At 40.3% G+C, this 250785-nt stretch overlaps 10 protein-coding genes across 12 annotated transcripts; 7 read left to right on the top strand and 3 right to left on the bottom strand.

The window, feature by feature from the left end:
* The first annotated feature begins 2792 nt into the window (after nucleotides 1-2792).
* Nucleotides 2793-21899, top strand: LOC139478552 (uncharacterized). Its single transcript, XM_071261056.1, has 28 exons — nucleotides 2793-2942; nucleotides 4225-4281; nucleotides 4417-4577; nucleotides 4696-4944; nucleotides 5053-5404; nucleotides 5544-5799; nucleotides 5936-6101; nucleotides 6197-6526; nucleotides 6639-7160; nucleotides 7294-7637; nucleotides 7744-7926; nucleotides 8463-8724; nucleotides 8921-9068; nucleotides 9177-9434; nucleotides 9548-9820; nucleotides 10141-10381; nucleotides 10511-10724; nucleotides 10853-17875; nucleotides 18026-18364; nucleotides 18562-18721; nucleotides 18838-19022; nucleotides 19144-19415; nucleotides 19580-19727; nucleotides 19920-20040; nucleotides 20326-20552; nucleotides 20693-20992; nucleotides 21194-21256; nucleotides 21513-21899. Exons 1-28 carry the CDS (start codon nucleotides 2888-2890, stop codon nucleotides 21570-21572), a joined length of 12969 nt encoding a protein of 4322 aa, XP_071117157.1. The 5' UTR covers nucleotides 2793-2887; the 3' UTR covers nucleotides 21573-21899.
* A 4411-nt stretch (nucleotides 21900-26310) lies between these two features.
* LOC139478951 (uncharacterized) lies at nucleotides 26311-45437 on the top strand. The gene is made up of 28 exons (XM_071261669.1): nucleotides 26311-26460; nucleotides 27738-27794; nucleotides 27930-28090; nucleotides 28218-28466; nucleotides 28575-28926; nucleotides 29066-29321; nucleotides 29458-29623; nucleotides 29719-30048; nucleotides 30159-30680; nucleotides 30814-31157; nucleotides 31264-31446; nucleotides 31982-32243; nucleotides 32434-32581; nucleotides 32690-32947; nucleotides 33061-33333; nucleotides 33654-33894; nucleotides 34023-34236; nucleotides 34385-41407; nucleotides 41558-41896; nucleotides 42094-42253; nucleotides 42370-42554; nucleotides 42674-42945; nucleotides 43108-43255; nucleotides 43459-43579; nucleotides 43864-44090; nucleotides 44231-44530; nucleotides 44732-44794; nucleotides 45051-45437. Exons 1-28 carry the CDS (start codon nucleotides 26406-26408, stop codon nucleotides 45108-45110), a joined length of 12969 nt encoding a protein of 4322 aa, XP_071117770.1. The 5' UTR covers nucleotides 26311-26405; the 3' UTR covers nucleotides 45111-45437.
* Nucleotides 45438-50005: 4568 nt separating this feature from the next.
* Nucleotides 50006-68972, top strand: LOC139479141 (uncharacterized). Its single transcript, XM_071261922.1, has 28 exons — nucleotides 50006-50060; nucleotides 51334-51390; nucleotides 51526-51686; nucleotides 51814-52062; nucleotides 52171-52522; nucleotides 52662-52917; nucleotides 53054-53219; nucleotides 53315-53644; nucleotides 53755-54276; nucleotides 54410-54753; nucleotides 54860-55042; nucleotides 55570-55831; nucleotides 56022-56169; nucleotides 56278-56535; nucleotides 56644-56916; nucleotides 57237-57477; nucleotides 57606-57819; nucleotides 57968-64990; nucleotides 65141-65479; nucleotides 65677-65836; nucleotides 65953-66137; nucleotides 66256-66527; nucleotides 66687-66834; nucleotides 67027-67147; nucleotides 67434-67660; nucleotides 67800-68099; nucleotides 68301-68363; nucleotides 68620-68972. Exons 1-28 carry the CDS (start codon nucleotides 50006-50008, stop codon nucleotides 68677-68679), a joined length of 12969 nt encoding a protein of 4322 aa, XP_071118023.1. The 3' UTR covers nucleotides 68680-68972.
* Nucleotides 68973-73597: 4625 nt separating this feature from the next.
* On the bottom strand, nucleotides 73598-79646 carry LOC139478571 (uncharacterized). The gene is made up of 4 exons (XM_071261108.1): nucleotides 79379-79646; nucleotides 75998-76177; nucleotides 73962-74069; nucleotides 73598-73836 (listed from the first exon to the last, which is right to left on the bottom strand). The coding sequence occupies exons 1-4, from the start codon at nucleotides 79644-79646 to the stop codon at nucleotides 73598-73600; spliced, it is 795 nt and encodes a 264-aa protein (XP_071117209.1).
* A 6393-nt stretch (nucleotides 79647-86039) lies between these two features.
* Nucleotides 86040-86601, top strand: LOC139479301 (high mobility group nucleosome-binding domain-containing protein 5-like). Its single transcript, XM_071262162.1, has 2 exons — nucleotides 86040-86191; nucleotides 86328-86601. The coding sequence occupies exons 1-2, from the start codon at nucleotides 86040-86042 to the stop codon at nucleotides 86599-86601; spliced, it is 426 nt and encodes a 141-aa protein (XP_071118263.1).
* A 6105-nt stretch (nucleotides 86602-92706) lies between these two features.
* LOC139478886 (guanine nucleotide exchange factor C9orf72-like) lies at nucleotides 92707-106053 on the bottom strand. Of its 2 annotated transcripts, none has more exons than XM_071261561.1 (9): nucleotides 105992-106053; nucleotides 103458-104655; nucleotides 102068-102169; nucleotides 99795-99923; nucleotides 99001-99117; nucleotides 98641-98840; nucleotides 98203-98257; nucleotides 97766-97875; nucleotides 92707-96129 (listed from the first exon to the last, which is right to left on the bottom strand). In XM_071261561.1, exons 2-9 carry the CDS (start codon nucleotides 104007-104009, stop codon nucleotides 95943-95945), a joined length of 1452 nt encoding a protein of 483 aa, XP_071117662.1. In that variant the 5' UTR covers nucleotides 104010-104655; nucleotides 105992-106053; the 3' UTR covers nucleotides 92707-95942. The 2 variants fall into 2 exon arrangements, with proteins under 2 accessions (XP_071117662.1, XP_071117663.1); XM_071261562.1 differs by having other exon boundaries at nucleotides 105906-106015.
* Nucleotides 106054-106728: 675 nt separating this feature from the next.
* LOC139479880 (E3 SUMO-protein ligase ZNF451-like) lies at nucleotides 106729-126118 on the top strand. Its single transcript, XM_071262800.1, has 10 exons — nucleotides 106729-106768; nucleotides 107063-107136; nucleotides 107512-107637; nucleotides 110967-111093; nucleotides 111467-111780; nucleotides 116903-117077; nucleotides 119027-119244; nucleotides 119505-120817; nucleotides 122992-123091; nucleotides 125014-126118. The coding sequence occupies exons 2-10, from the start codon at nucleotides 107083-107085 to the stop codon at nucleotides 125203-125205; spliced, it is 2619 nt and encodes an 872-aa protein (XP_071118901.1). The 5' UTR covers nucleotides 106729-106768; nucleotides 107063-107082; the 3' UTR covers nucleotides 125206-126118.
* A 5107-nt stretch (nucleotides 126119-131225) lies between these two features.
* LOC139478175 (glycine dehydrogenase (decarboxylating), mitochondrial-like) lies at nucleotides 131226-202772 on the top strand. 2 transcript variants are annotated; one of them, XM_071260527.1, is made up of 25 exons: nucleotides 131226-131537; nucleotides 168792-168870; nucleotides 171498-171633; nucleotides 175228-175392; nucleotides 176148-176225; nucleotides 177236-177383; nucleotides 177843-178039; nucleotides 179908-180004; nucleotides 180396-180501; nucleotides 184314-184453; nucleotides 185768-185848; nucleotides 186674-186774; nucleotides 187553-187679; nucleotides 188148-188290; nucleotides 189230-189305; nucleotides 190253-190378; nucleotides 191599-191678; nucleotides 192083-192152; nucleotides 193115-193227; nucleotides 193856-194115; nucleotides 194727-194822; nucleotides 195318-195425; nucleotides 196365-196429; nucleotides 197719-197799; nucleotides 198772-202771. In XM_071260527.1, exons 1-25 carry the CDS (start codon nucleotides 131319-131321, stop codon nucleotides 198922-198924), a joined length of 3045 nt encoding a protein of 1014 aa, XP_071116628.1. In that variant the 5' UTR covers nucleotides 131226-131318; the 3' UTR covers nucleotides 198925-202771. The 2 variants fall into 2 exon arrangements, with proteins under 2 accessions (XP_071116628.1, XP_071116629.1); XM_071260528.1 differs by lacking the exons at nucleotides 131226-131537; nucleotides 168792-168870; nucleotides 171498-171633; nucleotides 175228-175392 and adding an exon at nucleotides 175762-175799 and having other exon boundaries at nucleotides 198772-202772.
* Nucleotides 202773-209069: 6297 nt separating this feature from the next.
* Nucleotides 209070-230730, top strand: LOC139478623 (sialin-like). The gene is made up of 9 exons (XM_071261180.1): nucleotides 209070-209174; nucleotides 212478-212723; nucleotides 214137-214296; nucleotides 214715-214827; nucleotides 218382-218516; nucleotides 219308-219512; nucleotides 222038-222182; nucleotides 222572-222686; nucleotides 224632-230730. Exons 2-9 carry the CDS (start codon nucleotides 212547-212549, stop codon nucleotides 224785-224787), a joined length of 1206 nt encoding a protein of 401 aa, XP_071117281.1. The 5' UTR covers nucleotides 209070-209174; nucleotides 212478-212546; the 3' UTR covers nucleotides 224788-230730.
* A 2224-nt stretch (nucleotides 230731-232954) lies between these two features.
* LOC139478534 (5'-AMP-activated protein kinase catalytic subunit alpha-2-like) lies at nucleotides 232955-248377 on the bottom strand. Its single transcript, XM_071261032.1, has 16 exons — nucleotides 248286-248377; nucleotides 246043-246184; nucleotides 245596-245689; nucleotides 244879-245023; nucleotides 244472-244559; nucleotides 243249-243318; nucleotides 242875-242923; nucleotides 241396-241501; nucleotides 240359-240464; nucleotides 239862-239976; nucleotides 239512-239573; nucleotides 238906-238945; nucleotides 238680-238778; nucleotides 238141-238211; nucleotides 237052-237117; nucleotides 232955-236700 (listed from the first exon to the last, which is right to left on the bottom strand). Exons 1-16 carry the CDS (start codon nucleotides 248368-248370, stop codon nucleotides 236485-236487), a joined length of 1554 nt encoding a protein of 517 aa, XP_071117133.1. The 5' UTR covers nucleotides 248371-248377; the 3' UTR covers nucleotides 232955-236484.
* Nucleotides 248378-250785: the final 2408 nt, after the last annotated feature.

The following is a 250785-nucleotide window of genomic DNA, read 5'->3' as shown; positions in this document are numbered from 1 at the left end:
GAGCATGTTCGATTGTACCTCAAAAGTTGTGAAAAATAGACACCAATTGCAATGCTAGAGCTGTTGTAATATTGCTCGACAAAAATAGAAACTTGACCAGAAAGTTGAAGTTATCCCTTTTGTCATACAGCCTTGTGGGTAGCTTTTTGTCACTCTGAATCTTTATGCATAAGTTTAAATAAGAAACAGGTGAGACGGTCTCACTGGTCTCCTTTATTTCTACTTCAGGTGTGTATATCAGAGAAGAGAATGGGATTTTTCACTGCTTTGGAACGATATCAGATCATCGATACACCTGAGCTAAAAGGGCAATTGGATTTTGCAGATTTAAATACTTTAGGGCATACTCAATCACAAATGCTGGACCAAAAGGAAATTAGAAAAAGCGAAATAGCGTAATACAGACGTAATACGTCAAAAAGACCACCCCTTACTGTGGCGGCCGGTGGTTTACTTGGGGTCTTCCTCACTTGTTACGGGCACAACTTCACATGATCGTGGTAAGACAATTGGGGATTAAGGGGAGCAACTCACATATGACACAACTAATTGGTGAACTATATTTACATAAACAATACTCAGTGAAAAAGTTTATATGGCCGCGTCCAGTCAAGACGACCTTGTCGATATTCGAGATCTATAGTGTGATAAAACAGGTCTTACATGGCGAAGTGCATCAAATAATTTGAGCACCTTGATTAAAAACACGAAAAGATTTTGGAAAATAGCACAAGTATGAAGTCTCCGTAGTCTCTCTAGTTTTTGATAATCCACATGGTATTAATTCCACTTGTCTCAACACTTCGTATTTCTTTATTTGTATTAAGGATTAATTATTCTTTTAGACAGGGATTTGGTGGTACATTTCTTGGACCTAGCAAATATATCTCTCTTTGTACGGATTTTTATGGAGTTTTGAAATCCAGTACACAAGATGAAAGGACATTTTTACAGCTTTCAGAACCAAGTCAAAAGTTGATAGTACTCGCCCAGGGTGTTGACATATTTCTTCCTCATTTTACATACACTGGCCTTATATGTGGCATTATTGGAAATGAGAACACGTTTTATTATATACTTAAGTGTGAAAGACTGAGTTTTCCGAAGTTGAGAAAAGTGATATTTTCATTGCAGTGAACATAACAATTGATATTTCACTGCACTGAACATGACAGTTGATATTTCACTGCAGTGAACATAACACTTGATATTTCACTGTTGTCTGTGAGCATAACACTAGTCATACAAGAGTGACCTCCCCTCAAAGTGTCTGGCCCGTTCACAAACTGCTGACTTCCTTTTCACGTTAGTTCAACATTGACAGATGGTCATTTATGTAGTTAATATCGCTTTGTGGTGTTTGTTATGCTCTTGAAAATGGTCCGTTATAAACTGTAAATGTCTCACTTAACTCGTCAATCGAGAAAAATCGCAATCGCAAATTCTAACAGCGGTTTCGAAGTTTCCAAGAATATTTTCTTGTAAAAGTGGATTTTTTTTTAAATCATATCTATCTGTTTGATACTGAATTTTCGCGACCCTAAATAATTTTTGTTACTTTTGTTTATATTTTATATGATTTTGTAAACACGGGGAAAAGGCGACACATGCAATATCTTCTATATGTTAACGACGGTAGGCAAAAACAAAGAACATATCAAGACATTCTGACAAGTGTGGTGTTACACCCATCTCACAAATATTATACGTCATTTTAATCTTACGTTAATATGTGTGTGTGTGTGTGTGTGTGTCTGTGAGTGTGTGTCTGTGAGTGTGTGTGTGTGTGTGTGTGTGTGTGTGTGTGTTCTTTCATATAGACCTTAATTCATTCGTAGTGCATCTGTATCACTGATTACAGTATCTAACTGTAACAAGGATCATCTACAGATTAATGGAAGGTTAACCACAACAAATTCCGAAACGATAAGAAACGTAGGGTAGTTTGATCTAACATCAGAATACACCAACTTCTTTGATTTTACCAATTCATACAGTGAACATGAATTAGAAAGAATTGTATTATTTTCAACATTAATAGCGATTTAAAAGAGCTATGTAAAAGGAATGTTATGATACGTGTGCCTGGTGTATGAATATCCTGTTATCAGCTTTGACTCGTACATACCTTGACGGATAACATTGAACTGCTTGTTGTTGCGATTAAATGCACCAAATGGGGTCAGGATTAGTGATTTGGTTCATGGCATGTCAGTGTATCCGAACGGCACTGCAGATTGGCTTCCCAAGCACAGAACAGATTCTTTATTGACCACTGTCTCATAGCTGTAATACTTTTGAGTGCTGCAGTGTATCTGAACTCAAATGCCTTCAGCATGCAGACTTACTTTCCAAAAAGTATACAGATGCTTCCATGTTTACACCATTCTACTAAATTTAATCTTTGACAAAAATACAAACTTGCACCTCAACACTTTACCTGTTATGAAACGTAGTTCACAGTTTATAACATTGAAATACGGTCACAGAACAAAGTCTAAATCTAACTAACCTTTGCTACTCGTGACGTTGATACACATACATAATACTTCAGCATATGCTGATTGACATGCCCTAACTAAAGACGTGTAATCAGGAGTTAATCGCAATGCCCATTGATCTACAATATTTATATATAGATTACTGTATCTCCATCTGACTACGCCGTGGTCAAAAGTCACTGATACAGCAAGTCAGCATGTGCAATAGGTGTCACCTTTGACCACCCCACTTCTGATACCTGTATATAAAACTCAACAGTGGGCATTGGCTTCAGAAACCACGACGAACGCTGTGACACACGTTCCATTACACTTCACGGTGTCAAGCAAGCAGCCATCATATAGACACACGACTGCGGGAAGGGTCTCCCCAAGAACCCAACACAATGTATTCAACAACAGCCTTTACGCTGTTAGCTCTGCTAGCAAGTGCACTGGCAGGTAAGTCTTCAGACTTTGAATGTGTACCTGCACTAGTGGAATGATATATTTCAGGTTATTATGTTTTTGACGGACCAGGTTGAATAAGGTCCCTTTTGGGGCCACATGATCTGCTTGATTTAAGAATTGAGAAAACTATTAGAGTTGTTATGAAAGTTATCAGGTGTGTTAATATATACATTAGACTTTCTTCATTACATTTATGGGAATTGTGACAACACTAGATGAACCAGGCCGATTTTAGAGACGTTCAGGAAGCGTGTTTCTAATATTTGACCAAAGAGCAAATCTTTGATCCAAGCTTATTTTCATTGGATATATAGTTGGTTGGTTGGTTGGTTTGTTGTTTTATGCCGCACTCAGCAATATTCCAGCTATATGACGGCGGTCTGTAAATAATCGAGTCTGGACCAGACAATCCAGTGATTAATATCATGAGCATCGATCCACGCAATTGGGATCGATGACATGCTTCCACCAAGTCAGCGAGCCTGACCACCCAATCCCGTTAGTCGCCTCTTACGATAAGTATAGTCGCCTTTTACGGAAAGCATGGGTTGCTGAAGACCTATCCTAACCCCGGATCTTCACGGGTCTGGATATATAGATAACAACAGTACACATACGTGCTACATAATTCATCTACATTTTCAAAACAGGCCTTTTTCGCTTTTTTAGCCACACTTCTGTATTTGATCATGTGCGAAGTTCATAATATGCACCGGTAAGGATGAACAATAACTATCTGTAAGCCATTTGAACATTCTGATATTTTCACATCAGTGATTCAAAGGTATCTGCAACATCATTTGACATTTCCAGAGGAGAAAAAACTCAGCATTCTTGCCCATCATTTTGAATGGTTACATGTTCGCTTTCTTCATCACCTATCTGTCGATTGGTATAAGACTTAACGTGAGCTATAAATGTTGAAATTTATCACCTCAGGTATTCAGTTATAGGCTCCCTTTTCATATACCTTTAGTTCATTGTTAAATTCAAACAACGTTACGAGGTAACACTTAAAATATCGAGCTCTTAGCTTATTGGTAATCTAAGTGTTGTAGTTTCAAATGTTCCATGATTGTGAGGTCATAGTACAACATGACACCACTTTGCAAATGTGACACACTGGAGGAAGGTGTTACAGTCTAACTCTTCATCAAAAGAATTTCTTTCCACCATACCAATCCTAACAAGGATTTCATAGTTTCACATAGCTAATTTTCGATACCATTCATTTCTCTATATATTGTTGATTAAACATGATATTTTATACTAGGGCCAATCACCTACCAGTCACGCGATGAAACGACATCCTGCGCCAGACGATGCCGAGGTAAGTAAAATAGCTTAGTTTGTAATGACTGCTGGTCTTGTCTTAATCTACATATCTATAATAAAAACTGTTTGAAAAATACATATCGATGTTTGTGGATAGAACTAATATCAGTTGTTTTCATTTTTGTGTCAGACACGAACAAGTTCAACTACCTCCCAGGAACAACCTATGAATTCGACTACAATGTTCAGACACATACATCTATGGAAGGAGCTTCTGGTGATCAAGCGACTCTTGGTATCCGGGCAACTGCTGACATTGAGGTGCTGTCTAAGTGCGACATGGCTCTTAGGGTAGGTGAAAGTACACACATTCATTAGAGCAATGTCAAATACACCATAACATTGTGAGAAATATGCGGGATGTGTAAAAAAGGGCATCTTTCTTCTATTGTACAAACATGTGTTTCAGCTGCGAGATGTGAAGGTATATCAGTCTGATCCATCAACCTCTACACCAACGAAATACGCTGATGAGTCAGGCGTGTTCAGAAGGAATCTAGAGCGATTCCCCCTCCGCTTTTCCTTCCAAGATGGCATAGTAGAAGAACTGTGTCCAGCTGAGGGTGAAACCACATGGGCTCTCAACATCAAGAGAGGTCTTCTCACTGCTGTCCAGAACAGTATGGATAACCTGGAAAAGAACCAGAGAGTACAAGAGGTAAAACAAACATGTTTTTCTTGTGTTTTAAAACTGTATTATGTATAATTTGTATAACATGCATGTATTGGGATACATATGCATAAGTTCTATCCTTGATGTCCCCAGAGTGACGTCACAGGCGAGTGCAACACCAACTACACGGTGGCATCACATGGCTGGTACTCTACAACAATTAAGAAGACCAAGGATCTCCTAGGTTGCACTGATCGTAATGGTTATCACAGTTCCGTCCATGGCATGCAGTACAGAGTTCCTTCAGAGATCCAGTCTCTGCCCCTCATGAAGAGTACACACGAATGTGAACAAGAACTGGACAAGAATGGACTCCTCAAGAGTGCGCTCATCTGGGAGACCCACACATTCAGACCTTTCTCCAGGGCCACCAGCGGTGCCACCACCAAAATCCTTCAGAGACTCAACTACAAGACTCAGAGATCTGGTGTAACCACAAGACAAGGTGATCAGTCTATACATCTCATGGTGCTAGTTTTCGCCGATGACACAATACTTAAAGATCATTAAATACATATAATCATCATCTTTAATAAATGTTCCTCATGGTCGTACATACCTTATTTATTATTTACACGTTCTAGATTACATTCGGAATCGGGCAGGAGTTGTGTTTGAACATGCCTATGGACCAGGAAACAAAGACCAACCAATGAGAGATGCTGAGAGTAAACTGCGAGAGATCTGTCAGAATACACGCGAGGATATCCGCCCCGACACTCCACGCTTGTTCTCTGAGCTTGTCTACATCATCAAAAATCTGGATGTTGATAACCTTAGAAGTGTCTACCAGCAAGTAAAGTCTGGAGCTACCTGCACTGACAACAGCGAGAGAGTCAAGTTAGTATAAACACTTGAAGTGACACAAACATATTGCATATCATATATACCATTCCTGAAAATCCTTTCAACAACAATCCTTGATAAACATCTGTACATCCTTTTTTATTAATCCTTCAATTGTGGTTGCTTCTAGGAAGTTTTTCCTGGACACTATCCCGATGGCCAGTACACGTGCATCTGTTACGTTCTTGAAAGAAATTCTGCTAAAAAGAGAAGTCACTGGTGCACAGGCAACCATGTGGATCACTTCCCTGTCTCTCATCCACTACCCAACACTGGAGATGTTGCAGGAAGTAAAGGTGAGCTGTTATTCACATCTCAGAAAAATCCCTAAAGGCAGTCAAAGAGACCTTCTTCCAAATCTAATATTCTCTCTGAATCTATTTATTTGTAGGCGCTTCTTGACACCCCACAGTACAGCAAGGCGGTTATGCTTCCGATCTCCACTATGGTCAACAACTATTGCAACCATCATGAAGCTTGCTCTGAGGAATCCACTATCACACGTATCATCTCTACCATGGAGAAGACCATTGGTTATGGCTGCTACATCAGAGATTCTAATCTGGAGACTAGTCTTGTTGCACTTCGTGCTCTCGGAAATGCAGGCCATGTGGACAGACTGACCACTACGCTTAGCAGCTGCTTCAACAAACAAGCCAACCCCATGGAGGTCCGAGTAGCTGCCATCCAGGCCTACAGAAGACTACCATGCACTGCCGATGTAAGTTATGGAACTGTATACGAAACTCACCAAGACATATGATATTTGTTACATTTAAATGTCAATAATTATTTAATAAAACCATAATGTCACAACATGTGTTTCATTCCAGAGAAGTGAAGTAATGACCATCTACCAAGATTCTGATGAGGACTCTGAGTTGAGAATTGCTGCCTACTTGGCTGTGATGCAGTGCCCATCTGAAGACGTCTTGAGTACAATCCAAGGAACTCTCGAATCTGAGAAAGCTAATCAAGTTGGAGCCTTTGTCTGGTCTCATCTTACCAACCTTATGGAAACATCCAGTCCACAGAAACAGACCATCAGACGAATCCTGGAAGACAAAACCCTCGGAAGGAATTTCGACCTCTCAACACTAAAGTATTCACGCAACTATGAAGGCTCTCTATTTCTGGAGAAGTTCAACACTGGTGCCATGCTGGAGAGTAATGTCATCTTTTCAGATAAATCCTTCGTTCCTCGTTCTGCTATGCTCAACATGGCAGTTGATCTCTTTGGGAACTCTCTCAATCTGTTTGAACTGGGTGGACGCATGGAAGGAGTGGAGTATCTCATTGAGAACTACCTTGGCCCATACAGCTACTTTGGAGGAAAGGCAGCCAAGAAACCAAAGGTGCTTTTCCTATATATCCATCATTTAATTCTCTCTTAATTCTAAGGGCACACACAATACTTTTGCGTTAAGAGCCATTCAAACATTTAGCACAGAACAATATACATGTATTTCAAATTGCTGTTGGTTTCAGAGCAATGTCAACCTTGATCACCTCAGAGGAGACTTGTACATGAGGATCTTTGGCAATGAAATGTACTATGATCATTTCAAAGGCGTAGATCCATTGGCATCTATCAAGAACTTCAACTTTCTTGACTTCCTCATCAAGATGTCCAAGAAACAAGACTACTCTTTCACTCAGAGTATGATGATCCTGGACAGCAGCATGATCATCCCCACCAGCTCCGGTCTCCCCCTCAATCTCACCGTCAACGGAACAGCAACCATCGACCTTCAGGCCTCTGGTCAAGTCGACCTCCGAAAAATGACAACTTCACCAAGCAGTCTCCTCATTGATGGACACATCAAGCCAAGGTAAATTTTAAGTTTTCAGTCCTTTTTAATAAAATATTAATGTTATCACATTTGCCATGCAACTGTCCATAAAATATAAGTCTGAAACCATTGCCTTCTTTTTCAGTGGAGCTATCAAGATTGTTGGCACGATGAGCATGGATGCCTTTGTCACCAAAACAGGTCTTAGAGTTGTCAACACCTGGCATTCCAGCACTGCCTTGAAAGGGCGTGTAGAGCTCAGCCGAGGAAAGATTCTTAGTGCAGACATTGACTTTCCTCAACAGAAGATGGAAATCCTAGATGTCAAGTAAGCATTTCTAATATTCAGGCTCTTCTATATACAAAGAATTCCCTTTTTATACACAAGCAAATATTTTAAGATAACTGTTATGCCTTTGCTAAGGAAACAACACTTCATAATCAATCTACTACTACATTAAGTGATAGAAACTAAGAAATATTAATAATGATAATACGTCCACTTGTAACACGCTCAAACTCCGCAACAACGTGCTCATGGGCATCTACACAAAACTGAAAGAGATTATGGGATGTTAGAATAAAGTTTGAAAATATATATCTTAGCTTTGAAATGTACCAAAGAGTCAGCATATCTCAAGAAGTCAGGCAGATTATGCAAGTTATAAGCAGTTGCTACTCCAAAAGAGTGATATCCAAATGTTTTTAAGTTTATAAGCGGGGATAGGAATGAGTGAGTGGACAAGAGTAGTTGTTGCTTCCTCCGTGATCAGTGAGTGAATAGTGCCAAAATTATTAATACAATCAATCAAAACATGATATTCAACATTTTTATGGACTAATGTTTCCTTCCATTTTCTACAGCACAGAGTTCTTCAGCATTCATGGTGATCAGGAGAAGAAACAAGACTTGGTCTCAGGCAACAGAAAGAAGCTGGAACTGTGCACAGGAGCCAGGCTTGCCACAATTACCGGCCTTGAGCTTTGTAATGAGTTCCAGTGGCCTAATGCTTCTATGGTGGATAATGCTCCATACTTCCCCTTCACAGGACCCTTCTCCCAAAGCCTCGTTCTTTACAAGAGGGACACACACACTGGCTACAAGCTCATGGCTAAACAATCAGTGGTGAGTTTGTAAATGAGTTCTTCTTTCAAAACAGTCACACGTTTCGGTGGTATGTGAATTTGTGACAGAAGAGACATTATGACATACATTTGTATGAAATAAGAAGTTCTCTGCTGAGAAAGCATCTTTACTTAATTGAGCAACTAAGTTTTATTTTAATGGTAAAAAATGTATACATGTATTTTTCTTTTTTCAGAATCAGTATTTCTCTAAAGCTCAGATATCTGTGAACACACCTGGATCCAGAACTGACCGATCTTTGGCTTTCGACTTTCTTCTAAATAAAAAAGATAAAGACCTTGAAATCAACCTAGCATCCCCATGGAAGAAGGCAGCATTCAAAGGTGTGTTGTTTGGATTGAGCCTTATTTGCTGTCACATTTGAAGAAACATAGAACTTTGTGATTTATTATGCTTAGATTGAAAGTAATACTATTCATTTCATTCTACAGGGTCCATGGCATATGAAAGTAACAAGATAGGCACAAGGGGCAATCTGATTGTCGATGAATCTTCAGAATATGGTATCATCAGTGAAGTGGGTATCAAGAAAGTAAAGACATTTGTGACCTACATCCCCCGACTGGAGATCAGACGTCCTGGAGCCAAAGTCATCCTACTCAGTGGCACAGTTGAGGCTGAAGCACTCAAGAGAGCCAGTGTTGAGTTAACCCTTGCTGGGGTAACACCAAATGCAATCAGCTTTAGATGTAAGTTCACTTTTCAAAACTAACAATTATTCAATAAAATCATAGCACGTCAATATAAAAACACAACAAAACACCATTTTTCATGTTTCTTTTATCTTACTTTACTTTTGCAGCTGCCTTACTAAACTCTAAAATTGAGAAGAGTGTGATGGGTACCTTCAATCTTGCACCAAAGCAGGACTACGTTCTCGAGGCTGGTTTGGTGTACCAGAACAGTGGCAGGAAGAAGTCCATCATCAAGGTCATCCCAACATTGACGGTGAAGACCCCAAAAGTTGAGGTCGTCTCACTCTCTGGTTCAGGAGACTACAAAGAGGGCAAATCACTCAAGGGCAGTCTGTCTCTAGATGTCCACAAGGTCTTGACCAAACCAATCACTCTCAAATGTAAGTGTTATGGAACGGAACATGCCTCAAAGAAACTAACTTAAGGAATATTTAGGAATGCAGACATATAGTTCACAATCACAATTTAGTATCAGATATTCACAAACCTTTTGATATTGATATTTAGTAATCTAATATTAATGAGTGGAGAAACATATATATGTTAATACTTAAGTCCGTTAACCGGGTAAACTGACATTTTCAATGGTTGATTACTTTGCTGTCGCAAATGATGATGAATAATTCCAAATAACAAACATTTAACCACAGTAACCACTGAAGATTATGATTATTAATTTATGCATATATGTCCAAATCAGGTAACATCAAGAAGACTGGTGGTACCAAAAGCAAGTACACTGGAAGTGTAACGGTGTCCTCCCATTTTCTGGTCACCAAGGTTAGCGGCAACGTGCAGACCAAGATGAACACAGTCAGCTCCTTTATAACTCTGGACTACAACCTGCCTAAGATCCGAGGTATCAAGAAGGACAAGATCACATTCAGCTCTAAATACACTGATCGTAGCACCAAGTCCCTCTGGAACTACCAGCTCAACACGTAAGTTACATTTGTAAACATTGACATATCAACCTCTTATACATGAGGACAGCGTCACAACCTTAGTGATAGCAAAGTTGATTTGCAAATGTATGCATCGTGTGTGTAGACATTATGATTGTTTTCCAGAAACTTCGAAGACAAGAGATTCCCTCAGGTGAACTTCTTCACAGATATGGACTTCTCTCACAACAAGAAACACACAGAAGCTGGTGCAACATTCAGATATGGACCAAAATCCAAGGACTCCTCCCGCCAGATCACAGGTTATGCTCTAGTCAACCATGACATGGGCTCCAAAGCCAAAGTTGACTACACAATGAAAACTACTCTGGGACCACTGGTAAGTCATTTGATTGTACATAGCATAACTATAAGGCCAAATATACTATAATAATATTATAGTTATATACCAAAGATATCATCTGTATAGCAGTTGTTACTAAATGGTTGCATTGATTTTCATTTCAGGATATAAAATTGAGCCTGAAAGGAAAGCACGCCCAAGATAGTCGCAATCTGAATTCCTCCATGACATTTGCCTATGGCAAAGGAAATACAATTGATGCTGCTCTCAATCTTAGAAACAGTGGAAAGAGGACACTTAATCTCTTGGGTGAAGCTAGCCTTTCCTATCCAGGCAAAGAACTACGTCTGAATACCGATCTAATCCAGTCAAAGAAAGACTACACACACTCCATGACCTTCTACATGGATAAAGAAAAGTCTACCATGGTAACAACCTACAAAAGACAGAAGGATGCAGCCCACCAGGTGAAATCTAACATCAACCTACATAACATCCAGCCAATCCAACTCACTGCTTCCACTAACCTGGATAACAAAGACCTCAAGGTTTCTGCTCAGGCTGATTATGCTGGTGAGGTTTACGGAATCAACACAGGCTATAAATACTCCAAGACATCATCTGCCAAGTGGAGCATGGACATGACATACCCCACAAGACATGTCATTCTTCAGGTCGAAGGGGGAAAGCGAGGTGTCACATATGAGGGCTCTGCTGATGCTAAGTGGGATGCTGATAAGGACATTTCCAGGAGATTCCTCCTCACAGGAAAACTCAATCTCAAGTCACTTGGCAATTTCGCTTCCACTGTTGCAATGAAATACCCAACCAGAGATGTGGAGTTCAATATCAAACATGCTAGTGGTGAGCAGTATACAACCCGTGCTGATTTCTCTTGGGACACTGACAAGAAGGTCAAAGTAGACACATCTTTCAAAAGGGTCCCAAGACGAAATGGGCAGTCACTTGATGGCTCTGTGAGAGTGAAGACACCATTTGAAGGATTTGAGGAACTAATGGCCCAGGCCAGCAGTGACAACGATGACAAAAAATATGGCTCTTCCATGCAATTCTCCTGGGGTGGAAAGAAGAATCAGATCTCTTCTGCTGTCAGCATGAAGAAACCCTTCTCTGTAAGAAACATAGACCTCACTATCACAGGAACATCTCCTTTCAAGGGATACAGAAGGTTCAGCACCGAAGTAGCTCACCGAATGACAACTTCACTCAACACTATCATGAAGGGAAGCTTAGAGGGAAAGAATGCCAAGCTCATTATGACTGGAGAGAACCGATGCACTGACCAGAAAAGGGACATTGAGGGTACTGTGACTTTTAAGTCCAACTTCAAGGGAATGCGAGCTGTTAATCTCCGTCTTTCTCACAATGATGATTTAAGAAAGTTTGTGACTGACATTGCACTGGATGTCAATGGTGATCAGTACATCTATGACTTGGATATGAACCACGCAAAATCTGGATGGCAGTTCCAAAACACTGGCAAGCTCACACTCTCTTCTCCAAGCTACCGATTCACCAACAACTGGCAACACAGAAATACTCACAATGATGTGAAGAGCACAATGACAACAGAATGGGGCAGAGACAAACGTATATTTGTCAACATATTTGGAAACCATGCTTCAGCCACCAGAACAAAGGCCTTAGGAGGAGTGACAATTGAAACACCATGGGAACCAATCCGCAATATTGACATCAACCTTGACCATGAACATGGAAGAGGTTTTATTCGACACTCGTCTAACATGAAGCAGGGAGAGAATATGATTGGATCAGCAGGTATCAACTACATTAGATCCAATGGGCAAACAGAGTCTGATTTTACACTGGCATCACCCATGACCAACCTTAAAGGGAAGATAAATGCTCGCTATGTAACTTATCCACTCTCGGGACATGCTGAATTAGAATGGTCTCCATATAACAAATTATCGCTCGATGGTTCCTTTGCTGCTCCATCTACCCAGGATATTGAAACAAGTCTGAGGATGACAAGTCCTTTTGAAAACTTCAGAGATATTGTCGTGAAGGCATCCCACAAGAGGGAAGGCTCTGATTTGATATCCAGAGGAAGCTTCAGCTATGACATCAGAAAGTCCTTTGAGTTTGAAGCACACATCACACCTGATAGTCTCAACAATTACCGGGCAACACTGAAGACTCCATTTGATGACTACAAATCTTTGGAAGCAGGACTTTCATTCAATGGTGACCATAGAAACTTCATGAGCAAAGCTAACTTTGCTATCACCCCAGTCCTGGGAAACTTTGCTGGAGTCTTAAACTGGAACCTAGATGATATGAATGGAAAAATGAGGATAGATACTCCCTTCCACGAGTATCAGTACTTGCAGGTGTTTGCCAGCAGTGAAAATACAGGCAAGGGAAGACGCTCACACATTGAAACTGAATACTACCCAAGGAAAACTATTAGCCTCGATGCTGTCTATGCCATTGGAACCCCCATTATTATTGACGTCACCATCAAGACTCCATTTGAAAGAATGGAACACATGAGTGCATCCCTAAAGCATGCACTCAGAAGACGTTCACTACAAACACATGCTGATCTTTCGTTTGCTTCAGACAACAACCTGGCTGGTGATCTGAAACTGAACTGGGCAAAGGGATATGATGGCAGTCTGGTTATCACCACACCTTTCTCTGGTTATGAAATGAACAAGCTATCGTTCAGACATGAGGGCAACTGGGATGACGTGAAGAGCCATGGAGAAATAGAAATGGCAAGGAAAACTGGGGAAGTGGACCTAGATTTTCATAATGGTTTTAGATCAACCGGGGTGTTCACACTGAAGACACCATTCAGTGGCATGACAGAAACTAAAGTTTCATTCAACAAGCGTGGCTCTTTGGATAACATCCGAGGAGGTATAATTATCACTTTTGGACAAGATCAAACCATTGACATCTCTGGCCAGAACAGATTTTCCAACGGACGCCTGGACACAACCCTTCTTCTCAAATCCCCCTTTTCTGATAACATCAAGTTTGTCATAGATCATGATGGTCAATTAAGAAGTTTCTCCACTAAGGTATCTGGAGCAGTTGGTTCACGGCACTCCTTCAACTCAGAGTCAGCATTCACTTTCAGATATCCATTGATAGATCTATCTACCAACTTTGGTTACACAAAAGATTGGAGGGGCAGAAACATTGGACTCAAGCTTCACAAAGAAGGTTACATTAGTGACATGAACGCCAAAGCCAGTGGAATTCTGGACAATGAACAAGTTGATATTTCCCTTATGCTAAAAACAGATGGCAAAATTGAAGGATCTCTTACCATGCAAACACCATTTGAAGACTACAAAGATGTTGGACTTTCTCTTCAGCATTCTGGAAACATGCAGAGGTTTTCAAGTCAAGGCACTATCAGGTACATGGATGGCAAGTCTCTTGAGGGCACCCTTACTTTGTGGCAATCTGGACTGGCTCATGTTGATACCAAAGCAGAAATCAAGACTCCCTTCCTTGGATATGAATCTTCACTTCTCAAATACCGCCATTCTATCGATGACACCCAAATGACATCAAATGCTCTCATTCTCTATGGACGTGGACAACGAATTACATCTGATCTCAGTATCGAAACATCACCTAAGATCAGTTTTGATCTTACCATTCAAACACCCTTCAACAGATTCCAAAACAATAAACTTGTGTTTAGTCATTCCGGACCACTTATCAGCTGCACAAGTCATGCACAAATGGAAATCCTGGAGAAATCAATCACTGCTGATTCATCATTTGAACACGGAACTACTACCATGGCTAGTCTCTCCATCATCTCTAATATCGAGGGTATGGAAATGGTCAAAGCATCTTTCAACAAGGAGGGAAGCAGCGACAACTTTAGAGGTTCTGCCTCAGCCTCCCTTAAGGATTCCACCATTGAAGCCGATATCACAAGTAGAATTGCTCAAGACATCAGAGGAACCTTTTCTCTAAGAACACCTTTCAGAGACTTTAGAGACACAGCCATTGTCATTGAACACACAGGCAACTGGAATGACTTTAATAGCGAAGGACTGCTCCGTTACATGGATGGCAAAACAATTGAGGGCAAAGTTAAGTTCTCCCATAATGGATACAGACAGATGAAAACAAGTGCCGAGCTGAAGACACCCTTCACTGCATTTGAAATGATAACAGTTGAATATGGACATGATTCCAGGAGCAATTACTTTAAATCTAACTCAGCAGTCACCTATGGCAACGGACAGAGAATTACATCAGACATCTCTGCAGATACATCCAGAGATATCAATGTAAATGTTATGCTCAAAACTCCTTTCAGGAACTTTGAACTTAGCAGAGCAATGTTTACTTCTACTGGTCCTCTCAGAAATCTGAAAAGCAATGCAGAACTTGAGTTTGCCAAGACCAGACTTACTGCACAGACCAACTTTGCAAACATGGAATCAACAAAAGGCAACCTCATTATCACAACTAACATTCCTGGTTATGAAAGCATGAAGGGTTCCATTGGTGTGGAGGGTGATCTCACTGATCTGAAAAGCACAGCCCTTCTTAACATTAAGGATTCTACACTAGAGGTAGATCTTAGTGCCAGTTTAAAGAACAGCATCATGGCATCTTTGACGATCAGGAGTCCTTTCCAGAACTTCAGAAATGTTGGAGGGTTTATCCAGCACTCAGGATCCCTATCCCGCTTCAATACTGAAGGAAATCTTCGCTACATGGATGGAAAGGTTGTTGAAGGCAAGGTCGTCTTCTTAACATCTGGACTGACACACATTCAAGCCAGCACTGAGCTAAAAACACCTTTCCAAGGATATGAAAGCCAATCTGGGGAATACAAACATTCAGTAAAGAATGGCCGTCTTAGCTCCAACATGGATGTTACCTATGGTCAAGATCAAAAAGTACTTATGACTGTAAATGGCATGATGTCACCAACAATTGACATAAGCGCTACACTCAAAACTCCTTTCAGAAACTTTGACAACAGCAGAATCATCTTCACTCATGAGGGATCCATTGGCAACTGCAAGAGTCATTTGGAAGTACAAGCCATTGGAAAGTCATTCACTGCAGACTTGGATGTCCAGACTGGAAGTTCTATGAGAGGTAACCTGAATATTGTCAGCAACATTCAAGGCCTGGAAAGCATGAGGGTATCTTACAGTAAAGAAGGGGATATCAATAATCTCAAAGCTAAAGGATCCATTGGAATCAGAGATGCAACATTAGAAGCATCTGTCAACAACGTCTTTAGTTCAAGACGTCTCTTGACTGACTTATCCATCAGAAACCCATACACAAAAGATATTGATGTGCATTTAGATTTCAACGGGAGACCAACCAACTTCAAAAATCAGATGTCTGCCAGCATAGGCACTGGTGGTTCCATCACAACTGACTCATTTTTCCGGGTTAGAAATGGTGATATTGACATCAGCTCAGGATTTACCTTCAATCTGGCAGGACTTGGACAGACAGGAAACATCAAATTCCACAAAGAAGGTGAGCTGAGGAATATGAAGATGAGTATCAATGGTGACTACAACCAGAAGAAAACAAGTATGAAGGCTGAATTCAGAGCAATGGATGGTGTTCATGGTGAGGTCAAAATCTTAACACCATTCAGACCATACAGAAACATTGGCTTCTCTTTTGATCATTCTGGTACATGGAATCGTTTTACTTCTCAAAGTATGGTCAAATTCATGGACAGGAGGCAGATCACCGCCAAAATCAACCATTTCAACCATGACCTTGATCGTCTAGAAAGTAGCTTAGAGATCAATACACCTTTCCAAGGCTATGAATTCACCAAGGCTGAGATCGATCACACTGCAACAACTAACGGAATCAACTGTAATGCTGCTGTACAGTATGCACAAGGGCAGAAAATTACAGGAGAACTCCATGCAACAACCTCACCAAAGTATGATGTGGAAGTCAAACTGACTACACCTTTCAGAAACTATGAGGTTCTCTCTGCATCCACATCATTTGAGCATGGTATTGAAAGATACAATCTAGAGAGCAAACTGAATGCTGGAAACGGCAATCGCTTTGGTCTTGAGTCAACTATTGACATGTCTACCACGCCCTACACTGCTGTTGCACGATTATCAACACCATTTGAAAACTTTGATTCTGCTGAGATCTCTTTAACACATGCTGGTGAACTGATGAAGTTTAGGTCCACAGGCACCATACAAACTCCAATGACTGGTATTCTCACAGGTGAAGCATCTCTCGGCTACTCATCTCCCTTAGAAATGGAAGGTTTAATATCTCTTTCCAATGATATCAAACTGGCTATCCATAACACCATCAGAAACAAGAAATACCAATCTCACATTGAGGCTTCATGGAGCCCCAGGGACCAAATAGCTTTTGATGGATCCTACCAATTCCTTGAAATATACAATGAGAAACAACTGACAACAGATTTCACCCTTGTTACACCATTTGAAACTGCAAAGCTGACTGCTCTTAGGTTTGAACATCATCAAGGATCAGACAAATATACAGAGAAGCTGGAAGCCGATTACAATGGTGACACTGTTCTGGATATGGACATGGAGATCTCCCGAGGCTCAAGGGACCAGGGAACATTCACAATGAGGACACCAAGACCAATGCAGCTGACTCTTTCCGGGGAAATAGCTGATAAGAACATCGATGGTGAGATGTTTGTCAACTGGGACAGAGATGAACCCGAGAGCAACATCCGAATCCAGACCACACTGACAGATAGGAGCAGACAGTCTCTTTTGAACAAAGACCTGACACTAAAGTTTATCCATCCATCCCGCACTGTTGGTATCATTGGAAATGTCCTCACTTCACAGCTCCAGACAAAGAGTCATGGAGAATTCATCTGGAATGAAGATGCAGGTCACAAACTGTTCTATGATGTGGATGTAAAGGATCGTAGCCGTCGCTACAGCAAGATGTTTGATGGCTCCTTCAAAGTGGGATCCCCTCTGAGAAGTCTCCAAATGGATGGGTCTTACAGTCAGACGGGTGCAAGCCAAACTGTGGATGGAGCCTTCTCCTGGGATGCAGACAGAGATGATACAAAGAAGATTGGCATGAAAGCAGTCCTCACACCTGGTGACAAAAACAACCAGGCAGATCTCTCTCTCAGACTTCCTTCTATTGGCAAGGTAAGAACACAACACATTACTTACACTGGACTTTTAATGTCAAATTGATGCTTTGATCTTATCATAGGAAAATGTCATGATGAATAGTAAACCTTAATGATATGTTACCATATTTAGAACACATTCGTATCTGTTGACAATATTCTTCAGAACATCCAGATCGACACAGAAATGCTGCTGAATGATGGCAGGACTGTCTTCAATGGAAAAACACAAGTGTCCTACTCCAGTGACCCCCGAAAGACCCTCACCCTCACATCTCGAATGGATGACATTTCCTATGGCTATGGTAACACCAACTACAGCTTTGTGGTTGGCATTAGCCATCCATATACAGATGTGGACGTCAAACTAACATCCCATATTGGTAGCTCCAGTGAGAAAGTATCTGCTGGAACTGGAATGACCTACCTGACAGCCAGGAGGGAAAGAAAGAACTTCGCCCTCAGAGGAGAGATCAACAAACTAAGAAAGCAGATACAGCTGCAGGTGAGAATGACTATACTATTGAATCAAAAGTTAAAGTTATAATTAGAATCTAGAGATCTAAACAGAATTGTGAATAATACTTATGTTTATCTTCATAACTTTAAAAGTTATTGTAAAGTTATAATTCCAGTCTCATGACAAAAATAGTGTCTAAGTATTGACGTTAACATAAGTAACATAGCTCCCGCTTTTTACAGATGGAGACCCCAATCAAGAACATGGAACTTTCTGGTGAGATGGAGGAGACCCCTTTCAAGCTGAAGATCAGGAATATGTATGGGGACAAGATTGTCCAAGCCCACCTTACTGTTGATGCTGAAAGGAGAATGGTGGACTTCCAAACTAACTACGATCTGGGTAGGTTCTAAAATATTCATGTTCCCTTCATGTTTGATCCCGTTTCATCAAACGTATGGAATTTTTGAGACCAAACATTCAAACTATGACTGAATAACAAACATTTTCTAATACAGACAACCCTGGAAAAACACTGAACATGAATGCCAGATATGTCAACTCAAGTGCCATGCAGGCTGAGGTTTATCATCAGGAGAATTCCCGTCGAGTGTCTGATAGTCTAGTTGCACTCAGACTCAACACATCCCGTCTGCTCCATACCAGGATATCCTGGAGACCACAAATGATCGCCGATGTTCAGGTAGTAAATGCAATTATATGTAATTGCTACACATGAAATTATGAAAATCTAAAAATGCCATAAGCATTCCAATATGTGAGGGTTGTTTTTTTTATAAATGAGTACCCTTGCATTTTTAAAGGGATACTTGACCAAGAAGGTGGAGACATATGGACAAAATACAAAGACCGCTTTCCACTCTGTGTACGAGTCTGTGGGACAGGAGTTGTCAGGCAAGTACCACCGGATTGCACAAGCCACCAAGGAAGAACTGTCTCCTTACCTAACCATGTTGGAATCAGAAATGGCTACCACAGAGAAACAGCTGGACTCTATCAGGAGGGCTGTCAAGCGCATGTACGACCGTAATGACTTCTACATGGCAGCCATGGGAGATCACTTCAACCAGGCATTGTAAGTATATCAGTGATTTCATTGATGTAAAGTTGGGTATAAATTTATGGTAATAATTATAATAAGTATAACCTTGTCAGACACTGATAGTTCTACACAGGATAACACATACTCACTGAAATAATGCACAAGTTGATAACCGAGTGGAAACTTCTTTGTTTCAGCCAAGCCTACAAGGACCTTGTGACTTCGACAAAGGAAGTGTTTGCTTCCACTAATCAGAAACTAGCTGAATATATGGAGGAGATGACAAACTTCCCCATTGGACAGAAATATCAGGCTATCGTTGCTGAAACACTCGTCAACTTTAAGGTTTGTTACCCTTCCATGCTTACCCTTTTCGCGAACACTTGGTGTCACCATTGTTTTCAGCGATCCATTTTATGATTGTCACCCTTATTTTGCCTTTTACGCCCAGTTGAATCTGTTTTGGTGGACAGCTAGTTACTCTCTGGTGTTGATATTATATATGTGATGTAGTTCTCCATTCATTTCTCAATGCAGCGTGTTGTGGAAGAGCTTGTCATAAACACTGTTGAAATGATCTCGGGGCTTGGTGAACAGCTGCAGAGTTTGAGGAACACTTATCATCATCATTACAATAACCTGCGGACTTCTATTACAGGTAATTCTTTGGTACTTATTATTAGTGTGTGCTTTTGCTTCGAGGGGTGGTTGGGTAGCCAATTAGTTAAAGCGTCTGCTGGTCACGCTGAATGCCCGGATTCGGTTCCCCACTTGAGTACAAATGTGTGAAGCCCATTTCTGGTGTCCCCCGCCTTGATATTGTTCGAATATTGCAAAAAGGGGGTTACTAACATACTCAATTACTCACTTTCCTTCGGCGATCAATGAAAAATTACCATTATCGTGAAAGTTCATTTTTACATTAGACTGCACCTTTTCTTAGACCTGAAGAACCATCCTCGATTGGCGACCATCAGGCTTCAGTTTGCTGACAACTACCAGCAATACCTCAACACCATCACCAACAAAGTACAGGATCTTAACATTCCTAGCAGATACAACACGATTGTAGAGCACACACAGAAGATGCTGACCTCCCGCCTGGGAGACATCATGAAGAGGGACGACCTCCAGCATCTGCTTTCTCTTACTAATGATGCATACCAAGAGGTCAGTCCTAACGTTGTCTGCTTGATGTAAAACTGTAATTGTGTTCGTATCTTATAAGCCAATTTATCTTTTCAAGTTCTAAGTATGTTGGGGCAGACTGAAAGAAACTGTAACTTTAATGGCTTGTCAATGATGTACAGGGTGTGTGGGCATTTAACTACTGGCAAGTAGAGGAAAACCTCAAGCAGCACCTGCAGAGCATCTATGACATCCTCAAGGAGATGGTTGAGGAGGAGGTTCAGAAGTACAGGGAACAATTGGTGTTTCTGGAAAAGTCCAAGGTCACAGTTTGGGATCCTAAACATGGTGAAATTCAGATAGAATTATACTTGCCCATCCCAGTTCAATCTCTGGACACACTTCCAGAAATCCAGACGTATGTTCAAAAGGCAAAGACTGCAATCAGCACCTACATCCCAGACAGGGCAACATACCAGAGAGTAAGTTACTTAACGTAGATTACCACAGCATGAAATAAGTCGAGCAGCTACCAGATTTGCAGAATCAAGAGTTTTACTAATGTATTATTTATCATATACATCCCCGAGGATATACCTATCCCATTGACGTTTAAATTGATCTTGAACCTATTTATTCTTTGAATATCCTGTTTTAACAAGATTATTTTGTTCAATTTTCAGTACATTCCAAAGTCAATGTGGCAGACACCTAATGCTACAACCAGAATGAATGGTGAAATAAAAGTAAGTAGGACATGAGGTTTTTAGGGCACCGTGTACTTTACATCTCTTTTTAATATCTTAATTTACATTTGCAGTTAACCAAGTCATTTTGCTCATAATTGATATGCTCGTACCTGATATGAGACAATGAACAATAAAAAACAATCATTCTGAAGCACGCATACGTTGGTAGAAATCAATTCATTCAAAGAATACAAATAGATCAACTTCAAATGAAACAGCTTACATATTTACATAATTTTTCGCTCTTTTGCAGACCTTGCCAAACGCTTCTCAGAGACGTCCCTTGAGAAGGTACAACGCCATCCGTCTCTAGGACTACGACGTTCCAACGCCAACTTACCCCCTCACGGAAAAATGATCTAGGCATATTTATTGACTATTTATAATACCTAACGTTTTGTGTAAAGTGAATGTTACTTGTAAACTATACTGAACAGTTGATATACCAACAGCATATCTGGTTGTCATACCAATCTTCAGAATGACAATAACTAAAACATATTATATTTGCTGGTTTATAAACAATTCCTTAACGTGAAATGTGTTATTAGTCTATTGTTCAGTAAAGGTTACAGTTAGTGTGACATAGTAACATGTATTAATACCCTTCCCAGTCCAAAAATAAATATTTGCATTCAAAGTGTGTCTCCGTATATTCTATGGTGTTACATCTTTACTTTCTATCACGGAATAACTGGATTATTCAAGTATTTGCCATACTCATCACATACTATGTAATGGCATTTGTATAGTATCTTCTTGTCATCTGTCATTGACATGACAGTTCAAACTGTATGGTGTTATTACAAATAACACTTTCTACTTTCAAGAGATGTCATAGTAGTTCAGTGTTGCAAGAGACACAAGAACACACTGTCTCACAAGAACACACTGTCTCACGAGACACAAGAACGCACTGTCTCACAAGACACAAGAACACACTGTCTCACGAGACACAAGAACACACTGTATCACAAGACACAAGAACACAATGTCTCACGAGACACAAGAACACACTGTCTCACAAGACACAAGAACACACAGTCTCACAAAACACAAAAACACTGGTCCAAATGTGGTTTCCATCATGTTGTACTACTGTTCTCACCCTGAACTATGTCTGTCTGTCATGAGGTAAAATAAAACCTGAACCAGTGATGTTGAAATATGTTACACAATATTTAATTATTATGGTAGTCTCGAATAGAATTTCTCCTCTGTCCCATCTATGGATTTCAATACCTCTACAGATGTAGTGTCTAAATAATGGTTTTAGTCTGAAGACAATTGCTTCTGGTATTTAGCTAAAGAAAAGAGGTGAATTGGATGGTCTTTCGAAATTTTTAAGGTGATCGAATCAATTAATATATCGACATTATGGGCAGAAGTCTTTGTGAGTTAATATGAACGACAAAACCCTTTTCATATTTGTGAGAAATCTTTGTAAAAACAGACTCCATTGTACGATTCCGACTAAATCAGAAGCGTGTGTTTATGAATCACTATCAAACAGTGACGATGCTATGTATTCGCGAAACGTTCGCCAACAGTAGCACCCGTCACAAACACATGCAAAGGCAAAGTAATAGTTCGCCTGAAAAAACACGGGAACATAAAAATTATGTTACAAGTCAAAATAGGGAATTGCATCGGATATAATTTTTTGTCACTGATGCGTCAAATTTGGAAATGTCCTCCTCATATCTACAATAAAACTTTTTGAAAGCTTTACTCAGGCATTGACTGTTATGACCTTGATGAAACAGCTTTTGAGCAAGAATCGTATGAGGCTCTTGGAAATATTGGTATGAAGAGCATGTTCGATTGTACCTCAAAAGTTGTGAAAAATAGACACCAATTGCAATGCTAGAGCTGTTGTAATATTGCTCGACAAAAATAGAAACTTGACCAGAAAGTTGAAGTTATCCCTTTTGTCATACAGCCTTGTGGGTAGCTTTTTGTCACTCTGAATCTTTATGCATAAGTTTAGATAAGAAACAGGTGAGACGGTCTCACTGGTCTCCTTTATTTCTACTTCAGGTGTGTATATCAGAGAAGAGAATGGGATTTTTCACTGCTTTGGAACGATATCAGATCATCGATACACCTGAGCTAAAAGGGCAATTGGATTTTGCAGATTTAAATACTTTAGGGCATACTCAATCACAAATGCTGGACCAAAAGGAAATTAGAAAAAGCGAAATAGCGTAATACAGACGTAATACGTCAAAAAGACCACCCCTTACTGTGGCGGCCGGTGGTTTACTTGGGGTCTTCCTCACTTGTTACGGGCACAACTTCACATGATCGTGGTAAGACAATTGGGGATTAAGGGGAGCAACTCACATATGACACAACTAATTGGTGAACTATATTTACATAAACAATACTCAGTGAAAAAGTTTATATGGCCGCGTCCAGTCAAGACGACCTTGTCGATATTCGAGATCTATAGTGTGATAAAACAGGTCTTACATGGCGAAGTGCATCAAATAATTTGAGCACCTTGATTAAAAACACGAAAAGATTTTGGAAAATAGCACAAGTATGAAGTCTCCGTAGTCTCTCTAGTTTTTGATAATCCACATGGTATTAATTCCACTTGTCTCAACACTTCGTATTTCTTTATTTGTATTAAGGATTAATTATTCTTTTAGACAGGGATTTGGTGGTACATTTCTTGGACCTAGCAAATATATCTCTCTTTGTACGGATTTTTATGGAGTTTTGAAATCCAGTACACAAGATGAAAGGACATTTTTACAGCTTTCAGAACCAAGTCAAAAGTTGATAGTACTCGCCCAGGGTGTTGACATATTTTTTCCTCATTTTACATACACTGGCCTTATATGTGGCATTATTGGAAATGAGAACACGTTTTATTATATACTTAAGTGTGAAAGACTGAGTTTTCCGAAGTTGAGAAAAGTGATATTTTCATTGCAGTGAACATAACAATTGATATTTCACTGCACTGAACATGACAGTTGATATTTCACTGCAGTGAACATAACACTTGATATTTCACTGTTGTCTGTGAGCATAACACTAGTCATACAAGAGTGACCTCCCCTCAAAGTGTCTGGCCCGTTCACAAACTGCTGACTTCCTTTTCACGTTAGTTCAACATTGACAGATGGTCATTTATGTAGTTAATATCGCTTTGTGGTGTTTGTTATGCTCTTGAAAATGGTCCGTTATAAACTGTAAATGTCTCACTTAACTCGTCAATCGAGAAAAATCGCAATCGCAAATTCTAACAGCGGTTTCGAAGTTTCCAAGAATATTTTCTTGTAAAAGTGGATTTTTTTTTAAATCATATCTATCTGTTTGATACTGAATTTTCGCGACCCTAAATAATTTTTGTTACTTTTGTTTATATTTTATATGATTTTGTAAACACGGGGAAAAGGCGACACATGCAATATCTTCTATATGTTAACGACGGTAGGCAAAAACAAAGAACATATCAAGACATTCTGACAAGTGTGGTGTTACACCCATCTCACAAATATTATACGTCATTTTAATCTTACGTTAATATGTGTGTGTGTGTGTGTGTGTGTGTGTGTGCATGCGTGCGTGTGTGTGTGTGTGTGTGTGTGTGTGTGTGTGTGTGTGTGTGTGTGTGTGTGTGTGTGTGTGTGTGTGTGTGTGTGTGTGTGTGTGTTCAACATCAACAAGTACAGCGCGTAAGATCAAACATATGATGTGTATGTAGTATTATTAATTTGTAGAAACTATTCATATATATTGTTAGACCATCCCCATGGTGTAAAGGATAGAGCGCTTGTCCGTTAGAGGTTCGATCCCATGGCCACGTCAAACCAAAAGACGTTAAAAGATTATGCTAGCTGTTACCCACTCTGGCGTTCATCAACACTCATCAACATTTGTTCAAGTCTCTCATTTCCTGCAAATGTTTGGCTACCAAACCACATTTTCGAACCATTATTTAAGAAAATGTGTTTGTTTTAATTTATCTTACAAAACAAACTCTGAATAGAATACAAGTTTATTTAGATCACAATTTAGTTATTTTTTCCTTATAAGTATAACAACTGTGCTCTTTCATTTAGACCTTAATTCATTCGTAGTGCATCTGTATCACTGATTACAGTATCTAACTGTAACAAGGATCATCTACAGATTAATGGAAGGTTAACCACAACAAATTCCGAAACGATAAGAAACGTAGGGTAGTTTAATCTAACATCAGAATGCACCAACTTCTTTGATTTTACCAATTCATACATTGAACATGAATTAGAAAGAATTGTATTATTTTCAACATTAATAGCGATTTAAAAGAGCTATGTAAAAGGAATGTTATGATACGTGTGCCTGGTGTATGAATATCCTGTTATCAGCTTTGACTCGTACATACCTTGACGGATTACATTGAACTGCTTGTTGTTGCGATTAAATGCACCAAGTGGGGTCAGGATCGGTGATTTGGTTCATGGCATGTCAGTGTATCCGAACGGCACTGCAGATTGGCTTCCCAAGCACAGAACAGATTCTTTATTGACCACTGTCTCATAGCTGTAATACTTTTGAGTGCTGCAGTGTATCTGAACTCAAATGCCTTCAGCATGCAGACTTACTTTCCAAAATGTATACAGATGCTTCCATGTTTACACCATTCTACTAAATTTAATCTTTGACAAAAATACAAACTTGCACCTCAACACTTTACCTGTTATGAAACGTAGTTCACAGTTTATAACATTGAAATACGGTCACAGAACAAAGTCTAAATCTAACTAACCTTTGCTACTCGTGACGTTGATACACATACATAATACTTCAGCATATGCTGATTGACATGCCCTAACTACAGACGTGTAATCAGGAGTTAATCGCAATGCCCATTGATCTACAATATTTATATATAGATTACAGTATCTCCATCTGACTACGCCGTGGTCAAAAGTCACTGATACAGCAAGTCAGCATGTGCAATAGGTGTCACCTTTGACCACCCCACTTATGATACCTGTATATAAAACTCAACAGTGGGCATTGGCTTCAGAAACCACGACGAACGCTGTGACACACGTTCCATTACACTTCACGGTGTCAAGCAAGCAGCCATCATATAGACACACGACTGCGGGAAGGGTCTCCCCAAGAACCCAACACAATGTATTCAACAACAGCCTTTACGCTGTTAGCTCTGCTAGCAAGTGCACTGGCAGGTAAGTCTTCAGACTTTGAATGTGTACCTGCACTAGTGGAATGATATATTTCAGGTTATTATGTTTTTGACGGACCAGGTTGAATAAGGTTCCCTTTGGGGCCACATGATCTGCTTGATTTAAGAATTGAGAAAACTATTAGAGTTGTTATGAAAGTTATCAGGTGTGTTAATATATACATTAGACTTTCTTCATTACATTTTTGGGAATTGTGACAACACTAGATGAACCAGGCCGATTTTAGAGACGTTCAGGAAGCGTGTTTCTAATATTTGACCAAAGAGCAAATCTTTGATCCAAGCTTATTTTCATTGGATATATAGTTGGTTGGTTGGTTGGTTTGTTGTTTTATGCCGCACTCAGCAATATTCCAGCTATATGACGGCGGTCTGTAAATAATCGAGTCTGGACCAGACAATCCAGTGATTAATATCATGAGCATCGATCCACGCAATTGGGATCGATGACATGCTTCCACCAAGTCAGCGAGCCTGACCACCCGATGCCGTTAGTCGCCTCTTACGATAAGTATAGTCGCCTTTTACGGAAAGCATGGGTTGCTGAAGACCTATCCTAACCCCGGATCTTCACGGGTCTGGATATATAGATAACAACAGTACACATACGTGCTACATAATTCATCTACATTTTCAAAACAGGCCTTTTTCGCTTTTTTAGCCACACTTCTGTATTTGATCATGTGCGAAGTTCATAATATGCACCGGTAAGGATGAACAATAACTATCTGTAAGCCATTTGAACTTTCTGATATTTTCACATCAGTGATTCAAAGGTATCTGCAACATCATTTGACATTTCCAGAGGAGAAAAAACTCAGCATTCTTGCCCATCATTTTGAATGGTTACATGTTCGCTTTCTTCATCACCTATCTGTCGATTGGTATAAGCCTTAACGTGAGCTATAAATGTTGAAATTTATCACCTCAGGTATTCAGTTATAGGCTCCCTTTTCATATACTTTTAGTTCATTGTTTAGTTCAAACAACGTTACGAGCTGACCCTTGACATATCGAGCTCTTAGGTTATAGGGAAATTAAGTGTTGTAGGTTCAAAGGTTCCATGTGTGTGAGGTCATAGTACAACATGACACCACTTTGCAAATGTGACACACTGGAGGAAGGTGTTACAACTCTTCATCAAAAGAATTTCTTTCCACCATACCAATCCTAACAAGGATTTCATAGTTTCGCATAACTACTTTTCTATACCATTCATTTCTCTATATATTGTTGATTAAACATGATATTTTATACTAGGGCCAATCACCTACCAGTCACGCGATGAAACGACATCCTGCGCCAGACGATGCCGAGGTAAGTAAAATAGCTTAGTTTGTAATGACTGCTAATCTTGTCTTAATCTACATATCTATAATCAAAACTGTTTGAAAAATACATATCGATGTTTGTGGATAGAACTAATATCAGTTGTTTTCATTTTTGTGTCAGACATGAACAAGTTCAACTACCTCCCAGGAACAACCTATGAATTCGACTACAATGTTCAGACACATACATCTATGGAAGGAGCTTCTGGTGATCAAGCGACTCTTGGTATCCGGGCAACTGCTGACATTGAGGTGCTGTCTAAGTGCGACATGGCTCTTAGGGTAGGTGAAAGTACACACATTCATTAGAGCAATGTCAAATACACCATAACATTGTGAGAAAAATGCGGGATGTGTAAAAAAAGGGCATCTTTTTTCTATTGTAACATTTTACAAACATGTGTTTCAGCTGCGAGATGTGAAGGTATATCAGTCTGATCCATCAACCTCTACACCAACGAAATACGCTGATGAGTCAGGCGTGTTCAGAAGGAATCTAGAGCGATTCCCCCTCCGCTTTTCCTTCCAAGATGGCATAGTAGAAGAACTGTGTCCAGCTGAGGGTGAAACCACATGGGCTCTCAACATCAAGAGAGGTCTTCTCACTGCTGTCCAGAACAGTATGGATAACCTGGAAAAGAACCAGAGAGTACAAGAGGTAAAACAAACATGTTTTTCTTGTGTTTTAAAACTGTATTATGTATAATTTGTATAACATGCATGTATTGGGATACATATGCATAAGTTCTATCCTTGATGTCCCCAGAGTGACGTCACAGGCGAGTGCAACACCAACTACACGGTGGCATCACATGGCTGGTACTCTACAACAATTAAGAAGACCAAGGATCTCCTAGGTTGCACTGATCGTAATGGTTATCACAGTTCCGTCCATGGAATGCAGTACAGGGTTCCTTCAGAGATCCAGTCTCTGCCCCTCATGAAGAGTACACACGAATGTGAACAAGAACTGGACAAGAATGGACTCCTCAAGAGTGCGCTCATCCGGGAGACCCACACATTCAGACCTTTCTCCAGGGCCACCAGCGGTGCCACCACCAAAATCCTTCAGAGACTCAACTACAAGACTCAGAGATCTGGTGTTACCACAAGACAAGGTGATCAGTCCATGCATCTCATGGTGCTAGTTTTCGCCGATGACACAATACTTAAAGATCATTAAATACATATAATCATCATCTTTAATAAATGTTCCTCATGGTCGTACATACTTAATTTATTATTTACACGTTCTAGATTACATTCGAAATCGGGCAGGAGTTGTGTTTGAACATGCCTATGGACCAGGAAACAAAGACCAACCAATGAGAGATGCTGAGAGTAAACTGCGAGAGATCTGTCAGAATACACGCGAGGATATCCGCCCCGACACTCCACGCTTGTTCTCTGAGCTTGTCTACATCATCAAAAATCTGGATGTTGATACCCTTAGAAGTGTCTACCAGCAAGTAAAGTCTGGAGCTACCTGCACTGACAACAGCGAGAGAGTCAAGTTAGTATAAACACTTGAAGTGACACAAACATATTGCATATCATATATACCATTCCTGAAAATCCTTTCAACAATAATCCTTGATAAACATCTGTACATCCTTTTTTATTAATCCGTCCATTTTGGTTGCTTCTAGGAAGTTTTTCCTGGACACTATCCCGATGGCCAGTACACGTGCATCTGTTACGTTCTTGAAAGAAATTCTGCTAAAAAGAGAAGTCACTGGTGCACAGGCAACCATGTGGATCACTTCCCTGTCTCTCATCCACTACCCAACACTGGAGATGTTGCAGGAAGTAAAGGTGAGCTGTTTTTCACATCGCAGAAAAATCCCTAAAAGCAGTCAAAGAGACCTTCTTCCAAATCTAATATTCTCTCTGAATCTGTTTATTTGTAGGCGCTTCTTGACACCCCACAGTACAGCAAGGCAGCCATGCTTCCGATCTCCACTATGGTCAACAACTATTGCAACCATCATGAAGCTTGTTCTGAGGAATCCACTATCACACGTATCATCTCTACCATGGAGAAGACCATTGGTTATGGCTGCTACATCAGAGATTCTAATCTGGAGACTAGTCTTGTGGCACTTCGTGCTCTCGGAAATGCAGGCCATGTGAACAGACTGACCACTACGCTTAGCAGCTGCTTCAACAAACAAGCCAACCCCATGGAGGTCCGAGTAGCTGCCATCCAGGCCTACAGAAGACTACAATGTACTGCCGATGTAAGTTATGGAACTGTATACGAAACTCATATATATATGATATTTGTTACATTTTAATGTCAATAATTATTTAATAAAACCATAATGTCACAAAATGTGTTTCATTCCAGAGAAGTGAAGTAATGACCATCTACCAAGATTCTGATGAGGACTCTGAGTTGAGAATTGCTGCCTACTTGGCTGTGATGCAGTGCCCATCTGAAGACGTCTTGAGTACAATCCAAGGAACTCTCGAATCTGAGAAAGCTAATCAAGTTGGAGCCTTTGTCTGGTCTCATCTTACCAACCTGATGGAAACATCCAGTCCACAGAAACAGACCATCAGACGAATCCTGGAAGACAAAACCCTCGGAAGGAATTTCGACCTCTCAACACTCAAGTATTCACGCAACTATGAAGGCTCTCTATTTCTGGAGAAGTTCAACACTGGTGCCATGCTGGAGAGTAATGTCATCTTTTCAGATAAATCCTTCGTTCCTCGTTCTGCTATGCTCAACATGACAGTTGATCTCTTTGGGAACTCTCTCAATCTGTTTGAACTGGGTGGACGCATGGAAGGAGTGGAGTATCTCATTGAGAACTACCTTGGCCCATACAGCTACTTTGGAGGAAAGGCAGCCAAGAAACCAAAGGTGCTTTTCTTATATATCCATCATTTAATTCTCTCTTAAGTCTAAGGGCACACACAATACTTTTGTGTTAAAAGCCATTCAAACATTTAGTACAGAACAATATACATGTATTTCAAATTGCTGTTGGTTTCAGAGCAATGTCAACCTTGATCACCTCAGAGGAGACTTGTACATGAGGATCTTTGGCAATGAAATGTACTATGATCATTTCAAAGGCGTAGATCCATTGGCATCTATCAAGAACTTCAACTTTCTTGACTTCCTCATCAAGATGTCCAAGAAACAAGACTACTCTTTCACTCAGAGTATGATGATCCTGGACAGCAGCATGATCATCCCCACCAGCTCCGGTCTCCCCCTCAATCTCACCGTCAACGGAACAGCAACCATCGACCTTCAGGCCTCTGGTCAAGTCGACCTCCGAAAAATGACAACTTCACCAAGCAGTCTCCTCATTGATGGACACATCAAGCCAAGGTAAATTTTAAGTATTCAGTCCTTTTAAATAAAATATTAATGTGATCACATTTGCCATGCAACTGTCCATAAAATATAAGTCTGAAACCATTGCCTTCTTTTTCAGTGGAGCTATCAAGATTGTTGGCACGATGAGCATGGATGCCTTCGTTACCAAAACAGGTCTTAGAGTTGTCAACACCTGGCATTCCAGCACTGCCTTGAAAGGGCGCGTAGCGCTCAGCCGAGGAAAGATTCTTAGTGCAGACATTGACTTTCCTCAACAGAAGATGGAAATCCTAGATGTCGAGTAAGCATTTCCAATATTCAGGCTCTTCTATATACATAGAATTCCCTTTTTTATACACAAGCAAATATTTTAAAATAACTGTTATGCCTTTGCTTAGGAAACAACACTTCATAATCAATCTACTACATTAAGTGATAGAAACTAAGAAATATTAATAATGATAATACGTCCACTTGTAACACGATCAAAAACTCCGCAACAACGCGCTCATGGGCATCTACACAAAACGGAAAGAGATTATGGGATGTTAGAATAAAGTTTGAAAATATATATCTTAGCTTTGAAATGTACCAAAGAGTCAGCATATCTCAGGAAGTCAGGCAGATTATGCAAGTTATAAGCAGTTGCTACTCCAAAAGAGTGATATCCAAATGTTTTAAGTTTATAAGCGGGGATAGGAATGAGTGAGTGGACAAGAGTAGTTGTTGCTTCCTCCGTGATCAGTGAGTGAATAGTGCCAATATTATTAATGCAACCAATCAAAACATGATATTCAACGTTTTTATGGACTAATATTTCCTTCCATTTTCTACAGCACAGAGTTCTTCAGCATTCATGGTGATCAGGAGAAGAAACAAGACTTGGTCTCAGGGAACAGGAAGAAGCTGGAACTGTGCACAGGAGCCAGGCTTGCCACAATTACCGGCCTTGAGCTCTGTAATGAGTTCCAGTGGCCTAATGCTTCCATGGTGGATGATGCTCCATACTTCCCCTTTACAGGACCCTTCTCCCAAAGCCTCGTTCTTTACAAGAGGGACACACACACTGGCTACAAGCTCATGGCTAAACAATCAGTGGTGAGTTTGTAAATGAGTTCTTCTTTCAAAACAGTCACACGTTTCGGTGGTATGTGAATTTGTTACAGAGGAGACATCATGACATACATTTGTATGAAATAAGAAGTTCTCTGCTGAGAAAGCATCTTTACTTAATTGAGCAACTAAGTTATATTTTAATGGTAAAAAGTGTATATTTTTCTTTTTTCAGAATCAGTATTCCACTGTAGCTCAGATAGCTGTGAACACACCTGGATCCAGAACTGACCGATCTTTGGCTTTCGACTTTCTTCTAAATAAAAAAGATAAAGACCTTGAAATCAACCTAGCATCCCCATGGAAGAAGGCAGCATTCAAAGGTGTGTTGTTTGGATTGAGCCTTATTTGCTGTCACATTTGAAGAAACATAGAACTTTGTGATTTATTATGCTTAGATTGAAAGTAATACTATTCATTTCATTCTACAGGGTCCATGGCATATGAAAGTAACAAGATAGGCACAAGGGGCAATCTGATTGTCGATGAATCTTCAGAATATGGTATCATCAGTGAAGTGGGTATCAAGAAAGTAAAGACATTTGTGACCTACATCCCCCGACTGGAGATCAGACGTCCTGGAGCCAAAGTCATCCTACTCAGTGGCACAGTTGAGGCTGAAGCACTCAAGAGAGCCAGTGTTGAGTTAACCCTTGCTGGGGTAACACCAAATGCAATCAGCTTTAGATGTAAGTTCACTTTTCAAAACTAACAATTATTCAATAAAATCATAGCACGTCAATATAAAAACACAACAAAACACCATTTTTCATGTTTCTTTTATCTTACTTTACTTTTGCAGCTGCCTTACTAAACTCTAAAATTGAGAAGAGTGTGATGGGTACCTTCAATCTTGCTCCAAAGCAGGACTACGTTCTCGAGGCTGGTTTGGTGTACCAGAACAGTGGCAGAAAGAAGTCCATCATCAAGGTCATCCCAACATTGACGGTGAAGACCCCAAAAGTTGAGGTCGTCTCACTCTCTGGTTCAGGAGACTACAAAGAGGACAAATCACTCAAGGGAAGTCTGTCTCTAGATGTCCACAAGGTCTTGACCAAACCAATCACTCTCAAATGTAAGTGTTATAGAACGGAACATGCCTCAAAGAAACTAACTTAAGGAATATTTAGGAATGCAGACATATAGTTCACAATCACAATTTAGTATCAGATATTCAAAAACTTCTGGATATTGATATTAAGTAATCTAATATTAATGAGTGGAGAAACATGTATATGTTAGTACTTAACTCCGTTAACCGGGTAAACTGACATTTTCAATGGTTGATTACTTTGCTGTTGCAAATGATGATGACTAATTCCAAATAACAAACATTTAACCACAGTAACCACTGAAGATTATGATTATTAATTTATGCATATATGTCCAAATCAGGTAACATCAAGAAGATAGGTGGTACCAAAAGCAAGTACACTGGAAGTGTAACGGTGTCCTCCCATTTTCTGGTCACCAAGGTTAGCGGCAACGTGCAGACCAAGATGAACACAGTCAGCTCCTTTATAACTCTGGACTACAACCTGCCTAAGATCCGAAGTATCAAGAAGGACAAGATCACATTCAGCTCTAAATACACTGATCGTAGCACCAAGTCCCTCTGGAACTACCAGCTCAACACGTAAGTTACATTTGTAAACATTGACATATCAACCTCTTATACATGAGGAGAGTGTCACAACCTTAGTGATAGCAAAGTTGATTTGCAAATGTATGCATCATGTGTGTAGACATTATGATTTTTTCCAGAAACTTCGAAGACAAGAGATTCCCTCAGCTGAACTTCTTCACAGATATGGACTTCTCTCACAACAAGAAACACACAGAAGCTGGTGCAACATTCAGATATGGACCCAAATCCAAGGACTCCTCCCGCCAGATCACAGGTTATGCTCTAGTCAACCATGACATGGGCTCCAAAGCCAAAGTTGACTATACAATGAAAACTACTCTGGGACCACTGGTAAGTCATTTGATTGTACATAGCATAAGGATAAGGCCAAATATACAGCTAAGAATCAACTAAATAATAATATTATAGCTATATACCAAAGATACTTATCATCTGTATAGCAGTTGTTACTAAATGGTTGCTTTGATTTTCATTTCAGGATGTAAAATTGAGCCTGAAAGGAAAGCACGCCCAAGACAGTCGCAATCTGAATTCCTCCATGACATTTGCCTATGGCAAAGGAAATACAATTGATGCTGCTCTCAATCTTAGAAACAGTGGAAAGAGGACACTTAATCTCTTGGGTGAAGCTAGCCTTTCCTATCCAGGCAAAGAACTACGTCTGAATACCGATCTAATCCAGTCAAAGAAAGACTACACACACTCCATGACCTTCTACATGGATAAAGAAAAGTCTACCATGGTAACAACCTACAAAAGACAGAAAGATGCAGTCCACCAGGTGAAATCTAACATTAACCTACATAACATCCAGCCAATCCAACTCACTGCTTCCACTAACCTGGATAACAAAGACCTCAAGGTTTCTGCTCAGGCTGATTATGCTGGTGAGGTTTACGGAATCAACACAGGCTATAAATACTCCAAGACATCATCTGCCAAGTGGAGCATGGACATGACATACCCCACAAGACATGTGATTCTTCAGGTCGAAGGGGGAAAGCGAGGTGTCACATATGAGGGCTCTGCTGATGCTAAGTGGGATGCTGATAAGGACATTTCCAGGAGATTCCTCCTCACAGGAAAACTCAATCTCAAGTCACTTGGCAATTTCGCTTCCACTGTTGCAATGAAATACCCAACCAGAGATGTGGAGTTCAATATCAAACATGCTAGTGGTGAGCAGTATACAACCCGTGCTGATTTTTCTTGGGACACTGACAAGAAGGTCAAAGTAGACACATCTTTCAAAAGGGTCCCAAGACGAAATGGGCAGTCACTTGATGGCTCTGTGAGAGTGAAGACACCATTTGAAGGATTTGAGGAACTAATGACCCAGGCCAGCAGTGATAACGATGACAAAAAATATGGCTCTTCCATGCAATTCTCCTGGGGTGGAAAGAAGAATCAGATCTCTTCTGCTGTCAGCATGAAGAAACCCTTCTCTGTAAGAAACATAGACCTCACTATCACAGGAACATCTCCTTTCAAGGGATACAGAAGGTTCAGCACCGAAGTAGCTCACAGAATGACAACTTCACTCAACACTATCATGAAGGGAAGCTTAGAGGGAAAGAATGCCAAGCTCATTATGACTGGAGAGAACCGATGCACTGACCAGAAAAGGGACATTGAGGGTACTGTGACTTTTAAGTCCAACTTCAAGGGAATGCGAGCTGTTAATCTCCGTCTTTCTCACAATGATGATTTAAGAAAGTTTGTGACTGACATTGCACTGGATGTCAATGGTGATCAGTACATCTATGACTTGGATATGAACCACGCAAAATCTGAATGGCAGTTCCAAAACACTGGTAAGCTCACACTCTCTTCTCCAAGCTACCGATTCACCAACAACTGGCAACACAGAAATACTCACAATGATGTGAAGAGCACAATGACAACAGAATGGGGCAGAGACAAACGTATATTTGTCAACATATTTGGAAACCATGCTTCAGCCACCAGAACAAAGGCCTTAGGAGGAGTGACAATTGAAACACCATGGGAACCAATCCGCAATATTGACATCAACCTTGACCATGAACATGGAAGAGGTTTTATTCGACACTCGTCTAACATGAAGCAGGGAGAGAATATGATTGGATCAGCAGGTATCAACTACATTAGATCCAATGGGCAAACAGAGTCTGATTTTACACTGGCATCACCCATGACCAACCTTAAAGGGAAGATAAATGCTCGCTATGTAACTTATCCACTCTCGGGACATGCTGAATTAGAATGGTCTCCATATAACAAATTATCGCTCGATGGTTCCTTTGCTGCTCCATCTACCCAGGATATTGAAACAAGTCTGAGGATGACAAGTCCTTTTGAAAACTTCAGAGATATTGTCGTGAAGGCATCCCACAAGAGGGAAGGCTCTGATTTGATATCCAGAGGAAGCTTCAGCTATGACATCAGAAAGTCCTTTGAGTTTGAAGCACACATCACACCTGATAGTCTCAACAATTACCGGGCAACACTGAAGACTCCATTTGATGACTACAAATCTTTGGAAGCAGGACTTTCATTCAATGGTGACCATAGAAACTTCATGAGCAAAGCTAACTTTGCTATCACCCCAGTCCTGGGAAACTTTGCTGGAGTCTTAAACTGGAACCTAGATGATATGAATGGAAAAATGAGGATAGATACTCCCTTCCACGAGTATCAGTACTTGCAGGTGTTTGCCAGCAGTGAAAATACAGGCAAGGGAAGACGCTCACACATTGAAACTGAATACTACCCAAGGAAAACTATTAGCCTCGATGCTGTCTATGCCATTGGAACCCCCATTATTATTGACGTCACCATCAAGACTCCATTTGAAAGAATGGAACACATGAGTGCATCCCTAAAGCATGCACTCAGAAGACGTTCACTACAAACACATGCTGATCTTTCGTTTGCTTCAGACAACAACCTGGCTGGTGATCTGAAACTGAACTGGGCAAAGGGATATGATGGCAGTCTGGTTATCACCACACCTTTCTCTGGTTATGAAATGAACAAGCTATCGTTCAGACATGAGGGCAACTGGGATGACGTGAAGAGCCATGGAGAAATAGAAATGGCAAGGAAAACTGGGGAAGTGGACCTAGATTTTCATAATGGTTTTAGATCAACCGGGGTGTTCACACTGAAGACACCATTCAGTGGTATGACAGAAACTAAAGTTTCATTCAACAAGCGTGGCTCTTTGGATAACATCCGAGGAGGTATAATTATCACTTTTGGACAAGATCAAACCATTGACATCTCTGGCCAGAACAGATTTTCCAACGGACGCCTGGACACAACCCTTCTTCTCAAATCCCCCTTTTCTGATAACATCAAGTTTGTCATAGATCATGATGGTCAATTAAGAAGTTTCTCCACTAAGGTATCTGGAGCAGTTGGTTCACGGCACTCCTTCAACTCAGAGTCAGCATTCACTTTCAGATATCCATTGGTAGATCTATCTACCAACTTTGGCTACACAAAAGATTGGAGGGGCAGAAACATTGGACTCAAGCTTCACAAAGAAGGTTACATTAGTGACATGAACGCCAAAGCCAGTGGAATTCTGGACAATGAACAAGTTGATATTTCCCTTATGCTAAAAACAGATGGCAAAATTGAAGGATCTCTTACCATGCAAACACCATTTGAAGACTACAAAGATGTTGGACTTTCTCTTCAGCATTCTGGAAACATGCAGAGGTTTTCAAGTCAAGGCACTATCAGGTACATGGATGGCAAGTCTCTTGAGGGCACCCTTACTTTGTGGCAATCTGGACTGGCTCATGTTGATACCAAAGCAGAAATCAAGACTCCCTTCCTTGGATATGAATCTTCACTTCTCAAATACCGCCATTCTATCGATGACACCCAAATGACATCAAATGCTCTCATTCTCTATGGACGTGGACAACGAATTACATCTGATCTCAGTATCGAAACATCACCTAAGATCAGTTTTGATCTTACCATTCAAACACCCTTCAACAGATTCCAAAACAATAAACTTGTGTTTAGTCATTCCGGACCACTTATCAGCTGCACAAGTCATGCACAAATGGAAATCCTGGAGAAATCAATCACTGCTGATTCATCATTTGAACACGGAACTACTACCATGGCTAGTCTCTCCATCATCTCTAATATCGAGGGTATGGAAATGGTCAAAGCATCTTTCAACAAGGAGGGAAGCAGCGACAACTTTAGAGGTTCTGTCTCAGCCTCCCTTAAAGATTCCACCATTGAAACCGATATCACAAGTAGAATTGCTCAAGACATCAGAGGAACCTTTTCTCTAAGAACACCTTTCAGAGACTTTAGAGACACAGCCATTGTCATTGAACACACAGGCAACTGGAATGACTTTAATAGCGAAGGACTGCTCCGTTACATGGATGGCAAAACAATTGAGGGCAAAGTTAAGTTCTCCCATAATGGATACAGACAGATGAAAACAAGTGCCGAGCTGAAGACACCCTTCACTGCATTTGAAATGATGACAGTTGAATATGGACATGATTCCAGGTGCAATTACTTTAAATCTAACTCAGAGGTCACCTATGGCAACGGACAGAGAATTACATCAGACATCTCTGCAGATACATCCAGAGATATCAATGTAAATGCTGTGCTCAAAACTCCTTTCAGGAACTTTGAACTTAGCAGAGCAATGTTTACTTCTACTGGTCCTCTCAGAAATCTGAAAAGCAATGCAGAACTTGAGTTTGCCAAGACCAGACTTACTGCACAGACCAACTTTGCAAACATGGAATCAACAAAAGGCAACCTCATTATCACAACAAACATTCCTGGTTATGAAAGCATGAAGGGTTCCATTGGTGTGGAGGGTGATCTCACTGATCTGAAAAGCACAGCCCTTCTTAACATTAAGGATTCTACACTAGAGGTAGATCTTAGTGCCAGTTTAAAGAACAGCATCATGGCATCTTTGACGATCAGGAGTCCTTTCCAGAACTTCAGAAATGTTGGAGGGTTTATCCAGCACTCAGGATCCCTATCCCGCTTCAATAGTGAAGGAAATCTTCGCTACATGGATGGAAAGGTTGTTGAAGGCAAGGTCGTCTTCTTAACATCTGGACTGACACACATTCAAGCCAGCACTGAGCTAAAAACACCTTTCCAAGGATATGAAAGCCAATCTGGGGAATACAAACATTCAGTAAAGAATGGCCGTCTTAGCTCCAACATGGATGTTACCTATGGTCAAGATCAAAAAGTACTTATGACTGTAAATGGCATGATGTCACCAACAATTGACATAAGCGCTACACTCAAAACTCCTTTCAGAAACTTTGACAACAGCAGAATCATCTTCACTCATGAGGGATCCATTGGCAACTGCAAGAGTCATTTGGAAGTACAAGCCATTGGAAAGTCATTCACTGCAGACTTGGATGTCCAGACTGGAAGTTCTATGAGAGGTAACCTGAATATTGTCAGCAATATTCAAGGCCTGGAAAGCATGAGGGTGTCTTACAGTAAAGAAGGGGATATCAATAATCTCAAAGCTAAAGGATCCATTGGAATCAGAGATGCAACATTAGAAGCATCTGTCAACAACGTCTTTAGTTCAAGACGACTCTTGACTGACTTATCCATCAGAAACCCATACACAAAAGATATTGATGTGCATCTAGATTTCAACGGGAGACCAACCAACTTCAAAAATCAAATGTCTGCCAGCATAGGCACTGGTGGTTCCATCTCAACTGACTCATCCTTCCGGGTTAGAAATGGTGATATTGACATCAGCTCAGGATTTACCTTCAATCTGGCAGGACTTGGACATACAGGAAACATCAAATTCCACAAAGAAGGTGAGCTGAGGAATATGAAGATGAGTATCAATGGTGACTACAACCAGAGGAAAGCAAGTATGAAGGCCGAATTCAGAGCAATGGATGATGTTCATGGTGAGGTCAAAATCTTAACACCATTCAGACCATACAGAAACATTGGCTTCTCTTTTGATCATTCTGGTACATGGAATCGTTTTACTTCTCAAAGTATGGTCAAATTCATGGACAGGAGACAGATCACCGCGAAAATCAACCATTTCAACCATGACCTTGATCGTCTAGAAAGTAGCTTAGAAATCAATACACCTTTCCAAGGCTATGAATTCACCAAGGCTGAGATCGATCACTCTGCAACAACTAACGGAATCAACTGTAATGCTGCTGTACAGTATGCACAAGGGCAGAAAATTACAGGAGAACTCCATGCAACAACCTCACCAAAGTATGATGTGGAAGTCAAACTGACTACTCCGTTTAGAAACTATGAGGTTCTCTCTGCATCCACATCATTTGAGCATGGTATTGAAAGATACAATCTGGAGAGCAAACTGAATGCTGGAAACGGCAATCGCTTTGGTCTTGAGTCAACTATTGACATGTCTACCACGCCCTACACTGCTGTTGCACGAATCTCGACACCATTTGAAAACTTTGATTCTGCTGAGATCTCTTTAACACATGCTGGTGAACTGATGAAGTTTAGGTCCACAGGCACCATACAAACTCCAATGACTGGTATTCTCACAGGTGAAGCATCTCTCGGCTACTCATCTCCCTTAGAAATGGAAGGTTTAATATCTCTTTCCAATGATATCAAACTGGCTATCCATAACACCATCAGAAACAAGAAATACCAATCTCACATTGAGGCCTCATGGAGCCCCAGGGACCAAATAGCTTTTGATGGATCCTACCAATTCCTTGAAATATACAATGAGAAACAACTGACAACAGATTTCACCCTTGTTACACCATTTGAAACTGCAAAGCTGACTGCTCTTAGGTTTGAACATCATCAAGGATCAGACAAATATACAGAGAAGCTGGAAGCCGATTACAATGGTGACACTGTTCTGGATATGGACATGGAGATCTCCCGAGGCTCAAGGGACCAGGGAACATTCACAATGAGGACACCAAGACCAATGCAGCTGACTCTTTCCGGGGAAATAGCTGATAAGAACATCGATGGTGAGATGTTTGTCAACTGGGACAGAGATGAACCCGAGAGCAACATCCGAATCCAGACCACACTGACAGATCGGAGCAGACAGTCTCTTTTGAACAAAGACCTGACACTAAAGTTTATCCATCCATCCCGCACTGTTGGTATCATTGGAAATGTCCTCACTTCACAGCTCCAGACAAAGAGTCGTGGAGAATTCATCTGGAATGAAGATGCAGGTCACAAACTGTTCTATGATGTGGATGTAAAGGATCGTAGCCGTCGCTACAGCAAGGTGTTTGATGGCTCCTTCAAAGTGGGATCCCCTCTGAGAAGTCTCCAAATGGATGGGTCTTACAGTCAGACGGGTGCAAGCCAAACTGTGGATGGAGCCTTCTCCTGGGATGCAGACAGAGATGATACAAAGAAGATTGGCATGAAAGCAGTCCTCACACCTGGTGACAAAAACAACCAGGCAGATCTCTCTCTCAGACTTCCTTCTATTGGCAAGGTAAGAACACAACACATTACTTACACTGGACTTTTAATGTCAAATTGATGCTTTGATCTTATCATAGGAAAATGTCATGATGAATAGTAAACCTTAATGATATGTTACCATATTTAGAACACATTCGTATCTGTTGACAATATTCTTCAGAACATCCAGATCGACACAGAAATGCTGCTGAATGATGGCAGGACTGTCTTCAATGGAAAAACACAAGTGTCCTACTCCAGTGACTCCCGAAAGACCCTCACCCTCACATCTCGAATGGATGACATTTCCTATGGCTATGGTAACACCAACTACAGCTTTGTGGTTGGCATTAGCCATCCATATACAGATGTGGACGTCAAACTAACATCCCATATTGGTAGCTCCAGTGAGAAAGTATCTGCTGGAACTGGAATGACCTACCTGACAGCCAGGAGGGAAAGAAAGAACTTCGCCCTCAGAGGAGAGATCAACAAACTAAGAAAGCAGATACAGCTGCAGGTGAGAATGACTATACTATTGAATCAAAAGTTAAAGTTATAATTAGAATCTAGAGATCTAAACATAATTGTGAATAATACTTATGTTTATCTTCATAACTTTAAAAGTTATTGTAAGGTTATAATTCCAGTCTCATGACAAAAATAGTGTCTAAGTAGTGACGTGAACATAAGTAACATAGCTCCCGCTTTTTACAGATCGAGACCCCAATCAAGAACATGGAACTTTCTGGTGAGATGGAGGAGACCCCTTTCAAGCTGAAGATCAGGAATATGTATGGGGACAAGATTGTCCAAGCCCACCTTACTGTTGATGCTGAAAGGAGAATGGTGGACTTCCAAACTAACTACGATCTGGGTAGGTTCTAAAATATTCATGTTCCCTTCATGTTTGATCCCGTTTCATCAAACGTATGGAATTTTTGAGACCAAGCATTCAAACTATGACTGAATAACAAACATTTTCTATTACAGACAACCCTGGAAAAACACTGAACATGAATGCCAGATATGTCAACTCAAGTGCCATGCAGGCTGAGGTTTATCATCAGGAGAATTCCCGTCGAGTGTCTGATAGTCTAGTTGCACTCAGACTCAACACATCCCGTCTGCTCCATACCAGGATATCCTGGAGACCACAAATGATCGCCGATGTTCAGGTAGTAAATGCAATTATATGTAATTGCTACACATGAAATTATGAAAATCTAAAAATGCCATAAGCATTCCAATATATGAGGGGTTTTTTTTATAAATGAGTACCCTTGCATTTTTAAAGGGATACTTGACCAAGAAGGTGGAGACATATGGACAAAATACAAAGACCGCTTTCCACTCTGTGTACGAGTCTGTGGGACAGGAGTTGTCAGGCAAGTACCACCGGATTGCACAAGCCACCAAGGAAGAACTGTCTCCTTACCTAACCATGTTGGAATCAGAAATGGCTACCATAGAGAAAGAGCTGGACTCTATCAGGAGGGATATCAAGCGCATGTACGACCGTAATGACTTCTACATGGCAGCCATGGGAGATCACTTCAACCAGGCATTGTAAGTATATCAGTGATTTCATTGATGTAAAGTTGGGTATCAATTTATGGTAATAATAATAATAAGTATAACCTTGTCAGACACTGATAGTTCTACACAGGATAACACACTCACTGAAATAATGCACAAGTTGATAACCGAGTGGAAACTTCTTTGTTTCAGCCAAGCCTACAGGGACCTTGTGACTTCGACAAAGGAAGTGTTTGCTTCCACTAATCAGAAACTAGCTCAATATATGGAGGAGATGACAAACTTCCCTATTGGACAGAAATATCAGGCTATCGTTGCTGAAACACTCGTCAACTTTAAGGTTTGTTACCCTTCCATGCTTACCCTTTTCGCGTACACCTGGTGTCACCATTGTTTTCAGCGATCCATGCTATGATTTTCACCCTTATTTTGCCTTTTACCTTTTGCCTTTGCCCAGTTGAATCTGTTTTGGTGGACAGCTACTTATTCTCTGGTGTTGATATTATACATGTGATGTAGTTCTCCATTCATTTCTCAATGCAGCGTGGTGTGGACGAGCTTGTCATAAACACTGTTGAAATGATCTCGGGGCTTGATGAACAGCTGCAAAGTTTGAGGAACACTTATCATCATCATTACAATAACCTGCGGACTTCTATTACAGGTAATTCTTTGGTACTTATTATTAGTGTGTTCTTTTGCTTCGAGGGTGGTTGGGTAGCCAAGTAGTTAAAGCGTCTGCTGGTCACGCTGAATGCCCGGATTCGATTCCCCACTTGGGTACGATGTGTGAAGCCCATTTCTGGTGTCCCCCGCCTTGATATTGTTGGACTATTGCAAAAATGGGGGTTACTAACATACTCAATTACTCACTTTCCTTCGGCGATCAATGAAAAATTACCATTATCGTGAAAGTTCATTTTTACATGTGACTGCACCTTTTCTTAGACCTGAAGAGCCATCCTCGATTGGCGACCATCAGGCTTCAGTTTGCTGACAACTACCAGCAATACCTCAACACCATCACCAACAAAGTACAGGATCTTAACATTCCTAGCAGATACAACACGATTGTAGAGCACACACAGAAGATGCTGACCTCCCGCCTGGGAGACATCATGAAGAGGGACGACCTCCAGCATCTGCTTTCTCTTACTAATGATGCATACCAAGAGGTCAGTCCTAACGTTGTCTGCTTGATGTAAAACTGTAATTGTGTTCGTATCTTATAAGCCAATTTATCTTTTCAAGTTCTAAGTATGTTGGGGCAGACTGAAAGAAACTGTAACTTTAATGGCTTGTCAATGATTTACAGGGTGTGTGGGCATTTAACTACTGGCAAGTAGAGGAAAACCTCAAGCAGCACCTGCAGAGCATCTATGACATCCTCAAGGAGATGGTTGAGGAGGAGGTTCAGAAGTACAGGGAACAATTGGTGTTTCTGGAAAAGTCCAAGGTCACAGTTTGGGATCCTAAACATGGTGAAATTCAGATAGAATTATACTTGCCCATCCCAGTTCAATCTCTGGACACACTTCCAGAAATCCAGACGTATGTTCAAAAGGCAAAGACTGCAATCATCACCTACATCCCAGACAGGGCAACATACCAGAGAGTAAGTTACTTAACGTAGATTACCACAGCATGAAATAAGTCGAGCGGCTACCAGATTTGCAGAATCAAGAGTTTTATTAATGTATTATTTATCATATACATCCCCGAGGATATACCTATGCCATTGACGTTTAAATTGATCTTGAACCTATTTATTATTTGAATATCCTGTTTTAACAAGATTATTTTGTTTAATTTTCAGTACATTCCAAAGTCATTGTGGCAGACACCTAATGCTACAACCAGAATGAATGGTGAAATAAAAGTAAGTAGGACATGAGGTTTTTAGGGCACCGTGTACTTTACATTTCTTTTTAATATCTTAATTTACATTTGCAGTTAACCAAGTCATTTTGCTCATAATTGATATGCTCGTACCTGATATGAGACAATCAACAATAAAAAACAATCATTCTGAAGCACGCATACGTTGGTAGAAATCAATTCATTCAAAGAATACAAATAGATCAACTTCAAATGAAACAGCTTACATATTTACATAATTTTTCGCTCTTTTGCAGACCTTGCCAAACGCTTTTCAGAGACGTCCCTTGAGAAGGTACAACGCCATCCGTCTCTAGGACTACGACGTTCCAACGCCAACTTACCCCCTCACGGAAAAATGATCTAGGCATATTTATTGACTATTTATAATACCTAACGTTTTGTGTAAAGTGAATGTTACTTGTAAACTATACTGAACAGTTGATATACCAACAGCATATCTGGTTGTCATACCAATCTTCAGAATGACAATAACTAAAACATATTATATTTGCTGGTTTATAAACAATTCCTTAACGTGAAATGTGTTATTAGTCTATTGTTCAGTAAAGGTTACAGTTAGTGTGACATAGTAACATGTATTAATACCCTTCCCAGTCCAAAAATAAATATTTGCATTCAAAGTGTGTCTCCGTATATTCTATGGTGTTACATCTTTACTTTCTATCATGGAATAACTGGATTATTCAAGTATTTGCCATACTCATAACATACTATGTAATGGCATTTGTATAGTATCTTCTTGTCATCTGTCATTGACATGACAGTTCAAACTGAATGGTGTTATTACAAATAACACTTTCTACTTTCAAGAGATGTCATAGTAGTTCAGTGTTGCAAGAGACACAAGAACACACTGTCTCACAAGAACACACTGTCTCACGAGACACAAGAACACACTGTCTCACAAGACACAAGAACACACTGTCTCACAAGACACGAGAACACAATGTCCCACGAGACACAAGAACACACTGTCTCACAAGACACAAGAACACACAGTCTCACAAAACACAAGAACACTGGTCCAAATGTGGTTTTGCATCATGTTGTACTGCTGTTCTCACCCTGAACTATGTCTGTCTGTCATGAGGTAAAATAAAACCTGAACCAGTGATGTTGAAATATGTTACACAATATTTAATTATTATGGTAGTCTCGAATAGTATTTCTCCTCTGTCCCATCTATGGATTTCAATACCTCTACAGATGTAGTGTCTAAATAATGGTTTTAGTCTGAAGACAATTGCTTCTGGTATTTAGCTAAAGAAAAGAGGTGAATTGGATGCTCTTTCGAAATTTTTAAGGTGATCGAATCAATTAATATATCGACATTATGGGCAGAAGTCGTTGTGAGTTAATATGAACGACAAAACCCTTTCCATATTTGTGAGAAATCTTTGTAAAAACAGAGTCTATTGTACGATTCCGACTAAATCAGAAGCGTGTGTTTATGAATCACTATCAAACAGTGACGATGCTATGTATTCGCGAAACGTTCGCCAACAGTAGCACCCGTCACAAACACATGCAAAGGCAAAGTAATAGTTCGCCTGAAAAAACACGGGAACATAAAAATTATGTTACAAGTCAAAATAGGGAATTGCATCGGATATAATTTTTTGTCACTGATGCGTCAAATTTGGAAATGTCCTCCTCATGTCTACAACAACAAAAATTGAAAGCTTTACTCAGGCATTGACTGTTATGACCTTGGTGAAACAGCTTTTGAGCAAGAATCGTATACGGCTCTTGGAAATCTTGGTATAAAGAGCATGTTCGATTGTACCTCAAAAGTTGTGAAAAATAGACACCAATTGCAATGCTGGAGCTGTTGCAATATTGCTCGACAAAAATAGAAACTTGACCAGAAAGTTGAAGTTATCCCTTTTGTCATACAGCCTTGAGGGTAGCTTTTTGTCACTCTGAATCTTTATGTATAAGTTTAGATAAGAAACAGGTGAGACGGTCTCACTGGTCTCCTTTATTTCTACTTTAGGTGTGTAAATCAGAGAAGAGAATGGGATATTTCACTGCTTCGGAACGATATCAGATCATCGATACACCTGAGCTAAAAGGGCAATAGAATTTTGCAGATTTAAATACTCAGGGCATACTCAATCACAAATGCTGTACCAAAAGGAAATTAGAAAAAGCGAAATAGCGTAATACAGACGTAATACGTCAAAAAGACCACTCCTTACTGTGGCGGCCGGTGGTTTACTTGGGGTCTTCCTCACTTGTTACGGGCACAACTTCACATGATCGTGGTAAGACAATTGGGGATTAAGGGGAGCAACTCACATATGACACAACTAATTGGTGAACTATATTTACATAAACAATACTCAGTGAAAAAGTTTATATGGCCGCGCCCAGTCAAGACGACCTGATCGATATTTGAGATCTATATTGTGATAAAACAGGTCTTACATGGCGAAGTGCATCAAATCACGTGCGCACCTTGATTAAAAACACGAAAAGATTAGGAAAATAGCACAAGTAAGAAGTCTCCGTAGTCTCTCTAGTTTTTGATAATCCACATGGTATTAATTCCACTTGTCTCAACACTTCGTATGTCTTTATTTGTATTAAGGATTAATTATTCTTTTAGTCAGGGATTTGGTGGTACATTTCTTGGACCCAGCAAATATATCTCTCTTTGTACGGATTTTTATGGAGTTTTGAAATCCAGGACACAAGATGAAAGGACATTTTTACAGCTTTCAGAACCAAGTCAAAAGTTGATAGTACTCGCCCAGGGTGTTGACATATTTTTTCCTCATTTTACATACACTGGCCTTATATGTGGCATTATTGGAAATGAGAACACGTTTTATTATATACTTAAGTGTGAAAGACTGAGTTTTCCGAAGTTGAGAAAAGTGATATTTTCATTGCAGTGAACATAACAATTGAAATTTCACTGCACTGAACATGACAGTTGATATTTCACTGCAGTGAACATAACACTTGATATTTCACTGTTGTCTGTGAGCATAACACTAGTCATACAAGAGTGACCTCCCCTCAAAGTGTCTGGCCCGTTCACAAACTGCTGACTTCCTTTTCACGTTAGTTCAACATTGACAGATGGTCATTTATGTAGTTAATATCGCTTTGTGGTGTTTGTTATGCTCTTGAAAATGGTCCGTTATAAACTGTAAATGTCTCACTTAACTCGTCAATCGAGAAAAATCGCAATCGCAAATTCTAACAGCGGTTTCGAAGTTTCCAAGAATATTTCCTTGTAAAAGTGGAATTTTTTTTAAATCATATCTATCTGTTTGATACTGAATTTTCGCGACCCTAAATATTTTTTGTTACTTTTGTTTATATTTTATATGATTTTGTAAACACGGGGAAAAGGCGACACATGCAATATCTTCTATATGTTAACGACGGTAGGCAAAAACAAAGAACATATCAAGACATTCTGACAAGTGTGGTGTTACACCCATCTCACAAATATTATACGTCATTTTAATCTTACGTTAATATGTGTGTGTGTGTGTGTGTGTGTGTGTGTGTGTGTGTGTGTGTGTGTGTGTGTGTGTGTGTGTGTGTGTGTGTGTGTGTGTGTGTGTGTGTGTGTGTGTGTGTGTGTGTGTGTGTGTGTGTGTGTGTGTGTGTGTATGTGTTTCAAAATCAACAAGTACAGCGCGTAAGATCAAACATATGATGTGTATGTAGTATTATTAATTTGAAGAAACTATTCATATATATTGTTAGACCATCCCCATGGTGTAAAGGATAAAGCGCTTGTCCGTTAGAGGTTCGATCCCATGGCCACGTCAAACCAAAAGACGTTAAAAGATTATGCTAGCTGTTACCCACTCTGGCGTTCGGTCTCAAGGGAATAAAACAGGGACTGGTCGTCGACTCGTGGTCCGTGTACTGTGTCTGAGTGGGGTATTCATACGGCATGATGCGATGTGTATGAGAAGAAACATGCCTATCCTGACGAGTGATAAGGTAGATCATTGTCACCCCTCAACGTTATGTACAGTGGGAAATGCAAGACTGACAGCAGACTGCTCAACACTCATCAACATTTGTTCAAGTCTCTCATTTCCTGCAAATGTTTGGCTACCAAACCACATTTTCGAACCATTATTGAAGAAAATATGTTTGTTTTAATTTATCTTACAAAACAAACTCTGAATAGAATACAAGTTTATTTAGATGACAAGGATCATCTACAGATTAATGGAAGGTTAACCACAACAAATTCCGAAACGATAAGAAACGTAGGGTAGTTTAATCTACACCAACTTCTTTGATTTTACCAATTCATACATTGAACATGAATAAGAAAGAATTGTATTATTTTCAACATTAATAGCGATTTAAAAGAGCTATGTAAAAGGAATGTTATGATACGTGTGCCTGGTGTATGAATATCCTGTTATCAGCTTTGACTCGTACATACCTTGACGGATTACATTGAACTGCTTGTTGTTGCGATTAAATGCACCAAGTGGGGTCAGGATCGGTGATTTGGTTCATGGCATGTCAGTGTATCCGAACGGCACTGCAGATTGGCTTCCCAAGCACAGAACAGATTCTTTATTGACCACTGTCTCATAGCTGTAATACTTTTGAGTGCTGCAGTGTATCTGAACTCAAATGCCTTCAGCATGCAGACTTACTTTCCAAAAAGTATACAGATGCTTCCATGTTTACACCATTCTACTAAATTTAATCTTTGACAAAAATACAAACTTGCACCTCAACACTTTACCTGTTATGAAACGTAGTTCACAGTTTATAACATTGAAATACGGTCACAGAACAAAGTCTAAATCTAACTAACCTTTGCTACTCGTGACGTTGATACACATACATAATACTTCAGCATATGCTGATTGACATGCCCCAACTAAAGACATGTAATCAGGAGTTAATCGCAATGCCCATTGATCTACAATATTTATATATAGATTACTGTATCTCCATCTGACTACGCCGTGGTCAAAAGTCACTGATACAGCAAGTCAGCATGTGCAATAGGTGTCACCTTTGACCACCCCACTTCTGATACCTGTATATAAAACTCAACAGTGGGCATTGGCTTCAGAAACCACGACGAACGCTGTGACACACGTTCCATTAAACTTCACGGTGTCAAGCAAGCAGCCACCATATAGACACACGACTGCGGGAAGGGTCTCCCCAAGAACCCAACACAATGTATTCAACAACAGCCTTTACGCTGTTAGCTCTGCTAGCAAGTGCACTGGCAGGTAAGTCTTCAGACTTTGAATGTGTACCTGCACCAGTGGAATGATATATTTCAGGTTATTATGTTTTTGACGGACCAGGTCGGATAAGGTCTCTTTTGGGGCCACATGATCTGCTTGATTTAAGAATTGAGAAAACTATTAGAGTTGTTATGAAAGTTATCAGGTGTGTTAATATATACATTAGACTTTCTTCATTACATTTTTGGGAATTGTGACAACACTAGATGAACCAGGCCGATTTTAGAGACGTTCAGGAAGCGTGTTTCTAATATTTGACCAAAGAGCAAATCTTTGATCCAAGCTTATTTTAATTGGATATATAGTTGGTTGGTTGGTTTGTTGTTTTATGCCGCACTCAGCAATATTCCAGCTATATGACGGCGGTCTGTAAATAATCGAGTCTGGACCAGACAATCCAGTGATTAATATCATGAGCATCGATCCACGCAATTGGGATCGATGACATGCTTCCACCAAGTCAGCGAGCCTGACCACCCAATCCCGTTAGTCGCCTCTTACGATAAGTATAGTCGCCTTTTACGGAAAGCATGGGTTGCTGAAGACCTATTCTACCCCGGAATCTTCACGGGTCTGGATATATAGATAACAACAGTACACATACGTGCTACATAATTCATCTACATTTTCAAAACAGGCCTTTTTCGCTTTTTTAGCCACACTTCTGTATTTGATCATGTGCGAAGTTCAAAATATGCACCGGTAAGGATGAACAATAACTATCTGTAAGCCATTTGAACTTTCTGATATTTTCACATCAGTGATTCAAAGGTATCTGCAACATCATTTGACATTTCCAGAGGAGAAAAAACTCAGCATTCTTGCTCATCCTTTTGAATGGTTACATGTTCGCTTTCTTCATCACCTATTTATCGATTGGTATAAGCCTTAACGTGAGCTATAAATGTTGAAATTTATCACCTCAGGTATTCAGTTATAGGCTCCCTTTTCGTATACTTTAAGTTCATTGTTTAGTTCAAACAACGTTACGAGTTGACCCTTGACATATCGAGCTCTTAGGTTATAGGGAAATTAAGTGTTGTAGGTTCACATGTTCCATGTGTGTGAGGTCATAGTACAACATGACACCACTTTGCAAATGTGACACACTGGAGGAAGGTGTTACAACTCTTCATCAAAAGAATTTCTTTCCACCATACCAATCCTAACAAGGATTTCATAGTTTCGCATAACTACTTTTCTATACCATTCATTTCTCTATATGTTGTTGATTAAACATGATATTTTATACTAGGGCCAATCACCTACCAGTCACGCGACGAAACGACATCCTGCGCAAGACGATGCCGAGGTAAGTAAAATAGCTTAGTTTGTAATGACTGCTAATCTTGTCTTAATCTACATATATATAATCAAAACTGTTTGAAAAATACATATCGATGTTTGTGGATAGAACTGATATCAGTTGTTTTCATTTTTGTGTCAGACACGAACAAGTTCAACTACCTCCCAGGAACAACCTATGAATTCGACTACAATGTTCAGACACATACATCTATGGAAGGAGCTTCTGGTGATCAAGCGACTCTTGGTATCCGGGCAACTGCTGACATTGAGGTGCTGTCTAAGTGCGACATGGCTCTTAGGGTAGGTGCAAGTACACACATTCATTAGAGCAATGTCAAATACACCATAACATTGTGAGAAAAATGCGGGATGTGTAAAAAAAGGGCATCTTTTTTCTATTGTAACATTTTACAAACATGTGTTTCAGCTGCGAGATGTGAAGGTATATCAGTCTGATCCATCAACCTCTACACCAATGAAATACGCTGATGAGTCAGGCGTGTTCAGAAGGAATCTAGAGCGATTCCCCCTCCGCTTTTCCTTCCAAGATGGCATAGTAGAAGAACTGTGTCCAGCTGAGGGTGAAACCACATGGGCTCTCAACATCAAGAGAGGTCTTCTCACTGCTGTCCAGAACAGTATGGATAACCTGGAAAAGAACCAGAGAGTACAAGAGGTAAAACAAACAGCTTTTTCTTGTGTTTTAAAACTGTATTATGTATAATTTGTATAACATGCATGTATTGGAATACATATGCATAAGTTCTATCCTTGATGTCCCCAGAGTGACGTCACAGGCGAGTGCAACACCAACTACACGGTGGCATCACATGGTTGGTACTCTACAACAATTAAGAAGACCAAGGATCTCCTAGGTTGCACTGATCGTAATGGTTATCACAGTTCCGTCCATGGCATGCAGTACAGAGTTCCTTCAGAGATCCAGTCTCTTCCCCTCATGAAGAGTACACACGAATGTGAACAAGAACTGGACAAGAATGGACTCCTCAAGAGTGCGCTCATCCGGGAGACCCACACATTCAGACCTTTCTCCAGGGCCACCAGCGGTGCCACCACCAAAATCCTTCAGAGACTCAACTACAAGACTCAGAGATCTGGTGTTACCACAAGACAAGGTGATCAGTCCATGCATCTCATGGTGCTAGTTTTCGCCGATGACACAATACTTAAAGATCATTAAATACATATAATCATCATCTTTAATAAATGTTCCTCATGGTCGTACATACTTAATTTATCATTTACACGTTCTAGATTACATTCGAAATCGGGCAGGAGTTGTGTTTGAACATGCCTATGGACCAGGAAACAAAGACCAACCAATGAGAGATGCTGAGAGTAAACTGCGAGAGATCTGTCAGAATACACGCGAGGATATCCGCCCCGACACTCCACGCTTGTTCTCTGAGCTTGTCTACATCATCAAAAATCTGGATGTTGATAACCTTAGAAGTGTCTACCAGCAAGTAAAGTCTGGAGCTACCTGCACTGACAACAGCGAGAGAGTCAAGTTAGTATAAACACTTGAAGTGACACAAACATATTGCATATCATATATACTATTCCTGAAAACCCTTTCAACAACAATCCTTGATAAACATCTGTACATCCTTTTTTATTAATCCGTCCATTTTGGTTGCTTCTAGGAAGTTTTTCCTGGACACTATCCCGATGGCCAGTACACGTGCATCTGTTACGTTCTTGAAAGAAATTCTGCTAAAAAGAGAAGTCACTGGTGCACAGGCAACCATGTGGATCACTTCCCTGTCTCTCATCCACTACCCAACACTGGAGATGTTGCAGGAAGTAAAGGTAAGCTGTTATTCACATCGCAGAAAAATCCCTAAAAGCAGTCAAAGAGACCTTCTTCCAAATCTAATATTCTCTCTGAATCTATTTATTTGTAGGCGCTTCTTGACACCCCACAGTACAGCAAGGCGGTCATGCTTCCGATCTCCACTATGGTCAACAACTATTGCAACCATCATGAAGCTTGTTCTGAGGAATCCACTATCACACGTATCATCTCTACCATGGAGAAGACCATTGGTTATGGCTGCTACATCAGAGATTCTAATCTGGAGACTAGTCTTGTTGCACTTCGTGCTCTCGGAAATGCAGGCCATGTGAACAGACTGACCACTACGCTTAGCAGCTGCTTCAACAAACAAGCCAACCCCATGGAGGTCCGAGTAGCTGCCATCCAGGCCTACAGAAGACTACAATGTACTGCCGATGTAAGTTATGGAACTGTATACGAAACTCATATATATATGATATTTGTTACATTTTAATGTCAATCATTATTTAATAAAACCATAATGTCACAACATGTGTTTCATTCCAGAGAAGTGAAGTAATGACCATCTACCAAGATTCTGATGAGGACTCTGAGTTGAGAATTGCTGCCTACTTGGCTGTGATGCAGTGCCCATCTGAAGACGTCTTGAGTACAATCCAAGGAACTCTCGAATCTGAGAAAGCTAATCAAGTTGGAGCCTTTGTCTGGTCTCATCTTACCAACCTGATGGAAACATCCAGTCCACAGAAACAGACCATCAGACGAATCCTGGAAGACAAAACCCTCGGAAGGAATTTCGACCTCTCAACACTCAAGTATTCACGCAACTATGAAGGCTCTCTATTTCTGGAGAAGTTCAACACTGGTGCCATGCTGGAGAGTAATGTCATCTTTTCAGATAAATCCTTCGTTCCTCGTTCTGCTATGCTCAACATGACAGTTGATCTCTTTGGGAACTCTCTCAATCTGTTTGAACTGGGTGGACGCATGGAAGGAGTGGAGTATCTCATTGAGAACTACCTTGGCCCATACAGCTACTTTGGAGGAAAGGCAGCCAAGAAACCAAAGGTGCTTTTCTTATATATCCATCATTTAATTCTCTCTTAAGTCTAAGGGCACACACAATACTTTTGTGTCAAAAGCCATTCAAACATTTAGCACAGAACAATATACATGTATTTCAAATTGCTGTTGGTTTCAGAGCAATGTCAACCTTGATCACCTCAGAGGAGACTTGTACATGAGGATCTTTGGCAATGAAATGTACTATGATCATTTCAAAGGCGTAGATCCATTGGCATCTATCAAGAACTTCAACTTTCTTGACTTCCTCATCAAGATGTCCAAGAAACAAGACTACTCTTTCACTCAGAGTATGATGATCCTGGACAGCAGCATGATCATCCCCACCAGCTCCGGTCTCCCCCTCAATCTCACCGTCAACGGAACAGCAACCATCGACCTTCAGGCTTCTGGTCAAGTCGACCTCCGAAAAATGACAACTTCACCAAGCAGTCTCCTCATTGATGGACACATCAAGCCAAGGTAAATTTTAAGTATTCAGTCCTTCTTAAGAAAATATTAATGTGATCACATTTGCCATGCAACTGTCCATAAAGCATAAGTCTGAAACCATTGCCTTCTTTTTCAGTGGAGCTATCAAGATTGTTGGCACGATGAGCATGGATGCCTTCGTTACCAAAACAGGTCTTAGAGTTGTCAACACCTGGCATTCCAGCACTGCCTTGAAAGGGCGTGTAGAGCTCAGCCGAGGAAAGATTCTTAGTGCAGACATTGACTTTCCTCAACAGAAGATGGAAATCCTAGATGTCGAGTAAGCATTTCCAATATTCAGGCTCTTCTATATACAAAGAATTCCCTTTTTATACACAAGCAAATATTTTAAAATAACTGTTATGCCTTTGCTTAGGAAACAACACTTCATAATCAATCTACTACATTAAGTGATAGAAACTAAGAAATATTAATAATGATAATACGTCCACTTGTAACACGATCAAAAACTCCGCAACAACGTGCTCATGGGCATCTACACAAAACGGAAAGAGATTATGGGATGTTAGAATAAAGTTTGAAAATATATATCTTAGCTTTGAAATGTACCAAAGAGTCAGCATATCTCAGGAAGTCAGGCAGATTTTGCAAGTTATAAACAGTTGCTACTCCAAAAGAGTGATATCCAAATGTTTTAAGTTTATAAATAGGAATGAGTGAGCGGACAAGAGTAGTTGTTGCTTCCTCCGTGATCAGTGAGTGAATAGTGCCAAAATTATTAATACAACCAATCAAAACATGATATTCAACGTTTTATGGACTAATATTTCCTTCCATTTTCTACAGCACAGAGTTCTTCAGCATTCATGGTGATCAGGAGAAGAAACAAGACTTGGTCTCAGGCAACAGGAAGAAGCTGCAACTGTGCACAGGAGCCAGGCTTGCCACAATTACCGGCCTTGAGCTCTGTAATGAGTTCCAGTGGCCTAATGCTTCTATGGTGGATGATGCTCCATACTTCCCCTTTACAGGACCCTTCTCCCAAAGCCTCGTTCTTTACAAGAGGGACACACACACTGGCTACAAGCTCATGGCTAAACAATCAGTGGTGAGTTTGTAAATGAGTTCTTCTTTCAAAACAGTCACACGTTTCGGTGGTATGTGAATTTGTTACAGAGGAGACATCATGACATACATTTATAGGAAATAAGAAGTTCTCTGCTGAGAAAGCATCTTTACTTAATTGAGCAACTAAGTTATATTTTAATGGTAAAAAATGTATATTTTTCTTTTTTCAGAATCAGTATTCCACTGTAGCTCAAATAGCTGTGAACACACCTGGATCCAGAACTGACCGATCTTTGGCTTTCGACTTTCTTCTAAATAAAAAAGATAAAGACCTTGAAATCAACCTAGCATCCCCATGGAAGAAGGCAGCACTCAAAGGTGTGTTGTTTGGATTGAGCCTTATTTGCTGTCACATTTGAAGAAACATATAACTTTGTGATTTATTATGCTTAGATTGAAAGTAATACTATTCATTTCATTCTTCAGGGTCCATGGCATATGAAAGTAACAAGATAGGCACAAGGGGCAATCTGATTGTCGATGAATCTTCAGAATATGGTATCATCAGTGAAGTGGGTATCAAGAAAGTAAAGACATTTGTGACCTACATCCCCCGACTGGAGATCAGACGTCCTGGAGCCAAAGTCATCCTACTCAGTGGCACAGTTGAGGCTGAAGCACTCAAGAGAGCCAGTGTTGAGTTAACCCTTGCTGGGGTAACACCAAATGCAATCAGCTTTAGATGTAAGTTCACTTTTCAAAACTAACAATTATTCAATAAAATCATAGCACGTCAACATAAAAACACAACAAAACACCATTTTTCATGTTTCTTTTATCTTACTTTTGCAGCTGCCTTACTAAACTCTAAAATTGAGAAGAGTGTGATGGGTACCTTCAATCTTGCTCCAAAGCAGGACTACGTTCTCGAGGCTGGTTTGGTGTACCAGAACAGTGGCAGAAAGAAGTCCATCATCAAGATCATCCCAAAATTGACGGTGAAGACCCCAAAAGTTGAGGTCGTCTCACTCTCTGGTTCAGGAGACTACAAAGAGGACAAATCACTCAAGGGAAGTCTGTCTCTAGATGTCCACAAGGTCTTGACCAAACCAATCACTCTCAAATGTAAGTGTTATAGAACGGAACATGCCTCAAAGAAACTAACTTAAGGAATATTTAGGAATGCAGACATATAGTTCACAATCACAATTTAGTATCAGATATTCAAAAACTTCTGGATATTGATATTAAGTAATCTAATATTAATGAGTGGAGAAACATGTATATGTTAGTACTTAACTCCGTTAACCGGGTAAACTGAAATTTTCAATGGTTGATTACTTTGCTGTTGCAAATGATGATGAATAATTCCAAATAACAAACATTTAACCACAGTAACTACTGAAGATTATGATTATTAATTTATGCATATATGTCCAAATCAGGTAACATCAAGAAGACAGGTGGTACCAAAAGCAAGTACTCTGGAAGTGTAACGGTGTCCTCCCATTTTCTGGTCACCAAGGTTAGCGGCAACGTGCAGACCAAGATGAACACAGTCAGCTCCTTTATAACTCTGGACTACAACCTGCCTAAGATCCGAAGTATCAAGAAGGACAAGATCACATTCAGCTCTAAATACACTGATCGTAGCACCAAGTCCCTCTGGAACTACCAGCTCAACACGTAAGTTACATTTGTAAACATTGACATATCAACCTCTTATACATGAGGACAGTGTCACAACATTAGTGATAGCAAAGTTGATTTGCAAATGTATGCATCATGTGTGTAGACATTATGATTTTTTCCAGAAACTTCGAAGACAAGAGATTCCCTCAGCTGAACTTCTTCACAGATATGGACTTCTCTCACAACAAGAAACACACAGAAGCTGGTGCAACATTCAGATATGGACCCAAATCCAAGGACTCCTCCCGCCAGATCACAGGTTATGCTCTAGTCAACCATGACATGGGCTCCAAAGCCAAAGTTGACTACACAATGAAAACTTCTCTGGGACCACTGGTAAGTCATTTGATTGTACATAGCATAAGGATAAGGCCAAATATACAGCTAAGAATCAACTAAATAATAATATTATAGTTATATACCAAAGATATTTATCATCTGTATTGCAGTTGTTACTAAATGGTTGCTTTGATTTTCATTTCAGGATGTAAAATTGAGCCTGAAAGGAAAGCACGCCCAAGACAGTCGCAATCTGAATTCCTCCATGACATTTGCCTATGGCAAAGGAAATACAATTGATGCTGCTCTCAATCTTAGAAACAGTGGAAAGAGGACACTTAATCTCTTGGGTGAAGCTAGCCTTTCCTATCCAGGCAAAGAACTACGTCTGAATACCGATCTAATCCAGTCAAAGAAAGACTACACACACTCCATGACCTTCTACATGGATAAAGAAAAGTCTACCATGGTAACAACCTACAAAAGACAGAAAGATGCAGTCCACCAGGTGAAATCTAACATCAACCTACATAACATCCAGCCAATCCAACTCACTGCTTCCACTAACCTGGATAACAAAGACCTCAAGGTTTCTGCTCAGGCTGATTATGCTGGTGAGGTTTACGGAATCAACACAGGCTATAAATACTCCAAGACATCATCTGCCAAGTGGAGCATGGACATGACATACCCCACAAGACATGTGATTCTTCAGGTCGAAGGGGGAAAGCGAGGTGTCACATATGAGGGCTCTGCTGATGCTAAGTGGGATGCTGATAAGGACATTTCCAGGAGATTCCTCCTCACAGGAAAACTCAACCTCAAGTCACTTGGCAATTTCGCTTCCACTGTTGCAATGAAATACCCAACCAGAGATGTGGAGTTCAATATCAAACATGCTAGTGGTGAGCAGTATACAACCCGTGCTGATTTCTCTTGGGACACTGACAAGAAGGTCAAAGTAGACACATCTTTCAAAAGGGTCCCAAGACGAAATGGGCAGTCACTTGATGGCTCTGTGAGAGTGAAGACACCATTTGAAGGATTTGAGGAACTAATGGCCCAGGCCAGCAGTGACAACGATGACAAAAAATATGGCTCTTCCATGCAATTCTCCTGGGGTGGAAAGAAGAATCAGATCTCTTCTGCTGTCAGCATGAAGAAACCCTTCTCTGTAAGAAACATAGACCTCACTATCACAGGAACATCCCCTTTCAAGGGATACAGAAGGTTCAGCACCGAAGTAGCTCACAGAATGACAACTTCACTCAACACTATCATGAAGGGAAGCTTAGAGGGAAAGAATGCCAAGCTCATTATGACTGGAGAGAACCGATGCACTGACCAGAAAAGGGAAATTGAGGGTACTGTGACTTTTAAGTCCAACTTCAAGGGAATGCGAGCTGTTAATCTCCGTCTTTCTCACAATGATGATTTAAGAAAGTTTATGACTGACATTGCACTGGATGTCAATGGTGATCAATACATCTATGACTTGGATATGAACCACGCAAAATCTGGATGGCAGTTCCAAAACACTGGCAAGCTCACACTCTCTTCTCCAAGCTACCGATTCACCAACAACTGGCAACACAGAAATACTCACAATGATGTGAAGAGCACAATGACAACAGAATGGGGCAGAGACAAACGTATATTTGTCAACGTATTTGGAAACCATGCTTCAGCCACCAGAACAAAGGCCTTAGGAGGAGTGACAATTGAAACACCATGGGAACCAATCCGCAATATTGACATCAACCTTGACCATGAACATGGAAGAGGTTTTATTCGACACTCGTCTAACATGAAGCAGGGAGAGAATATGATTGGATCAGCAGGTATCAACTACATTAGATCCAATGGGCAAACAGAGTCTGATTTTACACTGGCATCACCCATGACCAACCTTAAAGGGAAGATAAATGCTCGCTATGTAACTTATCCACTCTCGGGACATGCTGAATTAGAATGGTCTCCATATAACAAATTATCGCTCGATGGTTCCTTTGCTGCTCCATCTACCCAGGATATTGAAACAAGTCTGAGGATGACAAGTCCTTTTGAAAACTTCAGAGATATTGTCGTGAAGGCATCCCACAAGAGGGAAGGCTCTGATTTGATATCCAGAGGAAGCTTCAGCTATGACATCAGAAAGTCCTTTGAGTTTGAAGCACACATCACACCTGATAGTCTCAACAATTACCGGGCAACACTGAAGACTCCATTTGATGACTACAAATCTTTGGAAGCAGGACTTTCATTCAATGGTGACCATAGAAACTTCATGAGCAAAGCTAACTTTGCTATCACCCCAGTCCTGGGAAACTTTGCTGGAGTCTTAAACTGGAACCTAGATGATATGAATGGAAAAATGAGGATAGATACTCCCTTCCACGAGTATCAGTACTTGCAGGTGTTTGCCAGCAGTGAAAATACAGGCAAGGGAAGACGCTCACACATTGAAACTGAATACTACCCAAGGAAAACTATTAGCCTCGATGCTGTCTATGCCATTGGAACCCCCATTATTATTGACGTCACCATCAAGACTCCATTTGAAAGAATGGAACACATGAGTGCATCCCTAAAGCATGCACTCAGAAGACGTTCACTACAAACACATGCTGATCTTTCGTTTGCTTCAGACAACAACCTGGCTGGTGATCTGAAACTGAACTGGGCAAAGGGATATGATGGCAGTCTGGTTATCACCACACCTTTCTCTGGTTATGAAATGAACAAGCTATCGTTTAGACATGAGGGCAACTGGGATGACGTGAAGAGCCATGGAGAAATAGAAATGGCAAGGAAAACTGGGGAAGTGGACCTAGATTTTCATAATGGTTTTAGATCAACCGGGGTGTTCACACTGAAGACACCATTCAGTGGTATGACAGAAACTAAAGTTTCATTCAACAAGCGTGGCTCTTTTGATAACATCCGAGGAGGTATAATTATCACTTATGGACAAGATCAAACCATTGACATCTCTGGCCAGAACAGATTTTCCAACGGACGCCTGGACACAACCCTTCTTCTCAAATCCCCCTTTTCTGATAACATCAAGTTTGTCATAGATCATGATGGTCAATTAAGAAGTTTCTCCACTAAGGTATCTGGAGCAGTTGGTTCACGGCACTCCTTCAACTCAGAGTCAGCATTCACTTTCAGATATCCATTGATAGATCTATCTACCAACTTTGGCTACACAAAAGATTGGAGGGGCAGAAACATTGGACTCAAGCTTCACAAAGAAGGTTACATTAGTGACATGAACGCCAAAGCCAGTGGAATTCTGGACAATGAACAAGTTGATATTTCCCTTATGCTAAAAACAGATGGCAAAATTGAAGGATCTCTTACCATGCAAACACCATTTGAAGACTACAAAGATGTTGGACTTTCTCTTCAGCATTCTGGAAACATGCAGAGGTTTTCAAGTCAAGGCACTATCAGGTACATGGATGGCAAGTCTCTTGAGGGCACCCTTACTTTGTGGCAATCTGGACTGGCTCATGTTGATACCAAAGCAGAAATCAAGACTCCCTTCCATAGATATGAATCTTCACTTCTCAAATACCGCCATTCTATCGATGACACCCAAATGACATCAAATGCTCTCATTCTCTATGGACGTGGACAACGAATTACATCTGATCTCAGTATCGAAACATCACCTAAGATCAGTTTTGATCTTACCATTCAAACACCCTTCAACAGATTCCAAAACAATAAACTTGTGTTTAGTCATTCCGGACCACTTATCAGCTGCACAAGTCATGCACAAATGGAAATCCTGGAGAAATCAATCACTGCTGATTCATCATTTGAACACGGAACTACTACCATGGCTAGTCTCTCCATCAACTCTAATATCGAGGGTATGGAAATGGTCAAAGCATCTTTCAACAAGGAGGGAAGCAGCGACAACTTTAGAGGTTCTGCCTCAGCCTCCCTTAAGGATTCCACCATTGAAGCCGATATCACAGGTAGAATTGCTCAAGACATCAGAGGAACCTTTTCTCTAAGAACACCTTTCAGAAACTTTAGAGACACAGCCATTGTCATTGAACACACAGGCAACTGGAATGACTTTAATAGCGAAGGACTGCTCCGTTACATGGATGGCAAAACAATTGAGGGCAAAGTTAAGTTCTCCCATAATGGATACAGACAGATGAAAACAAGTGCCGAGCTGAAGACACCCTTCACTGCATTTGAAATGATGACAGTTGAATATGGACATGATTCCAGGAGCAATTTCTTTAAATCTAACTCAGCAGTCATCTATGGCAACGGACAGAGAATTACATCAGACATCTCTGCAGATACATCCAGAGATATCAATGTAAATGCTGTGCTCAAAACTCCTTTCAGGAACTTTGAACTTAGCAGAGCAATGTTTACTTCTACTGGTCCTCTCAGAAATCTGAAAAGCAATGCAGAACTTGAGTTTGCCAAGACCAGACTTACTGCACAGACCAACTTTGCAAACATGGAATCAACAAAAGGCAACCTCATTATCACAACAAATATTCCTGGTTATGAAAGCATGAAGGGTTCCATTGGTGTGGAGGGTGATCTCACTGATCTGAAAAGCACAGCCCTTCTTAACATTAAGGATTCTACACTAGAGGTAGATCTTAGTGCCAGTTTAAAGAACAGCATCATGGCATCTTTGACGATCAGGAGTCCTTTCCAGAACTTCAGAAATGTTGGAGGGTTTATCCAGCACTCAGGATCCCTATCCCGCTTCAATAGTGAAGGAAATCTTCGCTACATGGATGGAAAGGTTGTTGAAGGCAAGGTCGTCTTCTTAACATCTGGACTGACACACATTCAAGCCAGCACTGAGCTAAAAACACCTTTCCAAGGATATGAAAGCCAATCTGGGGAATACAAACATTCAGTAAAGAATGGCCGTCTTAGCTCCAACATGGATGTTACCTATGGTCAAGATCAAAAAGTACTTATGACTGTAAATGGCATGATGTCACCAACAATTGACATAAGCGCTACACTCAAAACTCCTTTCAGAAACTTTGACAACAGCAGAATCATCTTCACTCATGAAAGATCCATTGGCAACTGCAAGAGTCATTTGGAAGTACAAGCCATTGGAAAGTCATTCACTGCAGACTTGGATGTCCAGACTGGAAGTTCTATGAGAGGTAACCTGAATATTGTCAGCAACATTCAAGGCCTGGAAAGCATGAGGGTATCTTACAGTAAAGAAGGGGATATCAATAATCTCAAAGCTAAAGGATCCATTGGAATCAGAGATGCAACATTAGAAGCATCTGTCAACAACGTCTTTAGTTCAAGACGACTCTTGACTGACTTATCCATCAGAAACCCATACACAAAAGATATTGATGTGCATTTAGATTTCAACGGGAGACCAACCAACTTCAAAAATCAAATGTCTGCCAGCATAGGCACTGGTGGTTCCATCTCAACTGACTCATCCTTCCGGGTTAGAAATGGTGATATTGACATCAGCTCAGGGTTTACCTTCAATCTGGCAGGACTTGGACATACAGGAAACATCAAATTCCACAAAGAAGGTGAGCTGAGGAATATGAAGATGAGTCTCAATGGTGACTACAACCAGAGGAAAGCAAGTATGAAGGCCGAATTCAGAGCAATGGATGATGTTCATGGTGAGGTTAAAATCTTAACACCATTCAGACCATACAGAAACATTGGCTTCTCTTTTGATCATTCTGGTACATGGAATCGTTTTACTTCTCAAAGTATGGTCAAATTCATGGACAGGAGGCAGATCACCGCCAACATCAACCATTTATACCATGACCTTGATCGTCTAGAAAGTAGCTTAGAAATCAATACACCTTTCCAAGGCTATGAATTCACCAAGGCTGAGATCGATCACACTGCAACAACTAACGGAATCAACTGTAATGCTGCTGTACAGTATGCACAAGGGCAGAAAATTACAGGAGAACTCCATGCAACAACCTCACCAAAGTATGATGTGGAAGTCAAACTGACTACACCTTTCAGAAACTATGAGGTTCTCTCTGCATCCACATCATTTGAGCATGGTATTGAAAGATACAATCTAGAGAGCAAACTGAATGCTGGAAACGGCAATCGCTTTGGTCTTGAGTCAACTATTGACATGTCTACCACGCCCTACACTGCTGTTGCACGAATCTCAACACCATTTGAAAACTTTGATTCTGCTGAGATCTCTTTAACACATGCTGGTGAACTGATGAAGTTTAGGTCCACAGGCACCATACAAACTCCAATGACTGGTATTCTCACAGGTGAAGCATCTCTCGGCTACTCATCTCCCTTAGAAATGGAAGGTTTAATATCTCTTTCCAATGATATCAAACTGGCTATCCATAACACCATCAGAAACAAGAAATACCAATCTCACATTGAGGCCTCATGGAGCCCCAGGGACCAAATAGCTTTTGATGGATCCTACCAATTCCTTGAAATATACAATGAGAAACAACTGACAACAGATTTCACCCTTGTTACACCATTTGAAACTGCAAAGCTGACTGCTCTTAGGTTTGAACATCATCAAGGATCAGACAAATATACAGAGAAGCTGGAAGCCGATTACAATGGTGACACTGTTCTGGATATGGACATGGAGATCTCCCGAGGCTCAAGGCAGCAGGGAACATTCACAATGAGGACACCAAGACCAATGCAGCTGACTCTTTCCGGGGAAATAGCTGATAAGAACATCGATGGAGAGATGTTTGTCAACTGGGACAGAGATGAACCCGAGAGCAACATCCGAATCCAGACCACACTGACAGATAGGAGCAGACAGTCTCTTTTGAACAAAGTCCTGACACTAAAGTTTATCCATCCATCCCGCACTGTTGGTATCATTGGAAATGTCCTCACTTCACAGCTCCAGACAAAGAGTCGTGGAGAATTCATCTGGAATGAAGATGCAGGTCACAAACTGTTCTATGATGTGGATGTAAAGGATCGTAGCCGTCGCTACAGCAAGGTGTTTGATGGCTCCTTCAAAGTGGGATCCCCTCTGAGAAGTCTCCAAATGGATGGGTCTTACAGTCAGACGGGTGCAAGCCAAACTGTGGATGGAGCCTTCTCCTGGGATGCAGACAGAGATGATACAAAGAAGATTGGCATGAAAGCAGTCCTCACACCTGGTGACAAAAACAACCAGGCAGATCTCTCTCTCAGACTTCCTTCTATTGGCAAGGTAAGAACACAACACATTACTTACACTGGACTTTTAATGTCAAATTGATGCTTTGATCTTATCATAGGAAAATGTCATGATGAAAAGTAAACCTTAATGATATGTTACCATATTTAGAACACATTCTTAACTGTTGACAATATTCTTCAGAACATCCAGATCGACACAAAAATGCTGCTGAATGGTGACAGGACTGTTTTCAATGGAAAAACACAAGTGTCCTACTCCAGTGACCCCCGAAAGACCCTCACCCTCACATCTCGAATGGATGACATTTCCTATGGTTATGGTAACACCAACTACAGCTTTGTGGTTGGAATTAGCCATCCATATACAGATGTGGACGTCAAACTAACATCCCATGTCGGTAGCTCCAGTGAGAAAGTATCTGCTGGAACTGGAATGACCTACCTGACAGCCAGGAGGGAAAGAAAGAACTTCGCCCTCAGAGGAGAGATCAACAAACTAAGAAAGCAGATACAGCTGCAGGTGAGAATGACTATACTATTGAATCAAAGGTTAAAGTTATAATTAGAATCTAGAGATCTAAACATAATTGTGAATAATACTTATGTTTATCTTCATAACTTTAAAAGTTATTGTAAAGTTATAATTCCAGTCTCATGACAAAAATAGTGTCTAAGTATTGACGTGAACATAAGTAACATAGCTCCCGCTTTTTACAGATCGAGACCCCAATCAAGAACATGGAACTTTCTGGTGAGATGGAGGAGACCCCTTTCAAGCTGAAGATCAGGAATATGTATGGGGACAAGATTGTCCAAGCCCACCTTACTGTTGATGCTGAAAGGAGAATGGTGGACTTCCAAACTAACTACGATCTGGGTAGGTTCTAAAATATTCATGTTCCCTCCATGTTTGATCCTGTTTCATCAAACGTATGGAATTTTTGAGACCAAGCATTCAAACTATGACTGAATAACAAACATTTTCTATTACAGACAACCCTGGAAAAACACTGAACATGAATGCCAGATATGTCAACTCAAGTGCCATGCAGGCTGAGGTTTATCATCAGGAGAATTCCCGTCGAGTGTCTGATAGTCTAGTTGCACTCAGACTCAACACATCCCGTCTGCTCCATACCAGGATATCCTGGAGGCCACAAATGATCGCCGATGTTCAGGTAGTAAATGCAATTATATGTAATTGTTACACATGAAATTATGAAAATTTAAACATGCCATAAGCATTCCAATATGTGAGGGTTGTTTTTATAAATGAGTACCCTTGCATTTTTAAAGGGATACTTGACCAAGAAGGTGGAGACATATGGACAAAATACAAACACCGCTTTCCACTCTGTGTACGAGTCTGTGGGACAGGAGTTGTCAGGCAAGTATCACCGGATTGCACAAGCCACCAAGGAAGAACTGTCTCCTTACCTAACCATGTTGGAATCAGAAATGGCTACCATAGAGAAACAGCTGGACTCTATCAGGAGGGCTGTCAAGCGCATGTACGACCGTAATGACTTCTACATGGCAGCCATGGGAGATCACTTCAACCAGGCATTGTAAGTATATCAGTGATTTCATTGATGTAAAGTTGGGTATCAATTTATGGTAATAATAATAAGTATAACCTTGTCAGACACTGATAGTTCTACACAGGATAACACACTCACTGAAATAATGCACACGTTGATAACCGAGTGGAAACTTCTTTGTTTCAGCCAAGCCTACAGGGACCTTGTGACTTCGACAAAGGAAGTGTTTGCTTCCACTAATCAGAAACTAGCTGAATATATGGAGGAGATGACAAACTTCCCCATTGGACAGAAATATCAGGCTATCGTTGCTGAAACACTCGTCAACTTTAAGGTTTGTTACCCTTCCATGCTTACCCTTTTCGCGTACACCTGGTGTCACCATTGTTTTCAGCGATCCATTCTATGATTGTCACCCTTATTTTGCCTTTTACGCCCAGTTGAATCTGTTTTGGTGGACAGCTAGTTACTCTCTGGTGTTGATATTATATATGTGATGTAGTTCTCCATTCATTTCTCAATGCAGCGTGGTGTGGACGAGCTTGTCATAAACACTGTTGAAATGATCTCGGGGCTTGATGAACAGCTGCAGAGTTTGAGGAACACTTATCATCATCATTACAATAACCTGCGGACTTCTATTACAGGTAATTCTTTTGTCCTTATTATTAGTGTTTGCTTTTGCTTCAAAGGGGTGGTTTGGTAGCCAAGTAGTTAAATCGTCTGCTGGTCACGCTGAATGCCCGGATTCGATTCCCCACTTGAGTACAATGTGTGAAGCCCATTTTTGGTGTCCTTCGCCTTGATATTGTTGGAATATTGCAAAAAAAGGGTTTACTAACATACTCAATTACTCACTTTCCTTCGGCGATCAATGTAAAATTACCATTATCGTGAAAGTTCACTTTTACATTAGACTGCACCTTTTCTTAGACCTGAAGAACCATCCTCGATTGGCGACCATCAGGCTTCAGTTTGCTGACAACTACCAGCAATACCTCAACACCATCACCAACCAAATACAGGATCTTAACATTCCTAGCAGATACAACACAATTGTAGAGCACACACAGAAGATGCTGACCTCCCGCCTGGGAGACATTATGAAGAGGGACGACCTCCAGCATCTGCTTTCTCTTACTAATGATGCATACCAAGAGGTCAGTCCTAACGTTTTCTGCTTGATGTAAAACTGTAATTGTGTTCGTATCTTATAAGCCAATTTATCTTTTCAAGTTCTAAGTATGTTGGGGCAGACTGAAAGAAACTGTAACTTTAATGGCTTGTCAATGATTACAGGGTGTGTGGGCATTTAACTACTGGCAAGTAGAGGAAAACCTCAAGCAGCACCTGCAGAGCATCTATGACATCCTCAAGGAGATGGTTGAGGAGGAGGTTCAGAAGTACAGGGAACAATTGGTGTTTCTGGAAAAGTCCAAGGTCACAGTTTGGGATCCTAAACATGGTGAAATTCAGATAGAATTATACTTGCCCATCCCAGTTCAATCTCTGGACACACTTCCAGAAATCCAGACGTATGTTCAAAAGGCAAAGACTGCAATCAGCACCTACATCCCAGACAGGGCAACATACCAGAGAGTAAGTAACCTAACTTAAATAACCACAGCATAAAATAAGTCGAGCGGCTACCAGATTTGCAGAATCAAGAGTTTTACTAATGTATTATTTATCATGTACATCCCCGAGGATATACCCATGCCATTGACGTTTAAATTGATCTTGAACCTATTTATTATTTGAATATCCTGTTTTAACAAGAGTATTTTGTTCAATTTTCAGTACATTCCAAAGTCATTGTGGCAGACACCTAATGCTACAACCAGAATGAATGGTGAAATAAAAGTAAGTAGGACATGAGGTTTTTAGGGCACCGTGTACTTTACATTTCTTTTTAATATCTTAATTTACATTTGCAGTTAACCAAGTCATTTTGCTCATAATTGATATGCTCGTATCTGATATGAGACAATCAACAATAAAAAACAATCATTCTGAAGCACGCATACGTTGGTAGAAATCAATTCATTCAAAGAATACAAATAGATCAACTTCAAATGAAACAGCTTACATATTTACATAATTTTTCGCTCTTTTGCAGACCTTGCCAAACGCTTCTCAGAGACGTCCCTTGAGAAGGTACAACGCCATCCGTCTCTAGGACTACGACGTTCCAACGCCAACTTACCCCCTCACGGAAAAATGATCTAGGCATATTTATTGACTATTTATAATACCTAACGTTTTGTGTAAAGTGAATGTTACTTGTAAACTATACTGAACAGTTGATATACCAACAGCATATCTGGTTGTCATACCAATCTTCAGAATGACAATAACTAAAACATATTATATTTGCTGGTTTATAAACAATTCCTTAACGTGGAATGTGTTATTAGTCTATTGTTCAGTATAGGTTACAGTTAGTGTGACATAGTAGCATGTATTAATTCCCTTCCCAGTCCAAAAATAAATATTTGCATTCAAAGTGTGTCTCCGTATATTCTATGGTGTTACATCTTTACTTTCTATCATGGAATAACCGGATTATTCAAGTATTTGCCATACTGATCACATACTATGTAATGGCATTTGTATAGTATCTTCTTGTCATCTGTCATTGACATGACATTCAAACTGAATGGTGTCATTACAAATGACACTTTCTACTTTCAAGAGACTAGTAGTTTAGTGTTGCACGAGACAGAAGAACACAATGTCTCACGAGACACAAGAACACACCGTCTCACAAGAACACAATGTCTTACAAGACACGAGACAAAATGTCTCACATGACACAACACAAAATGTCTCACAAGATACAACAACACACTGTCTTACAAGACACAATGTGTCACGAGACACAAGAACACAGGTCCAAATGTGGTTCCCGCCATGTTGTACTGCTGTTCTCACCCTGAACTATGTCTGTCTGCCATGAGGTAAAATAAAACCTGAACCAGTGTTTTAAACTTTTAATGATGTTGAAATATGTTACACAATATTCAATTATGGAAGTCCGGAATAGTATTTCTCCTCTGTGCCAGCTATGGCAAATAATGGTTTCATTCTACAGAATATAATTTGGCATTTTGTCAAAGAAATTAGGTAAATTGGATGCTTTTTCGGGGATATTTTTAGGTATTCGAGCCAATTAATAAATCACAATTATTGTCAGTTTTACAAGACGTTTTTTGTGAGTTTAGAATTGTGTTACTAAAAACGATAAAATCCTTTCCATATTCGTAAGAATTCTCTTCCAAAAGCAGAGAAGATTGTACGATTCCGACTACATGTAAAGCATGTGCTTTTGAATAACTATCAAATAGGGATAATGCTAGGTATTCGCGTAAACTTCGCCACCAGAGCCACCTGTCACAAACACATGCAAAGGCAACCTATGGTTGTGGGTTCGAATCTTGGTTCGCCCCGATTATGTTTCTTGGTTTGGCAGCACAATATCCGTGCTCGTGGGTTCCCCCCACAGTAAGCTGACACGCCGTGATATAACTGGAATACTGTTAAAAGCCGCGTTAAACCTAACTAAGAGCACAGCATTCGTAGTTCCGAAGAAGATACAATATGATAGTCGCAGATAAAGAAACTAAAACATTCAAGTTTTCTGTTTTCCCTAAAATGTGTAGTGCACTTTTAGTCGATTTCTATATTGCTTTCTGACCAAAATGTATTCCTACAAATAATTTGATAATTATTTGAACCTACACTATGCATTCTGTAACCGACAATGGTACAAAATCATAAGTTTAAAATGTTTACCGACAATGATTGAGAAAGAAGTATTTGCCTCTTAAAATTAGCTTTGACGGTGATGAAGGTTGTCAAGTATGTTTCAAACAGAGGTTGTTAATGTGATTTGAAACCTCAGATTGAACGTTCAGAATCGAATATATTCATAAGCCAAGGAAAAATTTCAGTGTTCTACCATGTTACAGTTGAAGTAGGGTGTATAGATATTTTGTTTAAATTGAAAGGTTGAACTCATCCCGAACATAAATGCCTATTTTTATTAAAACTTCCTAAGCCGAAATATCCATCAAAGTAAGTATTAACATCGGTGATGGAGGCACTGGTTAACTAAATAAATATGAGAGGGGAAGTGTGTGTGTGTGTGTGTGTGTGTGTGTGTGTGTGTGTGTGTGTGTGTGTGTGTGTGTGTGTGTGTGTGTGTGTGTGTGTGTGTGTGTGTGTGTGTGTCTGTGTGTGTGCGTGCGTGCGTGCGTGCGTGCGTGCGTGGTGTGTGTGAGAGAGGGGGTGTGCGGGGAGGTGGTAGTTTTTAAGTGGGAGAGATTTCTTTTATCGTTTCACGTTTGAAGAACCAAATACATATTTTATATATTCAAAACACATGTTTTTAACATTTACGATGTATATATTTTTACAAAATCTGTATCTTTAGGTAATTCTCATTAATTTGTTATCAATAATGTTAAACAGATCTTTTGATCGTGTGTTTTAATTGATTGGACGGCTATTTCTGGCATCTTTTTTTTTTTAAATCGGACTCTTGAAACGGAGCTTTGATGGAGAATGGGTCCAGGTACTGTATCATAATAGAAAGGAGGTGTAATACACTGGATTGTCAAGGATGATGTCTCCGAGAATAACTCCGAGACAGGCATTATTATAAAGCTCCACGGGTTTCTTGTGTATTGGTGAACGTGTAAAGCAGTTTAAAACAGTATTCAGCTATGTCACACCATGTGAGCTTTTACACAGAAGAAAGCTCAAAGTGAAGGGGTTCCAAATAGTTTTACCTCTTTGGGGAACCCACAAGCACGCAGGTACGGTGCCGACAATAATCAGATGAAATCTGGGATGCAAATCCACGACAGTTGAATACAGGTACAGCTAGATGCGGTGTCTCAGACTGGGACAACTCGGATCCGATCTTCAGCAATCCATGCTTGTCGTTAGGGGCCACTAACGGGATCAGGTGTTCAGGCATGGTTGACGCATGTCATTGTATACCAATTGCGGAGATCGATGTTCAAGATGTCAATCATTGGGCTCTTTGGTCAAGACTCGATTATTTACAGACCGCCGTCATTTTGGTGGAGTATTTCTGAGTGTGGAGTTAAACAACAAACAAAACAGGATGTTGCATATTGTGAGTCATGTACTAATCCAGAATAAGGCCGGTTTTTAGTGCTAGCCCATGGGAGTCGGTAATCAGCTTTAGTCTTCTCCGGACACTGAAGGTCTGTTTGCCTTTAGTCTTCTCCTGACCGGAATGGTCCTTTTTGTTTCTCTCCAATCTGGAACGGTCCTGTTTGGTTTTCTCCAGACTGGAATAGACCTGTTTTCTTTTTCTCAGCCTCGGGTTATCCCGGGACCCCCTTGGGTATTACCAAATCTGAGTGCATTATTTTCTCATGTTATGCTATGAAATAATCAAACGATTTTGATTGGTGCCTCAGCTATGTGTGAACAGTGTTGCATCGATATAACCATACTGGGCCGAATACTTTGAAGTGTTGTATTTTCTGTTCAAATGTTTTGCAGATGTTCATATGTTGCATAAATGATGACACTGAATACGATTACGATGGTATACGATTAATAGTTTATTAACAGAGGAAAACGTCCTGCTATAGGCAAATCACGTGTATCTTCCTGTCTCCGTATAGATCTTTAACGTTATGTAAGATCATACAAAGTTACCATTTAACCTTCTGAAACAGGACACCTCACTTCCACTTTCAAACACCGGGGTTGACAATAAGTGTCAACCAAGAGACAGTGAGTTGGTTTTGACGCCGCTTTTAACATTATTCCAGTTGTGTCACGGCGTGTCAGCTTAATGTGGGAGAAAAGCCCGAAGTGATGCAGGTCTCGGACGTTAACCACTTCGGTGCTTACAAACCTAGAAACATAATCGGGGCGAACCGTGACTGAACACACAATCGTAAGTTTCTAGCGTGCCCAAGGGACGCAACTCTGCACAGCATTAGACGAGGATCATCTAAGACATAAACGCCAATTGAGTTGTATTTCCTTAAATAATTATTCCCCATAATGCAAACTTAATGATAATCCCGTCTTAGCCCCAAATACAGCTTTACAAAATCCCATGTGAAGTACAACCAAATCGGAAGAATATGGGAGTAATAGGAATAAGGCCTTTCGACCAGTATCACGACATGTCAGCTAAATGTGGGACTACAGTCGAAACTGTAGCAGACCACCTCCGTGGTCTAGTGGTAGAGCGTCCGCCCGGAGAGCGCGGTTCGATCCCCGGCCGCGTCATACCAAAAGACGTTAAAAGATGGTACTTGTTGTTACCGTGTCTGGCGCTCGGCATTAAGGGGCTAAAGCAAGGACTGGTCGGCTCGGAGTCAGTATACTGTGTCTGAGTGGGGTATTCATGTTAAACTGTGGCATAGTATTTCAGTGGACTAGCACTATAAATCGGCATCAGTCCGGACTAGTACAAGTAGCCGCACAGCTGGCACAGACACGTACATGCACGTCGCTATATAAGTGCAATAATCTTGGACGCGACGTAAAACCCAGTTTCACCTCACCTCACCTCACCGAAAATGTAGCAGGTCGCATGAATTTACAACAGGATCATAATCGGTGCAAATTTGCGACTTAAACCAACGACCAGCGAAGAAAGGACAAGGGAGGCAACTCTCCACTCTCTCTTGCATCCCCTTGGACGCTTTACCTCCCTTGACTTCCCAATGAAGACAACGACGTGTCTCCAATAAACTGCCGATATGAGTTGGTTGGTTTGTTTGTTGTTTTACGCCGCACTCAGCATTATTCCAGATATATGACAGCGGTCTGTAAAGAATCGAGTCTGAACCAGAAAATCCAGGGATTGATATCATGAGCATCGATCCACGCGATTGGGATCGATGACGTGCCGATATGAGTGGCGTATGAGAACAAACGCGAAAGTTCCTTGAGCGCGATTTCATTTTTCCAAACGTTTTAATTTTTGTTTTCTGAGTAACGTATTCAATGATACGTTACAACGGAACATCTATATGCATGAATTACAGTGCTCCCTTCGCTTCGTCCACGGCTATCTATGTAACACCATACACTATTTACACACGATAACAGATAAACACAATCACAAACGACAGAATCACAGTTTGTATGTTAAATGCCCCGTTGTTTCTAGAACCACTTCTTTCCGTCGTTGAAATGGTGACTGTCTCCATAGTAACCCTTTTCGTTATTTTTGGACCACCTTGCGTCGCCAGTTTGGTGCTTCTTTGAATTGATGAAGTCGTCGTTGTTGTTGTTGTTGTTGTTGTTGTTGTTGTTGTTGTTGTTGTTGTTCCTGGAAACAAAATCAACCAGGTCACACGTTGTTACGAAAGGCTCCTTATTTAAGTTACCACAGACTCTGGTGCAAGAATAAAACCATCCTGTAAAACCCACGTTGCTATGAAATGCTTTACTTACGTGGTGGGGGATGTTTCGTCCGATGTGTTGGAACATACGGCGTCGTGGTGGCACATGGTGTGTTCTTGACATCCGGGCACTTGTGCTTTGCTGTTACGTCTGTGAGTCCTAGAACATGGTGGCAATGATTATGCTACGATCCCAGGATGTTTTGTTTGTTTATTTGTTGTTGTTTAACGCCGTATTCAGCAATATTCCGGCTAAAAGACGGCTGCCTTTAAATAATCTAGTCTCAACCACCCAATCCCGTTAGTCGCCTCTTACGACAAGCATAGTCGTCTTTTACGGCAAGCTTGGGTCGCTAGCCCGGATCTTCACGGGTTTCAAACGATTAGAAATCGTGTACATGCAGCTCATCTCGACGGCCACGTCTTGTGCCGCCCTTTCAAATCGTCATACTGCCAACAGACGTCAATGGTGTACACAACATCGAAACTGGGGTCTTCACGGTTCTCCCAGCATGTGTATAGTCACATTAGTGACAGGAGTCTTCGCGGGTCTCCAAGCATGTGGTACAGTCACATTAGTGACAGGAGTCTTCACGGGTCTCCAAGCATGTGGTACAGTCACATTAGTGACAAGAATCTTCACGGGTCTCCCAGCATGTGTACAGTCACATTAGCGACAGGAGTCTTCACCGAGTTGTTGATTGTTTTGTTATATCAGGGCATGGATTTATCATGGATCCAAATTATCTGCCCAGGCCATGCAAATTGGGGGGAATCTCTATCTTGTTCGAAATCGGGATTTTATTAATTTCCAGAATTTAGAGATATTTAACATTGTATTTTTACGTCGTGTTTTAACATGACATTCGCTGTAATAATGTTAATCTAAGGGCTTAAACTTCTACCTCCATGTTGATCTTGTTATCAGTGACATACAAATCACCTTCAATGCCATCACATTAGTTACAACAGCATCAACAGGGAAATGTTTAATTCCAATTTCTGATTTTTTTACAGACATTTGCTGCAGACTTAAGCCCAATATCGCCCGTTAATCGGGTCTAGATAAATCCCCGCAGAACGTTGCGTTATGATTGCTTAAGCAATTTAAATACCTCAACCGGCCGGGGACAGAGATGAGGCGATCAGATGAAACATAAATTCAAACAATTGAGTGAATGAGTTGGGTTTAACGCCGCTTTTAACAGTATTCCAGTTATATCGCGGCGTATCAGCTTAATGTGAGAGGAAAGCCCGAAGTGATGCAGGTCTCAGACGTTTACCACTTCGGTGAAACCCACGAGCACGGGTATGGTACTGACAAACCTAGATACATAATCGGGGCGAATCGGGATTCGAACCCACAATCATAGGTTTCTGGCGTGCCCAAGGGACGGAACTCTGCACAGCGAATCGCGGCGCCTTAGACGACTGGGCCAACCGTGCCCCCAAAATTCAAACAAAATACAGTGAAAAGTTGAAATCCGAACGGTGTTGTACGAGTCGTGTCTAGTGAACTTGTCCGGAATATCAAATAAAGAACCATTGGTACGAGCTATCTTTCTGCACATGTACAGAGAGTTGCGTCCCTTGGGCACGCCAGCAACAGAATGTGATTTCGAATCCCCGTTCCCCAATTATGTTTCTACGTTTGTCTCTTCGGGCTTTCCTCCCAGCTTAAGCTGAAACGCCGTGATATAACTGGAATACTGTTTAAAGCAGCGTTAAACCAAACTTTAACAGTGTTAGTCTTGATAAATCATGGATTCCTCAATCATTACTTTACGATAAAAATATCTGACCGCCTCCGTGGTCTAATGGGCGCCCGGAGAGCGCTCGGCATTAAGGGGCTAAAACAAGGACTGGTCGGCTCGGACTCAGTATGCTGTGTCTGAGTGGGGTATTCGTGTTAAACTGTGGCATGGTATATCAGTCCGGACTAATACAAGCAGCAGCACATACACACACACGCGCTTCATACTGCAATTGAGTCAGCAATGTTCGAAAATACTTTGAAGGTCTGGTTGAACATGCATTGGGCTACAAGCACATCGAGCTCCTTAAAAGAAAATAAAACGGATTAAAAACCTTCAGGATATATTTCTGTAAACTTCATTCCGCACGCAGTCTTAACCTCACTGAACGCAGCGTCCGTGACCTTGACCTCCAATGTATGAGCTTCATAATGTGTCCCGGGGATGCGGAGGAATACAACATAATCCTCTCCAACGGTCAGGACAGAATCAAAACATTTCCCAGGATTAGGCCCTGAAAATAAATATGTTATGATGCTTTATTCAGTTAAACCCATTCAACAAACTAGCGCATGGCATCCTCTGTTATTTGTATAATTTAAATGAACTTCTTTTCTCATGTCAATTTTATAAATTCACGACAATCAGGAGAGGGTTTTGGATGGAAACTGTTTGGAGATAATATTTTACAGAAAATGCTTTAAAAAATAACTTGTCTCCAGGTTTTACACACACAAAATAAATTTTCACTGAACATGGTCGTTGTGTGGTGTTTACTGCGCAGCTGGGAGTGGTGGTGGGGAGGGGGAAGGAGGGGTTAGGGGGGGTAGCCTAGTGGTTAAAGCAACCGTCACAAATGCATGCAAAGGCAAGTCAATTGTTCACCTGATAAAAACACGGGAACATGCGGTACAAGTCAAAATAGGGAATTGTGTCGAACATCATTCTTGTCTCTGATGTGTCAAATATGGAAATGTCCTCCACATGCCTACTATAAAACGTTTTAAAAGTTTTTTCTGAGGCCTTGAGTGTTGTAACCTTGAGCAAACAACTTCTGAGCAGGAGTATGGCGCTCTTTGAAATCTTGCTAGAAAGAGCATGCTGGATTGTTCTTTATTAATGTTGTAAAATTAGCCGCGTATGTATCAAGTTTGTGTATGATTTCCATTTTAGTTTTACCATCGCGCCGTTTTTTGCCGATAAAAAGAATTCAAGTTCTGACTCATGAAATAATAATTCTATCTTAATCATCTAGTGTTTTGTAATTGCATGTTGTAAGACTTGTCCACTTTGGCATGCTGCCACTGCCCACTGGACCATTAACTTTGTTGTTTAGACCGTTGTGATTTTGGCATATAGTTATTTGGGGAGGACAGCGTGAGCTCGTCACGCGGAAAACACGGGGTGGATTCCCCCTATAGTGAGTGAGTGAGTATGGTTTTACGCCGTTTTTAGCAATATTCCAGCAATATCATGGCGGGGGACACCAGAAATGGGCTTCACACATTGTACCCATGTCGGGAATCAAACCACTAGGCTACCCGACCGCCCGGATTCCCCTATAGGTACACTGATTGTAGCCGTTCTTTGTTACTATGAATTACATTAAAGTGGATATCACTAGTTCTTTAATTGATAGATTGTTAACTAATTGTGTTTTACGCCACTATCAACAATATTACTGCCATATGACGACGGTCTGCAAATATTAGTTCACTGACCAGCCAAACCAGTGATTGATATAATGGGACCACACTGTCGGGGCACGATGACACGCAATCAACCATGTCAGCGAACCTGACCGCGCTATCCATTTACTCTCCCCTTTCGACGAGCAAAGGGGCACGACTTTAAATATAAACTGGCTACCGAGGACATATTGCAAACCGGAACCACTAGGGAACCAAGACATGGAAGTCCGTTACTTAAGCACCATGGTATATAAGCACATAGATACACATATAAATGAAAGTATGGTCAGCAGTGATAATTATTTATCAGTTGCGTTTAATATAGGATTGATAGTATATTACCACATACATGTTTATAGTGGATAGTTGGCTTTTCTTGTCAACTATGTTTATTTCATCGATACAACCGACACATGACGATACATTTCCATTTTTCCGTTTTCTTATTTGATCGCCAGAGCAGAAACAACTATCTGAAAATAACAATATGTTCAATTTCTTTTATTTGCCCTACCACTCTTCTTATCGGGTGGTCAGGCTCGATGACTTGGTTGATACATTTCTCCGTATCCTATAAATGCGTAGGTGGATGCTCATGATGTCAATCGCTGAATTGCCTGATTGTTTTGCTCGTTTACAGACCGCCGTCATATAGCTGGAATATTGCTGAGTGCGGCGTTAAACAACAAAGAAACAAAGAAACCAAAGTACAATATGGCTTAAAATCAAATACAAATCAAACGTTTAAATAAGCCTAAATAAATTAAATGTCTTGTTACTTAGAAATATTAGTTTACTACTATTAGTATTATAGATATCGGGGGCACGGGTGGTCCAGAGGTCTAAGGCGCCGCGATTCGCTGTGCAGAGTTGCGTCCCTTGGACACGCCAGAAACCTATGATTGTGGGTTCGAATCCCGATTCGCCCCGATTATGTTTCTAGGTTTGTCAGCACCATACCCTCGTGTGTTTCACCGAAGTGGTAAACGTTCGAGACCTGCATCACTTCGGGCTTTCCTCCCACATTAAGTTGACACGCCGCGATATAACTGGAATACTGTTAAAAGCGGCGTTAAACCCAACTCACTCACCCACTTTTATAGATATCATTTGCCTATTAATATTGGATGTCGAAAGTCACTATAAAACTGATTTACAGTATATTGTCCATATGCGATTTAATGTTTTGGTTTACAAACAGTGTGCACACAAGTTTTACGTTTGTCCTTCCATCGACCATCTTACCGAGGCAAGAGAGTTAACTGACTTGCCTCGGGAAGATGTCCATAGTCAAATGTTTCATTAAAACACTACAAATAAGGTCATGTCAAAACCAATGAAGTCCACACATACGAATTTACAAGAAAAGTTGGCTTTTTAGTGTAAAGATACATGCCCTTCCTCAATTACAATGGTGACCCTTAAATCTAAACATACGCATAAAGTAGATTCTTAATTCGGTTTTACAGCAAATACTCTGTATGAATGTAGATGTTGGCCGTGTGAAACTTCGGTGCGCCTGTGAATTTGTGATTTGGCTAATTGCTTGTCATCCTACAAAAACGACCTCCTCCGTGGTCTAATGGTAGAGCCGTCGCCTGCGTCATACCAAAAGACGTTAAAAGATGGTACTTGTTGTTACCGTGTCTGGCGCTCGGCATTAAGGGGATAAAACAAGGACTGGTCGGCTCGGAGTCAGTATACTGTGTCTGAGTGGAGTATTCACGTTAAACTGCGGCATGGTATCTCTGTGAGCTAGCACTATAAATTGGCATCAGTCCGGACTAGTACAAGCAGCCACACGCATACATACACGTGCATGCACGTCGTTATATAAGTGCAATAATCTTGGACGCGACGTTAAACCCCATTTCACCTCACCTCACCTACAAAAACGTCATGGGTCAATCACTGTCAGTCACTGGTCAGACATGTGGTCAGTCTCATGTTTGCCTAGATTATTAACAGGTCTTCGTGATATAGATGATGTATTTCTGTCTGCGACATAAAACAACAACACATACCGCCATTGGTGATATTCAGCAATCCAGGTAGCCTCGTCCCCGTATCTTTGAACACACACTGAACCTCCAGCTCTGCCACGAACTGCCCGGGGTTGACCGTCGTGACTGGATAGTGTTTAACAATAGTTCCCTGTGCTACAACCTTAGAATACATCACTTTGTCCTGCACTGACATCTGAAAGCCTGGGTCGCACCCCAGAGCCCCGGGGTGGGGGAGAAGAAACACTAGGGTGAGGATATGAGGTAACGATACCCTTGGATAACACATCTTTACACGACGGTGGGGAAGTATTAAACTGTCTGGGCGACGATCTTTGACAAAGGTTTGGTGTGCACAGAAAGGGGCCGGTTTGGTTGTAGCCAATGCGGGTTTAGTTAATTCTCATGTAAATTTACTGATGACAAATATCTGACGTTGCTTCAGAGTTGAAAGAAAGCTATGATTTGTTCGGCTGTTTATCGCAGGAGTGACAAGCCCGGCGGAGAGATTAGCTTCCACCGAGAACATACTTCGATCGTTAGACAAGTTACACATATGTCACTTTCCCACTGTATAGTTATCGGAGTTTTTCGTGTTTTTTTACCGCTGTTGTTTATACAGGAAGCGTTAAAAGACAATATTCTTGTGAAACACGTGATCGGGGATATATCAACACTTAACTGCTACGTCGAATGGCTGTCCCAAAATTCATTCGTAACTCCAAAGTTTTACCCATCGACATCTGCAGAATGGCAGAAAGAGGGACCCTGGTTACATTACCTCATATAAGGAATAGAGCATAAGCATGAACGACTACTCTGTCGCATGTTGACATTTTTTTTTCAATTTCCCTTAAGGCAAGACTTTGTGTCTATTTTTTATGGTTTACGAACTTCAATAGCGAAACATTCGGTCGGTCGGTCGATTTTTAAAATTATAAATACATTGAGAATGATTTTTTTAATCATCTTAGAGTTTTATTTCGATTGTAGGTGATGAAAAAACAATATTGGCCTGGTTTTGGTCCTTATACTAAAATCTAAAATCTGATAATTGCGATTTATCTTTGGACAAAATATGTTTAATGTCATTGATTTATCCCTTAGTTTAGTTTATTGTTAAAGCGAGCTTTACCGTTGGCGTTATACGTTTTGTCTTTTTCTGATTTTTCGATTCTTCAGGTCGGCGAGTCCGTAAACCAAGCAAATTTACTGCCTGTAGACTTCATTTGTGAATTGCGAAAGGACAAGGCATGGGACATGTACATGTACTCTTAAAATGTGTCTAAAGGACTAAGTTTCAGGTTTTTCCAAAAAGTATTTTCTAATATTTGAACATGGGCACGTCTTTGAGGAAGTATATTTCTAGGAAATGTCGGAAAAGGCAGTAAAGAAATATGTTGCATAATTCATTTTGGGGCAAAGAAAAGATATATTTTATATTTTTGCTCAAGGCAAACTTAAAGCAGTCATTAATTTTGCATGTTCTGTTTGTTTGTTGTTGAACGCCGCACTCAGCAATATTCCAGCTATATGACGGGGTGTGTGTGTGTGTGTGTGTGTAAATAATCGAATCTGGACGCAGTTTGCATACGATGACATGCCAAACCAAGTCAGCGATCCCAGGATGTTTTGTTTGTTTATTTGTTGTTGTTTAACGACGTACTCAGCAATATTCCAGCTATATGACGGCGATCTTTAAATAATCTAGTCTGGACCAGACAATTCCGTTAGTGGCCCCTTGCAACATGCAAAGTCGCCTCTTACGACAGGCATGGGCTGCTGAAGACCAATTCTAACCCGGAACTTTACGGAAAATATTTGTCATCATCTAGGTAAAAACATGTAGGTATTGGAAACGGAAAAGAGCAGGGTTAGTTGTCAGTCAAAGGACTTTTATCGACAATGCAAATAACAAGGTTCTCTGCAGTAATTGTTGATAATACTCTCTTTCTGTGTGGATATTCAGGCAGCAAGTTGGTAGAATGAAGAGAAAAAGTAACAAATGTTTTCTTCAAACTTAAGTCAAATCATGGTACATATGTACATGTATATCACTGTATTACGATGGAAGTATATTATATCTCCATTGTGTTATGATAAATACCCTGTATTACGATGGAAGTGTATTATATCTCCATTGTGTTATGATAAATACCCTGTATTACGACGGAAGTGTATTATATCTCCATTGTGTTATGAAAAATAACCTGGACCCATTCGCCATCACGGCTTCGTTTTGAGTCGCGATTTGTAATGCAATACAATACAGCCGTCCAATCAAATTACAGTCATGAGAGGGGGAGAATTTGTGCGATGTTTAGGGGGGCACATTTAATGTCTTGATTTTCAAAATGTCATGGACAATATGCGAATATGCATGAAACAAAACTATACTATATATACGACGATTGACTTAAGGTGAGGTGAAATGGGGTTTAACATCGCGCCCAAGATTATTACACTTATATAGCCACGCGCATGCACGTGTGTGTGCGTGTGTGCGTGTGTGTGTGTGTGTGTGTGTGTGTGTGTGTGTGGCTGCTTGTACTAGTCCGGGCTGATGCCGATTTATAGTGCTATCCCACTTAGCTACCATGCCGCAGTTTAACATGAAATACACCACTCAGACACAGTAGCTGATCAGTCCTTGTTTTAGCCCCTTAATGCCGAGCGCCAGGCAGGGCATCAACAAGTACCATCTTTTAACATATTTTGGTATGACGCTCTCCGGTCGGAAGCACTACCACTAGAACACGGAGGCGGTCGATTGACTTAATAACATAATAACATTGCAATTATGACCTTACATTTGTAAGACTGCAAGAGGGGAGAGGTGAAAATAAGAACGATAAGGTTGTTTTTGGTGGTTTTATACCGCCGACAATAAACGTTCCTGTCAGATCGTGCATTTTTATGAACCCGAACCAGGACAAGATTAATATGTTATATTTTTATCGCCCTCTGATCCAAATCAATGTACAGTGCATTCTATGTTTAAGACCTACTAACCACACGTTTCACTATCACTATCCGCAAGCCAAAGCCTGGCCTAGGGATAAATGTGAAAGCCAGAGTAGTTCAGATTTAAAGTCCTTTTGCTTTTCAACGTTGGTTAAGTGTTCATTTTGGATCAGTTGAAACCCCGTAAGACAAATAATTCCTTGTTGAAGTTTCACTTCCTTGTCAACACGGAGACTTCGGTGTTGGCACAACGATGCAATCCTTCAGTATTGACTGCGATGTAACTGCGGGTAAACAGTAGTTCGATGTCAATCGCAAGCATGTTTTGTTCTCACCAGTCAGCCTTTGTTTTTTTCCTCTCTTCTGATGCAATCAATTTCGGGGTGGGAGTCAGGTAGTATTGATGTGTTAATACATAAACAAGATATGGTGCTGACAAACCAAGAAACATAACCAGGACGAACCGTGATTCGAAACCTCAAGTTGCCAAAGGGACGCATCTCTGCACAGCGACTTAGACCACCGGGCTGTGAGTGTACCGTGGTAGTGTGCGAGTGTACCGTGCTAGGCTGTGAGTGTACCGTGGTAGTGTGCGAGTGTACCGTGCTAGGCTGTGAGCGTACTGTGGTAGTGTGCGAGTGTACCGTGCTAGGCTGTGAGTGTACCATGGTAGTGTGGGAGTGTACGGTGCTAGGCTGTGAGTGTACTGCGGTAGTGTGCGAGTGTACCGTGCTAGGCTGCGAGTGTACCGTGGTAGTGTGCGAGTCTACCGTGCTAGGCTGTGAGTGTACTGTGGTAGTGTGCGAGTGTACCGTGCTAGGCTGTGAGTGTACCGTGGTAGTGTGCTAGTCTACCGTTCTAGGCTGTGAGTGTATCGTGGTAGTGTGCGAGTGTACCGTGCTAGGCTGTGAGTGTACTGTGGTAGTGTGCTAGTCTACCGTTCTAGGCTGTGAGTGTACCGTGGTAGTGTGCGAGTGTACCGTGCTAGGCTGTGAGTGTACCGTGGTAGTGTGCGAGTGTACCGTGCTAGGCTGTGAGTGTACCGTGGTAGTGTGCGAGTGTGCCGTTGCAGAGGAGCGGGGTAGTTCGATGTCAATCGCAAGCATGTTTTACTCTTACCGAAAGGCATACTTCAAGTCGTCTAAATAACATCATTACAATTTGACCACAATCACAAAACTGAATTATTATTATGATCCTGAAATAGGTTTGATTGTAATCACAAAAGTAGAATACTCGTATCGTATAATTTGACAAAACTTTGCCGACAAATGAAATCTATGTGTCAGATAACGGCAATGATGTTTACTGTCTGAAAGTTGCCTTTCAGCGAAAAGATACCACTGCCGCTGATTAATAGACCAATACATGTATCGTATATTTGCCAGACATAATACTAGAATAGACTTAAAGGGGCACTGATCTAACGCAATTCCCCGGACTGGTTGCTGCCTTTGTTATTGTTTTTTTCCCCCGTGAGTACCCGGATGATACGCAACGCAACTGAGCGTGACCAGAGACTGGGCTACCGTCTGCAAGGACAGCTAAATGAACTTGGAGGCTGGAGGCAATATTTGTTTTACGCATTTTTGCATAAACAGTGATTGGTTAACTGTGATCTATAAAGATTTCGACAAAGGGCGCATGTTAATTAATTTCTTCGGCCCAAACAAAGAGACAAAAAGAACGGCGGAGCTCATCGGATGTCGTCATTTCGAAATACCCCAGATGGTTATAGTTTAATACTAAAAAAAGTATCCATGCAGTGAAAGAATTTTCGGGTTTTGGATTGCGTCGATAATACGATTACTACTCCCTTGTTGTCATCCACGTTTTCTCGTATAACCCTACACTTGTGTATATGTCGTCACTCACTTGATGCTCAGTTAATGAATTTATTACAGGTACAATTAGTGGTAGCACCACTTAGATTACCTGACAAAGGTTCCCATTTGGCATTTATTGTGTCTGGGGTAATTATTCAATCTAAATCCAGGTTGGAAGTGAGGTGAAATGTGTGTTATGTAATATGCACGTGGCAGCCCAGCAAGAGATGAATGATCAGTTCATTTACTTTTTTTGTATATCAACGGATCGTTCCTGGTCATCAAAGGATTAACAGAAAATACGTTGATTGATTAATCACTGTTATCTTGCACAGTGGATATGTCAAAAGTGAGTGTTTACATGACTAGGTTTACTAAAACAAAGGGAATACACTCATATCATGGCGTGAAGTGCCGATGTTAAAACAACATACTTTGTTCAAAGGGATAACTGATAATACGTTGATTGATTGATCATTGTTATCTGTCACTCAATGGAACCGTGGACGTTATGAAAATAGTTGTTACGTGGGCTTTCTCAGCCGACCCTTGAAGACTTGACACCTATGAGAAACACCTGAAACAATCCAAGTGATCAGTTGAGAAACGAACACGGTTATAATATCCCGAAACGATATATATTTTTTTAAATATTTGATTGTTACAGAGACACGTGACATCGAATAAGTTTCTTTGTACAGCTGCAGACGAGTGGGATATTGTTCCTTTGTGTGGATATTCACGGATACATTCCTCGAACAAGGAAGCTGCCTAAAATTTATACACATAAATTTGGTGGGTTGTAATTATGGTATTTGCATTTTGTTTTCCTTCATTTGAACCGATTCGTTCTTGTTTCTCTATGTCTTGGTTGGGAAATTCTTCAATGCGTGATAGACGTTGTTTTCTCCGGTCTTTTCCTTTGTAAGCGTGTATATATTGCCGTCAATTTGTAAAATTTGATTCTCTCAGGCAATTTATAAAATGTGTAAATATTTCAGCCATTTTGACTAAGAAATCTATCCAGATTGATTAAGACGAACAAAAGGGCCTACAAACATCACAACAGATTATTATGTAGGATTAGAAGCCAAACAACATAGACATGTACTTTTCAACGAAATGTTTTTCAGTCACTTTGTAAAATATTTAGACGTTTAATAAATATGTTACACATTTTGACAGTAAAATAATATACACACTATAAAAAAGCAATGCTTAGGTGAAATATTTACTTCGTGTTGCAAGTAAAAATAGTGTAAACGAAAATCGCAAAATTACCAAGCAAGTGACTTATCAAAACTTCGTCACCGTTACCGATGCTACCCCCAAAGATACCTACATTTCCTTATTATCTCGAAAACTGTATTTCATTTTGTTGATCAATGTGACCATACGCCCTTATTACTACCGGTATCCATAAACGTGACTAATGCGCTTACGAAAGGCGCAGCAGAGGTTGCGAACTAGTCTAGATTTCTGCTATACATCCGGGTACTCACTGGGAAAAAACAATAACAAAGGCAACAACCAGTCCCGGGAAATTGCGTTAGATCAGTGCCCCTTTAAGTAATCAGTACATTTATACAGCACACCTGTATCACGTGACAGATATTTTACAAATCACCTGTGACGCAAGGCGGACACATATATAGCAATATCCCCTTGTCAGGTAGGGAATTTAAATGCTTCACGATAAGACAACCTAACTGCTGAGATTTATTTATGAGGAAGCAAACACCGCCTTCTGCTAATTTGTCACACTGTCGATGATAAGAATGAATAACGCTGTTACTTCAGAGAGTTATAAATGACCTTGGTCTATAACGTAACCTGATTTTACACAAAGAATATTACAAAGAAAGAAGATCAGGAGATGATGATGACCAGAGATGTGTGTTAAAAGAGAAGACGAGGAGAGAGGAAATGGCGAGGGAGGAGATGGAGAGAGAGGAAATGGCGAGGGAGAAGAAGGGGAGAGAGGCAAGGACGAGGGAGAAGATGGGGAGAGAGGCAAGCACAAGCGAGACGATGAGCAGCAGAGGTGTGTGTTAAAAGAGAAGACAAGGAGAGAGGAAATGGCGAGGGAGAAGATGGAGAGAGAGGCAAGGACGAGGGAGAAGATGGGGAGAGAGGCAAGCACAAGCGAGACGATGAGCAGCAGAGGTGTGTGTTAAAAGAGAAGACAAGGAGAGAGGAAATGGAGAGGGAGAAGACGGGGAGAGAGGCAAGCACAAGCGAGACGATGAGCAGCAGAAGAGTGTGTTAAAAGAGAAGACAAGGAGAGAGGAAATGGCGAGGGAGAAGAAGGGGAGAGAGACAAGCACAAGCGAGACGATGAGCAGCAGAGGTGGTGGGAAAGTTCGACAGAGAGAAAGACGTGACAGCGAACCCGAGAGGGGTGGGAGTAGACAAAGACAAAGTGGAGAGTCGGGTCAAGAAAGCCAAAATTAAGAGAGTCTGAAGTAAATCTTTATACGTAGCCTAGGTGCTGCGTTTCTGGCTACATCCAGACACTGAACAACGTGTGTGTTCGTCAGAAAATGTGTTCTTATTATGGTGCGCTGTTGTACATACAGGCACTCGACAGCAGTGCATAACAATTTGTCAGTAGAATGTCTCAATTCCGGATGGCATTTGATGAATATATCTAAGGCAGTTTAACCTAAACAGACAATGCACCAGAGAGTTTAGATTGTCTCATTTGTTCACTAACAAATCCACCTGTCCATGGTGTATCGCAGCAGGAAAGTCCCCCCATTGTACACTGTCCATGACTCACTGTATGTACCCGTCAGGTTGAACCAGTAGGTTGATAAATCATTGTATTTATATCACGTTGAAATAAATTCCGCTGAAAGTTTCTTAAAAGAAAAAAATGAAATACTAAAACGTTCTATATTGGTGTAGCACGAATACGTACTTTGTACAGCTCCCTTTCAAATAGTTGTTTTAAGTGAGTTGGTTTTAACGCCGCTGTGAACAGTATTTCAGTTATATATGACGATGTGTCAGCTTCATGTGGCAGGAAAGCCCGAAGTGATGCAGGACTCAGAGGTTTACCACTTCGGTGAAACCAACGAGCACGGTATGGTGCTGACAAATCTAGTAACATAATCGGGGCGAACCGGGATTCAAACCCTAAATGATAGATTTCTGGCGCCTCGGACGACTGGGCCACTTGTGCCCACAAAATCTTTTGAAACACAAATCCCAGATTTAGCTTATTTGTTATTACTGTTGAAGTACGGATTTTCTACAAAACAAATACATCTAGACACATTATATTCTAGATGTAACTTGTCACAGACCGTAGCAGGGCATATGAACATCTGTTATCTGCCCTCTTTAAATGGTGGGACGCCCCGTGTACATTGTGTGAATCTTCCCACAAATACTCAAGCATTTGTTTACCTGTGGTGATTCTCAGTAAGAATATAGGTCCCCAGCAACGTATGCTGGCCGTAATATGCGACTAAATGGATCCGGTGGTCATTGTATCCCAATGACGTAGATTGATGTTCGTGTCAATCACTGCATTGTCTGGTCGAAACTTAATTACAGACCACTGTCATATAGATGAAATAATGCACAGGGTTAAACAACAAACAAACAACATGTCTTTCGCAAACGATCTAGAATCCATGCCTCAATGGTTAGGTCTACTATCGTTTACAGTGCAGTTCGCGAAGTAACTTTGCCATCAGAAATGGAAATGTATTTTGCCTACACTCACATAATAACATCTCTTTGTTGGAAAAGGATCAGTCCAACATGGTGTATAGGTCGCTGTCCATACAATGCTAGTAACCTGTAATGTGAACAAAACTAAAGATGTTTGTTGCACTCAGCAATATTCCAGCTATATTACGGCGGTCTGTAAATAATCGAGTCTGGACAAGACAATCCAGTGATTGACAACATGAGCATCGATCCACGCGATTGGGATCGATGACATGCATTAACCAAGTCAGCGAGTCTGACCACCCGATCCCGTTAGTCGCCTCTTACGACAAGCATAGTCACCTTTTATGGCAAGCATGGGTTGCTGAAGACCTATTCTATCCAGGATCTTCACGGGCCCCAAAAGAATGAAAAGAAATGAAATGAACTATATATCTTAACACCGAGGAGAGGGTAAGACACCATTCTTATTGATATAAATGCATGCAAATGATCTAGAATTAGAATAGTACTGATCTTAAATAAGCTTCCCCGACCATCAATAACATACATCGCTAGTGCACAAAGTTGATTTGATAACACTGTAGGCGAACTGCACTATAGGTGAAAGTAGACACCCACACAATCAACCAAGCCAAACACAGTCACCACCATATCCACATTAGTCTACAAGAAGTGGGGCCGGCAACATCTTTCTGAATTACAAGCAAACCACAGGATTTGAGCCAGGTTTATGAACACACTGGTTCTTCAGAACAGCATTGATTGGAGATCTAAATTTTTCAACCTTTCTCCATAAATTCACAGCAAACAGTTCCCTGTCAAACAAATCAATAAATATGCTGGGACCCTTAGTGAGCAGCGAGGTGGCATGGGGTCTTACCTCCGATGTCACTCACGCAGCCACTGTGCATGCAGGTGTGTGGCTGCCTTGTACTCTCACGACTTACGACACACTCACAGTTCTAACATTATTCTATCAATATCATGGCTGGACACATGGACTCTACACATTGCATTAATTATTGAGAACTGAACATAGGTTTTCAGTTTGACCAGACAATCATTTCAAATTCATTACATGTTCATCAATTATGACAGTCTGTTCTTACACCAATAAAACCACCTTCCTGAGGTGGCACTACATGAGTGAGTGAGTGAGTGAGTGAGTGAGTGAGTTGGGTTTCAACGCCACTTTTAACAGTATTCCAATTATATCGCAGAGTGTCTGCTTAATGTGGGAGGAAAGCCCGAAGTGATGCAGGTCTCAGACGTTTAACACTTCGGTGAAACCCACCAACACGGGTATGGTGCTGACACGAACCGGGATTCGAACCCACAATCATAGATTTCTTGCGTGCCCAAGGGATGCCACTCTGCACAGCGAATCGCGCCGCCTTAGACGACTGGGCCACCCGTGCCCGGTGGCACTACCATCGAGACTTGAAATTCCAGTCTAGTTCAGCAAGGGTGGAAACAGGACTTTTATAGTCAGTTAACCCCCATGCTCGGGAAGATGCAATAATACACACAAAGGTAAAAAATGTAAATGATGGAATATTTTATTTCAGTTAAAATATGTGCAATATATGTTCTCTTTCACCATATAACAGTCATACACAGCATTGGCAGTCACTACAAGCAACTTATCACAGTCAGTATTGATACTGAAACACAGTCAGTACTGATACTGATACCACCAACACAGCGCCACAGGCTGATACAAATCACATATGTCCAAATATCAACTTGATACAAACTTACAATTTTCAGTTGACTGGCAAAACTGTTTCCTCATAATAAAGAAGTTGACATCCATAAATTTTCTTCCTTATGAGTATCATTTCTAAATGCCATTCAAAGACTTAAAACTTTCTTTCGACAAGTATGTAATTACAGATGGTACTTTCAATAATTATTTTCATTCTTACCAAATGCATTTTCTCTGGCTTAATTTAATAAGACATTTTTCTTTTGTAGCTCGTGAGACCTTAATTGTACGACACATGCTTCTCAAAAACCTTTTGATTACCAACAGACTGTGTTAGACCACACTTTTTATATTTCATGGTTTACAGATGTTTTACAAACCAATTAGCTCCTTTTAGCTTGGGTAGTTCAAAATAAATATTAATGTAAATATGTGTAACTCACGATTTCAAAAAAACATTATTTTACACAAAGTTGCTTGGGTCTGTTGGTTTAAAGTGAAGAATGCCTTCTATTTTGACAGTCATCTTGGTAACGTATATATATATATATGTACTTCATTCAGGGAGAGCTTTGTTCTCTTTAGTAGGTGTCTGCCCTGACTATATTTTAAAAATATATATATAAAGTTACTTTTTTTTATGAATTTATTAGTTGTGACTAATTAAAATAAAATAAAACTATGCTTATCTTATTCATAATGTTTTTTCTGATTTGTCTGGCTATTGTCAGTCAAATCTGTAAATAGAAATGTGTTACCTCATGCTATATAAACCTGAAGTGAGCTACAAACATGTTGGATTTAACTCATGGTGTCTACATTTTAAAAACAGAGCAAACCTTTATTTTAACATGGCAGATACGAACAAATTAGTGTTTGCATCCCAAGATGACGGAACTGTGCCCATGTTGCTGGGAGTCCTAGTGTGATGACATGAAACTTTAACTATGTCACATCTACCTGGCACAGATTACATGAGGACTTCACCAGACATCTGGAATATGGGAGAATATTGTCACACTGTGGCTGACATTCCTGGAATGTGGTAGCGTGAATGTAGGCATCACCTTATTGATCTCAGTGTCATTTCACATCATCACTATCTCAACCATAAAATGTGAGAATGTTCCACGGCATTACATACTGATGTCAAGACTCTTGTCGACACACAAAAACTTGGGGCAAACAAACTGAAGCCCCTGATAGCTGTAGCCTGTACCAAGAATCAGCTCCAAGTGACAGTACTTGGGTCACAGGTTTATTGAGGTGGCCACTATTTGGTATGCATTATTTCTGGACATTTTATATTTCAAACCATTTGAAAAGTATTCCATCTGACTCATGCTTCCCATCCTTGTCTTCCATGATAATCTTTACAAGTTTGCAGGACATGCATTTGAGCCACACAGTTAGACATCTCCATGCTTTTTAATGAATGCCTCGAAGCACCAGGACCTCCTGAATCAGGGCATAAACCACTTTCTTGCTTTTAGGCCATTTCATAAACCCCTAATAGTTTACACTGCTTCACCAAATGGCCCTAAAACTACAAGTCTCAGGGCACTCTTACATTAACAAATAAATTGATATGAAACCAACAGAGAGAGAGAATGAGGGGAGTAGAGGAGAGGAAAAAGAAGACAGGAGTGAGAGGAAGAAGAGAGAAGAATGAGGGGAGAGTAGAGGAAAGGAAAAACAAGACAGGAGTGAGAGGAAGAGGGAAACAAGAATAAGGGGAGAGTAGAGGAATGGAAAACAAGACAACAGAGTGAGAGAAGAGAGGAACAAGAGACAGTGAGAGCAGCAAGGAGCAAGAGAAGATCTTGAGTTTCATGAAAGTATCCCTATTTTGGGGGGTGCTTCATGATGAAAATGGACAGTGTTTTATAAGATATAAATATATTAATATGTTCTTTCATGCAAAATCCTTGCATTTTGCATCCTTGAGAGGGATCATGTGACAAGTAGACTAGCACTAGCACTGAAACCATCTGAACAAAATCTCCTTACAACCAATGACTGCCCCTAACTACATGCTACCTACCGGTTCCTGTCGCATCCCTGGTCTAGTGTACAGAACATGCGTCTGCCTGGAGAGCAGAACACTAGGGGTTAAATACCCAGCTGGGTTATACCAAAAAGACATTAAATGTTGGTACTTGTTGCTACCCTGCCTGGTGCTCGTCAATATGGAGACAAAACAAGGACTGGTCGGCTCGGGGTTAGTATACTGTGTCAGACTAGTACAAGCTGACACATATGCACGCATGTACACAGTAAGCCTGTCACCATATAAGTGGAATATTCTTGACCATCACCTCCTGTCAGTTCAATTACTGACCAATAAACAACAAGCGTGGTAAAGATTCGCTGGCGAAAGCTGTGAAAATATGTTAACCATGATCCTAATCAAAGTATAACTGTTTCCCACTTTTCAAGTTCCACACATACCACACCATTAGTTGAAGACACAGACAAACAAATAATTGTGTGCACTATGAACAAAGTGAGTCTTACTCTTTGAATAAGAAATCAAATTTAAAAAAATGCAAAACAAACTTCTATTCATCACATCCTGTTTTGATGAACAAATATGGAAAACATGTACACAACAAACAAGTGACCGGGTTTTTACTTACCTCTGGACCAACAATGTTTACAGGTCTTTAGTGTTGTCTCTACCCCTAGTGTACAGCACATTCACCCAATGCACTCAAAGGAACCCACTCATCCGAGTGCATAGTCTGGAAGGTATTTTAAGGTACCGACGTTTACTACAATATCTGAAAAACTATTGGACCTACTCCAGTCAAAGTTGGTATGAGATTCACGCACACACGAATACGGTGTTAGCGTTGGGCGTCTCAACGAGCGTGATTCCCGTGCACCCTTTTGAGTTGAGTTGATTGGTTCAACTGTGTCATATGGCCCTGTGTCGCAGGGGTAGCATTAGGCAGATGGCTGTTTCAATGAATGCTCGTTCCACCCGTGACGAACAGGTCTGGTTGTTGATGAAATATAGTGATAGCTAAATTGACAGATTTTTTTATTCATGCATAGATTGTCTTTAGATTGAATATGCAGTTATGTATGACTGTTTAATAATTTCATACTAACTTTGACTGGAGTAGGTCCGATAGTTTTTCAGATATTGTAGTAAACGTTGGTACCTTAAATTACCTTCCAGACTATAGATGACTAGATGGTGGATACCTGATTACGTTCGTACACCTGAAGACATGTGTCAAAACAGGTGGCGTCACCCTGGGCAAGTGACTTCGTTCAAATATGCCACTGTAAACCCAGCAGGGCATGGGTACACGATATGTGGTGGATGAAAAATTGCCCAAAGGCAGCTTGGGTTGTATACTCCCCAGGGAGTGGGGAGGGAGAGAAAGTAGGGTTAATGGTGTATGACCACATCTGAGCATCCACAAAAAATTCCTCCTTCTTGTCATTGTTGCAATATTTGTTTTGTGCGTATCATAAAGACACATTAAAGGTAGGACTTAAAAAATGTGAGACACCCTCTAACAACTCCTAGATCCACCCTTGTAAATATGAAAATTGGAAATATGCTGCAACCATCCACATGTGCAGGTATGTGATGGAACCAACCCCCAGCACACCATATTAATTTTACTCGAATATAATGCCTCAGAGTGAAAGATCTGATTTGAATGAGATTGAATCACAGCTCTCTTCTCACAACACTGTTAACCAGGGAACATCTTAACCCAAATAACAATTCTGATTGACACAACCGGCTGAGCATCATTTGATTATTTAGTATTTGAAACGAAGGGTTTCATTTCGAGGGATGTCACAGAGCCATATTGTATACTACTCAATAGAAGTTCAAGAACACCAAAGATTATCATATGATTTGGTTGGTTGGTTGGTTGTTTAACGCCACACTCAGCAATATTTCAACTATATGACGGCGGTCTGTAAATAATCGAGTCTGGACCAGATAATCCAGTGATTGATATCATGAGCATCAATCCACGGAATTGGGATCGATGACATGCTTCAACCAAGTCAGCGAGCCTGACCACCCGATTCCGTTAGTCACCTCTTATGACAAGCATAGTCACCTTTTATGATAAGCATGGGTTGCTGAAGACCTTTCATATGACTAAAGCTAATCAGATTAAGCATAGTCATATGAAAAAAAATCAGATCTTTAACTTCATTTGAGTAACATAGAATTAAATTCAGTGGTTGAATACATGACTTTTTTTTGTGGATAGCAACTTATATATTCTTTGTAAGTTTCAGAGCTACTTCTTGCTCCTTCAACGGGCGAATGAATGAATGTTCCTTCATCATTCACCTGATGACGGAGCAGGCAGTAGATCTAAAAGAAGAGAGAATAAAAGAAGTTGTTATCCATAAAAAAGTGTCATGTATTCATGTCCTCCCAACTTCTAAATGCCCATCAAAGACTTAGATCAGTGGTTGTAAAGTAAATTCAGATTGTGCGAGTCTATGTAGTCCCGGTTTGGAGGAGAAACTTCAGAAGGAACAACAAAATTAACAAAGCTTATTACAGCCAGCTAACTATCTAGACAACCAAAGACTAGAATACTAGGTAAGTTAGATGAGGTAGGATACCATTAAATGACTACTCTGTCACTGAGACTGGTAAGCAGTACTGCTTACACTGACACCGGCTATTACTGTTTACAAACTGAACATTTGTAAGTGTGTGAGTGAGTTGGGTTTAACGTCGCTTTTAACAGTATTCCAGTTATATCACGGCGTGTCAGTTTAATGTGGGAGGAAAGCCCGAAGTGATGCAGGTCTAAGACGTTTACCACTTCGGTGAAACCCACGAGCACGGGTATGGTGCTGACAAACCTAGAGACATAATCGGGGCGAACCAGGATTCGAACCCACAATAGGTTTCTGCACAGCGAATCGCGGCGCCTTAGACGACTGGGCCACCCGTGCCCCCTACATTTGTAAGAATGATTTTGGATGATAAATAGAATCCCGATCTTGTGTCTTTTGATATCAGATATATGAAAACTTATCAATGAAAGTTAAAAACTCTTCAGCAAGCCTCAGAGTTCTAACATTTTATCGACTTGTGTTGATATATTTGATATCAAAAAGCACTCGGAGGAGATTATCTATTCATCTCACAAATGGAACAACATAATTTTAAGACAAAGAGCATGACACGTCAATGTGAGGCCTGCCTGCTGGAGAGATGATATACCCTTATGGTTGGAGTGAGTGAGTGAGTTGGGTTTAACACTGCGTTGATATCACTCAGTGGAATGAGTGTGACATGAGTGGGTTAACACAAAAGAGGCAGATACGTGAGGCCATCCAGTCCATGCAGCAATATACAGTAGAAACTCCACTTCATATGATCAAGCAAGCAACAGTTATGAACATACAAACATCACATGTCAAGCTTTTGAAAGAACATACCAGTATGACTGGTTTGGGAACGATTAATCACAGATATTCTTAATGCTACATCACCTTTTACTGACTATCTGACTTATTTATGACGGAAATATTACAGTTGGATACATTCAGATATGGAACACTAAAATTCAAAGCCTTTTCAAGGCTTCAACTGTCATTTTCAAGGGTTTTCTAGTAAGGTTTTTAGCCTTAGTTGATCAATATCTTTTTAAATCCTGCATACTATACATCAATCACAATCTCAAAACCAGTATGAACATTAATACATGTCATTTTGTAAATATTCAAGGCTGTTCAAGCTATTTTGGTGATTTTCAAGCTTTTCAAGGTTGACACTAAAGATCAAGGCTTTTCAAGAGGGATCTTAAAATTCAAGGTCTTTCCAAGCCTGTATGAACCTTGGGATTAAAGAAACAAGTACATCTCTAATATCTGGTACTATGTATAATCTGTAACAATAGGTATCCACGGTAAGGGCTCCACATGTTAACAAGGCAACACAGCAAAGGATATGAAGCATCAGAGAGTTATATCACTTATCAAAAGTTACAAGGGAGAATCATATCTTCTTCCAGTTTGTGATGTAAAGACATGAGCCCTGATGGAGGATACATACTGTAACAGTCTCCAAAACAAAATTTTGATATCAGATATACTACTTCAGTAACAAGCCTTGATCAGGAAAACTGATTCCAACTTTGCTATAAATATTGTTTGGAATCCTTGTTTGGGGCCAAGTGGAGATGTTACCCAGCCCTGGTGAAGCATAATCACTGCCAGGCTGGCGTGTCATCCCAATGGTTATGACAGTAGAGCAAGGTAGATATGTTTCTATCTACGTTCATGAGTTGAGGCTTTATTATTCCTTGCTCTTGACATTCAGTTTGATATAAAAATGTGGAAGTATGGAAATACACAGTCTTCTTACTGAGGCTCATCGGACCTACAGCCCCAGCTACAAAATGTCTGTCATATTTGGAAGATGTTCTACGTCGTATTTTCTCTCCCCTAGAAGCAGGTGGTAAATTCCTGGCTTCAGTTTCTCAGCTGTTGCTAAGACTATTCTGAAATCACCCTCCAGGGTGAGGTTAAAGTCATTTTTAAGTTTCTTCAGTCCCCTTGGGTGGACTGCTCCCCTGTTACTGAAAGGGAAAGTTATTGAGTTACACTGAGAAAAGTACACAGGTAGAAGTTGGATAAATATCAGTCTTTATATAAATACTGGTATGGAATAACGAAATAAGCACAGAGTTCAGCACATGTCACAGTACTGGTACAGATCTATGCCTCTAAGCACAACAAAGTATAGGTGTGTGTGTGTGTTGGTTTAACAACGCTCTCAGCAATATTACAGCGATATGACCTTTATAGGTTTAAGCGCAACATCCACTCTATATCAAGGCTGAAGCACAACATCCACTCTATATCAAGGCTGAAGCACAACATCCACTCTATATCAAGGCTGAAGCACAACATCCACTCTATATCAAGGTTTACGCACAACATCCACTCTATATCAAGGCTGAAGCACAACATCCACTCTATATCAAGGCTGAAGCACAACATCCACTCTATATCAAGGTTTACGCACAACATCCACTCTATATCAAGGTTTACGCACAACATCCACTCTATATCAAGGCTGAAGCACAACATCCACCCTATATCAAGGTTTACGCACAACATCCACTCTATATCAAGGTTTATGCACAACATCCACTCTATATCAAGGTTTACGCACAACATCCACTCTATATCAAGGTTTAAGCACAACATCCACTCTATATCAAGGTTTATGCACAACATCCACTCTATATCAATGTTTATGCACAACATCCACCTTATATCAAAGTGTAAGTACAATATCCACACCATATCAAGGTTTAAGCACAATACCCACCCTACATCAAGTTTTAAGCACAACATCCACCCAATATATCAAGGTTGAAGCAAAATGTCCACCCTATATCAAGGTTTAAGCACAATACTCACTCAATATCAAGGTTTAAGCACAACATCCATTCTATATCAAGGTTTGAGCACAAAAAAATTTAAAAGAGGGCCTGAAGAGTTTTGTTTCAGGCCTGCAGCTTCTTAAGTCTGTGGGTCCTAATGGCAGCTTGGCAACATATTTTATTTCAAACTCTGCATTCACTCTATATCAATTTGAAGCACAATATCCACCCTACATCAAGGTATAGGTACAATGTCCATCCAAGAGAGAAGAATTTATTGATGTCAACTTCTTTATCATGTGGAACACAACATTTCGGAGTGTATGCTTACTCCTCCATGGTCTAGTCGTAGAGTCGTAGAGTGTCTGCCCAGAGAGCTGAAGGTCATGGTTTTGATCCCTGGCAGCATCATACCAAAAGACGTGATAACATTATACTTGTTGTTACCCGGCCTGGTGCTCGGCATTAAGGGGCTAAAACAAGAACTGGTTGGCTCGGAGTCAGTTTACTATGCCTGAGTCGGGTATTCATGTTAAATTGTGGCATGGTATCTCAGTGGGCTAGCACTATAAAATCAGCATTAGTCCAGACTAGTCTGACTAGTACAAGCAGCAACACACACACACGAGGAAGCACATCGCTATAATCTTGAACGCAATGTTAAACCCCACTTTACTTCATCACCTCACCTCATAATAAAGAAGTTGACTTCCACAAATTATCTCTCGTATGTGTATCGCTTATAAATGCCATTCAAAGACCTAATGTCCATCCATTTCATGGTGAACATCCATCCTATATCGAGACAAGTACATATACCCACGTCTCAGTTTCCACATATCTGATGAGGCTGAGTGCCTTCCGCTGCAGCAGCCTCATGAACTGGGCAATGTGAGCCTCCCTCACTCCACATACAGCAGGCAGCTTGGAGATCTGCAACACAGAATCAGAATAATCAGTGCAAAGGTGGTTAGAAGCCACTTTGAACTATAATGTTACATGACATCAGCTGAATGTGGGCATGGTTGGAGGAAAGCCCAAAGTGATGGAGGTTGTAAATGTTTATTTCTTGATGAATAATCAGTATTGAGTATGGAACTAATACTTGGAATTAACCCCCCTTCAGTGGATCCTGGTATTGCTAACATGGCTAAGGGACAAACTCTGCACAGTGAATTTCAATGCCTTAGAAACATAGGCCAAGACTGAAAGCAATCTTGGACTAACTGTATAATGAATAATTAATAATGAAAATCTCACCTCATTTAAGAGATTTTGAACAATGGACTCTGGAAAGTCTGCTGTTTGTAGAACACTGGTAAAGACAAAAGGATCATGATTATTATCACCAAACATCATCATTATTGTCGAGAATTGATATCACCATAGAAGCTGAGCATATCATCAGTTTAACCAAATCAATCCTACCTGTACAATGTAGTTTTGTCCTCAAGTCTTTGAAAGGCACTTAGAAGTGATACACATAAGGAAGAGAATTTATGGATGTCAACTTCTTCTTTTTTTATGATATGTTCCTCACAATAAAGAAGCTGACATCCATACATTCTCTTCCTTAGTTGTCTTAATTGATAATTTCAGCATTCACAAAACATCATCTTGATCAGTACACAAAATAACCTAAAATATTATTAGATAGAAGATCAAGGTAAACTATGGAGAGAAACAGAATGTGCTTACCTTGCATTCAAGTCTTGACCATTGGAATGTTCATAATGAAGGCAGATGAGCTCATTCTTCATTGTCTCATAGTGTCGGATGATGTGCTCCTGGCAATGGGGGGACTGTTTGATGTCCCGGTTCTGGACATCAATGATGCTTGATGGGTACTGGCAACACAGCATCTCCCTCATGGGCAGATTGAATGATCCATTTGCAGACTGCAGCATAAACCAATTACCATAGTTACGCCACACAGTGTATTTCTTGGTTTCCATGGCCAACATTTTTAAAATTTAACCAGCAACAAACAAAAAAATGTGTTGCTGAAATAATATAAGGTATGGGAAGAGAACAAAGGGAGATAACTCCTTGATCTACCTTGAGACTACCCTGCAGTGCCAGGTCCTGGTGGTAAAGCCAGCGAATTGGGTAGATCACCCGCCGTGACACAGCTCTCTCACACTCGCTGTTAAACATAGACAGGGTGTGGATCACCTGAAACACAAACACAGAATAGCCTTGTTGACTCAAAGTGTGCAGTTTGAAACGGATATCCATTTGTTTGCTTGTTGTTGTATGATAGTCAGCAGTATTCCAGTTAATCAGGTAAAAGCCAGAAAACCTGTGGTTACTATTACATGACATCTCACGCTGTGTGGGAACGATGACACACAATCGTCCAAATTAACCACTGAATCCAATGTAGCAACCTCTTTGTTACAACAATTATTTGGATGCTGTGGGCCTATTCTGACCTGGTTCCAGGTGGAAATTTGAAAAGGTGAATTAGGTTCAAAAACTTTAAACAGCCAGCTTCTCTCTGACAACATAGATATCTTCACCAGTTTAACACTCTGGCAACATACATACACTCACTAAGTTAACTCTGGCAAAATACATACACTCATCAGGTTAACATTCTCTCTGACAACATACTTCACTAACTTCACTCTGGCAAAATACATACACTCATCAGGTTAACATTCTCTCTGACAACATACTTCACTAACTTCACTCTGGCAAAATACATACACTCATCAGGTTAACATTCTCTCTGACAACATACTTCACTAACTTCACTCTGGCAAAATACATACACTCATCAGGTTAACATTCTCTCTCTCTGACAACAAATTTAACCAGGTTAACTCTGACAACATACATAAACTCACCAGGTTAACTCTCTCTGGCAATTTGCCTATGACTAGACTCCGCCCAAAGGTCATGAGATGGGACGCAATAGCTTGACGTAGGAATGGTGGTTCGAGGTTGTGGGCGGGAGAAAACGCTGTATCAGTCAGCTGAAAGTCAAATCATACAATTAGAGCCATGGACAATGATGAGGCTCTGTGGCTCATGCAAAAGTTTCATATTTACATTATTGTCATAATTATACTTATAGGTCAAATTCTCAAATATATAAAATAAGGTCATGAAACAATGAAAATATAAGTGTCAAGTGCCAACACAAAGATACATGACCATGATGTAAAAATATCTCACTAATGGCAAAAATAGTTATGTTATCATGGCCACATTTGCTACCATACCTAATAAACATACAGTCAAGTCTTGTTAATCTGACAATCGGTTCTATCCATCACTAATGATGGGAACCAATTAAATCAGTACTATTTAGACCCGTTAATCCGACAGTCTTGCACTGCGACTACGACACACCTAATTTGCAATCAATTGCTGAAATCACTTATTAATCAGTCTCATTAATCTGACACAGTGATCCGCATACTCCATGGTCATCTTGCCCGCGAGTACACAGACCCATGTTTTGATGCCAGACGAGTCAGCGAGCAGCTGCATATTTCAACGGCTACAGAGATAAACTTGCTTAACAATAAACATTTACTGCTTTAAATAAACAAAACAGGATAAATCATAAGATTAGATTACCTCAATCTCATTAAAATCAGATACAAGATCTCCCTACCGCTGAGGGCATCCCATTACAGGTCACTTCAGTATGACCTTTCGCGAACTTTGACCGATTAATGAAATGACTAACAGGAAATCTACATTAGCCACTTAAAAAGCTGATTTCTTGAGCATTGCTGCACTAGTTTTAAATTCGCGACTTCCATTCCAGACTATGCCTTAAAAAGTATTTCGACTCAGTCATACAGTCCGTAACAGTAGTTTTGTGTTAAACATTAGAGGTTGCATGATTAGAAAACATATCCCGCTCTCAATGTAACATAACAATATGAATATTTCCTTTTTCCTTTTTCTTATTACGTGTTTGTATCATTATTTATCGTGATGTTGTCAAATTTTGAATCATGAACGTTGATACTACCTAATTTCGTTTATCCGACATGTCGGATTAATGGGACTTGATTGTATTTGGTTCCATATTGATATCCATGCCATCACTGGCATCATATAACATAACATACCAATATACAAGGCACACAGCAGATTTTGATAATGTGGTAGAACTAGGTTCAAAGGGCACAGTATATGAACAAGGTGAAGGTCATTTCAAAGGGTATAAACCACTCTCCTAGCCAGAGTTCATTGTGGTCAACATAGCACTTCTGACACAGGCCAGCATACATGATGATTCATCACAGCTTACTCAGTCCATTCAACAAACTGCAAACGTTGATCATCATTTTGATTTTTGAAAAGTCTACACATTCAGACAAGTCGGTAAGCTAGCACTACGGCCATTTTGATGTGTATACATATATCGTCATAATCCTCACTGTCGCAGTTGCAGCATAACATAATACTTGTGCAAAACAATCTAAAAATAGCACTGACAGGCTTCCACTGGGGCAGATCGCTCAGATTTTAGAACTAACGTGTTTGTTTACAATTAAGAGAAAAATCTGGTCATGTGATATGCAAATTAACTGAGCCAGCTGGTGGTCATAACCAATGTATCAAATATCAAAATACAAAAAGGGTTAACAAAATTGAAGGTATCAGCCTGATAAATGTTAATAGACAGCTTTCTTCAACCATTGATTTTTTTTACAGGTTCTAGATATGAGACCTCCTCGGGGTCAAGTAGACAGACCATCTGCCCAGTGAGCAGAATGTTTGTGGTTCAATTCCCAGCTGCATCATACTAGAAGACTTTAAAAGATGGTACTTGTTATTACCCTGCCTGATGTTTAGAATTAAATGGATAAAACAAGAACTGAGTCAGTATGCTGTGTCTGAGTTGGGTATTCATGTCAAACTGTGGCATGGTATCTCAGTGGGCTAGCACTATAAAATTGGCATTAGTCCGAAATAGGATAAGCAGCCACACACAGATATGTATAGGCACATCGCTATGCAATTGCAATAATCTTGCATAAATCCCATTTCACCTCACCTCTTGGTCTTAGAGAACATCATGTGGAACCTGAGCAAAGATCCTTAATGCATCATTACAAAATTCAGCCATGCTAACAATGTTATTTCCATAACAAACCTGGACAGTTGTTGGCAACCCAAATTCTTGAAGTGACGACAACATCTCCAGAAGGTTTTGAAGCCACAGTGTGAATTCATTCAGTCCATTGTCACACTGGTTCTGTTGGAAAAATAACCATAACAACAATGACATACCATGTGCAGAACATCATGTAGGATAGACCAGGCAAGTTACGTATTAACAACTTCAAGGCTATACACATGCACACAATTTGACATGCCTTCAAATTAAACGTCTTCATGTTCATTGAAAAAACATGGACATATAAAGTTCTACTGTAAAATTAACCAAAACCTTATTTAGTTTAATGTTTATAAGTTTGGCAATTTTTGGCAATCTTCCCCAGTTATATCACGGACTTGTTATATAGGTCCATGGTTATCATGGTTATATATACTGAGCATCATTATTGAAGGCTCCTGCAGATGATAAGCGATAAATGTATTTTAAAAAATTGCATTTTAAACTTCCTAGGCTGCAGTTCAGTTGCATCCAGAATGAACCATTTAATACCCATATGTTCATGTTTGACATCCTACATACCTAAGCGACCCTTCAATAATGATGCTGCGTATATCTACAATGATGTAACGCAGAGTTTCCTCCCCTCAATAATGGCATATGCTTTGCAGAGTTGCCTCCCCTCAATTATGGCATATGCTTTGCAGAGTTGCCTCCCCTCAATTATGGCATATGCTTTCAGCAGTGGAAGGCAGGGTAGAAAGTAATGGTTCTGGTCACACATTTTATTTTCTATCAGGACAACGGATAGACAGAAAATGTTCTAAGCTAATGAAAGTTTATTAGGCATGCCAAAGGGGAACTATTTCTTTAACAATCAGTTGCCAATTTCCGGTCTATGTCTATACATTGAAGCTGGTGTGATGGTTGAAACTTAGACATAGTGTCTCTTTTCAGTGTTTACACTAGGTTTTGAAACTGTCCTTGTGGACTGGCAACTCTAAAAATTACCAGTCCCCCTATTTACCGGTAAAAAACTGGTAATTACCCGTAAACGGGCACACTGTCTTTGTTATAAAGGTAATCATAAACCAAGTTAAATGTAACATAGTTGAATTTTTGAGTTAGCAGACATACAATACAAAGTGGCATGTGAACATGTTGAATGATTTACATCACATTCACTAGGACTGACAACTGAAACTGTTGACCAGAGCCTACAATATCTTCAAACATGTTAAAACAGGAATGATATAAGCATGTGGGTATAAATGCCATAATCTGAAAGACTACATGCTGGGGGCTGTTGTTATGCTTTTACTCAACTCATTAACTGTGTACCCAGGCACCAATGTAACCATGGTAACAACTAGTTCCTACATTGCTCATTGCACATAAAAATTAGGATATAAACACAATATCTTACTTTGTTCAGAAAAATCCTAAACTTGCCGATGAGTCTTGTCATCCAACACAGTATAAGCCCATGATGCTTCAAGTATATACTAAGTTCAGAGTTGGGCACCACAAATGCTATGGCATGCATCCCTAAGCCATGATCGGTCTGAGCAGAGAATATAAAAGCTGGCACAACTATAGACTTGTCAGGCATATCATAGAACTTATAGTCTATCTGGCTACAGGAGACATCTCGGCAGATTTCTCCGCTCAAAACCTGTGAACATATGTGACGTAGAGTGGTGTTATGGGGCTTGGAGCATCCGTCGACATACCAGACATGCTCAAGGCGCGGACCAAGAATATTGTCCCAATGGCAAAGCAGCAGAGTGTCAATGTAACTCTGAGATATATTGGAAATCTTTGATGTTGAGAAAGCTGAACTGGGACTCAGTGGAGTTGTAGGAGGCTCAAAATCACCACTCAGTCCACTATCTGTAGATGTCGGCACCTGCACAACTCCTGAATTCATGTTGCTTCCTGTCAACTTTAATTTGGGGGGACCTTTCCCTGTCGCCATGATTCACACTCAAGTGTCACTCTAAGGGAATGAAATTGTCTGGCTCAAAAGCAAATTTTTACAGGGACAAAGCAGATAAAGTAGTGACATCATTATGCTTTGCAGTCTTAAGAAGATAAGGCTTCAATGTTTTGCTAAGGAGCATACACAATGTTATGTAGAGAACACATTTTCTCTTGATGAATTGTAGATGCCATCATAACAAAAGCTTTATTTCCATATTCATCTGCATGGTATGCACAAGGAAATTGGCAACAATTAAATCTATCAGGATGAAGCAAGTGGTCATTATAGCAATTGACGTCAACAGGTCATCATCAGTGGAAGACGTGTGCGTGAGGACAATCATGAAGAGGACGAAGGTGAGGACCACCACTGAGAAGAATGCATAGTTGATACAGAGAAAAACAAGAGCCTCTCTGTTGACTACTTGCGAGCCCCAGTCTTCCCTCATTGGAAATGTGGACAGCTTTTTCAGAATGTGTTTGAGGCTCATCAGTCCTTAGCAGTGCTAACTGAACATGCTGTGATGGATGAAGACTGAATTTCTTGAAGTAATTCCAGATATGAGTGCTGTTATGAGAAGCATGCCATTTCAAACTGTGATGACTTTTAGGAGAGGTATCTTGTCAAAGCTGTGTTTCACCTGTAAATAGATACAACATTGACATTCAGTTATTTTTCAGCTATCAGATGTGTGGCAAGAAGTCAGTGACTACTACATCCAAATTTCTGAATGCCACAATAGCACTGAGATTCCAACTTTAAGCAGATAGGTTGGGTTTATTAAATATTTATATGAAACTGTGCTGTAGTTTACAGGAAGGTCACAATATGATATGTATTGTGATATGCATATGAACATCAAATCATGTGGAAAGTTCTTGACTATAAACATTTTAGAGTAGGATCCAAAGGGAAAGTTAGCTGTTGACCCATATTCATAGTGGCTATTCTTAGCAGTGAACTTGAAATGCTAATAACAAAACATTTAGCGATATTTGACTGACAAAAAATGCAGGGGAGGGGAGAGGTCAATAGTAAATAATATATTTTTGCAAGTGTATCATCTTGCATTGATATAGAAAATAACATCATGTATCATATTGTCACATGAAAACTCATGATGCACCAGTATATCGTTTCACAATGTCCACACAGTTTATCATCAACATGAAAAGTGGTAACCAGTTAATACTATTAATAGCAAGTCTTCCACTTTAATTTGAGAAAAATCTTTACAGTTTTTATCAAGTTTTGTGTATCACCAGAGAAAACTGGCAACTCAGCAAGTACATCAAAGAGACCATCAGCTGCTGATCACTTGGTAAACAATCACAAATAATATGTGATACTGTGGTAAAGTGTTGGATAAAAAAACAAAGTCATTAGCCTTGCTTAGCTTCGAGCTGGCAACACAAGTTCTATCCTGTGTATGGCGCTACTTTAATATAAAAAAAAGTGCCCCCAGCAAAGCGCAGTATTCCCCAGTTAATATTTAAGAAGCAATGTGGATAGAAAAAACACAACTACCTATAACACTGGGTTTGATACTGATTAATTTCCTGCTAGAGGTATTAGCATGTGAAGCAGTTGTGTAGGTCCACATCAATTTAGGTTCATTGCCTGGGATTTCTGGTCAATGGTTGATCAATATTACATTGTATTATATTAATCATTGACCATGTTGACATAGGACTTGTTCCTAAGACAAATAAATATCCAAATATATCCGTGCAAAGCTCCGCCTCTGGTGTGTGCAATTAGTTTTGTACGACGGTACAGAGTGACTAGCGTATCTACTTCCTCGTGTTCCTAAGGCTTTGGTTAGGAAATTAGCCCAGTAATAATTTCAGACGGCACTCCACTGGGTGTGATCCTTATTGCATCAGTTACCTAGCACCTGCACAGTAGAACGTCTTCTAATGTCTGCACATTATGACACCAAATTAGCACAACAACGTATACAACATTCGCTTAACCTGGTACGTGCAGATTGGAGACAGTTGCCGTTGCAGACACCCACTGGATTTTACCGGAAGTAACTCTCCTCAAAGAAAAACAATATTTTAGATATCATTCGGACCAGTCCGGGTTAAAACCGAGGTTATATTAAAATACGAAATACTAAGGAATATGGCATTAATTTCATGTAAAATGATTTTTAAAATAATAGTCATATTTTAATCAACTTATGAATTATGCTATTCATGTTTTTCCAGATATATTCTTTTCAAAAGTTATTATAAAGAGAAAGGATATATATCCTGGGAAATGTATTTCATCTATTTTCTCAAGAACTTTTTAGTTGAGAAACCACGTACAATTACCACATTGCCAGTCTCATATAAGCTCTCTATCAGTTTTACACTTTAAGAATAATTAAAGAATCGTTGGAATATTTTTGTTACACTCCGAGTTTCATGTTTGGTGTCCTCTGTGTCGATTCCACATCACCAAAAGTAGATCTTACCTCTACACAGGCACATGGATCTACGACGAACTCCACATTTCAGAGTGTTATCACGGTGCTATATTATTTCTTAGAAAAAGTTATGTTTCCTTGAATATAAAAAAAAAACATGTAATTGAAATCAGTGTTAACCAATTTACTTTGCTGCTGTTTGCAAAGTATTATTTTCAATATTCGTATTTCGTTTTAGATGTTTGTAATTTCGGAAAATGTTACAGAAAGATTTTCCTGAATTTAGAGGAACCGGGAAAATTTGACATCGTTTGGCCTGAACAGTAAGCAGATGGTAAGTAATGTATGTTAACATTGACAGAATATGCGACTTTAATGTATTTATTTCATTATGTCATTTAATTTGAATGACGTTACATCGGGTGTTCTTGTCTATCCTATGATTATGTCAAGAAACTTACTGGTGCAGATGATACACAAGCGAATGACCAGATGTGTGTAATCATTACGATGCAAACTTTATGGGGATTGTGTCTTGTAATTTGTGTGGCTAATTATATTTAAATTTGCTGTTGCTGTATGCTGGTTTTCATCGGTAGGTATGCTTAAGTTATATTCCTTATTTCAGATTGGCATAGGAATTGAAGAATGGCGTCATTTGACAGCTCTGTGGAGATCATTGATGTGACAGAGAGTGAGATGGTATGGAACATGTTTATCATGTTTTTTGCATAAATAACTAAAATTGTAACATGCCTATCAACATGACACTTGCATACATATCATGACCATGTACTGACAGTATCTGTATCCATGTATCATAAGGATGTTTTGTCAAACATGATCTTGTGAAGGTAGCCTAGTCATTAGTTATCATTATTTCAAAGCATGTCATGGCAGGTAATCAGATAATTCCTGATATGGGTAGAATCTGTGAAATCCATTGTTAATGCCCCCCACTCTGTCATTCTTGTAATATTACTATAAACTTAAACACATAAATTCATTCACTCCCCAGGTTTTTTTTGTCTGAATACAAAATGTCCAAACTAAATATTGTTCATGTATTTGCTCCAGATTCAAAGCCCTATGAACAGAAAATCCCAGAAGGACGACAATGATGATGCACCATCGCCAAGATTTCCTCTGCTGGAATCTGTGTCTAGCAGGTTTGAGCAGAACAGGAGGGAAAGAGAGGAACGCGTAAGATATCAGATTTCTACGGATTTCAAATTCAGATGATGTATCCTTGTGTCATGGAAGTTGGATCACTTATGAAAAGTCGCGGAATATTCATAGTTGTGATCATATTATCTTTATTTTCAAATATCTTACCTGTAAAGTTGTTTATTTATGACAAACATTTCTGAAATCCTGGTATTTGCACTGAAATTGACACTTGCGGTATGGCCGACCTCTCACTGTCAACAGAAGTGACCCAGAAAGCTATTTCACACAAGTTTGATCATTTGACTGGCTCGCTTGTCAGGATGACATGTATGGACGATCGCTTGTGTCAACATCCGAATTAGAACAGTCCACAGTTGTTTTATGATAGCTTTGTCCATCAAATGTGCATTTGATGTTTTACCATATATTCTTGAGTAAAGTGAAAATAGTTCCAGCTACAATTTTTCCCGATCCATGCTTAAAATTCCTGTAAACAATTATATCAATGGGTAAGTTTTAACTGAATCACCGATAGATTCCAAGAAAATGCATGCACAGCTGATTGCTGTTTCCGGCTTAGTTTACGAGAAAATACACATGGTAATCTTAATCCCTGGATTAAAACAATGCCAAGCAGAACAAAAAATACAATTTAAAAGGTAAATCAACATGTCTGGTGATTTTTTTTATCTCAAATTTCAAATTTGTACTGACCAACTTTATTATCACCAGTTTTTTTACCAGAATTTGCTGAAGGGGTGCCTTGTAATTTTTTTCTGAGCATAGTATTAAGAAAAACAGTTTTTTTAAAAATACTGAATCCGCTAGAGGGCGGTGCGCATTATACATGGAAGCACACTATACTCAAGGAAATACGGTAATATTGAAAAAACCCGATGAAAAGTCACAAATATCCAACTTATTTACAAGGTTGATGCAGGGAGTTATTCTTCAAGTCACACAAGTTTGATTGACATGTAACTTTGATCGGCCATTTTGAATCATATTTCTCGCGATATGTAACGAGAAATTATGTTACATGCAGCTTTGATATTCTGGCAACACTGCTTTCGTTCGCTTGAACCGGAAAATGCTTTGTGTCAAGTTACCTAATGTAAGTTATAGCTTATATTCAGCATAGCGTTAATGTCATGTGATCAGACATGTGATGTGCTCGCCAAAATTGAAAACTATGGAAACAAGTATGGGTCATTTCTTATTGAAAACTTTATGCTTTATGAGAACTTCTGTCTTCTCATCTCTGTTTTGATGATATATCAAAATAAAGCTTTATTTTTAGTAATTACCACTCAAAAGAACTAAACAACCACCCAATTCTTTCATATTACCGTATTCGACGTAAAAAGCGCCTCAATCTAATAAGCGCCCACGGCGAGATTTGCTAATATATTGGCTAGTGAACAGTCCCAATTAGCACCCGCACTGACCCCTATTCGCATATAATACATACTCCTGTCTTATATTCACCCTTTATTATTGGCAATTAAATTCTGGGAAAATATATCTGTCGAATATAAACATTTCAGGCTGTCAGCATAAACCACAAAATTTATCTTTCAACTCTGTTTTTTTTCACCAAAATAATATTCTAATAAGAGCCCCCTATTTCTAGTTTTGAGAGCGCCATGGGCGCTTATTAGATCAAATACGGTACTCTAGTATATCAGTCATGGCGTACTATTTTACTGTAGCAATATGAAAGAATCGAATGGTCCTCAAATTCTTTTTGTAGTATATGTTAAGTATTATAAACTCTCTGATGAGTAAGTGTGTTTTGAGGACAAGTCAGTTTGGACAATACAGAGTGATTCTAACATGCTGTTGGAATTTGATGACTTATATCTGTAAAGCTTTAATAATAAATGCAATTTTAGATTGACATTTTGAAAAGGCTGGTGCTGTGTGTACACTACTAGAGTGTGTATAGACATGAGTGAGTGCATCTTCCCGAGGCAAGAGAGTTAACTGACTATGAAAGTTCAGTTTCCACACTTGCCAAACTAGGCTGGAATTCCTGGGCTCGATCAGAGCGCCACCAGTGGTTATTACGAGTTATTGTGGCTTCTATGCCTGTCCTATGGACCAATCAGATTCCACCTCTTGTATCACTTGCATTTGTTTCAAACAAAACGGTGGCTCCCGGTCAAGACGATCTGATCGATAATCAAGATCTGTATTGTGATAAAACGTGTCTTACATCCCGAAATGCACCAAATCATGTAAACACCTTGATTAAAAACATGAAAAGATTTAGAAAATATCTGTTGACAACGAGTTTGCGGTGCACATGTTTTGCAAATCCTGCAATCGCCCGAAGTCTGCTTGACAGTTTTACTAACTGGATTTCGATTTCGGTGCAAGATTTTTATTGGACTATGGACTATTGGACTCCATAATACCAGCCTAGTTTGGCAAGGGTGGAAACTTGACTTTTAAAGTGAGTTAACTCTCTTGCCTTGGGAAGATGGAGTGAGTGGGTTTTAACGTCACTATAAGCAGTATTCCAGTTATATCATGGCATGTCAGCTTAATGTGGAAGGAAAGCCCAAAGTGATGAACTTCTCAATTGTTTATCACTTTGGTGATACCTACAAGTACTGTATGGTGCTGACAGACCTAGAAACATAATCATAGGTTTCTGGCATGCCCATCTCTGCATAGCTATTTTGAGGAGCATCAGACGACTGGGCCACCTGTACCCCTGTATAGCCATGATAAATCATCTCCGCTGAACAAATGCTGAAGCAACTGTGTCTAATCTAAGAATATTCGTATTGTAAACATAATATCTAGTAGTATGAAAATGAATTTAAACAAAGGCTTCAATGGGTAATAGGGGCAGTCTGGTAGCCTAGTAGCTAAAGTGTTCGCTCGTCAAGCTGAAGACCCGGGTTCAATTCACGACATGGGTACAGTGTGATATTGCTGGAATATTGCTAAAAGCGGCGTAAAATCTAAAACTCTCTCACTCACTTACTACAAAGGGTAATGAATGAATAACTAACTTCACTTTGGTTCATATGGATTGCCAAATCATCTAAGGTATGGCATTTCACTGTACAGAGTTCTCTCTTTGGTATGGCAGAAACCTATGATCGTGAGATTTAATGACAGATTGACCCTGATTATGTTTCTAGATTTGTGAGCACCGTCCGTGTTTCACTAAAGGAGTTAATGTCTATGACCTGCATTGCTTCAGACCTCTTTCCTCATCAAGCTGACTGCCGTGATATAACTGAAATACTATTGAAGTGTCATTAACACACTCTCTCATTCACGTTGATTAGCATGATTAGAGGTAAGCATATTATGTGGTACAATCATCATATATTATTTTACAGATTGAACGCTTGAGGAATAGACAAGAAGCTGAGAAAGCGCACTCTCTGTATCTAAAGCTCAATCTGTCATCTCCATATGAGCTGCAACGAGCACGGCATGTGGCTGAATCCTGGGCCAAGAAAAATGGTGAGGTCTTCTCACATTATTTTGTGTTATCAAATATTTCTCAACCCTACATTAGAATTCAACAGAAACTAACAAAATGTCTGTTTTTTGCCGATCATAGCCCTAAGGTGATTGTAACTCCCATACTTTAGCTTAAACTTACAACTGTCATAGCGCTAAGATTGCTTCTGTGAAACGGGGCCCTGAAATCTATGTTTGTGAGTTTGAATCCGAGACTGACCTTCATCATGCTATTTGGTTTGAAGACCTGCATCACTTCATGCTTTCTTCCCACATCAAGCTGACACGCCATGATATATGTGATATACTGTTGAAAGTGGTACTAAACCATTACTCACTATTTTCAATTGACTATTTTCTAATGATACTTCAGGTAGACAACGTCCGCTGATGACTGAACGCCAGCGTCAAGTTTTGCAACAGATCGAAACTGTGGACAGAAGTAACACCCGTTCCCAACGAATCCTAGCACCTCCTATGCTAAATGTCTCCAACAATGCCAATGACTACTCCGAGACCTGTCCGATCATTGGTTGTCAAGTCAAGTTCTCGAGTCAAAAGGATCATGAAATGCATGAACGCCATTTTGAACATTCCCCCTGCAACCCTCTGCTACACATGCCCAATGGCTGCCTGCCAGATCACCCTCTAAGTTTTGTGTGCCCAAAGTGTGGAGAAAGTTTCCAGGTGAATTTTTCCATCATAGCTGTAATAATCAGAAACTTATAGGGATTAGAATTGCTCCTTAGCTGGTCTGGTCATAAGAGGCAACTTTGTTGATTGGGTGGTCAGACTTGGTGACTTGGTTGAAATTCTGTGTTCATACCCCAATCATATGGATTGTTGCTCTCAATACTGATCATCTGGTCCAGAGACTCGATTAGTTACAGACTGCCGTCATATGGCTTGAATATTGCTGAGTGGGTTGTAAAACAACAAACAAGTAATCAGAAAATCTTTGTCCTATGATTATGTTGTAAAAAGAAATGTTATGTTCCACCATCAGAAAAGTCAAAAGAAATAGAGGAACATTTGATAAAATCTACTTCAAAGATTTCAGAAAAATATCAATGCAACAACCTTTAACTATGTTTTTATTCTGCCAAATGTAAACTACCATTGACACAATGCATAAATAAAGCCTACAATACTTTGAACTGCAAGATCTATGAGACTTTCTTAACTGCACAACAAGCAACACCTGAAAACAAAAAATAGATCTTTTGTTAAAAACATATATCCGTAAACTAAACAATATAAAGCCATGCATAACTGAAAATGAAAAGGATCACAAACATTGATTGCATGCTGGGGCAAACCCAGGATCCTATGCTTGTAAAAGACGACCATCATGATGCTTCAATGGCTACAATGTGTGACCTGGCTGTGTGTTATCATTGTACCCTTGCTACCATGATCGCATGATTTTTTAACTTGTCCTGCATTACTTTTGCATCTACTGCTTGTTCTTGATAGAGAGAAAGAGCTGTGGGAGGTCTTGATTATAGCATAAAATAATCGGATGGGAACACATTGTGATCACATTCTGCTATCAATGCAGATACATGCCTTCTTGTAGCAAGTGTCGCTGTAATAAGTCTGGGCGGGACCCCATCCCTTGTGCCTAAATTGCACGTCCCTGTGCTCCCAGACTTCGGAATGTAAAGACTTTTCCTCACAGCTTTCAGCAAATACCTAAAAGCTTCTAGGAAACGAAAGTCCAAGCAGGCCCATTAATGTCTGGCGTTTCATAGCCTACCATCAGACATAGATTGTCACCTCGGACTCAACCAGGTGGCAGGCTGGATTGCCGACCGGTTGGAGGCAGTGGCTCCTTCTCCAAAGTCCCGTGTCAACAAGACACTATCTTGTCGGAACCTGCCTCTGTACTGCCTGACTCAATGAGTAAGGACATGATCACTGCTCTAGATGAGGACTTTGCCAAGCTGTCCCTCACACCCTCATTCAAGGCACCCAAGTACCAAAAGGAAGACTTCCCCGTCCATTCCTTTGACATTGCGGATCACGCCCACTCTCTTGACAAGGACATTCATCACATGAAGGGCTCGAACCACTCCACTACTATCCGAGTCCCCGACAACAAGCTCTCGTATGTGGAAACTGAGCTCAGTCATGGCATCCGCCTCCAGGGCCATCATTCAGGACCTGTCGGAGGACAACCCAAATTGCCTGGACCATCTCACCACTGTCTTGTCATACCTACAGCGCCAGGTGGAATATATGCGCACTCCTATGCATGCCACACTGATAGAAATTACAACCACGCACTGCATCGGCTACATGGCACTTTCGGACTATGATCAGGAATTTAAGAGGGACCTCCTTCACCAACCCTGTTCGTCTACCTCTCTATTTAATAGGCAGGTCTTGAGAAAAAACACACTCAAGTCTCAGGTTTTTGCCCGAGACGGAACCGCCCTCAAGGCCCTGGCTCATGTCTCCTTCAAGCCATCCAGGTCGGGCAACTACCAGCCCAGGCGGAACTCCTTTCGTGGCAGGAACCAAGGGAAAGGAAAGGCCTCTGGATCCTACCATCCCCACCGAGACCGCTGCAAGGGAGGGAGTGGTAAAAGCAAGGCAAAGACGTGAATCGATGGACACAGATGACTGGGACCTCCCACCCCCAATCGTTCCAAATGTCGAGATCCCAGTAGGTGGGAGACAAGGACGCCTATTCCCCCTACTCAACAGCAGCTACTTAGCTCGAACATTGACATATCTATATATGCCTCGAATTGGATATTCTTCATGTGGAGGAAGAAGGCTATTGGCTTGGTAATGCGTGTAAATAGCAACAGAGCCGAGGAAATTCCAAATGGGAGCACTGCCCACTAATAGTGGACTCCCTTGATGTCCAGGCTGATGAGAGAGTCATGAGCCTGTGTCCTGGACCGGTGAAGCCTGAGCGTGGTCATCCGCAAGTACTGTGGATGAGCCAAGTAGTGCTTGTTAAAGGTGGCGAGATTGTGGAACATTCGGAATTGGTCCGAGTCCTTCTTTGGGACAAAGAATATTGGTGAATATAAGCCTGGTGTTATGGCTCAGGACTGTACAATCTCTATGGCCTCCTTGGCCAGCAAACATGGCCTCACTCCTTTGTCACACAACGTCTCCTACTCCAACTGGGATTGATGATCAATCTTCATTCGTCTCCAATTCATCGGAGGTCGCTATTCACTCACTCACTCACTCCTCTCTATACCCGGGGACAGGTGGCACCGAATACACTCCACCAATCACTCACTCTGCGCCAGTGGCAGGCACTCTTGGGTCTCCTCACATCAGCGCAGGACCTGACCTCTAGAGGGAGGCGCCAACTGCGCCCGATAAAGATGTTTCTTGTCCCCAACATCAGGTGCCAATACCAGTCGGTGTCTATCGTCCTCCCAGACTGCCTCAAACCTCATCTCTGGTGGTGGACGGTGAAATCGAATGCCTTAGACGGCATCTCCTTGACAGAGCTTACGACCTCATTACACCTATTCGTCGACGCCTCTCTTCAAGGATGGGGAGCGCACCTGGAGGGTTAAGTTGCCTCAGGGCTGTGGTCAGACGCTCAACAGCAATGGCATATCAACAACCTTGGAACTGGAGGCGCTCATACTGGCTCTCTCTCACTGGAAGCAGATCTCCAGCGCACACTGATCACCATCTAAATGGGCAACATCACCATTGTCTGGTGTCTCCAGATTCAGGGAACAATCCACTCCCACTCGCTTCTACAGCTAATATTCGGATTCTTCAACCTGGTTGATCAATTGGAATTCCATTTCCGGGTCAAACACATCCCGGATTGTCGCGACATCCTGGCAGATGCCAACACCAGGCCTGACAGAGTTGCACCCACAGAATGGAAGCTCCACCTCCTTCACTCTTGCTTTTCTCTTGCCATGGACTTCCAAACAGAGACCTATTTGCCACCAGACACAGAGCCTTGATCTGACTTTGGACGTGTCCTGGTGGCCAGCGAGAGTTAGTTTGTCATCTCTGAGAGATAGCCGCTGCCAATCCTCTCCAACTCACAGACTGGCCGAATCTACGGATTCATCCTCACAGCACACGGCCACACCCAGACCAGAAAGGTTACATCTACACATGTGGTCCATCTACAAAGAGCCTTAAGTGCCAAGGGTTCCCTTGCTAGGACAGCGAGAGCTATTACATTGGCACATAGACCGTCTACCAGATGTCTGAATGACGATAAGTGGCGCTCCTTTAAAAGTGTTTGCAAGGGAAAAAACCCCACCTCTTCACAGTTTCTTCTCTTCCTGCATCACAAGCATCGTCTGAAAGGAAGCACTATCACAACATACCTTGTGGCCCTCAACTCTGTTTTGGCAGTTCCAGCAGTTCCGGAAGATCAGAAAATGACGAAGATCCCGGAACTCCAAGTCCGACCTGGACCAGAAGGCTAAGTTTAGACCTCCAGCTTGGGATCTGAACGTAGTCCTCACCCTACTGAAAATACCGGTATAGACGACACCGAAGGCGAAACTCAGCCGCAACACCAGCGCCCTCTGGCTTCATCATCCTTCAGGGAACATCCGGGCGATCACTTGAAAGCAACTGCTCTAGATGCGCCATTATGGAGGGCTGTTTCTGGCATTCAGACACCATCTTCGCCAGCCAATATGTGGAAGGCGTTCACCCTTTAGGTCCAGCAGGTCACCGCTACTAAGCGCCATTGATGCTTCCACATATCCAGAGATGGCTTTGCGACCTCTCTGGTGAGTGTCACTTCTGACTAGAAGGCTACATGCTACAAGCATTAGGCTGAGTACGTTTGTTTAAGATTTTAATCTCATTTATCTTCTATGACTGCATCGATTCCTGGATTTCACGCAAACCTAACTTTCTCCCTCCCTATCAACAGGAATGGTCGCTCAATGCCAGACATCACGTTCGCTGATTGGCTGGGGGTTTTGGAAAGTTTTATCGAAGATCACTTCTGAAGTATGCCTTCCTCCGATACGTTTGATTCAGATGTAGTAAGGAGTAATGCAGGATAAGTTAAAGAATCTAGTAAATGGTTTTTAATTTTGGATACCTATCCTGCATTGCTACGTCTAAAGTGACCCATCCCTCTCAGAGTTACCTCTCCACGATGCCTACAGATGTTCCAGTTTTTATCAGTAATGTGCTGATCCGTGACATCATCACTTCCGTGGTGACACGGGAGCTCAGTGATAGGGTTGGCCGCTCATCTAGTTGAAAAAACTTCTTCTTCAGCAAGACCTCACACAGCTCTTTCTCTCTGTCAAGATCGAGCAATAGATGCATTATGGTTTGTTTGTTGCTTGTTTAACGTCGCACTCAGCAATATTCCAGCTACATGATGGTGGTCTGTAAATAATCGAGTCTGGACAAGACAATCAAGTGATTGACATCATGAGCATCAATCCATGCAATTGGGATACAGTGACATGCATCAACCAAGTCAGCTAGATCCCGATCCTGTTAGTTACCTCTTACGACAACTATAGTCACTTTTTACAGCAAGGATGGGTTTAAGGAGAAATGCAGGCTAAGTATACAAATAAAAAAATGTCTAGGATTTTACTAGGATTGTTGTTGCTAGCAATATTCTATTATTTACAAACAGCTGTACTATTGTTGAAACATTGCTGCCTGCATCAGAAATAACATTCATTCAACTCACTTCAAATGAAGGTTTTCTTGTATATTACTGTATTTGTGAACATAGAATAATCAGTGGTAAAGAGAAGCAGGTTTCGTGCCTGTGATGCAGTAAGACTGACCACCTCATGAGGACTTCAGTATGTTTCAGCGAAGCATCGACTGTCAAGAACACATGGTGATGTCGGACCACCTGAGTCTCTACCTCCCGCTGCCTGTGTGTGCCTACATGTGTCCTCAGTGCCTGCTCTTCTTCCCGGAGAAGATGCGCTGTCACAACCACATGGAGGAACTGCTCCACTTCCAGGTGGCCTACCCCTTCAGTGGTGAGACATTGTGGGATGAAAGTTTGGATGGATATTTAAGTGCCAGTCAGAAGTGGCATTTTAGTTGGTTATGCAAATAGCTATAAATATGCTGATGTTTCAGTAAGCATTAATATTTGCTCAATAAAAAAGAGAACAAATCCTCTTGTGAAAACTATATGACTTTCCTGGTCGTCTAGGTGCTGCAGTTCGCTGTGCAGAGTTGCATGTTTTGGGTTCGGCAGAAACCCATGATTTTACCTTATCCTGACTCAGGCTTATTACTTATCTCCTTTCTGAAAGGTAGTGGAAACCACCTGAACAGTGTTCCCGGAGAACAGAAAAACAGCACACCCAAATGCACTGCTAAGCCATACATGCACACCAGCACATGAGCAATTCGTGTCATCCATAAATGGGTCAACGAAGCCAGCTGCTAAAGTACAGAACATGCAGCCGACAACATGAACTACCAGCCTAGCGCAGCCTCATTCAACGTCCTTCAACGTTTACACAGCCTACGTTTACACAGCCTACTACATCATCTAGTTCAGATTTAAAAGGTAGTATCACACAGCCCTCCACGCAGACCACCTATCAACCAGACTTTCTGAAGAAAGTTCTCAGAGTTCTCAGAGTTCTGTTACGGCTCTAAACCCTGACACCTCGTACCTATTACAGGACAAGGATATGATTGAGCCTGAGCCTCCATCCATGAATACCACGGGTTAATGACCTGGATCACAGACAGACTTCCCATCTCTTCACCGGCCAGAGAATTGTCCCCTTCTGATACTTATTGTATCAAAGGAGACAATATCAACACTGCCGTTCTCCCAATTACACCAATTTCACAAGTGGCAAAGAACCTGAACGGTTCCTTTGCCAAGGCTACAAGAACACAGGGTCTACGTACTCCTCTGTTTCACCCCAGGAAATTTCCCTTGCTTGGCATGATGCCTTTCCTCTTGGCTCCGGACATAGACGAGGACTACACTCTGATGACCACAGACCAGAGAGAGAATGCTTCGGTCAGCAAAATGGTCTGTCAGAAGAAATATTAAGAATTTGTCTCGGACTTACTCTACTACAACGTTGAGGCCTAATAACCAATTCTCATTGATCAGACCTTTACACGAAGCCCTTACTACGTCAACCCAGGGAATCTACATCCATCTTCGATCAGGAATATCAACAAAGAAGTAGTACAGGATTCAAAGGATCAGATGGCCAAATCTTCTTCATGGTCCTCACACAGATCAAAGTTCATCCAATACTGGATCTCTACAAGCTTCATGCATGGAACATGCAGTTCTCCGACTGCAGAATTTGCAAAGCATGTGTACTCAAACCTTAGCATCCATAGATAGTTTCCACATCTTTTAATGTTTTTAATCTAGTGCTCACGTGATTTGATTCATTGAGCCAAGTAAGATCCGTTTTATTACAAATTCTCCTGGAACACTGTTCCGGAAGTTTCAACTAACTTTCGGAAATGAGATGAGATAAGCATGAGTATAAGTCAGGGTAAGTATAAATGATATTTTTACATTAAAAAATACATATCGTGGGTTCAAATACCAGTTCGCCCCGATTATATTTCTAGGTTTGTCAGCATCATACCCATGCTTGTGGGTTTCACCAAAGTAGTAAACATCAGACCTGCGTCACTTTGGGCTTCCTTCCCACATTAACCCGACAGACGCCATGATATAACTGGAATAGTGTTAAGTGTGGCATTAAAAAAAAACACTCACTGGAGCTCATTATTGCCTCTAAGAGTGTCATAACAGATCTGACTCAACAATATCCCATTAGGAAAGATCTATTATAAGAATGATTAAAAGATCTGACAGATTGTCTGTGACAAACTTAATGAATTGAGTTCTATCTAAGTCTGGCTTTACTGATGTTAAAGTATCCTCTTCAATAATACCATCTGTGCTATAATAGAGACCTGATATTTTCAGATGACCTCAACAGTAATCCATCATCATGTCCAAGGACTGTGCCAGTGACATTAGAGTTGGCGCGTGACTTCATCCAGAAGGTGAAGGCCAGATGTCCAACCTTCACCTTGACCTGTGTGGAGTGTCAGGTGGTGGTAGGAAGTCAGCAGGAGTTGGATCAGCACCGGCGGGAGACGGAGGAGACGCACATGTTCACATCATCATCCACCTGTAACCTGGTAAGAGCATCAATATTAATCATATATCAAAAGGAGATATATTTGACAAAACCTCATACAAATTTCTCACTCTCTTTCTCCTCTTACTCTTTCTCGTCTTTCTGTTTAGCATCTTCTTCTCTCACTATCTCTTTCTACTCTCTTCTCTTGTTCTCGTCTCATTCTTCTCTGTCTTTCTCTCTTCTCTCACCCTCTTTCTCTTCAAGTTCACTCTATCAATCTGTTAATGCTATTGTGTATTCTAATCCAACCTTTTGCAGGTTGAAATATTTGCAGAGTACCTAGGAGACAAAACCTGTGATACCTGCCTACAGATCTTACACCCCCCACCGTCTGATGGAATCCATAATTGTGTAACTGGCATGCAGGGAGTCAGCACCAACCTTAACTTTAACTCCTTCAATGAGTTTGTACTTCGCTGTGGGCATACACTCCAAGTGAGTCCTAATGTACAAACATTGTATACAGAAGGACCAGGTAAAACTCAGCCTCTTAGCTTGGATCCTTCTCCCTGTCCAACAGAACCTTCTACTTCAGGATTGGCAGAAACTTCTCAAGGACATGTGGACCTTCATAGCCTTGCATCAGCATCAGCATCAGCATCAGATGTGGAAACTCATCTTAATATGTCGGCATCTTCTACTCCTGGAGGCACAGATACTCAACGTCTTGTATCCACATCTTCAGAAAGAAGTGATTCTTGTCAACTTGATAATGGGAGAAAGAGGTCCTATGTAATCGAAATATCCAGTTCCAGTGAAGATGAGATCTTAAACCTGATTTCATCGGCTTGTAAAAAACGTAAACTTAATGAAAAGTCATCATCAAGTGCTAAGAAATCAAAGAAGGGCAAAAAATCTAAGTCAAGGAAAGGAAAATCTTTGACCAGTGAATTTGAAGTTTCTGTTCATAATGATACAAGTTTCTGCAAAGACAACAATGGGAACGATAAAAATCGAGCCAATGAGGAACTGGTTTGTTTATCAAAAGCAGAGCATCTTCAATCCTCTCATCAGGTTGCTTTGAAAGAAAAGCTTTCATCCGATTATATCACCTCATTGGCCCGTAAAGAACACTTGTCCAGCAGAACCTCTGATACTTCCCCAATATGGGCCTCTTCTTTCAAATGTAACTTGCCAAAGTCCCATGTCACGGATCCTTTGAAAGAAGGTCACTCCAGCTCTTCATCAACATCTTCATCATCATCTGCCCATCGTGTCAAGATTGACCCCGTTCATCTGTCAACATTTTGTGAACAAGGGGGAAAAGATTGTGCTCAGTCATCAGCCCAGCACTTGGCTCTTGGTCACACACTGATGTCTTCTACAGATGCATCCAGATCTCAGGCAGCATCGGTTGCTGAGAGAGCATCAACATCGAACAGACCTAACTCTATCAGCGCTTCCAGGTCCTTTGAAGCATACCCTCACAACTTGGATGAGATGAAACTTGTTCTGTTTGTGGATCTGGACAACTGGGGTGGCTTCTTCAAGAAACTTCCTCGCAATCTGCCAGAGAAGAGCTTTGTGTGGGGTTTCTATGGAGGAAAACAACGATGGGTTCCACCCCACAAGTAAGTTTCAGCTTGATGGATTTTTATATTTTCATTTCTATTTGTAGTGTATCAAAACAACCTTGCATAATAAGCTTTAAAAAAGTATCCATAAGATACAAGAATACATTCTTTATGTGGACTTGGTTGTTAGGGTGCTCCTGGACTATATCGTAGTCAGTGCTTCACAGGTCTTTATGATGTGTAGTAGTCATGAATGTTTGTTTTGAGTGCGCTAATGAAATGAGGCCATTTGTGACTCATAGAAGTTTAATGAGCCCTGCTCTCTGCCTTGGATTAAAGCAATGTGTGGTACTAGGGTACCAAGGTCACCAAGCACCCAAGCCCCTGTTACCCAAACCTACACGATACCCTGCAGTAGGTCTCATGAGATTGGTATAAAATGTCTGATAGGGAATTGTTTGACTAGAGCCCTGACAAAAAGTATTCAGGTACACTATAAAACAATCTGGTTATGCATGACTGAAGTTGACTGAAGCTGACTGAAGCTTTATCTTTATTCAAAAAAAAAGTCAGAAGGAATGAGTGAATAGTCCGAAAGAAATGTGAACATTCGTGACCTGTTGTGTATTCACCATGTTCACAGAGTTCATGATAATTTTTGTCTTTAAACTATACTGGGTATATCAAGTGACTAACCCCAGGTTCAGGTAGTACCCAGGTCCTAGTTTTGGATGGTAAGTGCAGAACACCTGTTCAAACATGGTGTTCAAATCAAATTTTCTGAAAAAACATAGTAGTTAAACTTGCTCGCTCCCAACTTTCAATGCAGCTGGGGTGTTTTCAGCATCCTGTTATTGAGATCCATCCACTTTCGCTCTGAATCTGTTGCATTGAGACAAAAGATGCTTCTCTGAAGAGAGTACAAAATTGGTGGATCAGTAGTTACAGTGTATGACTATGACCTAGATTCAGCATTAGAAATTGGCTCTAGTCCTATAGTCCCTGCCAAACTGCTCAATAGTTAAGGGACCCGTGAAGATCGAGGGTAGAATAAGTCTTCAGCAACCCATGCTTGCCGAAAAAGGCGACTATGCTTGTCGTAAGAGGTGACTAACGGGATCGGGTGGTCAGGCACGCTGATATGGTTGATGCATGTCATCAATCCCAATTGCGTGGATCGATGCTCAGGATGTCAATCACTTGATTGTCTGGTCCAGACTCGATTATTTACAGACCGCTGTCATATAGCTGGAATATTGCAGTATGCAGTATTAAACAACAAACAAACAATAGTTAGGTATCATAAGGACCAGTAGAAATTTGCCCTATGTAAGAGTTTTGCTATGTGTTAATTTATATCATTATTAGGACTAGTGGGCTAAAACCGTTAGTTTCTATTGCTGTAGATGTTTCTATTATCATACACTAATGGCAGTGGTAAGTGCTAATACTCTCCAAATGCTCAACCACAGCTGTCTGGAGTAGACTTGATTATTTACACACCTGTAGGGATTCCTGTTTGGAATAGGTACCCACCAACCTGTGCTGGTTGTAAGAGGCAACCAAATGGATCAGTTGTCAGGCTTGGTGACTCAGTTCAATAGCTTGTCATTGTACCCCGACTGCATGGACTGTTGTTCACAATAAGAATAACTGGATTGTCTGGTCCAGACTTGATTATTTACAAGAAAGTAGACACAATTTATGGATAACAACTTCTTTAATACAGTATTAAAGAAGTTGTTTTCTCATCCATCAACTTCTAAGTAATGCCTATCAAACAATTATTTACTTACAGATTGTTGTCATATAGATGGAATATTGCTGATTGTGGACTTAAACAACATACTAGATGATTACTTACAGGGCTCAATTTAGCTATATAAAACATGCACCAATACTATATCTTACTTGTGACCCGTGAAGACCCAGGGCAGAATAGGTCTTCAGCAACCCATCCTTGCCGTAAAAGGCGACTATGCTTGTCGTAAGAGGTGAATAACGGGATCGGGTGGTCAGGCACGCTGACATGGTTAAAGCATGTCATCAATCCCAATTGCGTGGATCGATGCTCAGGATGTCAATCACTTGATTGTCTGGTCCAGACTCGATTATTTACAGACTGCTGTCATATAGTTGGAATATTGCTGAGTGCGGCGTTAACAACAAACCAAATCAAACCAATATGTTACTTGATGTTGACTGCTCATGCACTGTCTCTGTCTCTACAGGAATGTGATATACCAGAGGTTGGTTGAAAACAACTGTCTGCACATCCATGACCAGTGTGGTACCAGTAAGGATGCTGCAGACTTCGCAATATGTCTGACAGTGAGTATCTTATCTTGCTTATGTTACTTATGCAATTTTAACATATATTACAATTCTACCATGAATTTGGAAATTACTGGATTCTGATTGGTCAATCAGAGGTTGTTAAATCGCAATAAACCCCCTCCGCATCACCATGGAAGTAAATATTCATAGAAAAAAGTACATTTTTTTAGTCGTTGTCAGTAGGCATATTCAAATAATTATATCTACAACTACAGGTTTCAAAATGTAAAGTTGTGGTTACTACAATATTGAAAGGATGTGTGGCATTACATTTCATGCAGAAAGCACGATAGAAATCGAGAAAGAGAATGTATTTTAAGTTTTGGGACAAGAGAGGGGTTGGAATTTGGTGCTTCTTTGTGCAACTGTAACGTCATGTCTCTATGAGCGATATGATGTCATAATGGTGACGTGTGGTGTAGAATGAGAGCTTTGCAAAGCTTGCTTAGTTTTCTTTGGGGTGCCCACCTCATTTTTGCCCACCAAGTTGCTTACCATGTTTATATGCTTTCAATGCCTGTCATATGTTGGAGTGAAGTGTAACAGTGTAAACAAACTGCTTTAGCATATACAGCGCCACATCTTATTTAAAGACTGTTGTCGGTGATTCAGTAACTCAGATCAAGAACACACTCAAAACACTGGACTCAAACCATGCTGCTTCATTCAATATATTTGCTAACACCAAGGAGCTCATGTTTTCTTTACCCATGGGAGAATGGCAATAAACATACTCTGTTTTCAATGTAGAGCTAGATTTAAAATTTAAAACCTCATGCTGCATGTTCGGTTCCAAATCCAATTTAGCACGGTTAAATCTACAGGTAACCTAGCTCTACATTGAAAACACAGCATGTTTAACTCCTAATTAGATTTTTGTCTCTGTGGTCCCTTGTGCAGCAGAATGTTAGTTTTCATCTTTTGAATTTACTTTTTTTGCAAACATATTACATTGTTGAAATGTAGATTTAAGTATAATTAATCCCTCATCATGCTGTTGCAGTCATGACCCGCTTATACAGACTTCAGATATCCGGAAACCTCGGTTCCCAGACGATTTTCATTCAAAACGAAATAATTACTATATAAATTTACCCGTATATACGGAAATTCAGTTTCCGGAACCGGATGGTCATTTTCATACACAAAACACTGAAATGCACACAAAATTGTCTCACTTACCCGGACAATACACTTCCGCTGGTGGTAATCCTTTGATTCGTGAGAAGTCAATTAACCGAGTGACACTGAGTTGTGTTTGAGACGAGCTTGTTTATTGTACATGTAATCCCATTCGATAAATATGGCGTCTGTGGAGGTCAGAGACAGATTTTTTGAAACGTGTATGTCTTGAATAAAGATTGAGTGGATGTATCTGTTTGCTCTGTCATCTGTCATGAGTTGCATAATTGAAGGGAAGTAACTCTTCCAGTAAGAAGCTGGTTTCAGTTATACGGAAATTCGTTTATACGGACGAATTGTGAAATGATGCAAGTGTCCGTATAATGACAACATATCAAATTTGTACGTCCTTCATAAGCTTTTCTTATTGTAGTTGCTTCTGGAAGGAATCAAACTGTTACTATTTGGTAGCTTGGTTCTTACTTGGCTTTCAGGATAACTGTTACTTTTTATGCCTATAATTGATGAATTTTGGTACACATTCTGAGTAAAATCAGAGAGGAATTCTGGTTTGTGTGTTGTCCTATCCTGCCGCTAGGATCATGCTTACACTATCAACCTCTAGTTTGCCTGTTGATGGCCTGATTGCATTTTTTAAGCAACCACGATATGAGTGTAAAAGATCTTGTTTTGCAAAGCTGTGCAGAAAGGTGGCCTCAGGACATTTATTTTCAAAGTTGATTAGCATTGCTTAAATTACAATTAAGTTGCTCTTTGATTCTGTCAATATACAGCTTGGGAAGATGGACGAGCGGCTGCCTAAGCACATCCCCTTCACAATACTGTCGGGAGATAAGGGCTTCCTTGAGGTGGAGAGACAGATGAAGATGTCATCACGCAAGATGGTGGTCATCGACCCTCACAACGCTGAACAGCATGACAACGAAGTGCTGTACACCATGATTATCAGTGTGGCCAATCACTAACCATGCCTGAGGAACAAGTGTGTAATACTGAACACACTGATCAGTGTTCGAAACTAAGCATGAAAGTCAGGGGGTCCTTGTCATAAAAAGCCAAAGAATTCGATGTCCAGATACTCTCTGGATTTGAAAAACATCAAAAAAACCAAGGACTCATGGACGTGAGATCATTTAGATAATGCTACTATGTGATTTAAGAATGGATTCACTTCCACAATCATTGTGCTAGAGCTGTCTATGGTTCATTTGTGTTCCTTATCAGGATCAGTTTTTTGTGGGTTTTCAATCCTAAGTTCTCTCCTATATTTATCCTTGGTCAGCAAACTCATTCCTTTTAAGATTAAGGACTACGGCCTGTGTCACTGTGATGGTCTTTGTTTTAAGAACACTTTGTGCAGATGGCACCAATTCATTTTTTTTATTTTACAAATTGTTTTATGCCTGTTGATCATAAGGCTCTCTTGAAAAACTTACACTTCCCACTTTGCTGTATAAGTGCAATTATCTTGTATGAAATATTCAACCCAATTTCACCTCATGTAAAACTTCCACCAATCAGATCTTGAAACAAGAAAGATGAACTTTCAATCATCATGCAAATATCTATCATACAGTTGTATGGGACAATCTGGGATTTTCTCTCAGTATTTCTCCTAAGTAATGTTGGCATCTATGATTTGGGTCTGTCTCTGTCATTATAGGTCTTTGAAAAAAGGTTAGATACATATGCTAAAAAGAAGTTAAAGAACACCCAATTCTTTCATATTATTTGGTGAAATAGTATCTAGTATCTAGTAATATGAAAGAATCAGGTTTCTTTAAATTCTTAGTAGTCCATAAATTTTCATGAGATATTTTGGTTTTCTACTGACAATACACAATGTTGGGCAGAGGGGGAATTTATTCATATTTAGAGTCAGAACATGCAGATTTGGATCGCATTTGACGTGAGATGTTCCTTTTCAGCTCTGTATCTATTTGTTCATAGACAGACAAATAAAGTGAACATGTTGTACGTTGCCATACTGTCCTGTGACCATCAGGATCCTCAGTTCCTTCACATGTTACTAAAAAGAAACATTAAAAATTTTAATTTTTGTTGTATATTTCTCTTGTGTCTATGTATAGTTTCCTACTCTCAGTACAGATTTCTGAGAGAGTCCCAATGAGGATTTCAGGGCAGCAGAATAGGTTACCAGCACCCCTTGTCTGTTGTAAGAGATGATTAATGGGAATCTGTGGACCATACACAGAAGTTTTTTGTTTTTGTTTTTTTGACTGACTGTCCATCTCTGATGGATTGAAAAAAATTAAAAGATGCAACTACAAAATCTTCAGCATTATACGAGCTGTATCCCAGCATCCTGTACATAATCGAGTCTCGACCAGGCGAAGCATCCAAGTCACTCAACCTAACCTGATTCTCTTTAGTCAGCACTTCCCACAAGCAAGGGATATTTGGGACTTCTTACCATACTCCACCCTGTATGGCTTGCCGAGCCCCTGTGATCCTCTATACTTTGTAAATCTTAGATGAAGCAACTTTAACAGGATTGAGGGATTGCATTGAATGTGTGTCGACATATCCTAAAGGTATGGACAATCACGCTTTCATCTGTTGATGTTTGTTGAGTGTGGCGTTAAACAACAAACAAACAATAAAGTGGGAAACCTGCATCACCTCAGACTTTTCCCTCACATTAAGCTGATGAGCTGTGCATTGTACAACTGAAGAGCTGATCAAAATTCCACACAAAGTCTCAACCTATTGCAGGACAGAGTGATGGACCTCGTTTTGGTGCTGACAAACCTAGAAACATAACCAGGAGGAACCGGGATTCGAACCCACAAGGTGCCTAAGGGATGCAACTGCACAGCGATTTACAGTTACTTAGACGACTGGGCCTCCCGTGCCCATTATTAAGTATAGTTTTGTTTGTCTGTTTGTTGTTTAACGCTGCACTCCGCAATATTCCAGCTGTATGACAGTGGTCTGAAAATAATCGAGTCTGGACCAGACAATCCAGTGAATGACATGAGCATGGATCCACCCAATTGGGATGGATGACATGCATCAACTAAATCACTGAGCCTGACCACCTCATCTCCTTAGTTGCCTCTAACAACAAGTGTAGTCGCCTTTTACAGCAAGCATGGGTTGCTGAAGAACTATTCTGACCCAGATCTTCACAGGCTGATGAGCCTTATTTACCTGGAGGCCGCATCAGAACACCAGCTGCATGTGTTCAAACAAAGATGCTGTTAGTCCAGCTGCACCTGAAAATAATCCTTGTTCATTATTTAGGAGCATAAAAAGGCAGATAAGACAAACTTTATGTAATGAATAATCTCTCTCAAACATTTGTATCAGGCTAATATCTTATTCAATACAGTACAGATATGTTTCCAGTGCTTACTAAGTTATCATGGGTTCAAATCAAATCCCCATTAAAACACAGTGTTGGGATTTCTGGAAAGTTTTAAGAGATGATAATCTTTAGTATTGTATATTCAACATTTAATATTTAACGCATTGTTGTTGTTTTCTTGATTAAAATATATCTTAAAGTTTGTATATACACACACGTGCACGTTGTCAATTAAGTGAAATTATCTTGATCGCGACCTTAAACTACATTTCACCTCACCTCACTGAACTATGTTTACACTCAGGTCGCTAGCAGCAACATTACGTAGAAATAGAGCTTAAGTATTGTGATACTTTAACAAATACCCCCCACCCCCAACCCTGTCAAAAGAAGTTAACTACGGCCTTGCACATAAACATCTTTTCCGAGCAGTTGGATCAGGTAAAAAAACACAAACTGTGTATATGTTTAACATCAGCAGGATAAACATTCCTTGACCACGGAACGTATACAACGTCCAGGGTGTTTTCCCTAAATATGTGAGAGTAAAAACGCTGCTGAAAAAAACTAGGCAGAGATATCATAAAAAAGTATATGTTTAAAAAAATACAGCTTCCTTCATATCCACGCGATATAAAACTGCCATAAATGTAATGGTTTATTGTGATTTATTATCTATTATTCTCCAGTCCGAATCGAGTATTCTTCAACGCCGGGGTACATCGACATTAGACTAATATAGTCTCTAAAATGGACACATTGGACACATTTTAAGGCAAAAGCAGTTGTTAGATTATAGTTATAAAAAGTATAATACAAAGGAGTCCAGAGACTCATTTTCATACGAAACTGCAGTGATCGAGAATTGCCAAATATAGACTTGAAAGGGCTGTATTTGGATATATGTTTCAGGGTCTTTATGACAGACTGCATGGAATTGTACATGTTTATCAACCTAAACACTAAAGTGGTCTGCAGTTATGAAGTACACACGTGAATTGAACAGGTCAGATAAAACAAAGCCGTAAATTAGATTCGTTGTTTCTCATCATTTGTATGTCGTCAAGTGACTTATGACTAACTTATTTATTCCTTCAGTATGCATGTTCCCGAGGCAAGTGAGTTTACTGACCATAAAAGTCCAGTTTCCACCTTATAGACTGGTTGGAACACCAGCCGCTGCCCGATCTCAACAACCCTAGTGTCCTTGTCATGGATAACGCTCGGGAACTAGGAACTGTCGCCCCAACCATGAGTAATTGGAAAGCGACCATGCAGGAACTTATGACATCTTGCTATGTCGACTTCAGACCATCTGGAAACGTAAGTGGGGGCACGGTTGGCCCAGTCGTCTAAGGCGCCGCGATTCGCTGTGCAGAGTTGCGTCCCTTGGGCACGCCAGAAACCTATGATTGTGGGTTCGAATCCCGGTTCGCCCCGATTATGTTTCTAGGTTTGTCAGCACCATACCCGTGCTCGTGGGTTTCACCGAAGTGGTAAACGTCTAAGACCTGCGTCCCATCGGGCTTTCCTCCCACATTAGGCTGACACGCCGCGATATAACTGGAATACTGTAAAAAGCGGCGTTAAACCCAACTCACTCAATCACTCACTGGAAACGTAAGTTCTGAATAAGAAACCAGTAAATTACAAGACAGACGTCCTGGCGGCACAATACGGTCACGTTGTATTATGTACGCCAGTCAGCCATTGTGAATCCCCTCTATTGAACTTACCTGGGCTAACTGTAATCCAAAGGGTTCGTGGCAAGACATAACAGAGCATTGAATCCCACACATGGCAAAGGGTTTATCAACACAGCCTTGGCTAGAGTCACACCAGAGGTATTGCAAAAGACTGAAGATCATGTTCTTGAAATAGAACGTCAGTGCCACCAACCACGTATATATATATATCAGCCTTGTTGCACCAGTTATCATACCTTTGGGTGATAGTACTGATTCAGATACGTCACCAGCTGAGTAAGACGAAGAAATCATTTGTAGATTAAACATAAAAAACCTTCCGGTTTCATAGCTTTTAACTCTTCCACCATGCCATCATTTTTTGTGAAGATGCCCGGGCCGGTGTGAGGTCTTCACCTCGGGACGGGTGTCAGGTCATTACTTCAGGCTATAGGCTGTTTCATACATGCATGACAACACACGAGTATTTTCTTATTTTATCACCATTTTACTTGTAAAAGTACCTCTTTAGGCTATTCACAGCATCAGTTTGGATAGGCTAGATTAGGTAGATTTGCGTTATTTTGATATATGCTATTATCATTTCCCCTATGATTCGTATTCATTAAATGATACCATAAAAGCATTTTTTCTAACTTTTCCGGCAACACTTTTTGTTCCTTTTTTCAGTGTTTCCTTGACATTTTCAGACCCACACACCATTCAAAAAACATTTGACGTTTCACTCATTATTCTCGCTATCAACAGGAAACATACGTGTGTTATCAATGAAGAGCTATCTTACCTGTGTATTTGAGGGTGCTTAAAGCATTATTTGAAACATCATGCGCATATATGTTCTAATTATACTTGCGTTTTGCTTCATACTTGTTGCCAGATAATTATGCTATTATGGAAATTATGTATTATTGCTCCTAATTATGAATCACGCATTGCGTTAGTCACAATAATCCGGCGCACCGGCTCACCACTCTATTTTAACAACCGCCTCTGTGGTCTAGAGGTAGAGCGTCTGCCCGGAGAGCGGAAGCTCCGGGGTCCGATCCCCGGCCGCGTCATACCAAAAGACGTTAAAAGATGGTGCTTAATTTTTTTGTTACCCTGTCTGGCGCTCGGCATTAAGTGGCTAAAACAAGGACTGGTCGGCTCGGAGTCAGTATACTGTGTCTGAGTGGGATATTCATGTTAAACTGCGGCATTGTATCTCAGTGGGCTTGCACTATAAATCGGCATCAGTCCGGACTAGTACACGCAGCCACACACACACACGTGCATGCACGTCGCTATCTAAGAGCAATAATTTTGGACGCGACGTCAAACCCAATTTCACCTCACCTCGCCTATTATAACAGGTCTGTCACTCATTCCGAGTCGGTAAGCAGTGTGCTGGAATCGTGGTTATCACGTGATTGTCCAAATGGATGTGGAAAGAAACTGTTGATAAACAAACTCAGTTTTTATTTGAAGTAAAATAATCTGTGTATATCCTGTCGTTCGGAAATGTCGCAATTCTTTTTTCCTGTAGATGATGCGACACTCTCAGCAGATACTGAATGGTTCGACTTGTAAACAATAGCACGTGGTGTTGAAACCTCGCAAGGGGTGTTCAATACATACCTGTAGCCGACATGCTACTGTCAGCTTCCAAGATATAAATTTGAACTTCTAATACAACTGAACACACAAAAAACATGCGTGTAGTATTGTTACAAAAGCTCTAAATTGTGCTAATGTGTCCTTTTGTGAAAAACAAGAGTCGGAAATGTTCTATAAAATATGCACCCCTGTCGGTTCTCACCTTATGAATATTCAACACTTTCCGAATATGGACGGTAAGACCATCCTTGGATTACCAAAAGGGGCAGAGCTCTATCGAGGGTGTTGATTGGCTGGAATTCGGAACAAAACATTCGCGTGTGCTCTGTCAAGGCCATTTGCTTACAAGCGTGATTGTCGCGTACACCTCCAACCTTCAGTCAAAGCTAGTATCAAGTTTACTCAGCCAGCGAAACGATTTCTTTCAGCTGTAGATTCTGGCACGATGTATCGAGCGGGTCGTGTTGTGAGTGCCATCTCCAGTTTGACACGACAACAAGCAAGCAATAATAACAGAAGCGTGATTCTCGCAATTCAAAAAAGCTACTCATCAGATACAACACATTTTGATAAACTTTTTCCAAAACATGACACTTTTGCTGAACGCCACATTGGACCCGTCGAGGCGGAAAAGGAAGCAATGTTGGATGCCGTGGGTGTACAAGTAAGTGTTTATATATTTTTAAATACATACGATTGAACAGTTGTGTTATGCAAACATTATCACCAGTGATCAATGCGTTGGTGTAGAAAACTAAACAACGCGTCATAAAATCATGATATATTTTTTTGTTATCGTCCAGGTATAAGCGTGGTATCAAATGCCGCCCCCACCCTGTCTAAGCGTGGTATCAAATGCCGCCCCCACCCTGTGTATGACAATGTTCGCATCGATGAGCAGACTTACAGCAATGTCATACATAGTGATAAGACGCAATAACCAGTTTCCACCGGTTTTTCAGAGCTCTGGTTGTGCCTAATGCTGCAACGAGTAGTGTTTACCACACTGCCGGACAGGCGCGGAGTTACCCTGTTATGCTTGGCGTTGTGTAATTTAAGCGAGAACCACTTGAGCTGACCGAATTATTGAAACAAGCTTTTCAGCTGATCAACCTCAGGCGTAGAGCACTGAATGATGACACAGGAACTTTTTTTGTTTGGTGACGTAAAGCTTTCATGCACCAGTGACTATAACTTGTTAACATTTTCGTCTCTACCAGAATGGAGTGTAGACTGTTTGTTTTACTGTTAGCAATATATTACGCCTGTAACCTCACGGAAAGACTTCCGCCCGTATTCCCGCTCCAAAACTTATTCATTCTCGCTTAACCTTTTTATTATATATAATCTTTTTAATTTTTATTTTTTTGGAGGGTGGGGGGGGGGGGGGGGTTATGGGCGGAAATCTTACCAACCTCTTCTCTGCATCAACATGTAGAATATATATGCGATCAGAGGTAATATACTGTCCAACTTTTTATAGGGAGAATTAGCTATGTCATTCTAGTTAACTATACACTTGACATATGAGAATCTGTTTTGTGTATCATGGAAAGATACAAATATCCCCATCAAAAGCGGAGTAGTTTATTTTATTTTTTTGTAACACCACTCTCAGCAATATTCTAGCTATATGACGGTGGTCTGTTAATAATCTAGTCTGGACTAAACAATCCAGTGGTTAATATCATTGGCATCAATACATGGGATACAAGTCAGCGAGCCTGACCACTGATCCTGTTAGTCACCCTTACGACAAGAATGGGTTGCTGAAGACCGATTCTAACCCATATCTTTGTGGGTCGGAGTAGTTTATGTACCTAATGCAGCCCTGGGTGGAGCCGAAATATTTTGTACAAAGTGCTGACTTCGTTGATGCACATCATCGTATCCCAATTGTGTAGATCGATCCTCATGATGTCTATCACTGTATTGTCTGGTCGCCTAAACAATGCTAAAGACATGGATCATTGCTCGCCATCTGGCTTTAAGGGGTTGCTAAATTGGATCAGGTCCAGTGCCCTCATAGAGTTTGTTTGTTTCTTACATGACTCAATTTAGCTATTTAAAACATACACCAGTCAACCTATAAATGAATAATGCAACCAAATATTTATGTCTACATGCACCGAATGCATGTAAAAAAAATAAATTCAAATTTGTTTCTGACTAACCCTTTATGCTTGTCCAGACTTTATCTCTCTTTGAACATACTCAATATCGCTAAGCTATATTCACTATGCGATATCACTAATCCCTGTGTTATGTGTAATTCATGATCCTTGACACAATCATCAGAGATCTGAGATTTTACTTAATTAAACCAGTTTAGGCCATCTGTGTTTCAACTTTGATAAATTGATGGGAACAAGGTCAACCTGGTTTAGTCTGGTGCAAATAACTTTTCATATCAACCTGCACCTTGTGCAGGTTAAATCAAGCCCTGCCATACTTGATTATGATCCAGTTGCTGTGTTGTGGTTGGAATATTTCTGGCTATGGTGTAAAACCACTTTATTACTCGTCTGTGAAGAGATCACCCATCCCCAGTCTTTGACAGCCCTGTAGGTTCATGGCTGAGTAGCTGTTGGCATATTTGAATCACCTTTAAAAAAAACATTCATCGTCAACATGCTCTGCTACAGATTCCGCCTCAATCTGACACCTCAAAGATGGCTCTACCCCAAGAAGCATCATCCACTTCTGGTGGCAAACTTAGAAATTCTGCTTCAGAAAAGAGCCATTGAGATTGTGCACGTTCCAGCAGTAACAACAGGCTTCTATTTGCCAATATTCCTTGTCCCAAAGAAGGACTTTGACCAATTCTGAATGATCCACTATCTCGTCACCTTCAACAAGCACTACCTGGCCAGTGGGCCCCGTGGTTATTTACCTGTCTCACCAAGCCAGTATCTGCCTATCTTCACCTGAGGGACATCTGGTTCGAGTCATACATAGACGACTGTCTGCAAAACCATCCGGACTCTGCGACTGATCCTACACAGTGATTTCACCAGGCACCTGCTACATCAGCTGGAATGGATGGAAAACGAGACAAAGTCAGAACTCATTTCTTCTTATCGTCTCCAGTTCATAGGAGGCCTATTCTAGATGGACCTAGATCTCCTCACAGTAGCACGGGACAGATGGATCAAGATACTGCCCCATCTGTCTCCTGCTCTCCAGCAACCCCTCACACTTCGTTAGTGGCACACTTATGTCTCTCCAATCCCAGACCCCTTGACTTAGGCGGTTGACACTTTGGAGGGACTGAGAGAGTACACTTTTCTGCCACCAGTACTTCTTCCAAGGGTGATGCAGAAGATCAGGGCAACCAAGAGCTACGCTCTGATTTTGATCATGCCTTTGTATCCGACGAGAGGAGGGGTCGTCGACCTCAGAAGTCTTGCAGGAAGTGATCCGCTAGCTCTACCGGGATGGCCAAACTTACTACACACAGCAGGTTACCACACCAAATGCCAAGCAGGTTTCATGTGTATGCCTGGCTCATCTTAAGAGAGCTCTAGGTGATAAAGGTTATTCAGTGCGGGTATGCAAGGAGTTGTTCACCTCGGGTTGTGCTGGGATTTCATTGCCAAGAAACAACTAACAAGACAGCTCGACCGCTCCTTCTCTATCCCACCTTTATCATCGATTGTGGGAGCGGGAGATGAAGAGGACAAGGTGTTATATCCGTCGCTCCAAGACTCTGCGTGGTGCCCTGAAACACCTGTTTCTTCCCATCTCCCAGGCCTCCATGAATAAAGTCAGCCACAACACCATATCATTATGGTTACACGCCATCATCCTTCAGGCCTATATGATTACCAACCTTGAGCCACCGAGAGCTAACAAACCTCGTGAGATCCGGGCAGATGCCTCTAAAATGGCTCTACACAGTAGTTGCTCTATTAGAGCCATCATGGAACAATGTTGTTGAAGGTCTGACACTGTCTTTGCAAGCCATTACATGATGAACATGTCGAAGGCTTCAAAGTTTGGGCCCTTTGATCATAGCCCAGCAGGTCACCAATCTTCATCACCATTAAAAAGCTCCTTCTGTCCAGAGCCAGCCTTATCCAACTCGTGCAGTGTTCACATGCCCGACAGTTGAAGCATGTCATGGTATCCCAATTGCATAGATTGAAGCTCATGATGTTAATCACTGCATTGTCTGTTCCAAATTCGATTATTTACAGACCGCCATCATATGGCTGGAATATATCTGAGAGTAAGAAACAAACAAACAAAACGTTTGTTGGATACACCAAAGACATATACACTATATCCCAGTGCTGGCAAGTATCAAACTTACCCTTAGCAATATGCCAGAGAGATCCTTTATGAGGGTGCCTGCCATCCGCCACCCTCTAGGCATCCGGTGTACCACTTTGGTATTTTGTATTGGCATCCAATTTAATAGCCCTAGTGTTCCTTGAGTGTACACAGCCAGCTGGTACAGGGAAATAGGAAATTTTCACATTCACTCTATTCCCAAGTGTTCTACTTCTGAACACTACACAGAGCACATGGAAGTAAGACTTTTAGAACGTGTCCTGAAATGTGTGTCTTGCAAATGTTCTGAATACTGATATTCTCCATCGAGAAAAGTAATGTTCTACAAACTGATTTAGAATATGTAAACATGTTTGACAATTGCAGTCACTGGATCACCATGTTCCAGAGGCAAGAGAGTTAACTGACTATGAAAGTCCAGTTTCCACCCTTGCCGAACTACGCTGGTATTATGGAGTTGAAATCGAAATCCGGTTCGTAATCTGTCATGCAGAGTTCAGTCGATTGCAAGATTTGCACAGCATGTGCACCGCCAACTCGTTGTCAACAGATATTTTCCAAATCTTTTCAAGTTTTTAATCAAGGTGCTCACATGATTTGATGCACTTTGCGATGTAAGGGCTGTTTCATCACAACATAGATCTTGATTGTCGATCAGATCGTCTTGACTGGGTGCCGCCATATTGATTGAAGCAAATGCAAGTGATACAGTAGGTTGAATCTGATTGGTCCATAGGAGAGGCACAGAAGGGACACCGGTGGCGCTACGACCGAGCCCAGGAATTCCAGCCTAGTTCAGCAAGGGTGGAAACTGGACTTTTACAGTCAGTTAACTAACTCTCTTGCCTCAGGAAGATGCTGGAACACAGGTTTCCAGATGTTCATCACTGGTTGAGCACTGACAGGTACAGTCACATTTGCTGTCGACCTGTCTGCAACCAGAACTCTCAAATTTGGGGCTGATCATACCGATGTGACAGAATCAGTGTGCACTTCTTTAATCGACAACATGCACTAATATATCACTATCTAATACCTATAAGCTTTGCTTGCACACTCCAAGGAATTACTCATATTAGTTTATTGCCCAAACACACATCGGATGACACTCAGCGCAAGCTCTTGTCACCCATTCTCGCAGATTATGCAAAACGTTTTCGTAATCCATGGATTGGCCAGTTTCTTAAATTATGCATGACATGTGCACAAGTACCTACAATAATGATCTTCAAAACTTTGTTTCTTTCCTCTTTGGGGTAGCCGTGTACGGTGGTCAATAATTTCTATGATACCAAAAATCTGCAATGCAGCCTGTAATAGAAACAGCAAAACAGCATGAGTTTCGCATAAAAAAAGACACAAATGCGCCAGTGAAGGTTTAGTGCTACTTACACTACTCTCTGCCGATTTTTATGCTTTGTCATCGCTTTGTCGTGACATCGCAAATTAAGATCTTCTCAGATTTGTTGCAGCCCTGTTCGCAGGTTCATATCTGAACAGCAGTCCACACTCATACAGAACATGAAATATATTCGTCATTTCAGAAACTTTCAAATAGTTACAAGTGCAAATAGAGATTTGGGATGTCATCTCACAATTGTAAATAATGCATATGTGACAATGACAGAGATGACTGTTCAAATGGCGAGGAAAATGTCGCCTGCTATGCATTTCTTGTGAGGCAGTACTCTGTGCTTGATCATGTGGTTTTATCAGCTTTGAATGCTAATTGGGAAAACAGAACACCACTGTTCCTGCCTGTAACATTAGTGTGCTGCTTATAATTTTATATTCATTATAGAACACAGCGGAACAAAATGTACTGGGGGAGAATGCATGTGTTCAGCAAACAGACCGTATATGTTCAGTAGCATACGTAAATAAAAGTTAGCCAATAGAATTTCAGTGGTCTGATTCATGTAAATATCCCATATGCAGGCGTGTTCTTTCCATGTATTACCAATGAACTGCATTTCAATAATGTTTCTTGTTATGTTTACATGGTTTAGTCAGGTTATATATGAGTTATTATTAAAACAAAGTATATGCATGGTTTATGAGTTATTTATTATTTATCCAACACAACATGTCACTCTTGTTATTGATTCACATATTGTTTGAATTGGCAATCTATCAGCCACACTTCTCAAAAATATGTTTGTTAAAACACAAATATATGTTCACATTTAAATTTGTCTATGAATTTTTAGCACAAGATCTTTGCTAGTGTGCATGGACTTCTCTGCAGGAAGTAACACACAGGTTCGATAACAGTGAGTGAGTATGGTTTTACGCCGCTTTTAGCAATATTCCAGCAATATCACAGCGGGGGACACCAGAAATGGGCTTCACACATTGTACCCATGTCGGGAATCAAATCTGGGTCATCGGCGTGACAAGCGGACGCTTTAACCACTAGGCTACCCGACCGCCCCGGTTCTATAACAGAGCACAGGAGTTCAGCAATAGAAAATTCACAGACTGTGTGGATTGTCCAGTGTTCGACATAGATTTAGAGTGTAGAATGCTTGACCACCCATTCTCATAAGCTTAGGGCTCAATATTTTATTGATTTGTAACACTTTGCAAGAAAAAAAGACGAAAAATATATTTCAACATTGTATTATTGGCATACCACTAACCGGGGCTTAGCATCCGGCATATTAAAAGGGGGTTGCCACTAGGGCTGGGACGGGTAACTCGGGTTTCCTGGGTCGGGTGGGTACTGAGTAGGACCCGGGTACCCACAGGACTACCCGGACCTGTGGTTAGTCATGTGATATATAGTTTAATGACAAAAATTATCTAGAACTCTAAGGTTACACTGCAAGTGACTAATGTTCGCATTTCCTTCTGACTATGCATCCATTCCTTCAGACTTTTCATATGGTTGAATAAAGATATAACCTAAGTCAACTTCAGTGTATGCATGACCAGACCGTTTAAAACATGTATCTGAATACATTTTGCAAGTGCTGTGGTAAAACAAAATTCCAAATTGGACATTTTGTATCTCTTGAGACCTACAGTGGGTACCCGGGTAGGGTCGGGTAATAGGGGGTTGGGTATCTGTGTAGTAAATTAGGACTCATCCCAGCCTTGGTTGCCACCCTCCTTTATGTTAATAGCAAGTGAGTCAGTTTGGTGGAACATGGCTTTTAGCAGTATGTCAGTTGGATCCTAGCATGTCAGCTTGATATGAGGAGAGGAAAGCCCAATGTGATGCAGGTCTCAAACATCTTCCGCTTGAGTGAAAGCCACCAGCTCGAGAATGATGCTGACGTACCCAGAACATAATGTGGGTGAATATGAGATTCAAACCCACGATCATATGTTTCCGTCCTCTGAACTGTGGTGCCTAAATAACTGGACCATCTTCCGCCCCCTTCCCTATCCCCCTCATCTTACTAGAGTCAGACATTGATGTAGATTATGAAGACTAGTGAAAAATGTATGTATGTCAAAAAACAGTACAACCTGAGAAATATATGTGGAAATTGTTTTTACAGGTTGGGTCTAAAATATACTCTTTTGTCTATGATCTACATAATGAACGTAACACTTGGCCATACTTGTTTAGACCAGTGAAGATCCCGGGTAGAATAGGTCTTTAGCAACCCATGCTTGCTGTAAAAGAAGACTATGCTTGTTGTAAGAGGCGAATAATGGGATCGGGTGGTCAGGCTCGCTGATTTGGTTGATGTATCATGGAACTGTTCTGGGTGAACAATACCTTCCAAATGACGTGCTGGTTTTCTTGGGGAATTAGTCAGCAAAGAGCCAGAGTCACAGGAGACTAATTACAATTTTATTTACAAGAACAATTAACAATTTACAATATATTTAGAAAATAACTAAGGGTGCCTCAGAGAGTCGGTACAACACTCCGGGCTGTGGGAGAGAAGTCTGCTTGGTAAGAGAGTCAAACCCCTTCTCTCCTCTCTCAATCTCTCTGGACCAAGGCTTGTATAGCCAAGGTCACCTGACATTTAGTAAGTAATAAATATAAATGTAAACAGTAAATCATCAGTGACATACTTGCACATACTGTTCAGGATGGCAGACGGTCGATGTACACAAAAATGGGGATTAACAAATAGGATTAGCATCTAATAAATAACAGCAATTAAGTGTTTCAAGGCATATAGATGTCATGGCTCCAGGGTAATGAGCCTTTGCAATCAAATGTTCTTCAGACAATGGATGTCGTAAATCAGTCGCTATGACAACTTCCCTCCGTTACGTGAAGCTTGGACCCCAAGCTTACATGAGTCCAAATTGATATGTGTGAACTTTTTCACCAAGGAAAACAACCATGCAAATGTGATCAAAATCAGTTATATGAATTCCTTATGTAAGAAATATATCTATGCAATGACGGTATGAAAGTGATCATCTAGCCAATTTGAATTAGTGCCAGTTTGAAAACTAACCAAGTGATCTTTGTAATGTGCAATTTCACTACACGTTAATTACTGCTTTGCACAGATTCAATAAATATATCACTGAAGGTTCTTTGAATTCTGGAGTCTGGCTTGGCGGTGCGACTCAGTACCGAATAATGATAATGATTAATGTCATAAAAAGTACAAATTAAACATCTCAGCAAATATTTCGCATAAAGAAATTTGAAACCAGGAGTCTAGCTTTACCGCGTGACTCAAACGGTACTTGTGGGTACTATTGCCCTTTTAAGCACAATGGGTGCTCTTACCGTGTCTTTGACGGAGCTTGCCCAGATATTGTGGGTGCGATGCCCAAGAAAAAACCCTTAATACCGACATCAAAATTCTGAAATGCTGAATACTGCTGTGCTGTTAATTACTTAATACTGACATACAATAAACATATGTGTAGGGGTGGCTCACGCAAGAATATCCCTAATCTGAATTCAAAGTCCTAGACAATACATTCAATTTTGTACCAAACTGTGCACATTAATTACTTGTAACAAATGACAAATTTTGTCATTTAGATTTTTGAAATTACGAGTCGAGCTTAGAGGTGTGACTCGATAACCCTACAGCTTAGGTTTGTCAGGGCCCTAGCTGCAACTATATGTCTGGCGTGGCCTGGAGACATTTCAAAGATTCCCTACACAATAACTTCAAAGATCTAGCTTGACTAAAGATGTAATTTGGAGTATATTGCACACATACAAAACTAAATTTTGGAAAGACACATTTTGGCATTAATATACTGGCTTTGATTAAACATACCTGGTTGCACTATTCAACAGTCACACAATATATATCCTTGATTGAGTCCATATAAGTAAACACAAATTAGTAAGTCCCAATGAGAAATCTTGTACACAGTGTCCATCTTGTAGGTGCCCGTGAGGCGGTTTCTGTATTGTGCAAGGTCTGCATGAAGATGGCTGTGGTCGGGTCTCTGTGGGATAGGCGTGTATACTTCTTTTCTTAGGTCATGTGCAGGAACGACATCTTGAAGGGGAAGTCTTAGCAATGTTGCGAGGATATTCGAGCAGGGAAGGTTTGGGATCGGAGAACTTGTTCTTGATTGGAGAGGTTCTTGTTCTTTCTTCAATCTTGTTAAAGGCCATTTCTTCGTTCTTGGTGATTGGCCCCCAGGAAGGTAGTATATCCTTTTAATAAGAGACTGTCACTTCCTACAGTTTTGTGAACCATATGCCATGCTGCAAAGAGGTACAGGAAAGGACAGGATAAGAAGTCTGTCATACCCGATAGCTCCACCAAATTATCATGGAACTGTTCTGGGTGAACAATACCTTCCAAATGACGTGCTGGTTTTCTTGGGGAATTAGTCAGCAAAGAGCCAGAGTCACAGGAGACTAATTACAATTTTATTTACAAGAACAATTAACAATTTACAATATACTTAGAAAATAACTAAGGGTGCCTCAGAGAGTCGGTACAACACTCCCGGCTGTGGGAGAGAGGTCTGCTTGGTAAGAGAGTCAAACCCCTTCTCTCCTCTCTCAATCTCTCTGGACCAAGGCTTGTATAGCCAAGGTCACCTGGCATTTAGTAAGTAATAAATATAAATGTAAACAGTAAATCATCAGTGACATACTTGCACATCCTGTTCAGGATGGCAGACGGTCGATGTACACAAAAATGGGGATTAACAAATAGGATTAGCATCTAATAAATAACAGCAATTAAGTGTTTCAAGGCATATAGATGTCATGGCTCCAGGGTAATGAGCCTTTGCAATCAAATGTTCTTCAGACAATGGATGTCGTAAATCAGTCGCTATGACAGATGCATGTCATCTATCCTAATTGCCTGGATCAATGCTCGTGATATCAATCACTGGATTGTCTGGTCCAGACTCGATTACAGACTGACATCATACATCTGTAACATATTGATGAGTGCAGCGTTAAACAACAAACCAATCATACTTCTTTAAATAGACAACAATAATTAAGAGGTGACTATATATAGTCCAACACTCAGCATGTTTAAATTATGCAACTGCAGTTTTCATGAACAAAAGATTGGTCCTGGATAAAAAAAAATCAAATAAGGTAGTTTTGGTTTTAATATTTTATTTGGGGTTTAAATGCGACTAATTAGTCCTGTTTTTATTAGGTATATGCCTAAGGCTTTGAATTTTTCTAATTTATTTTGTGGATTTAGGATTGATTCTAGTGTAAGTCCGGTTTTAAGATTTAGGGTGGTCTGTAGTGTTGTTCGGTGTGTTTGGTAGTGTGTGCAGTGAATGAGTACGTGTTCTGGTGTTTCTTGTTTGCAATGTGGGCAGTTTCCTGTTGTGTGTAGTTTAGCTATTTTACGGTGATTATTTAGTTTGGTGTGGCCTGTTTGTAGTTTGGTAATTATTCTGTCGATTTTTTTGGATGGGTGTAGTATTTTGGGTTTATTTAGGGTTTTTTTGAGTACTTTCCTGATTTGGCTATTTGAGTTTTGGTATATATTTTGCCATTTTTTGTTAATTTTTTGTTTAGTGACACTTTTGATTTCTGATTTTGAGCTGGGTAAGTTTAAGCTTATTTCTGGGAGTTTAAGGGATAATTTTGCTGCTTTATCTGCCTTTTCATTTCCAAAGATTCCTACGTGGGCGGGGATCCAAATGAACTCTATTTGTTTACCTACCTTAGTTAAGTTGTTTGAGCTGTTGAGTATTTGATTTATTAGTTTGGGGCGGTTTTTAGTGTTTTTATTTTTGAGGGCTTGTAGTCCACTGAGGGAGTCGGTTAGGATGAGGATTTTTTGGTGTTTTTTAGATTGCTGATTGTGTAGTGCTGAGGCCATGCCCATTAGTTCGGCCGTGAATATGGATTGGTTGTTTGGGAGTCGGTAAGATTGTGTGTCTTTGGTTGGTTGTGCGATGTGGACTCCGAAACCTGTGTGTTTTGAGATCGGATCTGAGGATCCGTCTGTGTATATGTGACACCAATTTGGCCAGTTTTCATGTATGTATGCTAGTGTGGTGGTTTTAGCGATGTTAGGATCGGTCTGTTTATTTAGTGTATCGGCTAGTGTTGTGTCTATTTTTGGTATTTTAAGTTTTGGAGTGAAGATATTGGATGATTTATTGTTTTGTTTAAGATTATTTATTTTGTGTTCGTTTAGGTAATTGGTTATTCTTTGGGAAATTGGAGTAAGTAGTGGATGTTTCCGGGCTAGGGCTTGGTTTCTAGGGCTAATATTTTGTTTTATTAAGTTTTCGATTAGTGGGTTTGATTGGGACGCGGCCCAGAAGTTTAGGGTAAGTTGTTCCCTACGTAGTTTAAGTGGCATTTCTCCTGTTAAGGCCTGGAGTGAGGTGGAAGAGGTGCCATGTTGAGTTCGTGTGATTAGTTTTAGGGCCTGATACTGGATTGAGTCTAGTTTTTTAATGAGAGAGTTGTTTAAGGTGTCGTAAATGGCACTGCCATAGTCTAGTTTGGACCTAATTAGTGATATATAGAGTGAGAGGAGGGTGTTTTTAGAGGCCCCCCAGTTGGAGCCGGTTAGGCATCTTAACGTGTTTAGGTCTTTGCTGCATCTGGTTACAAGGTTTTTAATGTGAGCATCCCAGGTGAGATGTTCATCGAAGATTAATCCTAAGAATTTGGTTTGTTTTTGGAATTTGATTGGTTTGTTGTTTAGTTGGAGGTTTAGGGTGGCGGGTTGCATATTTTTGTGTTTAAATACTATTCCTGTGGTTTTTTCTGAGTTTAGGGAGAAGCCCCATTTGTCAGCCCATTTTTGTATTTTATTTAGAGATTTTTGTAGTAAGTTTTGGGCCATTTTAATGCTTTTAGTGCGGATCCAGAGGGCTCCATCATCCGCGAATTTTGATGTGTTTACTTTGGGGGATAGTCCCTCGAATAGATCGTTAATCATAATATTGAAGAGTGTTGGGCTTAGGATGCTGCCCTGGGGAGTGCCATTTTCTGAATGAGGGATTACTTACTTACTTACTTACTTTGGAGATTTAACGTGCTCTTTCCGACTGATGCGTATTTCGCACACGGGCCCGGTCAGGCCATTTAATGTGTTTCCGAAAGGGGCGAGGGTGGACTGTGCAACCCAAGAGGGGGCTTTAGGGGTTGCTTATATAGAATTTGGGAATTTTGAGATTTGGAATAGATGCCGATGGGGTTGGGGAGGAGAACTAAGGGAGCTGGGTATGGTGGATGATTGTTTGTTTTTGTGATTTTGATTTGGTAGGTTATTATGGTTTTAGATGCGTTTTATTAGTTCCGTTTTTATTAAGAATACGCCTAAGACCTTGAAGTTTTCTAGTTTATTTTGTGGGTTTAGTATTGCTTCTAGAGTGAGAGCCTTGTTTAGATTGAGGGTGGTTTGTAATGCGGTTCGATGTGTTAGGTAGTGTGTGCAGTGGATGAGTGCGTGTTCTATCATGGAACTGTTCTAGGTGAACAATACCTTCCAAATGACGTGCTGGTTTTCTTGGGGAATTAGTCAGCAAAGAGCCAGAGTCACAGGAGACTAATCACAATTTTATTTACAAGAACAATTAACAATTTACAATATACTTAGAAATAACTGAGGGTGCCACAGAGAGTCGGTACACACTGTGGGCTGTGGGAGAGAGGTCTGCTTGGTAAGAGAGTCAAACCCCTTCTCTGCTAGAACTTGGCTACAGTATGTATTTAATGAAAGTTTGAACAATAGAAAGGAATGTGATTGGTTGATACACGATTGGTTGTGTCCTAAGCTAAATGGATGGCTAGACAGAGGGGAATACTAAATCCTGTTAATCCTGTTGGACTGGCACTAATCTTGTTGACATATTTACTGGATGCTTTGAAAGAGATTAGGGTGTCACTATAGATGAGCTTGTATGGGGGCTAATCCTTAATGCACTATAGACAAGCTTGTATGGGGGCTAATCCTTAATGAGTCTTAATTGAAGTAATGTTATTCTAATATACCCCGGTAGGTGATGACAGATATACTTAAATAAATATCCTTTGTCTGGGAGATGGGATCTTGATACCTTAGGCTAGCATTTATCTAAAAGCTTCTAATCTATTAAACTATGTAGACGTAACACTGTCGTATTGAATAGTATGTCTAGATGCGCTCCCATTACCTTAGGCTAGCATCTATCTAAAAAGCTATAACTGAAACTACTGATATTTTATATATACATTTTACCTGATGATAAATATTACTTGCTAAACTATAATTATATGAAATGATGTATAAATATTACACCATGATAACTCATAAAAGCACTTGATGTGGATCTAATTATTATAGGATAACTTAGTATAAATGTTATCCCATGATAACTTCCCCTCCGTCTGAAAAAGTTTGGACCCCAAACGTGTAAAAAATAAAAATAATTAAGGCTAAGATGGACAATGAATAAAGTTAAACTGGTAGTAGTGAATAATAATTATTATAGAGTCTCTTTAATATAAGGAAACATAATATAAAAATGCTGTCATCAGGGAATCTGGATGTGGAGCTGGCTTGTCTTGGCACTCTGTACTGGTAGTTTTATGGGTGATGTAGGAGGCCTTGAGTTCCACATCCTGGATTGGGGTTGTAAGATAGTAGGCTGTGTCCATGGAGGTTTTACATGGAAACAAAGAAAAGAGAGTTAGCATGTTCAAATAATATGTCATATATAAATACTTCCTCAGTTTGTCTGTAATAACTAGAAAATAAAACAAATATGATAATTATGATGTAAAAGATCAGTACATAATTATTACTAAACGGTGTCATGGCCAGGAAGAATGTATTGGCGGCAAATTACAAAAGTATATCATGAGAAAAATAGTAATATCCTTCTATTTTTGGATACAATCATTAGACGAATTATATATACATATATGTGCATGTGCATATAACAAGTGCATTGATTTATTACACTAATAAGGTATACAAAAGGTGTTAGAACTTATGTATATCCTTTTTAGAATTATTTGTTAGTTTTCGTAACTATTTGGTTTGCCTTTTCTTTGATTTTTGTTCAGTTCAATGCGATAGGGTTTGGTTTATTTTGCTTCGCTTCGGTATGGTTTGGGTTCGATTCGCAGTATGGTTTGCTTCACTTCGGTACGGTTTGGGTTCGATTCGCAGTAAGGTTTGCTTCGCTTCGGTGCGGTTTGGGTTTCGATTCGCAGTATGGTTTGCTTCGCTTCGGTGCGGTTTGGGTTTCGATTCGCAGTACGGTTTGCTTCGCTTCGGTGCGGTTTGGGTTTCGATTCGCAGTAAGGTTTGCTTCGCTTCGGTGCGGTTTGGGTTTCGATTCGCAGTATGGTTTGGTTTGTGTCATTTCACTTCGCTTTTGAGATTGGTTGATCAGGTCAATGCTCAAAATTTGCTGTGATACAAATAACTCAGATGATCAGGCTGATGCCATTTGTTCTCAACTGGCAACCCATAGTGAAAAGACTGGACACAAGTAAACATAACAAGATACAGCTAATAGTTGTTTCGTGATTTGCACCGTTTATTCAGGAGATTTTGTATTTTGATCAAGAATATGTTCAATTGGCATTGTTCGGTATGTACGGCGAGTTGATCCTGGTATGGTCCATGGGGACTAATGTCTGTGAGTGAAATACGGTAGTAAAAGGTGTTGATGTTTCCAAAGTCTTCATGTGGAAAAATAACCCTTTTGGATTTATAAATTGGTGCTTCCTCTGGATCATATCGAGGATTATCTTCTAGACAGGACCAATTACGGAGATCCTCCCAGCTATCATCAAGGTAGCGCTGTATGAGGTGGGGAGGAACACTTTCAAAATAGCATGTGAAGTCAGTATCAGGAAATCCTTTATATAAGACCTTGACATAGCAGTCTCCTTGAATAATTTCAATGCCAAGAACTCTTTCTATTTTATGATCTATTTTTCGTAGGTGTTTTGGAAAAAACAGATATGGTTTGACATCTAATTCTATGCATGGTTTGGTGTTGACTTGCTGGACATTCCCTGACATTGAATTACCTGACAGAACATTGACTGATTTATTGTCTTGTGCTGTTTCCTTTTGGTCGAAAAACTTATGATTCTTCAGTGGACGTTTTCGACGTTTTCCTGACATACTTCTTTTGAGGTGAAATTCTCTCCGAATGGAGTCTGGAATGCTGCTGCCATACTCCCATGTGTTTCCTCTTTCCTGATCCTTCCATTTCACTCTGTAGTAGATTTTGCCATTTGCTCTCTTAGAACTAACAATTGAGTGGATGTCCTCTGGATTGAAAACCTGAGGGATATCCTTGGTTTGATTACCTGATGTTGGACTTGGAGGTTGTACCTGGGTGTCGTCGGGTTGTTTTCTGGATTTGGGCTGGTGATGATTACTATTCACTCCTCTTTTCCCTTTGTTTACCGTTTCATTTACCTTGGTTGGAGCACTAGGACCTGGTGTGGCATGATTTTCCTTCATTGTTGCCGTGGGACTGGTAGGTTTTTCTGTTGTACTTGAAGTTGAAGCAGGGTTTTTCTTCTTTGTTGGGGTCTTTTGCTTCGGACTCTTGTTGCTGGAAGTACCTGCCTTTGTTTTGGAATTGACCTTCTTACCTTTCTGTTGTGGAGGTGATTGATCCGTAGCCTGGTAAGTTGAACTTGTTGATGGGGAATTGTTGCTGTCAAACTGAGTATCATTGACTGGTTCCTCATTGTCATCCATGACTCCTGAATCTATGTTACTGGTGTCATTGAGGTATGGTTCTGGAGGATACTGTGGACGATCAGCAGGATCAAAATATGGCTTCAGACGGTTGGCATGGACCAGTGGTTTGTGTATTTTGTCGTCAGAACTTCGGCGCAGTTTGTAGGTATAATTTGGACCTGTATGGATGATATAATAGCTACCATACCACTTTTTGGTTAATTTGTTGGAAAGGCCTTTTTCAACTTTTTGACAGTAAAGCCAAACTCTTTGACCTGGGGCGAATTCTGGTTCTTTAGCCTTTCTATTATATTGTTCTGAATACACCTCCTTAGCCCGAGCATTGTTTTCAGCTGCAATTGTTCTAGTGATTTCCAGCTCCTCAAGCAAATTTGAAAGATAACTTTTGTTATTGTGGCCTAAATTTTCTTTTGGAATTAATGCTACATCTTGTGGAGTTCTCATTTCTCGGCCGAAAAGCATAACATATGGGGATTTTTGAGTTGATGAATTTGGAGCCATCCGATAGGCCATCATGATGCCAGGAATAAAACGGGGCCAATCATTTTGAGACTTGTTACAATAGGCTCTTAGTGACTGATTGATATAGGAATTGATCCTTTCTACACAGCTGTTTGTTTGAGGATGGTATGGGCTGGTATGGGTAAATTTAATTGCCAAAAGTTCACAAATTGCTTTGATAAGTTTGGACATGAAGTTCTGACCTCTGTCTGAAATTAAGGTCCGTGGTGCGCCATACCGACAAATTATTTCTCTGACGAGAACATCTGCTACTTCTTTGGCTTCTTGGGTCCGAAGTGGAAAAGCTTCACACCATCTAGATGATGCATCTGTGATGACCAAAATGTACTTGTACTTATCTGGTGTTGTTGGCAGGGGACCGAGAATGTCAACGTGCCATCGGGTGAAGACCTCTTCTACAGGTAGTGGACGAAGTGGTGCCTTCTTGCCATGGTAGTGCCTCTTGGTCTGTTGACATACCTCACATGTCTGGACATAAGTGGCAATATCGCTGTACATTTTGGGCCAGTAGTACTTAGGTCTCATGGTGTTGTGCATCCTTTCTTTCCCATGGTGGCAACCGCCAAACTCTGAGTCATGATAGGATTGCAGGACTTGATTTCTGAGGGTTCTTGGGACTGCCAGCTGTTTAATGAACTTGTCTGCATGGCCTTTCTGTCTTTGTGGAACAAATCTGTATAGGATGCCTTCATCAATTTCAAAAGTATTGGCTTCAATAAGAATCTTTTGACGATCCTTTTCATTTTGTGGAAGGACATCATCCTCTTTGTAGTCAAAGATTTGGATGAAATCTGGACAAATCCTTTGTAGGTGACGTAAATTTGGATGTTCTTTTATACTTACTTCAACCAATGTGTCTTGGGTAACATCAGCATTTGTAGCATGTAATGCTGCAACAACATTAACTGGTACTGACTGATAATCCTCTTCATATTCAAAGGTGACTGACCAATGTGTTGTCTGTGTGTCTGATTCTAAGTGATTGACAATAGGTGTGCAAATATCCTCAGTCTGAGTTGTCTGTGTGACCCGTGTGGATGAATGGGTGTTTGGCAAGATTGTGGTATTGCTAGTTGATTTGCTTTGCTGAGTTGAAGTTACTGAGAAGACTGTTTTCTCAGCATCTTCTTCTGTCTGATCATTACAGTTAATATTTTCCTCATATTCCCTACGTGAGAGAGCATCGGCATTCCCATTGGCTTTGCCGCTGCGATGAACAATGTCAAAAGTGTAGGTAGAAAGTTCCAAAGACCATCGCCCTAACCTACCTGTGGCATCCTTGATGGATTTCAGCCATTTCAATGCTATATGATCAGTGTAGACTGTGAATTTGGAATTTGCAAGGTATGGACGAAAGGATCTAATGGATTCAACTAGAGCTAAGCCTTCCTTTTCTGTAATGCTCCAGTTCTTTTCACTGCCATGAAGAGCTCTACCACCAAAAGCTATTGGATGTTCATTATTTTTCTCGTCTTTTTGACTCAAAACAAAACCTATGCTCATATCACTGGCATCAGTTGCAAGAAGAAATTCTTTGTCAAAATTTGGATACGCCAGAACAGGTGTATTACTCATAGCATGTTTGAGGGTGTTGAATGCCTGATCACACTCAAGTGACCATTGGAACTTTGGTTTCTTTCCTACTTCTGCCTCTGAATGCTTCTTTAGCAAGGCATTCAGTGGAAGCGCTATGTGAGCGTAATTTTTCACATACTTCCTGTAGAAGTTTGTGAGACCTAAGAAGGAGCGGATCTGCTTTTGTGATTTGGGCACTGGAAAGGTTCTAATTGCTTCAATCTTTTTGTCATCAACTTGAACACCTCCACATGATAAAACATGACCCAGAAAAGAAACTTTGTCTGTTGCAAAATTGCATTTGGATGGCTTTAGTGTTAATTTTGCCTGTTTCAGATAGTAAAATACTTGCTCCAAATGTTGGAGATGCTCTTCAAAGTTTTTGCTGTAAATTATCAAATCATCAATGTAAATCAGCGCAACCTTAAAAAGCAATTTTCTTAGCACTTTGCTCATGAGCTGTTGAAAACAAAGTGGAGAATTTGTCAAACCTTGGGGCAAACGTTTGAACTGATAAAGGCCTTGATGGGTGACGAAAGCAGTTTTATGCTTTGAATCTTCATGTAATGGCACTTGGAAGAAGCCATTAGCAAGGTCTAAAGTTGAGAAGATCTTAGCTTGTGCATTGGCTATATTATCAACAACATCATCAAAAACTGGAAGAGGCCATGACATTGGTAAAGTGACAGAATTCAACTTTCTGTAGTCACAAACAAATCTATATGAGCTATCACGTTTCTTGACTAGGATAATGGGAGCTGAATACATAGAAGTAGACTCCTCGATCAAATCATACTTCAGGAAATCATCTATAAGCTCTTCAGTGACTTTTTGGAGATGAGGGGATTGGCGATATGGTCTACACTTAACGGGTGGGTGGTCGCCAGTGTCAATGATATGCTGGTGCATGTCAGTCTTTCCTAAATCTGCAAGACTCGTTGAAAACATGTCTCTATTTTGTCCCAAGAATCTAAGTAGTCTGTGTCGTTGGTCTGGAGTCAGTTGTGTATTGGTCAAATCAAATCCTAATTCTTGTGCAATTTTAACATAATCCCTGGTGTCATTGTCTCTCTTCTCATTGTCGGTGTTAACGGTACTGATGAATGGTTGGTCAGAGCCGATTTCAAAAACAGAGTCTTTGTCAATGTAACTAAATTTGCCTACAACTGTACCCTTGTCAAGAACTTTTTCTTCTTGGGAGGGATTCATAAGCCTAAATGTAGCAGTTTTGCTTTTCACTTTGGAAAGAGTTCTACCACCTGCTACTTCAGAATGAGCAGTGAGGGAAGCAATGGGTTCAATCAGGATGAGGGAATCCTCTTTGACCTCTGATAGTCTAACCTTAAAATGAATTTCACTCTGAGGGGGGATGTAAATCTGATCTATTGTTTTTGCTAATCCACTAATCTCTTGCACTGAATTGGCTATGAAATTGATATATTGCCTATCTGAGGTGCTGTTGTTAAGTATCAAGGAATGACAGCTATAATCTAAGACTGCATCATTGTCATCAAGGAAGTTCTCACCTAGTATCACTGCTTCTGGTAGTGTAGGCAGAACATAGAATCTTTGAGAAAATTCCTGATCCTCAATGACAAAATCTAACACAACTGAACCTAACACTTTATGCAATTCGCCGCCAACACCTTTAACCTGTGGAAAGGGTGAGTTTCCAAGAGTAAGGTTTTCAAAAGCTGTGCTCAGAAAAGCAGACGAAATACAAGAAATGGATGCCCCTGTATCTACTAAACAATTTGTTGTTTTTGTGCCAAATTTTGCCTGAATTACACTTTTGGCAAGGGGCGTAACTAAAGACACTGTTGGAATTTCACTTTCGAAGTTACTTTCCATACCAGACTCCATATTTGCCATGACACCTATTAGTATGTACCGTACTAAATTAAAGGAAGACAAGTAATCAACAATGTAGTACTTACAATATTTGAAGACTTTTTCTTCCTTTGTTGGTGTCTTTGCAGGAGTTGGTTGTCTTTAATCCAGTGTTGAGGTCAGAGGTAGATGCAGCTTGCTTGTTATTCCATCAGATGATCACGGTTGGACATGTCCTCCAATGGGTTCTTGTAGTTGGTTGTAGTTAGTTCCTGGACTCCGTGGTTCCGAAAACGATGATTCTCCGCCAAATTATCATGGAACTGTTCTAGGTGAACAATACCTTCCAAATGACGTGCTGGTTTTCTTGGGGAATTAGTCAGCAAAGAGCCAGAGTCACAGGAGACTAATCACAATTTTATTTACAAGAACAATTAACAATTTACAATATACTTAGAAATAACTGAGGGTGCCACAGAGAGTCGGTACACACTGTGGGCTGTGGGAGAGAGGTCTGCTTGGTAAGAGAGTCAAACCCCTTCTCTGCTAGAACTTGGCTACAGTATGTATTTAATGAAAGTTTGAACAATAGAAAGGAATGTGATTGGTTGATACACGATTGGTTGTGTCCTAAGCTAAATGGATGGCTAGACAGAGGGGAATACTAAATCCTGTTAATCCTGTTGGACTGGCACTAATCTTGTTGACATATTTACTGGATGCTTTGAAAGAGATTAGGGTGTCACTATAGATGAGCTTGTATGGGGGCTAATCCTTAATGCACTATAGACAAGCTTGTATGGGGGCTAATCCTTAATGAGTCTTAATTGAAGTAATGTTATTCTAATATACCCCGGTAGGTGATGACAGATATACTTAAATAAATATCCTTTGTCTGGGAGATGGGATCTTGATACCTTAGGCTAGCATTTATCTAAAAGCTTCTAATCTATTAAACTATGTAGACGTAACACTGTCGTATTGAATAGTATGTCTAGATGCGCTCCCATTACCTTAGGCTAGCATCTATCTAAAAAGCTATAACTGAAACTACTGATATTTTATATATACATTTTACCTGATGATAAATATTACTTGCTAAACTATAATTATATGAAATGATGTATAAATATTACACCATGATAACTCATAAAAGCACTTGATGTGGATCTAATTATTATAGGATAACTTAGTATAAATGTTATCCCATGATAGTTCTGGGGTTTCTGGTTGTTTGCAGTGTGGGCAGTTACCTGTAGTGTGTTTTTTAAATTTTTTTAGGTGGTTATTTAGGTTGGTGTGTCCTGTTTGGAGTTTAGTGATTACTCTGTCGATTTTTTTGGATGGATGGAGAATTTTTGGTTTGGTTAGTGGTTTGCTGAGCACTCTTTTGATTTGGCTATTTGAGTTTAGATATAGGTTATGCCATTTTTTTGTGATTTTTTGTTTGTTTACACTTTTAATTTCTGATTTTGAGATGGGTAAGTTTAAGCTTATTTCTGGGATTTTGAGGGATAGTTTAGCTGCTTTATCGGCGTTTTCATTACCGTATATTCCTACGTGGGCGGGTATCCACAAGAAGGTTATTTGTTTGCCTGCTTTTGTTAGATCGTTGGAGCTTTTAAGTATTTGATTTATTAATTTAGGTCGGTTTTTGGTATTTTTGTTTTGGAGGGCTTGTAGTCCACTTAGGGAGTCAGTAAGTATTAGGATTTTTTGGTTGTTTTTGGATTCTTGATTGTGGAGGGCTGAGGCCATGCCCATTAGTTCGGCCGTGAATATTGATTGGTTATTTGGGAGTCTGAAGGATTGTGTGGTTTTAGTTGGTTGTGTGGTATGGACTCCGAAACCCGTGTGTTTGGAGGTCGGATCTGAGGATCCGTCCGTGTAAATGTGACACCAATTTGGCCAATTTTTGTGTATGTATGCTAGTGTGGTAGTTTTAGCTATGTTTGGGTCGGTTTGTTTATTTATTTGGCTAGCTAGTGTTGTGTCTATTTTGGGTATTTTAAGTTTAGGGGTGAAGATATTTGATTGTTTGCAGTTTTGTTTAAGATTTTTAATTTGGTGTTCATTTAGGTAGTTTGTTATTCTTTGGGATATTGGGGTAAGTAAGGGGTGTTTACGAGCTAGAGCTTGGTTTTTAGGGCTGATGTTTTGGTTTATTAAGTTTTGGATGAGAGGGTTTGATTGGGACGCGGCCCAGAAAGTTAAGCTTAGCTGTTCCCTGCGTAGACTTAGTGGCATTTCTCCTGTTAAGGCCTGAAGTGAGGTGTAGGAGGTGCCATGTTGGGTGCGTGTAATGAGTTTGAGGGCCTGATATTGTATTGAGTCAAGTTTTTTAGATAGAGAGTTGTTTAGGGTGTTGTATATGGCGCAGCCGTAGTCTAGTTTTGATCTAATTAGGGATATGTAGAGAGAGAGGAGAGTATCTTTGGAGGCTCCCCAGTTAGAGCCAGTTAGGCATCTTAGGGTGTTTAGGTCTTTACTGCATTTAGTTGTTAGGTTTTGGATGTGAGCATCCCAGGTGAGATGTTCATCGAAAATAAGTCCTAAGAATTTGGTTTGTTTTTGAAATTTGATTGTTTGATTGTTCAGCTGGAGGATTGGGGAGGCGGGTTTCATGTTTTTATGTTTGAATACTATTCCTGTTGTTTTTTCTGAGTTAAGGGAGAAGCCCCATTTGTCAGCCCATTGTTGTATTTTATTAAGAGATTTTTGGAGTAGATTTTTGGCCATTTTCATGCTTTTAGTGCGGATCCAGATGGCTCCATCATCCGCGAATTTTGATGTGTTTACTTTAGGGGATAGACCCTCGAATAGATCGTTTATCATTATATTGAAGAGGGTGGAGCTGAGGATACTGCCCTGTGGAGTGCCATTTTCTAGGGGACATTGGTCCGATAGAGTTTGGTCTATACACACGGTTATTTTACGATTGTGTAGGAAGTCCTGGATGTAGTTTATTATCTGACCTTTGAGTCCTATTTTTTTTAGTTTTTGTATTAGCCCATCGTGCCATACCATGTCGAAAGCTTTAGAGAAGTCTAAGAAGATGCCTGTGGTATATTGTTTATTTAGTTGTCCTGTCTTAATATCTTGTTCTAGTCGGGCGAGGTTATCTAGGGTTGAGCGGCCAGGAGTGAAACCGCTTTGATCTGGGTTTATGGTGTTATTTTGGGTTAAGTAATGTTGTAATCTATTTTTAGCCATTGATTCCATTACTTTACATAAGTTTGAAGTTAGGGATATTGGTCTATATGAGTTAGCTTGATTAGCTGGTTTATTAGGTTTAGGGATTGGTATGACTAGGGCCTGTTTCCAGGGAGTAGGAACCTGTCCGTTTAGGTAGATGAGATTGTATAGTTTGAGTAGTGCCTGGAGCAGTTTTAGGGGGAGTTTTTTAATTATTTGGTAAGAGGTTAGGTCTAATCCTGGGGCTGTGCCCTTTTTCCTGTTTTGGATTACGTAGAGGAGCTCCTCCATTGTGTAGGGTTGATTTATTTCTAGATTGTTATTGTTTGGTTCTTTTGTGGGTTTGTTTTCTGTTTTAAGTTTATCTTGGAATTTTTGGCTGAAGTTGCTGTTACTGCTAACGGCCGAAAAGTGGTTGGCGAGATTATTTGCTTTTTGGGCGGGGTTGGTTGAGTTGTTAATGTTAGGGTTTTTTTTATGTCGTTTTAAGCCTCTAATGGCGTGGATTTTGCGCCAGACCGTTCTGGCATCTGTACGGTTATTTATACCTTCGCAGAATTTTTTCCAGTCTCTACTTTTGGCTATTTGGACTAGTTTTTGAACCTGGTGGTTTAGTTCGTGGGCTATGTTTAAATATTTGTAGTCGCGTTTTGCTTTATTGAAGGCTGATTTACGTTTTCGTCTAGTCTGTTCTATTTCCTCATTCCACCATGGTACCGTCGGTTTGCCTGTCTTAGATGTTTTGAAGGGGATGGAGGTTTTGGCTGCGTTTATTATATAGTCTGTTAGGTTTTTACAATAGGTTTCTGGATCATTATTTTCTATTTCGTTTAAGTTAGCTTCGTTGCAGATATCTTGGAATTGGTCCCAGTTAGCTTTGTTGTAATGGAATTTTGGTTCTTGGTTTTCTGTTTGGATTGGTACGTTTGTATTTCCTATGGTTATCTTTATGGGGAAGTGGTCGCTACCTAGCGGGACGTCGTGTACTTCCCATTGAGTGCTTTGGGCTAGATCTGCGGTGCATATGGTTAGGTCGATAGCCGACATTTTTTTGTTTATCTTATCGTACCTCGTGGGTTGGTTGCTATTAAGGAGTACTAGGTCGTTTGTTTCTATCCATTCGGAGATTAATTTGCCATGATTATCTATTTTATCATCTATGCTCCATGTAGGATGGTGAGCGTTAAAGTCTCCTAGGAATATAGTAGATTTATCGCTTATTTTGAGTAGTTTGTTTAGATCCTCAGGTTGGACTTTTTGTTCCGCCCAGTGGTAAATATTTATGATGTTTATGTTTCGGTTATTTAATGTGATTTTAATGCCGTTGGCTTCTAGGTTTGGCGTGTCTATTTTTATTTCTTCGTAATTTATATCTTCCCTGATAAATATGATTAGTCCTCCTGCGGCTCTTCTTGTTTTCGGTTTAGCTCTGTCAGTTCTAACTGAGTTGTAGTTAGGTAGTGTGAATTTCGATTTTTTTGAGAATTTGGTTTCCTGTATACAAGCAATGTGAGGGCCTTTATTTAGTTTAAATTTAGTTTTTAGTTCATGGCCGTGGGAGGTGAGTCCGTTGGCGTTCCACTGAAAAATATTTAGTCCTTCCATTATTGGTTTCGGGTGATTGGTGATTTAGTTTTTAGTTTTTATTTTATTCGGTGAGTTCTTTTAGATGGAGGTTAAAGAGGAAGAAGGGAAGATCGGTTAATTTTAGATTGAAAGCTACTTTGTGGAAGGATTCCATACTAGCTTTTGGTGAATTTTGACTATGCATATATGCTAGGAGTAAGGTGAGGTTATTTAGGTTTGGGGTGTTGGCTGGTTGGGAAGTTTGGTTTGTTTTAGTTGGAGTAGTGTCTATTGTTTCCTCAGTAGTGGAGAAATCTTCGTCATGGGTTGGATTAGGTTTAGCTGGTTGAGTTTCCATGGGGGAGGCATGTGATGTGGAGGGTTGTGAAGGTGTTGGCGGGATGGGTGTAGCTGATGTTTTCTTAGTGTTTGTGTTTTGTTGTTGTGCTTGCTTGTGGGAGAGCGTTGTTGCCATATGGGCTGTAGGGTGCTTGGATGAGGGTCGTGTTGTGGTGGTCATTTTGAGGTTTGTTTTGCATGCGGGGGTTGATGTTTTGGGAGGGTTCGTGGTTGGTTGAGTGGCTGCTTGTGTGTGTGAGGTGGGTGCGGTTTCTCGGTAGGGCTCCCAGACAGAGCTGTCGGTTATGGGTGTGGTGTTTGTTTGTGGGATGGTGTTTGGGTGTGGTGTAGGGAGGAGTGGTTTAGATGCAGGTGTAGCAAATTTTCGTGTTTGGATTTTAGCCGTTTCTATGTTTATGTGTTTGTTGGCCTGCTGGGTGAGTGTGTGTCTGTGTGGACATTGGTTTGAAAGTGAGGTGTGTTGGGTGGATTTGCAGTGGATGCACCAGGGTGTGCATGTGCCTGGGCAGTCTGTTTCTGCGCATTTTTTACATTTAGTTTTAGGGTAGGTGCATTGGGAAGCAGTGTGGTTATATTTGAGGCACTTTGAACATTGCTTAACCTGCTTTATATAGGGTTTGACTTCTAAGTTGGTGTGGGCTCCGAAGGATATGTGTTTGGGGGCTTCAGGGAATTTAGCGGTTTTTTTAAAGTTGATTATGACAATGGAGGTTGGGACCGTTTTTCCGTTTCTAGTTGAGGTTATTCTGCGCGTGCTGGTGATTAGGGGTTGAGGGTTTTGGTCTTGGTTTATGTTAGCTTCTAGAGATTATAATTGTAAGTCCTCAGTTGTTTCCCTTGGGTTAACCCTAATTACGCCTCGTGTATATTGTTGCCAATTAGGTGTTTGTTTGATTACCGTGACGTGGAATATTTGAGTTATTTTATTTGCTGCGTTGTAAGATTCTCGGTTAGGAAAGATTATCTGGTATCCTTTGTTGGCTTTTTTAATATTGTTGTAATTTATTTTTTGTCTTTTGAACCAAAGTTTTACCTGAGACATAAGTACATTGTATGTACATGTATTATGTTATTGTTCATATTTTGGATGTATGACTACATTGCACACATTACCAACAACATAGAACAACTACAGTAAACCACAACAGCCAGCTGACAATACAAATAAAACAAAACTCCTAAATCTATAAACACCCAGAACCACACAAACTCCCCCAGTCCCCCCACCTTTAGGTATGGCATATTTTAAAATTCAAAAATTTCCACCAAAAATAATTATGCAACCCTAAAGCCCCAAAAGCCTAAATAAATACATTTAGTTTTGGAAGTTTCATTTTCATTTTATTTCGGTACACCTATACTAACCCCTTGACCCATCCCCGTCATGACTTGATTTTCATTAACATTTTACCGACCAATCAAACGTCAAGATAAGGTAAAAGAAAATGGGTAATGGAGGTAACTCATATTTGCCTTGAAACCAAAGCCACCGCCAGTTTAGATAGACATAGAGACATCCTTTCTATCGAAAGATTTTTTAGGGCTTTCTTTTCCGTGTCAGTCAGTTTTTCAACGTTGAATTTCTTGCAAACACTATTGTAATCAGTGGGACAGGCCACGATATTGTTGATATTGCCAACCTAACACTGAGTCTGGTTTGTAACTCACATTCAGATTGGTTTGTTTAATGAAACCTCACATTTATGTCTCCAAGACGACTATCAACAATAAGACTATGCCTCACTGGACACTTTGGATAGCTGAAATACTATCTTGAACAGACACAAACACAGTTTAGTGAGCAGCAGTTGTAACAAAGAAGTATATAACAATGTCATTCAAAGAATAGGAATTACATAATAGGCATCCCATGAGTTATCACTGCTGGGGTCAAGAGTTCTACTTCTCATGTCAAACTATCATAGATCATCATCCTGCAGTCCAGACAGACGCCTCTCACGCAACACTTCGTCAAAGGCCAACAGTCACCGATAGGCTTCACCACACTCCTCACATTTACAGCCTTTTTCTTGTCGTCTGCCTTCAAGTTTGTTGGCACCTTCTCTGCATACCAATCAGTGAACTGTTGTTGGTTCAATTAATTTATTGCCTTTGAACTTTCTTAATGCCAGTCAACAGAATAAACATATATACTGTGTGTTGTTTTTAAGAAACCACTGTTTATTGTTTTTACGGAAGTGCTCTATTCAGCGCTAATAAGCGGTGCTATTTGTTGTTTGATCAGATGAAGGTTAGGTTGGATTAAGTTGGTTGGTTGGTTTTGATTGTTGTTTAACTCCCCTCTCCATTCTTTATTCCAGCTATATGACGGCGGTCTGTAAAAAATCGAGTCTGGACCAGACTATCCAGTGATCAATATCATGAGCATTGATCCACACATTTGGGATCGATGACATGCATCAACCAAGTCAGCGAACCTATCCACCTGATCCTGCTTAGGCCAAAACATTAGTATAGTAATAAAAAAATAAAAGGCCTAGCAATATATCTGAACTTTACTGTCGACTACTCGATATTCCATGTATACCGTAAATCTTGAAATTATTGCGTCTCCAAATTAATATGACTGCTGACCCCTAGCCATCAATGTCAATGCAACTACCCTCACCCCATCCCCTGTGGAATGATACATTTCCTTACCTTAATCCAGTCACGACTATCCTTGTCATAAGAGGCGACTAACGGGATCGGGTGGTCAGGCTTGCTCACTTGGTTGATGCATATCATCGTATCCCAATTGTATGGATCGATGCCCATGATGTCAATCACTGGATTGTCTGATCCAGAGATTTGATTGTTTATACAGACTGGCATCATATACTGATATAGCTGGGATATTGCTTTTTTTTCCATTGCTTTTTATTTATATTTTTTACATATTTTAATGTCATTTCTTATTTTTGATGTTTTAGTGCTAATGTGCCAACTGTGCAATATGAATTTCTTTGAGATAATAAAGTTTTGTCTTATTTTATCCTCTTATCTTAAACAAACTAAACTTCATCCCAGGTCTTACAAGGAAGGAGTCAAACTTTGTCCCAGGTCTTACTTGGAAAGAGTAAAACTTCATTCCAGGTCTCACTAGGAAAGAGTAAAACTTCATCCCAGGTCTTACAAGGAAAGAGTCAAACTTCATCCCAGGTCTTACAAGGAAAGAGTCAAACTTTGTCCCAGGTCTCACTAGGAAAGAGTGAAACTTCATCCCAGGTCTCACTAGGAAAGAGTAAAAATTCATCCCAGGTCTTACAAGGAAAGAGTCAAACTTCATCCCAGGTCTCACTAGGAAAGAGTAAAACTTCATCCCAGGTCTTACAAGGAAAGAGTCAAACTTCATCCCAGGTCTCACTAGGAAAGAGTCAAACTTCATCCCAGGTCTTACTAGGAAAGAGTCAAACTTCATCCCAGGTCTTACTGCTTCCATGAAGTATAGCTTTGGTTCAATGGCAAGTACCAGGATAGAGGTTTATGATATGTATTTCTAACATTTAAACTACATGTGTAAGGGATACATTGGAGTGTCGGACCTGAATGTGTATGATTGGCTGCTTGGGGATGGTGTCATACTAATACTATCCCATTTTGCCATGCAACTGAAGCATGCTCATCTTTGTTAAAAGTTTATTAAAGTACAAAATTCAATATGGGAAAACGCAGATGGTACAATGTCATATCAAATAACATTTTGTGTCTTTGAGGGGATGAAGTATCTCTGTATTCCTTGATAGATAACCAATTGCCAGATGAATGGCATTGCCTAAAGTATGAGTACCGTATGCTAAATACATTTGCATACAAATGCATTTGTTTAAACATGTTTAATCATGTTTGCAAGACTAATCTTTGATAGTGTTGTCAGTTTCTATCAGAGCATGAACAACACTGTTCAGGCATGAATACATCCTTTCAAAAGCAATACATTAGAGCATGTTCATTGGCAGATGAATTACACTATTTTATTTTTACATTATTTATTTTTCAATAATATGTTCAGAATCCAATTATCATGACCATCATTCTGACATTCACTTACATAATCTGGATGTATTTTGTACACAAGTGAATATACAACAGTGTGTAAAGCACTCCAAGCATACAGATATACTCCAAGCATACATATACCCCAGCCCTCCAAGCATACAGATATACTCCAGCACTCCAAGCATACATATACTCCAGCACTCCAAGCATACAGATATACTACAGCACTCCAAGCACACAGAAATAATCCAGCACTCCAAGCATACATATACTCCAGCACTCCAAGCATACAGATATACCCCAGCCCTCCAAGCATATAGATATACTCCAGCACTCGAATCATACAGATATACCCCAGCCCTTCAAGCATACAGATATACTCCAGCACTCCAAGCATACATATACCCCAGCCCTCCAAGTATACAGATATACTCCAGCACTCCAAGCATACATATACTCCAGCACTCCAAGCATACAGATATACTCCAGCACTCCAAGCTACCAGATATACTCCAGCACTCCAAGCTACCAGATATACTCCAGCACTCCAAGCATACAGATATACTACAGCACTCCAAGCATACAGATATACTCCAGCACTCCAAGCATACAGATATACTCCAGCACTCCAAGCATACAGATATACTCCAGCACTCCAAGCACACAGAAATACTCCAGCACTCCAAGCATACATATACTCCAGCACTCCAAGCATACAGATATACCCCAGCCCTCCAAGCATATAGATATACTCCAGCACTCCAAGCATACAGATATACCCCAGCCCTTCAAGCATACAGATATACTCCAGCACTCCAAGCATACAGATATACTCCAAGCATACATATACCCCAGCCCTCCAAGCATACAGATATACTCCAGCACTCCAAGCATACATATACTCCAGCACTCCAAGCATACAGATATACTCCAGCACTCCAAGCATACAGATATACTCCAGCACTCCCAAGCATACAGATATACTCCAGCACTCCAAGCATACAGATATACTCCAGCACTCCAAGCATACATATACTCCAGCACTCCAAGCATACATATACTCCAGCACTCCAAGCATACATGTATACTCCAGCACTCCAAGCATACATATACTCCAGCACTCCAAGCGTACATATATTCCAGCACTCCAAGCATACAGATATACTCCAGCACTCCAAGCATACATATACTCCAGCACTCCAAGCATACATGTATACTCCAGCACTCCAAGCATACATATACTCCAGCACTCCAAGCGTACATATATTCCAGCACTCCAAGCATACAGATATACTCCAGCACTCCAAGCATATATATATTCCAGCACTCCAAGCATACACGGATTAAATGGCCGAGGGTGTGCAGGTACAAGAGGGCCACTAAGCTGCTAGTTGTTCTATACGAAAATGCTACCGTGGCCAAAGGAGTTTAGCAGCTACTGCTGCTGGCCTGGGACAGCTACCGCTGGTTGTCCCCCACAGTAGCATATTTAAACGCTACCATTGCTTGGAAACTACCATGCTGCCAAAAGCATTTACCGCTGCCTGGCCCCAGGTAGCCAGCCAAAGCAGCTACCGCTGCCTGGCCCAATTAGCAAAACCATTGTAGCGACTACTGCCGCCGGCCCAACTGTCAGCTACCGCTTGACAAGATGACAAGATGGCCAATATGCATGGCAACTGTGTGCCCAACATATGCTATTTTAGGATTCTGACCCAGGATTGATTCGGTTACAAGGGGTGATTAAGTTACGGACGTAATTAGCCAATGGTTTGGATACACGCTAGGGCTTGGATGAGTCCAAATTAACTACCCAGTTACCCACACCCCTATTACCCGACCCGCTGTTGGTATAAAGAGATAGGTACAAATTGTCCGATTGGTAATAGTTTGACAGTAGCCCTGGCAGAATTTTTTTATATACACATATAAAACGATGTAGTCATGCATACACTGAAGTTGACTGAAGTTTCAGCTTTGTTCAAACATATTTAAGTCAGAAGGAACGTGTTCATAGTCATGAAGAAATGCGAACATTAGAGACTTGAAATTGTCGTGTAACCATGTAGTTATATAGTCATTATTTTTGTCATGAAACAATATATCACGTGACTAACCACAGGTCCGGGTAGTCCTGTGGGTACCCGGGTCCTACCCAGTACCCACCCGACCCGGGTACCCAAGTTACCCGTCCCAGGCCTAATATGCGTGATAAAGTCATTTAGTAGTGCAAATATACTACAACACTCAAGCATACAGATATACTCCAGTACTCCTAGCATACACACACACCATAGTACTCTAGGCATATAACTACAAGGCGTACTACATTATCACCTTCTATGTGTGTTCGTATAGCCACACAAACGTGAACCAGGACTTTGGCTTGGTCGTGTTTCCTTCCTGTCTGTATGCGATGTTTGAGGCCAGTCCCCCATTGTTAACACACACTGGCAGGTCTTTGAAAGGCATTTAGAAGTGATTCACATAAGGAAGAGAATATATGGATGTCAACTTCTTTATTATGAGGAACACAATGTTTCGGAGTATATGCTTACTCCTTCATCAAGTTCTGTTGGAAACATTGTGTTCCTCATAATAAAGAAGTTGAAATCCATATATTCTCTTCCTTACACACTGACACACTCTAAAAGTCACTAGAATTCTCAGATTGTTGTTTGGGTGGTGATCAGACAAACATGGGGAATGTCGGAGTGTAAGCACTCAATTTTTTTGGTTTTTTACGACAAAGTTATTTGATGCTTAATGCATCTATCCTCAATCATTGGCTTGCTTCTGCAAATGGCACGTTTTTTTTGCCTTTCCCAAAGACTAATCGGTTGAAACTATCAAGGCTTGTGGGTATGGATAATATATGGTCAAAGTTCGCCCAAGGTCGGTCTGACGTGACCCGTAATGGGATGTCCTCAGATCTTTGTTTAGCGGTAGTGAGAACTAAGATCTGAGTTTAATGAGATTTAATTTGAATTTTTACGCCTACTTGCATTTTATAACAGACTAAACTCTACCTTATCAACATGATGGGAAACATGATCATAATAAATGTTAATGTGATATTAGAATATACAGTAAGCTGCTTTGGATAATATCAGTGTTCATTACAAGGCCCCAGTGACAGCACAAGTGAGAGCCATTCTGAGGAAAGGTTTTTAATGCAGCAGTCAGTAATATTCCAGCTGTATCGTGACAATCCTTCAGAGAATCTGATGTGTCTTCATTGATAAGCAGATTTCTATAAGATTTTGAGTTTCCTGCGTAGAAATACTCATGAAAAATTTAAAACGCACAATATTGTGTGTAATTACCCAATGTTGCCTTTTCAGGTTATGTATTTGTTTGTCTTCAGAGATCTTTATTTACTGATTGAATGCAAACATCACTTATGCGGATTCATAATGAACCGGAAGAAATATGTCCAGAAGGCGGTTGTTTCAAATGACCTGGTCAGTTCCCGCCAGATTCAACATTGGTTCCCTGAGAATGGGAAGACACAGTTGGGAAAATGCGGGTTAGAAATTAAACTCGAAGACATAAAATTTGTGGAACCCAGGCGAGCGAACGAGCCTGCACGTTTGCTGTTTCATTCCTTCTCAGCCTTAAATCTCAAAGGGTAGTTTGGACAATGAATGTGCATGTCTTTCACTAAATATCCTGTGCATGACCATACACGTGAGGGGCGGTCGGGTAGCCTAGTGGTTAAAGTGTTCGCTCGTCACGCAGAAGACCCGGGTTCGATTCCTGACATGGGTACAATGTGTGAAGCCCATTTCTGGTGTCCCCCGCCGTGATATTGCTGGAATATTGCTAAAAGCGGCGTAAAACCATACTCACTCACCCCATACACGTGAGCAGAAAGGGAATTGCCTTCACTGTTATATTGGGATTCCCAGACATATTCCGTTGTTATAAAAATAGTCAACTTCTATGGGCGTGTGAATTTTTAGTTTTTTACATTCATTGGGAAATGAATGCAATAACGTGACAAATTCAGCTAATCAGAATGCAGAAATTACAATGAACACAATGAAAATGTAATTATGTGTACATTAACTCCATTTCAAAGACACAGAAGTGCTACATCTCGCGAAATGGGTCCCTCTTGGTGCAGCACACAAACACAAAGCCACCTGAAACAGTTTTTTAAGCAGAATACTTTTTAAGAAAGGTCTACCCATTAGTTTAAATAATCCCAATAGTCTGGGCCCAAAGGAGGAAATATATATTGAATACCCAGTGTGAATTACAACATGATTGAATACTCAATAGCTCTATGTTAGAATGCCCCAGAATTAACCTATTCCAACTGGGATATATATATTCTGTGCCATGTGTCACATGTTCTGTTGGAAAGACTGTTTAATCTCCATAGCTGTCATGTCAGTCTGGTGATGTGACCTCCGACTTTATCTGTGTCACACCATATTGTCTACATCTGCTGATGTATTGAATCATTATTGGAAATATATCAAATGCTTGTGCTGAAAGTTGGCAAGGTAGCCTAGAGGTTAGGGCAGTAACCCATGCAGAAATGTCTGTGTCATTCCTAACATGCATGCAATGAAGGTGTGAGTGAATCCTGTTTTCGCAGTTTGTCGCAGTCCCAATATTTTACTGTCATAACCAGGGGTCCGGAAAATTTTAACAAAATTTGATATCGATTGTCACAGAAAGCAAAATGGCGGTCAATCAAGATTCAATATACGACTAGCTACTGAAAACAATAAAATCTGCAAATCCTCATTGTATGTCAACCAAATGAAAGTTGTTAGCCACGAAATGATCGTCCAGACTTTGAGGGTTTGGCAGATCCGCTCGACTGATCTGCATCGGTCGACTCGCTGTTGTCACGATTTCGCTTCTTGTCTAAGGTTACATATCGTAGCATTGTGAGGATAATGAGGTACATCTATGATGCAAGGTATTTATGTACAGTTGTAAACACCTTTCACTCAAATTAACAAGATGTTCGCAGTAATTAATCCTCGATTCATCAGTGTCAACTCAGTTTATTGCCTATTACAGTGATTGACCGATTGGACTATCATGTAGGTACGATGTTTTTACAGCAATCAAAACAAACAAAGCTTGTCAGTGTGGATAATCTTCATTGTGTTACAACTGCAGACAGAAACTGCTTAGTCCTAACTGTTGATCATGTCCGGTCAAAATTTAAGAATGTCCGGACAATACTTTTTAAAATGTCCGGACAGAAAAATTTAAATGTCCGGTAAGCAATATTTTAAACCGGACATTTGAGATTCCCAATCGGACATGACCGGCACATATAACTGCGAATAAATCTGTGCCAGACAAACAAGTCACTGAAAGCATGAACACCTATCTATGTCAGCGTGGCACAATAACACAGCCAAGTCACTGTCTTTTCAGTCCTATCCTTCCATTGAATCTCCATGGGGTTTGCTTAGTCATGGAGTCAAAGATAAGGATTATCTGAGAGCCATGATCCATGCAATATGGGTCACAATTCAGCCGAGTCAAGAGCCTGACCTACCTGTCCCTACTCAAGTCAATGGCCTACGATATAAGAGACAGAAAACTCCCAATTTGTACAAATATGTTGACATATACAGATAATAAGCTCTTGTATCTGTCAGTGATGTAGGCCTACCTGCAAAATTGCTTAAAAGGTCAAGTAAAGTCTGCATAGCAATTTTGCAGATTTTTAAACTTTAGGGTATACTTATTCACAAATGCTCGACCAAAGTTATATTGGAAATACGGATAAAGCATAAAACAGAAGATAAAAAATGACTGTCGAAATTGTGCCCCAAAAGAAAAATTCTGCCACGGAGGGGATTCCTCTTTCTGGGGTTAAAATGGGTTCTCAGTGTTTGATGTCCTGCGCAGTTTCAAAGATTATGACGATTGGGATGACGCTCAGTCTGCCTGCTTCTGCTTCGGATTGTTTAGTATTGACTTTTTTCTGTCTGCTCATCCATTTCATTACTGTGTCCACAACTTATGTCACCATTAGTAACAACACCGAACCTTCAGTTGTTTACTCATGGGATTAATCCCTGACCGGCATTTATTGTGTGGAATAGGGCAGCTGGTGTTTTACTACCCAAACAGGATGTTAATAATAAAACTCTAGTTTCCATTTATTGCTATTTCAATTATTCGCATTGCATATAACAATGTATGCAATGTTGTTATTTTTGTAGGATTAACAGAAATAGCAGAAACGGTAAATGTATAAGGGCTAAGAATCACCAGATAGATAAGACAAGGCAAACATATCAGACAATGAAAACAGTTGTCACTGCTGTGCCGGTAGCTTTAGACCACGCCCCCAAATACAGGGTTCGATTTAACAATATTAAACTTGAAAAATGCAAATTAAGATTTATGTCTACATGCACCAACATGACCAAGTGCATGTCAAATCAAATTTATTCTGACTAGGCCTTTACTTTTCTACACAACAACCTGATTTTGCCTTGCACAACTAATTTCATATTAACATGCACTCGTTGCAAGTCATTTGAAGTTCCTGAAATAGGTTTGTTTTGGAAGCCGATTTCAGAGCGTGTGATTTCAGCATTTTCACGAATATTATGAATTTTTCTCTCTCAGAAATTGGCTAAATTTATCTAGGAAGATTGATATTCGCAACAAAATTGCAATCAGATTTTTTCCTTTACTTGCCCTTGAAGAAATATTTTAATGGGATGAATTTGACTTGTCACACTTGATTATGAAACCTCTCAGGGATATCTAGGACATTTCAGGGATCTCATATCATGAATATCTCTGTTAATGCCTTAGGCCCTGTACCACAAAGTGCTCATACTTTAACATAGGTTTACAATAGTCATAGTACTACAGTCCCTTTGTGGAACGGGGCCCTGGGAATATTTTTTTTTCACTCATTGATATGTCATGTCAAGGGTCAAGGTTGTCCTCAAGGTCATCACCTGAATTAAAGGTTTACTGCCGAGCTGTAGGTCAAGGAAATGTTGTACATGTCTTCATTAGGCCTTGATCAAGACTGGAACATGTTAGTGACCTCCATGTAAGGTCAAGGTGAAAGTGAAGGTTATTTATAAAGTATGTTTGCTTCCTTTTTCTGCAGTTTTTTTTTTCCAGTCACATGTCATAGCACCCAAAATGTTTGCTTATCACCTTATTTGAGAAGGCTATACTGTACATGCTGTAGGTCAATGAAACTTGTTGTATATGTCTTCCTTAGACATGTTAGGGCTTGGCTGAGATCGTAAAAAGTCCATGAATTACCTTTGTGAGTGGGTGAGTATGGTTTTACGCCGCTTTTAGCAATATTCCAGCAATATCACGGCGGAGGACACCAGAAATGGGCTTCACACAATATACCCATATCGGGAATCGAACCCGGGTCCTTGGCGTGACAAGCGAACGTATTAACCACTAGGCTACCCGACCGCCCCGAATTACCTTTGTATCAAAGATCATAGTGAATGTATGTTTGACATGTATGTAGTTGTTATATTATGTGAAAACTATGTACGAAAGTGCCGAAAGGTCTCAGTGACCTACTTCCAAGGAGTAGTATATGCCATATTTCCGTTGTTACTCAATATTTGGGACATGATATGTGGTTATATGACGAATAACCCGGTGAAATGTTCTTCGAACACTCACAACTGATATTGAAGGTCAAATTCACAGTAACTCAAGAATTGTATATTTTAGTACATTTTGTACATATCATCCTTAAGCTGGAGCATTCAAGTGGAAATGTTTTCAGTTACCTTCACAGAAGGTCAAAGTCACTGGAATGATAAGTCATTTGGTAGTTCTGCTTCTTTGTGTACCAAACCAACCTACATGTGACTTTTTTGTGAGAGCTTATACCCATGTTTTCTCCCAGAACAATTATTAAATCATGTGATTGGTTGAAATTGAGAGTCAAGGTCATTTAACCAGACTTCTGTTTTGAAGTCGTATCTTTTTTGTATTTTTTATTCAATGTAACTTACAGATCTGTCTTGATGGGTGCTTATTTGGGCAGGGCGCTTAATGCACCAAATTCAGTGATCATTTTGTTCCAAACCTGACAGTTGATAATGGTTACTTGACTTACACAATGCTTCAGCAACATATAGTGGTAATTAATCCCTTAAACTCACATCACCCTGGCCAAAAGGGATGCCAGATTAGGATTTGTTCCCAGCACACCATGCTGGTCCTAAGAGGCAATGTGGATCTGTTGGTCAGGTGCTGGCTAAATGACTGATAGTCTGTTCTTGTACCCCAGCAACGTAGATTGTTGCTCATCATATTGATCACTCGTTTGTCTGGTCCAGACTCAATTATTTTTACAGGCTGTCGTCATAAGCTGGAATATTGCTAAGTGCTGCGTTAAACAACAAACAAACAAACATATAACTTAAAACTTCATTGTCTCCTTGGAATGAATGAATGTCTGTTAATTTCAGTCAATGGCTGAGCTTATCACCAAGACAGTTCCAGCCAATATCCGCCTCAATAGAGACCTGAGGCTTGAGGAGGAACTAGGTATGTATGTTCATTTTTAGGATAGAGAAAGTATCAGATAAAGCTAAAGATGTTTGTTTTATGAAATTACGGGACAACCTCATGTTTTCAGCTGAGGGATAGTGTGGTGTTCTTTAGAGCTCTGCATAACTATTGATTATGAGAATAAGTATTCCAATATATTTCATGTTTGATATTCAGTATTCTACCATATCTAGATCATGTAGATATGACATGTGAATTTTTCATGTTAATTATTTTCATCTCCAAACTAGCATGACTAAGGACTATCAGTCAATTTAAAATTATGTCATAAATATTCATGAATTCTCTGATGATAAGGTTGAGTATAACATTAATAAAAATACAAGTTTTATGAGAGACAAGGTTTCAAGGCCTGATACAAGCTTTTCTAGAGTATGTGTTTGCCATGATGAGTACAGAGACACATGCTAAGACTTTCGTAAAATCAGAGAAAACAGGCTTTAGGCCAGGCTGCACGAATGATTGCCAATGATTTTCATGTCCACGTGAGAACAATCTACAGATTACAGCAATGATGCCAGCATGCAGTCATCATCAAGCCTGGTTTCTCTGATTCTTTATAAGTCTTAGCATGACACTAGTATTGATACAAGAATGTTGTATCCTCGTATCGGGGCGCCGTTTATCAGAAAAGACACAAGGAAACGTATGTGAATTTTTATATTCATGGAAAGCAACCTATTATATCCATAGTTGTGTCCTTTTTTGGCCTTTAACATGGAATTTGGATACAGACTAATGTCAAGAAAACAAGATACCGCCAAAAAATGCATTGCTATTTCAATCAGAAACGTTCATGAACTATTTTTATGAAATGATGTTTCTTCTGCAGTTCAGTATACATGCTTCAATGTGTCAAGGCATACTGCTTATCAAGGAAGTTAGAAAATCGTTAGTTACACTGTCCAAATACCTCTGCTTTCATATAGCATATGTTAGATTTTATTGTCCTCCATGATTCCCCAAATAAGTTCCATTGGGTTCAGGTCCAGACTGGCCATTCCAGGAATGTAATTGTTGCACGTCAAACCATGAGTGAGACTGCTTCCTCTCTATGTTTTGGATCATTGTCTTGCTTTAATACCTACTGATCACCATACAAGACCTGTGCTTTTGGAAGGAGATTTACCTGTAGAATGTCAGTGTACACAGCACTAGTCACGTTACCTTCAAATACATATAATGGTGTGGCACCCAACTAGGGCTGGGACCGGAAACTCTGGTACTCGGGTACTCAGGTCGGGTGGGTTCTGATTAGAATCTGGGTACTCACAGGACTACCCGGCCCTGTGGTTATAGTCACGTGATATATTCTTTAATGACAAAAGACCCGTGAAGATTCCGGGGTAGAATAGGTCTTCAGCAACCCATGCTTGCCGTAAAAAGCGACTATGCTTGTCGTAAAAGGCGACTAACAGGATCGGGTGGTCAGGCTCGCTGGCTTGGTTGATGCATGTCATCGATCCCAATTGCGTGGAACGATGCTCATGATATCAATCACTGAATTGTCTGGTCCAGACTCGATTATTTACAGACCGCCTTCATATAGCTGGAATATTGCTGAGTGCGGCGTTACACAACAAACCAAACAACCAACCAATCATGACAAAAATTATCTGGAATTCCATATGGTTACACTACAAGTCGCTAATGTTGGCATTTCTTTCTGACAATATATGCATTCCTTCTGACTTTTATAGGTTTGAATAAAGAAAAATACTTTTTGCCAGGGCTCCATTCAAACAATTCTCAATCAGACATTTTGTACCCATCTCTTGAGACCTACAGCGGATACCCGGGTAGGGTCAGGTAATGGGGGTTTGGGTACCCGGTAGTAAATGTGGACTCCCAGCACTACACCCAACACAGACACCCAACCCCAACCATAAAATTTAGGACTGTACTTTGGACACTGATAAATTTGTTTTTTTCTGTACCTTTGGTCCACATTTTTACACAGTTTGGATATTGAACATACAGTAAAAATTGAACTTTCTTCTGAGAACATAACATTGTTCCAATTGAAATTTCTTTGTTCCAAACACCAGTTCAAGCATCATTCTTGCTGTTCAGGTTTTAGGAGTGGTGATGGAATTCCTCATGATTTCTTCCAATCCACTGCATGCAAATGCTTTCTTATTGTCTCTTTAGAAACATGAACTGTTCTTCTATTAACCATTTCATGCCTAATATTTGTGAGCAATTCCATCTCCACTCTCAATATTTTTTAAAACCCAGTACACAGTTGATAGTGGAATGTCTGTCCTCTCTGTAATGACCTGTCCTAATCTGTTTCTTAACTGTATAATTCAGAAATAATCTTTCTTTCTTTCCAAAGCTGCCATTTCCACAATAGCCTTGTTTGCCGTCTGCTAGTTTGTTTACCAAGGAAGACAACTCTGGTCATACTTTACAAATATGATGCACAGAGTTGTTTCCCTTAAATCAAAGTTAGAATAAGTTCTATGTAAGTTCTACATGCACCTTCTATATGGCAAATATTGAGGGCCAAAATGGCATGACAAATTCTCAACAATTTCTGGTCAAACTATATATAGGTAACTAACTGTTGCTGACCCATCTCCATGCCCTTACCCCGACAGGTGAGCATGAGCTGATTGTGAGACTGACTGAGATGGCGGAGAAGAACCAAGTGTGGCGCAGCTACATTGGCATTGGCTACTACAACACCTACACACCCTACACCATACTGAGGAACATCTTCGAGAACCCAGGATGGTCAGTGGTATTCATTTCAATATAAATACCTGCAGGCAGTTATTTCCAGTCTCATTAAAATCAGATCTTAGTTCTCGCTACCGATAAACAAAGATCTGAGGACATCCCATTGGGGGTCACGTCAGAACGACCTTTCATCCGACCAATCAGAGCGTCGCTTACCAGATCATGAAAGTGACAGTCGGAATGTGATTCCTAATCATGCAGCCTCGAAAACGTTGAAACAGGGTATTCCGAACGATAGTTATAGGCTTAACGACTGAATCTATACAATCTAGACCATATATTAGCCATTCAGGAACATTCTTTTGTTCAGGTTTCAAATTTTTAAGCGAGAATTTGTATCCTGCTTTTATGTTAAGTGCAAAGCTGTTTTCATGACATTTGAAACTTCTTCTTTTTTAAGTCTTGCTTATCTCAACATTTGCTGTAGGCAGACATGGCAGGCTGCAGGTTTGAATGTTCAGTGATGCCATTTGCAACACTGCTTTCATTTGAAACACTGCTATGATCTGGAACACTGCTTCCATGTGGAACACTGCTTCCATATGGAACACTGCTACGATCTGGAACACTGCTTCCATATGGAACACTGCTTCCATATGGAACACTGCTACGATCTGGAACACTGCTTCCATATGGAACACTGCTACAATCTGGAACACTGCTTCCATATGGAACACTGCTACGATCTGGAACACTGCTTCCATATGGAACACTGCTACGATCTGGAACACTGCTTCCATATGGAACACTGCTACGATCTGGAACACTGCTTCCATATGGAACACTGCTACGATCTGGAACACTGCTTCCATATGGAACACTGCTACGATCTGGAACACTGCTTCCATATGGAACACTGCTACAATTTGGAACACTGCTTCCATATGGAACACTGCTACGATGTGGAACACTGCTTCCATTTGGAACACTGCTACAATCTGGAACACTGCTTCCATTTGGAACACTGCTACGATCTGGAACACTGCTTCCATATGGAACACTGCTACGATCTGGAACACTGCTTCCATGTGGAACACTGCTTCCATATGGAACACTGCTACAATCTGGAACACTGCTTCCATTATCTTGCGTTACATACTTTCTTGGCTGACTTAATTACCTGTCAATAATGAGGAGCAAAGATTAATAAAAATATTGATTAGTGTTTAATAAACACTCTTGAAATACAAATCCTAACTGAATTACAAAGTTTTGTTTGAAAAAACATGTTATCAATTTGAAACAGTTTTTATTTGGCCAAGGGTTAATGAGAGTCGTCACAAATGGCAATTTGACATTTGCTCTCGTCTTATGCCATACCGCGGTATACATCTTTATGTATGATATGCCTACATTATAAGATTGACTTGGCTGCACAAGAAGTGTTGCTCTTCCTTTCTTGTATGTCCTAAATGAGATTTAAAGTAGTTATTGCATGTATGTTACCTGTAGATATTTTCACATTAACATGGTGAACAGTTTTTTACCTTTGACTTCTAGACCTTATCTTGACTGGTAGATAAGCTCCCTCCAGTGAGAGAAAGGTCACTCAGTATGTCCTTATTGTAGGTCTGTGTCTTCTCTACTTGATACAACCATACTTTCATAAGTATGCATGTTCGTGGGACTCCATACAGAAGGAAACTGAATCTTAGACTTTTTTACATATTCTTGTTTGGTTGGTTGGTAACAGGTTGGTTGTTTGACGCCTCACTCAGCAATATTCCAGCTATATGACTGCGGTCTGTAAATAATCGAGTCTGGACAAGACAATCCAGTGATTGATATCATGAGCATCGATCCACATAATTGGAATCGATGACATGCATCAAGCAAGTCAGCGAGTATGACCACCCGATCCCGTTATTCGCCTCTTACAACAAGCATAGTCACATTTTACGGCATGCATGAGATGCTGAAGACCTATTCCACGCCGGATCTTCACGGGTCTTTTTACATATTTACCTTAGTTTACAATAAAAACTCGAATTCATAAATATGTTCATCTCATAACAATGCCATCTTTGGTTTTAACAATGATTAAAACAAATCTCTTAAGCAGTGCCAGTTATGTTTTTCTCTGCATTTTCAACTATTGTTGTTGTTTATGAAAGAATCACAGGTCCCCACCAAAGAACATCACACGCTCAAATGGCTAGTCCTTTGCTGGTCAAGGCATTATGGTCAGATAGCTATTTTTAACAATACTTTCATGAAAATTCAGATGATGCAAGTTAAAAAAAACTGTTCAAATTTGGATAGCTTTAAGGGAGGTAATTCATGCCCATTGCAGTAGAACTATCAACATGATGTCACAATTGCAATGAGATATCCCTTTCTCAATACTGAAGAGTCACTGTTATGGAGAAATCTCAGTCTGGGAAGTGTTAAATATGGTTAATCTGTGATACTACATGTCTGGTTATCTCTCACAGTTTACATTTGGTCTATTCAAGCAATTCATAATTTTTTCAGATTCTCTGTCCTGTCTTCAGGCTATTAAAAATAATTCGTGTCAGCATCCACTTTTACTTGACATCATTGAATTGTATAATAACCCTTGCTGCAGGCCAATACAACATTGTCTTTAGCTGGTAACCCAGCCATGTTGGAATCATTGGTAACACAATGGCTGATGCTGCAGCTAAAGCAGCACTCAACAAATGTGACACCACTTCTAATTCCATACAGTGATCATAAACCTGTGATCAGATGTTACATCTGAGATCTAATGTAAAAGAAGTGGGAAACCCAAGTAGGTTTCAATAAATTACACAAATTAAACCAACTATCGGTTATACCTACTTGGGTTGTCCGTCCAGATATGAAGAGGTCGTAATGCGTATTGGCCACAGCAGATACACTCATTTATTGAAAGGTGAGGATCCTCCATTTTGTATCCCTTTGTTATGAGAGAATCACGGTCAAGCATGTACTGCTTGACTGTGTTGATTTTGCCATCACAAGCGAAAAATATTTCAAATCCCAAAGAGGGCATGTAAGACCACGTCATTTATGGAAAAAAAATTTCTGCCACATTTTTAATCGTAGAATATATGTTCATTTAACTTTGGCTAAATTTGACCATATTTGCCAACACCTGAAGGGATGATGTAAATAGGGCTGGGGTCCATGCAGGTAGCAGAGGTACGGCAAGTCCCCATGAACACTAGCACAGTGATCTACCTTCAGCTGCTGGCGATCTATAGCCCTTTTTTATTGTTACATAAAGTGATTTCTTTTTATAGTTGTATGCTAGTTTTAAATATTTATCACTGATATGGGGGCAGACGTGTAGCCTAGCGGTTAAAGCGTTCGCTCGTCACGCTGAAGATCCGGGTTCGATTCCCAACATGGGTACAATGTGTGATATTGCTGGAATATTGCTAAAAGTGGCGTAAAACCATATTCACTCACTCACTAATCTGTGATATTCTGGTTATTTTACTGTCCATGGATGACAGGTGTATTCTTAATGTATAACTTTTCGTCAGGATATGGCTAAAATATTGCTGAAGTTATGTTAAATATTAACTCACTCACTCACCCACCCATTCAAGTCATGCTCTTTCCTCCAACACCCCACAGGGTGACCCAGTACACACCTTACCAGGCAGAGCTAGCCCAGGGCCGCCTGGAGAGTCTCCTCAACTACCAGACGATGGTGTGCGACATGACAGCACTCCCCATCTCCAACGCTTCTCTCCTGGATGAGGCCACAGCGGCCGCAGAAGCCATGTCCGTGTGCTACAGGTAAGTTGTGTGCGACATGACAGCACTCCCCATCTCCAACGCTTCACTCCTGGATGAAGCCATGTCCGTGTGCTACAGGTAAGTTGTGTGCGACATGACAGCACTCCCCATCTCCAACGCTTCACTCCTGGATGAAGCCATGTCCGTGTGCTACAGGTAAGTTGTGTGCGACATGACAGCACTCCCCATCTCCAACGCTTCAATCCTGGATGAAGCCATGTCCGTGTGCTACAGGTAAGTTGTGTGCGACATGACAGCACTCCCCATCTCCAACGCTTCACTCCTGGATGAAGCCATGTCCGTTTGCTACAGGTAAGTTGTGTGCAATATGACAGCACTCTCATTCTCGAATGCTTCTCTCCTGATGAGGCCACAGCGGCCGCAGAAGCCATGTCCGTGTGCTACAGGAAAGTTGTGTGTGACATGACAGTACTCTCATTGTTAAATGCATAACTCGTGGATGACGTCACAGCCACAGCTGAAGCCATGTTCGTGTGCTACAGGTAAGTTGTGTGTACCTCTACATCCGCAACCATCCAAATAACGTCTCTTGTCTTAATTTCAAGTTTCACTATTACTCACTATTAGGATAGGCGCGCCCTGCCTAATGGAGTTATGTTCTTATATAATCCTATTAAAGTCTAAGTCTATGAAATAAGAGTAGTTAGACTGCTAAACTGGATCACGTTGATGAATGGGGCCTGTTATTGTCAAGCTGAATCATGAAACATTTTCAAATAATAAGTGTTTTTCAGACAAAACAAGAGGAGGCGATTCTACATTGACAACAAATGTCACCCCCAAAATATTGCAGTTGTGGAAACCAGGGCACAGTAAGTACATGGTCGGATGCATATGATTCACGAGTATGTCGGATAAACGACATAAAGTAGTATCAACGTTTGTGATCGAAAATCAGACAACTACACGATAGATAACGATTAAACACGTAATAAAAAAATAAAAATGAAATATTCATGTTGTTATGTTACATTGTTAGCGGAACATGTTTTCTAATCATGCAACCTCTAAAGCTGAACACAAAACAACTGTTACGGACTGTATGACTGTATGACACGGGCTGTTGTCTCGCAGGCAGATGACCATTGAGTATGCTGTCTAATCACTGTGCCGGATTGATGATTGATTTTGGTAATTCGTTGCAAATTAGGTGTGTCAGAGTCAGAGTGCGAGACTGTCGAATTAGCGGGTGGAGATAGCACTGATTTATTCAGTTCCCATCATTAGTGTCGGATAGAGCTGATCTTCAGATTAACGAGTGTCGGATGAATGAGACTTGACTGTAGTTTGTTGTAAGACAATGTATCAGTTATATAGTGAGTGAGTGAGTGAGTGAGTGAGCTGGCTTAAGTGCTTGTTGAACATTATTACTGTCGTATCATGGTTTATGAGATTAATGGAGGAGCATAGGCTGCTAAACTGTGCGAGTGTCTTTGTGAAACCCATAAGTACGGGTGTGATTCTGTTACACCAATGATTTTAACCAAATCTTGACATGACTAATGCATGCAAGTACAACAAAGGGGATAGTCTTAGAAAGCAACCCATATGTTGTCAACCGACTTTGTGGTTTAGAGGATAGAGTGTCTGCATGCCTGGAGAGTAGAAGGTGGTTTATTCCCCAGCCGCGTCATTCCAAAATATGGGACTTGCTGTTATCCCGCCTGAGCTTCGGCAATCACACACACGACGTCACACCACTTCTTATACAGACCCCAATGGTTGAACATTACCACTGGTGTCAATACTGTCACGCCATCTGTTTGATTAATAACTGCCAAACTATTCTATAATCACATTGTAAGTTCTACATCTCTGACAGTGCATTGGGAATTGACATTGTACGAAGCAACTGGCAAGAGATGGACTTCAGTGGGCAGGATTTCAGTGGTGTCCTCATCCAATATCCCAACACAGACGGCAGCATCGAGGACTATGCTCAGCTTGTTGCAACTGCTCATGCTCACGGGGTATGCCCTTCCTCCTTGTAGAATTAGGCTACATTCACTACTCACGTAAACATGACAATATAAACATAGTTCATGGGAACAATGTATGAACCCGCAAAGATCCGGGTCAGAATAGGTCTTCAGCAACCCATGTTTGCCGTAAAAGGTGACTATGCTTGTCGTAACAGGAGACTAACGAGATCGGATGGTCAGGCTCGCTGACTTGGATTAAATCATGTCATCGATCCCAATTGCGTGGATCGATGCTCATGATATCAATCACTGGATTGTCTGATCCAGACACGATTATTTACAGACCGCCGTCATTTAGCTGGAATATTGCTGAGTGCAGCGTAAAACAACAAATCAACCAACCAACAATAATGTGTGAAGTCCATTTCTGGTGTCCCCCACCGTGATATTGCTAGAATATTGCTATAATTGGTGAAAACCCAACTCACTCACTCACTCTGTTGTCAGACCCTGGTGGTGTGTGCTACTGACCTTCTGGCCCTCACTATACTCCGACCCCCAGGGGAGCTGGAGATGGACATTGCTGTGGGAACCACCCAGAGGTTCGGCATCCCCCTGGGGTATGGTGGGCCCCACGCTGGCTTCTTTGCCTGTAAGGGATCCTTCATGAGGATGATGCCTGGCCGGATGATTGGAGTTACCAGGTGAGCTTAAAAAACACAAGACTAATGCTTAGTTTCTTAAATAGAAACAAGCAGCTACATTAAAAATGAAAAGGAGCTCCAGGTAGAACCAGAAACTTGAAAATCTAACTTGCTTCGTTCTGTGCCATAGTATTACAGTAAGGGCTTGGTGAAAGGGAAAATCATATGGTTCAGGGACTGTGAGACAGACTGGGAAAACATATACCAAGTGACTTGTGGGTGCTGGCTTTGCAGGAAGCAAATATTACTGTTTCTATCGGTACACATTGCAATAAAGACATGTCATCGAAGTATCTCCTACAGTCGAACCTCGTTGAGTCGAACTCGTGGCAACCTGGAAAAAAGTTCCAGTTATCCATAGTTCAAGACAACCATCAAAGTGAATTTTCTAAATTAAAACATCATGTTTTGAGAGATAATTACCAGGTCCAGACGCAACATTTTATTTCAAGGTGTATTTCAATGCCCAGGCTGGTGGTAGGGAAGGTCCGACATCTAAGGTGTATCTTTAATTTTACTGTTGCCATCTGGATCGGCAGTGTTAAAAAATTCATAGCTCGAATAATATATTCACTAACATAATAATTTTCCTCATTCCTCAATTTTCACATGTTAACAGCAGAAATGTGCTACCAATGTGCAAACAGTAATCATCTTGCACCTTGATGCAAGGTGTGCTTGTTAGTTAGGCTTGAGACCCGTGAAGAACGGGTGGTCAGGCTCGCTGACTTGGTTGATGCATGTCACCGATCCCAATTGTATGGATCGATGCTCACGATGTCAGTCACTGAATTGTCTGGTCCAGGCTAGATTATTTACAGACTACCGTCATTTACCTGGAATATTGCGGCGTGAAACAACAAACAAACCAAACCAAACCAAACCAATTAGGCTTGATTGGGTATAGGCATATTGTCAGAAAGCATCCTGGCTGTAATTGCAGCAATTGCAGCGAGGTTAATCAATTGTGTGTGAAGTGAGTTGAAAGTTAAAAGTTTGGCAATTGTGGGTGTGTAGACTTTTTTTTTTAAACTGGTCGGAAATTATATGCTTAATTGGGACTCCCAAATCAGTTTGATGCAACCAGTTCGACAGATTCAAAATATAAATGATGATAATATAGAAGATAGTCACAAGCACCGGAAGATGTGTTCATGACAACAGGGAATTTGACATATCCAAATTCAACACAGCAAGGTTCGGCAGTATTCTTAATTTGAAGCATATTGTTTTTCGGAATTTGGGCACTTATTAATTCATTAGTTCTACATAGCTTTTGACAGAAAACTAATGGTAGGTTGATCATATAGCTAGCTATGGATGGAGATTGAAATATTCTTGTGGACAGATCTGTTTTCCTAATTACTGTCTTTGTCGTATTAAGCGCTCTGCTCCACGAACCTCCCCCTGACGTATCTGATCTTCTGGTCCAATCTGAAAGTAATCTTATAAGTGCCCATACTAAGACCATTAACATGACAGTCCCTCTTTTTCTGTGTTTATTCCAGATTTGTTTTACAGAGTACAGCAGAGTAGAAGGGGCATATAATTGCGAAGTAATAAGATATTAAAGTTTCATCAACATTTGAACCAAGTTTGTTTGCTACTACTCGGTCTCTGAAAACAAGTCAAACTTGTTGTGAATGGTTTTAATAGGTGCCCCCTTTGTCAATTTTCTTAGCATTGGTTCACTTGTCAAGCACCTCTCTATCTTGAATTCCATCCAACTATGTTGAGCAATCCATAGTTTGACAATGTTGAGTTACAATATTAGAAATAATATAATCTCAAATGGATTGAGTCAACCAGGTTTTACTGTATGCCTTATTATGATATGTACAGAGTTTCGTGGTTCCTTCCTCCCCCAGAGACTCAAGTGGCCGTGATGCTCTGAGACTCGCCCTGCAGACGCGGGAACAGCACATCAGAAGGGACAAGGCCACCAGCAACATCTGCACAGCACAGGTTGGGTACACTACTGCCAGGCATTGCCAGTCTAGAGAATCAAGCTGCTTATGATGCACTGAAACTTGATCTGAAGAGTTGCCTCCCTTTTTTTGTGCCAGGATCTGCAGGTCATGGGTTTGAATCTAAGATTCTCGGAATGATTTTTAGTTTCCCATGCCTTTTCACAAAAGAGGTAAACATCTACAACCTTCTTCACATGTCGCTTCCTTGATTTATAGTATTGCCATCCATTTGATACGCATTTAGGAATCCAGGTGAATGCACTCACCAGTGTACTACCCTTTCAGAGTGTTTGTGAAGTGGACAAAATACATTCGTAAACAATGAAAAAAGAATTGTTTGCATGAGCAGCAAATAGTTTCCTCAGTGTATTCTTTGTAATCTGCAGGCTCTGTTGGCCAACATGTCTGCCATGTATGCTGTTTACCATGGAGCTGATGGACTGCGCCACATTGGAAGCCGAGTGCATCATGGTTCACTCATACTGGCTGAGGGTAGGCCTGCATCCTCAGTATTTCACCGATATGCTGCTGCACGACCCATGGGGATTTCGATTAGAATTGGTCCCCAGCACACTATGCTTGTCATATGACTTTTGGATCGGTGTCCAGGCTTAGTGATTTGATGATAGCATGTCAACAACCCCCTTGGCATGGATTGTTGAGCTTAATATCAATCACTGCTTTGTCTGGTCCAGACATTTGCATGGGTATGTTATATAGCTGGAATATTGCTGAGTGTGGAAAAAAACAAAACAAGGCATGGTCCGTTATGTGTCATTCTTGTTGTAAGAGTTTGGGAAGATCACAATTTTAGTTTGAATGGTATACATATCTGAATGGATGATTCACGAGGAAAGATGACATTTCAGCTGTACTTTTGTGTACATGCGCAGTTATCCAGTATATTATGTCTCCATTCTGTTGTGATAAATATCAAGGCATCTTCCCGTGGCAAGGAAGTTAGCTGACAATAAAAGTCCAGTTTCCACTCTTGCTGAAATAGGCTTGAATTTCATAGTTGGATCGTGGCATTGGATCATAGTTGGCAAGGGTGGAAACTGGCTGTTTCTGGTCAGTTAACTCCCTTGCACCAGGAAGATGATATCATTGCTACCATAGTTTCGTTTTGAGTCTGGTTCAAATGACAAGATGCTGAAAGTAAACTTCCAATCAAATTACATTGTTCGTTCATGATTGAAACAGGCGATGTCACATTTCATTGCATACTGTCTCAACTACCACTTGGAACGCCTGATGTCATAAGGAACCGCTCCTCCTATGTTTATCCTCGGGTAGACACATCTACTAGCTAAAAGTTAATTTATAACCATCTTTTGATTTGACTCAATATATTGAAAGTTCACTCATACACAGTTCGCCCCATCTATGTGTCTAAATCTGTCAGCAACATACCCATTCTTGTGGGTTTCGCCAAATTTTAAACGTCTGAAACCTGCATTACTTAGGGTTTTTCTTCCATATTAAAGGGGCACTGATCTAAAGCAATTCCCCGGGACTGGTTGTTGCCTTTGTTATTGTTTTTGCCCAGTGAGTACCCGGATGTATAGCAGAAATCTAGACTAGTTCGCAACCTCTGCTGCGCCATTCGTAAGCGCATTAGTCACTTTTATGGGTAGTAATAAGGATGTATGGTCTCATTGATCAACAAAATGAAATACAGTTTTCGAGATAATAAGGAAATGTAGGTATATTTGTGGGTAGAATCGGTAATGGTGACGAAGTTTTGATAAGTCACTTGCTTGGTAATTTTGCGATTTTCGTTTACACTATTTTTGCTTGCAACACAAAGTAAATATTTCACCTGAGCATTGCTTTTTATATAGTGTGTATATTTTTTACAGTCAAAATGTATAACATTTTAAAATTTATTAAACGCCTCAATATTCAGTTATTTTACAAAGTGACTGAAAAACATTTCCATCTGTATTATTATGATAACGAATTCCAAACATTTTGATGTTTAATGTCATCACCAAGAGACTGAAAATGTTACGTTGAAAAGTACATTTCTATGTTGTTTGGGTTCTAATCCTACATAATAATCTGTTGTGATGTTTTTAGGCCCTTTTGATCGTCTTAATCAATTTTTAGTCAATCTAGACAGATTTTTCAGTCAAAATGACTGAAATATTTACATATTTTATAAATTGCCTGAGAGAATCACATTTTACAAATTGACGGTAATATAAACACGCTTACAAAGGAAAAGACTTGTGAAAACAACGTCTATCGCGCATTGAAGAATTTCCCAACCAAGACGTAGAGGAACAAGAACGAATCGGTTCCATGTTACAGCAAATGAAGGAAAACAAAATGCAAATACCATAATTACAACCTACCAAATTTATGTGTATAAATATTAGGCAGCTCATTGTTCGAGGAATGTATCCATGAATATCCACACAAAGGAACAATATCCCACTTGTCTGCAGCTGTACAAAGAAACTTATTCAATGTCCTGTGTCACTATAACAATCCAATATTTTAAAAGATATTTATCGTTTCGGGATATTAAAACCCGTGTTCGTTTCTCAACTGATCACTTAAATTATTTCAGGTGTTTCACATAGGTGTCAAGTCTCAAGGGTCGGCTGAAAAGGCCAACGTGACAACTATTTTCATAACTTCCACGGTTCCTAAAAAATCCATTGAGTGATAGATAACAATGAGCAATCAATCAACGTATTATCAGTTACCCCTTTGAACAAAGTATGTTGTTTTTACATCGGCACTTCACGCCATGATATGAGCGTATTCCCTTTGTTTTAGTAAACTTTGATATGTAAACACTCACTTTTGACATATCCACTGTGCAAGATAACAGTGATTAATCAATCAACGTATTTTCTGTTAATCCTTTGATGACTAGGAACGATCCGTTGATTTACAAACAAAGTAAATCAACTGATCATTCACCTCTTGCTGGGCTGCCACGTGCATATTACATAACACACATTTCACCTCACTTCAAACCTGGATTTAGATTGAATAATTAGCCCAGACACAATAAATGCCGAATGGAACCTTTGTCAGGTAATATAAGAGGTGCTACCGCTAATTGTACCTGTAATAAATTCATTAACTGAGCATCAAGTGAACGACGACAAATACACAAGTTTAGGGTTATACGAGAAAACGTGAATGACAACAAGGGAGTAGTAATCGTATTATCGACGCAATCCGAAATTCGAAAATGCTTTCACTGCATGGATACTTTTTTTTTTTTATTAAACTATAACCATCTGGGGTATTTCCAAATGACGACATCCGATGAGCTCCGTCGTTCTTTTTGTCTGTTTGTTTAGGCTGAAGAAATTAATTAACATGCGCCCTTTGCCGAAATCTTTATAGTTCACAGTTAACCAACCAGTGTTCAAAAATGCGTAAAACAAATATTGCCTCCAGCTTCCAAGTTTATTTAGCTGTCCTTGCAGACGGTAGCCCAGTCTCTGGTCACGCTCAGTTGCGTTGCGTATCATCCGGATACTCACGGGGTAAAAAACAATAACAAAGGCAACAACCAGTCCGGGGAATGGCGTTAGATCAGTGCCCCTTTAAGCTTGACAACTTTGAATAAGAATCTATGCCAAACTCCCTTCCAGAAGAGGCATTTTGATTGGTTGTTAATTTCATGCTCGAGCAAGATGATTCGATGATAAGAGTTGCGTGAATGGTGACATGACTTTCAAAATGAAGCTATGGAAGCAACTGGTTCCAGGGTACTTATCATACCCAATGGGGATATATTACCCTGGATAACTGATTGTTGAATGATGGCTAATGGAAAGGATAATGTCGCCAGCTGCCACAATATATTGGGTAATTGCTTGGGGGCACGGGTGGCCCTGTCTTCTAACATGTCTAATGCCCCCATTTCACTACAACCACAAATATCCCGAATCACCCCGAATAAGAAATTTTTCATGTTCGTAAATAAATGTCAATCATTTCTTGAAGTTCTTAAATGATTCTTGTTTGATTCCCAGGATATTCAGGGTCGTAGTGAAAGAGGGGCAAAAGGGGTAAAGTGGTAAACGTGTAAGACCTGCATCACATCGGGGTTTCCTCCCACATTAAGCTGACATGCCTTGATATAACTGGAATAATGTTTAAAGCAGCGCTAAACCCAACTCACTCACTCAATCACTCCCTCATACAATATGGATGCCAAGGAGTGAGACTGAATCCTAATGAGATTGATCAGTTTTGAAATTTTGTTTGTGTAGCTATGTTTTGTTTTTTTCCCATCCTGCCCTGCTCTAAACTACAACTATGTAATTCAGGTATCAAGCTGGCAGATCATGCTCTTTCCTCTGAAGCCTTTTTTGACACTGTCAAATTTCTACCTTCGCGGGGCCAGGATCTGATTCGTGAGAAAGCTGAAGCGAAACAGATCAATCTTCGATACTACAGTGACGGCCATGTATGTTGTATAGCAGAATCTCAAACATTTACAAACATGCATTTGCACTGATTTGAAATTTACAATTTAAGAAAATGTTTTTTGTGTATAAAACAATATGACTCAAAGACATCTTTCTAATATGTAAGGTTTTCATCATGCATTATGTCAGTTTTACACTATACAGTGAGACCCTGTTAATCAGGACAATGGCGATCCAAAAGAAATCATTCGGATAGCAAATTTCCAAAATAACGATCAGTTATGTTCCTGCAACTAAATCATGCTGTTCCCACCAGTAATCGTCAGAGAGGCAGGGTCATAGATTAACAGGGTCTTGACTTACAAGGTTTTGCTGTATATAGGGTTGGAAAGATTATTTGGTGACAGATGTAAATGTAGTGACATTTCGGTGAAGATTTATCGCTTGTATTATTCCAGCGACTGTCACTCTGGCTATGACTGCAATGTTGATGTGTATGATAGTGTCGGCATATGGTCCTGTGCACAGCACACAGGTTACAAATCAAGCAATGTTGGGCATGGAAGGTCCTTGAATGGGTGACAATGTTTGGCAGCTTGGCTCCAGAGGGTTTCTAGGCTTTCTGCCCCACACTGAAGCACTGTATGTAACCATGGTAACACATGTGGTGTCTCCTTGGGCAAGTGTCTTTGTTTGCAAGATGCCTCCGTTCACCCAGCAGTGAATGGGTACCCGGTAGGATGAGATGGCAATGTGGCTGTTAACATTCTAGCACCTCACAGGTAGCTTGGGTTGTATACTCCCCATGGAGCTGAGAATGATTGTTGAGTACACAAGGATCCATTGACTGGGGTAACAAGCGTGCTTTGGGCAACCACATAGTGGACGGAAAACAGTGCCTAATAAATGCTCACTTATGCATGTCTCAATATGAGTGAAATAATCTTGAATGTGATGTTAAACCCCAAGTTAAGCAATGTTGGTCACGTAGAGTTCTTGGATGGGTGACCATGTTCGGCAGCTTGGCTCCTAAAAGTTTCTAGGGTTTTGGTCCTGCCTCCACTGAAGCACATGTAACACATGTGGTGTCTCCTTGGGCAAGTGACTTTGTTTGAAATATGTATCTGTTCACCCAGCAGTGAATGGGTAACTGGTGGGATGAGATGGCCAAGTTAACTCTCTAACACCTCACAGGCAGATTTGGTTGTACACTCCCCAGGGAGCTGAGAATGAAAACCGAGTGCACACTGATCCATTGACCGGGGTAATAAAATGCTTTGAGCATGATATCCAGCATGGAAAAAGCGCAATACAAATGGATTATTATTATTGTTACTGTTGTTGTGTTCTAGGTTGGGATATCCTTAGATGAGACTGTGGAGAGAGATGATCTGTCTGACATGCTGCAAGTTGTTGGGTCGCCAAAGTCAGCGGTAGGCAAATTTCCTCATATGAACTGTCAGAAAAATTTGTGATGAAGATTAATCATGAGGTTAATTCAAAGAGAAGTCCCTTGAATTTATGTAAACTGGCTTCAATTATCCAATGTTCCTGTCTGAATATTATTGTGTAATACAATACAAAAATTCCACTTGATTCCATGGTATTTGATTGGCTAAAAAAGCAATTTTGGGGCAGACATAAACCGGATTTCTAAGAATTGATTTCAACATCTTTTTGCATTTATGGAGTTATTAATGTAAAAACCAGAGTGCACAATTTATGTAAATCTGCTACACGCCAACTTTTCCTTTATATTTTAATAAATGCAAAAATATTTTGAAGTAAGTTCTTATAAATGTATATCATCAGATTATATAATTTCTGACATCATACAAGTAGCCCAGTCGTCTAAGGTGCCGTGATTCGCTGTGCAGAGTTGCGTCCCTTGGACATTCCAGAAACCTATGATTGTGGGTTCGAATCCCGGTTCGCCCCAATTATGTTTCTAGGTTTGTCAGCACCATACCCGTGCTCGTGGGTTTCACCGAAGTGTTAAATGTCTTAGACCTGCATCACTTCAGGCTTTCCCCCCACATTAAGCTGAAACGTCGTGATATAACAGGAATACTGTTAAAAGCGGTGTTAAACCAAACTCACTCACTGTACATGAATGATCGCTTAGATCAAGTTGTCTTTTATAAGTGAGTGAGGAGTTTTACAGTCGTTAATATGATTAGCGAGAAAACTGTAAATGTTTCTTAAGTGTCCATACACCCATAATACGAGGATACTTTCCATGTTGTCCATGACACCAGGAGGAGATAAGTGACCTGCTCGGCACCAACCCCAACACCAGCCTCCACAACAGCCATCATCGGAGGACGAGCGACTTCCTCACTCACTCCGTCTTCAAGAGGTTATACACATGTCATTACCATCTGTCCTAGGGCTGGGACGAGTCCAAATGTTTTACCCGGGTACCCGGCCCCCTATTACCCGACCCTACCCGGACACCCGCTGGAGGTCTCAAGCAGGCTACAAAATTTAAAATTAAGAATTGTTTAATAGGAGCCCTGTCAAAAACTGCTTTATCTTTACTCAAACATGTAATTGTCAGAAAGAAATAAGAACATTTAGCGACTTGGAGTATAACCATGGAGTTTTATTGTTATTGTCATGAAGCAATTTATCAAGTGACTAACCACGGGTCTGGGTAGTCCTGTGGGTACCCGGGTCCTACTCAGGACCCACCCAACCTGAGTACCTGAGTTACCTGTCCCAGCCTTAATCTGTTCCCCTAGCTCTTTCCAATGTATCACCAGGTGTGGCAGTTAACACTCACTTGTATGTGAGTGCAGGGCTAGCCTAGTGGCTAGTGTTGGATCGGCACACTTAAGAGCCAGGTCTGGTTCCCCCTGGGTAGAATGTAAGACCTCTTCTTGGTGTCTCCTGTAGTGCAAAGCTTGGAATATTGCTGAAACTTCTGTAATTACACCCACTGGATCAGGTTAAACAATAATACTCATATATTCCGGTAATTAGTTTTCCAGAGCAACAAGATAATACCATATCATAACAACATATTTTTTGGTGTGTTCATTTATTCCAATGTATGTTACTTCCATTTATTTTCTAGAAGTGCCTTATTATGTAGTTAAGTTCCCAAATCTGAACTGACTACCTCCTTGTGGCAGGTACCAATCTGAGACGAACATCGTGCGCTACATGAAGCAGCTGGAGAACAAAGACCTGTCCCTCGTCCACTCCATGATCCCCCTTGGGTCCTGCACCATGAAGCTCAACAGCACCACTGAGATGATGGTCAGTGTAGGGAGCAGCACATAGAAACTGATATGTATATTACTCAAATTAAGTTAAAGAACACCCAATCTTTTCAAATGACTAAAGTCAATGTGTCATGGTCAATTGTTTCATGTGACTATAGTCAGTCTGTCATGGCTGTGACAGATTAACTGTTGTCATATGAAAACAAAATTGGGGGTTCTTAACTTCTTTTTGAGTATTATTATTATATATTGGAGTATGCATGTCAGTGTGAAATTAGCATTTGAGACATGTTGCAGTAATTCTTGTATACAAACTGGTTGTGGGATGGAGAAAGAAGGTGCTTTGTTCACTGTCTCAGAATCCACAGACAGTTGCTGTTCACGTTGTTCAACTGCATCCAGTGCCTCTGTTTTCATGTCACGTTCCTCTATTGCAGCCCTGTTCATGTCACGTTGTTCTGCTGTTGCAGCCTCTTCATGTCACATTGTTCCTCTATTGCAGCCCTGTTCATGGAAGGAGTTTGCCTGCATCCACCCATTTGTCCCTCAAGAGCAGACACTCGGCTACCAGCAGATGTTCGAGGAACTTGAGGCTGACTTGTGTGAGATCACAGGCTATGACAAGATTTCATTTCAGCCAAACAGGTACTACCTCTGGGATTATTGTACTTTTGATAAATTTATGAATATACTTATGGTAAAACTTGTCTCAATCTTTGATAAATGAAGTAACCTTCCATATATCGTGATGACTTATGTGTAGCCCTGTTGTTAGTGTGTTCACCAATCATGCACAACCTGTTTGATTCCCCTAATGTCGTTGGGCCCTAGGGTGGTATAGAACTGGAATATGATAAAAGCTGCATAATACCCATTGTGGTATCCTAGAGAATATATTAAATAATGAATCCGGCTCAAGTCTAGATTGCCTCAATTCCTGAAATTGTGCATTGTTCTGGGGTATATTTGGATTTTATTGTTTATTTTGTAGATATATATTTTTAAATAATAACTATTTGTGGGGACTAAATATTAGTCTATAGTCTATGTTTTGTCATAGGAGTGAGTGAGTTGGGTTTAACGCCGCTTTCAACAGTATCCAAGTTATATCGCGATGTGTCAGCTTAATGTAGGAGGAAAGCCCAAAGCGATGCAGGTCTCAGACGTTTGCCACTTCAGTGAAACCCACGAGCATGGGTATGGTGCTGACAAACCTAGAAACATAATCAGGGCGAACTGGGATTTGAACCCACAATCATGGGTTTCTGGAATGCCCAAGGGATGCAACTCTGCACAGCGAATTGCTGCGCCTTAGACGACTGGGTCACCCGTGCCCCACTTTGTCATAGGAAGAAAGTCAGCACATTTAACACTGAAGTCAGCAATATCACAGCCACTTGTATGATAATTAAGTTTGGGAATCAAACTTGGATGAGGCAAACCAGGTGTTGATAATGTGAACAGCCATCCACACAATCAGCAAGGTTTACTCATTGATAATGTGAGTCTCTTAGATAATAAATCTTGACCTTTTTGAGTGATTTTATCTGAATACAATTGTATTTTTTTGGCTGTATTTTGCAGTGGAGCACAAGGAGAGTATGCAGGTCTCAGGGCCATCATGGCTTACTTGAAGGACCAGGGAGAAGTGCAGAGAAATGTGAGTGTGCTGCTGTAATACTGTAAAAAAGGCAGAATATATCTATCATTTCCAAAACTGTCGCTGTGGTCTATTGGTTAGAGCACCTGCCCGGAGATGAGGTTGGTGGTTCAATCCCCAGCAGCCGCGTCATACCCAAAGACATTAAAAGGTGGTACTTGTTACCCTGCCTGGCGCTCAGCAATAATGGGATGAAACAAGGACTGGTTGGCTCAGAATATTGGGTTTTCATATTAAACTTTGGCATAGTATCTCAGTGGGCTAGCACTGAAGAACCAGCATAATAATATTTGACTAGTACAAACAGATGCACTCACACGCACACACATGTGCATGCACATAGCTATAATAATAATTTAGTTTAATATCTTGAACGTGATGTTAAACCCCATTTCACCTCATTTCCAAAATGAAAATTCTTTCCTTCATCCTTAAGATGGATATTTAAAGATACCTGGTACACAGGTTGTTCACTGGCCAAGTGGCTAGTGCCTTTGTAGTGCCATTCAGACTGCCAGAATTAAAGTTTCATTGTGGGTACAGCAAGGCATACATGCTCAAAGTTGAAGAACACTACAGGGATTCTTGGCAAGAATAGAGGACCCCAGCAACCTATGCTTGTAAGAGGCTACTAAATTGGGTGGTCAGGCTCAGTAACTGGGTTGATGCCATGTCATTGTAACCAATTGTGCTCATGATGCCTGGTCCAGAGTTATTTACAGACTGCCACCATACTGCTGGAATATTGCCAATTGAGGCATTGAACTACAAACATGTAATGGAAGATGGAGAGGTACAAATGGCTAGCCTAGCAGTTAAGGTAATGGGTTGTCTCACTGAAAGTCAAGAGTTTGGTTCCCCAACCTTGTTTATGTTGAAGATGTGACAATAAACTCCTTCCTCTCTGACACAGGCAATCACCTATCGTGTGTGATGTATGTTTGCAGGTTTGTCTGATCCCAGTGTCGGCCCACGGCACCAACCCTGCCAGTGCCCAGATGGCCGGCATGAAGATCCAGCCCATCAACGTGGACAAGGGCGGACATGTGGACATGAAGCACTTGGATGATATGGTGTGTATTGTCAGGAGTATATTGTTCCACATCGTGTCACCTTAGTGCATACTGGTTAACATCCCCTGAGTGCATTCTGGGTAGTCTCCCCTGAGTGCATACTGGTTAGCATCCCCTGAGTGCATTCTGGGTAGCAGCACCTAAGTGCATTCTGGGTAGCAGCACCTTAGGACATACTGGTTAGCATCCCCGGAGTGCATTCTGGGTAGCAGCACCTAAGTGCATTCTGGGTAACAGCACCTTAGGACATACTGGTTAGCATCCCCTGAGTGCATTCTGGGTAGCAGCACCTAAGTGCATTCTGGGTAGCAGCACCTAAGTGCATTCTGGGTAACAGCACCTTAGGACATACTGGTTAGCATCCCCTGAGTGCATTCTGGGTAGCAGCACCTAAGTGCATTCTGGGTAGCAGCACCTTAGGACATACTGGTTAGCATCCCCGGAGTGCATTCTGGGTAGCAGCACCTAAGTGCATTCTGGGTAGCAGCACCTTAGGACATACTGGTTAGCATCCCCTGAGTGCATTCTGGGTAGCAGCACCTAAGTGCATTCTGGGTAACAGCACCTTAGGACATACTGGTTAGCATCCCCTGAGTGCATTCTGGGTAGCAGCACCTAAGTGCATTCTGGGTAACAGCACCTTAGGACATACTGGTTAGCATCCCCGGAGTGCATTCTGGGTAGCAGCACCTAAGTGCATTCTGGGTAGCAGCACCTAAGTGCATTCTGGGTAGCAGAACCTTAATAGCACTCTGGGTAGCAGCACCTAAGCGCATTCGGAGTGGCATCACCTAAGTGTGTACTTAATTGTTAGCAGCACCTAAGTGCATTCTGGATAGCGTCACCTAAGTGCATTCTGGGTAGCAGCACCTAAGTGCATTCTGGGTAGTAGCACCTAAGTGCATTCTGGGTAGTAGCACCTAAGTGCATACTGGTCAACTTCCCACATACAACAATGTATGCTGTTTAACATCATCATCGAGGAGTACACTGTTAATAGCATCCAAAAGCATTCCAACATACTCATTTATTTTATAAATAAATACACATAACAAATTGCATTCTTTTGGCACTTATGTGCAAGAAAAGGGAACAATATTTTATTCCAACAATGGGAGACATATGTAAAACTACTTTAAGTAAACCAGGGGCTTGATTATGTTTTTAGAAAAAACCTGCCCCCACCCCTTAAAAATCAAATGGTTGCTCCCTAACTTCAGGTTGCGAAGCACAGTGACAGCCTTGCCTGCCTGATGATCACCTACCCCTCTACACATGGAGTCTTCGACAAGGACATCAGGTAACAACTCACAACAAGTAGGGCCACTCTTGTACTTTGTGTATGCTTGTTGATGATGAAAGATTAATTATGAATTCCATCTGACTGTAGTCTGAAATAGATTACCCATGTACATATGAGATGAAAATGGTATTTGCATGATCCATGTACATGCCTTCACAGTCCAGTCTCATAAACAATACCAAGGAATGTTGAGTGAAACTCACAGTCTTTTTCGTGACAGAATCAAGTCTCCCTATTATCTGTATGACAAGTTGCCTGTGACGGGGCACCTGTTTATCAGAATGACAAGCTACCTATGATAGGGCACCTGTTTATCTGTATGACGAGTTATTGTTGGCGCTGGCTGCAATATTGATGATGAAGTGTTATGTTTTAACTATATTAATACGTTGTTGTTCCAGGGTGATCTGTGACATGATCCATCACTACGGGGGCCAGGTGTATCTGGATGGAGCCAACATGAATGCACAGGTAACTCCTCTGTCTTCTATGCTGCTGCTCCCAGTGGGAACTCCATAGACCAATAGGTCACTACTTTTCCATGCTTGTTTCCCTGTGGAGATTCTATGCTTGTCTCCATGTGGGGATTCAATGCTTATCTCCCTGTGGGGATTCAATGGACCAACAGGTCACCTCTACTCCATGCTTGTCTCCCTGTGGGGATTCCATGGACCAAGAGGTCACTTCTACTCCATGCTTGTCTCCCTGTGGGGATTCCACGGACCATGAGGTCACCTCTACTCCATGCTTGTCTCCCTGTGGGGATTCCATGTTTGTCTCCCTGTGGGGATTCCATGGACCAACAGGTCACCTCTACTCCATGCTTGTCTCCCTTTGGAGATTCCATGCTTGTCTCCCTGTGGGTATTCCATGAACCAAGAGGTCACCTCTACTCCATGCTTGTCTCCCTGTTGGGATCCATGGACCAAGAGGTCACCTCTACTCCATGCTTGTCGCCCTGTAGGGATTCCATGCTTGTCTCCCTGTGGGGATTCTATGGACCAAGAGGTCACCTCTACTACATGCTTGTCTCCCTGTTGGGATTCCATGGACCAAGAGGTCACCTCTACTCCATGCCTGTCTCCCTGTGGGGATTCCATGGACCAATAGGTGCCAAGTACTCCATGCTTGTCTCCCTGTGTTGATTCCATTGACAAATAGGTCCCCAGTACTCCATGCTTGTCTCCCTGTAGGGATTCCATGGACCAACATTCCCATTATGTTTCTTACTCATGTTATCAAACATTGGTTTACTTGGCCAAATTTTGAATATTTACAGGCTGCTTGGAGATAGCTGTGATATTGTTGACTGCAGTGTAAAAAAGCATTAATTCACAATAAAAATGTTTCTTTACCATGTATGTAACAGTTATGAAATGCAATATGTATGTCGTGGTAATTGCTATCAATCAACCCTTGGGAACATGTTCCAGGTTGGTATCTGTCGTCCTGGTGACTATGGCTCTGATGTGTCCCATCTGAACCTTCACAAGACCTTCTGCATCCCCCACGGAGGAGGGGGACCAGGAATGGGACCTATCGGAGTGTCAGTACAACCCTTCTACATCTGTGTTATTGACCTGAAGTCTGTGTCACTGTTAATGCACTCTTGATTATCCAGTGAATAATATCTCCTTTCTGTTTTCATAAATACCCAACACCCATTCGCTATACTAATACAGTTTTTATGAACTCAAAAGGACTCTTAATAATCATAGTTCATTATAAGCATATATATGGCATTTATACAGCAAATAGCCGGGACCAAAAAAACAGTTTGTAATATCCATCATTTTGTTATGAACATGTTCGTTATGAACATGGTTTACTGTACTGTGGTTGAGAAGTGATGTCACAACCTCTATCACTTTTACCTCTAGATTAGTACAGCATTTCTCTTGCTCATGAGAATAATTTGATTGGACGCCTATTCTAAACCTTTAGCCATATGAATATGGCTCAAAATGAAGCTATGGTACCAAATATGTCCAGGGTATTTATCCTAATAGAATGAAGACATAATACCCTGTATAAATGAGGATGGTGCAAGGGCCAGCACACACATTGATTTAATTAAGTATTCATGTTAATTCGCATTAATAATATTGTGATTGTCAGTTATGTTCATACATATTTTGTCCACCTGTACATTATATTATAATTCGTATTTCCAGGAAGAAGCACCTTGCCCCATACCTACCTACACATCCCATAATACCTCCTTATGGCACTACCGGTCCGGAGGCGCAGTCATTTGGCGTGGTATCAGCAGCCCCCTTTGGCTCCAGTGCAATCCTCCCCATCTCCTGGGCCTACATCAAGATGATGGGGGCAGAGGGCCTACGCCATGCTTCAGAGGTTGCCATCCTCAACGCCAACTACATGAGCCGGAGATTAAATGGCCATTATAAGACTCTGTATACAAATGATGAAGGTGAGGTTTTATTTGCCAGATACAAGGATACTGAAAATGTTATTTGCATTTCCTGCTGTGGCCAGACAAATTAAATTTCTTGTTTTAAGGATTTCTTGATCAAAATGTCTACTCCATAGGGATTCAGGGAAAACGTAGATCCCAAGAATTGCATGATTGTTGTTGATGAGAGTGATTGAGTAAGTTGTGTTTAACACCACTTTAAACGTTATTCCAGTTAAACCATGGCACGTCAGCTAAATGTGTTTAAAGATATCTACCACTTGATTGAAGCAGCAATAAGCACATCTTCCTGAGGCAAGGGACTTAATTGACTATCAAAGTCCAGTTTCCACCCTTGCCAAACTAGACTTGAATTATGGAAGTTATGTTTTGGCTGGACTACCTAGTCTTTGCATTGTCCAGCATGCAGATTTCAGTCGATTGCAGGATTTGCAAAACATGTGCACCGTTCATGAGGCATTGGGTTTGAATGTAATACAAACAATTGTTGTAAGTTAAATATATGTTACACTACATTACGTTACAATAACATTAATTATTACTCTTAACACCTATGATGGTAAAATTCAATGTAGCTCTTATGTTAAGATTTTAATTTTTGCCTCCAGGCTATGTTGCCCATGAATTCATCATCGACTGTCGAGAGTTCAAGAAGAATTCCAACATAGAAGTGGTGGACATAGCCAAGAGACTACAGGACTATGGTGTGTATCTGAAGGGGATCACGGGGGTCACTCGAGATAATCTTTGGGATATATTTAGGATTGTTAAGACATTTACTTTTCAACATAAACAAATATTTTTGGTGAGGAACAATTTTACGATCATCTGACATTTCTTTTCAAGCAGTTGTTTCTGGTGCTATATGTGTGACATTTTATGCAAATTTTGATTCTTTGTGGAAATATCAAAATTAACCAAATATTCTAAATTCTCACTTTAAACTTCATTTTAATAAACCCATCAGATTAAGTTAGAATAATTCAATTCTTCCATCCCCTCAGCATCTTGGCAACAGCACTCATTTTGTTCATTTATGTCATGCTATGGTCCCATGCTATATGGAACAGTTAACAAGCCTTATTGTACTCGGCAATCTCAGTATTTCACTGTTTAGTGTTGAGTTGATGAAGTTAACCACAAAGTTGATATTTTTGTTTTGTAAGATTATCTAGTAATACTGCTACTACTACCTCTAGGCTTCCACTCTCCGACCATGTCATGGCCGGTTGCTGGGACGCTGATGATTGAGCCCACAGAGTCCGAAGACAAGGGCGAGCTAGACCGACTATGTGACGCTCTCATTGGTCAGTACCATGTACTCTTTATGGCATACACACTTAGGTGGATCCAGGGACATGAAAATAGAGAGGGCATACTACCCAAATCAGGAAGTGAACATCAAATGATCTAGGGACTCGCATACCGTATTCGACTAAATAAGCGCCCCATTCTTAGAAGTGCCCACAGCAATATTTGCTGATATATTGGCTTGTGAACAATCACTTTCCGATTGATCAATGTACACAAGACTTATTTATTTGTGTATAATACGCACTCGTGTGATATATGCATCCTTAATTATGGGCAATTTAATTCTCGAAAATATATCTATCGTGTATAATACGCACAGAATCTTCTTTTATATCATTTAAGGCTGTCAGCATAAACCACAAAAATAACGATCATTCAACTCACCAAATTTTAATTCTAATAAGAGCAACCTATTTCTTATTTTGAGAGTGCCCTGGGCACTTATTATGTCGAATATGGTAATTTGGTTGACACAGGGGTCAGGGGTCTGAAGAAAAATAGGGGTGCAGGAAGTCCCTTCCAGATTTTCCATTTTTTATGTGGGAATATGCCGTATCATTATGTGTGTATACAAATAGATCTCAGAAAGAAATAGAACCACATTAATTGTCGAAATTTTGGAGAAAGCTAATTTTAGCCTTCATATCATGCTGGGGCCCAAAGTTGCAAGTTATTGGATGGAGAAATACATGGGTGTCCTTTCACCGAACAAGCAGCAATAAATTTTGTGAACTTGACTAAATATTGTACTAAAAAGTATCTTTATGAATGCTGGTCCATTGAAACTCCAGGTACAAGGTTAACTTGTTCAAAATGCCTATCAAGACTTATTCATGGCTGTCAGCCAAGGAAGATAACTCCAGATTGACAATGGTAGCCTGCCCAATGACAAGCATACTTGACAATAATGGTTTACTTCTTTCTGTTTTTAGCAATCCGGATGGAAATTCACGACATCGAGACTGGCAAACTTGACATGAAAGTCAACCCACTGAAGGTATTTAACCTGATCTACGAACATTATAGATGGTATAGTTTTTTCAATTGTGCACTTCGAGCAGTCTGACATAAAGACAGCATACACTTGACTCCCTTGTAAATACTTGATGCCTTTTTTGTTTTCTTAGCTGATTAAAAAAAATATGATAAATATTTACATGTACCATGAATTGTGCTAGTTACACTGAAATGGGACAGCAGGACAATAAAATATTTGATAAATATTTGAAAGTTACCATAAATTGCATTTGTTATGCTGAAATAGGATAGAGGGACAACCAATATTGTCCAGTGACTGCTATGTATGGTTTACGTTAATACTTTACAGTTTTCATATAGAATACGTTCCTCCATCACTCGTAAAGACAATCAGACGATATGCAGTGTAGTCTAAGGATGGGACGGGTACTTCAGGTACTCGGGTCGGGTGGGTCCTGACTAGGACCCGGGTACCCACAGGACTACCCGGACCCATGGTTAGTCCCGTGATATATTGTTTAATGACAAAAATTATCTAAAACTCTATGGTTACACTATGTCACTAATGTTCCCATTTCCTTCTGACAATCTGACTTTTAAATGTTTGAATAAAGATAAAACTTCAGATCGTTTTACACGTGTATCTAAATACTTTTTGCCAGGGCTAAGGTCAAACTTTTCCATATCGGACAGTTTGTACCTATCTCTACATATCTACAGCAGGTACCCGGGTAGGGTCGGGTAATAAGGTGGTGGGTACCCGGGGAGTAAATTTGGACTCGTCCCAGCCCTAGTGTAGTCGTTATCTTTAATGAAGGAATCAAGCCACAGTCTGGTTCTAGCAAGAGGGAAACCATTAGGTGCTCTGACCAAGGACCATTTACATTGCACAAGTAGTGATATTTCTCATGCAACATATGCTACAACCTTAAGGCAATCAATTTAACACATTGCTTTAATATTGGATACAAAATTTGTGCATAGTACTGCCGCATTTCATTGCTTGACTTCAAAGTCAAACAGGGGCGGTCGGGTAGCCTAGTGGTTAAAGCGTTCGCTCGTCACGCCAAAAACCCGGGTTTGATTCCCGACATGGGTACAATGTGTGAAGCCCATTTATGGTGTCCCCCGCCGTGATATTGCTAAAAGCGGCGTAAAACCATACTCACTCACTCACTCAAAGTCACACATGGTCACTACACCATTTATGTCCTATTTATTCAAGGGTGATGGAAGAATATAAGAATAAACAAATCTGTGAAGTATTGATGAGGATTTATGCTACGACAAATGTATTGTCTACTTCAGATGTCCCCCCACACCCAGGCCGATGTGATGTCCTCCAACTGGGACCGCCCCTACACCCGGGAACAGGCAGCCTTCCCTGCAGTAAGTCCTTCCTCGTACACCCATCTTTGAAGGGATTTATTTGTCAGTCTTGTGACCAACTGCAGGCATCTCAGATATCTTTCCGCTATAACCCCATGGAGATTCCAGGGGAGAATAGACCCCAGTGTCACATGCTGGTCAGACCGCCTCCATGGTCTAGTAATAGAGCATCAGCCGGAGAGCGGAAAGGTTCGGAGTTCGTCCCCCGGCCACGTCATACCAAAAGACATTAAAAGATGGTACTTGTTGTTACCGTGTCTGGTGCTTGGCTAGAACAAGGACTGATCGGCTCGGAGCTACATGTAGTATACTGTGTCTGAGTGGGGTATTCATGCTAAACTGCCTCATGGTATCTCAGTGAGCTAGCACTATAAATCGGCATTAGTCCAGACTAGTACAAGCAGCCACACGTGCGCACACACGCACTCACGCACGCACACACACACACACACACACTGCTATATAAGTGCAATAATCTTGGACGTGACCCAATTTCACCTTACATGCTGGTGATAAATCCAACTACAGAGGATCTTGGTGTCAGATTGGTGACCTAGCTGATTGTGTGTTATTGTACCCTGTTGATGTGAATCATAGCTCACACTTTCAGTCACCGTTTTCTCTGGCCCTTATTTAATTCTTTGTAGGCAGATGTTCCATAGCTGTACTATTGTCTTCACTTGAGCCTTGTGCAACAACATCAAAAAACCTGTTATCCCAAGACAAGTACAAAAAAAGGATGACCAGTAGAAATGTTCAGATGTTTACTGTGTTGAAAACTGCTGAAATGTTTTCACATTTTACAAGTTGTCGATTTCTTCCGAAATAACATATTCTTGATAACCCTGAGTAAGTATAAATGCAGCATCTTAATCATGTACACGCATTTCATCTTCAAATTCATCATTAGAAGACTGTATAGTAACTAAATTATTTCCATATGAAACTATAGTTACAAATTTCTCATTGCAGCAATTTGTTCGTCCGGAGACCAAGTTCTGGCCCACTGTTGGCCGCATCGACGACATATATGGCGACCAAAACGTGGTCTGCACATGTCCACCTATGGAAGCATATGAGTCACCATTTGCAGACACAAAGAGCGTGCAAAGGAGTGCAAACTGAACTAAGCTCATCTGTTAAGACTCGTTACCCCACACCATTTCTTGTTTTCTGGGATAAGCTGCCTTTAAGTAATAAGAAAAAAACTATAAATATTGTGACTGAAAATATACATTCTCTTGCAGAACATTTATATTTCAAAATTATCAACACTTGAATGAATATTCATCTGACAAAAAATAAAATAATGTCTCCATCTTGGAAAGAATATTCATAAAACAAGAAAACAGCTGTTCTGTCATCCTGATGGTGGTACCAGCAGTGTATAAACTATAGACGTCCTGCTCAGTGTTTGGTAGCAATACACTGACTAGAGAAGTAGCGGACATAATGAATTCAGCCGTTAACACAAAATGACAATTTCATTATACTCAATAGCTGCCATGTTTGTTGTAGATGGTAATACCTCCTGTAGATGAAAGTGACAGGGATAATTTTATTTTCTGTTTTATTAAGTGCTCAATCATGTTATCATTTCCATTTTGTGGAATTGTGAAACCATTCCATTTACATTATTATGATTATCAATAATCCTCTACAACATATTTCGCCAAATATTTCTCTATTTTCAATCATGTTTTTGAATCCCCAACTTTTTGTAAACTCAATATTTATGATAAACATGGATAGTTAAATCTGTTGGATGTAACAAACTATAATTATAAAAAAACATTGTTTACTACTCTTTTTTATGAATCAAAGAAATTGCATGCCAGAATTATGTCTGCATTTAATTCTGTTCATTGGTACTTGTCTCTTTGTTTATAGACCAGAAGCAAAACATGAAATTCAAAAAATGTTTTACAGTTATTTGAAAGCAGCCGGTAATCAGGCCGGTAATCAGGCCGACAACATGTTGAATGCTTCACTTAATTTCCAAGATGTCGTATTGGACATGCTCAGGAACATTCAGTCTATTATGGATGGGATTCAGATTGCTGAAAGCCTACCACTGACACTCTGAACTTTGTGTGTATTTCTTACCAGAATTGAAATATCGCAGTTATATGTAACATGCAATCTAGTTTCATTTGATTCCAACAATGAAACATTTTTGCATCCCTCAGCCCAGTCTCTCACTGTAAATTATTTGCATCCATTCATAATTTGTATCCATATTGGACGCAACATTTTATGTCAGTAAAACCCTGACAGTCATCTGAGCAGGTACTGTTCACAGCTGCAGAGTGACACAGTTGGTTTATGTAATGTATCGCTGTGATTCAGTGATTAACCTGTCATGCAGCAACTAACCATCTCATAGTTTTCGGTATGACTGCGACTAACGGGATCGGGTGGTCAGGCTCCTGACTTGGTTGATGCATGTCATCGATCCCAATTGCGTGGATCGATGCTCATGATGTCAATCACTGGATTGTCTGGTCCAGACTTGATTATTTACAGACCGCCGTCATATTGCTGGAATAAACAACAAACCAACCAAACAACCAACAGTATGACTGCATACATTGTCATGTATAAATAACATTACTGCAGACAATTATCTATCACAGTCTGTGAGCTGTCCCAGAAGGATCTTATTAATTATGCAGTCTACAGATACAGGGTATCTCGATAGGTAATCGTGTCAGATGAACCATGTGTGAACTCAGACCACCCAATCCAAATGAAGAAGCATAGGTTCTTGAGCCAATCACAATTCATCTTCATTTCTGTACCACCTTGATTCAGAAATTTTGTCCTCACCAAAGGAAAACCACCACAGAAAGCACATATACCCTTGATAGTACATCCTTTTGGGTGTAGAGGCCATGGCGCTCTGAAACTGCAGATAATAGCTTGGCTGTATACAAAAATCAGATATGCTTTTTGGCATATACTGAGACATTAAAAGCTCTGGTGCTGATTAGTGTTCCAACGGAGATGGATCTTTATGCGGAGAGGTATCGTATCAGATCAAAATATCTGATTTTAATAACATAGTATATTTAGTTTAAGAACTGCGAATGATCTGTTTATGAGTAAAATGTGATTTCACACTTACCTCACAATAACGTGTGTGTCAAAACACTTTTTATCTTTGTTATACAAATCTTCTACTCATCTAATATTCATGTTGCTATTTGTTAATTGTGACAAATGCTTTATTTTTAATCACAAGTGATTTATGCTTATGATCCTGGTTGGATATTGTTACAGACAGCTTTAGGTAGTACAGTTGCTTTTGTGTGAAGTTTGCTGCAGTAAGTAACTAGAGTTTACTTTCCCTATCCGGTGAATGTTATATACAGAATGGATTACATCATGGAGAGATATTGACAAACCTTTTTGTTGTTTTCTCATTCAACCATGTACCATGTCATATCTATAGGTATACTTATGCTTTTGTACTCACGGGAAATATTAATCCATTTGTAGATTTTTACTCTATTATTTATAATTCCATACTAGATACTGACATGTTAATATTAACAACATTCACATTTAAGCCTTTTTGCCTTTATTTGGCAATTTATTTCATAATGCTAGGAACCACAATGACTTGGGGACATATGGCATAATGACTGGGTTTTTTTTGTGGCATTATGAAGTGTGTTTTATGTTAAGTGTTTAACAGTATCAGTGCAAGCATGAAAACATTTTATGTAATTAGTAAATATATTTTTTCTAAATATGACTTATATGCCTCTTTCATATCTAACATGCACGCATTATACTGGCGTGACCAAATATATCAGTACATACACATATGTACAGTTAAGTTCTTACAATTGTTGAACTCCAGCACAAGGAAGCTGAATATAGAAGTTGACACAGGTAATGAAATGTCTTTTTGAACAGTTTTCAGGGTTTGTTTTTTGGGTATTTTTTTTAATGTGCGTAATTAAAATATACAATATTAATTAGCAAGAGTTTATGAATCTTCAATTATTTTTTTGTTCAGTTGAACGTCTTGGATCCTATTTGCCTCAAACTGTTCATTACGCACAATAATTGTTGAAGAGCCTTATCAGAATGTAGCACTAATTCTCCATTGCCCAATCAAAGATTCCCTTCTCTTTTGGGGTTCCTTCAAATGGGTTTATGGTTTACAAGTAGAAGAATTTTATGAGAGACATTTGTATTTTTCAGGTGATCATCAAAGGCCATTACACAAAGTTGATCATTGTTCATTTGTTGGTGTAAGATTTGATACTGAATATGCATAAATGAAATATGTTTTAGCAGTTTACAGTTTGTGTTACCGTAGTGATGAAAGGCCAGATGGTTCGAGGCCCTGTTGACTATTAGTCATACAGTATCCTTGGGGATATATAATATAAGTATAAGAATATAAGCTCGAGTACATTTTCTTCGGATTTGAAGTTATTCAAGATGAGGAATTTGTCCTGATAAGTTATTTCTGGGACTGGATTCACTGCAAGATGAATTTTTGAAATGCATTGTTGGGATACTTGTTGGAAATTATTTTCATCTCAAATGTAAGATGAACAATCGGTGTTGTAGATTGATATATAATATTGTCTTACTGGCTTAAGATATTGGTAGTCATGATATGTGGCATTGAGACAAGATTTTGACTGTGTGTTGTATCAAGTGACTGCCAACTGTGACAACCCCCTTACTTCATTTGAACTGTAGATAATTGTTGTTATGATGCAGGGATGTGTATATGATATAGATGTAGCATTGTCCTGTCATGTTTATACGATGCAGTGGTCATTATGCTGTTTTGAATATGTTATATTCAGTATATTTACTAGCACAGTGTAGTGTTTACATGGTAAAATACCTCCTTTTTCAATGATTGTTCTTTTGTATATATATATATGATCATTATACAAAGTCAAAAATATATGGGACTTTGTGGATTTAGAAAAAAAAGAACAGTTACAATTTCTCTGAAATAGTTATGTTGTTTTTTTCGATACCTTTTCAATCAGCACCCATCTTCCCTAGGCAAGGGAGTTAACCTTGCCAAACTGGGCTGGAGTGTCTGGGCACGATCGTAGTGCCAGTCAAGACGATCTGATCCATAATCAAGATCTTTATTGTAATTAAAGGGGTTTTAAATTCCATCCAAAATATAATATAATTCCAGCCTAGTTCGGCAATGGTGGAAACTGGACTTTCATAGTCAGTTAACTCTCTTGCCTTGGGAAGATGATCAACACCAAACGTTCATCTGATCAGATTTCTATATGCTGGTGGCAATTTTACTCACCTGGATCAAAGATCCTATGGTGCAATGACTTGTCTCTGAAACAGTTGACTGATGAAGCTGAAACATTGCAGAACAATAAGGTTGAGATGGTAAGACATTGTGTGAATGATAGTGGCACTACACAGTCTTCAAGTTTGTTGCCTCTGTGGTCTAGTTGTATTGCCTGGACAGCGGAAGGTCGGGGGGCATGATCCCTGGCAACGTTATACCAAAAATGTTAAAAGATGGAACTTGTTGTTACACTGCCTGGCGCTTGGCATTAAGGGGCTAAAACAAGGACTTGTCTGAGTGGGGTATTCATGTTAAACTGCAGCGTGGTATCTCAGTGGGCTAGCACTATATAATCAGCATTAGTCCCCCCACACACACACATTGCTATATAAGTGGAACAATCTCGATTGCGTTTAACCCCATTTCACCACACCTCACCAAGTTTGTTCAAACTGTCTCAGTGGATAGAGCCTCAGTCATGTCATAACGAAAGGCATACAAGGGTAGTAATTGTTGCTACCCTGCCTGGCGCTTGACACTGAAGGGATAAAACGGAGTTGGTTGCAAATTATTTTCAACATAATCCCCAGCTTGGTCCATACACTTCTGCTGGAGTCCCTGGATCCTACATGTGAAGAAGACTTCCTCCTGGTGGTGTAAAAGGTCCTCTACACCAGAAATGATGTCATCATTGCATATGCTTGCCAGACAGTTTGTGAAGAAATGAAAATCTGCTGGTGCCAAATCTGTCGAATACAGAGGATGTTCTGGTGAATACAGAAGATGATTAATGAGTTCAAAGCCACAGTCATGCATTTAGCCATAGGGGCAACAGATTGGTGGAACAACACCTTTACTAGTTTTTCTACAACATTAAAGCTTGATATTTTCCATCAGTTCCTTTAGAAGATTAGCATAATGGCCAGACCTTTTCAGAGTATAGACCAGGAAAATTCCACTAGAAACCCAGAAAAACGAAATCTTCACCTTGCTAGACTTTGCCTTCTTCTTAGGAGAAATTAGATGTTTCCACTGCTCTGTGTTTATAGTCTCCGGTTATTAGTGGTGAAACCAAAACACATCCATGGTTACAAATCCCTCAGCAAAATGGGTTGGTTTGCTCTAAAACGACACATTCTCACGAGAGATGATGAACCTGCAGCGTTTCAGAGAAGGAGTAACATGTACCCTTGGGACCCAGTGTATATGTCCTGCCCAGTTCATTCCTCAGAAGGGGGCACAGGTGGCCAAGTCGTCTAAGGCACCGTGATTCGCTGTGCAGAGTTGCATCCTTTTGGCACACCAGAAACCTATGGTTGTGGGTTCGAATACCGGTTCGCCCCGATTATGTTTCTAGGTTTGTCAGCACCATCCCTGTGCTTGTGGGTTTCACCGATGTGGTAAACGTCTAAGACCTGCATCACTTGGGGCTTTCTTCCCACATTAAACTGACACTCTGTTATATGACTGTAATACTGTTTAAAGCAGGGTTAAACCCAACTCACTCACTCATTCCTCAGAATGTTCTCAACTCGCTCATGATAGATGCTTACTGTATTGGCTATGTGACATTGATGAACATGGCAGTTGATCTTAACTAGATAATCTTCAAGCCTATGTGGAAAATAATATCAGTAACAAACACGACAAAGGTACCGTATTCGACGTAATATGCGCCCCGCACTAAGAAGCGGCCACGGCGATATTTGCTAATATAATGGCTAGTGAACAATCCCAAATAGACCAGGAAAATTCCACTAGAAACCCAGAAAAACGAAATCTTCACCTTGCTAGACTTTGCCTTCTTCTTAGGAGAAATTAGATGTTTCCACTGCTCTGTGTTTATAGTCTCCGGTTATTAGTGGTGAAACCAAAACACATCCATGGTTACAAATCCCTCAGCAAAATGGGTTGGTTTGCTCTAAAACGACACATTCTCACGAGAGATGATGAACCTGCAGCGTTTCAGAGAAGGAGTAACATGTACCCTTGGGACCCAGTGTATATGTCCTGCCCAGTTCATTCCTCAGAAGGGGGCACAGGTGGCCAAGTCGTCTAAGGCACCGTGATTCGCTGTGCAGAGTTGCATCCTTTTGGCACACCAGAAACCTATGGTTGTGGGTTCGAATACCGGTTCGCCCCGATTATGTTTCTAGGTTTGTCAGCACCATCCCTGTGCTTGTGGGTTTCACCGATGTGGTAAACGTCTAAGACCTGCATCACTTGGGGCTTTCTTCCCACATTAAACTGACACTCTGTTATATGACTGTAATACTGTTTAAAGCAGGGTTAAACCCAACTCACTCACTCATTCCTCAGAATGTTCTCAACTCGCTCATGATAGATGCTTACTGTATTGGCTATGTGACATTGATGAACATGGCAGTTGATCTTAACTGGATAATCTTCAAGCCTATGTGGAAAATAATATCAGTAACAAACACGACAAAGGTACCGTATTCGACGTAATATGCGCCCCGCACTAAGAAGCGGCCACGGCGATATTTGCTAATATAATGGCTAGTGAACAATCCCAATTAGCACCCCTTCCGAATCATCAATGTACACAGACTTATTTATTCGTATAATACGCACTTGTGTGTTATATGAACCCTTAATTATGGGCAATTAAATTCTGGATAAATATATCTGTCGTGTATAATACACACAGACTTTTCTTTTGTATCATTTCAGGCCGTCATCAAAAACTGGTTTTTTTCACCAAAATTTTATAGTAATAAGAGCCTCCTATTTCAAATTTTGAGAGCGCCCTGTGCGCTTATTACATCGAATACGGTAATATCTGTATATAAGTAGACTTTGAACAAGTATCCTGTCAACAGGAGAGTATTCTTATGCCACAGGTTGTGTATTGTGAAATAACCTTCATTCACTGTCATAGCTAATAGAGCCACTACTTTAAAATCAGATCAGGATTATTTGAGTACTTTTAAAAAACACCATAGCTGGAATTATTTATAAAAAGTTACAGTTCCATTGGCCTTGTAATTTCATTAAAGATTTTGTAATAACACTAGAAAAACAGGGATGTGCGAAGGTCGCAGCTTGATAAAAAAATTATTAAAATATGACAAAAATAGGTACGTATGTCATTCAGCATGCCATAGACTTTCTGCATGGCTGAGTATGTACATACATGTATTCATGTCTGTCTCCTTCACTATTTCAAAACAACAGCTAAGTGATGGGAGAGATGACATTTCCAATATGGCCACCATGGTGTCCATGTTTAAAATCAGATCGGAATTCTGTGAGCTCTCTTTTTAGAGAGGCCATAGCTGGGATGAGACATACAAAGTTTCAGCTTGATAGGCCTACTTGTTTCAGAGGATATGCCGAATATGTAAGGCTAATGACAGATGGATGACCAACAGACAACATACAGCTAATCACTGTTGTCGAGGGTTGTCACAGTACCAGGTTCATTGATCATCAACGTTCAATTGTTGCCCTCGGAGAGTGTGATTGAAATGTTGATTGTTTCTTGACTTGATTGAGTGCAGAGCAATATGATAAATTATTAATAAATAACTGAAATTCACATCATCAATCACTATAGTAACAAATATATTATTTTGCCCTCCCCCCTAAAAACAAAACAAAAAAACAAAAAACAAACAAAACCAAATAAAATATAAAAAAATATAAAAATAAATAAATAACGTTTAACACAATAGTATGTCACAAAACTATAGGGATAAGACAAATCTAAGATCAACTATGTGAATCCCAGAATTACCTCTCACAGCCATAAATATTCTTGATAGTAACCAAATAGAAAGAAGTTGTGGAGGCCGTAAACCTACAGTTGATTGGTTTAAGTGTCAAGCAATCACACTGGAGATTTAACGTGCGCTTTCCGACTCAAGCGTATTTCCCACACGGGGTTGCACTTATACTATTGGGGTAAAAAAAGCGTAATGAATAAGTAAAGAAGTGCAACCCCAAAAAATATAACTTTTACAGTACTAATCTAATAAAGCTGCAGGGGGTGGGGGATTGGCTGGGTGGGAGTGGGGAGTAAAAGAAGAACCAATAATATGGGGAAAAAAATGGGCATGGGGTGGGGGGGGGGGGGGGGGGGGGGGGTTGGGGTCAAGCGTGGGAAGGCACGGCGTCGGCTTGGCGAGCGTGCTTGGCGAGCGTTTGGCTGGTGGCCCGCAAGGAGTCTTGCTGCGAGTCTTTCTTCCGCGGGGGGAGGAGACTTGTAGAGACTCTTGGTGAGCGTGGCAGCTGTCTTGGCGATGAAATGCCTGTTGGTCTTGAAGTCCGCATCTAGGAAGAAGTGGGATAGGTTCGAGAAGTTGTGTATCTCGTGTTCGAATTCCTCATCATCTAGTTGCTGGACCACGATGAGCGGAGCCCCTTCCTTGGCGTACACCTTCTCCGAATCAGTGAAGATGACCGTGTGGATGTCTGGGTGTTCCTTGTAGTACTTGAGTACTGATTCCGCCTTCTCTAACGATGTTTCCTGGAAGCCCTTTCCCCCTGGGGGTTCTCGACCGGTGTGGTCTGGGTTTGGCTGGTATTCATGGAGGGCGGTTCCGGAGTTGCTGTTTGGGCGAAACTATCTCACAGAGAAGGTGGTGCTGGTGTGGGCGTCTGGCATTCTGCAGAGGCGGTGGTGGCTGGCCGGGGGGAAGCTTCGGGTGAGGGGATGTCTCTCCTCTTCTTTTTCTTCCTCCCGTGGCCTGTGCCCTCGGGCGAGCGGAAGGGCTCCTCCCCTCGAGGGGAGCGAGTTCCAGCGCTGCTGTGGGGGGCGGGAGTGTGGAGGGCAGGGTATCCTCTATCGCCATGTGGAGAACTGGAGGGGCTTAAAAATTGTCCTTCTTGGCGGGCCTGGCCTTCTGCACCGGGCAGGGTGCAGGGAGGGCTTTGGCCTGGGTTTTTTTCTTTTGAGGCTTGGTCTTTGCCTTGTCTGGGACCAGAGGTCTCTTCCTTTGACCGCGTTCAATGGTGATGGAAAGGGTGGAGGAGTTTGACTTATACGAAGTCTTGAGGGAGTAGTCCCCAACCCGGTAAGCCAGCAAGGGCTCCAGGATGGAGACAAGCTCCCTCGGCAGTGACAAAGCGATGTCTCTCATTATGGCTAATGAGCTGGAGAGCAGGGAAGGACACGTGTGCACGATGCGATGTCCAAGCCGAGATGTTTAAGTGTACATTGGACAGAGCTTATATGATCATGTGGCACTAGTTGACGTACAATGAAAACATCTCCGTCGATGTCATTGCGTGATATTTAAAGATGTCTCAACATTTATTTAAAGATGTCTCAACACATGTACGTGTGTGTGTGTGTCTGTCTGTATGTATGTATGTATAACATATGTAGTTATCAACAGATAATTGTACACATAAGAACTTTAAAAGGTATGAAAATAAAGAACGAATAATATGCCTTGAAGATATAAAATTACGGAGCCTGTGTATCTCATATAGAATCCCTGCTAAAATGGAAACTAACATTTATGCATTCGTGCTCACTCAAGCGAGTTTTTCGAACCCAAAACCTTATTTTCCACCTTTGTTTTCATATGTGCAGTCAGTAGATTATCTGTTGAACGAGATCCCTTACAGGGAGTCCTTATAAGATCGGAAGGTAGTGGAGATATCATTATAATGGGCAAATATATCCAGAACAGACCTTTAATTAAAAGAAATACAAACACCGCAAGGTCCAGCAAGTACTTGCCTTGTGAGCTTTGACCTTTCGGTAGCAAATATTATTGGTTCACACGATTCCCAGTCATCCAATAATATAGCGTGTACAAAGCTTCATCGCCTACAACATGAACAAACCGAAATAGAAGTGAAATATTAACAACTGCATGCTAAATTCACCTTTTATGCCAAACGATTACCGAAAGAAACTGATATGCGATGGTACACTGGGTTTGTTTCTGGAATCCAATAGTGAATCAATATTTATTGATGTAAGCGGCCATTGTAACAACATGGCAGTGAAGTTTGGCAGATGCCACGTCGAAGTATTTATGCATCTTTCCTATCGTTGCGCGTAATATTGTCTTGATCAACTTGATGTAACGAGTACACGGTAACACATAGACGTCATTAATTATGCACTCCGAACATTGTAATTTTGTTTTTGTTACAGGGGAGGTTTTTTATCGATAGGGTAGACACATGTCACTCTGTCACGTCAGTGTTTGGGTCTGATGTTTGACAGTTGTAGGGCAACAGATGACGTGAGTGTTGCAATGACTTGATCAGTGTACATCCCACATCTCACAACTGCTACACCTATTGTCAGCTGTCACACATCACCTGCTGTGATGTTATTTACTAAGTACATGTAAAATTAGTTTTTGCGTATCATAGATCTGTCAATATCACAATATGTCATTAAAGTTATGCCAAGGCTGCATTAAGGTTTTGTGCAACCAGTCTCTACCACATCTATGACATATACCAAACAGCAATCACCTTTTTTTAAAGCTTCATTATTTATTCACTCAGCAAAAGTGCACATGAATTTGTCCCTCATTTCTAAACATTGTTGAAAATAAGAGCAGTGTTGTTGTAAAATTAACCACTTTGCTTAAATGATAACATTGCCTCTACAAAAATCCAAACAAGACAAGCTAGAAATATTTGGGATTGGTATTAACCAAAATTAACACCATCAAAATTGATATTACTAAAAGGTTATGGGGTCTATCTCGCTAGTGGTACCATTGAAATTTACCAAGGGAAGTATGTCTGCATCGTTATGTACCATGTTTCCATCTCTTTATACCATGAGTTTCTCTAGCTGAGGTGTCATATTTTTAGAATAGTCAACACTTTGTATCAGGATTTGTATGAACGTATGGATACACAATTTCAGTTAAAATTATGTTATCCAAAAGATGTTACTATTAAACTAGTTTCATTTGTTTTGTTCGTCACGACATGCACAAGATTATTGTTTTTCCCTTTAAAACTTTTCCACCAGTATGTAAACGGTGATCCATGACACATTAGCAGAGTTGGACATTACCATAAGAAAGGACCTTGAGGTTTGCCCCTGGAGTAGTTGAATCTAGGGACCCAAGAGTCTGTAATGTTTTACATTAGAGTAATGACAGGGACCCTTTAAGTTTCATTTTTGATTTAGAAGTCTGATTAGAAGTCTATATTTGTAGAATTAAGTAATGAATGTTCTCACTAAAATGAAGTTATTCTACATATTTGTAAGGGAAAAGATAATTGTACCATTTGAAGGATTGCGTTTTCAGTCCACTGTGTACATGCCACATGATACATCAAATATCAAATATATTGGATATAGCCAGTAATTACTTGTCTCTGAAGTACTTACGCCTACGTTACAAGTTCATTGGGTACAGAGTTTCAGTATCCTATTAATATTTTTACATTTGGTAGTGAAATTGTTATTTGAACCGTCCATTATTCATTTGTGGTTAATTTGGATCCTGTTAAGATCAGTTCTGGAGTAATAGAAGGAACTAATTGGTCAATAATATATTCTGGACAGTTGGAAAGAATTACTATCATGTGTAATTGAAATAGATTGAAATGTTCAGGAATGTGAAAATATGGGCATGATGGGATTTTTATTAGGGGTGTCACGATAAATCAAAATATTGATATATTGCTATTGGTAAGCACTTAAAGTCAATAAATCGATTGTTAAATCTGTTTCCGATCAATAGTATCGGTTTCACTTAGGAATATCAATAGTTTCGACTGTATTTACCATATCAATAAAATACATGCAATGCTGTTCAAATTTGTTTTCTTTTGATCATAAGTGGTAGTAATTTACACATGGTAATGTGGAAGTTTCTTTTTCTGAAATTATTAAGGTAAAGAAAAAACAAATCAGTCATATCTGAAACGTTATTTTTTTATTTGTTGTTATGGTTATCACATTCGAAGGAAACTTCAGTTTCAAGGTTGAATTCAACTCTAAAATCCATCTAAAATGATACACTGAAAACTATCGATATTTATCGCAATAGTTGCTTGCAATATCAATAGTTATCGCAGTAGTTTCTTTCAATATCAAAAGTTATCGCAATAGTGATTTCCAGACCAATAGTCACCCCTAATTTATATCATGTTATATATATTCTCTTGCAGTGTTTGAATTATAGGCGTTGAGTCGGGCTTCTGTTACAGATACTTCACATCTTAACATTAGGTATATGACAAGGACTCCTAGAATCATGTGCTTAATATCAGTCACTGTTTTGTAATGTAATTCACTAAACATAATGATAGATGATTGTGGCAGCTGTACTCAACTTGCTTCATTATGAAGTTGAAATTGATGATGATGATGATGATGATGATGATTATTATTATTATTATTATTATTATTATTATTATTATTCACCTGAGCTAGGTACAGTAAGGTCAACTCAACATGCTCGAATAGAAGTGAAAGTTATCATAAATCAATAAGTCAAATTTAAGCCTTTAACATGTCAAAGGTTTACCATAAAAATAACTTTAGTATGTTTAAACATTTGATCAAATATAAAAGTAGGCAAAATGGGAAATGATAATTGATGATGATAAAAAAAATTAAATATGTTAGAACAAGTTAATGTTCACATTAAAATGTTAATTATGGGGGAATAAATAGTTTCAAATGTGAAATAGTATAATTCTGCTTATAACATCCATTTTGCTTGCAACATCAGAAATATCTAAGAAATAGTAAATGCAGTGTACATGTGTTTAACTGATATTATTGGTGTAGCCTTGGAACTTGAACATAATATAGTGGGTTTATGACATGTTGAACTGAATTATTGTGAACAAATCCACAACACATGAGCATACAGTGTTTGAAATAATTTCATCACCCCAAAATACAGTCGGGCAGGTGACCCATAAGTGTTACCTTCCCTACTTCAAAGTTACCTGCCCACATTCAGACATTATAAATGTCATAAAATCGCGTCTTGATATAATAGTTGAAATAATGCAAACAATTACTTGTGAATCTTCAAAATCTTTAAAACTGAATATGTAAGAAGTCTAAAAATTAGCTGCCAGACAGTCGTCCAGGTAGAAGAAAATTTCATGCAGCCCGACAGAAAAGTTACCAGCCACGGGCAGGTGGGCAGGCAGTTATTTCGGACACTGGGAGCATGTGTTGTGGAGTACATTCATATCCTTATAACATAACTGAACTGCAGACTGGTCACTTCAGCTACAGATTCGTGTGCTACACATATCATTATCCAAAGTACACATATTCAAAATGACTTATGTTGTCCTGTCTTAAAAATACCCCAAGATTCTGTGATGTAAAATTAATAGGGTTTTTAATATACTGCCACATTCAGTTAGTACTCATCAGGATGAACTGTCTTGTTTTCAGCACATGTTGAAGTAAGTTTGTGCCATCAATGTAAGGAGAACCACCATCAGTCCACAAACCCTGGGGAAAATGTTGTCCAAAACATCGAAGACAATCGCCCTGTGCTCTCTAGCCAACTTTATCAATTCAGCAGACAGGGTGATTATGCCCATTGCTATCGTGCCGATGACGGACAAGTTCAAGTGGGATTTGCATGGTCAAGGATGGGTTCTTAGTTCATTTGCTGTTGGTTATATGAGCAGCCAGGTAAATATGCTTCAATCCACAAAGAGATGTGTGTGTGTGTGTGGGTGGGTGGGTGTGTGTATGAATGTGTGTGTGTGTGTGTGTGGGTGTGGGTGTGGGTGTGTGTGTGTGTGTGTGTGTGTGGGTGTGTGTGGGTGGGTGTGTGTGTGTGGGTGGGTGGGTGGGTGTGGGAGGGAGGGAGGGTAGGTAAGAGGGAGGGTAGGTAAGAGGGAGGGTAAGTAAGAGGGAGGGTAAGTAAGAGGGAGGGTAAGTAAGAGGGAGGGTAAGAGGGAAAAAAATACACCGGTATGGTGATACATATTCATTACTTTTTCATATCATGGTATACCGACATTCAGGTAATCATGGTAATACTGACCACGTCTGCTACTAATACTAGACCAGTTGGTTGTGTCCAGACAAGATGTGCCCTGTAATGTGTAGGGCAATGAATAGCTTAGAATTGTCAGCATAACATGCTTAAAGTTAAAAATAAAGAGATATTATTTTCCATTTCCATGCTTCATATGAGATTATTCTCTCCAGATATTCAGAATGTATAAAGTCAGATAACTGAAGTGAACATGTTTTGTTCTCGCATAAAACAGCCCAGTGGGGATTCTGGGTTAGAATAGGCCCTCCACAACCAATGTTTGTTGACATCTTCCTGAGGCAGGGGAGTTAACTGACTTTAAAAGTCCAGTTTCAACCCTTGCTGGACTAGGCTGGAATTTCTGGGCTCGATCTTAACGTCACCAGTGGCTATTACGAGTTATGTTCCTTCTATGTCACTCCTATTGATCAATCAGATTCCACCTCTTGTATCACTTGCATTTGCTTCAATCAAAATGGTGGCGCCCAGTAAAGACAATCTGATCGATAATTAAGATCTTTATTGTAATAAAACAGGTTTAACATCGGAAAGTGTATCAAATCTTGAGCACCTATGTTAAAAACATGAAAGGATTGGAAAAAAATATCTGTAGATGCCCAGTTGACGGTACACATGCTCTACAAATCCTGCAATCAAACAAATTCAGCATGGCCATTGCCATGTTATTTATGAACCGGATGTTGATTTCGTTACAGGATTTTTATTGGACTATGCATAGACTCATTAGTCCAGCCAAAATATAACTCCATCATTCCAGCCTAGTTCAGCAAGTTTGGAAACGGGACTTTTAAAGTCTGTAACTCCTTTGCCTTGGGATGATGGCTTGTTCTAAGAGGCAACCAATTGGATCAGTAGGTCAGACTCGGTGACTTGTTGATGGTGTGTTATCATATCTTGGCAGTGTGGGTCGTTGCTCAAAATATCGATCCCTGGATTGACTGGCCCAGAATATTTGAGTGCAGTGTTAAACAACAAACAGACTCTTACGTAAAGTGAAAACATGAAGTCATCCAACTGACTGTGATAGCTCTTCACTGCAGGTAGTGGGAGGCAGTGCAGCCAAGAAGTATGGCGGCAAGACGATCCTGGTTGTCTCAGTACTACTGTGGTCAATGTCAACGTTCATGGTTCCATTTTTTGCTCACTCAATATATGCTCTGATTTTGTCCCGAGTGATACTGGGTTTAGGAGAAGGATTAGGTAAGTCAACAGTGATTATAGTCATACCTGTTATTAGCATTTTCTCTTTTTTTTGTTTTTTACTAAGTATAATCATGATAATAATTCACTGAGAACAGTTTGGTTTTTTTAGACATTCTAGATTATATAAGATATGTTTATGACGTCACACTACTATCATATTTCAACATCATGGGGACGAATAGTGTCTTATGATCTCTGGGGGAGGGGAAAGTAGCTTATTACCTAACTGTAGCAAGTTTTTCATTTAAACATATATTTTTTTACACTTCCCCACTCAGCGTAAAGAATGGATTGTTCTCAACCCCCCCCAAAAATTGCCAAAATGCTTTTCATGTTCATATAGTTATTTAAAGCTGGGTACTTTCATTGAGGATATTAATGTCAACATTGTCTAAATGGATCAATATTTTTTCAGGTTTACCAACCATTTTCCACATCTTTGCCCATGCAATACCTTGCGAGGAGAGGTCGAGGGCATTCGGCTATCTTGTAGCATGTGGATCCATAGGCGGGACTATTGCAGCAGTGGTAAGTGTCTCGGTGTCTCCTTGCAAGGCAATGATGTCTGGTTATGTCCACACAAACTCAACACAACTGACTCATTTACCATTGTGTACTCTTATTACTTCTTCAGATTTTCCCACACCTGTGTGTGATTCTGATCATGATAAGTCCTAAGTACTCCTTGTTTGTTATAAGAGGTGATGACATGGGTATCTGGTGGATAGAATGTGTGACCTGACTGATTGTGTGTCATCAGTGACCTGGCTGGTTGTGTGTCATCAGTGACCTGGCTGGTTGTGTGTCATCAGTGACCTGGCTGATTGTGTCATCAGTGACCTGGCTGGTTGTGTGTCATCAGTGACCTGGTTGGTTGTGTGTCATCAGTGACCTGGCTGGTTTTGTATCATCAGTGACTTGGCTGATTGTGTCATCAGTGACCTGGCTGATTGTGTGTCATCAGTGACCTGGCTGATTGTGTCATCAGTGACCTGGCTGATTGTGTGTCATCAGTGACTTGGCTGATTGTGTCATCTGTGACCTGGGTGATTGTGTCATCAGTGACCTGGATGATTGTGTGTCATAAGTGACCTGGCTGATTGTGTGTCATCAGTGACCTGGCTGGTTTTGTATCATCAGTGACTTGGCTGATTGTGTCATCTGTGACCTGGGTGGTTGTGTCATCAGTGACCTGGCTGATTGTGTGTCATCAGTGACCTGGCTGGTTTTGTATCATCAGTGACTTGGCTGATATTGTCATCTGTGACCTGGGTGGTTGTGTCATCAATGACCTGGCTGATTGTGTGTCATCAGTGACCTGGCTGATTGTGTCATCAGTGACCTGACTGATTGTGTGTCATCAGTGACCTGGCTGATTGTGTCATCTGTGACCTGGCTGATTGTGTCATCAGTGACCTGGCTGATTGTGTATCATCAGTGACCTGGCTGATTATGTGTCATCTGTGACCTGGCTGGTTGTGTGTCGTCAGTGACCTGGCTGATTGTGTGTCATCAGTGACCTGGATGGTTGTGTGTCGTCAGTGACCTGGCTGATTGTGTCATCTGTGACCTGGCTGATTGTGTGTCATCAGTGACCTGGCTGATTGTGTCATCTGTGACCTGACTGATTGTGTGTCATCAGTGACCTGGCTGGTTGTGTGTCATCAGTGACCTGGCTGGTTGTGTCATCAGTGACCTGGCTGGTTGTGTGTCATCAGTGACCTGGATTATTGTGTGTCATCAGTGACCTGGCTGATTGGGTGTCATTAGTGACCTGGATGATCGTGTGTCATCAGTGACCTGGTTGGTTGTGTGTCATCAGTGACCTGGCTGGTTGTGTGTCATCAGTGACCTGGATGATTGTGTGTCATTAGTGACCTGGATGATTGTGTGTCATCAGAGATCTGGCTGGTTGTGTGTCATCAGTGACCTGGATAATTTGTGTGTCATCAGTGACCTGGCTGGTTGTGTGTCATCAGTGACCTGGCTGGTTGTGTGTCATCAGTGACCTGGATGATTGTGTGTCATCAGTAACCTGGCTGGTTGTGTGTCATCAGTGACCTGGATGATTGTGTGTCATCAGTGACCTGGATGATTGTGTGTCATCAGTGACGTGGCTGGTTGTGTGTCATCAGTGACCTGGCTGGTTGTGTGTCATCAGAGACCTGGATGATTGTGTGTCATCAGTGACCTGGATGATTGTGTGTCATCAGTGACTTGGCTGATTGTGTGTCGTCAGTGACCTGGCTGGTTGTGTGTCATCAGTGACCTGGCTGGTTGTGTGTCATCAGTGACCTGGTTGGTTGTGTGTCATCAGTGACCTGGCTGATTGTGTGTCATCAGTGACCTGGATGATTGTGTGTTGTCAGTGACCTGGCTGATTGTGTGTCATTAGTGACCTGGATGATTGTGTGTTGTCAGTGACCTGGTTGGTTGTGTGTCATCAGTGACCTGGCTGGTTGTGTGTTGTCAGTGACCTGGATGATAGTGTGTCATTAGTGACCTGGATGATTGTGTGTCATTAGTGACCTGGATTATTGTGTCGTCAGTGACCTGGATGATTGTGTGTCATCAGTGACCTGGATGATTGTGTGTCATCAGTGACGTGGCTGGTTGTGTGTCATCAGTGACGTGGCTGGTTGTGTGTCATCAGTGACGTGGCTGGTTGTGTGTCATCAGTGACGTGGCTGGTTGTGTGTCATCAGTGACCTGGCTGGTTGTGTGTTGTCAGTGACCTGGCTGATTGTGTGTCATTAGTGACCTGGATGATTGTGTGTCATTAGTGACCTGGATTATTGTGTCGTCAGTGACCTGGCTGGTTGTGTGTTGTCAGTGACCTGGATGATTGTGTGTCATCAGTGACCTGGTTGGTTGTGTGTCATCAGTGACCTGGCTGGTTGTGTGTCATCAGTGACCTGGCTGGTTGTGTGTCGTCAGTGACCTGGATAATTGTGTGTCGTCAGTGACCTGGCTGGTTGTGTGTCGTCAGTGACCTGGATGATTGTGTGTCGTCAGTGACCTGGATGATTGTGTGTCATCAGTGACCTGGATGATTGTGTGTCATTAGTGACCTGGATGATTGTGTGTCATCAGTGATCTGGCTGGTTGTGTGTCGTCAGTGACCTGGCTGGTTGTGTGTCATTAGTGACCTGGTTGATTGTGTGTCATTAGTGACCTGGCTGATTGTGTGTCATTAGTGACCTGGATGATTGTGTGTCATCAGTGACCTGGATAATTGTGTGTCATCAGTGACCTGGCTGGTTGTGTGTCATTAGTGACCTGGTTGATTGTGTGTCATTAGTGACCTGGCTGATTGTGTGTCATTAGTGACCTGGATGATTGTGTGTCATCAGTGACCTGGTTGGTTGTGTGTCATCAGTGACCTGGCTGGTTGTGTTTCATCAGTGACCTGGCTGATTGTGTGTCATCAGTGACCTGGCTGATTGTGTCATCAGTGACCTGGCTGATTGGGTGTCATTAGTGACCTGGATGATCGTGTGTCATCAGTGACCTGGTTGGTTGTGTGTCATCAGTGACCTGGCTGGTTGTGTGTCATCAGTGACCTGGTTGGTTGTGTGTCATCAGTGACCTGGCTGATTGTGTATCATTAGTGACCTGGATGATTGTGTGTCATTAGTGACCTGGCTGATTGTGTGTCATTAGTGACCTGGATGATTGTGTGTCATCAGTGACCTGGCTGGTTGTGTGTCATTAGTGACCTGGCTGGTTGTGTGTCATCAGTGACCTGGCTGGTTGTGTGTCATCAGTGACCTGGTTGGTTGTGTGTCATCAGTGACCTGGCTGATTGTGTATCATCAGTGACCTGGATGATTGTGTGTCATCAGTGACCTGGTTGGTTGTGTGTCATCAGTGACCTGGCTGGTTGTGTGTCATCAGTGACCTGGCTGTTTGTGTGTCATCAGTGACCTGTATGATTGTGTGTCGTCAGTGACCAGGATGATTGTGTGTTGTCAGTGACCTGGTTTGTTGTGTGTTGTCAGTGACCTGACTGACTGTGTGTCATCAGTCACTCACTCGATTTCCTACTTCTGTCCTAATGAGTCTCTGTTTTCTCCCTGCAGGTGTGTCCTCATCTGACCTGGCCCTGGATGTTTTACTTATTTGGGTTTTTAGGTTTCATCTGGGCCTTTATCTGGCTGTTACTTTATAAAGAGGCCAGAGGCTCATCAGACGAGGAGTTTGTGGAGCCACCTAAGGTGAGACCACAATTTGTGCCAAAATCATTTGTGTCTGGTCAGTTAACATCACATTTTATCTTATTCTGACTCATACACATGAGTTATTAGTATGAGTCAGGAAAAATATAAATGATATTTTTACTCTAAAAAAAACATTTTAAGTACATTTTAGTGTCATCTGGTCTTTTATTAGCTGATCTTGCTGGACCTAATAGAATTTTACTAGACGTATGCTTCGAACTAAGGGCTAATGTCATAGACTGGAGGACCAGTGATTTTGCAAGAGGACGTTTTCATGATTTTGACAATTTTTTATTGGACATCCTTCTGTATCATGTCCAAAATTGAAAAATATCTTTTAGGGCATATTAGATGACAATTAGTCAATGACCAAGAAATGAACATTCTGAATCCCTGTAAACATTTCTGTTTGACTTTATTCAGTGATGAAACCGTGTTATGTAATTTCTCCCACATGTGTGTCTCAAATTAGTGAAAATGTAGAGGGATCTAATTGTTTTGTCCCCAAATCAAGTTACATTTCATGTACAACTTATCTGAAATGAGTTGTGGACTAGCAGGGCACCAGTGGTGTCTTTCCCGGTCTCCTTCTGACATGCTTTCATTGATGCCCATGAACCGGCTGGCAATGCTGAGTGCACGCCCATGGCCCAATAGCTTAGGTCATTGCTAGTCCCTAATCATATGAGTATCGCTGTATGCAGTACATAGTATGAAATATCTTAGTATCCCTACAGCAAAACTCATCCATGATCGACTGAATGAATGTGTTCCATGGTATGTTTCAGGTTAACAACACGAACGTGCGGTGGATGGAGTTTATCTGTCACTGGCCCATGTGGTCGATCTACATCGCTCACTTCAGCATGAACTGGTCCAACTACATCATCATGCAGTGGCTGCCCACCTACATGACCCGCAACCTGGGAGCCAACCAAAGCCACATCATGTTCACGGCAGTGCCTTACATCATGAACTCTTTAGTAGGAGTAGGTGAGTAGTCCATGCTGTCACCTGGGGTCTTCCAGGGCAGACCGCCTCCGTGGTCTAGTGGTAGAGCGTCTACCCGGAGAGAGGGGGTCGATCCTGGGCCGTGTCATACCAAAAAATGGTTCTTGTTGTTACCCTGCCCGGCATAAAGGGAATGAAACAAGGACTGATTTGTTTGGAATCAGTATACTGTGTCTGAGTGGGGTATTCATGTTAAACTGCAACATGGTATCTCGGTGGGCTAGCATGATAAGATCGGCATTAGTCCGAACTACAAGCAGCCACACACACACCAGCATGCACGTCGCAATATAAGTGCAATAATCTTGAACGCGACGTTATACCCAATTTCACCTCACCTCTTCCAGGACAGAATAGGTTCCATACTTGTCCCCTACAGGGGTGTACAGGGCAAAATAGGTTCTCAGCAAGCCATGTTTGTCTCCTAGTGGTACTTCCAGGGTGGAATAGGTTATCAGCAAGCCATGTTTGTCTCTCCTAGTGGTACTTCCAGGGTGGAATAGGTTCTCAGCAAGCCATGTTTGTCTCCTAGTGGTACTTCCAGGGCAGAATAGGTTCTCAGCAAGCCATGTTTGTCTCTCCTAGTGGTACTTCCAGGGTGGAATAGGTTCTCAGCAAGCCATGTTTGTCTCCTCCTGGTACTTCCAGGGTGGAATAGGTTCTCAACAAGCCATGTTTGTCTCCTAGTGGTACTTCCAGGGTGGAATAGGTTATCAGCAAGCCATGTTTGTCTCCTAGTGGTACTTCCAGGGTGGAATAGGTTATCAGCAAGCCATGTTTGTCTCCTAGTGGTACTTCCAGGGCAGAATAGGTTTTCAGCAAGCCACGTTTGTCTCTCCTAGTGGTACTTCCAGGGTGGAATAGGTTCTCAGCAAGCCATGTTTGTCTCCTCGTGGTACTTCCAGGGTGGAATAGGTTCTCAACAAGCCATGTTTGTCTCCTCGTGGTACTTCCAGGGTGGAATAGGTTATCAGCAAGCCATGTTTGTCTCCTAGTGGTACTTCCAGGGTGGAATAGGTTCTCAGCAAGCCATGTTTGTCTCCTAGTGGTACTTCCAGGGTGGAATAGGTTATCAGCAAGCCATGTTTGTCTCTCCTAGTGGTACTTCCAGGGTGGAATAGGTTCTCAGCAAGCCATGTTTGTCTCTCCTAGTGGTACTTCCAGGGTGGAATAGGTTCTCAGCAAGCCATGTTTGTCTCCTCGTGGTACTTCCAGGGTGGAATAGGTTCTCAGCAAGCCATGTTTGTCTCTCCTAGTGGTACTTCCAGGGTGGAATAGGTTCTCAGCAAGCCATGTTTGTCTCCTCCTGGTACTTCCAGGGTGGAATAGGTTCTCAGCAAGCCATGTTTGTCTCTTAGTGGTACTTCCAGGGTGGAATAGGTTCCCAGCAAGCCATGTTTGTCTCCTAGTGGTACTTCCAGGGTGGAATAGGTTCCCAGCAAGCCATGTTTGTCTCCTAGTGGTACTTCCAGGGTGGAATAGGTTCTCAGCAAGCCATGTTTGTCTCCTAGTGGTACTTCCAGGGTGGAATAGGTTCTCTGTAAGCCATGTTTGTCTCCTAGTGGTACTTCCAGGGTGGAATAGGTTCTCAGCAAGCCATGTTTGTCTCCTAGTGGTACTTCCAGGGTGGAATAGGTTCCCAGCAAGCCATGTTTGTCTCCTAGTGGTACTTCCAGGGTGGAATAGGTTCTCAGCAAGCCATGTTTGTCTCCTAGTGGTACTTCCAGGGTGGAATAGGTTCTCAGCAAGCCATGTTTGTCTCCTAGTGGTACTTCCAGGGTGGAATAGGTTCCCAGCAAGCCATGTTTGTCTCCTAGTGGTACTTCCAGGGTGGAATAGGTTCTCAGCAAGCCATGTTTGTCTCCTAGTGGTACTTCCAGGGTGGAATAGGTTCCCAGCAAGCCATGTTTGTCTCCTAGTGGTACTTCCAGGGTGGAATAGGTTCTCAGCAAGCCATGTTTGTCTCCTAGTGGTACTTCCAGGGTGGAATAGGTTCCCAGCAAGCCATGTTTGTCTCCTAGTGGTACTTCCAGGGTGGAATAGGTTCTCAGCAAGCCATGTTTGTCTCCTAGTGGTACTTCCAGGGTGGAATAGGTTCCCAGCAAGCCATGTTTGTCTCCTAGTGGTACTTCCAGGGTGGAATAGGTTCCCAGCAAGCCATGTTTGTCTCCTAGTGGTACTTCCAGGGTGGAATAGGTTATCAGCAAGCCATGTTTGTCTCCTAGTGGTACTTCCAGGGTGGAATAGGTTCTCAGCAAGCCATGTTTGTCTCCTAGTGGTACTTCCAGGGTGGAATAGGTTCTCAGCAAGCCATGTTTGTCTCCTAGTGGTACTTCCAGGGTGGAATAGGTTCTCAGCAAGCCATGTTTGTCTCTCCTAGTGGTACTTCCAGGGCAGAATAGGTTCTCTGTAAGCCATGCTGTCCTTTAGTAGGATCATCATGGTGAGGGTGGGAGTGGTGCAGTAGACTCATTGTGCTTGTCTCATGTTGTCTCATTTTGTTGCAGCGGCTGGACATTTCGCTGATGCTCTCATTGCCCACAAGTGGACAGTGTTGTCCGTGCGGCGCCTGATGACCAGCATCGGGTTACTTGGACCCGGCTTATTTATCCTGTTTTTCAGTGCTGTGAATAACCTACCCTTAGCTGTGTTGTGAGTAGCCGTTAACAACATTCCTCTTTTCTGGGATTGATACCAGAAGTGACAATTACTTGGAAACAAATTTATGCGATGAAACATCATAACATACACACCTGTTTCGAAATATTTTTAATTATGGCTACCAAACAGGAATGTGGCATTGAATGTCTATTGAACATAATAACTATACAGTTAGACTCATCTTGCTCACGGCTCTATGAATCCCATGGCAACCTATAAGGAATCTAGCATTAGACAGAAATTTGTTCTTTAATAACAATGTTCAGTCTCACTGTTTCGCCTGTTTAATATTTAAGGAACACAAAATTAACCAAACGTGAAGTTTTATATATTTTTTATTAACTGGTGTCAAAGTGAGTTGTCTCTGCTTTTTCTTTCAGTTTTGTCTCCATATCTTTAGGCCTGAGTGCATGCAATTCTTCTGGTCACCTCAGCAACCATGCTGAAGTGGCTCCCAATCATGCGGGCATCACATTCGCTATATCCAACACACTTGTAAGTAAATGTAGTATATTGTCATTCTTCCTTGGCCATGGGTGGCCCAGTGGTCTAAGGCACCCTTATTTGATGTGCAGAGTTGAGTCCCTTGGGCATGCCAGAAACCTATGGTTGTGGGTTCGAATCCCGGTTTGCCCCGATTATGTTTCTAGGTTTGTCAGCACCATACCCAAGCTCGTGGGTTTCACCAAAGTGGTAAATGCCTGAGACATGCATCACTTTGGGCTTTCCTCCCACATTAAGCTGACACGCCGTGATATAACTGTAATACTGTTCAAAGCGGCGGTAAACCCAACTTACTCACTATCATTCTTCATCATTATGAACCATTATACCTCACTCAATAAAAAAACTTCAGTGCACCCCTGTTGGGAGTCTAGGTCAGTGTAAGTGCCCAGTACCCCACGTTTGTTACATGAGCCAGCTTACGTGGGGATCAGGGGGTCAGATTCTGTGACATGGCAGATTGGGTCATCGTACACAGACAGCATGAGATATTGGTCATGCTATCAACCACCTGGCCCAGACAGGTATATCTACAGGACACATTGAGAATTAGAAATATTGCTCCAAACAGTAGTTATTTGTTTGAAGTTTAACACCATTCTCAGCAATATTCCAGCTATATATAATCAAGACTTGATTAGACATGTCAGTTGTTGATATTATGGGCAATGTCCAACACCACTGGGTGCAATGACATGTGATGAACCCAAATCAACGATCCTGACTACCCTATCGATTTGACCGCCTCCGTGGTCTAGTGGTAGAGCGTCCGTCCGGAGAGCGGAAAGTCCGGGGTTCGATCCCAGGCCACGTCATACCAAAAGACGTTAAAAGATGGTACTTGTTGTTACCCTGTCTGGGGCTCAGCATTAAGGGGCTAAAACAAGGACTGGTCGGCTCGGAGTCAGTATACTGTGTCTGAGTGGGGTATTGATGTTAAACTGCAGCATGGTATCTCAGTGTGCTAGCACTATAAATCGGCATCAGCCCGGACTAGTACAGGCAGCCACACACACACACACACACACACACACACACACAATCTCTCACACACACACAATCTCTCACACACACACAATCTCTCACACACACACAATCTCTCACACACACACAATCTCTCACACACACACACTTCTTCTGCATGCACGTCGCTATATAAGTGCAATAATCTTGGACGCGACGTTAAAACCCAATTTCACCTCACCTCACCCTATCCATTTTGTCACCTCTTACGATAGGCATAGGCTGCTTAGGACCAATTATGACCCAGAATGCCTATGGGGTTATATGATCAATGCAACTACTTTCATACCACGTTCAATGTTTAAAATGTTATCATGTTATATGTCATATATGTAGAGATTGATCCTGATGGGGATATGGTGGCAAAGTCAACTAAGGCACTGCAGTTTCGCACTGCAGAGTTGCGCCCTTTATACATGCCAGAAACGTATGATCGGAGCTTGAAATCTTAGACCACCTTGATTATAGTTCAAGGTCTGTCAGCACCATACCTGTTGGTTTGTTGTTTTACGCTGCACTTAGCAATATTCAAGCTATATGATGGCGGTCTGTAAATAATCGAGTCTGGACCAGACAATCCAGTGATTGATATCATGAGCATCAATCCGTGCAATTGGGATCGATCACATGTTTCATTCAAGTCAGCGAGCCTGACCACCCGATCCAGTTAGTCGCCTCTTACGACAAGCATAGTTGCCTTTTACGGCAAGTGTGGGTTGCTGAAGACATATTCTACCCGGGATCTTCATGGGTCCCTGTACTGTTATGTTTGACCTGCATCAAATTTCGGGCTTTCCCACCAGACTTGCTGTGTGATAACTGATAAGCCGGCAGCATTAAACCCATCTCTCTCTCTCTCTCTCACTCACTCACTCACTCACTCACTCATCTTGATTCCTTCTCTAATTTTCAGGCCACAATTCCTGGGATCACCTGTGGTCCTCTCACTGCAGAGCTGGTGACTCAGTCCCACGGACGGTGGTTCCCCGTCTTCATCATTGCCGCGGGGGTCAACTTTGTAGGGGCTATTATTTATCTAAGTCAGAGTGCTGCAAGTCAGGTGTTATGAGAGGAAGAGAGTTTTGAGAGCGAGAGAAAGACACACAGAATGAATGTGAGGAGGAGCGATTGTGTGGGAGGCAGATGTGTGTATGCAAGCGACAGAGTTTGTGTGTGAGCAATAATGTATTCCTGGGGTTATATCACGGATTTCAGTAAATGTTTTGACTCACCACTACCCCAAGCCATGTTCTAGTACCTAACATGCTGTTAGATGTTATGTTTTGTCACATAATCAAACGTTTTCTAAATATCAACTGGGAAGATGACACCCATATTACCATGGTAATGAATACCACTGCACTGAGAACTTTATTTTAACTATTTTACCAGATCCTTTAAAGAATGAAAATGGGTAAAAAAAGGTTAAAATGAATTAAATCAAATACATATATCATTGATGGGGTATATTTTACAGTATAATAACTAGTTTGGGTATGGAAGCTGACATGTCGTGTTATAACGGAAATACTGTTAAAAGCAGTGAATGTCACATTAAGACAGATAATTAGAAGCCTTTAGGGTTTTCCAGGTGATGAAAATACCTTTAAGGCTAATACTTATAGGCTAGGGCTCTGTTTCACAAGGTGATGACAGAGCTATGACTGGCATTACTACGTCTAACATGTATTACAGTAATTGTAGCACTGAGATCCCTGTACAGACCAGTGCCATGGAGTGTACACTGAAAGATTCTATGTGGAGATCTGGGTTAGAATACCGGTAGGTCTTCAGCAACCCATACTTGCTGTGAAATGCGACTATGCTTGTCGTAAGAGGCGACTTACAGGATCGGGTGGTCAGGCTCACTGACTTGGCTGATGCGTGTCATCATATCCCAATTTGCATGGATCAATGCTCATAATGTCAATCACTGGATTGTCTGGTCCAGGCTTAATTATTTACAGACCGTTGTCATATAGCTGGAATATTGCTGAGGGCAGCGTTAAACAATATCAAACAAACAAACAAACAAACAAACTGTATACTCTGTGTCCCCTTGATCACCATGTAGTGTCATATAACATGTACCTACCTCACATCATTTGTTTTTGTTAAAACAGTTATTGCAAAAATATTGATTATGTCAAGTTTACTAAGTTTTCCTGAGTTATGCTTTATCTTACGCACAACTATATTATAACCTTGCAACAAAACACATGGCAATGGAGATGAAATCTGTAAAAGAACATGGGCGTTAAGATTGGGTTTAGGTATTTATTGAAATACCAATGCACTTTATGGGTCTTTTAGTATATTCAAAATAAAGTGAGATTACCAATGCACTATCTGTTACTACTGGAATACAATAAGTATTGTTGAGTGAGAGTGTTGATTGGTGCTTTAGCTCTGGGATTGATGTGTAACTGTGTAAATACGATGGTGGTTTTACTTGATCAAAGTCTTCTCCCCAATAGCTTCATATTTTGCAATCATGAAATGTGTGATTTATCAATCTGATATTGTAGTTATGTCATGACATGAGATGTGTATATTGTTAATATTTTGGGCTTCCCTTTGCCCATAGGTATTATATTAATTCTATATATGTTTGTTTTAGAAAAGGCATGGCAAGCATGCATCTTGTGTTATGTATAAGTGTTTATGGAGGCAATTTGATAGGGTATTTGTTGATTAAGGAAAAGTATGGGTTATCATGCATTTTCTGATTAATACTGATCGATATAAGTGTCCTGGCCGTAAGGATCTGGGTTAGAATTGATCTTCATCAGCCTATGCTTGTAAGAGGCGATTTATGCAATCGGGGTGGTCCGACTTAGTGACTTGGTTGATGAATGTCATGATACCCTGTAAGTGTCCATTAGGACCAGTTGGAAGTTATTGCTATGATTTGATATAAGAGAAAAGTAATTGTTGCTACTTGTTTGTGTCAATAGTGAAAGACTGTCAGAACTTAACCTGTTTGTATAGAAGTTCCGGATGATTCTGTTAGGAACATTCACATGTACAATCGATGTGACTCTTTGATCAGGAAGTTTGCATATCTGGATGATAATGGTATGATCAAGATTCACAAGGTAGCACTTTACTAGAAACAAATGTTTTGGATGTGTATTTGATTTTACATATATTTTTTTCTCTGTCTTTGCCCAGTTTACAAGTAGGCTTACTGAAACATTAAGTCTTGGCCATCTTGGCCATGTTCGCCATGATGTCGAAGGTTTACCCTTTGAGAAAAAGAAAACTCTACAATTTATGGACATCATTTTTGATGCATAAGACATATGCCCGCTAATATATAATTGGGTATTACCAGGGTCACTGATCCTACTGGCACCGCCAACCCCTCACCTTGACCTTGACATTCCCATTGATATTCTTGCCGACCTCCATACTGTCCAATATGCTCATGCTAGCAATATTTCCAAGAAGGATTGGTTTTAAATGTGTTGTCACCTCACACAACTCTTAAAAACAGTATTACCACCGGTATGTTATGAGTACGGTGTGTACACATAGGTAATTTTTTATGAAGATCTATTACCAGACATTTAAATATTACAGAAAAATAAAAAAAGGAATTAGTTTCCAATATGGGTATATGTAGAAAGACGTCAGAATATACTTTGTAATGAAAGTAATTGTTAATCTGTCAAGTTTGTTGCTTTAAATATTTATTTTCATTAAAAAAGCTGGTCTATAAGAGATAAAGGATAGTCTTATTACATATATAAAATTGATAACGTAACATTGTTATATTATGTACAATTGGGTTTTTTTAAAGATTATTTTCAAGAAATCATGTCAACGTTTCTGTGATCTGTGAATTATTATTATTTTATTTTTTTTAATGTGGTTCTGGGGTCCCAAGAGATAATATAAATTGTGGCCTTAATTGTAATCTGATAAAAAGACATGATTTGGTAAGTTGTTTTATCATTTATTATTAGGTATGATAATTCTGTTGTAAGTATGATTTAGTAAATGGTGAAGCCCATTTTTGGTGTCCCCAGCTGTGATATTGCTGGAATATTGCTAAAAAGCGGTGTAAAACCAAACTCACTCACTCACTCCAGTAAATGGCTTCTCTGTTATGGCATTTTTTCCGTAATAGGTTCACCAGCATATTTGTTGCTGTATAGATGTTATTGATGTTGTTTACATTGTTTACATTTCATTAAAATAAATAGTTTTACCATGCTTGCCAATATTAGTGATCGTGAAACTGTTTTGTGCTTGTAAATATAGTCCCATACAATGTTAGAACTTAACGCTAGCCCGCTATCCCGGGGCTAGTACAAATTCCTGCAGGCTAGTTTAAATGTCCAATTTCTCCATTTTTTTAACATTACAAGAGCATTTTGTCTTCACCCGAGCTAGTGAAGGTTCTGAGTTATGTTTCAACCTTGCACTAGTGGGGCCTCTGTGATACACTTCCTGCTGCCAAACGCTGAAAAAGTAAATACTCAGAAGCCTATTTTGCCTGTGGTGAGCATGGTGAGGCATTAAACTATTGTGTGTCAGGGTCAAATAGGAAGCAGCTAGATAGGATCAACAGCTCATCTTGGTAATCTCGAGATATCGTTTGTCATACATTTATAGACAGTTCCAATTGCATTTCTTGCTTATATAAACACAGTTGTCCATAGATTTTGATGTACTGGCCCAGTACCCAAAACAAACAAAAATATCCCAAACATTTCCAAGCAAGACTTTGGACTTTGGTTAATTCACTCGGTTCCAAATCAAAATAAGAGGTAGTTATTCTACAGTTAAACTCCCTCAAATTTTAAAACACAGGTTTTATGTTTTAATTAATAGATAATTCACTAAAAAGAATCTTAAAATATTTTCGTAACAGAAATCAAATGTTAGTGTATTGATCTAGTGGTTAAAGCGTTTGCCTGTTTTGCCAAACACTAAGCTTTAGTTCCCAACATGGGTACAGGGAGCAAACCTAGGTATCCCTGCTATATATGGCAACAACTGTGCTCACCTCTATCTTACAGCTTCAGTTATCTCAAATATGTCGGGCAGTGGGGTAGCCTAGTAGTTAAAGCCGAAGACCCAAGTTTGATTCCCCACATGGGTACAATGTGTGAATCAAATTTTGGTCTGCTAAAACAGGCTTAAACACATACTCACTCACTCAAACATGTCAAGGCTTCCGTCAGTGTGGTAAGACATGCTGTCGGGTAGCCAAATGTCACCCTCACTCATCCAAGAGATAACACAAGTCCCTATACCACACAGGACTTGAATAGTTTACATCTAGATCGTCTCCATGACTATGTAATATATAAAATAGCCAAGCCTTTTTGATAGACAAGTTATGTTTTATGTTTGTTTAAAACCTTCAAAATGTATGTTGTGATTCCAATGACAGGACTCCAAGGAAATAGTAGACACTATGTTGTCTTTGTTTTTGCAAAAATTAGGAGGTACTAGTGGGCAATATTTCATGCATCTCTGTTTACGTATAATATCCACCTGAATCAGTGACAGTGATATTTGAAAAGAGGGCAATGAAATTGGAAAAGTAGACACATCGATATGGCCAGTTCTTTTAGGGAGATTTAATTTAAGTTTTTAGGGACAGATGACCCATGATGGTAGCAAGGTGGGGTAAGAAAATTAGGGTATTTGGAACTACTCTATATTTATACGCCTCTTTTGTCTTCTAATAGCTCTGTGTGTAGCCTGTGAGATTCTGATATTATGTCTGCATGAGTGTTACTATAGTTCCAGTGTGAGTGTAGATTCTTTCTGTACATTTCATACAACTCAACTGTACATATGATGTAACATAAATTCACTTCTCCACATATATCAGAACAAAATAATGAACATTGGGGAGAGTTTACAATGTGATATTTTATAACCATGATGTTTGGATCAGGATTTGTCTACCAGCTGGATTACAGTTGTACAGCTTGTCCAGAGGAAGCTAATATAAGGGTAACGCTATATTTTAGGGCATTATCATTTGCAGAAGCCCGAGGTCTTCCATTAACTGCCCGACGAAGGAGTGCAGTTGAAAAGACCGAGGGCTTCTGCAAATGATAATGCCCTGAAAAATAGCGTTACCGTTATTATAGCTAAAATGGATGGAATTTGTTATCAAATAAAAAGAAACAACAATGTCGATTTTGAAACATTTACTGCAATCAAAACGAATGTCACTGACCCACTTTTACAAATATGTCAACGTCATAGAACAAACCAGATGACGTCACTATTGAACGTTACGTCACCTATCCATATCCTATGACGTCACCTAACAACGGGCGTGATAATGGCCCGTCGTCAAGTTATATGAGGGCATTATCAACTTACAGTGGCCCGCTCATTTCTGATAACATGCGGGCGTTTTTATGATAATTCTATCCATTTTAGCTATAATGACCAGATAGGATAGGCACAGTTCCAGACTTCACGCCTGGTATTACCAGATCTCGGGTTAGAATAGGTCCCCAGGACTCTGTTGCGTGTAGCACGAGGCAACCAAACTGGAATGGCTGGTCAGCTTAGTGACTTTGTTGATTGTGTGTCAACATCCAGACAGTATCATCAGGCCCAGACTCAATTATTTACAGGTCGCTGTCATATAGCTGGAATATTGCTGACTGGCGTGAAAACAATGAAACAAATATTAACTGAAGTAGCTATCATTTTCATTCAGTTTTCATTCAATGAAATTGCTGTGAGTAATGAAGTTTGAACATTTGCATACCAGTGGTTTGGGTCCGGATCCCCACCTTGTTCAAGTCAGTGGCTCTTGCCTTGATGTCTGTATGTGCTGTACCCTAACTGTACATGATAACCCTACTCATGCTTTCCTGCATAAATTTGAACTTGGGAAATATTCCTGAGCATTTCAGTGATCCAGTTGATAGATTAACCCTGGTGTAACAATGTCCATTTTGCTTATAATTTTACAATAATATGACATGAAGGTGCAAACAGTATGTAAAGGTTTATTTTTGACAAAGTGACGACAAAATAAACAATTTTTACATGGATTTTACGTTTTTATTTCTATTTCTTTCAAGATATCTGCTTGATGTCTTTGTTCTCTGTACATCAGGGGCGGTCGGGTAGCCTAGTGATTAAAGCGTTCGCTCGTCACGCCGAAGACCCGGGTTCGATTCCCAGACATGGGTACAATGTGTGAAGCCCATTTCTAGTGTCCCCCGCCGTGATATTCCTGGAATATTGCTAAAAGCGGCGTAAAACCATACTCACTCACTCACCTACTCTCTGTACATCATGAACTGTTGTGCTCTAACAAGGGCTAGCCATGGCCACTTTTGGCCACATGGTTTTCCTTCAAAATAGCTGTAGAATCAGGGAGATATAGCTCCTTATTTTCCAGTGTATTGTATCTCCCTTATATATATGATAAAAAACTGGACTCATTTGCCACAATAGCTTCATAATCCACAATAGCTATCCAATCAAGAGGCAGATTGAAACAAGTGTCTGAATCACAGAAATACTGCACTCATTGTGTCTCCATTATAACTGGGAATGCCTACAGATTTTGACTGGTTTTTGATTTCAAGATGATCAGAGACATTCTGTGCCAAGTTGGTGATAAGAGAGATGGGGACATCGCTTCCAAAACAAAGCGTGGTTTCAAACAGGTCCAAAGTATTTATCAAAACAGAATGGAAATTTAATACATCGAATAATCACATCTTCCTGAGGCAAAGGAGTTCCCACCCTTGTCAAACAAGGCTGGAATTATGGGAGGTTTTTTGGGGGGCTGGACTAACGAGTCTATGCATAGTCCAATCAAAGTCGCATAATGAAATCAACATTCGATTCATAAACATGGCAGATTTTGGTCGATTTCAGGATTTGCAGAACATGTGCATCGTTAACAGGGCGTCGACAAATGTTTTCAAATCTTTTTATATTGTTAATCAAAGAGTTCAAGTAAATTTACTTTGTGAGGTAACATTAAGAGGTTTTATTACAATAAAGATCTTGATTATTATAATCGCCATTGGTGGCATTACGATCGATCCTAGAAATTCCAACCTAGTTCAGCAAGGGTGGAAACTGGACTTTTACAGTCAGTTAACTCCCTTCACTCAGGAAGATGGAATAATCAAGGATGCTGCTAACAACAAATTGGAAGCCAATCTATCACTGACATGAAGTGATGCAGCTCACATTTCAGACTATCAACTGGTATTTCACATTGACTGATGGTACATAATTCTGTATCCATGATAAAGGCCATGTGCTGATCTGGAAGATTTTACATGGAACAGCACTGTCCAGCTTGACTGTCAACCAATCCATGCTCAACCACAGCTACAATCAAGCTCTAATATTGTCATACCGAAAGACATTAAAGATGGTACTTGCCGTTACCCTCGCATCCAAGATCATTGCAATTATATAATAGCGATGTGCATGTACGTGTGTGTGTGTTTTGTGTGGCTGCTTGTACTAGTCCGGACTGATGCCAATTAAGAGTGCTAGCTCACTGAGCTACCATGCTGCAGTTTGGACATGAATATCCCACTCAATAAATATACTGACTCCGAGCAGACCAGTCCTTGTTTTAGCCCCTTAATGCTGAGCGCCAAACGGGTAACAACCAGTACCATCTTTTAACGTCTTTTAATATGACGCGGCCGGGGATCAAACCCCGGACTTTCCGCTCTCCGGGTGGACGCTCTACCAGTAGGCCACAGAGGCGGATGTATAAGGGGATAAGGCATGGCCTGACTGGCTTGGAGTCAGTTTAAAGTGTCTGAATGGGGTATGGCCTCCCAGTGAGCTAACACTAAAAATTTGTTTGTTTGTTGTTTAACGCCTTACTCGGCAATATTTCAGCCATTTGACAGCGGTCTGCAAAATAATTAATAGACACTCCAGTGAATGGCATCATGAGCATTGATCAACGCAATTGGGTCATGATGTCATGCATCAACCATGTCAGCAAGTCTGACCACCCGATCCTGTTAGTTGCCCCTTACAGCAACCTGAAGTCCTATTTTCTACCCAGATCTTCTAGGGGCTACCACCAAAACCGTTTTAAGTCCGGACTAGTAAAAGCAGCAACACACGCACACATCTGCATGCACATCGCTATGTAGGTGACATTCTGTGTTTTGAAAGTACTGTTGATGTTAGACTGCTGTAACTAGTTACAACAGACGAAAGAACTCAACTTCAGACTTTATTTGGTTATCCTATCTAGCACTTGATATCAAAGCATTTATACATTCCAGTGATTCCACACAAGAAAGCATTTACAATATTATACCCAGTGTATCAAATACAAATATAGAACCCAGCAAGTCCTGAAAGAAAAGCTCTTCCAACTAGGAACTTGATGATTCCCACAGCAGTGACTGTCAATAACAGATTTGCATCAACAGATAACAGGCAAACTATGACCCAAATGATATACTAAACATAACGGAAGAAAAAGGACAAGTTAACAAAAACATTGAACTTATCTTGCTTCTTTATGATAAATTATATTAACTTAATAAATATGCAAAAGAAAGTTTAAGGATGTCTAACTACAATGAACACTATTTATGTATAATTCATTCCTAACAATTTGATCACAATTATTTGCTACCTTCATGGCCTGAACCACACATTGGGGCAAACTGAAGTCATGAAATGGTACTTATTACACTCCATGGTAACACTGGAAATTAATTCACTTTAGAAAAAAGGTCTCAAAAGATAATCAATGTCACATATTTGTTTACTCCGAGATTATGCTTGAACTCAATCTTCAACTCACCCTTCAAAAATACATGAAAAGGCACTAACTTTGCAGGGAGATCACATACTTCTTTTGTGGATGCAAATTGACAGGTCTGATCATATATCTATATATTTCACATCAAACCTGCACATGATGACTCCAGTGTGAAAAAGAATTCCTATTTAACAAAAGCATATCAGGGATATTGGATTTACGAATTTGCAGATGACACATTGACTATATTAGATAATATATATATAAAAACATTGTCATACAAACAAGACGATACATGGATGCCATTTATGAAAGTTCCAATCACAGCCCTGTTCAGCCTTCACACATGGACACTCTAGGATGTAGAACATTTCCACCTCACATCTTACACTGATTAAGATGTTCTGACTTGCCATAAAATGACCTACACTCTTATTTCAATTTTTTCAGATATAACTGATATTGCCAGTGATATTTTTATCACACATGACCGATATGACTTCAACATGTTTTAGAGGGGGACTATGCCCGATAGACTGTGGAAGTTTGAAATTGAGACATGGTTGCTGTGTAATTTGGGTCAAAACTCAACTTTCTGATTCAAATACATAACCAACCTTGAATTGGCAAACAACCAAATGTTTGAACGACTTGAATCCATACTTGCAGGGACTGGCAATGTCTACAAGTCTATGTCGACCATACAACTAGATCCATGGGTTTTCTCCTTACAGACAAGTCTATCCCACAATTTGTACAATCCCAAACAGAAACAAATTGAAAATGACAAATATAGTTGAAAATATGCTTTAAAAACATATCTTGTCCAATATTTTGTTTCAACACTTTTAGCATGTTCAGTTTAGGGAATCAGTCTGAAACCAACTCTGATGATGTTTTCATGTTGTGTCTCCTGCCTTTTGGTCTGGTTATAACAAAAATAATCAGGCACACTTAGTTTTCTCAAAGCATATAAGCATTTCCGATTTGTTGTTCTGTTCTTGAAGACATAAAGAAATTAAAAAACTTTTATCTTTGCAGCAGCATTTTAATATGCAGTAACAAAACATCAGAAACAAACATGGTTATACTGAACAAAATATATTCTTCATAAATAAAACAATAGGCATGTATTAAAGAATAGCATTGGCTTATGTTGCATAAATAGCAGAAGCAAAATTGCAGATATCTGTCCAATGAAACATGCATACATATTATATACACAACTTTCTGGTATTAATACAGTTGTGTATGTAATGTTACCTTCAATATTTTTTTTATAAGTTATCATGGTTAGTAACAAATACTTTATACCCAATGGAAACCCCTCAACATCTGACCTGTCACTTCAACACAAAAAAGGCAGTTTAAGATCTCTCCTGAATATATACAGTTGAATGAAGACTCAACCATGACAAATGCCTAACAAGCTGCTTCAGACACAGAGCTTACCTACTTTTTTAAGTGACACAAAAATCACTTTCGGATGACCATGTACAAAAAGGCACTACATTTTAACAACAGCGGTTTCGCTGCCTGTTCAAAGACAGTGAGATCATTTTAAGTACCTACATTAAATCTGTACATATTTTCAGGATGATAACAAATAACAACTTCTTCTGCAGCAAACATTGCACTACAATATGAACACAATCAGCAAGATCAGTATTGTTATTTTTTTCTGTTCAAAACAAACTTTGGAGCTTATTTCAGGAAATAGTTTGAATGTGAAATGTACAAGCAAACATTCTGTAAAGTTGTGTTCAAGATAACAAACATACAGTCAACTCCCTCGTTCGTCATCCTCAATCAAGAGTCTTACTTCAATTGAGTTTTTCATCATCTTATGCAGACTTCAAATTTTCAAAAACACGATAAATATCTCAAAACAAATCTACAACAAACAATGGTTGTCTTCAGACAGGGTTTTATCAGATGCAAAATTGAGAATAGATGCAAAAAATTAACATTCAATGTCCTGGAAACCAAAAATATGGCTGTTTGAACCATTAAGTCTAATTAATATTGTGGATTGCATGCTGCAACTGATATTTCTATTCTTGTCTGGAATACACACAAGTTCAGAGTGGCAGTAGCTGATTTCCATGAATCTAATAGGGAAATCCCCATCTATAAATATGCTTAAGACTTCTCAGCATGTGCAATAATATGTCATCACTGCATTAGTAAAATGGGACCCCCAAAAGAGATTACCTCGAGTCCCTGGAAACTAGATAGACCCAGTTGAATCCCTGCTTCAGGTATATTCAGTATTTGGAACATGCATCATGCTCTTTATGAGAATAATGAGCATTTCTGATTATGCTTTGTGATTTTCATACAACTGAGTACACAACTTGTCTTTACTATGCAGTCAACACCTCATCTTTCTGACAAACTAGCAACTCTGTTTTCATTTGTTTCCTTCTCACGCTCTCGTCCCAATCGGCCTACTATGATGCGAATATTATACAAGCATACATACAGTCATATGTTAGCATACATACAGTCATATGTTGAACATAATCATATTATTTGTGCGAGAACATTTCTGAGTATAACCATCAATTCTGTACACATGTATCTGACCATTCTTCATTTCAACACCTACTGAGCAACTCACAGCCTGAGCTTATCCAATGCCAGTGCACCATGCCAATTGTTCTGCATCGTCAATCAGTCATAGACACAAAGTCCCTTCGTCAACCATGAATGCATATAGACGCTATGCAGTGGAGTGGTGTATCTTTGGAAAAGTAAAAAAATGAGGCTGCTTACTGAAACAACATGTAGATCAGATGCCACACCTCTATGGCACTTGTAAAAGAAACAATACTGTTTTGGTTGTATTTGTCTACACACTGGCTGGCTTCCTTGTGGCTGGAATCTGGCCGTTGCTTGATTGGTTGGTTAAATACAGCAAGTACACCTCATAGCAGCCATATGTATTCATGGATGATGGAGGAACGCAGTGTATACAATCCCGCGAAGTGATTAGTCTGTGACTCATCGAGCAAGTGCTGTGATGAGATTGGCACACATCTCAAAAAACTCTAGGGTCTGGTGACACTGTCCATCCCCCTCCTCATCAACATCCATCCTCTCGTCTGTTATCTGCTCCAGAGCTTCAATGGCATCCATTGTCTGTACGGTAGAAAGACTCTTGAAGTCCAGCAGAAAGCTCTTCTGGTCAACCTGATACAGCTGTAGACTCATCTTGGTCTGAAATGGACATACATGGTCTTAATACTGCAATAGACTATCCAATTCTGTTTGGTCAATTATATCACTTCATGCTCTTCCAAACACTCTTGCACCCCTCAGTCTCCATATCTAGCCGAAGTCAAGACACTCTGTACGTTTTTTGTTTTGTATGTTGCTTAACAATGCACTCAGCAATATTCCTGCAATATGATTCCAGCCTTTAAATATTTCTGTCTTGACGGGACAATCTAGTGATTGCCTACTAACTATCCACTATCATCCCATACCTGTTACAAACATATCCACTCCACTTTCAGTCCGATCATCTCCATTGCAAATTTTCATCTCTAACTTTAATATTTGACTTACAAACTTTCCAGAGATTTCATTCTTCTTTCTAACTCGGACATGATAATTGTTGACTATTTTCCATTCCTGTTGAACAATAGAAATGACATGATGTTATGATATACTTGTATTAATGCAAAGGGAGAGATTGGACATAATTAAACACAAAAACATTACACTCAGCCCCTAGAACAGACACATAAGAATAGATTTTTTTTTTCAATAAGTGATAGTGAGTGAACATGGTTTACACCGCTTTTAGCAATATTCCAACAATATCACGGCGGGGGACACCAGAAATGGGCTTCACACATTGTACCCATGTCGGGAAAAGAACCTGGGTCTTCGGCGTGAAGAGCGAACACTGTAACCACAAGGCTACCCGACCGCCCCTCAATGAGTGATAAGTGAACATGAACACGGCAACCAGTAATAAAGGCATGAGCACTGATCCATGGCATCAGGGCATGATGGCACACAATCAACATACCATGTCTTGTTGGCTAAGAATGCACCTGATCCTCTCACCTCAAGCATGGGATAGTATGTGCATAAATCCCCACAGGGTGCTTTGGTTGGTTTGTTTATTGGTTGGTTGTTAAACGCCGCACTCAGCAATATTCCAGCTATATGACGGCGGTTTGCAAATAATCGAGTCTGGACCAGACAATCCAGTGATAAATATCATGAGCACCCATCCAACTATTGGGATCGATGACATGCATCAACCAAGTCAGCCAGCCTGACCACCCGATCCCATAAGTCGCCTCTTACGACAAGCAGTCGCCTTTCACAGCAAGCATGGGTTGCTGAAGACCTATTCTACCTTGGATCTTCACGGGTTTGGGTGCTTTGGGAATAAGGAGGTGCTAAAATAATGGTAATCACAGTATAATCACAATGCTATTGATGCTAAATAAGTTGATAATACTGAGTATAGCAGAGATTCATGTTAGACACATATCTGTTTGTCCTCCTATAGACACAGTGACTATCCAGCACATTGTATGATGAGTTATTATCAAGATGATCATGATTCTACTTCCACAATGTCCACAGAGAGGGGACACACATTACAGTAGACATGTAAAATGGAAGAATAGGACTCACAAAATTCAATGACTTCATAGCTCTAAAGACTTCATGCATAATATCTTGTGGCTTGCTTTGTGATCGAATACCTGAAAGAAAAACAAAGGACACAATTACCATGGTGATAAAATATATCTAATTACACATGCTGTAATTTTTCACTTCTTATATGTGCCAGTTTCAACATTATGTGCATGTGTTGTTTGATGTACTCAGCAACATCCAAGCTATACAAGAACAGCCTGTAAATAATCGAGTTTGGACTGGACAATCCAGTAATTGACATAATTAGCCTGACCACCCGAGCCATCAAGTCGCATCTTACGACCAGCATAGGTTGTTAAGAACCAATTCTAACCCAGAAAAAACATAGATTCCATATTTAGTCACCTCTTACAGCTAGCAATTGGGCGCTGGGGACACATTCTACCCTGGGTTTTCGAAAATGTAAAACAATAAACAATATACACATTGATTCAATCTACAGAGGTTTCTAGGTTTATTTCATGACGCTTTGTCTTTCCAGCATGAATGAAGATGTGAAGTATCCGACGTACCCAGATGCCACTTGGCTTTCTTTGGTGCAGGCTGTACAGGCCTCTGTCCGGACGGGGGACTTTTGACAGGATCTAACGTGTGTGTCACATCCTTTATTTCTGAAATAGGTACAGTGATGTACAGTACAAAACACACATACCTGTTAAGAACTTTAAAACTATTCATCATGCTCACTGATTTAATTTTCACACACATTTTGACAATTCAAAAACAAGGGTAACCTACCTGGCATTCGCTCTGGGTGAGGTTTCATAGGACTAGATGCCTGGAAATGAAGAATACACATGTCTATATTTCAGTTCTGAGATGACAATTACTCACACAGCTGCTGCATCTTGCTGTTTAATGTTTATGTTACGTCAGGATGGATTGAGGGAGTAATGATGTATACTGCTGACAGCAATGTTACCATAGTTACTCAAGACTAAACAATAGCCAGACCAGTGGCATGACACATGGTCTCAGATCATGATTCTGACAGATGCTGTCAGACTCTCGACCGACCAGGGACCTATCTAGGATTCCAAACTAACTGCTCCAAATGAAATTGTTCTTTGATTTTCCTAAATTCATAGGTATTTTAACATCAAATTTTCAACATTGCATTCAATGCAAAAAATGTTAAAATAAGCATTAAAGTGTCTTCCTCTATATTGGTCCTGTTAACAGTGAAAATATAAGTCACCTTACAAACATACAAACACATAACATTAGTTATAAATATAACAGCATGAATTGGAAAATGTTTAATTGCAATTGGGGAATTTTTACAGGCATTTGCTGCCGACTTAGAGCCAAATATCGCAGTGAGAGCATCATTTAACAACTCACCAGGAATGATTCTGGAGGCGGGGAGGACGCAAGGTAGAATTCTTTCAACTCTGTCTTGGAAGCTGTGGAGTGACAATGTGAAGAATAAATTAAAAATGTTAGCTGGTTAAAACCAGTCAATAATCTAGCAAATACACTTACCTGGTTGTCGCTATTTCAATAATACAAGAGGCATGCATCAAATGAGATTATATTTTCTTTGACTCTTAAAAAAACCTCAAGCAGCTTAACAGTGCTCATTATACTTCAATGTCTTCATCAAAATAATCTGTACGTCATCTTGATAACATATCTGAATGCATCTGACTTTATTGACTATAGTATCTTAAATGCATGCTTCGGTGACTTACTTTCATCAGCAAACCTCTGGTTGTCTATGATGAGGTTGTAGGCTATAGCCAGTTGGTCATGGGGATCCCCGCTCAGGATGGCTCTCTGCACATCGAGCTCATCTACGTTGAATTTCTATCAAATGATAGATTACATTTTTTTTTTAAATCATTACCAAGAGAGAGTTATGGATAAAGGGACTTGACTAAAAACATTATTTCAGGATTGGGTTGGAGTGTGTAATACAAAGTTAGCCTTCTGATTTTAGAACTACTGTTAAAGTTATTATAGTAACATTAGGCCTTAAAAGTAATGTCAATAAATTAAAACAATCAGAAGGAAATTTTATGAAGAAAACCTGAGTTTTCTTCCAAACAGTACAGGTTTACAGTTTCAGGACTTGAGAAACGAAAGAGAATGAACAAACTGTTTCAAAAACCAATATTGATAAATCTGAACATGACTACAGTTGCCTACTACACTGAGGTGAGAGTAGTGTCATTACTCCTGTACTTACATCACAAACTTCTCGGATGACGTCCAGGTCCACTATAGACGCGTCCTGGTCGTTGGGAGATGGAAACAGGTACCCTACCAGGTCTTTCTTGAACCACTCATGATCCCTGAGTTCATTTCAAATATCATAGACATACAAACATACAAATTATCACCTGAACACAGACCTATAAGCCAGCACTGATAGAGAGAAGGAGAAAACGCCAGAGTATTTATGCATTCTGCCGGGATCAAGATTTACTGCTGGATAATTTGAAATCAATGATAATGAATGCTGATAGCTTGGAGAAAAAGCAGCAGCTAATTATAAAATTGAAGCCTGTTTTTTTTAAACTTGAAGATTCACAATATTGGCTACATGTTTAGAAATAATTATATGACAAACAAATTCTGGAAGCAAATGTTAGCACCTTCAATAAACAAGCATGAAAAACTCATTTGCCCAATGTGTTCTACTGAGCACAACAGCTGCCCAGGACTTATTCTAAAGAGTCTGTGACACTCAATTAAAACCTGATTGGTATGCTGCAAGCTGACTGGTACCTTTCACCATCTAAGCAGGATGATGTTACCATGACAAGATCACTGGGAAAGTGTTAATCACTTAATAAATTGTTTTTTTCATTTGTTTCGATGGAATTAAACAAAATCCAAAAACATAACGGTAAACAGTTGATCATTTCATTGATAAGTCAGGAAATACAAAGGATTCAACAATGGTTCAATGATTGGAATTTCTGGTCCTAACCCCCCACAAAATTATATCCAAAATTCCTAAAAAGCAAAACGTCAATACGGACAGCACCCATTCCTATATTCCCCTCCCACTTTGTGCTGTGTTATAATAATAAAATTTTACTGACATAAACTTAACATTTTAGTTATCACAGTGTACATTATCTTAATAACCTACTTATAAGCTAACAAGAGTTATGTCCCTTCATTAGACTTCTACTTAATCAGTTATCTGTAAGCCATGTATAGATAGGCCTACACAAACTGTCTGAGCCTGTATTCCTGTGAGAGATGCACACTGACCTGATGTCTTGTATTGTTGCTCTCTTGAGAGGGTCTACTTGCAGCATATGGCACAGTAACGACACGACATCCTTGTTGAGATACTCAGGGATGGCAAATAGGCCGGCTGAAAATCATACATGTGAGCAAGTTACCGATAGTGGTGTTAAATACTTGGAACAGTACTTTAGTTATACAGACAAACAGGTGGCACAGGTGGCACAGTCGTCTAAGGTGCCGCAATTTGCTGTGCAGAGTTGCGTCCCTTGGGCACGCCAGAAACTTATGATTGTGGGTTCGAATCTTGGTTCGCCCCAATTATGTTTCTAGGTTTGTCAGCACTATACCCGTGCTCGTGGGTTTCATCGAAGTGGTAAACATCTGAGACCTGCATCACTTCGGGCTTTCCTCCCACATTAAGCTGACACCCCGTGATATAACTGGAATACTGTCAAAAGCAGTGTTAAACCCAACTCACTCACTCACTCACTAGAGACAAACCCTATTATCTTGAACCTAGCGTGACCGTGTTGTAACTTCGAGATATCCGGATGCTCAAGATAACAAGGCATGAACATCCGGACAGATCAAGTGACAGAAAAACAAATTATAGATACAACGCAATACGATTGCATACACAAGAAATAAAAAACACAACGTGTATGGGATGACAAATTAAAATGTATTTTGATGGCTATGATTAATAACAACAGTACATTAATGTAGTGTACATGTACTGTATTAGGCATAGCAGCTCTCCTTATTCGATCCACTTGGATCGTGTTGGTAGCATCACACATCTATAATTGCTTTAATCCAAATTTGATCAGCACATTTCGATGTAAGATAGAAATGTGGCCATGTTTTTACTCAAGTGTTTGTACTTACGATATCTTATTTGTCAATAAAGATTACAATTACAATTGGATTAAAAGATAAGTACATAATAATTGGTGGACCAATTGGTTCAAATAGCTCTGTGCCTTTACAGTGATGCAAGATGTATGGGGAAAGGCACTAAATATACTTACGCTTCTCAAAACAGTTTATGTGTCAATGCCAACTTCCGAGATAAAGGTATAGAATTCTACAGTAAAGTCAAAGTTGGGACCCAGTCCCAAGGTTTGAGATAGTGCAATTTATTTTTATCTCGAAATTGATATAAGCAGGTAACTTCATATGTATTTATATATTGAGGCAGTTGCGACTGGAGAATAGGCTCGAGAGATCGGTACATTTGAGATAACGCAGTTCGACTGTATGATGGTGTATCAGCTGTATGTAGGATGAAAGCCCAAGTGACACATGTTTTAGAAGCTTACCACAGTAAGCTCTTTTAAGGATACTTACATTAACACAAAATGTTAAAAAACACCACAATTTCTATCAAACTTTCAATTACTGTATATCAATCAATCGGTAAATGTAAGTATTTTTTGTGTTTTCATCTAGCAATCAACTCTATAAGATGCTTATCTCAAAGAAACATTCTCTACTTACATTTGATCTTCCTGAATAATGTAGGGACGTGTTCATCATCAAACGGTAACTGAAACAAACCAGATTAATTACTCAAATGGCAGTCATCAAATTATCCTTTCAACATGTTCAAAACTAGCATTGATTAAAACAACTGAAGACATAACAAAGTCAGATAGAGTTCATTACTTGCAGGAACAATCCCCCATCATCAGCAGTGTAATATATGTAATGTTTATTGTTTACGCTGATTATCCATGGACACTTAACAGTTGAACATTAATTCAATATCCTCCTGATCATAGCAATGATACTGTACTATCATTGAAATACATTCATGGTAGGTACTCCAACATGTGTATCTTCACATGTCACATACACATCAGTCCACGTACCGTCCCACACAGCAAGGCATACAGGATAACACCACAGCTCCAGATATCCACCTCCGGACCCGCGTACAGCCTGGAAACAGTGTTAACTAGAAAGTGTTTTTACTTGTAAAAACATATGTCTCCCCCCAATCCCCTAACCCCCATTCATTCGTTTACTTCACGTTAAACCCCATCTCTTCATTCCCACCCTCCATTACTAAATAACAGAGACAAAAATAGAACTCCTAGAAATTTCAAACAACTAATGGGCACCACTTCAGTGCTGGGTTAATGTGTATACAAAGTTTTGCGAAAAAATATTAAACGGTTTCTGAGTTATGGTCAGGAAACAAAGCTTACCCCCATTCATGTTCAACTTATCTCCATGGAAACGAGAAAAAATAAAAATGTCAAAAATCTCTAAATAGCAAAAGGCACCACTTCAGTGCTGGGTTAATGTGTATACAAAGTTTCGCGAAAAAATATTAAACGGTTTCCGAGTTATGGTCCGGAAACGGTGGGAACGCCGACGCCGACGGGAACCGTGCCAAAAACAATATGTCTCCCTCCATTCTGGGGGAGACATAAATACAGAGGAATGTTCAGGATCTTGATATATCTACATACAATGACTAACCCAAGCCTAGTGAACAATAACACATGAAAGTGTCTGAAAAAACAGGTGTGTGCAATAGGAGTGGGACGAGTCAAAATTTACTACCCGGGTACCCTTCCCCCTATTACCCAACCCTACCCAGGTACCTGCTGTAGGTCTTAAGAGATGGTTAAAAAAGGTCCAATTGGGAACAGTTTGACTGTACACATATAAAACGATCTGGTCATGCAAACACTGAAGTTGGCTTAAGTTTTATCTTCAGGAAGAAATGCGAACATTAGTGACTTGTAGTGTAACCATAGAGTTATAGATAATTTTTGCCATTAAACAATATATGACGTGACTAAGTATGGGTGTAGGTAGTCCTGTGGGTACCCGGGTCCTACTCAGTTCCCAAGTTACCCGTCCCAGCCCTGTGAGTGAGTGAGTGAGTGAGTGAGTGAGGGAGGGAGGGAGGGAGGGAGGGAGGGAGGGAGGGAGCGAGTGACTTTTATTCCAGCAATAACACATTGGGGGACACCAGAAATGGGCTACAACATCTAGACCTACAATGATATGTTGAATAGCTTTACATTTTCCTTTTTTCAAATAACTGTAGGTAATCATTAGTGAAGATCCTGTGACTTACTTTCCTGATATAACTTCAGGAGCAGCGTAATTCGGGGAGCCGCAACTTGTCCGCAGAAATTCTCCATCATGCATCATGTTAGACAAACCTGCAAATAGTTGGATGAATGATAAGATCCATTAATGAAAATTACCATACTACCACAATCGTTGGTTCTTTTTCAAACTGGTCAATCTATACCTTTGGACCATCATCATAATCTTGCAATAAAGAATTACATAACATCAGGACATCATTTTGGGAATATATACAAAAGGTTAAAACCTCCATACAAAACTTTATTTGCATTACCATTTGACATGGCATCTACAATGTCTACCAAATTTCAAGTGAAATCAGCAGGATCAGAAATGCTGGAAAATGATTGAAAACCTTATATGCTGCCTCTCTGACATAATGGTACCTACCAAAGTCAGCTATTTTAACGTTAGTGTTCTGATCTAGCAGCAAGTTTTCAGGTTTGAGATCCCTGTGCACCACCATGTGTCGATGACAGTAGTCCACTCCAGAAATAATCTGCTGGAAGAACCTCCTTGCCTCCACATCCTTCAGCTGAAACAAAACAACAGATGTTCTATTTATGTTTGGTAAAGCAGTCATCGGCAGTGAGACAAAAACTTCCCAGGTCCTAGACATTAAGCGATGTACCACTTTGCTGAAACCCAAGAGCAAAGGCACAGTGCTGACATAGGCTGTAAGGGATTTTGAACCAGTACCAGCAGAACAGTAAGTAAAACAACAGCACAGTTGTTGAGTCAAAATCATAATTACACGGATATGGTTATAATCTCCCCACCCCCACCCCCACCCCCACCCCCCCTTTCTCTCTGTCTCCTGAAATCCTTATCACATTGACTTATTTAGCCCACTGAAACTTATATAGTGTAAGGAGGAAGGAAAGTCTTCAGACCTCTCTACATTGTTATGATTGATGGCTGTGACCTTTGCTTTCGTGATCACAACTACAGTGAGTGAGAATACATGACACTTTTTTGATGGACAACAACCTCTTTACTGTTTGTAACAATGTTTCGGGGTGACTTCTGCCCTCTAATCAGGTGGCTACTGAGTAAGTGTACATTGGGTATGCTCACAACTCCAAACACTGACACTGTGTTACTTACCCTGCCATGCTTGACGATGTAATCAAAGAGTTCACCGCCAGCCACATATTCCATGACCATGAAGATGTCTGTTGGGGTGCTCATCACCTGGTATCTGGGCAATCACAAATAAATTCTAACTGATCTTATACCAATACTCACTTCCCCACTTCAAAAAGTCAAATCAGCAATTGGTTGAGTTCATCAGGAATTGGGTCTGTTTCTTGCAACTTAATTTTAATATGTTTACACTGTCAAGAACATCAATGCATGTCAACATGGTTCACAGTACCAGTGATTAAGTTGGGGATAAACAGCATTAATACATATTCATGATTTAACAACTGTCTTTAATATCAATTCATTAACAAGTTGAAATCAATCTTTAGGACAATTGTCAACACGGACAATGTCCTAGAAGATGAAGCCATCTGAAACTATGCAGTACATCACTTTTTGTGGACTTACAGTTTGATGATATGAGGATGTCTGAAGAGTTTGAGATTTTGAATCTCTCTCCTGATTTTCCCGACAACATCGAGACTTTTAATTTTCTGCCTGTTTAAAATCTTCACAGCTACCTTGTGACCTGTTAGGTGATGGGTGGCAACTGAAACACAAAAAGACCAGTGTGACAAGCTGTGTACTCCACCAATTAATCATATAATGTAATCATAGTAATTTATTTTTCATTTTTCAATGAATAAAAAACAACAACCAAAAAACCCATTATAATTCAAAGGAGACCCCAAACTTCTATTCAACATGGAATTCCTCTGTTATGAATGTATATGTCAATCATCTTTAGGTACTCGTGTACATATTATGAAATGCTGTCCTGTAGACATGTTACATTGGGATGTACTGTCACAACAAAGCCTTGTACAATTATATTAGGCATACTACTACAGGCATTGCCTTATTATTCCTGGACAATACAAACAGTCCCATAGTTTTTCATAAAACCAATAACTTCACCCCTGTGCTCCGAACTTGTTGACAAGAGCATTGGTAAATAAAACATGTAATATGTCAATATAATATAGATGTTGAATAGAAATGCCTTGGCATTTAATGGCAACCATGAATAATAACAAATGACCCATAATCATGATGATAATGGCCATCACACATATAATGATTGTGTCACACACCACTCAAGCCATAGTTGGGGTGAGGTAATACAAGGTTTACCGTTGTATTCAATTTTCTTGCACTTATGTAACATCCGTATCATCCCACAGGTGTGTGTGGGGCTGCTTATAATAGTTTAGACTAATGCTGGCTTTAATGTGCTAGCTCAATGAGACACCACGTTGAGGTTTAACATGGATACCAGACTCACACACAGTATACTAACTCAGAGCCAACCAATCCTTGTTTTATCTCTGTAATGCTGAGCACAAAGTAGGAAAACAACAAGTTCCACCTTTTAACATCATTAGGTATGACCCAGCCTGGGATGGAACCCATGATTCAGAAGATTGCAATAATACCATGTTACCTACCATGTGACTACCTTAAACTTATCAGCAAGAGTTCTTTTTTTATTATTACACTGCTGTAGTTATCCACACATGAACACATTATATAGAGACTAAATTATTAAAATTCAATGATGGGTTAGAGCCTTAGAGGTATTATTCAGACAGACTCACACTGTAGCAATAATAGCAATAGAGTCTGATGCTACAATTAATTCAAATTATGGACATATTCTTTATTGCATCAACATTCCCAGGTCTGTAATCAAAGGTTCTAATGACTTTCTACTCTATCATGTCTATTACACAGAAACCTTTTGCACCACAAGAAAACTTGGTTGAAATCATATTTTCATAAATTTTGTAAAGTTTATATTATATTTATATTTACTTTGAGAAATGTTGAACTGCAAGCTTAAAACTTAATTTTAAATAAACATTACAGTTTTATGGTTAACATTAGACACATATCCCCATTAGCAATATTAGACTGGAAACATTATGGTGCTAGACATATAGACTTGTTTCTTAATTGTCACTGAATCACTTAAAGAAACCACTAAACAAAAGTAAGGAAATTTGGAATTTCCTAATGGTAGAAAATGTGGTGTACTAAATACACATCAATGTACACAATTGCGTGATAATGCATTGCATTTCAATGTTCAGTTCTACTTGGGAAAGAACATGTCTGCATTAGGAATATTAGTGGCCTATATTATGCAGTGATGACATTAGGTTCTATATGCTTACAACTATTAATACAATACAGTGTGTGGATATTATCATGCTACACCGTGTATACTGAAATAATACAATAGCTACATTCTTTCTCGTCTTGTCGACTTTTTCTTCCATGTCACACCTAGATGTAAACATGTTTTTCTCAAAACAAGCCAATTTACTACCCTACATATTTGCACGAAATACATTAACACGTCACAATTTGTCTTCTGCTATTATTCTATGACATTCAACATAGTTTCTATATCATTGCAGTAAATGCTTAAAATGTCGACATTTGATTCCATCGTTAATATGCGTCCCACGTGAAACCGTATACATGTTCTCGACATTGCAACCGCAAGGTTATTGATCGACAGAACTCGCAGTCAAGGCTGTTTACAAAATCTAGGCGCACGCGACTTGTTCCACTAAGGCTATCGAGGCACGACATTGTCAGATGATTTATTGGTTAAAATTGCAAAGTTTGCATCAAATACTCACTTTTTACTTTGCCAAAGGTGCCAACACCAAGTGTTTCACCTAATATATAATGCCCAATCTTCACTTGTGGACCCTTCTCCGCCATGTTGAAGAGTTTGTCATTAACGTGACGTCATACAGTGATTGAAGCTTGTCATTGGTCCATCTCGATAAGGACCCGGATATTAAAACGTCAACATCAACAACACGTGCTTGTTATGGTGTGCACACTAACGGTATATTAATGACTTGTTAAAATCTTCAAACCCCCATCAAGTAATGTATTGCAAAAAGAAAATAGTCTAAGCTACCCCATATTAAATAATATTTTCCAGCTTATTTATTTGTTGATTGTGTGAAATAAATAGACACATTGTGTTTTGTTGTGTTTAAAGGGGCACTGATCTAACGCAATTCCCCGGGACTGGTTGTTGCCTTTGTTATTGTTTTTCCCCAGTGAGTACCCGGATGTATAGCAGAAATCTAGACTAGCTCGCGACCTCTGTTGCGCCATTCGTAAGCGCATAAGTCACTTTTATGGATACCGGTAGTAATAAGAGCGTATGGTCACATTGATCAACAAAATGAAATACAGTTTTCGAGATAATAAGGAAATGTAGGTATCTTTGTGGGTAGCATCGGTAATGGTGACGAAGTTTTGATGTCACTTGCTTGGTAATTTTGCGATTTTCGTTTACACTATTTTGACTTGCAACACAAAGTAAATATTTCATCTGAGCATTGCTTTTTTTATAGTGTGTATATTTTTTTACTGTCAAAATGTGTAACATATTTATTAAACGTCTAAATATTCAGTTATTTTACCAAGTGACTGAACAACATTTCCATCTGTATTATTATGATAACGAATTCCAAACATTTTGATGTTTAATGTCATCACCAAGAGACTGAAAATGTTACGTTGAAAGTACATTTCTATGTTGTTTGGCTTCTAATCCTACATAATAATCTGTTGTGATGTTTGTAGGCCCTTTTGATCGTCTTAATCAATCTGGACAGATTTTTTAGTCAAAATGACTGAGAGAATCACATTTTACAAATTGACGGTAATCTATACACGCTTACAAAGGAAATGACCTGTGAAAACAACGTCTATCGCGCATTGAAGAATTTCCCAACCAAGACGTAGAGAAACAAGAACGAATCGGTTCAAATGAAGGAAAACAAAATGCAAATACCATAATTACAACTTACCAAATTTATGTGTATAAATAGGCAGCTTCCTTGTTCGAGGAATGTATCCGTGAATATCCACACAAAGGAATAATATCCCACTCATCTGCAGTTATACAAAATAACTTATTCGATGTCACGTGTCTCTGTAACTATCAAATATTCTAAAAGATATATATCGTTTCGGGATATTATAACCAGTGTTCGTTTCTCAACTGATCACTTGGATTGTTTCAGGTGTTTCACATAGGTGTCAAGTCTCAAGGGTTGGCTGAGAAAGGCCACGTGACAACTATTTTCATTACGTCCAGGGTTCCTAAAAAATCCACTGAGTTTGATAACAATGAGCAACCAATCAACGTATTATCAGTTAACCCTTTGAACAAAGTATGTTGTTTTTACATCGGCACTTCACGCCATGATATGAGTGTATTCCCTTTGTTTTAGTAAACCTAGACATGTAAACACTCACTTTTGACATATCCACTGTGCAAGATAACAGTGATTAATCAATCAACGTATTTTCTGTTAATCCTTTGATGACTAGGAACGATCCGTTGATTTACCAAAAAAAGTAAATCAACTGATCATTCATCTCTTGCTGGGCTGCCACGTGCATATTACATAACGCACATTTCACCTCACTGCAAACCTGGATTTAGATCGAATAATTACCCCAGACACAATAAATGCCAAATGAGAACCTTTGTCAGGTAATCTAAGTGGTGCTACCACTAATTGTACCTGTAATAAATTCATTAACTGAGCATCAAGTGAATGACGACAAATACACAAGTGTAGGGTTATACGAGAAAACGTGGATGACAACAAGGGAGTAGTAATCGTATTATCGACGCAATCCGAAATCCGAAAATTCTTTCACTGCATGGATACTTTTTTTTAGTATTAAACTATAACCATCTGGGGTATTTCCAAATGACGACTTCCGATGAGCTCCGCCGTTCTTTTTGTCTGTTTGTTTAGGCTGAAGAAATTAATTAACATGCGCCCATTGTCGAATCTTTATAGATCACATTTAACCAATCAGTGTTTATTCAAAAATGCGTAAAACAAATATTGCCTCCAGCCTCCAAGTTTATTTAGCTGTCCTTGCAGACGGTAGCCCAGTCTCTGGTCACGCTCAGTTGCGTTGCGTATCATCCGGGTACTCACGGGGGAAAAAACAATAACAAAGGCAACAACCAGTCCGGGGAATGGCGTTAGATCAGTGCCCCTTTAACTTTAAAAATATATTAGTTATTAGATTTCGATCCAAATTTTACAATGCAAGGTGATAAGTAATTGTGTACTACATGAACTGTCGACG

The sequence above is a fragment of the Haliotis cracherodii genome, unplaced genomic scaffold (genome assembly GCF_022045235.1).
Source record: "Haliotis cracherodii isolate W230 unplaced genomic scaffold, xgHalCrac1.p SCAF_4, whole genome shotgun sequence".
NCBI classification, from domain to species: domain Eukaryota; kingdom Metazoa; phylum Mollusca; class Gastropoda; order Lepetellida; family Haliotidae; genus Haliotis; species Haliotis cracherodii.
The sequence above is the reverse complement of the archived record's forward strand: the minus strand, read 5'-3'. Positions and strand labels throughout refer to the sequence as shown.

What these genes read in the sequence shown, in the direction of transcription:
- LOC139479141 (XM_071261922.1), top strand. Translation starts at nt 50,006, where the DNA reads ATGTATTCAACAACAGCCTTTACGCTGTTAGCTCTGCTAGCAAGTGCA. An exon ending in GACTACAATGTACTGCCGAT is followed by an intron (nt 53,645 to 53,754) that starts GTAAGTTATGGA and finishes GTTTCATTCCAG; the next exon opens with AGAAGTGAAGTAATGACCAT. An exon ending in AGGCAGCCAAGAAACCAAAG is followed by an intron (nt 54,277 to 54,409) that starts GTGCTTTTCTTA and finishes TGTTGGTTTCAG; the next exon opens with AGCAATGTCAACCTTGATCA.
- LOC139478571 (XM_071261108.1), bottom strand. Translation starts at nt 79,646, where the DNA reads ATGTGTTATCCAAGGGTATCGTTACCTCATATCCTCACCCTAGTGTTT. An exon ending in TACAGAAATATATCCTGAAG is followed by an intron (nt 74,070 to 75,997) that starts GTTTTTAATCCG and finishes ACCATGTTCTAG; the next exon opens with GACTCACAGACGTAACAGCA. An exon ending in GACGAAACATCCCCCACCAC is followed by an intron (nt 73,837 to 73,961) that starts GTAAGTAAAGCA and finishes TTTTGTTTCCAG; the next exon opens with GAACAACAACAACAACAACA.
- LOC139478951 (XM_071261669.1), top strand. Translation starts at nt 26,406, where the DNA reads ATGTATTCAACAACAGCCTTTACGCTGTTAGCTCTGCTAGCAAGTGCA. An exon ending in AAACTACTCTGGGACCACTG is followed by an intron (nt 34,237 to 34,384) that starts GTAAGTCATTTG and finishes TTTTCATTTCAG; the next exon opens with GATGTAAAATTGAGCCTGAA. An exon ending in GAATGAATGGTGAAATAAAA is followed by an intron (nt 44,795 to 45,050) that starts GTAAGTAGGACA and finishes GCTCTTTTGCAG; the next exon opens with ACCTTGCCAAACGCTTTTCA.
- LOC139479880 (XM_071262800.1), top strand. Translation starts at nt 107,083, where the DNA reads ATGGCGTCATTTGACAGCTCTGTGGAGATCATTGATGTGACAGAGAGT. An exon ending in GGTGGCCTACCCCTTCAGTG is followed by an intron (nt 117,078 to 119,026) that starts GTGAGACATTGT and finishes TGATATTTTCAG; the next exon opens with ATGACCTCAACAGTAATCCA. An exon ending in ACTTCGCAATATGTCTGACA is followed by an intron (nt 123,092 to 125,013) that starts GTGAGTATCTTA and finishes GTCAATATACAG; the next exon opens with CTTGGGAAGATGGACGAGCG.
- LOC139478552 (XM_071261056.1), top strand. Translation starts at nt 2,888, where the DNA reads ATGTATTCAACAACAGCCTTTACGCTGTTAGCTCTGCTAGCAAGTGCA. An exon ending in AGAACCAGAGAGTACAAGAG is followed by an intron (nt 4,945 to 5,052) that starts GTAAAACAAACA and finishes TGATGTCCCCAG; the next exon opens with AGTGACGTCACAGGCGAGTG. An exon ending in GATGGACACATCAAGCCAAG is followed by an intron (nt 7,638 to 7,743) that starts GTAAATTTTAAG and finishes CTTCTTTTTCAG; the next exon opens with TGGAGCTATCAAGATTGTTG.
- LOC139479301 (XM_071262162.1), top strand. Translation starts at nt 86,040, where the DNA reads ATGTGTGTTAAAAGAGAAGACGAGGAGAGAGGAAATGGCGAGGGAGGA. An exon ending in CGAGACGATGAGCAGCAGAG is followed by an intron (nt 86,192 to 86,327) that starts GTGTGTGTTAAA and finishes GTGTGTTAAAAG; the next exon opens with AGAAGACAAGGAGAGAGGAA.
- LOC139478623 (XM_071261180.1), top strand. Translation starts at nt 212,547, where the DNA reads ATGTTGTCCAAAACATCGAAGACAATCGCCCTGTGCTCTCTAGCCAAC. An exon ending in GGGTTTAGGAGAAGGATTAG is followed by an intron (nt 214,297 to 214,714) that starts GTAAGTCAACAG and finishes ATATTTTTTCAG; the next exon opens with GTTTACCAACCATTTTCCAC. An exon ending in GCGGGACTATTGCAGCAGTG is followed by an intron (nt 214,828 to 218,381) that starts GTAAGTGTCTCG and finishes TTCTCCCTGCAG; the next exon opens with GTGTGTCCTCATCTGACCTG.
- LOC139478534 (XM_071261032.1), bottom strand. Translation starts at nt 248,370, where the DNA reads ATGGCGGAGAAGGGTCCACAAGTGAAGATTGGGCATTATATATTAGGT. An exon ending in GCAACAATACAAGACATCAG is followed by an intron (nt 240,465 to 241,395) that starts GTCAGTGTGCAT and finishes AAATGAACTCAG; the next exon opens with GGATCATGAGTGGTTCAAGA. An exon ending in CCAGAGGTTTGCTGATGAAA is followed by an intron (nt 239,574 to 239,861) that starts GTAAGTCACCGA and finishes GTCACTCCACAG; the next exon opens with CTTCCAAGACAGAGTTGAAA.
- LOC139478175 (XM_071260527.1), top strand. Translation starts at nt 131,319, where the DNA reads ATGTATCGAGCGGGTCGTGTTGTGAGTGCCATCTCCAGTTTGACACGA. An exon ending in ATTTCATTTCAGCCAAACAG is followed by an intron (nt 188,291 to 189,229) that starts GTACTACCTCTG and finishes TGTATTTTGCAG; the next exon opens with TGGAGCACAAGGAGAGTATG. An exon ending in CAAGAGACTACAGGACTATG is followed by an intron (nt 194,823 to 195,317) that starts GTGTGTATCTGA and finishes TACTACCTCTAG; the next exon opens with GCTTCCACTCTCCGACCATG.
- LOC139478886 (XM_071261561.1), bottom strand. Translation starts at nt 104,009, where the DNA reads ATGGCGACAGGGAAAGGTCCCCCCAAATTAAAGTTGACAGGAAGCAAC. An exon ending in TGCCAGAGAGAGTTAACCTG is followed by an intron (nt 99,118 to 99,794) that starts GTGAGTTTATGT and finishes TTTGTGTTTCAG; the next exon opens with GTGATCCACACCCTGTCTAT. An exon ending in GGTCAAGACTTGAATGCAAG is followed by an intron (nt 98,258 to 98,640) that starts GTAAGCACATTC and finishes TGTCTTTACCAG; the next exon opens with TGTTCTACAAACAGCAGACT.